Raw genomic sequence first — 287,549 nt, forward strand, 5'->3', positions numbered from 1 at the left:
CCTGTTTTGCCTTCATTTAAATTTTTTTTAATAGTAATCTTACATTTTTAACACTTTACAATTGAGAACATTTTAGAAAAGATTTTATTTATTTATTCATGAGAGCCAGAGAAAGAGAGAGAGGCAGAGACATAGGCAGAGGGAGAAGTTGATTCCCTGCAGGGAGCCCGATGCAGGACTTGATCCCCAGACCCGGGATCACACCCTGAGCCAAAGGCAGACACTCAACCACTGAGCCACCCAGGCATCCCTTATTAAAAATTTTTAATAATTCTGGTGGGGCACTGGGGGTAGCTTAATTGGTTAAGCATCTGTCTTCAGCTCAGGTCATGATCCCAGCCAGGGTCCTGGGATCCAGCCCCAAGTCAGGCTCCCTGCTCAGTGGGGAGTCTGCTTCTCCCTCTCCCTCTGCCCCTACCCCTGCTTGTGTGCTCTCTCTCTTTCTCTTAAATAAATAAATAAATAAATAAATAAATAAATAAATAAAATATTAAAACAAAATAAAATGCTGGCAAGATATACATAGCATAGGGAACCCTGGGTGGCGCAGTGGTTTGGCGCCTGCCTTTGGCCTAGGGCGGGATCCTGGAGACCCAGGATCGAATCCCACGTCAGGCTCCCGGTGCATGGAGCCTGCTTATGTCTCTGCCTCTCTCTCTCTCTCTCTCTGTGTGTGTGTGTGACTATCATAAAAAAAAAAAAAAGATACACATAGCATAAAATTTATCAATTTAACCATTATTAAGTGTTCAGTGGCATTCAGTAATTTATATTATTGTACAAAATTACCATCACTATCACCATCATCCACTGTCTCTAGAACTTTTTCATCATCTTAAACTGAAACTCTACCCATTAAAAAAAATTTTTTTTTTAAAGATTTTATTTATTTATTCATGAGAGACACAGAGAGAGAGAGAGAGAGACAGAGACACAGGCAGAGGGAGAAGCAGGCTCCATTCAGGGAGCCTGACATGGGACTCGATCCCGGGAACCCAGGATCACGCCCTGGGCCGAAGGCAGGCGCCAAACCGCCGAGTCACCCAGGGATCCCCTCTGTACCCATTTAATGGTAACTCTCCATTACCCACTCCCTTAGCCCTTGATAACTACTATTCTATTTTCTGTCTATATGACTTTAATTATTCTAGGTATTTCATGTAAGTCGAATCATATATTTGTCCTTCTGTGTTTGGCTTATTGAACTTAACATAATGTTTTTAAGGTTCATCCATGGTACATCAGAATTTCCTTCTTAATGCTGAATAAAATTCCATTCGTGTGTGTATATATATATGTGTATATGTGTATATATAATGTATATGTGTACCACATTTTGTTTACCATTCATTCATCATTCAATGGATACTTTTGGCTTTTGTGAATAATGCTATTATGAACATTGGTGTTCATATCTGTTTGAATCTCTGCTTTCACTCCTTTTGGATATGTACCTAGAAGTAGAATTGCTGAACCATATGTAAATTTGATGTTTAACTCTTTGAGGAACTGTCATACTTTTTTATATTTTATAGCAGCTCTACCATTTTACATTCCCACCAGCGATGCATGAGGGTTACAGTTTTCCCACATTTTTGCCAACGCCTGTTTATTTTCCATTTTCTTTTTTTCAGGTTCTTCCCATTCTTTTTTTTTAAGATTTATTTATTTATTTATTTATTTATTTATTTATTAAAGATTTTATTTATTTATTCATGAGAGATACACAGAGAGAGGCAGAGACACAGGCAGAGGGAGAAGCAGGCTCCCCATGGGGAGCCTGATCCCAGGACCCTGGGATTATACCCTGAGCCAAAGGCAGATGCTCAACCACTGAGGCACCCAGGTGCCCCAAGATTTATTTATTTATTTGAGAGAGAGAGAGCGCATGTGCATGTGTGCCTGGATGTGAGTTGGGCGAGAGACAAAGGGCAAAGGAGAGATGGGGAGACAGGGAGAGCGAGAGCGAGAGAGTTAGGCAGACTCCCCACTGAGCATGGAGCCTGATGTGGGCTCCATTCATAACTTTAAGATCATGATCTGAGCTGAAATCAAGAGTTAGACACTTGACCAACTGAACCATTCAGGTGCTCCTCTCACCATCCTTTATATACTTCTTTGCTTTCTGGAAGAACAAGATACTCCAGGCTCATTTCACACTTTACCTGCCTCAGCCATATGATGGAATGGAATCAGTCATTTTTCCAAAGTCATTTTTCCTGGAGCATTTTAGTGCTATTTAGTGCTATTCCAACGGTATTTAGAAACCATAGATTAGGCACTAGGTATGCTTATCATCACTGGGGTGGTGCTGCTCTTTGCCCTTCTCAGTAGACATACTATGGCATCCCATTGTGGATCACCTTTTCTTACCCTGTTCAGGCTCTTGACATGCCCAAATAGGTTATACCTCCATGGATGAAGCTTTCTTACCTCATTTAGTCTCTGACTCCCTAAACTGTGCTGACCTCCAATATGGACAACCTCCTTACACCGCACAGGCTATAATACTCCATGTTAGGTGGCTGCTCTGCAGGATGTTCTTTTTATCCCACTTGGATTCTACTCCCCACCCTGGCAACTCTCCTCCATAAATGTTCTCCTTACTCTTGGGGCTCCATTATTATGCTCTGAGCCACTGGCTCTTCCCATCCCAGGTACAAACGCCTATATTTTTTGTACCACCTTATTGCTTTAGAACTTAATTTTCTTTTTTTTTTCTTTTTTTTTTTTTTTAGAACTTAATTTTCAAGAAAGGAGGGGAAAAGAATTGGAGGGAATAGAAGAAGGCAAAGGGAAAAGGAATTACTATTCTTTTTGAACCTAGGATTTTTATGACTCTGGCTATTTTTTTTTTAATTTATTACTTATAGTCACACAGAGAGAGAGAGAGAGAGAGAGGCAGAGACACAGGCAGAGGGAGAAACAGGTTCCATGTACCGGAAGCCCAACGTGGAATTCGATCCCGGGTCTCCAGGATCGCGCCCTGGGCCAAAGGCAGGCACCAAACCGCTGCACCACCCAGGGATCCCTGACTCTGGCTATTGATTGATCTTTCATTCCAATAGTTTTTCTTTAAAGTTTGGCCCTTTTGATATTCTATAAATCTTTATTGATATTCTATGAATCTTTGATATTTGATATTCTATAAATCTTTGATATTTGATATTCTATAAATCTTTATTGATATATAAATCTTTGATATTTGATATTCTGTAAATCTTTGATATTTGATATTCTATAAATCTTTTTGATATTCTATAAATCTTTGCTTTCTGGCACAAATAAGATAGCCTAGGCTCACCTTACACTTTCCATATACCAGACTTTGATTCAGCCATTCCTCTAAAGAACCTTGTGTTGTTTGTTCATTTTTAGTGGGGAATGATAATTAGACATTACAATCTGGATGATAGAAAACCCTTATTAATGGAGAGACATTGCTTCTAGTCCATTTTGGTGGATAGCATTTAAAGATACATATTAAAATAATTAGTTAAAAAAAATAAAATAAAATAATTAGTTCATGTTTGTATTTTTCCATTCAGGTTTAACATTAGGGTGTTTTCATTTCATTTCCTTGATTTCAAAATTATACATATAAATGTCTTTCACTGAAAATCTTGATTCCTGGGTGGCTCAGTGGTTGAGTGTCTGCCTTTGGCTTGGGTTGTGATCCTAGGGTCCTGGGACTGAGTCCCACATCGGGCTCCCCATGGGGAGCCTGCTTCACCCTCTGCCTTTGTCTCTGCTTTTCTCTGTGTCTCTTATGAATGAATGAATGAATGAATGAATGAATAAATAAATATTAAAAAAAGAAAAAGAAAATCTTGATTCCTAATTTCATTAACATAATTATTTCTTTGCTTTAAGCTAAAATATAAAAAAAGTCAAAATGTTAAATCTGAAATTACTACAAATAATAAAAGAGCAGAGGGAAGTTTAAAATTTCTTTATAGATCTTTTTGTTCTTTCATTGTGTCCCACTTAGGATGTGCAGTCAAAAATACTGTTTTCTAAAGTCCTCGAAGTATATCTGGGACTTCTTTATGTGGCAACCAATTTGATACTCAGTTTAGTTAACTTATTTCTATTTATTTTCAACTTAGGGAATTTTTAAAAAAAAGATTTTATTTATCTTTTTATTTTATTTTATTTTATTTTTTTATTTATCATTTAAAAAAAAAAAGATTTCATTTATCCCGACAGGGAGCCTGATGAGGTACTTGATTCCAGGATCCTGGGATCATGACCTGAGCCAAAGGTAGGTGTTCAACCACTGAGCCACCCAGGTGCCCCTCAACTTAAGGGATTTTAAAAAATTTTTGTTTTTGGTTTTTTTTTTAGCTAGGTGAAGCTTATACACAATCCAGAGGTTATTTTAAAATAGGATTATTTGCTCTTTTTTAAGAGAGGGAGAGAGGGGGAAGGGTCAGCAAGAGAAGGGTGAGAGAGAATCTTAAGCAGGCTCCATGCCCAATGTGGAGCCTGATGTGGGGCTCCATCTCACAACCCTGATGTTGTGACCTGAGCTGAAATCAAGAGTAGGATGCTTAACTACTGAGCCACCCAGGCACCCCCTTTTTTATTGAATTCTTTATATATTTTGGATATTATGAGACCCTGGTTTCAATTCTTTTGGACCTATACCAAGGAATGGACTTGCTGGATTATCTGCTAATTTTGTTTCTTTCAGAGGGACTACCAACCTGTTTTTCACAGTGCTACACCATTTTACATTCCCACTAGCAATGTAATAGAGTTCCAATTTCTCTACATCCTGGACAATACTTGTTATTTTCCATTTTTTAAATAACAATCATCCTAATGTATGTGAAGTGGTATCTCATTGTGATTTTGGTGTGACTAATAATGTTGGACATCTTTTAATATCCATATTAGACCTTTGTATATCATCTTTGGAGAAATGTCTATTCAAGACCTTTGCTTTTGTTTTTTTTTTAATTTTTTTTATTTATTTATGATAATCACACAGGGGAGGGGGGGGGGCAGAGACACAGGCAGAGGGAGAAGCAGGCTCCATGCACCAGGAGTCTGACGTGGGATTCGATCCTGGGTCTCCAGGATCGTGCCCTGGGCCAAAGGAGGCGCCAAACCGCTGCGCCACCCAGGGATCCCCAAGACCTTTGCTTTTTTTTTTTTTTTTTTTTTTAAATTTATTTATGATAGTCATACAGAGAGAGAGAGAGAGAGAGAGAGGGGCAGAGACACAACAGGCAGAGGGAGAAGCAGGCTCCATGCACCGGGAGCCTGATGTGGGATTCGATCCCGGGTCTCCAGGATCGCGCCCTGGGCCAAAGGCAGGCGCCAAACCGCTGCGCCACCCAGGGATCCCCGACCTTTGCTTTTGAATTGGGTTGTGTTTTGTTGTTGTTGAGATTCAAAGTTTTAAAAAAATATTTTAGACATTAATCCCTTATTGGATATATGGCTTGCAAGAATTGTCTCCCATTCTGTGGGGTGTCTTTTCATTCTCTTGATAGTGTCCTTTGATGCACAAAAGTTTTAAATTTTGGAGTCAGTTTATTTTTTGTTTCCTATGCTTTTGGTGTCATATTCAAGATATCATTGACAAATCTAAGGTCATGAAGATTTACTTTCATGTTTTCTTCTAAGAATTTTTATAGTTTTAGCTCTTCAATTGTTTTTGAGGTAAGTTTTGTATGCTGTGTGAAGTAAGGTCCAACTTCATTCTCTTTCTTGTGGTTATCCAGTTGTCCTACCACCATTTATTGAAAATACTATTCTTCCCTATTGGATGGTCTTGGGATGATCCAATTTTGGTTGCAAGATTGTTGGATTGAAATCATTAGATCAAAAAAAAAAAAAAGAAATCATTAGATCATAGTAGTTGATTTTATTTCTAGACTCTCAATTCTATTCCATTGATCTGTATGTCTATCCTTTGCCCAGTACCACACTGTGTTGGTTATCATTGCTTTATAATAAGTTTTAAAATAGGGAAGTGTATTGTTTTGGCTGTTCTGCTTCTCTTGCAATTATATACGAATTTTAGCAGTAGTTTGTCAATTTCTATGAAGAAGTCCACTGGGGTTCTGATAGAGATAGTGTTGAATTGGTAGATCAGTTTGGGGGTATTTTCATATTAACAGTGTTAAGTCTTCTGATTGTGCCCATTGGGCACAATCCCACAATAATTGGGATGTTTTCCCAATTATTTAGATCCTCTTCAATTTCTTTCAACAATGTTTTGTAGTTTTCAGAATACGTTCCATATGTCTTTTTATTAAAGTCACACTAAGTATTTTATTCCTTTATGATGCCATTGTAAGTGGAACTGTTTTCTTTTTCTTTTTTTTTCAAGTTTTATTTATTTAAGTAATCTCCACACCCAACATGGGGCTCAAACTCATGGTTCCCAGATCTGGAGTCACACATTCTACTGACCGAGCCATCCATCCATCCTGGAATTGTTGTCTTAATTTTCAGATTGCTCATTACAAGTTTATAGAAATATAATTTAGTTTTGTTTATTGATCTTGTGTTCTGTAGCCTTACTGAACTCAATTACTAGTTCTAATAGTCTTTTTTTTTAAAGATTTTATTTATTTATTCATGACAGACATAGAGAGAGGCAGAGACAAAGGCAGAGGGAGAAGCAGGCTCCATGCAGGGAGCCTGATTCAGGACTCGATCCTGAGATTCCAGGATCACGCCTTGGACTGAAGGCGGCGCTAAACCGCTGAGCCATCTGGGCTGCCCTCTGCTATCCTTTGCATGAGAACTACACCATTGGCTCTCTTGATGCTTTTGGTCTTGAAATGGAACTAGGGCCATTAGCTTTCCTAGGTTTCTAGGTTGCTGACTTACCCCTTAAGAACTTGGGAGTTGTCTGCCTTTTTAATTTTGTGGACCAATTCCTTAAAATGACTTGACTAATACAGCAACTCTGAGTACTGGTCCCTTCAACCCTCCAGGACTTATTGTTATTCGCTTGTTTATTTGTTTAGTGATTGGCTGGATACTTTAAAGTCTATTTCCCAGCCCCCCATATCAGTGTTAAGCCTCTGATGTTGTACCTCAGGGAGACATAGCTTTTGATTTTTTATTTTTAGGATGACAGTGACTTTGGTAGGACTCTATTATTCATCTCTTTTCTTGATCCTACCCAGTTAAAGTTTCCTAATTGCCAGCGGATTGCTGTGTTTTCAACAATGCACTGGGGCATAAATTACTCTGTGAATTTATCCAATCAAATCTGGGTCCTTTGAAATAATAGTTCCTGAGGTCAGCATTTATTTATTCTGACTCCAGTCAGAATGCTCCTCCCAGCTGTATTATTCCTTGGCTCTTTCCTGTGGACTAGCTGGCCTGTAATTTATCTTGCATCTTGATTCTTCTCCCAAATAACTTTTACTACAGCCACTGTGTTTCTTATGGGCACTGTTAGGCTTGAATTTGTCCAAGCTTTGTTTTAAATGACTTTAAACTCCCAAGTTCAGTTACTTTGGGAAGAGAGTAGGAGCTACCTGTTCTCTCCTCCTCCCTGCTTTTCCCTGGAAGCAAAATCTAAGCTAGGGCTCTGGAGCTGCAGAAAATGGGACCAGTGACAAGCTTCTCTCTGAGTGATACTCCTACTCTAGGGCCTGAGGACTTGGTTTTCAGACCTGAGGATCTCTTAGCCTGTCTATCCTTTTTTTTTTTTTTTTTTAATTTTTATTTATTTATGATAGTCACACAGAGAGAGAGAGAGAGAGGCAGAGACACAAGCAGGCTCCATGCACCGGGAGCCCGACGTGGGACTCGATCCCGGGTCTCCAGGATCGCGCCCTGGGCCAAAGGCAGGCACCAAACCGCTGCACCACCCAGGGATCCCTAGCTTGTCTATCCTGATGTGGAACCATTACTGAAAAACCCAAGTTCTGCTGCCTGTAGTTCAAAAAGCCAATACTCAAGAAATGAGTTTTTTGTTTCCCTTTTCAAGTTTTTATTTAGATTCTAGTTAATTAACATATAGTTTCAGGAGTAGAATTTAGTGATTCATCATTTACATAAAACACTGGTTATATTTATCACATACATATAGCACTGGTGCTTTTTTTTTTTTTTGTATTTTTTTATTGGAGTTTGATTTGTCAACATATAGCATAACACCCAAGCACTGGTGCTTATCATAATAAGTGCTCTTCTTAATACCCATCACCCATTTAGCCCATCCCCCACTCACTTCCCTCCTTGATCCCTCAGATTGTTCTCTCTCATTAAGAGTCTCTTATGGTGGGGCAACTCAGGCAGCTCAGGTGGCTCAGCGGTTTAGCGCTGCCTTCAGCCCAGAGCTTGATTTTGGAGACCCAGGATCAAGTCCCACATCAGGCTCCCTGCATGGAGCCTGCTCCTCTCTCTTTGTCTCTCTTGAATAAGTAAATAAAATCTTAAAAAAAAAAACAAAGTCTCTTATGGTTTGCTTCCCTCTCTCTTTTTTACCCCCTTCCCCTATGTTCATCTGTTTTGTTTCTTAAATTCCATGTATGAGTGAAAGCATATGGTATTTGTCTGACTTATTTTGCTTAGCATAATATACTCTAGCTCCACCCATGTCATTGCAAATGGCAAGATTTCATTCTTTTTGTTGGTTGAGTAATAGTCATTGTATGTATATCCCACATCTTCTTTATCCATTCATCAGTTAATGGACATTTGTGCTCTCTCCATAGTTTGGCTACTATTGATAATGCTGCTGTAAACATCAGGGTGCATGTACCCCTTCAAATCTGTATTTTTATGTCCTTTGGGTAAATACCTAGTACTGTAGTTGCTGGATCATAGGGTATCAATGAAATTATTTTGAAAAAGGGAGAGAACCTGTTACATTGTGTATGAGGATTGAGGGGTTCTAGTCCCTGGCTTCTGGCCACGGTCACCCCTCCCATGTACATGGATACATGGATTTCATTAAATAATAAAAATATTTTTTTAAAAAAGATTTCAACTCCAGATTATCTACTTGTTACAAATTGTCTCTTTGACATCTACATACACATTGTCTGTTAGTTGTCAGCATTGTGTATGAATCTCTTGGGATTCTACTGTTTTTAGCTTATCCTTATTTGGTACGGTTCTTGCCATATTCCTATGAGGTCCTCTTGTTGATATTCCCTGTGGGAATGTAATAACTGTTATTATATTGCTCTAATATGGCCTGTTTCAATTTAGCCTCTCTCCCATGGGTGAGCATTTGGATTGTTTCTAGTTTTTAGCAAAGTATACTGTTTGGCTATAATCATCCTTGTTCAAGTGTGTGCTTCTCTCTTTTGAGTCTTCTCCATAAGATGTATTCCCAATGTGGTATTACTCAGGTTGGGAGTATGATCATTTTTATGATTCTTGACAGCTATTGCCAAATTTCTCTCTGGAAAGATTACACCTGTTTCCAGTGCATTCACAATGAAGAAATATACTTATTTTCTCACAGTCTTGATACCATTGAGTTTTGTCTGCTTTGTTTTTGCTAATTTAACAAATATGCTGTGGAACTTTTATTTTGTACTTCTTTAATTGTTCATGATGCTCTACATTTATTTATTTATTTATTTATTTTAAGATTTGTTTACTAAAAAAAGAGATTTATTTGTTTACTTTAGAGAGAGAGTGAGAGAGAGGGCATGAGCAGGGGGAGGGGCAGAGGGAGAGAGAAAACTTTAGGCAAACTCCCGGTCAAGCCCGGACCTGATGGACCTCCACCTGACAGATGAGGAGCTCTATCTCACAATGCGGAGATCATGACCTGAGCCAAAGGCAGATGGTTAACTGACTGAGCCACCCAGGCGCCCCTTTGTACATTTCTTAAAAACAAAGACATTTTCATATAGAATCACAGTATAGTTATCATTGTAAAAAAATCACATTGACACAATAGTATTATTTAATCTATAGACTGTATTTATTTATTTATTTATTTAAAATTTTTTTTTTTAAAATATATTTATTCATGATGATAGAGAGAGGCAGAGACACAGGAAGGAGAAGTAGACTCAATGCCGGGAGCCCGACGCGGGATTCAATCCCGAACTCCAGGATCACACCCTGGGCCAAAGGCAGGCACTAAACCGCTGAGCCACACAGACTGTATTTAAATGTCACTAATGATCCCAATAATTTCCTTTATAAAAGCAGAAGAGAATTCTAGATCATATGTTTCATTCAATTTTTATGTCTCTTTAGTTTCCTTTAATCTGGATGAATTCCTCATTTGTTGTCTTTCATGCCATTGTCCCTCAGTTTGGGTTTGTTTCAGTTTCTCTATGTATGTATTTTGGCAGCAATAGCACAGGCATATCAGATTGTACATGATATTGATGTGTCTCATTACTAGTGATGATAACTCTGATTACTTGATTAGGTGGTGCCTGCCAGTTTTCTCCACTGTAAAGTTACTATTTTTCCCTTTGTAATTAATTATGATTTTGTGAGGACATTCTTTGAGATTACATAAACATATTGTTGGTTATCAACCTTGTATCCACTAGCTTTAGTATTCACATGTGACAGTGCCTTAATTGTTACTCTGTTGGTTGTCAAATGGTGGTTTTCTAATTCCTTCATTCCTTCTACATTTATTAATTGACATTCTACCTAATGGAAGAGCTGTCCCTTTTCCCTTATTTATGTATTTATATCAATATAGACTCAAGAATTATTTTATTTAATGAGCTACAGTCCATGACTATCATTATTTATTTTGATTTTTTATATTGTTCCATATTGACCCTAGAAACTGCTTCAAGTTGGTCCTATATGTTTGACATGTTTTCATCTTTCTTTGAGCATTTCTTTACTTTCTTGCACAGATGATCAGACTCCTCTTGTTCTTTCTCTGGAGTTAGCCAATTTTTTGAGGAGTCCTAGTTCTGTATAGTAGAGAATGGTTTTAAAAACCGAGATCTGCGATCTAGGTGTTCTCATTCCTATCGGGGTGTCATTGCTTCTAGATATTCCTAGTATATAGACTTGGGATATATAATACACATATATACGTGTGTGTGTGTGTGTGTGTGTGGTTGTGTATTATGCATCTGTATGCATTTGTTTTTTTCTTTTTCAGTGTAAATTTCCCCTCTCTCTTCAGTGTGGTTATGTTATTCAATTGCAATAGTTTGATATTTCTATTTGTATTCCATTTAGAGTTTTCTCCCCATCCTTGTTGATTTTATTTTTTAGGAAATGTTAAGAAGGTTCTAAAACTAGAAATACAATAAAGGTTTTAACTTATTTTGACCTTAAAAAACAAAAGAGCCAGGGCACCTGAGTGACTCAGTCAGTTAAACATCTGCCTTCAGCTCAGATCATGATCTCTGGGTCCTGGGATGGAGCCCTGCATTGAACTCCCTGCTCAGTAGGGAGTCTGCTCCTCCCACTGCCCCTCCTCCTGCTTGTGCTCTCCCTCTCAAATAAATAAGTAAAATCTTTAAACAAAACAAAAAACAGCTATTTTACCAGAAACGTGAGTTTATTTGGGAATAGCAGTGGAATTATAATTCAGGATAAGCAAACTATGGTGAGTGGTAGGCAAGCCCTGAGAACAGAGGAGAAGGGCTTACTTTTTTGGGGGAAAAGAAGCTGTTTTGCTGAGTTCTCATTGGCTAGGCTATTGCTGGGCAAGGAGAAATTCTTCCTGCTTCCTGCTGGCATATGCAAAGTAAACTTCTTCCAGTTGAGGAATACAAGGTATGCTTCTTATTGTGAGTGTTAACCTGGGTGAGAGCTCTCCCCTCAAGACCTCTCAACTTCATTTTATTTTTATTTTTAAAAAGATTTTATTTATTTATTCATGAGAGACACACAGAGAGAGGCAGAGACTTAGGCAGAGGGAGAAGCAGGCTAACTGCAGGGAGCCTGGTATGGGGCTCAATCCCAGGACCCCGGGATCATGACCTGAGCTGAAGGTAGATGCTCAACCACCACCAAACCACCCAGGTGCCCCTCAATTTCATTTTAGATTATTTTTCCTTTATTTATTTTCACACATGGATGTCTCCCTTCCTTACATTTCTACCCCATTCCAATGGCTACCCCCCATTATTCTTTCCACTTTGTGTCTGTCCACTCCCAGTATGTAATTAGTACATAGTTTCTAAGTTGCCCCTTGTGTGTATATGTGTGGTTTTTGTTTGTTTTGCTGCTGCATATTACCTCTGCATAATATTCCATTAATTGGATGTTCCATTCTCCTATGAATGGACATTGGGTTATTTCCAGTATTTTTTATTTTATTATTATTATTATTATTTTTAAAAGAGTTTATTTATTTACTCATGAGAGACACAGAGAGAGGCAGAGACACAGGCAGGGGGAGAAGCAGGCTCCACGCAGGAAGCCCGACGTGGGAGTTGATCCCCAGTCTCTGGGATCCTGCCCTGGGCTGAAGGCAGCACTTAACCGTTGAGCCACCAGGGCTGCCCTTTTTATTTTATTATTAAAAATGTTTTCTTATTTTTAACTTAAGTAGGCTTCTTGCCCAATGTAGGGCTTGAATTCATGACCCTGAGATCAAGAGTTGTACACTCTACCAACTGAACCAGCCAGGTGTCCTTATTTCCAGTATTTTTATTTTTATATTTTTAAATATTTTATTTATTTATTCATTAGAGACAAAGAGAGGCAGAGACATAGGCAGAGGGGGAAGTAGGCTCCCTGTGGGGAGCCCAAAGCGGGACTTGATCCCGGGAGCTGGGATCAACCTGAACCAAAGGCAGATGCTCAACCACTGAGCCACCCAGGTATCCCTATTTCCAATATTTTAAAATCACCAATGAATAATCTTTTTTTAAAAAAGGTTTATTTATTTGAGAGAACATGCATGCAAGAGAGAATGAGGCAGAGCAAGAGAGCAGAAGCAGGGGAAACTGCAGAGAGAAAGGGAGAAGTAGGTTCATTAGGGAACCTGACACAGGGCTTGGTCCCAGGACCCTGGGATCATGACCTAAGGGCAGATACTTACTGACTAAGCCACTTAGGTGGCTCACCAATGAATAATCTTATGTATGTATATTTTTGTATTATTGAAGGCATATGTCTTTCTTAGTTTGATTCATAATATCTAGAAAAATCCAGATTCACAGAGATGAGTATTTGTTAATTAACAGTTTTAAAAATGATTTATTTATTTATTTTTTAGAGCATGCATGAATGAGGGCAGGAGCAGAGGGAGAGGGAGAGTAGTAGACTCCCTGCTGAGTGGCAAGCCTGATGTGGATCTGGATCCCAGGACCCCAATACCAAGACCTGAAATCATGGGTTGGCTGTTTGGCTGAGCCACCCAGGTGCCCCAATTATCACAGTGTCAAAATAGGTTGCTTGCAATCTGAAGTTCTTCAATTAAATTGATTTGGAAACTTTTTAAAAAGAGAAGTAAATTTTTATTTCAAAATGGAATCAAGAACACTATCTAATGGTGTATATTCCTTACAAATATAGATTAAAAAGCACCCAAATCCTATAATAAATGCAAAGACCAAAAAAAGAAAAAAGAATAGAAAAAAAGAAAAATCTCACTCCATGACTAACATCAATAATGTAGATTTATAGGGATGCCTGAGTGGCTCAGTGGTTGAGCATCTGCCTTTGGCCCAGGGCATGATCTTGGAGTCCCGGGATCGAGTCCCACATCGGGGTCCCTGCATGGAGCCTGCTTCTCTCTCTGCCTGTGTCTCTGCCTCTCTTTCTCTGTGTTTCTCATGAATAAATAAAAAACCAAAATCTTAAAAAAAAAATGTAGATTTATACCTGAAACTCACCTAACACTTTCTTGGTTGCTGTGCACATGGGCTGTGTTACTGTTCTTTTGTTGCAGTTTTACATTAGTAGACATATATAGCTCTATATTTAAAAAAATGTGAAAAAAGGCTTCCTAGTTATTGTGGTTTGAGGATGTTTATAAATAATACTTCTGTCTCCTGCCCAAGACTGGAACAAGTTAGGGACGCCTGGGTGGCTCAGCAGTTGAGCATCTTCCTTCAGCTCAGGGCATGATCCTGAGATCTAGGATCAAGTTCCACATTGGGCTCCTGCAGGGAGCCTGCTTCTCCCTCTGCCTATGTCTCTGCCTTTCTCTCTGTCTCTCATAAATAAATAAAATCTTAAAAAAAAAACAAAAACAAACCAAGATTGGAACCAGTTAAAAGATTAGTGTGTTAACCAAGTAAGCTTTCTTATACTTCAACCCTGAATTGAACGGGCTTCTCTTAAAATAGGCACATCTAAACAGTCTTGGCTTTTTATAGAGGGGGGAGGGGTGGAGGGCGAGGGGGAGAGAGAGAGAGACTCTTAAGCAGGATCCCCACCAAGCAAGGAGCCCTATGCAGGTCTCAATCTCACAAACCTGAGATCATGACTTGAGCCAAAATCAAGAGTCAGACACTGGGGATCCCTGAGTGGCTCAGTGGTTTGGCGCCTGCCTTTGGCCCAGGGCGCGATCCTGGAGTCCTGGGATCGAGTCCCATGTCAGGCTCCCGGCATGGAGCCTGCTTCTCCCTCCTCCTGTGTCTCTGCCTTTCTCTCTCTCTCTCACACATAAATAAATATTAAAAAAAAAAAAAAAAAAAAGAGTCAGACACTTAACTGAGCCACCCAGGGACCCAGTCTTGGCTTTTCTTGGAGTAGATGGGTAAGGTTAGGGGTGGTATAAATACTATAAAAGTTACAGTAGAGAAGAGCAGAGAATGTGTGCTTTGTGCTTCATGCAGGTAGGCATATCTGGGAGATACTGAGGGAAGGGTTGAAAAAGTTCCTTCTCTGAAGCCTACCAGATATATAAGTTAGCCCTACTCTGGGAGGAGTGAGTGAGGAGGTAGAGAAGAATCAGGATTATTACATTAGTGCTCCCACGTGGAACATAAGGAGTTTTAAACAAATGATTTTCCTAATATTAACAAATGACCCACTTTAAAAATGACAAGAGGGATCCCTGGGTGGCGCAGCGGTTTGGCGCCTGCCTTTGGCCCAGGGGGTGATCCTGGAGACCTGGGATCGAATCCCACATCGGGCTCCCAGTGCATCGAGCCTGCTTCTCCCTCTGCCTGTGTCTCTGCGCCTCTCTCTTTGTGTGACTATCATAAATAAATAAAAATTAAAAAAAAATTTTTTTTTAAATGACAAGAAATGGGGCAGCCTGTTTAGCGCCACCTGCAGCCTGGGGTGTGATCCTGGAAACCCGGGATCGAGTTCCATGTTGGGCTCCCTGCATGGAGCCTGCTTCTCCCTCTGCCCATGTCTCTGCCTCTCTCTCTCTCTCTCTCTGTGTGTGTCTCTATTAATAAATAAATAAAATCTTCAAAAAAAAAAAAAGACAAGAAATTCCATGCAGAAATGGCAAGAGAAGCTTCAGAAAGAGAAATCAGCACAGAAACATTAAGTAACTTGGATGTAGCAATTACTAAAAGTTCTCTAGTGATTACTTTGTTTGCTTTAAAATACATAGTTTATTCATTTTTTAAAAAAAGATTTTATTTGTTTATTCATGAGAGACAGACAGAGAGAGGCAGAGACTTAGGCAGAGGGAGAAGCAGGCTCCATGCAGGGAGCCTGATGTGGGACTCTATCCCGGGTCTCCAGGACCCACGCCCTGGGCTGAAGGCGGTGCTAAACCGCTGAGCCACCCAGGCTGCCCAAGTTTATTCATTTTTAATTACACAGTAGTTCTAAAAATAAAATCAGGACAGTAAGCTTCTCTTTGTCTGATTCTAATTTTAGACCACTCTCTTTTCAGAAGTATCCTATATTTCCTTTATTGTGTATCCATGTATCCTCCTAGGCCTCTGAAAATACTTCTACATGTATCTGTTACTTAAAAAAATGTGATATTATTTCTATAAGAGTTTGTGTTCACATAAGTGGAATCATGCTGAGCATATCATTCGTGCTTCTCTACTATGTGTTAGGCATACTTCTAAGTACTGGGGATATAGCAGTGCACAGAATAAAGTCCCTATTCTCATTGAGCTCGCATCATCCTGCAACTTGCTTTTTACAGTTAATATCATGTTTTTTTTTAATCTTTTTTATTATTTTTTAATATCATGTTTTAACATGTATCCATGGTGGCAAATGTAGATTTAATTCATTTCTTTCTTTTGCTGTTATTCTATTGTATGAATATACTATATATCATTTCCTTACTGATCAGACTTTCAGATTTATACCAATTAGAATGTAGTTTACTGCAAGTAACAAGTAACAAAGCATGACTCATATTGATATAAATATTAAGGACATTTATTACTTCACATTACAGAAAATTGAGAAGTTGTTTTTTTAATTTTTTAATTTTTAAATATTTGAGAGAGAATGAGGGAAAGCATGAGCAGGGGGAGGGATGGAGTGCAAGCAAATTCCCCATTGATCACAGAGCCTAATGTGGGACTTAATTCCAGGACTTGATGACCTGAGCTGAAGTCAGACAAATAACTGACTGAGCCACGCAGGTACCCTAGAAAGTCCAGAAGTTGAATGGTTTCCAGGTCTGTATGGTCAGGGCTCTCACCCTATTATTTTCTATTTTTTCCTCTTCTAAGCTGTGTATTACTTATCTGTTGTTATGTGACAAATTACCCCAAAACTTAAATAAACATAAGTTTTGTGGGTTAGCTGTTTAGGTACGGCTTAGCCAGGTGGTGCCTTTGACTTAAGGTCTCTTATGAGGTTGTAGTTAAACTGTCACCTTGTCGGGGTGGGGGTGGGGGTGGAATTCTATCCCATACATGGGTCTCTCCACATGACTGCCTCCTGAGATGGCATTTGGAGTTTCCCAAAGTGAACAAATACAGAGGGTGAGAATGCCCAGGAAGGAAACCACAGTCATTTTATAACCTAGTTCTGAAAATGCATCACATCACTTCTGCCTCATTATATCTTTTAAAAAGTAAGTATTGCCTACCCTCAAGAGTTTGAATCCCAGGAGATGAGATGGTTGAAGGCCATTTTAGAAGCTGCTTATCAATGGCTGGTTACAAGATGGCTGCCAACAATTGAATCAGCATTCTTCTCTGATGTAAGCTTCAAAAGGACCTTTCTGGCCCTGCATTGAAACCTTTTATCTCTTTCCCAATTCAATTCATGTATTGAATGTTTGCTTTTGGCGCATCTCTTTGTTACTTGCTGGATCATGTCTTCAGAAAGTTCACAAGTCTTATAACAGCAATAGATACATACAGAAATAACTCCAGTATACTATGGGTGATCAAATGTCCCACCAGCTGAGGAAGCAAGCAAGAGAAATATACTGTGGTTGAGACAGCAGGGACTGGAATTGGGTCTTCTCAACCGGTATGTTCACTCTCATTCGAGAGATTAGCAAGAAGCAGCAGTTGGCCAGGGCTGCCCTTGGGTGTCCCATAGTGGGGCACTCAGGGCATTCCTTTTCCAATGTCCCCTTTTCTGGCAATAACTACCTTGGTTTCATCCCAGATTGCCAATTCCCTATCAATTTTCTGGTCTTCTGGGGCTCCTAGGGTCATCTGGAGCTGGTGGATGAATTAAGGTAGCCAAAAGCTTTGTCTTTTGGTCAATTTCTTATCTCTATTAGCTTCCTCTGCCTTGTCCCTATTATAGACCTCAAAGGCCTCTTCCACCAAGGTGGACTGTGGAGCCTGAGGGCTGGCCTCTAACTTTTGTAATTTTCTCCTAACGTCTGGAGCAGATTGGGTAATAAAATGCATGACAAGCAATGCGTTTCCCTCTGCAGACTCCAGGTCTGTGTTAGAATAGTGGGCAGTCTTCACAGAAGACAACAAGATCTAACCGGGTGACAAATTCGACTGGCACAGTGATAATCCCACACACCTCCTCTCTCCACAGACAGGGACAGAGGGAAGAAGAACCAAGAAATTTTAAAGAGGGTAACAAAATAGAGAGTCTTCCAGTTGAAAGTGGGCAGTGGGCAGAGAGGAGGGAGCTGGAAGAGGAGAGGGCAAAGAGAGAGATGGGGAGAAAGAAACCAAGCAAGGGCCAGTGAAGGGAGGCACTCTGTCCACTGCCCATTGGGTGATCAGGCCAAAGGAGTTAAGTTTTTTTTTTTTTTTTTTTTATTTATTCACGATAGACACACCCACAGAGAGAGAGAGAGAGAGAGAGAGAGAGAGGCAGAGACACAGGCAGAGAGAGAAGCAGGCTCCATGCAGGGAGTCCAATGTGGGACCCAGGATCATGTCCTGGGCCAAAGGCAGCACCAAACTGCTGGGCCACCGGGACTGCCCAGGAGTCAGCTTTTTTTTTTTTTTTTTTTTAATTTAAAGATTTTATTCATTTATTCATGAGAGATACAGAGAGAGAGAGGCAGAGACACAGGCAGAGGGAGAAGCAGGCTCCATGCAAGGAGCCCGACGTGGGACTCGATCCCGGAACTCCAGGATCACAACCTGGGCTAAAGGCAGCGCTAAACCGCTGAGCTACCCGGGCTGCCCCTGGGAGTCAGCTTTTTTTTTTTTTTTTTAATTTATTTATTCATGATAGAGGCGGGGGGGGGGGGGGGGATGGGCAGAGACACAGGAGGAGGGAGAAGCAGGCTCCAAGTCGGGAGCCCGACTCCAGGATTGCGCCCTGGGACAAAGGCAGGTGCCAAACCGCTGAGCCACCCAGGGATCCCCGGGGAGTCAGCTTTTTTAACCCATTCCTTATGAGTCTCTATTCAGACAACTTGGAACTAGGGAATGAGAGGAGAAAGAAAAAAGAAAGTTTTCTGTTGGCTATCAGATTTCCAGCTATTAGATTATACTCTGTGAGGGTTATACCTCCACCACTCTTATTAGTCCCTGGTTAGTGAGTGCCTGTTTGACCAAGATCTGTGTGGTGTGAAATGAGCCTTTCCCACCTCTGCTGATTAGTCACTGACCAGAGGGAGCATGTTCTCACAGGATGAAAGCTCTAACTTTCTTTAGCCATTCCATTAGTAGAGTATAAGAAAGAGAGTGAAGAACATGGAAAAGAAGAGGGAGGCTAATGAAGGAGGTAAGGAAATTGGGAAATAAGGGCAAAGGGAAAAACATTACCTGAATGAGAGTACTGGGAACCCCCCTGGGGTGCTGGAGGCTGACTTACCTAGCACAGTGACACTGAAGCAAAGGATTAATGGCTGATGTCAGCTATGAAGAGGTTTGCATCCAGTTGTCCATATGGGTCCCAGACACCCTTCTGGAGTCCTGGGGGAGTTGCCAAAAAAGTGTGATACTAACCAGTAAGGAGACTTAGGTGGGAAAAGGGTGACAACATATAAGCATGTAGTGGTGGGGAATTTTTTAAAAAGATTTTATTTATTTATTAGAGAGCACAAATGGGGGAGATTTACCCTCCTTATTCCTCATCTTCTGAAACTGCTTCCTGCTGAGTGGGGGCTGTTGTCCTTATCCCAACCTGGGGGTGTAAAAATCTCTTGTTGACTATTGATTTTTTTTTAAAAAGATTTTATTTATTTATTCATGAGAAACAGAGAGAGACAGAAACACAGACAGAGGGGGAAGCAGGTGCTTCACAGCGAGGCTGATGTGGGACTCAATCCCCAGATCTGGGATTACGCACGCCATGAGCCGAAGGCAGATGCTCAACCATTGTGCCACCCAGGCATCCGACTATTCTGACTTATAGGGATTCAGGTCTGCCACCAATGGGTTAAGCTGGCCTCCCTGGGCCACCATGAACTTGACCTGAAACTCCTGGAGTCTGGAAGACATAAACTTTACTAATAAGTTAGACAGGAGCTAAAAGTAAGTAGAAGTAGGATGGCCATTAATGGTCCTAGAAAAGGTAAGAACCAAGAAAGACTGGGGAGGGCACTTTAGATCATTGACCATATATTATTAACCATTAGATCTGTTCCTTGGTTGTAGTGATGTAGCCAGGATGCTTGCTTATAAATATTTCTTATATTTGATTCAATATTTCCCGAGTTCTTTACATAGGTATAATAGGTTATGTTAATATGGCACAGCCTCCTCCTTGTTTGGCCAGGATGTAATCTAAGGCTAACTTGTTGTTAAGAACATTTGCTGGAGAAACCAGGGATTCTTTTTTTTTTTTTTTTTTAAAATTTTATTTATTTATTCATGATAGTCACAGAGAGAGAGAGGCAGAGACACAGGCAGAGGGAGAAGCAGGCTCCATGCACCGGGAGCCCGACGTGGGATTCGATCCCGGGTCTCCAGGATCGCGCCCTGGGCCAAAGGCAGGCGCCAAACCGCTGCGCCACCCAGGGATCCCGAAACCAGGGATTCTTAAAAGCCCTGAAATGCTTCTCTATTTGTAGACAATTAATCCAAGGCCAAAATGAGATTTCTTTTTTTTTTTTTTAAAGATTTTATTTATTTATTCATGAGAATACACAGAGAGGAGAGAGAGAGAGAGGCAGAGACACAGGCAGAGGGAGAAGCAGGCTCCATGCAGGGAGCCTGATGTGGGACTTGATCCTGGGTCTCTAGGATCACGCCCTGGGCTGTAGGCGGCGCTAAACCGCTGAGCCACTGGGGCTGCCCCAAAATGAGATTTCTTAAAGTCACTTCATGGTACGCGAAGCCTTCCCAAGAGTATACCAGCTCTATAGTGGCTCCAATTCCCACAAGGATTAGACCTATAGCATGCCCTGGGCAGTTATGTTGTAGTGGGTGTATAGTTATTATTCTGCCTGGGGTTATACCATCTATGGCACATTCTCCCTGGTGGTGGATGTTAGTAACACATGGGTAGTAGGCTGCCACCAGTTGTGGCTTATATATACCATTTGAGGGAGTTTTGGAAGTTCAGTGTGGCTGACTTCCACATTAAAAAAAAAGAAAACCTGGGGGTGCCAGGGTGGCACAGTAGGTTTAGCGTCCAACTCTTGCTTTCAGCTCAGGTCATGACTGCATGAAATTGAGCCCTGCATCAGGCTCTGCGCTCAGTGTGGAGTCTGCTTAAGACTCTCTCCCCCGCTTTCTTTACCCCTCCCCCCAAAATAAATAAATATTTTTAAAAAAGGTAACCTCCTGGTATACATGCTTTGGTAGGAATGCTGGAATTAAACCACTTCTAGAGTTCATTTTTGGGGAGTTCATTTGAATGAGTACAGTTGGGGGATAAGAGTCCACCTGATAGAAGGGTGAAATCTTTTAATTTTGCTTTATTAGGCCTAGGTCATTGGTAAAGGGACAGAGGCCACTGGTTGTTTGGTATAGTGACATTATAGACAATAGTTTGATATTCCTGGGCCATGCATGATGTAGACTGAACTGGCAAACAGTTAAGTTTATCATAGGAGTTATATAGATACACAGGTAAATTCCATTTTCTTTCTTTTCTTTTCTTTTCTTTCTTTCTTTCTTTCTTTCTTTCTTTCTTTCTTTCTTTCTTTCTTTCTTTCTTTCTTTCTTTCGGATTTTATTTATTCATGAGAGGCACAGAGAGAGAGAGAGAGGCAGAGACACAGGCAGACGGAGAAGCAGGCTCCATGCAGGGAGCCCGATTTGTGACTTGATCCTGGGACCCTGGGATCATGCCTTGAGCCAAAGGCAGATGCTCATCCGCTGAGCCACCCAGGCATCCCTCTTTGTTTTTAAAGCTCTTATTTATTTGAGAGACCGAGAGAAAGCACGTGTGTGCAAGTGTGTGCATGATGGGGGAGGGGCATAGGGAGAGGAAGAAGAAAGTTCCCTGCTAGCAGGGAACCCATCTTCGTACCCTGGGATCATGACCTGAGCTTAAGGCAGATGCTTAACTGACTGAGCCACCCAGGTACCCCTAAGTTCCATTTTCTATTATGCAAACGTTGAGGAGTCAAATAACTTAAACTGATGAGAGAGAGAAAAAGGAGAGGTTAAAAGACTGCCCACTAGGAAAAATGATTGGGAACTGTGGACTAGACGGTAGATGCCTATAGCAGATCCAGCAGTTACAAAGATTATTACCTGAAGTTATGAGTCTAGAGTCCTTACCATTGACTCCTGGTCAGGTTGGCTGGAAAGATGAATAGAATCAACAGGAGGAATATTTTGGTAATAGAGGCTTTCCTTTTTGATTCAACAGGGGCAGAGAAGGTGCTTCTCTGGTGGGGTGGGAGTGGGGTTGAGCAAAGTGGTAGAGGGTGAGCAGAATTATGTCCACAAAGATTGTAGGAGTCCAGGTCACCACATTATTTATGTCATTAATTCATCTTCTAGAATTGATATTTAAAGATTTTTATTTATTTGAGAGAAAGAGCGAGAAAGCAGAAGAGGAGCAGAAGAAAAGGGACAAGCAGACTTGGTACTGAGCTCAGAGCCAGGACCCTGAGGTCATGACCTGAGCCAAAACTAAGAGTCAGAGGCTTAACTGACTGAGCCACCCAAGTGGCCCTTGAATATATATTTAAAGTCTTCTATAGTCTCATAGGAGTAGGATGACTTCAGGTCTTCTGGATGGTCCTGTGGATATTTAGGAGAGAGGACTTTCAATCTGGAAAGATGTGCTCAGTTAGGGACTCCTTTGTAGTTGACGCTTTTGAAATGGCTAGGATCGCTTGGTAAGGAACCTTCCATTTAGGCAACCATTGGTGCTCTGGGGAATTTCCCTTACAAGTTCTAGGAAGGACCTGAACTCCAGGGTTAACCTGTGGAGGAGTCTCCTCCTCTCTGCCTCATCCTTGGCTGGTAGTATTTTGTCTGCGAAGTCTTTGATTGCTTTATGTACCTGACCTAGGTGAGTAATATACATTGTAAGTGTGGAGGCTGAGAAAATTAAGGCCATTCCACCTCAAGTTTATCATTAGCACAAGTATAGCCATCTCAGGCCCCTGTGAATAAGAGCTTAACTTTACAGGAAAAACAGCAGAACACTCCTGACAGAGAGTCCCATATCAGAATGAGAACAGAGCTTAATGCCCTTGACAGAAAGTCCCATATCAGAATGGAAACAGAGCCCAGAACGCCCTTGACAGAGACAGAAAGTCCTGTATTGGAATGAAAATAGAGCTTAAGAAATTCCTCCACCCCTTCTGAAAATCCCCTAGACCAGCCCATAAAAACCCAGCTGTAACCCCCTTCGGGGTCCAAGTCCCTGCTCCGCTGTGTCAGGTATACTTGGACCCAAGCTCGAGCTTGTTAATAAACCCTCATGTACTTGCATCGGTGTCGGCTCCTTGGTGGTTTTCTCGGATTCACAATCTTGGGCACAACAGTAAGCTCTGGTTCACTTCTCCATCTAACAGTAGGAGTAGGCTAATCTGAGGTTCATGAGTCTCATGAAATGAGACAGCAGGGACTGTACTCATATCCCCTCAACCCTCACTGCAAAATCCAGCATTCCCTGGCTCTCCATAAAAAGAAAAGCTAAATCTCTATACCTCCTGAGTACTATCTTGCAGGAATGTGGAAACAAGATATTTATGGAAAGGAGGGACTCAAGACTGGTGAAGACTGGATCAAACCAATTTGTGCCAAGATAGTCACCAATGCTAACCTTTCACTGCCTTTTTCCCTCATTATAACACTAAGGGTGGAGATATCACGTGCTAATTAGACAGGTGAGACATGAAGAAGCATGACCCTTAAGTACTCAGGTGTCAAGAATTCTCCACCTCTACATGCTTAAATGTCACCCTTTTCCCACCTAAACCTCTTTAAAGCTCTCCCAGACCTCTCTTCAGGGAGCTAGCCTGAAAACTCTTTCCTTTGTGCTGTCTTCCTTGTGCTGAGCATAAGCCTCAATAAAGCCTTGCTTGGAACTCCTGTTTGACCTCTTGTCAATTTCTGTCATTTAGCCAGCCCAACAGCCCTTTTCAGCATCAGTGTTACAGCAGGCAAAGGAAAAAATGGATCAGTTGGAGGTGACTTGGGAGGATTAGAAAAGGTCATCCCAGAATTAAATGTCACAGAAAATGTTAAGAATACTGTAATTAGTGCTTGCTTCTGCAGCACATCCACTAAGAACTAATGTAACTAGTTCCACGACCAAATTGTTAATGTTTTATATGTTATATTTAGGTTTATTTTTTATTTTATTTAAAAAATATTTATATTTTAAAATATTTAAATATAATTAATTTATATTTAATAAATATTTTAAAAAAGTATTTTAAAAAAATTATTTACTTGAGAGGGAGAGAGAAAGCAAGCAAGAGTAGAGCAGGGGGGAGGGGCAGAGGGAAAGGATGAAGTAGACTCTGCACTGAGCAGGGAGCCCAAGGTTGGGCTTAGTCCCAGGACCAGGGGACTACGACTTGAGCAGAAGGTAGACTCTTAACCCTTCACTGACTGAGCCACCCAAGCACCCCAGGTTTCTTCTTTTTTAAAAAAAGAAATCATGACAAATCTATCTGAAGTCCTGTTTATCTATCCATTCTGACTTTTACCCCTCCCCCCTTTCCTGCCTTTATCATGGTGCATATCCATATATCCATCTACTTCATTTTCTATACTTAACATTTTCCATTATCTGTATATACTGCGATTGTGTTAAATTTACACGTCACTTCACACTGCACATATTTACTGGCATATTGCTCTTTATAACTCTTAAGAGCTATCAAATGTTGATATGTATAGGACTCATTCATTAGTTTAATTTGTTGTAACATCACAGGAACGTATCACGTTGTCTACTATGCTTAGTGCACATTTCCGTTGTTTACATTTTTGACAAGGAAGCAGGCTCAAACATGAATTTTTCTTCTTGTGAATACCTGTAGGAATTTCTTTTTCTATTCTTCTAGACATAAAGTTGCCGGGTTATAAAACGCACATTTAAAATTTCACCAAAAGTGGTTGTTCTAATTTTATACTGCCAACTGACATCTCCAAGAGTTTACCTTCCTCAGATTCCCTCCCTTCCCGAAAATGGCCAGTTCGTAACATTTTCGATCAGGACATAGTTTTCAAGTGGTCACACGAACAGACCATTTCAGTATAACTCTACAGGCCAGGGGAGGCTTCATATGGCAGAGGAGACTCTGAAAGGGCTCACCGCAGCCTTCGGCCGCCCTACCGTTACTCCTCGGTTCTCCACAGCTCGCTAACGTACACCGAAGGAGCACGCTGCGCTGCGCGTGCGCGTGCGCGGGGAGGGCCCCACACGGCGCTGGAGGAGCAAGTCCGACCCCCAGCGACCGCGCGCCAGCCCTCGCTCAGTGGTACGGCCAGGCCGCGGCCTCCCCCCGCAGCGCGGGTTGGTTGCGTCTCGGGACGCCGGCGCACGCTCGCACACCCGCCCCGCCAGCGCGACTCCTCCCGGCGGCGCCTCAGCTTCGCGCCAGCCCGCCCCCCGCTCCTGACGTGCTCCGGACGCTCGCGACCCGCAGGGCCCGGGAGGAGGGGCTCGGCAGTGGGGAGCCGGCCGGTCGGTGAGTACCTGCCGCCTCCGCTCACCCCCAGCCCGTCCTCTTCCCGCCTGCATTCTTTTCTCAGGGGGCCTCCTCACCCGCAGGGGCTCTGACGCGGGGTAGAGCCCTATCGGCGGCGGAAGCCAGCGTCTCCGGACGCCGGGGTGGGCCTCCGGGCCGTCGGGGTGGCCCTTCGGGACGCCTCAGGAAGCTGGCAGGGGCCTCCCGACGCGGGAGAGGGGCCCTTTGGGACACAGGGGTGGCCCCGGGGAACCTCGCTGGGCGCCTTCTGACGTCGTAGTGGGCGTCAGCCCCCAGTGCCAGGCCTGCCCCCTTCTCTCGGGGGTGGGGCCTCTATCTTCCCAGGAGCTCCTTCGTTTTTCCGCGTCCGCGGGTGGGTTCGGTCCCCGCCCGCGCCTCGTGCGTTCCTTCCTCACGCTGGACACCTCGGGAGGGGCTGCGTCCTCCCCGTTTCCCCCCACGGGCTCCGCAGCCCGGGCCTTTCCCGGAGGAGGGGCCCGTGGTCCTCACGCCCCCTCCTCCACGGCCAGTCTACTGTTTTGCTGGAGAGTGATGCTTTCTTCTGTTATTTGCCCAGAAAAAAGTATTTTCCTTCGAAATCCATATTATATGCTGCTTTCCCCTCCAACAGAACTGATGGGTCCTTCTGAACGATGACAGTGTTTCAAGCCTGTTACACGTACGCGTTTATTTAATCTTAAGGACACTTTCATGAGGTACTCAGTTCAGAGGTGAGGTAACTGAGGATGGAAGACCTAGCTCGTAAGTGGTAGTAGAGCTATTTTGAATCCAGGCGGCCTGACTCTAATGTTCTTGTATTTAGTCAACTATGTTATACTGAGATATAAGTAATATCCAGGGAAAAGTGAAAGTTTTATGCTTCTGTCTTAATTTTTTCCTATCGGGAGGCAGTGCCTTGTAGATGAATCAAAGAATGTGTTTTTGGTATCAGGTATATTGAGCTGCAATTCACCACATGGCCATTTACTAACCTAGTAGGAACTTAACAGTTGTTTGATTTTTTTTTCAATTGTTTGATTTTGAATAAATTTACAAACGTAAAATAGTGATAAAATTGTAAAGATCATGATCAATGATTAAAAATAGTAAAAAATTGCGATAACACATGGAGTGATTGGGAGGATAACCTTTAGAATGCATGTGAGGTACCTAGAATATTGTCCGAGGACCCAATAAATGACTAATTTAATTACTCAAAATGTGTGTGTGTGTGTGTGTGTGTGTGTTTAAAGATTTATTTATTTATTCTTGAGAGCCACACAGAGAGAGGCAGAGACATAGGAAGAGGGAGGAGAAGCAGGCTCCATGCAGGGAGCCCGTCCCGGTATTCCAGGATGACGCCGTGAGCCAAAGGCAGATGCTCAACCGCTGAGCCTGAGCCACCCAGGCGTCCCTCAAAATGTGTTGTTACACACTTGTCCTGAGGCTGAGTATAAAGTGGGAAATAAAGAATCATGAGTGTGCTTGTGTATGTGAATGCATTTGCCTTTTTAATTTTATGTACTGACGTATTATTGGTGCAAGAAGGTCGTTTTATTAAAATATGAGGGCAGGAAGAGCTGTCTCATTTACCTATTGTTAAATCAAGAAACAAGCTCTTGAAATCAGGTGATAAAGCTTGGTACCATTTCTTTTTTTTTTTTTAAAGATTTTATTTATTTATTCATGATAGTCACAGAGAGAGAGAGAGGCAGAGACACAGGCAGAGGGAGAAGCAGGCTCCATGCACCGGGAGCCCGATGTGGGATTCGATCCCGGGTCTCCAGGATCGCGCCCTGGGCCAAAGGCAGGCGCCAAACCGCTGCGCCACCCAGGGATCCCAGCTTGGTACCATTTCTTGAGTAGTGACTTAATCAATAACTTATGGTGAGTCATTAATAAAGACTTTTTGTTAAGGTCCCTATGTCTCCAAGCTTTCAAAGTGATTTTGACATGTTTGGTAGGTAGAATGTCAAGATTTTAAGTTGAGTGATTTTAAGTGATCTTCAGATCAAGATAAAGATGATAGATACTGCTGAAAGAAAATGACAAGTAGGGATCCCTGGGTGGCTCAGCGGTTTAGCGCCTGCCTTTGGCCCAGGGCGCGATCCTGGAGACTCGGGATCGAATCCCACGTCGGGCTCCCTGCATGGAGCCTGCTTCTCCCTCTGCCTGTGTCTCTGCCTCTCTCTCTCCCTCTGCGTGACTATCATAAATAAAAAATAAATAAAAAATTAAAAAAAAAAGAAAATGACAAGTAATATCCCAAGTTGGGTATTTTCAAGGACTACCAAAAATTCTACCTGTGAAATAAATCTCATCATTCTGTCACCTTTCCTGCTTGTGCATTCTTTTAGAGACATTTTGTTCCTGTCACTGTTAAGATGAGGCTGTTGCCCTCTAGACTCTATTTTTCCTTCATAGTTGTAATTCATTCTTTAGCGTTGGTTCAAGTAATTGAAGATAAGCCGTTATTTTAGTGAGTTCTTCAGTTTTAAGGGTAGCAACTTAAATAGTAGCTAAACTGTATGCTGGTTTGCTTGTTTAAATTGGCCAAGCAGTGCCTTGTTTTTACTTTTATTAGAGTTACTGTGGAACTGTGTGGCTAAATTTCAGGAAGCACTGAATTTTGGAGTCTGTAATCTGTGGAGGGGCCTCTACTTAATGCTTCTTGTCAATCCCTTATCTGCTTAATTCTTTCAAAACCCCTTTTAAGACTGCTGGGGGTTTTGTGCTACAGAGAAGAGTAGGGTTTTTACTTATTTATGTATCTTTAAGAAGTTACATATATTTGGTAGTATAGCTACTCTTGCTATCAGATTTGAGCATTTTGTTTTTTTTTTTTTTTTTTAGATTTGAGCATTTTGGTTTAAATAACTCTAGCGTACAGAAAACATTTAATGAGATGAAAACTTCCATACAAAATTTTTTTCTAGGGCACTGTGATTCCTTCAGAATTCCCCCAAACTAATTCCGACATCTGTCTTACCTATGCTATTCAACCTATAATAATTTTATCCATCTGTGCCTTTACGTAGTATTGTATATTTGAGAGCATGAATTGGGGGTGGAGGGAGGCCGACTTCCCACTGAGCAGGGAGCCCAATGCAGGGCTCAGTCTCAAGGACTGAAATCATGACTTGAGCTGAAGGCAGTCACTTAACTGACTGAACCCTCCATGTACCCTCATTCAACAAATATAATTTATGTGTGCATACCATGCATCAGGCAGCAGTTTTATTTTTTATTTTTTATTTTTTTTTTTCAGGCAGCAGTTTTAGTTAGAAGAGGTGTAAAGATTAAGTCACGAAGTATTGTAGTCAGGAGACAGAATTGTAAGTGGCTCCTTTGTGACTTTGGATAAGTTACTTTTCTGAACTTATGCTTCCTAGTAACAATTACATATACTTCTTAGGTTTTTGTGAAGATTAATTAGAAATATTTTGGGATCCTTGAATTGTCATGTGAATTTTAGGATCAGCTTGTTAATTTACATACACAGCCAACTAGAATTTTATTAGGTATTGAATTGAATCCATATATCAATTTAAGGAGTAGTAGTACCATCTGAAGTCTTTTGATACTTGGGTTGTTTTTCTTTTATTTAGATCCCTCTAATTTCTTTAAAAAATGTTTTGTAGTTTTTAGGGTATAAGTTTTGCATGTCTGGGGATCCCTGGGTGGCTCAGCGGTTTGGCACCTGCCTTTGGCCCGGGGCGTGATCCTGAAGTCCCGGGATCGAGTCCCGCGTCGGGCTCCCGGCATGGAGCCTGCTTCTCCCTCCTCCTGTGTCTCTGCCTCTCTCTCTATGTCTATCATAAATAAATAAATCTTAAAAAAAAAAAAGTTTTGCATGTCTTCTGTTAAAGTTATGCCTATTTTAGTCTTTATGATGCTCTTGTAAATGGAATTGTTTTCTTAATTTTATTTTCAAATTGCTCATTGCAAATGTATAGAAATACAGTTTTGTTTTGATTTTGTATCCTGCAGCCTTGCTGAACTTGTGTATTCTGATAGTTTTTTTTAAGTGGAGTCCTTCAAATTTTTTATGTACAAGATCATTGCATCTAAATGATGATAAAACTAAATATGGTTTTACTTCTCCCCGTTTCCAATCTAGATGCCTTTTTTTTTTTTTTTTTTCCCCTCTCTCTCTTTTTGCCTCATTGCTCTGGCTAGAGCCTCCACTATAATGTTGAATAGAGGTGCTAAGAGTGGACATACTTGTTTTGTACCTGATTTAAGGGGAAAGCTTTCAGTCTTACATTATTAAGTATGATATTAACCATGTTTTTTTTATTTTTTTAATTTTTTAAAATTTATTTATGATAGTCAGAGAGAGAGGCACAGAGACACAGGCAGAGGGAGAAGCAGGCTCCATGCACTGGAAGCCCGATGTGGGATTCGATCCCGGGTCTCCAGGATCGCGCCCTGGGCCAAAGGCAGGCGCCAAACCGCTGCGCCACCCAGGGATCCCAACCATGGGTTTTTGATAGATACTTTATCAGGTTGAGGAAGTTCTCTCCTATTTCTAGTTTGTTTAGTATGTTTAGTATTTTTATCATTAAGGGTGTTGAGTTTTGTTAGATGCTCTTTCTGTGTATATTAAGATAATCATGTAGTTTTTGTCCTTTATTATATTGATATGGTATAATACATTGAGTTTCAGATCTTAAACCAACCTTGCCTTCTCTTGATACTTCTTAGTCATGGTATATAATTCTTTTTATATAATATTGGATTTGGTTTGTTAGTATTTTATTGATTTTTGCATCTATTTTATTTATTTATTTATTTATTTATTTATTTATTTATTTATTTATTTATTTATTTATTTATTTATTTATTTATTTATTTATTTATTTATTTATGATAGTCACAGAGAGAGAGAGAGAGAGACAGAGACACAGGCAGAGGGAGAAGCAGGCTCCATGCACCGGGAGCCCGACGTGGGATTCGATCCCAGGTCTCCGGGATCGCGCCCTGGGCCAAAGGCAGGCGCCAAACCGCTGCGCCACCCAGGGATCCCTGCATCTATATTTATAACAGATATATTTGTTTCTGGTTTCTTTTTCTTTTTTCTTAAAGATTTTATTTTATTTATTTTTTATTTTTTTTAAATTTTTATTTACTTATGATAGTCACACACAGAGAGAGAGAGAGGCAGAGACACAGGCAGAGGGAGAAGCAGGCTCCATGCACCGGGAGCCCGATGTGGGACTCGATCCCGGGTCTCCAGGATCGCTCCCTGGGCCAAAGGCAGGCGCCAAACTGCTGCGCCACCCAGGGATCCCCAATATTTTATTTTTAATACTCTCTAAACCCAACATAGGGCTCAAACTCATAACTCTGAGACTAAGTGTAACATTGCTCCATCGACTAAGCCAGTCAGGCACTCCTGGTTTCTTGTTTTCTCTTATTGTCTTTGGTCAGATAGAATGAGTTGGGAAGTGTTCCACCACTTTTTTGGGGAAGAGTTTGTGAAAGATTGTTACTTCTTTAAAAATTCAGTACAGTTTCACAGCAAATCAGAAATGATAGGACTAGATTTGAGCTGAAAGGCCTAGGTGCATTTGTATATCTTTTAAACTTTTGCTAATTGAGTTTGAAAGCCCAAGAGAGGTGTCAAATTGTGACCTGAGTGTCAGCTGTCCTCACATCCCCCTGGCACTCAGCTGTGCACACCTGCACATGCCACACACATGACCTACAGACCAGCTGTGCTCCAGAGTAGATATCTACCTGGTGAAGGAGGGGAGCACCCCCCCAAGGAAAAAAAAACTTCGCAATGGCATTGCGAAGTTACAAAGTAGGGAGAGGAGATTGAGTATAGCATAGTGGTAAATACTTTTATTAAGTGAGAGGAATAGAAGGAAGATGAAGGAAAGGAGTGATCAGATCTAGGAGAAAACTAAATTGAGCAGTGTCACAGACATTAAGTTAGATTATCGTAAAGAAAGGATTTGCCAAGATGTTTAGTAGAACGGAAGCTGAAGAGAGGCATATGGATTTGTGGCAAGGAGATCTTTGATGATCTTAAAGGGAGAGCAGATTCTGATTACATAACAAATGAGAGAAGAGGCCAATAAATGGACATGGACGGTGGATATGGAATGTGTTCTTTTTTTTTTTTTTTAATTTAAAGATTTTATTTATTCATTCATGAGAGACACAGGCAGAGGGAAAAGCAGACTTCCTGCAGGGAGCCTGATGCGAGACTCCATCCCAGTATCCCGGCATCATGCCCTGAGCCAAAGGCAGGTGCTCAACCCCTGAGCCACCCAGCTGCCCCTGGAATGTGTTCTTTATTTTATTATTATTATTTTTTTGTTCTTTAAAGCTAATGTCAAAACTTCAAATTATCTCCAGAGTTTTCAAGATTAAAGAAAAACAAAAGTAGTGTTTACACATGGTTCAAAATTCAAATAGAGAAAATGTTTTTCCTCATCTATCTCTCATTCTCTTTCATACTTTTGGCAATTTCTTGTGTATCATTCCAGATGAATTTTAAAACAGGGCTGGGTGTGTTTTTTAATTTACACAAGTAAAATAACACTAAACATGCTGTTCTGCCTTTTTAAAAAATTATTTATTTATTTATTAGAGGGCAAAAGCAGGGGGAGCAGCAGAGGAGAGGGAGAAGCAGACTTCCTGTTGAGCAGGGAGCCGGATGCAGGACCCTGGGATCCTGACCTTCATGAGCTGAAGGCAGATGCTTTAAAGGACTGAGCTTTAATGGACTAAGCCACCCAGGTGACCTTGCCTTTTGTTTTAAATTAATGATTGCTTTGGAAATTTATAGTGTGTGTCAATGTATAGAAATCTGAGTAAAAAATTTGATGATAATGCAGAGGAGAGAACTTTTATTGGTGATAGGGTTAAGGGAAGTTATTTTTAGGCTCAAGATGTTGTGTTAATGTTTGTAGCAAGGGAATAGAGTGGATCTAGAAGGAATTTAAATACATGAAGGCTTGGGAGACGCTTACTGGGGGAAAGGCTTGAAGACAGAAGTCCCTTAGAAGGATCAGTGAAAAATCAGGTGGTTTTGTTTTGTGAATCTCTCCAGGAATCTTACTTGGTAGCTGGGGCAAGAAGTACACAGCAAGTATTTTCCCAGGGTTAGGGGCTTTAGAGATTCCACGAAATGACTGACTTATGGGAATGGGACCTACGGTAAGGAGCAAATTATGAGAGGTAAAATTGTGATTTCTGTTTCCAGTGTTGAGTACAATTCTGACTGATACTAGGTATCCTTAATGTAAATCCCACTTTTTTACATTTTAAAGTAGGTAATACTTAGAAAAATTATTTAACTTTTTAAAGTTACTTGAGTGAACCACCTACCAAAGGTTTTCAAGTGTTTTTTAGTTCACAAAAAATTTTTCCTAAAAATTATTTTTGAACTGGAGATGAGAGTTGAAAATGGATTAATTTCTGTTTTTGATGGCCTGAAAAATTTATCCATGCTGATTTTTAAAAATCTGCACAAAAGGTATCATACTATTTTTCTTTTATTTTACACTTACTAGTGCAAAAATCTTGGAGATTCTTCCATGAGATTCTGTGCAATTGACTCTTGAACAACACAGAAATTAGGCATATTGACATCCTGCACGGTTGAAAATCTGCACAACTCTTGACTTCCCAAAAATGTAATTACTAAGAGCCTGCTGTTGATTGGAAGCCTTACTGATAACATAAACAGCCAATTAAACATAACATATTTTGTATGCTATGTGTATTATATACTGTATTCCCTCAATAAGATAAGGTGGCCATAAGAAAATGTATGAAGAGGCGCCTGAGTGGGTCAGTCTGTTAAGCGTTTGCTGTGGGCTCAGGTCATGATCCATGCTCTATCCATGATTGAGATCCAGGATAGGCTCCTTGCTTAGTGGAGAGTTTGCCTCTCCCTCTGCCTCTCCCCCTGCTCAAGTTCTCTCTAGCTCTCTCAAATAAATAAGGAAAAATTCTAAAAGAATGTATTAAGAAAATAATTAAAAATACATTTACAGAGTACCTGGATGACTCAGTTAAGTGTCCTACTCTTGATTTCAGCTCAGGTCAGGATCTCAGGGTTCTGGGATTGAGCTCCAAGTTGGGCTCCCTGCCCAGTGGGGAGTCTGGTTGTCTCCCTCTCCCTCTCCCTCTGCGTGCATGTGTGTGCATGCTGTCTTTCTTAAATAAATCTTTAAAAAGATTTATGGTACTGTACTGTAATAGACTCATATAAGTGGACCTGCACATTTCAAACCCATGTTCAAAGGTCAACTATATATGTCTTTGTTCTTTTTTTTAAATTGTAGCAAAATATACATAATTTACCAAATACATGAAATTTTACAAAAATATATACAAAATTTACCATTTTAACCATTTTAAGTATACAATTCATTGGTATAGGCACATTCACATTGTTGTTCAGCCATCAGCACCATCCATTTCCACAACTTTTTTCATCTTCCTAAACTGAAACTCTGTACCCTTTATTTTTTATTTTTATTTTTAAAAGAGTTTATTTATTTATTCATGACAGACAGACAGACAGACACACACACACACACACACACAGAGAAAGAGAGAGGGGCAGAGATACAGGCAGAGGGAGAAGCAGGCCCCATGCAGGGAGCCTGATGTGGGACTTGATCCCCCGTCTCCAGGATCACGCCCTGGGCTGAATGCAGGCGCTAAACTGCTGAGCCACCCGGGGATCCCAACTCTGTACCCTTTAAACGGGTAACTACATGTTGCTCCTTTCCCTCAGCCTGTGGTAGCCACCATTCTGCTTTCTGTTCTTTGAATTTGACTACTTTAGGTATCTCATGTGAGGGGAATCATACAGTATTTGTCCATTTGTGTCTGGCTTATTTCACTTAGCATAATATCTTCAAAGTTTATCCATTGGATATACAGCTACATCATTTACCATTCCTCCTAAGCAGTGTACAAGGGTTCCAGTTTCTCCACATCCTCTCCAATACTTGCTATTTTCTGTATTCTGGATAGTAGCCATCCTAAGGAGTGTGAGGTGGTATCTTGTGGTTTTGGTTTGCAGTTCTTTAGTGATTAGTGATGTTGAGCATCTTTTCATGTGCTTATTGACCATTTGAATAGTGATGTTGAGCATCTTTTCATATGCTTATTTATCATTTGAATATCTTTGGAGAAATGTCTATTCAAATCCTTTGCCCATATTTTAATTGGGTTGTTTTTTTTTGTTCTTTTTATAGTCTTGATATTAACCACTTACCAGATGAACAGTTTGCAGATTTTTTCCCCCCATTTTGTGGGTTTTTTCACTTTGTTGATAGTATCCTCTCATGCATAAGATTTAAAAATTTTGACATAGTCACTTCTTTTGGTTGTTGCCTGTTCTTTCAGTGTCATCCAAGAAATCATTGCAAAATCCAATGCTAATTTACTTTTTTCTTTGGAAATTTAATGTCCCTAAATTCATGAGATTAAGTCATTGTTCTCAACTATATTTACTACTAATGTTGGAGAATCAGTAACTCTTTTCAAATATAATAAAGAAGAATTAAGATGGCTACATGGTAAAGGCTGCAGAAAGAGCAGATGTGTTTGCAATAGAATTAAAAGGGATAGACTTAGAATTTTGGAGTTAATGCAGTTAGATATTTCTTCAGAAATATTCAGTCAACAGAGTTCTGATATTATCAAGCTTTTATTGTCACAGGTGATAAAATAAAAATGGTTTGTATTTATAATTTTAATCATGAAGATGATGGAAGTCTGCTTTCACTTTGCTATTTTTGTTTAAAGATTTTTTTTATTTATTAGAGAGAGAACCCAAGTGGTGGGGGAAGGGCAAAAGGAAAGGGACAAGCAGACTCCCCATCGAGCAGGGAACCCAATGTGGGGTTTGATCCCAGAACCTTGGGATCATGACCTGAACCAAAGGCAGCTTGCTTGACTGACTCAGCCACCCAGGCATTTGTTGTTGTTGTTGTTGTTAGTTCAGGAAATATTTTGACACCTCAATAAAAAAGCTTTTCCAGTTAACTTATGTTAGAAATCTTTTCGAAATTAAAAATGCAGAATCCATTGAGATGAGAAACAAGGGATTCTGTAGAGGTTAATTGTAGCTTTACCACTCTACCAGAGTTGCATCTAAGCCTGTTTTTGTGTCTACTACTTTTTAATTTTAAAATGGACATTTAGCTTTTATCTGTATATATTTTTATCTGAATATATTTCAGATCCCTGAATAACAGGCACACTGTATTTGTCTTTTTCCTATCTTCTGTGCTTTTCCAAATCCAGTTTGTTTCTTCATACACTCATTTGGTCATTAAAGCATTTAATCATTTATTAAGTAACATTTATTGAAAGCTAAGCTCTGAGTTAAGTATTGGAATTCAGACGTGAATAAGAAACAGTTTCTGCCTCTGTAACTTTACAGTTTCCTAAGGAAATAAGATAGTAACCATCATTAAAACACAGTATAATCCTTCGGCATTCAGCTCAAGTTCCACCTGTAGCAAGGCCTTTCTCAACTTAACCCAACCTTGCTGACCTTGGCGCCATCTCTGTGGTTTATTGCCTTTGTTGTTTGTGTTATATAATTAGAGATAGCTGTTTCATAACAGTGGAATTAAATATACAAGCTATCATGAAAATAGTCTTATCTTTTTGCCTTCCATTCTCTCTTAGCTGTTTAATGTGTTCTATTTTATTTATATAGCTGATTTGTTTAGGCAGCCAAAAGTCAATCTTTTCATTAGATTTCATTTGTATTGCCTTTGTACAGCACAGTGTCATGTTTCTGTTGAACAAAAGCTTAGTTTCCCTACTAATTCTCAAGTTGCAAGGGGGGCCTAGGTGGCTCATTTGGCTAAGTGTCCAACTCTCGATTTCAGCTCAGGTAATGATTTGGGCTTGTGGGATTGGACCCTGAGTTGGGCTCTGTGTCCAGTAAGGAACCTGCTTGAGATTCTCTTCCTTTCCCTCTGCCCCTACCCCTGCTTGTGCAAGCACAGGGCATGCATATGCTCTTTTTCTCTCAAATCTTTAAAAAAAATAAAGTTGCAGTCTTTGTAAGAGGTTGTAATTTTCATTTAGAGGAGAGGAAAAATAAATGGGTAAGTGAAGGAAGAACAGAATAACAATTTTGAAATAGAAAAGTGAGTATTTCTAAGATGGTATTATAACAAATGGAGTAGATATACTTACGACAATAGGCTTTATATGGTCATGATTAATCATCTTCACATTTTTCTTATTCTAGAATGTTGTAATTTCAGCCAAAAGTTTAGGCTTTAGGGACGCCTGGGTGGCTCAGAGGTTTAGCACCTGCCTTCGGCCCAGGCCATGATCCTGGAGAGCCGGGATAGAGTCCCACATCGGGCTCCCTGCATGGAGCCTGCTTCTCCCTCTGCCTGTGTCTCTGCCTCTCTGTGTCTCTCATGAATAAATAAATAAAATCTTAAAAAAAAAAAAAAGTTTAGGCTTTAATTTTCATAGATTTACTATGTAAAACAGGTAAGGACACCTGGAGAGAGTGTTTGATATATTTTGATGGGTCTTGTTTTTTTATCCATTCAGCCACTCTCAGACTTCCAATTAGAGAATTTAGCCTTTTTGCATTTAAAGTAATTATCGGTAGCTATGTACTTCTTGCCTTTTTTTGTGTGTGTGCCATTTTGTTAGTTTTTTTCTGGCTGCTTTGTAATTCCTCTGTTCCTCCTTTTCTTGCTACCTTCCTTTGTGATTTGATGATTTTCTATTGTAATATACAAAGTTCTGTAGGACTGTCAGCATAAGGCCCAGTGGCCCCCAGAGGCAGGTGATCTGGGAGTATCCCCTGGGAAGCAGCTTTAAAAACTGGAGTGTCAGACAAGGGTACAAACTCCTTTCTGGGAGATATTAGCAAGCTTGACTGAAGTAGAGGGAGGTGCAAAGATGGTGCCTGCTAGCCTCTGTCTTTGGAATACTTCAGTAGTCACTTATGAAGTATGTTAAATTAGATGCCTTGCCTCTCATGCTTGCTTTAAGATAAGCAAATAAGCCTTTTTCACAGAAAGTCTGAGTGCTTTTCACTTGGCTGCTTTTGTACTGAGCCCTGGGGTACGTTAATTTGCATGTGTCAGCTTTTTGAGAGCTGCTTTTCAATTCTTTTTAGTTTTGGGAGGCTTGTTAATGCAAGCTCTGTTGGCTTTCAAAGCTAGATGTTTAGGGGGCTTATCTCTCAGGTGCAAGTCTTTTTTTTTTTAAGATTTTATTTATTCATGATAGACACAGAGACACACAGAGAGAGAGAGTCAGAGACACAGGCAGAGGGAGAAGCAGGCTCCCTGCAGGGAGCCCGATATGAGACTTGATCCCAGGACTCCATGATCACGCCCTGGGCTGAAGGCAGGTGCTTAACCACTGAGCAACCCAGAGATCCCCTCCCCCCCCTTTTTTAGATTTTATTTATTCATGAGAGACAGAGAGAGAGGCAGAGACACAGAGGGAGAAGCAGGCTCCTTGCAGGGAGCCCAATGCAGGACTCGATCCCAGAACTCTGGGATCATGCTGCAAGCTAAAGGCAGATACTCACCACTGAGCCACCACTGAGCCAGGCATCTCAGGTGCAAGTCTTAAAAGTTGTGGTGTGAGATATGGGGTTCGGCCCTCTCTCCTCCAGGAAAAGCTCTTGGGTTGAGTTCCCTCCCTATTGTGGGTTGTTGTGCATGGGGTGGGGTTTATAATGAGATTCTCTCTTAACCTTACCTATTTGCTTTGTTGTGGTTTCCCTCTCATTTGTGAATGGGTTTCCCTGCCAGGTTTTAGGTTTATTTCAGAATTTGTTCATATATGTAGATTGGGTGTATCCACAGGAGGAGGTTAATTCAGGATCTTCCAGTGTCACCTTGAACTGAACTGTCTTTTCAGCAATATTTTTAGGTTTCCATTTGCAAGTCTTGCACTTATTTTGTTAAATTTATTCCTAAGAATTTTATTATTTTTGATGCTATTAGAATAAAATTTTATTTTTTTTACTTTTGCAAGATTTTACTTTATTTTTCAGAGAGAGAGAGAGAGAGAGAGAGAGAGAGAGAGAGAGAGAAAGCACGTGCATGAGTGGGGAAGGCAGAGGGAGAGAAAGAATCTTAAGGGCAGCCCAGGTGGCTCAGCGGTTTAATTTTGCCTTCAGCCCCGGGTGTGATCCTGGAGACCTAGGATTGAATCCCACATCGGGCTCCCTGCATGGAGCCTGCTTCTCCCTCTGCCTGTGTCTCTGCCTGTCTCTCTCTCTCTCTGTGTCTCTCATGAATAAATAAATAAAACCTTTAAGATATATATTTAAAAAATAAAAAGAATCTTAAGCAGGCTCCATGCCCATTGGAGAGCCTGACACAGTGCTTCATCTAACAACCTTGAGATCATCACCTGAACTGAAATCAAGATTCAGATGCTTAACAGACTGAGCTACCCAGGCGGCCCTGAAGGTTTTATTTTTTAAGTAATCTCTACACCCAACATGGGTCTTGAACTCAAGTACTCAGACCATGAGTCACAAGCTCTACCAGCTGAGCCAGCCAGGTGTTCCTAGAAATGGATTTTTTTTTAAAAAGATTTTATTTATTTATTCATGAGAGACAGAGAGAGAGAGAGAGAGAGAGAGAGAGAGAGAGAGAGAATGGCAGAGACATAGGCAGAGGGAGGAGCAGGCTAGGCTCCTTGTAGGGAGCCTGACGCGGGACTCGATCCCAGATCCCGGATCCCGGAATCATGCCCTGAGCCAAAGGCAGACGCTCTTCTGCTGAGCCACCCAGGTGTCCCTAGAAATGGAATTTTAAAAATTTCCTTTTAGGATTGTTTATTGCTAGTGGATAACAATACAGTTGATTTTTGTATATTCATTGCATGCTGCAGTCTTTCTTAACTTCATTATAGAGTTTTTTCAGTGGAGTTCTTAGTGTTTTTTACTTTTATTTTTAAAGATTTATGTATTTATTTTGGAGAGTGAGAAAGAGCTTGAGCAGGGGGAGGGGAAGGGGCAGGAGAGAAAGAATCCCCAAGTGGACTCCTCGCTAAGTGTGGAGTCTGATGCAGAGCTGGATCCTAGGACACCTGAGACCATGATCCCAGCTGAAATTAAGAGTCAGATGCTTAACCAACTGAGGCACCCAGGTGCCCCAGCTCTTAGTATTTTTTATTTTTTATTTTTTTTATTTATTTATTTTTTTTCTTAGTATTTTTTACATACAAGTTCAGCTCATCTGCAAGTGGTGATAGTTTAACTTCTTTCTTTCCAATTTGGATGTCTTTTATTTCCTCTTGCATAATTGACTTGCCTGGAACCCCCAAGATTGTGTTCATCCTGTCTTTTCCTGTCTGAAGGAGAAAGCATTCAGTCTTTTAGCTTTAAGTATGCTATTAACTGTGGGATTTTTTTTTAAGATGTCCTTTATCAAGTTGAGGCATTGTTGAAAAAAATTTTTTTAATGTAAATCCTAATATGTAGTCAAGAGAGCCAATTATATGGGACACCTGGTCCAGTTGGTTGAGCGTCTGACTCTTGGTTTCAGCTCAGGTTATGCTCTCATGGATCATGAGATTGAGCCCCACGTTGGGCTCTGTGCTTAGTGGGGAGTTCGCTTGAAGATTCTCTCCCTTTGCCCCTTCCCCTACTCTCATTTGCAAGTGTGTATGCACTTGCAATACAAAGAGAGAGAGAAAGGTAGATAGATTTTATTTATTTATTTGAGAGAGTGCGCTCATGCACAAGCAGGGGGAGTGACAGAGGGAGAGGGGGAAGCAGGCTCCCTACTGAGCAGGGAGCCCAATGTGGGGCTTATCCCAGGACCCTAGTAACATGACCTGAGCTGAAGGAAGATGCTTAACTGATAGAGCCACCCAGGTGCCCCCCGCCTTTTTAAAGATTTATTGATTTATTTGAGAGAGCAGATACAATTGTTTTAATAGAAAAATTAAAGTTTTAATGAGTAGTAGAAATGATCAGAAGTCATTTTACTTCTTTTAAATGAAAACCATTTTCTGTTACATGACTAAATTTACAAATAGCATTTGGAAAACTTAAACTTTAAGTGTATTACTTACCCTGTGTTTCAGACAAAAGAATGCCACGGAGAAAGAAAAAAGTTAAAGAAGCCTCTGAAGCTCAGAATCTGGAGAAGAAAGATGCAGAAACTGCCAGTTCTGTCAGTCTGAAGAGGAAACGTAGACTTGAAGATGCATTCATTGTGATATCTGATAGTGATGGAGAGGTCAGTATTCTGAAGGGTGGAGCTCTAGGTCTCAAACTAGGCCTTCTCCATGGTTGGTTTAATTTGCAACTTTAATGCCAACTTGCCAGAGCATGCAGTTTTTTACTCAGCTTCATTTTGATATGTAAATGGAATTAAGAATTACTTAATCATATTGTTTGGCTGAGGATGGATCATAGTTCCTCAGTTTTGTAATATTTTAACCCAAGGTGATATTTTTAAACTATTAAAATAATATAAATCAAATGTAAATGTTAATTTTCATGTGTCTAGAAAGTGAGAGGAAGAGAATGTGAATGTTAAGTCTCTAAATATACTCTGTCCAGTGTGGTAGCAGTGAGCTACCTGTAGCTATTTATTTTTTTTTTTTTTTTTTTTTTTTTTTTTTTTAAATTTTATTTATTTATTTATGATATTCACACAGAGAGAGAGAGAGAGAGAGAGGCAGAGACATAGGCAGAGGGAGAAGCAGGCTCCATGCACAGGGAGCCCGACGTGGGATTCGATCCCGGGTCTCCAGGATCGCGCCCTGGGCCAAAGGCAGGCGCTAAACCGCTGCGCCACCCAGGGATCCCCTACCTGTAGCTATTTAAATTTGAATTGATTAAAGTTAAATAAATACATTCTTCTGTTGGACTGTCACATTTCCAGTAGTCAAAGCCACATGAGTCTAGTGTTTGTTGTATTAGACGGCACAGCTGAAGAACATTTCCCTCATTATGGAAAGCTTCGTTGGACAATGCTGCTTTAGCTCTTAACGTCTCTTCTTTGTTCTATTTGTTTATTAGAGATTTCACCCAGGAAAAGATTTTGTATAAATGATTTTTTTTAAATGATTCTTTTTTAAGAAAGATATAAAGGTATGAAGAAGAAAACAAAACAGTCCATCAATATCACTCGAATAACCTATCTTAATATTTACAAAAATGAAATAGTTAAACACAGAATCGTTAAATTTTATATACATACATGTTAGAACAAAGTAAAAAACAGTTCAAAACTGTTTGAAAACAAAATAGTATATAAGGTATATAGTGTAAGTATGAAGGTATATATGAAGATGTATATCTCAGTCATTGTACATTTATTTTTTATTTTTATTATTTTTAAAAGATTTTATTTATTCATGAGAGACACAGAGAGAGAGAGGCAGAGACACAGGCAGAGAGAGAAACAGGCTCCACGCAGGGAGCTCTATGTGGGACTCGATCCCGGGACTCCAGGACCATGCCCTGGGCCAAAGGCAGGCACTAAACTGCTGAGCCATCCAGGGATCCCCCTCATTGTGCATTTAATAAAAGGCAATAATTTCTTCTGTATTCTTCCCCCCCCCCCCCCAATTCTTTTTTTAAAGATTTTATTTATTCATGAGAGACACAGAGGCAGAGAGGCATAGGCAGAGGGAGAAGCAGGCTCTCCGGGGGAGCCTGATTTGGGACTTAATCCCAGGACTCCGGGATCATGCTCTGAGCCAAAGGCAGATGCTCAACCACTGAGCCACCCAGCCGTCTACCCCCCCTCCAAAGTTTTTTATGCATATATCACCAATAGAATCTTTTACAGGAAAGGAATCATGCTACATATGCTGTTTCACTTTTTCACTTATTATTTCCTACAGATCTTTTTATAACACATATAGATCTAGCTCTATTTTATTTTATTATTTTAAAAATTTTATTTATTCATGAGAGACACAGAGAGAGAAAGGCAGAGACACAGGCAGAGAGAGAGAGAAGCAGGCTCCATGCAGGAAGCCCGATGTGGGACTCGATCCTAGGACTCCAGGATCATGCCCTGAGCCGAAGGGAGGCACTCAACCACCCAGGTGTCCCAGTCTAGCTCAGTTTAAAAAAAAATTGTCAATATGTCGTGCAGGAGATTCCTTAAAATATAAATCATAAATTTTTTTTAAGCCCCTATCATCTGTTTCACCCATCCTCCCCACTGCCCACCCACCTCTTCTCTGGTAATCATCAGTTCTCTTTAGTTAAGAGTCTGTTTCTTGGTTTATCTCTCTTTTTTTTCTCCCTTGCTGATTTGTTTTATTTTTGAATTCCACCTATGAGTGAAATCATGTGGTATTTGTCTTTCTCCTAATTTCACTTACCATTATACTCTTTAGCTCTATCCATGTCATTGCAAATGGTAAGATTTCATTCTTTTTTGTGGCTGAATAATATTCCATTGTATCTATCTATATATATATCACATCTCCTTTTCCATTTATCTCTTAGTGAACAATTGGCCTGCTTCCATAATTTGGCTGTTGTAAATAATGCTGCTATAAACATAGAGGTGCATATATTCCTTTGAACTAGTGTGTTTGTATTTTGTGAATACCCAGTAGCATGATTACTGGATTGTAGGGTAGTTCTATTTTTAACTTTCTGAGGAACTTGAATATTGTTTTCCACAGTGTCTGCACCAGTTTGCATTCCTACCAATAATATGAGGGTTCCTTTTTTCCCACATCCTTGCCAACATTTGTTGTTTCTTGTGTTTTTGATACAAGCCATTCTGACAGGTGTTAGGTGATGATATTTTATTGTAGTTTTGATTTGCATTTTCCTGATAAGTGATGTTTGAGCATCTTATTTGTCACTTGGTGCTCTGGATGTCATCTTCGAGAAATGTCTGTTCATGTCTTCTCCACATTTTTTAATTTGATAATTTCGTTTTTGGGTTTTGAGCTGTATCATTTCTTTATATATTTTGGAGACCTAACCCTTTATCAGATATGTCATTTGCAAATATCTTCTTTCATTCAGTAGGTTGCCTTTTAGTTTATTGATCGTTATTTTTTAATTTATTTTCTGTGGAGAAGCTTTTTTTTTTTTTTTAAGATTTATTGATTTGTTTGAGAGTGAGAGCAGGAGTGCATTAATGGAGGAAGGGGCAAGAGGGAGAGAATATCCAAACAGACCCCACTGAGTGCAGAGCTGGCCTGGGGCTTGATCCCATGAGCCGTGAGATCAGGACCCCAGCTGAAACCACGAGGCATATGCCTAACTGACTGAGCCACCTAGACACCTCTGTGCAGAAGCTTTTTATTTTGATGTAGTCCCAATAGTTTATTTTTGCTTTTATTTTCCTTGCTTTAGGAGACATATCTAGAAAACTGTTGCTATGGCCAGTGTCAGAGAAATTACTGTCTGTGCTCTCTGCTAGGATTTTATGGTCTCAGGTCTCCCATTTAGGTCTTTAATCTATTTTGAGTTTACTTTTGTCTGTAGTGTAAGAAAGTGGTCCAGTTTCATTCTTTTGCATGTAGCTGACCAGTTTTCTTAACACCATTTGTTTAAAGAGACTTTTCCCACTGTATAGTCTTTTCTTTTTTGTCAAAGATTAATTGATTGTATATTTGTGGATTTATTTCTGGATTTTCTATTCTTTTCCATTGATCTTTGTGTCTATTTTACTGCCAGGACCATACTGTTTTGATCAGTACAGCTGTGTAATATAACTTGAAGTCTAGAATTATGATACCTACGGTTTTGTTTTTCAAGATTGCTTTGGCTACTCAGAATCTTTTGTGGTTCCATACAGATTTTAGGATTGTTTCAGTTCTGTGAAAAATGCTGTTGGTGTTTTGATTGGGATTGCTTTAAATATGTAGATTGCTTTGGGCAGTATTGACATTTTAACAATGTTTGTTTTTCCAATCCATGAGTGTGGAATGTCTTTCCATTTCTTTGTATCATCTTTAATTTTTTTTATCAGTGTTTTATAGTTTTTAGAGTACAGGTCTTCCACCTCAGTGGTTAAGCTTATTCCTTTTTTTTTTTTTTAATATTTTATTTATTTATTCATGGGAGACACAGAGAGGCAGAGACACAGGCAGAGGGAAAAGCAGGCTCCACACAGGGAGCCTGATGTGGGACTCGATCCCGGGACTCCAGGATCACACCCTGGGCCAAAGGCAGGTGCTAAACTGCTGAGCCACCTAGGGATCCCCGTTAAGTTTATTCCTAGATATTTTATTGTTTTTGGTGCGATTGTGAATGGGACCCTTTTTTTGCTTTTTACGATTTTATTTATGTGAGAGAGAGAGATCACGACCAGGGGAGAAGGACAGAGGGAGAAGCAGACTCCATGCTGAGCAGGGAGCCCAGTGCAGAACAAGATTCCAGGACCTTGGGATAATGACCTGAGCCAAAGGCAGATACTCAGTAGACTGAGCCACCCAGGTGCCAGGGACTGTTCTTTTTTTAATTTTTATTTTATTTTATTTTAATTTTTTTTAAATATTTTTTTTCTTTATTTATTTATGATAGTCACAGAGAGAGAGAGAGAGAGAGAGGCAGAGACACAGGCAGAGGGAGAAGCAGGCTCCATGCACCGGGAGCCCGACGTGGGATTCGATCCCGGGTCTCCAGGATCGCACCCTGGGCCAAAGGCAGGCGCCAAACCGCTGCGCCACCCAGGGATCCCCCTGTTCTTTTTTTTAAAAGATTTATTTATTTATTTATTCATTCATTCATTCATTCTTGTTTGTTTGTTTGTTTATTTATTTATTTATTTATTTATTTATTTATGATAGACCTAGAGAGAGAGAGGCAGAGACATAGGAGGAGGGAGAAGCAGGCTCCATGTCGGGAGCCCGACGTGGGACTCAATCCCAGGACTCCAGGATCGCGCCCTGGGCCAAAGGCAGGCACTAAACCGCTGAGCCACCCAGGGATCCCCTAGGGACTGTTCTTAATTTCAATTTCTACTGCTTCATTATTAGTGGATAGGAATGCACCATACTCCTGTACATTATTTGTAACCCTCAACTTTGCTGAATTCATTTATCAGTTTGAGTAGCTTTTTGGTGGAGTCTTTGGGTTTTCCTTCTTTTTTTTTTTTTTTTTTTTTTAAGATTTTATTTATTTATTCATGAGAGACACGGAGAGGTGGAGACAGGCAGAGGGAGAAGCAGGCTCCCTGTGGGGAGCCTGATGTGGGACTCAATCCCAGAACCCTGAGATCACAACCTGAGCCAAAGGCAGATGCTCAACCACTGAGGCACCCAGGTGCGCCTAGGGTTTTCTATATACAGTCTCATGTCTTATAAATAGTGAAAATTGTACTTCCTTACTGATTTGGCCTTTTATTTCTTTTCAATGTCTGATTGCTGTAGTGAGTACTTTCAGTACTGTGTTGAATAAAAGTGGTGAGAGTGGACATCTTTATCTTGTTCCTGACCTTAAAAGCTCAGTGTTTTCCCACTGAGTGTGATGTTAGCTGTGGGTTTTTCATGTAAGGACTTTATTATGTTGAGGAATGTTCCCTCTAGACCTCCTTATTGAGAGTTTTTATCATGACTAGATGTTCTTCGTCAAATGCTTTTTCTGTATTTGTTGAAATAATCATATGGTTTTATATTTATATAAAATGTAAATCATAGTTTTAAAAAATAATATGAACACCTGTATTCACTACTTTAGAAGTCCTCTTGGCAGGATGACCCTAATTGCATCCCTTTCCACCCATCAAGAGGTAAACCATTGTATTTTAGTTCTCTGTGCTTTTCTTTACAGTTCTACCACATTTATGTACATATATCAAAACAGTATATGTAGGGGTGTTTGGATGGCTCAGTCTGGTAAGCATCTGCTTTTGGCTCAGGTCATGACCTCGGGGCCCTGGAATGGGGCTCCCAGTTCAGCAGAGAGTCTACTTGTCCGTCTTGCTCTGCCCCTCCCTGCTGCATGTGCATTCTCTCCCTTAAATAAATAAATAAAATCTTTAAAAAACCTCCAGTACATGTATATTAAAAAAGTCTCAGTGGTTATGCTTTTACCAACATTTTTCAGTAATTATTTCTCCAAAGATTTGAAGTTTTACCTTTATTGTAAACTAAAATCTTGTCTATAAGTGCGTTTGGTTTTGAATTTTCTATTTTGTTCCATTGGCCCATCACAGATTTTTGACATAGTTCCGTTGATTACCTCGGGTTTTTTCGGTAGACATTTATATCAGCTAATAATGATCATTTTCTCCTTTCCTTTCTAGTATTTATACCTTTCTTTGTTGTTGGTTTTATTGCAGTGAATCTGGCTTCCAGAGTGTTGATTGATTTCAGTGATTGAGTACATCTTCATATTGACTTGAAATTAATTGTAAACTATTCAGATATTTTGCTGTTTGTTTCATATTTCTTTTCTTTAATGTTACAAAAACATAAAATTTTTTTTTTAATTTTTATTTATTTATGATAGCCACACACACACACACACACAGAGAGAGAGAGAGAGAGAGAGGCAGAGATACAGGCAGAGGGAGAAGCAGGCTCCATGCACTGGGAGCCCGACGTGGGGCACGATCCCGGGTCTCCAGGATCGTGCCCCTGGCCAAAGGCAGGCGCTAAACCGCTGCGCCACCCAGGGTTCCCACAAAAACATTTTTTAATTGCTTCTTTAATATTAGTGTTTTTAGGAATTGATATTTAATTAGATGCCATTTCATTATCTAACAAGATGATGTATTTTTTTTCTGTAATCACTTAATATTATATATTAATCTATTTTCTAGTTTTGGCACATCTTTGCAATCTGGAGTAAATCTCACTTGATCATGATATATTACCATAATATTGTATTTGCTTTTTCAATATATTATTTAGGAGTTTTACATCTGTATTACTAGTGGCATTGATTTTGTATAGTTGCCTTTTTTTTGTATGGTCCTCATTAGATTTTAGTATCATATTTAAGCTATCAAATAAGAAAATTTTTCAAAAAAAAAAAAGAAAAAAATTTCACTTTTTATTGTCCTACCACAGTCTATATATAGTAAAAGCATTGTCTTTAAGATTCTTAAAGGTTACTAGAAGTTGCCCATAAAACTGGGCTACCAATTAGTTTTTAACAAATACCTTACTGTGTTGGTATTTTTAGAATACATCCCAAAATAATAAAAAGTCTTTTTAAAAAATGCACACAGGGATCCCTGGGTGGCGCAGCGGTTTGGCGCCTGCCTTTGGCCCAGGGCGCGATCCTGGAGACCCGGGATCGAATCCCACGTCGGGCTCCCGGTGCATGGAGCCTGCTTCTCCCTCTGCCTCTCTCTCTCTCGAGTCTCTCTCTCTCTCTCTCTTTCTCTCTCTCTCTGTGACTATCATAAATAAATAAAAAAAAAAAGGCTTTTTAAAAAAAAATGCACACAAATAAAGGTTGGAGGTTTTAAACTGTTAGTTTGATTTCTTTATTGGATAGAGGGACAGTTTAGGTCATCTGTTTTTTTCTTGAGTAAACTTTGGTAGTTTGTCTTTCAAGAATTTATATGTTTCTCAGTTGTTGAGTTCATGTGCATGGAGTTTTTATAATGTTCCCTTATTATCCTTTTCATGTTTTAGTGTCTGTATGGTTACCCTCCTTCATTCCTGATATTTTTATTTTTCTTTGTCAATCTGGTTAGAAGTTTGTTTTATTGCTCTTATAAAGAACCAGTTTTTGGTTTTCCTTAAGCATGAAGAACCTTCTTTACCATTTCTTTTAAAGCAAGTCTGTTGATGCCAAATTGTCTTAGTTTCTTGTTTCATCATTATTCCTTTTTTTTTTTTTTAAAGATTTATTTATTTATTTATGAGAGAGAGAGAGAGAGAGGCAGAGACACAGGCAGAGGGAGAAGCAGGCTCCATGTTGGGAGCCCGATGCGGGACTCGATCCCGGGACTCCAGGATCGCGCCCTGGGCCAAAGGCAGGCGCCAAACTGCTGAGCCACTTAGGGATCCCCCTCATCATTATTCCTAAGGGATGTTTTTGTTGGATATAGAATTCTAGGTTGACATTCTTTATGTTAGATTTAGCCATTATTTCTTCAAGTATGTTTTCCACACCATATCCTTTCTCCTGTTTTTCAGGGGCTCAGAGAACACAAATTTTATAGTTTCTGATATTGGCCTTTAGGTTCCTGAGACTCTGTTTAGTATTATTATAATTTTTAAAAGATTTTATTTACTTAAGAGAGAGAGCACACAAGCAGAGACGAGGGGCAGAGGGAGAAGCAGATTCTCTGCTGACCAGGAAGCCCACTGTGGGGCTCTACCCCAGAACCCTGGGCTTATGACATGAGCCAAAGGCAGATGCTTAACTGACTGAGCCACTCAGGCACTTCTCTGTTTATTATTTATTTTATTATTTTTCTGTCTTTTGTTTAGATTGCATGACATGTAGCTTCAAGTTCTATGATTCTTGTGTCTGTCATCTCCATTCAGCTCTTTTTTTTAAAGATTTTATTTTAGTTTTTTATTTTTATTTTTTAAAGATTTTATTTATTTATTCATAGAGACACAGAGAGAGAGAGAGAGGCAGAGGCACAGGCAGAGGGAGAAGCAGGCTCCATGCAGGGAGCCTGACGTGGGACTCGATCCAGGGTCCCCAGGATCAAACCCCAGGCTGCAGGCGGCGCTAAACCGCTGGGCCACCGGGGCTGCCCTAAAGATTTTATTCTTAAGTTTTCTCTACCCCCAACGTGAGGCTCAAACTCACAACCTCGAGATCAAGAGTTGCATACGTCTTTGACTGAGCCAGCCAGGCACTTCTCCACTCACCTCTTGAGCCCATTCAATGGATATTTTATTTTGGTTATTGTATATAAAATATCTATTTAGTGCCTTTTTTATAGCTTCTTTTTATCTGTTGAGATTTCCCGTCTTTCCATTTGTTTCAAGAGTGTTTGCCCTAACACAGGCAAACATCCTTTTGTTTGAACATCTTTTCACATGCATATTTTCCATGTGTAAGTGTGTTTTTGTGAAATGTTTAGATCTTTTTTTTTTTTTTAAATTTTTATTATGATAGTCACACAGAGAGAGAGAGAGAGAGAGGCAGAGACATAGGCAGAGGGAGAAGCAGGCTCCAGGCACCGGGAGCCCGATGTGGGATTCGATCCCGGGTCTCCAGGATCACGCCCTGGGCCAAAGGCAGGCGCCAAACCGCTGCGCCACCCAGGGATCCCTTCTATCTGTTTTTGAATGGGGTTGGTTGTTTTCTTATTATTAAGTTTTGAGACTTCTTTATATATTCTAGCTACAAGTCCTTTATTAGATATATGCTTTTCAAATATTTTCTCAAAATTCATGGCTTGTCTTTTCATTCTAACAATATTTTGAATACCAGATGTTGTTAATTGTAATGATGTCTATTTATCAATTTGTTCTTTTACAGATTATGTTTTTAGTGGTTTATGTAAGAAACTGCTTAACCAAAGTTCACAAAGATTGTTTCTTACAATTTATTTTAGAAGTCTTATCATGTTAGTTGTTATATTTAGGTCTGTAATCTATTTTGAGTTAACTTTTATATAGAATGTAGGCTAGCCCCATGTTCATTTTTTTTCTGCTTCATATTCAATATTTTGAGCACTATAGGTTGGAAAGGCTATTATTTCTTTACCATTGCACCTGTGTTAAAAACCAGTCAGGTTTATATATGTGAATTTACTTCCTGACTTTATTCCACTGATCTTTTGTTTGTCTTAAGTCAGTCTATCATGTTGTTTTGATTACTATAACTCTTTGAAACCAAGTAGTGTCAGTCCTCTTTGATCTTTTTTGGCTATTCTAGTTCCTTTGCTTTTCTTTTCTTTGCTTGTCTTTTCTTTTCTTTGCTTGTCTTTTCTTTTTTCTTTTCTTTTCTTTTCTTTTCTTTTCTTTTCTTTTCTTTTCTTCTTTTCTTTTCTTTTTTTTCTTTCTTCTTTTCTTCCTTGCCTTCCCTTGCCTTCCCTTGTCTTCCCTTTCCCTCCTTTCCTTTCCCTTTCCCTCCTTTCCTTTCCCTTTCCCTCCTTCCCTTTCCCTTTCCCTCCTTCCCTTTCCCTTTCCCTCCTTCCCTTTTTCTTTTCTTTCTTTCTTTCTTTCTTTCTTTCTTTCTTTCTTTCTTTCTTTCTTTCTTTCTTTCTTTCTCTTTTCTTTTCTTTTCTTTTCTTTTCTTTTACTTCTTTTCTTTCTTTTCTTTTCTTTCCTTTCTTTTCTTTCATTGAGACAGAGTGCACACACAAGTTGTGGCAATGGGCAAAGGGAGAGGGAGAACAGGCTCCCCATTGAGCAGAGAGCCCAACAAAGAGCTTGATCCCAGGATTCTGTGATCATGACCCAAGCCAAAGGCAGTCACTTAACTGACTGGGCGACCCAGGCACCCCAGTTCCTTTGCATTTCTATATGTATTTTGAAATCAGTTTGCCAATTGTACAGAAATTTTGTTGGGAATTTGATTGGAATGGTGTTGAATTTATAGATCAATTTGAGGGATAATTGATATCTTAATAATATGGAGACTTCTTGTCAATGAATAAGGTATATTTTTCCATTTCTTTAGGGTCATCTGTAATTTATCTCAGCAATATTTTGTAGTTTTCAGTATATAGATCTTTCACATCTTTTGTCAGATTTAACCTTACATATTTGATGGTTTTTTTTTATGCTTTTGTAAATGGAATTCTTTCAAAATCTCAGTTATTTTTACTAGAATATATGCATAGAATTGATTTTTTAAGTATTTTTTTTTGTTTATTCATTTTAGACAGAGAGAAAGCCTGAGCATGAGTTGGGGAGGAGGGGCAGAGGGAGAGGGAGAAGCACACTCCCTGCTAATCAAGGGCTGGATCCCAGGACCCTGAGATCATGACTTGAGCCACTCAGGTGCCCCTGCATAGAATTGATTTTTTTATTTTTCTTGTATTCTGCAACCTTGATAAACTTGCTCTATTTTTTTGTTGTTGTTGTTGATTCCATCAAATTTTATACACAAACGGTCATGTTTATTTTTTTATTTTTTATTTTTTAAATTTTTATTTATTTATGATAGTCACACAGAGAGAAAGAGAGGCAGAGACACAGGCAGAGGGAGAAGCAGGCTCCATGCACCGGGAGCCCGACATGGGCTTCGATCCTGGGTCTCCAGGATCGCGCCCTGGGCCAAAGGCAGGAGCCAAACCGCTGCGCCACCCAGGGATCCCCCGTTTCTGAGAGTTTTGATCAGGAATGAATACTGAGTTCTGTCAAATGCATTTTATTTCTGTATTGAGATGAACTTAAAATTTTCCTTTTTTAATTCATTAGTATTGTCAGTTACATTTTTTTTTTTTAAAAGATTTTATTTATTCATTCATGAGAGACACAGAGAGAGAGGCAGAGGCACAGGCAGAGGGAGGAGAAGCAGGCTCAAGGCAGGGAGCCTGATGCGGGAATTGATCCTGGGACTCCAGGATCACGCCCCGGGCTAAAGGCAGGCGCTAAACCACTGTACCACCCAGGGATCCCTTACATTGATCTTTCAATGTTAAAAGTAATTCGGCATTCTTGGGACAAATTCCACTTGCTCATGATGTATTATCCTTTCATAATTTGTTTTGATTTGCTAAGATTTTACTTAGGATTTCTGCACCTGTGTTTATGAGGATTATTGATTTGTAATTTTCTCATATCTTTGTCTGGTTTTGATGTCAGGGTGATTTTGGCTTTATAGAATGAGTTAAGAAATATATCATCTTTAGTTTTTTGGAAAAGAGATTCAGTAGAATTGGCATTATTTCTAACTTAAATGTTCAATAGAATTTATCAGTAAAGTCATCTGGGCTTGAAGTTTTGTTTGTGGGAAGGATTTTAACTACAATTTCAATTTTATTATTACATATAAGGCTATTCAAGTTTCTTGAGTGAGCTTTAATTGTATCTTTCAGGGAATTTGTCCATTTCAGTTGCATTGCTGTTATAAAATTGTTTTTTTTTTTTTTTTTTTTTTTTTTAATTTTTATTTATTTATGATAGTCACAGAGAGAGAGAGAGAGGCAGAGACACAGGCAGAGGGAGAAGCAGGCTCCCTGCACCAGGAGCCCGATGTGGGATTCGATCCCGGGTCTCCAGGATCGCGCCCTGGGCCAAAGGCAGGCGCCAAACCGCTGCGCCACCCAGGGATCCCTATAAAATTGTTTTTAATATTAGTGTTACTTTTAAAAACTTTGTAGAATGTATAGTGACAAAACCTCTCATTTCTGATGTAATTTCTTATATTTCATCCTGATCAGTCTGGTTTTATTGCTTTTCCCTTCATTGATTTTCTGTTTTTTCATTGATTTCTACTTTGGTCTTTATTATTTCCTTTCTTCGGCTAATTTAAATTTTTTCTGAGTTTATTTTCTTAATGTGGAAGGTAAGGTCATTGATTGGAGACGTTTATTCTTTTCTAATACAGGTGTTTAATGTTATAATTTCCCATTAAGAACTAAAGCACGCTACAGATTCTTACATATGTTTTCGTTTTCATTGAATTCAAAATTCTTTCTAATTTCCTGTTTGTTTTTTTTTTTGATCTGTGGGTTATTTAGAAGTGTGTTACTTAGTTTCCAAATACTTGGAAATCTTTCTAGAGATTTTTTTTGTTATTGATTTCTAATTTAATTCTTTTGGGCATATATACTTTGTATGATTTGAATCTTTTGACAAATTGATTGAAACTTGTTTTGTGTCCCACAGTATCATTTATCTTGGTAAATATTTTTTGAGTATTTGAGAAGAATGTGTATTTTAGGTGGTTTCTTTCTATAAATGTCAATCTAATCAAGTTGATTGATAGTGTTGTCAATCTACTACATCCTTATTGATTTTCTGCAAGTATTACAACTATTTTGACAGAGGTACTAAATAAAGGCTTTGACTATAGTCGTGGATTTGTCTCTTTCTCAGTACTGTCAGTTTTTGTTTCATGTATTTTGAAGTTTTGTTAATAGTTGTGTGCACATTCAAGAATTTTATCTCTTGATAACTAGGCCTTTATCATTATGAAATAATTTATTACTGGTAGTATTTGCTCTGATATTTGCTTATTAGGACATTTATATAGCTATTCCAGTTTTCTTCTCTTTTTTATTGCTAGTTAAATTTAATCAAAATAAGCTTATATGTTAATATTTATAAATTCCCTCAAGACATAGGTCCTAGGTCTTAGGAAAACCAAAACATCGAAATATTAAAAAAAAATTCAAATTTTCATTTACAGATAAGAATTAGTTAACCATGAGGTTAAAACATAGTACATAGGGGCAGCCCCGGTGGCTCAGCTGTTTAGCGTGGCCTTCACCCTGGGGCCGGATCCTGGAGACCCCGGATCAAGTCCCAGGTCAGGCTCCATGCGGAGCCTTCTTCTCCCTCTGCCTGTGTTTCTGCCTCTCTCTCCCTCTCTGTCTATCATGAATAAATAAATAAAATCTTAAAAAAAAAATAATACATGTCACATGCAAATACTTTTTTTGTGGATCTTAACAAATCACAGCCATAAAATTTTAACTATCTTGTATTAAGTCAGTCCCCATATATTTAGTTTCAAAACATGAGAAGTGTCTTTTATTTCATTTATTTACTTATTTATTTATTTAAAAGATTTTTCATTTATTTGTTCATGAGAGACACACACAAAGAGAGAGGCAGAGACACAGGGAGAGGGAGAAGCAGGCTCCTTGCAGGGAGCCAGATGTGGGACTTGATCCCAGAACTCTGGGGTCATGCCCTGGGCCTAAGAAGATGCTCAATTGCTGAACCACCCAGGCATCCCCAGAAGTGGCTTTTAGGTATCTAAAATTACCAAGTGAAATCACTGAATTCTACTCCTGAAGCCAGTATTGCATTGTATGTTAACTAAAATTTTTAAAAATGCTCAAAAAATAGAAAATTACCAAATGAACTGATATTTGAAATAATATATATATATTTTTTCTGAAATAATATTTTTAGATGCTGTCCTTTAGTTTTCCCGCAATTGTTAACATTGGTTCATCCTGATTTAGTTCATGTTTGTTAATATACATTCTACCAAAGTGCTAGCACTTTTTCTGCTGCCTTGAAGAAATGAATGTGTACATTCTTTGTAGTACTGTCACATATGATCTAGAAATGAGAATAAAATTAACTTTTAATGTAACCATGTTTTCAAATAGATTTTTTTAATGTGGTATTTACTTAGATTCACTATGTAAGCATCACAGATTGATTTCTTTTCTCCAATTAAGAAAATGCTTCTTCCGTGATTTCCTTAATGGGTTTGATTTCAGAAAAAAGGAAACTTAGTTGAGAAATTTCTTGGGGTGCCTGGGTAGTGCAGCCGGTTTTGCTCCCAACTCTTGGTTTAAGCTCAAGTCATGATCTCAGTGTAGTGAGATCAAGCCCTACATCAGGCTCCATGCTCAGTGTAGAGTCAGCTTAGGGCTCTTCCCTCTCTCTTTGTTCCTCCTGCCTGCACTCTCACATGTGTGCTCTCCCCCTCTCTCAAATAAATACATCTTAAAAAAAAAAAAGTTGAGACATTTCTCAAAAACCAACTTTTACCATGTTGTTTTAAATTTTATCTACTAGTGCTTATAGGGATCTCAGATGATTCATTTCAAGAGGGTTTTTAACCCTAAACCAGACTGATTCCTATATATAACCATTCTGCAGAAAGGAAAGTCATGTGATTTTACTGAATTCCGAGGTACAAAACTAAATTATTTTCAAATTTTATACCTTTTTAAAAAAAATTTATTTATTCATGAGAGACATATTGAGAGAGGCAGAGACATAGGCAGAGGGAGAAGCAGGCTCTGTGCAGGGAGCCCTATGTGGGACTCTATCCTGGGACTCCAGGATCATGCCCTGAGCCAAAGGCAGACACTCAACCGTTGAGACACCCAGGCATCCCACAAGTTTTATACTTTGTGCACTTGTCACCTCAACTTAGTTGAGTGACTGGTTGTATTACACAGAAACTCAGCCATAAAGACTACATACACATTGTTACAGACAAGCAAGATAATGTAATACAATGTAGAGTAGAAGATTAAAACGAATTTTGATGGGCAGCCCTAGTGGCTCAGCGGTTTAGCGAGAAATTGAGTGAAAGGACATAATGAGTCCTTCATAATGAGTGAAAAGGTCCACTGAGTCCATATGAGTCCACTTATAATGAGTGAAAGGACAGTGTGTAAATACAAGATTTTTTAAAAATGTGCACAAACCCCACAATACTTGGGGAAAGGTTTATACAAATAGTTTTTATTATTATTTTTTATTTTTATTATTATTTAAAATTTTTTTTAAAGATTATTTATTTATTTATTCATAGAGACAGAGAGAGAGAGAGAGAGAGGCAGAGACACAGGCAGAGGGAGAAGCAGGCACCATGCTGAGAGCCTGACATGGGACTCCATCCAGGGTCTCCAGGATCACGCCCTGGGCTGCAGGTGGCGCTAAACTGCTACGCCATCGGGGCTGCCCTATTTTTTATTTTTAAAAGATTTTATTTACTTATTCCTGAGAGGCACAGAGAGAGAGAGGCAGAGACACAGGCAGAGGGAGAAGCATGCTCCATGCAGAGAGCCTGATGTGGGACTCGATACTGGGTCTCTAGGATCATGCCCTGAGGCGAAGGCAGAGCTTAACCTCTGAGCCACCCAGGTGTCACTATACAAATAGTTTGTTAAATGAAAGTTTTTTGTGGCAATTACACATTAACATATACAAACTAATTGAAAATATACCACAACCATAATTCTGGAAAGGCAATTTATCATTTTCTAGATGGAGTTTCCCCATATTTACTGTATGATATGGCTTTTAATACTGCACAAGTATAAATAACAATGATTAATTACTTTAAACCAAGTAAAGCCATTTTCTTCCTCAAAATGATTTTCCTTTTAAAGATTTATTTACTTATTTGAGAAAACATGGTGGGTAGGGGCAGGGGGAGAGAAAGAATCTCAAGCTGACTCCTCTGAATGTGGAGCCCGACTCTGTCCTACCACCTGGATATAATGACCTGAGCTAAAACCAGGAGTCAGATGCTTAACCAACTGCACCACCCAGGTGTCCTTCAAAATAAGTTTAAAACCTCAAAACCTAGGTCTATAAAATTTTAAAACTTTTCAGTAGTCTCAGTATTTCAAATGGGAACCATTACAAACATCTCAAGTGATCTTTCCCTATTCTCTTATTTTAAATCTAATTGTATCGTTATTTACATTTAAAGTGCATTTCTTATAGTTAACATATATGGTTAAATCTTGCTTTATTATTCAGTCTGACCATCATTGCCTTTAATTTTGTTGTATAGACCATTCACATTTTATGTGATTATTGATATGGTTAGATTTGATTCTGTCATCTTGCCATTTGTTTTCAATTTGTTTCATCAGTTCTTTGTGTCCTTTTTTTGACTCTTTTGGGGTCGTCTTCTGGATTTATCATTTTATTTCCCTTTTTGACTTGCCAGTTATAACTCTTTGTTATTTTAATGTTTTTTTTGTTATTTTAATGTTCTATTTAGAGGTTTTAATATGCATATTTTGCCTATCATAGTCTAACCTTATGATGTTATACTACTTCATGTATAATGTGAGCTTCTTGTGATAGTTTACTTTTACTACTCTGCCCTGAACTTTATCTTACTGTTGTCATGCATTTTACTTGTGTATGTATTGTAAACTCCATAATACATTGTTATTATTTCCCTTAAGCAATCAGTTGTGTTTTGAAGATCAATGTATTTTCCATTTTTGGTGCTCTTCAATCTTTTATGTAACTTTATATCTGTGGTATTACCATAATCACACAGATAAACCATCATGTTTATCTGTGTGATTGGGCTGCCGTAAGAAAATATGATAGACTAAGTGGCTTAAACAACATAAATTTATTTCCTTACAGTTTTGGAGACTGGAAGTCCAAGATCAAGGTACCAAGGGTCATTGTCTGGTCAGGACCCTCTTCTTGGGTTTTAGATGGCTACCTTCTCACTGTTTACTTATATGGCTTGTGCTCTCTGGATGCACTGGTCGAAAGAGAGTAAGTTCTTTGGGGTCTCTTATAAGAGCACTAAAATCATAACCTCACATAACCATAATTACCTCCCAAAGGAGGCAACTGTAAATACCAATATATTGGGGATTAAGATTTCAATATATGGATTTTGATGGAGGTGGAGGAATACATGTGGCTCATTAAATTCGAATCCTAATTAGAATTAAATAAATGTAAAATTTAGCTACTCAGTCCCATGAGGCATGATGACACAATCCAGTCCATTGCAGTGTTCCTGTTGCCTCAAGGACTTTCAACATTTCTTGTGAGTAGGTCTCTGGTGATGAATTCTTTCAGTGTTAGTATATCTGAAAAGTCTGTTTCATCTTTTAAATTTTTAATAACAGGGATCCCTGAGTGGCTCAGTGGTTTAGCGCCTGCCTTCGGTCCAGGGCATGGTCCTGGAGTCCTGGGATCGAGTCCCACATGGGGCTCCCTGCATAGAGTCGGCTTCTCCTTCTGCCTATGTCTCTGCCTCTCTCTCTCTGTGTGTCTCTCTCATGAAAATAAATTTTTTTAAAGATTTAATTAATTTATATTTTTTAAGATTTAATTTATTTATTCATGAGAGACACACACACACACACAGAGGCAGAGAGAGAAGCAGGCTCCATGCAAGGAGCCCGATGTGGGACTTGATCCCTGGACTCCAGGATCACGCCCTGGGCCGAAGGCAGGTGCTAAACCGCTGAGCCACCCAGGGATGTCCCTAAAAAAATAAATTTTTAATAACATTTTTAGTTTGGAATAATTTAGATTTGTAAAGGTGTCAAAAAAGTAGTATAGAGATTTCTTTGTAACGTTCACTCCCTTTCTCCTAATGTTAACATCTCATGTAACCATGGTATGTTTGTTGGAACTGAAACATTAGCATTGCCACATAAATATATTTTTTTAAAGTAGGCTCCATGCCCAGCACAGAGTCCAATGTGGGCTTGAACCCATGACCTTGAGATCATGACCTGAACTGAGACCAAGAGTCAGTCACCCAACCGTGAGCCAACCAGGCACCCCTTTGGTACAACTAGTAACTAAGCTCCGTTCTTCATTCAGATTTCACCAGTTTTTCCACTACTACCCTTTTTAATTTTTATATTCTTGGATCTAATCCGAGATACTTTATTGTATTTAGTAGCCCTCATTTTTGAAAGATTTCCCTGGATATAGAAATTTAGGTTGATAACCATGTTCTTTCTTTCTTTCTTTTTTTAAAGATTTTATTAATTTATTCATGAGAGACACAGAGAGAGACAGAGACACAGGCAGAGACAGAAGCAGGCTCCTCGCAGGGAGCCCGATGTGAGACTTGATCCTGGGACCCCAGGATCACGCCCTGAGCCAAAGACGCCCAACCGCTGAGCCACCCAGGCATCCTGGTTGATAACCATTTTCTTTCAGAATTTAAGAAAATTCTGCCTGACGGTCTTCTTGCATGTATTGTCGCTACCAAGAAATCTGATTAATTCCTGTTTTTCCCATCTGCACGTAACATGTCTTTTTTCCTCTGGATGGTTTTAAGGTTTTCTTCTCTATCTCTGGTTTTAAGCAATTTGAGTATGATGCGCTTTTTAAAATTTATGATGATGTTTCTTTTTTTTTTTTTTTAATTTTTTACTTATTTATGATAGTCACAGAGAGAGAGAGAGGCAGAGACATAGGCAGAGGGAGAAGCAGGCTCCATGCACCGGGAGCCTGATGTGGGATTCGATCCCGGGTCTCCAGGATCGCGCCCTGGGCCAAAGGCAGGCGCCAAACCGCTGCGCCACCCAGGGATCCCTATGATGATGTTTCTTGTGCCTGTGCTTCCTAGAACTTCTTGGATCTACAGGTTTATAGGCTTTGTCAAGTTTGGAATTTTTTCAGTCATTAATTCCTCAAAAATTTTTTGTCCCTTGCCCTCTACAGGGACCGTAGCTGCCTGTGTATTAGGCCACTTAAAATAGTCCCATAGTTCACTGATATTTTTTTTTTCATTTTTTTGTGTGTCACATTTCAAGTACTCAATAGCCACTGGCTACCATATCTGACCCCACAGATAAAGAACATTTGTGTCATGTGGACACCTCCTTTGGCTAGCACTGCTCCTTTAAGAGATAACCAGGGACTAATCCTATCATGCCTTAGGTCTGTTTACTTTAGACACCATGAGAATCCCAAGCCTCCCATGACATCTCTCATCACCTAGATTCTCATCCCCACATGACTGTCATGTGGGGGGACTTCTGTAAGCTGACTTGATCTTCCCTCCTACTCTCAAAATGACTTTTCCCCTTGGAACTCGTGTCAGTGATCAATAAAACCCCTGATGTTTTCAGCCTCCTATGTGAAAGCTTCCATCATCCTCTTTACTCCCGTTGAAAGATGGTTGTCCTCGGAAGATCTTGTTCTCTTTGTAGTATCTTTCTTTCTTCTTTCTTTCTTTCTTTCTTTCTTTCTTTCTTTCTTTCTTTCTTTCTTTCTTTCTTTCTTTCTTTCTTTCTTTCTTTCTCTTTCTTTCTTTCAGAATTATTTATTTATTATTTATGAGAGAGAGAGAGAGAGAGAGAGCTGAGAGAGAGAGAAAGAGAGGCAGAGACACAGGAGGAGGGAGAAGCAGGCTCCATGCCAGGAGCCGGACGTGGGACTCGATCCCGGGACTCCAGGATCGTGCCCTGGGCCAAAGGCAGGCGCCAAACTGCTGAACCACCCAGGGATCCCCCTCTTTGTAGCTTCTTAAGGACAGGCGGTTTCTTCTTCCTTATACCACATTACTGCTGACCTGGAGATGGGGTAAATAGCCTCTCATTTGTTTCCAGACTACTAGAAAAACCTAGTTTGAAATACAAACCATTGTGCTAGCCCTGCTACCCTACCCCTGAAGTAGTCATCTGCTATCCTCCTGGTCACCTGCCCCTCACCAGCCACCCCACTTCCTGGCCATTCGCTAAAAGTTTTAACATACCACTTACTGTCTTATCTCTTCACCACTCCTGCCATCATTCTTGGTGACTTTAATATCTACATATTAGACTGAAGCAGATGAAGTTGCAGTTTTCGTAGGTTCAACCTAGGGTGTGATCTGTCCAGTGCGCTGTCCTCTCAGTTCCTTGACCTTTTGGCCATCAACTCCCATGGATCGTATCATCTCAGCCTTTCTTAAGTGGGATTCTGAGAGAGAAGTAGGCCTAATGCCCAAGACAATCCGTTGTACGTAATGAATTAACCTGCCCCTTGCATCTCAAGTGGTACCAGTTACGTACCATCCTTGGCAGAAGTAAGGAAACAGCCAATTCATTTTCTGTGTTCTCTGGTTCTTCAACCCTGGTTGTGCCTGTCAGTAGTAACTGTGCCGCTTCTGAGATCTCATTTTCAGATGTACCATTCTCTGATCACCACCACCTATCTTTTCCAACTCAGTCCTCTAATGTCCTAACTCCAATAATCCTTCAGCCCCACTGGGACATCTAATTCCAGACTATCCCCTTTCCATTGTCCATTATCCTGTCATGGTCTCACTTCTTAGTGAACTTAGATTTCACGGTTATCATATAACAAGTCCCTTGAATATTTCTAAATTCTATTGTACTCCCTGGCAAAACCCAGTATTGGTTAAATTCAATCTTCTAGCTATTTATTACGGTCCTCACCTAAGCAACACAACAATGCTGACTGGGCTCACAGTATTTAAGGCTGTAGACCTCCAGTGGCCCCTCAGTACTGCCCAGCAGTCATCATATGTTTTCATAGTCAGTTTATTCTTCTACTCTCCCCTCTGGGAGAGTCTATTTTATGTCTCTTCTTCTATCCTCAAACCTCTGGTATTCATCCTGACTCTGGTGTCACCATTTTTTTTTGTTTTCATATAACTTTATTGAGCTGTGATTTACATATTATGTAATTCACTAACCTAAAGTATAATTCAATAGTTTTTAGTATATTCATAGTTGTGCAACTATCACTACTATCAATTTTATAGTATTTTTGATAACTGAAGAAACCTGTTCCCATTAGCAGTCATTCTCCATTTCTCTGCTAACCTCCAGCCCTAGGCAACCACTGATCTACTTCTGTCTCTGAGGGTTTGACCATTCTGGGCCTGTTATATAAATGGAATCATTCCATGTTTGTCTTTTGTGATTGATTCTTTCTCTTAAATGTATTAAAGTTCACCCATGTATAGCTTGTGTCAGTGCTTCATTCCTTTTTTTTTTCTTTCCACATCAGCTACATCATTTTACACTTCCACAATGTACTCGGATTCCAATTTCTCCACACCCTTGACAACACTTGTTATTTTCTTTTTTTTTTTTTTTGTGTGTCTGTTTTTTTAAAGATTTTATTCATTTACTTGAGAGAGGGAGAGTGGGAGCACAAGAGAGAGATTGCATGAATGGGGGTAGGAGGGGCTGAAGGACACTGAGAAGCAGGCTCCCAACTAAGCAGGGAGTCTGATGCTGGGCTTGATCCTAGAGCTCTGGGATCACTCCCTGAGGCTAAGGCAAACACTTAACTGCTGAGCCACCCAGGAGCCCCTCATTGTGGTTTTGATTTGCATTTTCCTAATGCCTCACGATCTGGATCATCTCTTTATTTGCTTGTTCACCATTTGTATATCCATCTTGGAGAAATGACTAAGTTCTTTGCCCATTTATTAATTGCAAGTCTTTTTGTTGTTTGATGGTAAGTGTTCTCTTTCTATTGTGCTTATTAAATCCTTGTCATATTTATGATTTGCAAATAGTTTTTTCCAGTTATTTAGTTGTCTTTTTCATTCTGTTGATGATATTCTTAAGATGACAAAAGTTTAAAGTTTGATAAAGTCCAGTTTATTTCTTTTGATTTGTCTTTGTACTTTTGCTATAATATCTAAGACTCTTGTGAAACACAGAGTCATGAAGATTGATCTCTTACATTAGGTTTTTGATCCATTTTGAGGTAATTTTTATATATAGTATAGAGATAGATATGTGTGTACCCATGCATGTATGTGTTTATGGTGTTAAAATATACATAACAAAATTTAATATTTTAACCATTTTTAGGTGCATAGTTGTACTAGATGTATTCACATTTTTGGTTAATTGTAGGATTTCATAATTCATCTTTTTTTCATTTGTGAGAGCATGAACAAGATTGAGAGTGAGCATACATGAACAGGGTGTGGGGGAGAGGCCAAGGGAGAAGCCGACTCCCCATTGAGCAGGGAGCCCCATGCTGGATCCCAGGACCCTGAGATTATGACCTGAGTCCAGGATCCTAAGATCATGATCTGAGCCGGAGGCAGCTGCTTAACCAACTGAACCACCGAGGCACCCCCTCCCTTAAAAAAAGATTTTATTTTCTTATTTTAGAGAGAGAAAGAGCTGTCGGGTGCATAAGAGCATGGAGAGGGGAAGGGGCTGAGGTAGAGGGACAAGCAGACTCCCCACTGAGCAGGGAGCTGGATGTGGGGCTCCAAGACCTTGGGATCCTGATCTAAGAAGAAGGCATACGCTCAACAGACTGAGCCACGTAGGTGCCCATTTGTAGGATTTCTTTATGTATGTGGATATTAACCCCTTATCAGGTACCTGATTTGCACAAATTTTCTCCTATTCTGCACGTTGCTTTTTTACTGTTAATAGTGTCCTTGTTGCACAGGAGTTTTAAATTTTATTATAGTCCAGTTTATCTATTTTGTTGTTGTTGTTGCTTGTGCTTTTAGTGTCATATTCAAGAAATCCTTTCCAAATCCAGTGTCATGAAGTTTCCTCCCTATATTTTCTTCTGAGAGTTTTAAAATTGCAGCTTTTACCTTTCAGTCTTCGATCCACTTTGTGTTAGTTTTTGTATATCATTTAAGATAACGGTCCAGCCTTCTTCATTTGCATGTGGCTATTTAGTTTTTCTAGCGTCATATGTTGATGTTTTAATTCATGTTTTTAATTTTGATTGAGTTTCATGTATAGCACACAATCTGGTTTATTTTTATGCAAACTGACATCTTTTAAACTAGTGTGGTTAGAACCATTAATATATTTTTTAAGGATTTTATTTATTCATGAGAGACACCCAGAGAGAGGCAGCGACATAGGCAGAGGGAGAAGCAGACTCCCCGCCAGGAGCCAGATGTGGGACTTGATCCCAAGACCCGGGATCAGGCCCCCAGTGAAGGCAGATGCTCAACCACTGAGCCGCCCAGGTGTCCGTAGAACCATTAATATTTAATAAATTTATTGAGGTACTTCAAAATTTACTGTCTTTCAAAAAAATAAAATTTACTATCTTTCAGATTTTTTTGCATTGATTTTTAGTTTTCTCTCTAACCTTGATTTAATTTTTGCATATGTAGAATACTTACTCTATTGAAAAAGTCAATCTGCAGAGAAAGGTATACTTAAATTATATTGCTTCTCTATCCTGTACTGCCTATTCCATATCTATCTTCCTTGTTGGCAGTTTTATTTCTTGTTTTTCTTGTTGATGTTGCTTTAAAGGAAAATTAAGCCAACACGTTTTCTTAATTCTGCTTTTTTATATGTGAAATGTAGTATGCCTATTTGCATTTTGTTCTTTTTTCTGAATAATATATCCTGTAAGTCATTTTTTTCATACTTCTCATTTACTTTCTTACATTTCTTCAATGACCATCATTAATTACTTGAATCTGTTTTCCTTTGAAGATGTAGTGATTTATTTTTCTTTTTTGAGATGATTTTGTCTGTCTTTACTTTCCTGAGTTTTACCAACCTTGACTTCATTTGTTCTTTTTTTTTTTGTCTGTTTATGGTTTTACCAACCTTGACTTCATTTGTTCTTTTTTTTTTTGTCTGTTTATGGTTTAAGTTTTTAGTTTTTGATTCTAAATTTTTCTTAATCTCTTGATGCTTCTTTGTAGTCTGTTGGCAGGTTGCATTAATTTTCTTTTCTACAGTGGTATTTGGGGGGGTGGGTAATGTTCATAAACCAAAATGTTTTTATTTGCCTTTTTGTTTATAGCTACTTAGTTTGGAATTTATTTTTTACTTCTATCATTTACTGAGTATATGTCCTAGTTTAAAAGTTCTCCTTTTGTCTCTTTAGTATAATTTCTTTTATGGATGATGATGTTCATGTTAATGAGTGTTAGGTGGGAAGGATAGATTGACATGTCTGGTTTGTTTGCTTGCTTTTTCACCTTTAGGAGCCTTTATTTTTGTTTTTCCTCTCCTTTCTTTCCTTTATTTTTTTTTTCTTTCTTTAATGAACCTGAAGGATACCACTTCTGTTTATCTTCCTCTCTTCTTTTTTCTTTTTTTTTTTTTTAAGATTTTATTTATTTATTCATGAGAGACAAAGAGAGAGAGAGGCAGAGACACAGGTAGAGGGAGAAGCAGGCTTCCTGCAGGGAGCCTGACTTGGGACTCTATCCCAGGACTGCGGGATCACGCCCTGGGCCGAAGGCAGACACTCAACCGCTGAGCCACCGAGGGATCCCATCTTCCTCTCTTGTAATAACACTGCATCTCTGTGGTTACAACTTTGGGCTACTTTCACTTAAAAATTTTTCTCCCAAGTTTCTGTAAAATGCTGCTTTGTTTTGTTTTACTTGTTTTGCTTTAGTATGTTGCATTTGAGAAGTACGGCTTATTTTCCTTTTTCTGTAAGTGATTATGCCTTTTTGTTGGTCTGAATGCTTTAAGAGTGTTCTTTATCTTTAAGGTACAAGAGTAGGTTTAATACTATAGGTCTGAAAAATAATTGTTCAGGGTCTATTTTCCCAGATAAATGGTGGGTACTTTTAATATATAGATTCAGATCTTCTTTTTTCTTTGATTATAGTTTTCTTTAATTATTTTATTTATTTATTTATTTTACAGAGAGCACGCAGGCGATGCCTGAGCCAGGGGTGGGGCAAAAGGGAAGAGAGAGGGACAAGCAGACACCTTGTTGAGAGTATGGAGCCCCATGTGGAGCTCTAGATCATGACCCGGAGCCAAAATGAGGAGTTGAATGCTTGACCTTAACCAGTTGAGCCACCCAAATGCCCCTTTGATGATAGTTTTATTATTTTATTTCATTTCATTTCATTTTATTTTATTTTATTTTATTTTATTTTATTTTATTTTTTTAAAAGATTTTATTTATTCATGAGAGACACAGAGAGAGAGAGAGAGGTCGAGACACAGGCAGAGGGGGAAGCAGGCTCCATGCAGGGAGCCCGATGTGAGACTCAATCCCAGGTCTCCTGGATCACACCCCGGGACAAAGGTGGTGCTAAACCGCTCAGCCCCCCGGGCTGCCCAGTAGTTTTAATGTTAGTTTGTTTCACTGTTGTTTTCTTCTTCAGAGATCCTAGTTATACATTTATTAGATCAGCTTTGCTTATATCCTATTTCAGCCACTTTCTATTAGATCATTTTTATTCCTTTCTTTTTTTTAATTAATTTTTATTTATTTATGATAGTCACACACACACACAGAGAGAGAGAGAGAGAGAGGCAGAGACACAGGCAGAGGGAGAAGCAGGCTCCATGCACCAGGAGCCCGACATGGGAATTGATCCAGGGTCTCCTGGATCAGGCCCTGGGCCAAAGGCAGGCGCCAAACCACTGCGCCACCCAGGGATCCCCATTTTTATTCCTTTCTATATTTCATTTTTTGTTATGTTGAATTTTTTTTTTTTTTTTTTTTTTTTTTACTTTCTTCAGTGCCCTTACTAAACTTTGAGTGAGGTATGGTTGGTGTTTTTTTTAATTCTCTTCAGTCTATAGAACTGTTAATTTACCCAGTTTTTCTTTTCTTTCGCCACCCAGTGGCCACAGGGTGTCTCTTTTATGTTTATTTACTTCTCTTCTATGATTGATGTTTTCTTGGGATTGATATAAGTTTAGTGGATATTCCCTATTCATACTAGGATGGGACTTTTTCTTTCTTGGGGTGAGTTTGCCTGTTCAGAATTGGTGTTTATTTTTTGCTTGCGAGTATTTTGAAATTTGGAGGTATGCTGAAAATACAGGTTACATGCAATTTTATTTATCTCATGGCGGGGGGTTGTGTAGAAAATATGGAAATGGATTAGCCTTACTATTTTGCTATTATTAGCTTCCTATTAATAGTAAATAGCCTTACTATTTTAATTACTTAGAAATATTTTTATATGTGTATTTAAAATTAAAGTCTTTTTGAGAGAAAGCATAGATCTGAGGGTGGGGAGGGGCAGAGGAAGAGAGAGAATCTTAAGCAGGCTCCACGCTGAACCATTGTGAGTCTTGATCTCAGGACCCTGACATGACCTGAGCCAAATCAAGAGTCAGATGCTTAATTGACTGAGCCACCCAGGTGCCCTGAAAGTTGTTCTTTTAGATGGAAGCATGGTATTCTGAATGGATCATAATGTATTTTAGTGTGTCCTTATTCATGATTAGTTAGGTCTGTGCACTTCACACAATCTGTGATGCAAGACTAGCTGCTGCTTAAAATTTCCAATCTCTTGGGATGCCTTGGTGGCTCAGTTGTTTGGGTGTCTGACTCTTGATTTCAGCTTAGGTCATGATTTCAGGGTGATGAGATTGAGCCCCGCATTGGGCTCTGCACTTACTGTGGAGTCTACTTGAGATTCTCTCCCTCTGCCCCTCTTCCCACTTGTTCTCTCTCTTTCTCTAAATAAATAAATTAATTAATTAAAAAAATATTAAAAAAAATTTCAGTCTGTCACAGACTGATACATTTTAAAATACAATAAAAGAGGATTGTTAGAAAATGAAATTTAAAAAAGATAAAATAAGAGCCTGTTTCTCTCGTTATGTATAACAGACATAGGTTTCATTTCAATAAATATAATCAGAACAAACATAGGAGGAAAAAAAAACAAAATTGGTACATGTTCCTTGGAATTGTGTTTATAAGCAATTTAATATAGAGAATGCCTATTTTACTGATAAATTTTTGTCATTCCACAGTTGTAACTAACCAAAGTTATATGTGAAAGTGAACTCTGTATTAAACATCTATATAGGGGATGCCTGGGTGGCTCAGTAGTTGAGCGCCTGTCTTCCGCCCAGGGTGTGATTCTGGAGTCCTGGGATCGAGTCTCACATCAGGCTCCCTGCATGGAGCCTGCTTCCCCCTCTGCCTGTGTCTTTGCCTCCCTCTGTGTCTCTGCCTCTCTCTCTCTCTCTCTCTGTGTCTCATGAATAAATAAATAAAAATCTTTTTTTTTTTAATTTTTAAAAAATTTTTTATTTATTTATGATAGTCACAGAGAGAGAGAGAGAGAGGCAGAGACACAGGCAGAGGGAGAAACAGGCTCCATGCACCGGGAGCCCGATGTGTGGGATTCGATCCCGGGTCTCCAGGATCGCACCCTGGGCCAAAGGCAGGCGCCAAACCGCTGCGCCACCCAGGGATCCCAATAAATAAAAATCTTAAAGAAAGGATATATATAGACTTTAAAAAAATTTTTTTTAAAGATTTTATTTATTTTTTCATGAGACACAGGCAGAGGGAGGAGCAGGCTCCATGCAGGGAGCCCGACGTGGGACTCGATCCCAGAACTCCAGGATCACATCCCAGGCTGAAGGCAGGCTCTAAACCCCTGAGCCACCTGGGCTGCCCTATTTATATCCTTTCTTAAAATTTTTTTTTTAAATTTATTTATGATAGGCACACAGTGAGAGAGAGAGAGGCAGAGACACAGGCAGAGGGAGAAGCAGGCTCCATGCACCGGGAGCCCGATGTGGGATTCGATCCCAGGTCTCCAGGATCGCGCCCTGGGCCAAAGGCAGGCGCCAAACCACTGCGCCACCCAGGGATCCCCTATTTATATCCTTTCAATGAACACTGTGTATATCCATATTTAAAGTTCTTATTTTGACAGATGAGCTTTCTTCTTGCTTAACAACTTACTATTCTAGTTTGGGTTGATTATGATGATGCTAATGTCACAGGGGATATTGTATATCTGAAGCCTGTGTTTTTTTGTTTTGTTTTGTTTTAAAGATTTTATTTATTCATGAGAGACAGAGGCAGACACACAGGCAGAGAGAGAAGCAGGTTTCATGCAGGGAGCCTGATGCAGAACCCAGTCCCAGGACTCCAGGATCATGCCCTGGGCTGAAGGCAGATGTTTAACCACTGAGCCACCCGCGTGTCCCTAAAGCCTGTGGTTTTAAAAAGATAAAATTCAGTGTGAAGAAATCAGTTTTATGTTAAGGAACAGGAAGAATTTTTTAGCAGTTGTAGTAAGATCGTAGTATTTTTAATTTTTATTCAAAATGAGCTTGAAAATGCTACATTTCAAAAATCATCTTTGATCCTCTGATTAGCCAGTTCCAGCAGTTTTGTTTACTGAAACATTATAGATACATTTCAGTTATCTTCTTATTACTATTATTATTTTTAAATTCCATTATAGTTAATCTACAGTACTATATTAGTTTCAGGTATATAATATAGTGATTTAGCAATTTGATACATTACTCAGTGCTTATCACGATATCTTAATTTCCTTTACCTGTTTCACCCATCCCTTCATTCACCTCCTCTCTGGTAACCATTAGTTTGTTCTCTATAGGTAAGAGTCTGTTCTTTGGTGTCTCTTTTTTTTTCTTTATTTTGTTTCTTAAATTCCACATATGAGGGAAACTATGGTATTTGCCTTTTCTGACTGACTTATTTCATTTAGCGTTTTACTTTCTAGATCTGTCCATGTTGTTGCAAATGGGAAGATTTCATTCTTTTTTTATGACTCAGTAATATTCCATTGTTTATATATTACCACATCTTCTTTATCCATTCATTGATTGATGGCTACTTGGGCTGTTTCCATAATTATGTTTTAGTTATCTTTTTGATGAAAGAAATGGAATTCAGAACATGAATTAGATCTTTTTTGAAGTAACATAATATTTGAAAAATTCTAACTTTTTAAGGTTTTGGATGATAATGTTATGCAGATGTGAAATATTAAACTTAGCCATTTCCCTGATGTTCGTTGTAAAATTGTAGAGCATAATCACAATCTGTAGAATCTCTGTTCTTCCAGTAATGTAATTTTCATTTCTATCCTTTCATCTTACATGTCATAGAAATTCTGTCCTTTGCATGGAATCAAGTTCATTGAAAATACTGAAAATATCAGAAAAATAAGCAAGTCTTTCTACTTATGTTGCTTATGATACATTTACATATCACATAATAAAGGAGAATGTTCTTGAGTTGAATGCATTAGCCTTAGTCTTATGTAACTTAACATTTCTACTATACATAGTATTTTGTTTGACATTTTTTTGGTAATAGAAACTGCATTGAGTAACACTGTGGCACAAGCTTCTTAAATCTAGGTTGTTTTTCCCATAGTTAATTCTGGCTACATGTAACTTAAAGTTTAATCCTTTATGGTTTGGTACAGTTAAAAATTTAGTTCACATTGGTTGACAGTGAAACAGAATTTTGTATCATCCACTTAATCACATATTTCTTTTTTTTTTTTTTTTTTTTTTTTTTTTTTTTTTTTTTAATCACATATTTCTTAAAATAATTGCTGTGTTGCTAATATCTGTGCATTTAAGAAGCTGCAGTGAAAAGAATGTTGTTGGCTTTGTTTTACTAATTGTTCTTCCATATCATGATCTCTTTACTGAATATGTTGAGCTATGTTGTTGAAATATGGTACATGGGACGCCTGGATGGCTCAGTAGTTAAGCATCTGCCTTTGGCTCAGGGCCTGATCCTGGAGTCCCAGGATCAAGTCCCACATCGGGCTCCCTGCATGGAGCCTGCTTCTTCCTCTGCCTATATCTCTGCCTCGTGCTCTCTCTCTGTGTCTCTCATGAATAAATAAATAAAACCTTAAAAAAAAAAAAGAAATATGGTACTTGAGCTACCTGTTTGCCTCATATTCCCCTAGCATTTCCAAGCAGGCAGCTTTGAGTCTTCTACTGATTTCTTGACAGTTTTATATACAGACTCTCCCTGAGTTTTGAAAGTTTGACTATGATTTTTTGACTTTATGATGGTGTGAAGTGATACACATTCAGTAGAAACTGAACTTTGAATTTTGATCTTTTTATGGGATAGCAGTACATGATATGATATACTCTTGTGATAGTGAGCACTGGCAGTGAGCCACAGATTCCAGTCAGCCACACAACCATGAAGGTAAATAACTGATCCATTTACACCCTATCTGTACCCATCCATGCCTTCTGTTTTTCACTCTCAGTACAGTATTCAGTAAATTACATGAAGTAGTCAACACTTAATTATAAATATGGTCTTTTTTTAAAATCATTTTTTTAAAGATTTTATTTATTAGAGATACATAGAGAGGCCAAGACAGGCAGAGGGAGAAGCAGGCTCCATGCAGGGAGCCCAACATGGGATTCGTCCCGGGTCTCCAGGATTACTACGCCTGCCCTGGGCTGAAGGCGGCGCTAAACACCTGAGCCACCCGGGCTGCCCTAAAAATGGTCTTGTATTAGGTGATTTTGCCCAACTGAAACCATGTTTAAGGTAGTGTTCTGGCCTTGTTTAAGGTAGGTTAGGCTTAAACTATGATGTTTGGTACAGTAGGTGTATTAAATGCATCTTCGATTTATATTATTTTCAGCTTTTAGTGACTGGTCCTTCTGCAAATGACTAGTCTTCAGTTTTCACCCCGGAAGTCCACTTATTGTGTGCTTAGATGTTGTGGCAATGTTAAATTGCTGTAAAAGTTTCTGAATGCTTATTCTCAGTTTCTATGTTTATTTTATTTTAAATATTTTATTTATTTGAGAGAGAGCATGCAGGCAGGGGGAGTGGCAGAGGGAGATGGAGAAGCAGGCTCCCCATGAAGCAGGGAGCCTGATGTGGAGCTGGATCCTAGAACCTGGGGATCATGAACTGAGCTGAATGCAGACACCTAACTGACTGAGGCACTGCTCTGTGTTTTTTTTTTTTTTTTTTTGTTATTGCAGTAACAAGCAGCATGCTGATTTCCACTCATCTGTAGGTCATATTTTCAGTGGCAATGATTCAGGTTTTACAATGACAAAATGTTCTACTTCAGAGCATTATTGTACACACATCTTTGTGCTTGTGTGTGAGTGTATCTGTAGAATAAATTCCTAGAAGTGTATTGCTGGACAAAGATTGTGTACATGAATGATTTCTGAGGTTATTGAAATTTGCCCACTAGACATATTGCATCCGTTTTATCCTGTCAGTGGTATGAGAGTATCTTTTTCCCTACATAAAGTGTTTTGTAAAGCATTTTATTTTTACTATTAATAAAGGTTTTAAAAAGTATATAATTATTTTGATTTACATGTTCAAAGAGAAGTTGAGTCTCTTGCCATGTACTTCGGAGCCCCTTCTGTATTTTTCTCTATGGGCTATCTCATCATGCCCTTTGCTTATGGAAGGAGGTTAAATACTGGTCTTTTCATTGATTTGTAAGAGATCTTTATATATAGTCCTTTTTTCTGATAATTATATTACATAGTTTTCCCTAGTTCTGTTGCTTTTTAAGTACTGATTTAAAATAAATGAGGGGCACCTGGGTGGCTCAGTGATTGAGCATCTGCCTTTTGACTAGGTCATGATCCCAGGGTCCTGGGATTGAGTCCAATGTCCTGTGTTTCTGCCTCTCTCTGTGTCTCTCATGAATAAATAAATAAAATCTTAAACAAAAATAAATGAATACACACTGACTTTAAACATACCTATTAATTTTTTAAAAAGGATTTCTTTATTAGAGAGAGAGAGAGAGCATGGTGGGCAGGGGCAGGGGTAGAGGGAGAGACAGTCTTAAGTAGAGCATGGAGCCTGATGCAGGAGCCTGATGCTGGGCTCGACCTCACGACCCTGAGATCATGACCTGTGCTGAAACCATGACCTGTTGCTTAACTGACTGTGCCATCCAGGTGTCCCTGTGGTTCCTAATTTTTAAATTCTTGAATCAAGCTTTCTCTGAACTTGAGTGCTTGCTTACTAGTATTGTGCAGATGGCCAATTTTTACATGAATTTCCATGTGACAGATGATAATGTCAATATATTATACATTTGAATTTTTATGATTTTTATTCCAGATCTACATGTTTTCTTTTTTGTACCGTAAAGATGTTTTTCTGATGTTTTCTGTGAAATTTACAGTACTCACTGATTCTGCAGAAGCTCAGTGATCTCTATTAGTTATGGAAGAGGTAGAAAGATTACTTTTAATAGTAGCTGCCCTAATGGTATTTCTTGTTTTGCAACAGGAACCAAAGGAGGAGAATGGATTGCAGAAAATGAAGACAAAACAGTCGAATAGAACAAAGTGTTTGGCTAAAAGAAAAATTGCACGTATGTTTTTATTTTTGTGTTGAGAGTGCTTTAAAATTGCAGCATAGAATTGATAATAGTTTCTTCATTAGGAAGAGAGATCTCTGAGTAAGGATGTATGTGGTTCCTATTTGTTTTGGATTTCATTAAAGTTTTAGAATTTACCATTACCTACAGCTTATACAGTTGACTTATTATGGGCAGAGAGTTGAAATTAAAAATGTGAACTTCATAGTTAGGGACACTTGGATTTTGAATCCTTGCTTCAGCCCTTATATAGACTTTAGGCAAGTTAGTGCTTTCAGCCTACCTCTGTTTTCTTATCGATGAAATACAAATACAACACTTAGTGGCTCAAATAATGGTACCTACTATAATGGTACAATTTTCATCATGTTAAAAAACAATATTTAGCTGAGTAAATTTGAATCTAATTGACTTTATTAAATGATTCATGAATCGGGCAATATTCCATCTAGTAAAACCATTTTTAAAAATTATTTATTTATTTATTCATGAGCAACACAGAGACAGAGAGAGAGGCAGAGGGAGAAGCAGGCTCCATGCAGGGAGCCCAACGTGGGACTTGATCCCGGGTCTCCAGGATCACGCCCCGGGCTGCAGGCTGCGCCACCGGGGCTGCCCTATTCCATCTAGTAAATAGAAGGGTGCTCCTGAGGAATTGTCCAAAATGGAAGGTTTTTATAGAAAGGCGGGTTGGGCAAGAAAATTATTAGTAAAAAAAGAGAAAGGATTGTTTTAGGCAAGGTCATCTTCCCTTGCTGGGAAGGATAGGGGTCATATTAGGTGGATTACCTCATCTTCCTTTGGGAAATGGAGAGTTATATGATTATCTCATTGGTGCTTAATCAGAAAATTTCTGGTTCATAGTTAAGACTTACATTTCTAGGAGAAGTTGAAACTCTAGTTAGGGTAGGTAGTAAGCCCCGGTTTGGTGACATGTCCTCATCTAAGTAACACTATTTGGGCCTGTGATTTTCCTTTTCTTTTCTTTTTTTTTTTTTTTAAAGATTTTATTTTTTTCATGAGAGACACAGTGAGAGAGAGAGGCAGAGACACAGACAGAGGGAGAAGCCGGCTCCATGCAGGGAACCTGACATGGGACTCAATCCAGGGTCTCCAGGATCATACCCTAGGCTGAAGGTGGCACTAAACCGCTGAGCCACCCGGACTGCCCTCCTTTTAATGTTTATTACATTTATAAGGGAAAAAACTCCTCTGTGTATCTTCTCTGTTCTTAATACTTAATTCTGGTCATCACATGTGTTGGGTGTTTTTTCCCCACACCAAGCAGTTTTCCAGTTTTCAGTCAGACACTGATATCTCAATTTAAGCAATTCTGATATTGTCTACCTAGAGATAGTATCAGATCCCATAGGACTACCTTTACTTTTGATGGCAACTGCAAGTCTAGGTCATTGCTTTGTGCATCTGACTGACTGGCTATAAAGAGGTTTAATTACCCTCTCCTTGGGTTTGATTAATTTGTTAGAATGGCCACAGAATTCAGGGAAATTTACTTACTAGATGACTGGTTTATTATAAAGGATACAACTTAGGAACAAGCAGGTCAAAGAGATGTATACAGGGGGAAGGGCTGCAGAGCTTATATGCCTTCTCTAGCTGTGTCACCTTTCCAGTATTTCCATCAACCTAGAAACTTTCCAAACCTTGTAGTTCACAGATACTTACAGAAGCTTCCTTATGCAGGCGTGCGTGATTAAATCATTGGCCATTAGTGATTGATTCAACCTCCAGCCAGCCCCTCCCTCCATTCACTCAAGGTAGGGGAGATAAGGATGGAAGTTCCAACCATCTAAACCCACGGTTGGTTGGTTCCCGCATCCTTAGGGGTTTTCCAAAAGTAAGTGCATTAATGTGACTCAGGTATGGTTGAAAAGGGATTGTTAAAAATAAGAAAAGTTACCTTTATTGTTCTTTTCACTTAGGAAATTGGAAGGGGTTTAGGAGTTCTGTGTGAGGGAACAAAGATCAAATATTTATTTATTAGTATAAGTCAACAATAGCACAAAAATTTTGTTGTAGGTTTACTTTTTTGATTTTGTACTCAATTGTGAAGTTACTTATTTTTTTTGGCATTTTAATGTGAAGTGTTCAAGCATTTCAGTGAACTTTAAAAAAATATAACTAGCTGAAATTTTTTTTTAAGATTTTATTTATTTATTCATGAGAGACACGGGGCGGGGGGAGAGACACACACACAGACAGACAGAGAGGCAGAGACACAGTCAGAGGGAAAAGCAGGTTCCATGCAGGGAGCCTGATGTGGGACTCTATCCCGGGACTCCAGGATCAGGCCTTGGGCTGAAGGTGGCGCTTTAACCACTGAGCCACCCGGGCTGCCCACTCGCTGAAATTATTACAAAAGTTGGTTGAAGATAAACAAGGCTTTATTTCACTATTAATTTGAATTTCAGTAATTTAAGGTAGAATTCTTGCCTTAAAAAATTAACCACAAACAGTTCTTTGTTGTGAAATCATTGCATTATGTCTAGAGGTACCTGTCAGGTTAGATCTGTCAAATGTATGCAAGTTACTTTCAGTATTGAAAATTGTTAAAATGAAAAAAAAAGAAAATTGTTGATACAGGGCAGCCAGGGTGGCTCAGCGGTTTAGCGCCGCCTTCAGCTCAGGGCCTGATCCTGGAGACCTGGGATCGAGTCCCACGTCGGGCTCCCTGCATGGAGCCTGCTTCTCCCTCTGCCTGTGTCTCTGCCTCTCTCTCTCTCTCTCTCTCTCTCTCTGTGTCTCTCATGAATAAATAAATAATATCTTAAAAAAAAAAGAAAGAAAATTGTTGATACAATTTTTTTGAGATGTAATTTTGTCAATTGATAGTTAAGTTTATGTCATCATTGGTGGACTCTTTATCGTTGTCTGGTTATTCTGGATCTTTATAATCAGATTGGGTTTTACTTTTTTATTTAGTTGTGTCATGCTTTTTTTACCTGGTCTGACAATCCTTTTTATCTTTTTTATGTATTCTGACAACTTTTGTTTTTTATAATTACATTTAATGTAATTATTAATGATACTGAATTGAAATTTACCATTTTGAAAGTGTTTGTTCCAACTGTTCTTTGTCTTTTTTTCTTCCTTTTTTGTCCTTTTTTTGTATTTGTATTATTTTGTATTTGTATTATTTTTGAGTATTATTTTGATTCCATTTTGTTTTTGCTATTGACATATTTACATCTCTTTTAAAACATTTACTAGTTGCCTTAGTCTATAGGACACACAATTAATCACCTTCAAATAATGTTATATTGTTTCGTGTGTAGTGTAGACTGTGTAAAGGTATATTCCCTATTTTGTCTACCCTACTTTGTGTTATTTTTGCCATACATTTTCGTTTTGCATTTGCATATAATTGATACTATTTTCCTTTAGACGGTTAAATATCCATTAGAGCAATGGAAATAAAAAATAAAGAATTCCAAAAATAAATAAATAAATAAATAAATAAAGAATTCCATGCTTTATTTGTGTGATCTCAAGGACTGTTCATTTCTTTGTGTAGATCCTGGTTTCCAGGCTCATCTGCTCTCTGTTGGAAAGCTTCCTTTAGGGCATCCCAGGTGGCTCAGTGGTTTAGTGCCCCCAGGGCGTGATCCTGGAGACCTGGGATCAAGTCCCACATCAGGCTCCCTGCATGGAGCCTGCTTCTCCCTCTGCCTGTGTCTGTGCCCCTCTCTCTGTGTGTCTCATGAGTAAATAAATAAAATCTTAAAAAAAAAAAAAAAAAAAGGAAAGCTTCCTTTATCACTTTTGTAATATAGATTGGTTGCCAATTAATCCTCTGTTTTTGTTTGTCTGAGAAAGTCTTTATTGCTCCCATTTTTATGGCAACAATTTTATTGAGATATAACTCATATATAGTACAATTCATTGATCATACATACCTTTATTATTTAAAATATATAATGGGTTTTAGTATTAAGAGTTGTGCAACTGTTGCCACAGCAACCACTAATTTACTTTCTGTCCCTCTAGATTTGCCTATTCTGGACATTCCCTGTAAATAAAATCATATAACATATATCTTTTGTGACTAGCTTCTTTGACCTAGCTTAATGTTTTCACATTCATCCATGTTTTGGCATCATAGTACTTAATTCCTTTATTACTAAGTAATATTCCATTATATTGCTGTGCCATATTTTGTTCAGTCATTTATCACTTGATGGACATTTAGATTGTTTCTACTCTGGCTCATAAGACCAGAATTGCTGTGAACATTTCCGTGCAAGTTTTTGTGTGGACATATGTTTTCATTTCTCTTGGGTTTATGCCTAGGAGTAGAATTCCTAGGTCATATGGAAACTCAGTATTTAATTATTTGAGAAGCTTCCACAGTTTCCTAAAGTGGCTCCCCGTTTTACATATCCACCACCATCGTATAAAGGTTCCAGTTCCTTCACATCCTTGCCAACACTTTTTTCTTTTTCTTTTTCTTTTTTTTTTTTTTTTACAGTATAGACATTCTAATTCTAATGGGTATGAAATTATATCTCATTGTGGTTTTGATTTACATTTCTCTAATGACTAATGATGTTGGCCATCTTTTTGCATGTATATTGGCCATTTGTATGGTGTTTTTTTTTTGTATGTTTTTTTTGGAAAAGTTGATTCATATCCTTTGCTCATTAAATTGTTTTATTATAAAATTCACAAAAAACCTGCTATGTTAGCCATTTAAAATTTTTTTTATCATGAAAGAGGTGTTGAATTTTGGTATTTTTTTTTCTGTGTCTATTGATATGATCATTTGGGTTTCATGTTTTACTTTGTTGATGTGGTATATTAATTGATTTTCTTATGTTAAACTAGCCTTGCATTCCTGGGATAATTCTACTTTGTCATAGTGTAGAATACTTTCTATATGTTGCAGGATTTGTTTTGATAGTGTTATATTGAGGATTTTTGCATCTACATTCATAAGAGATACTGATCTGTAGTTTCCTGGTTATGTCTTTATCTGGATTTGGTATTAGGCTAAAATTGGCCTCAGGGAATGAGTTGCACATTGTTTCCTCCATTAATTTTTGGAAGAGTTGGTATTAATTTTTCTTTAACTGTTTGACAGAATTCACCAGTGAAGCCATCTGGGTCTAGGCCTTTCTTTGTGGTTAGGTTTTGATTACTGATTCAATCTCTTACCTGTCGTATTCTATTCAGATTTTCTTTTCTTGAGTCAGTTTTGGTAGTTTGTGTCATTTTAGGAATTTGTGTGTTTCATCTAAGTTAGTGAATCAAGTGGCATATAGTTTTTCATAGATTCCATTATAGTACTTTTTATTTTTGTAATGTCTCCATGGACATTCCTACTTTTAGTTGTCTGAATCTTTTTCCTCCCCCTGCTTAATCTAAGTCATAGTTTGTCAATTAGCAACCTAGTTTTTAAAATAAAATTTCCTGTTTTTCTATTGATTTCTTCTTTCCTTCCTTCCTTCCTTCCTCCCTCCCTTCCTCCCTCCCTCCCTCCCTCCCGTCCTTCCTTCCTTCCTTCCTTCTGCTTTCTTTAGGTTTAGGTGGCTCTTTTCTTCCTGTGTCTTAAGGTGGAAGTTTAGGTTTGATTCAAGATCTTTCTCTCTCTTTTTTTTTCCATTTGTTTTTATTTAAGTTTGATTTGCCAACATACACTATAAAACCCAGTGCTCACCCCATCAAGTGCCCTCCTTAGTGCCCATCACCCAGTTACCCCAACCCCCTGCCCACCTCTCCTTCTGCAACCCTTTGTTTCCCAGAGTTAGGAGTCTCTCATGATTTGTCTCCCTCTCCAATTTTTTCCACTCAGTTCTCCTCCTTCCTTTATAATCCCTTTCACTATTTCTTATATTCCCTGTAGGAGTGAAACCAAATTATGATTGTCTTTTCTGATTGACTTATTTCACTGAGCATAATACCCTCAAGTTCCATCCACATCAAAGGAAATGGTGGGTATTTGTCCTTTCTGATGGCTGAGTAATATTCCATTGTATATATATACCACATCTTCTTTACCCATTCATCTGTTGAAGGGCATTGTGGGTTCTTCCTCAGTTTGGTTATTGTGGACATTGCTGCTATGAACATTGGGGTGCAGGTGTCCCGGCCTTTCACTACATCTGTATCTTTGGGGTAGATACCCAGTAGTGCAATTCCTGGGTTGTGGGTTGTAGTGTAGCTCCATTTTTAACTCTTTGGGGAACCTTCACACTGTTTTCTAGAGTGGCTGTACCAGTTCACTTTCCCACCAACAGTGCAAGAGGGTTCCCCTTTCTCCACATTCTTCAACATTTGTTGTTACCTGTCTTGTTAATTTTCACCATTCTTGCTGGTGTGAGGTGGTACCTCATTGTGGTTTTGATTTGTATTTCCCTGATGCCAAGGGATGTGGAGCATTTTCTCATGTGCGTGTTGGCCATGTGTACGTCTTCTTTGGTGAAATCTCTGTTCATGTCTTTTGCCCATTTCATGATTGGATTGTTTGTTTCTTTGCTGTTGAGTTTAATAAGTTCTTTATAGATCTTGGATATTAGCCCTTTATCTGATATGTCATTTGCAAATACCTTCTCCCATTCTATAGGTTGTCTTTTAGTTTTGTTGACTGTTTCTTTGCTATGCAGAAGCTTTTTATTCTGATTAAGTCCCAACAGTTCATTTTTGCTTTTGTTTCCCTTGCCTTCATAGAGGTATCTTGCAAGAAGTTGCTGTGGCCAAGTTCAAAAAGGGTGTTTGCCTGTGTTCTCCTCTAGGATTTTGATGGATTCTTGTCTCACATTTAGATCTTTCATCCATTTTGAATGTATCTTTGTGTATTGTGTAAGAGAATGGTCTAGTTTCATTCTTCTACATGTGGCTATCCAATTTTCCCAGCACCATTTATTGAAGAGACTGTCCTTTTTCCAGTGGATAGTCTTTCCTGCTTTGTTGAATATTGGTTGATCATAATGTTGAGGGTCCACTTCTGGATTCTCTATTCTGTTCCATTGATCTGTGTGTCTTTTTGTGCTAGTACCATACTGTCTTGAGGATCACAGCTTTGTAATACAGCTTGAAATCCGGCATTGTGATGCCCCCCGCATTGATTTTCTCTTTCAGTATTCCCCTGGTTATTTGGGGTCTTTTCTGATTCCACACAAATCTTAAGATTATTTGTTCCAACTCTGTGAAGAAAGTCCATGGTATTTTGATAGGGATTGCATTGAATGTGTAAATTGCCCTGGATAGCATAGACATTTTCACAATATATATTCCTCCAATCCATGAGCATGGAATGTTTTTCCATCTCTTTGTGTCTTCCTCAATTTCTTTCAGAAGTGTTCTGTAGTTTTTTTAGGTATAGATTCATTACCTCTTTGGTTAGGTTTATTCCTAGGTACCTTATGCTTTTGGGTGCAATGGTAGATGGGATTGATTCTTTAATTTCTCTTTCTTCAGTCTCATTGTGTATAGAAATGCCACTGATTTCTGTGAATTGATTTTGTATCCGGCCACATTGGTGAATTGCTGTATGAGTTCTAGCAGTCTTAGGGTGGAGTCTTTTGGGTTTTCTTTATACGGTATCATGTCATCTGCAAAGAGGGAGAGTTGGACTTCCTTTTTTTTTTTTCTTTGAAATATTTAATTTATTTAATCATGAGAGACACAGAGAGGCAGAGACAGAAGGAGAAGGAGGCTCCTTGCAAGGAGCCTGATGTGGGACTCGATCCCAGGACCCTGGGATTTTACCCTAAGCTGAAGGCAGATTCTCAACTACTGAGCCTCCCAGGTGTCCTGAATCTTCTTCATTTTTAAAAAATATTCCCCTTATTATAGAGTTCTGGTTTGACAGTTTTTTCTTTTAGCATTTTCAGTCTGTCACTCCATTGTCTTCTGGCTGCAGAATTTTTAATGAGAAGATGATGATAATTCTAACTTTATTCTTCTGTTTGTAACCTGTCTTTATTGGTGACTGTCTTCAATATATATTTTAATTACCAGTTTGAAAATAATGTTTAGGTGTGGATTTTTTTGGGTGGGGTAAATGGAATATATATATATATATATACTCACACATATATATATGTATCAAGAATTAATCAAGGGTTGGATGCTTAACTAACTGAGCCACCCAGGCTCCTCATGGTCTTTATTATGTTGAAGTATTTCCTCTCTAAATCTACTTTGTTGTGAGTTTTTATCATGAATGATGTTGAATTTTGTCAGGTGCATTTTCTTTTAAGATGATCATGATTTTTATCCTACATATACACACACACATATATATGTACATATTTTTTTAAAGATTTTATTTATTCATGAGAGATAGAGAGGCAGAGACATAGGTGGAAGGAGAAGTAGGCTCTTCGCAGGGAACCCTATGTGGAGCTTAGTTCCTGGACTGGGATCACTCCCTGAGCAGAAGGCAGATGCTTAACTGCTGAGCCACCCATGCGTCCCAAATACATGTATTTTTAATAATCTTTTTGTATCTGTGATTTGTAGTCTTTTATTAACTTTTGAAAATTCCCAATTTTGTTTTATTAAGACTTTAGTTTTTTAGTTTTCAGTTCAGAGCAAAATTGAGTGAAGAAACTGATTTTCCGTTTACCCCCTTACCTCATACGTGTAGAGCTGCCTCTGGCAGAGTGGAACATTTGTTATAGTCGATGAACATTCAGTGACATAATCACCCTAAGTCCATAGTTTATATTGAGGTTCACATTTGGTGTTATCCATTCTGTGGGTTTTAACAAATACATAATGACATGTATCCATCATTATGGTATCATACATTTTCACTGTCCTAAAAATTTTTTGTGCCCTCCCTATTCATCCCCTTGCTAATCTCTTACAACCACCGGTATTTCTATTAGATGTATATAATATCTCATTGTTGTTTTAAGTTTCATTTCCCTGATGATATATGATGTGTAATATCTTTTCATAAGCTTATTTGCTATCTGTATATCTTTTTGGTGAAGGTCTTTCTTCTACTTAATACGTCTATTCAGGGCTAGAAAGTTCCCTTTCAGCACTGCTTTTGCTGAATCCCACAAATTTTGATAAGCTGTGTTTTTATTTTTTCCACTTGCAATTTCTTGGATCCATGTGTTATCTAGAAGTGTGTTGTTTAATCTCCATGAGTTTTTGGATTTTCTCGTTACCTTTTTGTTACTGATTTCTAGATTAATTTAATTGTAGTATGAGAGTAGACATTGCCTAATTTTTATTTAAAAATTTTAAGGTGTATTTTATGTGTCTTGACAGACCACATTTGGTGACAGACCACAATGTTTTATGTGAGCTTGGTATTGGTTGGAATAACCTATGGATGTCAGTTACATCCATTTGATTGATGTTGTTAAGTCCAGTTATACCCTTACTGCTTGCTTTTCTGCCTGCTGGATCAGTCTATTTCTGATAGAGATGTTGAAGTTTTAAAATATGATAGTGGATTCATGTATTTCTCCTTGTAGCTCTATAAGTTTTTGCTTTACATAATGGCATTTAAATGTTAAGGATTGCTATGTCTTCTTGGAAAATTGACCTCTTGGGCAGCCCAGGTGGCTCAGCGGTTTAGCGCTGCCTTTGGCCCAGGGTCAGATCCTGGAAACTTGGGATCGAGTCCCACATTGGGCTCCCTGCATGGAGCCTGCTTCTCCCTCTGCCTCTCTCTCTCTCTCTCTCTCTCTCTGTGTGTCTCTCATGAATGGATAAGTAAAATCTTAAAAAAAAAAGAGGGGCACAAGAAAATTGACCTCTTTATTATCATGTAATGCCCTTCTTTATACCTGTTAACTTTCCTTGCTCTGAAATTGGCTCTTTCTGAAATTAATGTAGTTACTCCTACTCTTTCTTTTTTTTATTTATTTATTATTATTTTAAAAAAGTTTTTATTTATTCATGAAAGACACAGAGAGAGACGCGGAGACATAGGCAGAGGGAGAAGCAGGCTCCCTGCAGGGAGCCCAATGCGGAACTTGATCCCTGGAATCAGAATCACATCCCCAGCCAAAGGCAGATGTTCAACCACTGAGCCACCCAGGTGTCCCTCTTTTTTTTTTTTTTTCTATTTTTTAAAGATATATTTGTTTTTGAGAGAGTGTGTGTGTTCTGTGCATGATTGCAGAAGGATCAGATGAAGATAGAGAATCTCAAGTGGACTCCCTGCTTAGAACCATCTAAGGGCTCTGTCCCATGACCTCGAGATCATGACCGGAGCCAAAATTAAGAGTAGGATGCTTAACTGTCTGAGTCACCCAGGTGCCCCTCTCCATCTTTCTTTTGATTAGTGTTATTGTGATATATTTGTCCATTTACTTTTTTTAAAAAAAAGATTTTATTTATTTGAGAGAGAGGATGAGAGAGAGCAGGGAGAGGGGCAGGCTGAGAGGGAGGGAGAAGTGGGGCTTCACTGAGTGGGAAGCCAGAAGTGGGGTTTGATCCTAGGACACTGGGTTCATGACCTGAGCTGAAGGCAGATACTTGACCAACTGAGCCATCCAGGCACCCCCATTTACTTTTGTTTTCCATATATGGTCTTCATTATGCTTTTTAAAAGATTTATTTAGAGAGAGCATGCAAGTGGGGGGAGGGTGAGAATCTCAGACATACTCCTTGCTGAATGCAGAACCTGATGTGGGGCTGGATCCCAGGCCCTGATATCATGACCTGAGCCAAAATCAGGAGTTGGATGCTTAACTAACTGAGCCACCCAGGTGCCTCATGGTCTTTATTATGTTGAGGTATTTGCCCTCTAAATCTACTTTGTTGTGAGCTTTTATCATGAATGATGTTCAATTTTGTCAGGTGCATTTTCTTTTAAGATGATGATTTTTATCCTTCATTTTATTGTTTTGTTTATTGAAGTATAATTAACATATAATGTTCTGTTAGTTTTAAGTGTACAGCATATTGATCCAGCAATTCTTTTTTGTTCAACAATTTTTTTTTTGTGAATCTTAAATTATTATTATTTCTTCGTGTTGCTTACACCCAAGGTTGGGGCAGAGGAGAGGGGGGAAGAGGAGAGGGGGGAATCTCCTCTCCTCCTAATTGTTCAACAATTCTTTACATTACTCAGTGCTTACCACAATAAAGGTGGTCACCATCTGTTACTATACAACATTATTATTGACTATATTCCCTATACTGTACCATCTTTTTAAATCTGTATTTGCCTTTATATTTGTTTATTTTTAAAGATTTTATTTATTCATGACACACAGAGAGAGGCAGAGACACAGGCAGAGGGAGAAGCAGGCTCCCCGCAAGGAGCCTGATGTGAGACTTGATCTCAGACCCTGGGATCACGCCCCAAGCCAAAGGCAGATGCCCAATTGCTGAGCCACCCAGGTGCCCCTGCCTTTTATGTTTTTTTTTTTTTTTTAAAGATTTTATTTATTTATTCATGATAGTCACACAGAGAGAGACAGAGAGGCAGAGACACAGGCAGAGGGAGAAGCAGGCTCCATGCAGGGAGCCCGAAGTGGGATTCGATCCCAAGTCTCCAGGATCGCGCCCCGGGCCAAAGGCAGGCTCCAAACCGCTGCGCCACCCAGGGATCCCGCCTTTTATGGTTTTAACTGAGTATCTTATGTGATTACATTCTCTCTTTTTTTAATATTTATTTCAGTTAGAATTCTTTTTTTTTTTTTTTTTACAATTTTTAGCGATTGCCCTAGAGTTTGCAATATACATTTACAACTAATCCAAATCCATTCTCAAATAGCACTGTAATTCATAAGTATTATGTGTACTTTATAATAAGAAAATAATGCTAATTCCTCTCATTTCTTATATCATTGTTGTCATTTCACAAATGCAGACACCTGTATAAAAATAAGATACACAAACATACACAAACAGATACATTGTTAGTATTAGTTTTTTGAACAGTTTTCTGTTAAATTAAGAATAAGAAAAATAGGGATGCCTGGGTGGCTCAGTGGTTGACCATCTGCCTTCAGCTCAGGTCGTGATCCCAGTCGAGTCCCGCATAGGGTTCCCTGCAGGGAGCCTGCTTCTCCCTCTGCCTGTGTCTCTGCCTCTCTCTGTGTGTCTCTCATGAATGAATAAATAAAATCTTCAAAAAATAAGAAAAATAAGTTTTTATTCTACCTTCGTGTATTCCTTTTTTATTTTTAAAAATATTCCATTTATGTATGTATGTATGTATGTATGTATGTATGTGTTCATGAGAGACCCAGAGAGAGAGGCAGAGACACAGGCAGAGGGAGAAGGAGGCTTCCTGAAGGGCAGCCCAATGGGAGACTCAACATATCCCTTAAGTATTCCTTCTTTAATATTCTTCCTTTATTTATGTATATCTGAGTTTCTGACCTGTGTCTAAGGAACTTCTTTCAACATTTCTTGCAAAGCAGGTCTATTGGCAACAAATTGCCTTAGTTTTTGTTTAAGAAAGTCTATTTCTCCTTCAATTTTGAAGAATAATTCACAGGGTAAAGAATTCTGTATTGGTAGATTTTTTTCTTTCAATACTAAGTATTTCACTCTCTTTTTGCTTGCATCGTTTTTGAGAAGTCAGATGTAATTCTTATCTTTATTTCTGTATAGTTAAGGTATCCCCACCACCATCACTTCTTTTAGGATTTTTCCTTTATCTTAGATTTTCTGTAGTTTGAAAATGGTATGTCTTTAAGTGTAAGGTGGGTTTTCGTTTTTTTGTTGAGCTTTCTGGACCTGTGTTTTGGTACCTGACATTAATTTGGGAAGATTTTGAGTCCTTTACTGTTTTACATGTTTCTTTTTCTCCTTTCTTTTTTCTTTATGGTAGGTAGTTGTATTATGTGTTTGTTACTTCTTTTGTGATTGTCGCATAGTTCTTGGATATTCTGTTTTATTCTTTTCAGTCTCTGTTTTCTTTTTAGTTTTGGAGGTTTCTTTGATATATACTCAGTTGTGTCTAGTTTACTAATAAGCCCAACAAAGGCATTCTTCAATTTTGTTTTAGTGTTTTTGATCTCTAGCATTTCTTGGTTCTTTCGGATTCCCATCTCTATTTGTATTGTCCATCTGTCCGTGCATGTTCTCTACTTTATCCATGAGAGCCCTTAGCATATTAATCATAGTTGTTTTATTTATTTATTTAAAATAAATTATTTTAAAAATTTAAATTAGTTTTTTTTTCTTTTTAGAGAGGGTGGGCAGGAAAGACAGAGGAAAAGGGAGAGAGAGAATCTCAAGCAAACTCCACGCCTAGCACAAAGCCTCTACATAGGGCTTGAGCTCACAACCCTGAGACCATGACCTGAGCTGAAATCAAGAGTTGGACACTTAACTAACTAAGCCACCCAGGCACCTCTAATCATAGTTGTTTTAAATTTCTAGTCTGAGAATTCCAATATCTCTGCCGTGTCTGGTTCTGATGCTTACTTTGTCTCTTCAAAGACAAAACAAAGACAAAACCCCTCTTTTGTGGGTTTTTTTTTTCTTTTAGAATGCCTTGTTAATTTTTGCTTGAGAGCTGGACATGATGTACATAGAAAGAAACTGTTATACATAGGTTTTTGGTAATTAATATGTTAGTAAGGTATGAGGGTAGGGAATGTATTTTGCAGTTCTATTGTTAGGTGTCAGTCATTTAGTGTCTGTGTCTATGGGCTGTGAACTTCACAAGTGTTTCTCAGTGCTCCCCCCCCCCCCTTTTAATGCCCCCTGCTCTTCCTCTATGTGGGACAGGGTGGCTAGAGAAGTTTGGAATTTGGTATTTCCCCTTTTTCAGATCAGTTCAGTACTGATAATACCCTGTCAGTGTAGGCTTTGATGACCTATTTTGACCTAGGGCATACCTTCTTAAAAAGAACCAAGTGTTTTGGCATATTTCAAAATAGTTCCTTTTCCCTCCCTCTGTGGTAGTCAAGTGGAAATTTATTTATTTATTGTGAGAACCTAGTTGTGCTCTTGAAAAGAAAACTTAACAAAAATGTGGGGGTTTGCTGTTACTGAGTTTCTGTGGAGTTTTTAATGCTCAGACTTATATGCACTGAGCCTCCACTAATTTGTCAGTTTATTGTTTTTTTACCCTGACAGTGGCAGCTTCTGCTTTTGAATCTCTGCTCTGATACACCATTACTCCCTGTATTCTCCTGTTGATCTCTTTGTCTTGGTGCAGTAGTTTGCCCTGTATCCTCCCTTTTTTGTGGATTGAAAAAGAGTTGTTGATTTTTTTTAGTCTCTTCAGCTTTTTACTTCTCATTAGGACAGAGTGGCAACTTCCACGTTGTAGAATCAGAAATTGGTTGTATCGTCCCTATTATGTTTTCATTTGGGCATTATTCAGTTTATCATTTTTATGTTTTTGTGATTAGCATTTTGATAACAACATCTGAGTTTCTTGAGTTAACATGCTATAATTTACTTAACCATTGCCTTTTTTTTTTTTTTTTTTTTTGAAGGCATTTAAGTCAGTGTTCCTTTAGATGATAGTATAGCGGACATCTTTTTGTGTATAGCATTGCTCTTCAGTGACTGCCTAGGGTTAATTCCCAAAAGTGGTATCACTTTGTCTGAGAATGCACATATATAAGGGTTATGACATGGTGCCTTTCAAATATGTTTTACAAATTTATACTGTAACTGGCAACATACAGATATATTAGCTTTACTGCAGTTGCAGAGCTCTATCTGATTTGGAAAAGCAAGTTCTTAGGAAAAGATTTGGGTGGGAAAATAATTTATCTTGTTTGTTTTTTTGTTTTATGAAATGTTCCCTTTCGGCCATTTCAAATACCCCCAGATTATACGGATTCTCTTGGTGGGTACGATCTAATTTTGTGATCTAATTTGTTAACAGCCTGTTTATACATCTCAGTGGGAGGCTAACCTGAATGCTGGGAGACGTTAATCGTCATAAATTATGATCAGCATAATCAGTCTCACAAATTGTGTGCTATTGTGTGTTTAGCTCAGCAGAATCATTTAATAAGCTGAGCAGGTCAATTCAGTTGAAGATTCTAAGGTTGACACTTGCTGTTATTTTCCTTTAAGGTGCATGATCCGGGGAAAAGCTCTTTTTCCTTTTCTACTAATGGTTGGGTTCTTATATAGCAGAGAGATCAAGTAAAATGAATCTTAACAGTGATGTGTTTTGGACTTTAGTCTCCGATCATGGTTGATATATGAAAATAAGAGACAATAATAGTGAATGACAGTAACTAATTCTGATTATGGTTTAAATTAAATATGTAATGGTGGCTTTGTCAAGTTATATGATTATATGCTATGAGTAATATATACATAAAAGAATCTGAATTGGATTTCTTTAAATAATACATAATGACAATATGTAATTTAATTATTAATTAATAGTAATTAATAATTTTGGATATTTGTATGTGCCAAGCACTATTCTCTCTTACATGTATTAAATTAATCCTCTTAACAGCTGTAAATATTTTTACGTCAAGTTTATATATGTGGGGCAGCCCCGGTGGCGCAGCGGTTTAGCACCGCCTGCAGCCCAGGGCGTGATCCTGGAGGCCCTGGATCGAGTTCCACGTCAGGCTCTCTGTATGATGCCTGCTTCTCCCTCTGCCTGTGTCTCTGCCTCTCTCTCTCTGTCTCTATGAATGAATAAATAAAAAAATCTTAAAAAAAAAAAAGTTTATATATGTGTGACCCAAAACAAGCATTATAGAATCATGGTATTTACATGAGAATCCCTAAAGTGAAGAGTATAATTCATCTACATGTATGTTCATAGCAGATTAAAAGAAGCAAAGTAAAAAGGGAGAGGGAGATTATCAAAGACCACCACTATTATCTAGCTATGCAAGATAATTAACCTGCTGAAGTCTAGACAACTAAAGAAGCAAAAATCAAGATTTAAACCTAGGAAGACTGCTTCTAGAGCTTCCTACTTGTGTGTCAGAAAAACAGAAGCACATTGTGTTACTACATTAATTTTTGTTCTAATGGTGGAGCAAGAGGGAAGAGTCTGGAGAATGTCAGTTAATGTAGCAAAGCTTCATCTCTCCAGAACTTTTAGGCAATAGGGTGTTTTGAGAAGCAGAGAATTAAAAAGAACTCAGATTTATGTCTTTTGCATTATATGGTTCTTGGTTCTCTTAAATTGAACATAAAAGATGTAATCAATTTTTTTTATGATTTAGTGACTTCGATAGGAATGTCTATTTCACTTTAGCTATTTTAGTGGTGTGTAGTACTATCTCATTTTATTGTTTGACAAAAATTATTAATTTGAGAGAGAGTGTGACAGAACATGAACAAGGGGAGGGGCAAAGGGAGAGGGAGAAGCAGACCACTTACCAAGCATGGAGTCTGACGCTGGGCTTGATCCTAGAACCCTGAGCTCACAACTGGAGTTGAAGTCAGATGCTTAACTGCTTAACTGACTGAACCACCCAGGTGCCTGTCCTATCTCTCTTTTTTTTTTTTTTTTAAAGATTTTATTTATTTTTTCATGAGAGACACACAGAGAGGCAGAGACACAGGCAGAGGAAGAAGCAGGCTCCTTACAGGGAGCCTGATGCAGGACTCGATCCCAGGACCCTGGAATCCTGCCTTGAGCCAAAGGCAGACGCTCAGTCACTGAGTCATGCAGGCATCCCCCTACTATCTCATTTTAATTTGCATTTTCCTCTTGACTAATGGTCTTTTCATGTGCTTATTGGTCATTCTGATATTTTCTTCTGTGAAGGATCTGTTTAGATCTCTTGCTCATTATTTTAAAAATTAGATTGCTTGTTTTCTTATTAACTTGTAGGAATTCTTTATCAGTTTTGGATATTAGTCTTTTGTCAGATTACATATATGTACGTATGTATATTGTAAATATGTGCCATTTTGTGGCTTACCTTTTTCTTAAGATTTAAATTTTGATGATGTCCATTTTTTTTTGTTTGTTTTATGTTTTTTTCTTTCTAGGTCTTGTCCAAGAAATCTTGGACTACCTTAAGATTATAAAGATTTTCACTTATGTTTTCTTCTAGAATTTTTATAGTTTTAGCTCTTTTTTTTTTTTTAAGATTTTATTTATTTATTCATGAGAGACACAGAGAGAGGCAAAGACATAGGCAGAGGGAGAAGCAGGCTCTATGCAGGGAGCCCAACGTGGAACTTGATCCCGGGTCTCCAGGATCACACCTTGGGCTGAAGGTGGTGCTAAACCGCTGAGCCACCTGGCTGCCCAGTTTTAGCTTTTATATTTAGATGTGTGATTCATTTTGAGTTAGTTTCTATATATAGTATGAGATAAGGGTTGAAGATAAGTTTTTTCATGGATATCTAGTTGTAGCACTATTTGTTGAAAAGCTTGTCCTTGTTGAAAATCCATTATGGATCTATTTCTGATTTTTCTGTTACATTTCATTAAACAAGCTTGTTGAGATTTTGATTGGGATTGTGTTGATTCTATAAATCAATTTGGGTAGAATTGATGTCTTATTTTCTGAATTAGTTTGGTATTAATTTTTTCTTTATTGTTTGATAGAATTCACCAGTGATGAATGTCAGATAGTTTTGGGATTTTCTTTAAGGAAAAGTTTTATAACAAATTCAATTTCCTTAATAGAGATAAGACTATTCAGACTTTGTGTTTCTTCTTGTGTCATTTTTCATAATTAGTATAGTTTCAGTAATTTTGTTTCAGCAAAATCAATGTTTCAATCTTTTTGTTGTTCCTCAAAGGATCCTTTTTAGACATTTTTTTCCTAACCACCTGTGCCCATGAAATTTTAATACCACAGATAATGCTGTAGATCCCATTTATGCACTGATTGTGTATCTGTGTGTGTTTTGTTTTGTTGTTGTTTTTTTAAGTAGACTCCATGCTCAGTGTGGAGCCCTGTGCAGGGGGCTTGAGCTCATAACTCTGAGATCGAGACCTGAACTGAAATCCAGACTCAAACACAACCAACTAAGCCACCCAGGCACCCTTGTATATCTTTCTTTTATACATAAAGAGAGTTATGATTTTCTGACCTCCAAGAACCAATTTTTGTCCATTTGGAGATGAGGTCATCCCTTTTGAGAATGCATGATCCAAGTTGTCAGATTTGTTGATACATAATTGTCCACAGTATTCCCTTATTATTCTTTTCATGACTGTAGAATCTGTAGTATATATCCCTTGTGTTATTCATGATATTGTTAATTTGTGTTTTCTCTTTTTTCCTTAATCTAGTTAGATTTTTATAAATTTTAATTTTTTCATAGAACCAATTTTTTTGCTTCTTTAATTTTTTTCTTTTATATGCCATCTTCTTTTTGTTAATTTCCGTTCTTCGTATTTATTTCTCTTTGCTTTGGGTTAATTTCACTCTTCATTTTCTAGCTTCTTTAAGTGTGAAGCTTGCATCATTTTAAACTTTTTTTTTTTTTTTTAAGATTTATTTGTTAGAGCAGGGGAAGAAGAGAGGGAGAGGGAGAGAATCTTAAGCAGACTGCATGCTAAGCTCAAGCTCAATGTAAAGCTCAGTCCCAGGCCCTGAGATCATGACCTGAGCTGAAATCAGGAGTTGGCTGCTCAACTGACTGAGCTACCCAGATGGCCCCTAAACTTTTTTCTTTTCTAATATGATCATGAAAACCTGTGTCAGTTACATCCCACAAATTTTGATGTTTTCATTCTCATTAAGGTCATTTCATATATAGTAGAGTCCTTTTTTTATATTTGGGATTCAGTTTTTTAGGATCCTCCATTCTTAACGATTTTATTTTACTTTAAACAGATATTTCAGCTTTGTGCAGTGGCATTATTGCAGCCAATGGGGTTTATCCGAGGCGTGATTATTGCTAATTAAAAAAATGTTTAGGGCAGCCTGGTGGCTCAGCGGTTTAGCACCGCCTTCAGCCCAGGGCCTGATCCTGGAGTCCCAGGATCGACTCCCACATCAGGCTCCCTGCATGGAGCCTGCTTCTCCCTCTGCCTGTGTCTCTGCCTCTCTCTCTCATTCTGTCTCTTATGAATGAATAAATAAATAAAATCCTAAAAAATACTAAAAAAAAAAAAAAATGTTTAGGGCACCTGGGTGGCTCAGTGGTTGAGTGTCTGCCTTTGGCTTAGGCCATGATCCTGTGTCCTGGGATCAAGTCCCATATCGGGCTCCCCATGGGGAGCCTGCTTTTCCCTGTCTATGTCTCTGCCCGCACCCCCCCCCCCCGCCCCGCGTGTGTCTCTCATAAATAAATAAAATCTTTAAAAAAATTTAATGTTTACTCAGTTGTGTACGTCAAAGAGATACAAAAAGATATAGTTTAAAAAATGTCACTCTTTCCCTTAGCCCTTCTACCTTGTTCCCAACCCATCTGTATGTAACCACTTTGGATTAGATTCTAATTTATCCTTGTGTCACTCTACAAACATAAACAGGTATATAAAATATTTTCTTACTTCTTTAATACACAAAAAAGTAGCATACTGTTTATAACTCTTGTATGCTTTTTTCTACTTAACATTATTTCTTTGAAGTTGTTCTGTTCCTGGTCCATAGATAGTTTCTGTCTTTTTTTTTTTTTAATTATATGTATGCATATCAGAGTTTATTCAGGAAGTGTCCTGTGTTAGTCATTAAGTAGATTCCAGTGTTTTGCAAATTTAAACAGTGTTGCAATGAAAGATGTAATGCATATTTACTTTTTTTTAATTGGAAGTATAACACTAGAATGAATTGATAGAATTGGGAATGCTGGATCACATGTGTAGTTTGTTAGATATCAAAATCTCTCCATAGGTGTTACACAAAATGGTGATTTTCTAATTCTGTCATTTGTTTTACATTTATTAGTTGGAATAATTCTTTATTATTTTTTTTATAAGTTTTGAACTTTTTTTTTTTTTTAAGATTTTATTTATTTATTCATGAGAGACACAGAGAGAGAGAGAGAGAGAGGCAGAGACACAGGCAGAGGGAGAAGCAGGCTCCATGCAGGGAGCCCGATGCGGGACTCGGTCCTGGGTCTCCAGGATCAGGTCCTGGGCCGAAGGCGGCACTAAACCACTGAGCCACCCGGGCTGTCCTGGAATAATTCTTTAAAGAGAAACTTCTCTTCACCTATTTGGTTACCCTGTAATGTAAGCTTGTATTGGAAGAGTGGAATACAAGCTTGATTCTTTTTTATTTACCTGTTCATCCACCAAATACCATATGATTTCACTCATATGTGGAATTTAAGAAAGGAAACAAATGAACATGTAGGAACGGGGAAAAGAAAAAAAGGAGAGAAGGGAAAAAAGCCCTAAGAGACTCAACAATGGAGAACAAACTGAAGGTTGATGGAGGAAAGTGGGTAGGGGTTGAGCTGGATGGGTGATGGATATTATGGAGGGTACTTGTTATGATAAGCACTGGGTGTTGTATGTAAATGATCAATTGCTGAATTCTCCAGAAACTAATATTGCACTGTATGTTAATTACCTAAAATTTAAATTAAAAAAAAACTTGAAAAAACAAAAAACAAAATAATTGATCCACTAGCATTCTTGAGAGCTTGTTTGGAGGTTCTAGCAGGGGAGCGCAGCTACTCGTATACCCTTGACCGAAGAACGGTCCTCCTCTATCGGGGATGGTCGTCCTCTTTGACCGAGCGCGCAGCTTCGGGAGGGACGCACATGGAGCGGTGAGGGAGGAAGGAGACACCCGCCTAGCCAGCCAGATCAGCCGAATCAACCCTGGCGATCAATGGGGTGACAGATGTCGCAGCCAGATCGCCCTCACATCCTCCACTAGCATTCTTAAACAGTGACCAGTTAGTTGTGTTTTTTTTTTTGTTTTGAAGATTTTATTTTTAAGTAATCTCTACACACAATGTAGGGCTTGAAGTCACAACCCCAAGATTAAGAGTTGCATGTTCCACCAACTGAGCCCAACAGGCACCCCACAACGGTGGTTTATTTTAAGTGCCCTTTTGAATTCATAGATTTAAGCGTATTTGATGTCTTAATACATTGCATTTATTATTATTACTGATATTCCAGTTTGCTCAATTTTTGGTTGGTTAGAACTTTTTAAGGTTGGCTACTAAGTTCTTTTGATACGACTCGTAGAGTCTGATAGATACTTTACTCACAACAAATATTCTGGCTCATCTTCTACATTTATTTCATGCTTCAGACTTGGAATCAGCTGTTGTACTTTTGTATCAGCCATGGTACCTTTCTCCAAGGTACCCCCCTTGCTTTTTTTTTTTTTTTTAAGATATTTTTATTCATTTATGACAGACACAGAGAGAGAGGCAGAGACACAGGCAGAGGGAGAAGCAGGCTCCATTCAGGGAGCCCGACGTGGGACTTGATCCCAGGTCTCCAGGATCACACCCTGGGCCAAAGGCGGCGCTAAACCACTGGGCCACCGGGGCTGCCCCCCAGTTGCTTTTAATGAGAAATAGTGTTTGGAAATCACATTCGGGACACTAAGGATGTTCTTTTCTGCTGGGCAAATCCAAGGATTCTGAAGAGTAAAATTCTTCTGGTTAAGTGTTGAGTACAAAGTGATGTGATATGTAGCAAAAAGCCCTGGAATGGGAGGCATTTCCTTTATTCATTTATCATCAAGTATTTATTGAGTATCTGTCAGGTGCCAGGCACTCTTTTATACACTGGATATACCCCAGTGAACAAAACAGGCAAAAACTATGCCTTTATGGGAGTTTATAATCTAGTTAACCCAGGATACTTACTGAAAGAACGGTTACTTATCTTGGCCAACACCTTACCTTTTGGGTCTTTCCTCATTTATAAGATTATAAAATTGTACTAAATGGTCTGTAGTGTTTTCACTTGAAAAGTTTAATAATTTGTTTCTTGCTTCTACACTTATTCAATGGTTGTGGTGTTCCTCTCCTCTCTTTTTCTTATCCTCTTACAGAAATGACAGAAGAGGAACAGTTTGCTCTGGCTCTCAAAATGAGTGAGCAGGAAGCTAGGGAGATGAACAGCCAGGAGGAGGAAGAAGAGGAACTCTTGAGGAAGGCCATTGCAGAAAGCCTGAATGTAAATATGCTATGTTGAAAAAGTTTGTGAGGATTGATTAGCTATATATATATTTTTTTACTTCTGCAATATTACAATTGCATTAGGAACTAGCTGTAGTAATTCGTAGGGTTTTCAACTAACAGATATTTCCCATAATAATTTTTAAAGTGCTTGTCAAATTGCTGGTGAACCCAATTTGAAGTGTTTTGTTAATTTCATACGAAAGAGTTTTCTTCCACCTCACAGATTTTCAGTACATGGTTTAAGAGAGCTATAGTAATTGGCAACTTCTGAAAAGAGTTATCAAGTCCCGAGAGCAACCAAAAGGGAGCAAGATAAGGTGCTTATCTCCCCTGTTCTGGTGGGGAGCAAAGGCAATGAGCAACTAGAGGTGGGTTTTGGAAAAAAGAATGAGCAGTTTAAAATTTTTTCAGATAATGTTAAATTGTGATTTGAAAATATGTGTAGTTGAAATTATTTTAAATGTAAAGGATATTTTCCAGTGTCAGGTCCTGAGCCATCCTTTATGTCATTCATGTCTCTGTATTAGAAAAGGATTTAGTATAGTGATCTAGTATAGCATTTTGCACATAGTAGGCATTTGGTACATATTGTGGAACTCATTGAATTGAGCATCTACGTTTTGGAAAGGAGAATCTCGTAGGGGACAGTGGCCTCCCTGTTTTGTCCTTCCTGTGACCCTTCATGTATAGCTATCTTAATAATAAACCTGGTCTGGTGTGGGATCACTTGTTTCAGAGTTGCCGACCTTCTGATGCTTCTGCTACCAGATCTCGACCTCTGGCCACTGGACCATCTTCACAGTCCCACCAAGAGAAAACAACAGACTCTGGGACCACTGAAGGCATGTCTCCCTGTTCTGACTCCTTCCACTCATCAAGTATAACTATATCACAGGGATCTCATGATGAGAGTAGATATACAGAAATGCCCCACATCCCTTTGATGGTTTTAAAGAGGTTAAATCTGAAAGTAGTTGAGATCTAACTAATATCCAGCATGCTTATATCTCCAAGGAAAAGTCAACATTTGGTTAAACACAAAGAAGAGCCTTTTACCCACATTATGTAATTCTTGGTAAGTGATAACTTACCAAGCCCTCTTAATAAAGAACAGTTTGTCCTTAGCCCTACTTTTTCTCAAATACCTACAGGCATATGGCAGCTGGTACCTCCATCACTGTTTAAAGGCTCACATATCAGTCAGGGAAACGAGGCTGAGGAAAGAGAGGAGCCTTGGGACCACACTGAAAACACTGAAGAGGAGCCGGTCTTTGGCAGCTCAGGAAGCTGGGATCAGTCAAGCCAGCCAGTGTTTGAGAATGAGAATGTTAAATGTTTTGACAGATGTACTGGCCACTTGGCTAAGCACACACAGTGTGAGAAGCCACAGGAAAGTACTGGGAGGGGTTGTGCTTTTCACAGAGCTGCCCAGGGTAGGGGGGACATGTCTAGGCACTGTCTGCCTACCCCAGGAGATACCAGAGGTCTCCAGGATGTTGGGGGCACTGTGCACTACTTCTGGGGTATTCCATTCTGCCCTGCTGGAGTAGACCCTAACCAATATACCAAGGTCATTCTCTGCCAGTTGGAGGTTTATCAAAAGAGCCTAAAAATGGCTCAGAGGCAGCTCTTTAAAAAAAAAGGGTTTGGGGAACCAGTGTTACCTAGACCTCCTTCTCTGATCCAGAATGAATGTGGCCAAGGAGATCAGGCTAGTGAAAAAAATGAAGTCATCTCAGAAGATATGGGAGATGAAGACAAAGAGGAGAGGCAGGAGTCTAGGGCATCTGTCTGGCACTCAAAAACCAAGGATTTCCAAGAAAGCCCAATTAAAAGCTTGAAAGAGAAACTTTTGTTGGAGGAAGAACCAACAACCAGTCATGGTCAGGTAAGGGTCAGTGATGCTGTGATTAAGGATGATTTATTCACAGTTTAAACAAGGATTATTATAGCTATTTGTTCTTTTTGTGGTCTTCTTTCTGATTTTTAAAGTAACACGTGCTCGCTATGGAAAATTAGGAAAGTACAGAAGAGTGTAAAGAAGAAAAATTATCCATAATCTCAGCACCAAGAGGCAATCATCATTATTTCTATGCATTTGAAAATATTTTTTCTTTTAAATTTTTCAACAAAATGAAGACTCTTCTGTATAAGCTGTTTCTTTTTCCCACTTAATAGTTTGTTAGATCTTTTTAGATCTTTTCCTATTTATTAAGTATACTTGAAAACATTATTCTCTCACATGGATGTACCATAATTTATTTTTTTGCGTTTTAAAAATTTTATTATTTCTACAAAGTTTTTGAGTAGGCAGGTAGTAATATTCATATGACCAAGAATTCAGAAAGATGTCAATGAAAAATCTGTCTCCTATCCCCTTCCTAAGCCAACCAGGACCTTCCTTGAAGTCAGCTTGTATTATTGGTTTCTAATGTATCCTTCTGAAGTATTTTATGTGGTACAAGCAAATGTGTATACATCCTCTTTTCTTCACCTTTTTTTTTTTTTACACAAATGGTAGCATAGTCTACACGTTACTCTGTACATTGCTTTTTTTCACTGAAATATTTCTGAGTTCATTTCATAACATACATACATAAAGAATTCCTTCCTTTTTTGGATATGTAATACACCATGTACGGATGAGTTTATTTTATCCAGTGCCCCTATTGGTGGACTTTTAGGTTTCTGATATTTTACTATTATAAATAGTATTACTATTTATATTATAAATACTATTACTATAAATAGTAATAAATAAACAGTAATTATAGTAATAGTATTTATAATAATCAGAGTACTCATTACTCTTGTATGAAGATGTTTTATCCACATGGGAGATATTTGTACAATTTCTTGTAGATGTGATTGGTGGCTCAAAGGATATATGCATTTATAATTTTGTTAGCTATTGCTAAATTGCCTTCCATAGAGGTTGTATAAATTTACTCTCACAACAGTGTATAAGTACTAGCTTCCCCATACCTATACCAAATCAGTACTATCAGGACTTTCTGATCTTTGCCAAATCTGAGGAATGAAAAACACTCTCAATACAGTCTTAATTTGCACTTCTCTTATTGTGTGTGCAGTTGAAACCCATTATATTTCCTTCTCTCTCTGTTTAGGTCATATGGACATTTTTCTTTCTTTCTTTTTTTTTTAAATACGTTTTTAAAAGGTTTTATGTATTTATTTGACCAAGGGAAAGGGAGGGAGAGAGTGCACAAGTAGGGGAAGAGGCAGAGGGAGAGGGAGAAGCAAACTCCCTGCTGAGCAGGGAGCCTGATACAGGGCTTGATCCCATGACTCCAGGATCATAACCTGAGCTGACAGCAGACAGTTAACCCCTGAGCCTAACCCAGGCACCCTGCATTTTACTTTTTTGACAATCTTTTTCTTAGTGGTTTGTAGGTACCCTTTATATATTAGGGGAAGCGGCCCTTTTTATATGAAGAGTAGATAGATTTCCAGTTTATTTTTTCCCCCGCATGATAGTATATTTCTGTATTTTGCTTGTAGTGGTTTTCTGTAACTTACCAAAAACAGTTCTGTTTGGGGAACATTTAGGTTGCCTTTTTAGTTTTTTTTTCCCTGACATATCTAGATGGTATTATATATCAAAGCTTATAATTTATTTTCTCTGGGTATTATAAAAGCTATTCTATAATTACAAACTGTGTAAACTGTAAGTTTAAAGAGTATTCTATTTTATGACTTGCTGTTCTTTGTACTGGGCTCTGAGTTTTTGTGTTTGTTTTGCTGTTATTCTATTTTTTTCTCTTACGATAAGAGTGCAAGAAATGGTAGCTATGAGAAATATTATAGCATAGAGAGCATGGATTTGGAGTTTGGATTTTGACTTTTGTGTATGTCTTTGAGCAAACCATTTAAAAAACCATTTAAAAAACCAAAAGCAAACCATTGAATCTCAGTTTTTACATCTGTAAAATGGGAATTGCAATTCATGTCTTAGAATAGTTTTAATGCTTAAAGTGAACTGTGTAAAATGTCTAGTATGATACTTAGGAGATTACTCAATAAAGGGTAATTCTCTCTAAGGGATCAGAAGGCCATTCATTGAGGATACCTATGGGAGTCGTTCCTCAACAGCTTTATTCATCTACATTCTGGAAAAATTGCTTATATAGGAAGAAAAAGCATTTTTCTTAACAAATCTTCTGGTGACTTGCCTCTTTTCCAGAGGAAAGTTAGGTTGTGCTTTTGATAACATGTTTTGTTTGTTCTTTGTAACTCATAGATACTTCCCCTTAAGAGAATAAATTAACTCTAAAGAATGAACAGATATTTCTTATATTTGCTGACTGATTTATTGTCACATTGTTAGTTTAAACATCCCGGGGGCCAGAGTTGTAGAGCATAGACTTGTGTCAAGTTCCAAAGCAGTGCCTTTGGAATAGTCTGCAAGTGTTCAGAAACTAATGGCTGGCTACACTATATTTGGTATTACTGATTGGTACTGTTTGGCCACAACCAATCAAATCAAGCTAGTTCAAATAAAAAGGGGACTTTATCATAGGGAAACAGGGTAATAATTCTAAATAGAAGGGTAACCAAGTACAGGGTCTAGAATATCATCTAATTTTTCTATATCTCATTGCTATATTGTATTTGCTTCATATTTCTCCCTTGCATATTGGCTTCCTTTGCTTCTCTTTCACAATGGTAGGTGGAAGATAACTGATCCTATAGCTCCCAGACTTAAATATAGGTTATAAGAGATTTATTCTCTCTCAATTCCAATTTCAAATTTCTGGGAAAGGACTTAACCTTGAGATTAGTAGCCTTCACCAGCTCAATTGACTTGTGTCCTAAAGTGGGGTCTGTGTCAAATTGTACAAAGGAGACCAGGCAGACAACCTAGTAAGTATCCAGTAGAGTCATTGTCATTAACATTAATTTTAGAAATCAGTTAGAACTATTGAAAAATGTTAAAAAGTTTAAAGTTGGAAGCATTCACAATCCTATTATATAGTGATATATTCTTTCATCTTTCTATATTATATCTTTGTATTTTTAAGTTAATATTATGTAAACATTTTCTTATGATAAAATTATTTATAGATTTCAATTTTAATGACTACACAATATTCTTATGAATTTATCATAATATTTTAACCCTTTTCCTATTGTTAGATATTTTGATTGTGATAAAAACCTTTTTTTTAAAACAGTTTTTTTTTTTTAATTTTTTTTTTAATTTATTTATGATAGTCACAGAGAGAGAGAGAGAGAGAGAGAGAGAGAGAGAGGCAGAGACATAGGCAGAGGGAGAAGCAGGCTCCATGCACCGGGAGCCTGACGTGGGATTCGATCCCGGGTCTCCAGGATCGCGCCCTGGGCCAAAGGCAGGCGCTAAACCACTGCGCCACCCAGGGATCCCAAACATCTTTTTTAAATAAAACTTTGTTTTATTTAAAATTGATGTCCTTAGGGGCACCTGACTGACTCAGTTGGTGGAATGTGCAACTCTTGATCCTCAGGGTTGTGAGTTCAGGCCCCATGTTGGGTATAGAGATTACTTAAAAATGAAATCTTAAAAAAAATAATAAAATTAGTGTTCTTAGAGATAGGGAACAAGAAAAATTCTGGGTTAAAGAGCTTTGAACATAAAAAAAAAAAAAAGACTTGCTATTTATTGCCAAATTGCATTTTGAAAAGGTTGCTCAGATGTGTACTCCTTCTTTAGCAATGTGTGAGAATGCCTAATTTGTTGCAGTCTTGCCAACACAGAATAATATCTTTAAAAAACAAAACAAACTTACTAATTTTATAGGCAAATATCGAAAGTCTGCAGTTGTAATTTCACCACTTATCTTGGTCTTTTGCTTTCAGGAACTGTGGGTAGAAAGAATTTATGTGTTTATTAAACATTTTCTATTGATTATGACTGCTGGAGCTGCCCTTATGTGAGACTCCTTGGATGATAGAGATAGCAAAAGGTTCCCAGAGCTAGGGACTTAGAAAAACATTTACTTTGGGGCAAATCATTTTTAGTATATACGAAGGTTATAAAAGCTTGAAAATCAGATAACTAGTTTCTTGCATCTTGGAAACAACAGAGAGGTTGTTAATGAAGATGGAGAGGTCATCTTGATGGCCGTATAGCAGGGAAGTGAGTAGAAGTATATTGATGTAGTCATTACTTTTCAGGGTCTGATCCTCAATTTTTCAGTCCAGATACTGGAATTTGTTTTACAGAATGGTCAGAGTGTGTTGGAGGAGGGGCGGGTGGTGAGAACGGTCTTTGACTAGTCAAACTTCAAGCTGATATATACACCAAATAACAGTTGGTTAATTTGTAATGGAAGAGAGACATTTTTGGGGACCAGAACATTCAGGTCCACCATCTACTACTGTACCTCTTTCTAGGATGAAGGTACTTAAAGGCCTGAAAATAGTAACCAGAAAATGATAGTATTAAGGGATGATTTAACTAGTTTATGGAAAGACCAATAAGCTACTAGTACCTGATAATAGAGGATATTTCTCTGGTGACCAGATGATGTGTCTGTTTATTTTTTACTTCCCAGGACTGCTTGATTTTGAATCTATGGATTTTTCTTTTTTAGATTCTGTACAGACTATCATAACCTTTTCATTAACATGTTATTTCTTTAGGCAGAATGAGGTGTCTTGATTAGGCCATAGCTTCCTTAGTTAAAGTTATATTCGTATCATGCTTCCTTGTTCACCTTGATTAGATTTGGGTATTCTAATCAAAATTTGTTTCCTTGTTTTGGCTACGTTATTTTCATATTCTGGAAGAACCTCACTTTACCCCTATGTTCAGATTGCTGTCATTGAGGTGTAAGTTTAGAAATTAAAAATGATTTATTGAGATGAAGACATTATTGAGATTCTATGTTGAAATGGTTGTAAGAAGAATATTTGATTAAACATAACGGTAGTGATTAGATCATGGATTTTGGAGTCAGATCCCAGCTCCACTTTTTTTTTTTTTTTTTTTTTTTTTAAATAACAGCATGTTTGCACATTTTTTTTAAAGATTTTATTTATTTATTCATGATAGTCACACAGAGAGAGAGAGAGGCAGAGACATAGGCAGAGGGAGAAGCAGGCTCCATGCAGGGAGCCCGATGTGGGATTCGATCCTGGGTCTCCAGGATCGCGCCCTGGGCCAAAGGCAGGCGCCAAACCGCTGCGCCACCCAGGGATCCCCCAGCTCCACTTTTGATCAGCTCTTTAATTTTGGGCAAATTGTTTAACCTGTCAAAGTTTCACTTTCCTCATTTCCAAAAAAACTTAATAGTTACTGCCTCAAGAAGCTTTTGTGAGGATTAGAGGAAATAATGCATTGTAAAGTGATTTGCATAATAGGCTTGGCACTTAATAGGTATACAGTAATTTAAGAAAATAACACTAAGAAAGGTAAAGATATGCTTTAGCCTAAGGTAGAGATGAAGGGATCTTATAATTCACTATTGCCTTGACTGCTTCTGAAGCCAAAGTTTAGTCAAGTATAGTCATTCTAAAATGGTAAAAATCTATTAAATGGACACTAGGTGTCAGTATCTACTTTTTTTTTTTTAATGTTTCAGGAATGAAATTGTTTTGTCACCACTGAGTTCAAATAGGTGATGTATTTATTGCTGTTGTATTTTAGTCCTTCTGACAGTTTTGTTCATCCCTCATTTTTTATAATGACTACATTCCTGATCATTGTACAGCTTTATCTTCCCATTGAAGGTGCATCTCAGCTATTTGTTTTTTATAGTATATTTTATCATTTGCCTAAGTGGTAAACAGGTACTTGTTTAGGTTATTTTTATCCCATTAGGAGACCCTGAAAACTTCAGCCAGTAGCTTTATATTTATTGGAAGAAGCCTCATAGCTCAGGCACTCCTTCAGAAGTTTCTCTAAGGCAACAGTAACTGCTCTTCTGTTCTCTTCTGTGCACCTACATTTAATGAGTTGCCATTTGCACCAACTACTATGAATCATGGAAAATAATCTTTTAAAAATTTTATATTTCTTAAAAGATATCTCATAGCCAGATACTAAAACCATAGTGGTAGATTTGTAGCAAAAGGAATCTTTATAACCTTCCCTTTGGGATGTTCTGTATTATGGCTTGGTTGTGCTAAGAGAGACTTCTTTCACAGACTGCAGTGTATTTCCCAATCAAATATTTCCATTGAAAATTGAGCTTTTCTTTATATTTCCTCCTTCCACAACAAAACTTTATTGCATTTTTGAAATCATAATTCATTTGACTCACTAATTAATATTTATGTGTCTTGCATTTAATAGAGTATATCACATATATTGTCTTTAAAAATTCTCACAATAATAGTCTGTGAGGCAGTCATTAATAACTTTTAAGATGAGGAAACAGATTTGAGATGTGACACCCTAGATTACAGAGTTAATGGATGATCTACCTGTGATATAAATCTCAGTCTCCTGACTCCACAGAAGATGGTCTTTTTTACTGAAACTTACTTAAAATGTTTTATTCTTATTGCAAATTACTGAGTGATGATGTTGAGCAATTAATTTTTTTTTTTAAAGAGGAGAAACCAGTTCATCTGTGCCTGTATATTTAGGATGTTATATTTCCTTGCAGTCTTCCCAAGGGCTGTTTGTTGAAGAAACTTCTGAAGAAGGAAACTCTGTACCTGCTTCACAAAGGTAAGATCATAAGTTGTTATGTCAGAATTCTCTAATGGTGCCAGAGTAAGAGAGATGAACCACATGAGTGACACTGTACAGGGATAGCTTGTTAGGGATCTTTTCGCTCCTATATAAGCACAGACTAAGAAAAACCATTATCTTCCAGTTCTCAAATATGTATCTCATAGAAGCCTGGAATATTAGAGTGGTATAGATTAACCATCTTGGCACATATCCCATTTATACCATTCTTTTTTTTTTTTTTTTAAGAAAAGATTTTATTTATTTATTTATTTATTTATTTATTTATTTATTTATTTATTTATTTATGATTTTATTTATTCATGAGAGACACAGAGAAGGAGAGAGAGAGAGGCAGAGACACAGGCAGAGGGAGAAGCAGGCTCCATGCAGGGAGCCCAATGTGGGACTCGATCCAGGGTCTCCAGGATTATGCCCTGGGCTGAAGGCGGCGCTAAACCACTGAGTCACTTGAGCTACCCAAGATTTCATTTATTTATTTGACAGAGCACACAAGTGGTGGGTGAGGGACAAAGGCAGAGGGAGAAGCAGGCTTCTTGCTGAGCAGGGAGCCTGTGGTGGGGCTCGATTCCAGGACCCATAGATCATGACCTGAGCTGAAGGCAGACGCTTAAACCAACTGAGCCACCCAGGTGCCCCACGTTTGTACCATTCCTGAAAGTTTATATCTTGCTACTCTTTTTTCTTTTTTAAAAGATTTTATTTATTTATTCATGAGAGAGAGAGAGGCAGAGACACAGGCAGAGAGCGATACAGGCTCCATGCAGGGAGCCCCACGCGTTACTCGATCCCGGGACTCCAGGATTGTGCCCTAGGCCAAAGGCAGGTGCCAAACCGCTGAGTCACCCAGGGATCCCCTATCTTGCTACTCTTAACCTAGCTATTTTTTTTTTTTTTAAGATTTTATTTATTTATTCATGAGAGATAGAGAGGCAGACACACAGGCAGAGGGAGAAGCAGGCTCCATGCAGGGAGCCTGATGTGGGACTCAATCCCGGGCCTCCAGGATCATGTGCTGGGCTGAAGGCGGCGCTAAACTGCTGAGCCACCCGGGCTGCCCCTTAACCTAGCTTTCTAGGCCAATCTGAAGGCTCTAGACTAATTTCTTTACAGTTCTTCTAGTTTTCCTGTCCCCTTTCTTTATTCCCTCTGCTTATGCATATTTTATCTTCATGTCCAAATTATATATACCTTTTTCTTTTTCTAAATCTTTATTTATTTATTTTTTTAATCTACGATAGTCACACACAGAGAGAGAGAGAGGCAGAGACACAGGCAGAGGGAGAAGCAGGCTCCATGCACCGGGAGCCCGATGTGGGATTCGATCCCGGGTCTCCAGGATCGCGCCCTGGGCCAAAGGCAGGCGCCAAACCGCTGCGCCACCCAGGGATCCCTGTATATACCTTTTAAATCTACTCTTAAGACTTGTATTTTTTATTATTCATACTATCCAAAAAGGTCACAAAGAACATGGGTCACCCTCACTCCTTGTCCTATGCCACTTTTAATCTGATTGTATCTCATTTTTTCCTTAAATTGTATTTGCATTACCTCTTCAATTATTCTTGCTCATTGATTGATGAGGTTACCTTCTTAAGTCTTCTCACTTAATAAAATGTTGTGGTTGATTGATTACAAACTGCACTGTCAGCTGGATCAGGTTTTTAGTTAATTTTCCCTTTTATCTGGTAGTTGACCTTTGGAGATTACTTAAGAGCTTAATTTTGTGTTGAGTGACCTCCACCTCTTCTACGGAAGTTGAGGTCCAATTACCACTTGCAGTAGTTTGGTGGTGCTTCTTAGGCTTGGTTAAGTTAATAGTATTAGATGTTTCTTCCTGTATTGAAGAATATGGTTTTGGTTTGATTCTCTTGCTGTTAAATGATTTTGGAAGTGGTTTTAACTGGAGTAGGCCTTTTGCTTCCTCCAGACCCCTCTGCTTTGTTGTGGTGAGCCTTGTGCAGAGCAGATGTAAGTTTTAATAAATGATTATATGCTTTGTCACCAGGAGAGAGTTGGAATTGCAGGCAATGTGGTTTGACTTCAAATTGATTAGCCCATTTTATAAATGTCAGCAAATTGTTTTGTGATGGACCCTTTGAATAGAGCCCTAATGTTACATGCATTGTAAACTGTGTCTGGCTTGGATTTACAACAAATGTTATGAGATGTTTTATTTAGAGAAATCACTTGTGGTTTCCTATTAGGATTTAGTTATTTATCATGAATCGGTAATGGTTAGTCTCTCTTCTCTGTGGTTCTTGGTTGATGTGAGGTTTTATGTTTTTAAGCATCCTCTTGCATATTTGATCAAACTCTAGTCATAAAGCTCTCTGAAGCATGAGGGTGGGTAGCTTAGATGCTCAGATCTCTCAGCCATGTGTTCCTGTGTCAGGAAGAGATTGTACTCCATGAACAGGCAGGGTAAACTAGAAGATTGGCTGATGGAAGCGATTCATAATTATGTTACTCTCAGAAGAGATATTTAACTTGTATGGGCAAGTTTTGCTCTAGGGCAGTTTGGAATTTTATCTTTTTGTTGTTTGGAAAGCCACATCTTGAGATAAAGAGGAAATTTAACTGCAAGGTAAGAGAAAACCCAGTGCACTGTCAAGAGAATCTCCATATCTTCTGAGTTTACAAATCTCTAACCTTCAGAAGGCTGAGATGGAGGCTATAAAACATTCTTGACTTTTTTTTTTCCCCTAAAGATTTATTTATTTGAGAGAGGGAAAGTAAGCATATGTGAGCAGTTGGGCGGGGAGAGGGGCAGAGGGAAAGAATCTTCAAGCAGAGACTCCTCGCTGAACAGGGAACCCAATGTGGGGGCTCCGTCCCACAACCCATGAGAATGACTTGAGCAGAAACCAAGAGGCAGAGGCCTAACTTACCGATCCATTTGGCACCCTCCTGTTGACATTCTTATATGGGAGTGGAGTTTTTATCTTCTAGGGTATTCACAGATAGTCCTTACTCTTCAACTTTTCTTTGTAAAGACTCCAAAAGGAGGTCCTTTTGGTTTAGTGATTTTACTGGAACCAAAACTGTAAGCGTATTTATTTTCCCGATTTCTGGCCTGGAGTTTTTCACTACCGATTCCTTGCTTCCCTGTTGTGTTTTTGTGGTATTGGACAGCAGGTATTGCATTACCTATGGCCTTGTAAATGACTCACCATTGCTTTTGGCCTGTGTTCTGATTTATTTTACTGGGATTCACTTGGGGTTTGGTTCTTTTTCAGCATTGCTGCTTTGACCAGTAAGAGAAGCTCAGTCCTTATGCCAGAGAGTTCTGCAGAGGAAATCACTGTGTGTCCTGGTAAGCACCCCACTGATCTTACTGAGTTTCTGATCCCTAGCTATTTGCCTTATTAATTTTTCTGGTTTTTCCAACCTATTCTCAGGAGGTTTATATATGATTGATGTATGTGTGTGTATCTCCTCCACATATATACATGTACACATACATATATATACACAGTTTTTAAATGGACATTGGCTCTGATTCTCAATCTTTTCTCAGAGATATTTTAGTTTGAAATTAATATACTCTTTGTCTCCTTGTTTGCTTATTACCAGCCTCATTAGAGATGGTAGCAAAGCATCAGGAATAGCACGTAACTGTACATTCAGAGGGAAGAGGACTCTATTTTGGCTTATGGGTTCTCCAGATTGGCCTGTCTTCAAATCTTCCTGTCATTAAGCAGATTTTTCTGAGAGCCTTTTACTAGTTTTACATTGCCATTCACTCTTTATAGCAGAGGGAGTCCAGAAATTGAATTTTGTACACAGTTCTGTTGTTGACTTATTTTTAATCTCAGGTAAGACATTTAACCTGATTAAGTATTATACTTTGCTTTTTGTTAATTGTAGAGATGAAAAGACATGTATACCTTAGTATGGGTATCGGAGATGTTCATTTAGAGCTGCACATGAATAGATTTTGACATACAAAATAATTTGTTTTAATTACACCAAACTTTTTTATTAAAAAAATTTTTTTGCTAATGATATTTTATGTATTATTTATTTATGGATTTATTTATTGGAGGGGGAAAGGAGCAGAGGGAAAGAATCTCAAGCAGATTCCCCCACTGAATGTGGAGCCCAATGCAGGGATGTGGGGCTTGCCCTGGTGCTTGACATGGTACTTGACTTTTAGAGTTCAATCCCACAACCCAGGCTGAGATCAGGAGTTGATGCTTAACCTGCTGAGCCACCCTGGTACTCCTCTGAGTTGCTGGTGCTCCTATTTTTAATAGAACTATTGCTGATACTCAATGTTACCTTAGTTTCAGGTATACAGCACAGTGATTTGACATATGTTATGCTATGTTCACCACAAGCATAGCTACCATTTATCATTCTACAAGGCTTTTACAGTACTCTAGACTGTATTTCCTTTGCTCTACCTTTTATCCTTGTGATTTACTCATTCCATAACTGGAAGCCTGTATTTTCCACTCCTCTTCACCCATTTTGCCCATCCCCTCCACCTTGATAACAAAATAATTTTCTTTTTTAAAAAGATTTTATATATATATTTATTTGAGAGAGAGCATGAAGGGGAGGAGCAGAGGGAGAGGGAGAAGCAAATTCCACACTGAGTGGAGAGCCTGATGCGGGGCTCAATCTCACAACCCTGAGATCATGACCTGAGCCAAAATCAGACTCTTAACCAACTGAGCCACCCAAATGCCCCACACAAAATAATTTTATTTTTTTAAAGAGTTTATTTATTTGAGAGAGAGTGCACTAGCAGTGGGGAGAAGGGGCAGAGAAGGGGAGAGGCTGTTCACTGAGCAATGCTCAATGCTGGAGTAGGTCCCAGGACCCTGAGATCATGACCTGAGCTGAAGGCATGCTTAATAGACTGAGCCACCCAGGTGCCCAGCACAAAATAATTTTAAATGAACTAAGATACATTGTCTAAGTCTTGAGTTGAATCATTATGTAAAATGAAGAATTATTTTGTGATTTTTTTAAAAAGATTTTATTTATTTATTCATAAGAGACACAGAGGGAGAGAGACAGAGACATAGGCAGAAGAGGTTCCATGCAGGGAGCCCGATGTGGGACTCGATCCTTGAACTCCAGGATCATGCCCTGAGCCAAAGAAGATGCTCAACCACTGAGCCACCCAGACGTCCCTATTTTGTGATTTAAGCCACTACTTTTTAAGGAATTAGTTTTAGCTTATGTTTTCTTTTTTGCTTTCCTTAAAAGTGGGGTCCATTATATGTATCAGTAACCTCATTCATATGAAATTGGGGGGCTCCTGTCAATGTTTAAACTCTTTAGGCAGTAAGTGTTGAACTCATGCTACCATAAGTCATGCCTAATTTTTCCTTAAGTCTCATATAACCTGTCAGGGTGAGAAAGACACATAGTTTTCTTATTTTGATTTCTTTCAACTTTTTTCTATGGAGACTTAATAAACTTAGTGTACACATTCTAGGAAAGACCTATAAACATTTATAAACATTTGGCAGCATCATAAAGGCCTTTCTTTACTTATTTTTAAGTTTAATTATGTTGCTTTTTATTGAAAGTGATTTCTTAATTTGTATAAAATGTATTTGGATTACTGCCTAATGATACTAAGAGACTCCACTACCAAGTGCTCTGATTTTAGCAGGAGCACTCAAGAATGCTGTGCTATCTTTGTGAAAAGAAAATTTTGTCCCCATCTTGGATTGTGACTTATGCCATCTTGTTAGGAAGTCACTCAGTCTGTTTGGGATGATGGCCTGTGATGTTGCCCAGGGATCTTGCAAGGAGGAACCTGTAAATACAATAATTTTGAAAGTCCTAGTTAATGAGAGGGGGAAAAAGCAGACCCTTCAGGACTAAGGTTAGGTAACTTTTATGATCATAACTTGCTGTCATTAGCTTGCTTATTAAGTCCCAACTGTTTGCTGACAAAAACCACTTCTAAATGAGATTGTAAAAGATCTCTGTAACATTACTATTCCTTTTGCTAAAAAATATAACTACTTTTCCATGGAGCCAGACTCTTGAATCTCTTTGTAAATATATACTATATAATTTAGAAAATCTAAATTTTCCAGAAAATTTGAATTCTCTGTGTGTTCTAAATGGGTGAAATGCAGATTGAATGTAGTAGTCCATCTATTTTGTCTTACATTTCTGAAAGTTCCAGGGATCTGATACTCAAAATTATAACATCTTTTTAGAGTTACTTTGTTGAAGAAGGAGGATTATAGCCTTATGCCCACATGGTGTGTGCTCCTAGCACTGTTTTGTGTTTTTTTTTTTTTTTTTTAAGATTTTATTTATGTGTGTGAGAGCATGAGCAGAGGGAGCTCAGCGTGGAGCTCTATCCCAGGACACCAAGATCATGACCTGAGCCAAAGGCACACTTAACCGACTGAGCCACCCAGGTGCCCGCATTGTTTATTTCTAAGGAGCTAACGCTCTCTTTTCTTCATAGTTAACTATTTCAACTATTCACAGAAAACTTAAAGACTTATTATTGTAGTAGTGCAAACAACAAGTGGCTCTTATTTTCTAACAGACCTAAATAAATGTCTTTTTTGGTAGTATCTCTCAGGGATACTTGACAAAGAAGGTTTTTTTTTTTTTAATTGGTTTTATTAAATGATTCATGAATTGAGGAGCATCTTATGTAGCAAGTAGAGCGGATTCCTGAGAAAGAAGACTCTGAAGTTTATGCACTGTTAGCCTTTTTCCACCAAGGTGGTAGAATCTGTGTGTGTGCATGTGTGTATTCATTTTTCAAAAAAAATTATAAAATATTAAAATAGAATTAACAGTAGAAATGTATTTAATCTCTCTTTGATGTTGAGAAGATACCTCAGTATCTTATAGGTACTTTATTTGCCCAACATAGGCCATTCATTGTATTTGTGAAGCGCAGAAGTATCAGATGTATGGTGTGTACAGTGTAGATAAGAGAGAACTTACTGGATTTATATTCCTAGTTTCTTTTCCAGATTTGTTGTCCTTTTTTGACATAGTTTTTGTCCTTTTTTTTTTTTTTTTTTTTAGATTTATTTATTTTAGAGAGAAAGTGAGCATGAGTGGGAGAGGCAGAGGGAGAAGGAGAGAGAATCACAGCAGACTCTGCCTGTGGGACTTGATCCCATGACCCTGAGGTCATAATCTGAGCTGAAACAAAGAGTTGGTGTCTTAACTGACTACACCATCCAGACATCCCTGTTCGTTTGTTATATTAAGTGATAGGTATTTAGACCAGAAGTTGGCAGACTTTTTCTATAAAAGACTATGTAGATATATTAGGTTTTGTGAACTAAACCACTCAACTCTGCCGTTGAAACTATTCAGCACTGCCTTTTAGCACAAAGCAACCATAGAATAAAGAGAAAAACAAGTTTGACTATGTTCTAATAAAACTTTATTTACAAAAACAAATGAGCTATAGTTTGCTGACTCCTAACTAGACTATGAGGGACACCATCTTACATCTCCATATTGCTTGTAGCCTGTATGGTGCCTGGAATTTGTTCATAAATATTTGTTGAGTTCATGTTGAATGAATAGATGCAGCCTAAAGAATATATTAAAGAAAGGTATATCTTTGTCTAGGATGTATTTTCTATTTATTCTGGTTTTTTGTCTTCTCTAATCATCCCTTTAACTTTGGAACTCACATTAGCATGTTTTTGTTTTCTGTCAAAATAAATATACTTTAAAACCAGAACTATGCGGAAAAGAAGCCTAATGGATTAACTGATGAATGGATAAACAAATTGTGGTATGTCCATACAGTGGAATGCTACTTCTCAGCAGTGAAAAGGAATGAACTACTGACATGTAACAACATGGTTGCTTTTCAAACACATTATACTAAGTGAAAGAAGTCAGACATAAAAGATGGCACACTATATATATGATTTCATTTATGTGACATTTTAGAAAAGAGAACATAATATAGATTGGTTATTGCAAGGAGCCAGACATTGGGGAACTGCAGAGGGGTACGTAAGAATTTTTTGGGGTGCTTAGAAATGTTTTATATCTTCTTTTTTTTTTTTTTTTTTTAAGAGTGGAAGAGGGGATTGGGAGTAGGGACAGAGGGAGATGGAGAGAGAGAATCTTAAAAGCAGGCTCCACGCCCAGCATTAAGCTGATGCAGTGCTTGATCTCAGGACCCTGGGATCACGACCTGAGCTGAAATCAGGAGTCAGTCGGTTAAGTGACTGAGCCACCCAGACACCCTATACATGCTATCATTTATACCATACAATCACCACAGTCAAGATGAAACATTTTTGGGGCGCTGAGGTGGTGTAGTTGGTTAAACATTGAGTTTTGATTTCAACTCAGATCATTATCTCTGGGTTATGAGATCGAGCCCTGGGTTGGGCTCACTCGTCACTAGGGAGTCTGCTTGAGATTATTTCTCTCCCTCTCTGTGTGCCCCTATATCCCACTCTCTCTATCTTCTTTCTCTCTGAAATAAATCTTTAAAAAAAATACCATATATAAATTATATACGTTTGCCCAAACTCATCAAACTATGTACTGAAAATTGGGTGAATTCTGTAGTATATAAATTATGCCTCACTAAAGCTTTAAGAAGAAACAAACTAGATCTGTATTTTTTTTTTTTTTTTAGATCTGTATTACTACTGTAGTATTAACATTAAACACTAAGCTTTAGGAGAAACAAGTGTTTTGTTTTGTTTTTTTTTAAACTATGAAAATACAAAATGAAACTTAATGACTTTTTAACCTTTTAAATTACAGAGACACAGCTAAGTTCTGAAACATTTGACCTTGAAAGAGAAGTCTCTCCAAGTAGCAGAGAGATCCTGGATGAAGTAAGAATAATAATGGCAGATAAGGAGGTAAATATTCTCTATAGTTTTTCTTAGTGTTTTCTTTCTGCTGATAATCCTCTCTCTGATGCAACATTGACCTTGGCTGAAAAGATTTAGGTGACAGAAGGTTGTAGTTTTGGGGACACTTATGTCAGAGAGGGATTCTTACAGTTAAGTTCAGTTCAGCACTGTTTCTAAAAATAGGAGTAGTTACCATTTCTTGATTCTTACTGTGCTTTATTATTTCTGTTATAGATTAGGGAAACAGAGGCTTAGGTTGTTTGAGTCATTCATTCATATTCAAAATGCTAATAATGGTAGTACTAGAATTTGAACATGGATTGATCTCTGAAGTCTGGGATATTTTCTATTATATTACTGATAAGTAACAGAAATGAACAATTTTGGAGAAAGTCACTATATTTATATTATACAAACTTTCAGCCCTAATTTCTACATATGATCAGAAATGCGAAGTTAAGATAGTAGCATGAAAAAATAAGCAGATTTTTATTTGCTGTATTACCTTTCCTAACAACATATAGAGGTGGTTGATGCAAGTTCATACTTCTGATTACGATTTTCAATGTATATCTATCATATTGAGTCTGAAAAAACAGTTTACTAAGAATTTTATAAAAGAATTCAGAATCTTTAAAATTAGTTGTTCTGAAAAGCAGCTTGAGAATTTAACACATTTTTCTATGGAAATAAATATTGGTATGCCATCTTACCCAGAGCATTTAAAAATAAAGTCTTAATTCTCTTATTTTTATGCTCTAGGTTTTTTTAAAACAGTTTTTAAAATAGAAGGTAGATCCCTTTCCTAGTCTCTGCATTGCAGGTAACTGGGTAGAAATTCTGGTTTCATGAATCATGCATGCTGCATAGTTCCCTGGAACCTGATCTGTCACCACTGACAGACCAAGAGTCCCTGATGCCAGTGGTGGTAAGGAAGATGGTGACACTCTCTGCAACAGTGATTGAGGACAGATTCTGCTAGATAATGTCAAAATGATTTCCCAAGGTGGGACCAAAGCCTTCTAAGTGGGGATGGGGAACAGAGTGTTATTAACATAGTCATCTTAACTACAGAAGAAGCCCCACAAGCTTTGCGTAGTGGCAGTACTATAGCCAATGAGGTTTATCCGAGGTGCGATTATTGCTAATAGAAGAAGCCCTACAATCCTTTTGTTAATCAAGGCTGATTTCTTACCCATCCATGATTGCAAAGGAGACGGTTCTTTGGGGCAAAGAGCATGAACCCTATTTAGAATTTATAGTGTATATGTCTGCACCACTACACATCACATGGATGGAATTGTATGGCCCTTTTCACATTGAATGTCCTCTTTTCAGTGTTACTGTTTGCTTGTATCTGTGGATATCTGTAAATAGTCTTAGAATTCTGTTTCCATTAAAAGATGATAGAGGGATCCCTGGGTGGCGCAGCGGTTTAGCGCCTGCCTTTGGCCCAGGGCGCGATCCTGGAGACCCGGGATCGAATCCCACGTCAGGCTCCCGGTGCATGGAGCCTGCTTCTCCTTCTGCCTGTGTCTCTGCGCCTCTCTCTCTCTCTCTCTGTGTGTGTAACTATCATAAATAAATAAAAATTTAAAAAAAAAATAAAAAAAATAAAAGATGATAGAGATACTGAAGTTTTTAAGTCATTAAATAATCACTTTCTAGCTACAAGTCACTTATTAGAAAGGTAGAATCTGAACATTTTACAACACAAAGATTGTATCATAATGGGTGTTGACTCTTGATCTTGAAATCTATGTATAAGCTCATTTGTCCTAAAATTTCTTATTTATTGGAAGGTGATATAGTGTAGTGCAAGGACCTTGAGCATTGGAATTAGAAGAATCCCAACCCCCTCACTTAATTTTATGACCTTGGGCAAATTAATTGTTTTATTCACTTCATATATTTGACACATATTATAGTTTGTATACTGTGTACCAGTTGTTCATTTTAGACTCTTGAGGCACGAAGATCAACAACAAAAAAGTTCCTGCCCTCAAAAGTTCTTGGTACGGGAGGAGACAGACACGTAGAAAATTATAATGTGGTCTGACAAGTAAAATGATAGAAAGATCCCTAGGGCATTAAGGGAGTATAGAAGAGGAATGCTTTTCTGAATTTCAGTTTTTCATATGTAAAATGGAGATAAAAAATAACTTATTTAATGGATTGCTTTGAAGATTAAATTAGATAAAGAATATGAAACACATAGAGATTTGGCACAAGTATGCATGTGGAACCAGTTATTATTTTACTGCTTTGTAATGTATTGTGGCTGCTCAATGATATTAGCTTACTAATGACAGAGAATGTTCAACAGTATTTGAGTTATTTAGAATAGCATGGCAGAACTATAATCCTTCTTGATTTGATATCCTGCAGTGGTCCGATTCCTTTGGAAATAATATTTTCTGAATATCTTGCCTGAGATAATCCCTTAGTTAGAGATCTTCTTTTCCAGAAAAGTTAATAGAAGTTATTCAGAATCAAACAGTTGGCTTAGTCAGTTGGTTAAATAAACTGTTTGAGCCCTAAGGAAAGAGAGGAAAGATCTAAAGAGCTTTCTAATCTACACATAAACTGACTGGGGGAGGAACTGAGGGCTGGTGATTGGTAGGGCATACTTTTATTTTCAGCTGGTTCATTTCTTGAGGTGAGGTTTCTTTTGAGGCCAGAAGGTAAGGACTAACTGTTAAGAGATCAGGATTCAGTGTCCAAGTACCTCTTTTGAGAAATGACTATATAGTATTTTAAAAGAAGTAGAATCAGCTCTTCAGAGACTGAATCCGTGACTTCACGGTTCTAATAAAAGCTGCTTCGCTTATATTTTTTCCTCTTGAAGGTCCTCTATTGTAGTTAATATTTAAATAGAACTTTTAAATGGTGCTGAAAAAGATCTTAACTTTATATAAAAATTTTCAGAAACCTCTGGGTTTTCTGTGAATGTAATTGGAAATGGTCTTGTATTCACAATAAGACAATAATAGACTACTCCCTCTTTAATACGTTAAAAGTGAAGGCACGTTCTGTGCATTTTGTAGAGCTGGTGATAAATACAAAGGAATATAGTGCTGGGTGTGAGCATCAGTGACATTCATGTCCTATAACGTTTCTGTGCTTAGTGAACTCTAGAATACCAAGTAACTGCTCAATTGCCATTAACTTTCAGTAACTCAAGACTACTTGCAAATTTTAGGATATATTAATTTTTCTCCCCTCTGTTCAAATGGCTTTGTATGCACAAGACAACTTTTCTTTGTAAGATTTATGAACAGAGGAACCTGGGTTTGTGGGAAGCTGAGTGACTAAACTTGGAATAAGTAACACCTAGAACTTCCAGACACAGTTGGCTTTCTCCACCTTCTAGAGAAGAAGAATAGAACCAGATAATATCCCATTATCTGTCAGGGTCAGCAACAAAGTAGAGGGATGCTTTTTTGCTTTTGCTGCAATGTGGTAGAATAGAAATACTGAAGTTTTGATGCCACAAAAGCCTGAGTTCAAGACTGGATTGTCTACTTACTAACTTTGTGATCAGCAGGTTACTTTACCTTTCAAATAAACGTCAGTTTCCTCTTCTGTAATACTAGAGCTAGTGATCCCTCTGACAGTTTTTTGTTGTGAGCAATGGATATGAAAAATGCTTTGGCCAAGCGTGGTATGGAAAATGAACTCAATCACTGTTAGTTCCTATTTCAACTTTCTTTTTCTTACCCCCCTTTCAGAGTATGTCTTTTTAAATAAAAGGCAGGTGAGTTGAAAACATTTTCTGGCAGTTGTAGAAACTGTTCTACTTGGTATTTAAATAGCCTGTTTCCCTTTGTTGGATCACATTCACAAGCAGTAGATTTTAGGGATGGCCTAAATCAAAGAAACTCCAGTTGCCTCAGAGCTCAGATTATCTACCCATTCCAGTTTTGGTCTTGTTTTGATCTTGTACCAGAACCGAATTTATTTTTTCCCCATAGTAAGGCATAACAACAGATCAGGTGTTCCTTGCTCTTAAATGGAAGCAGGGCTATGCAGGACAGTTTCACATTGATTGGTTAGGACATGCTGTCCTTTGAAGCAAGTGTTAGGCAGTAGTAAGTGCTGCAGTGCTCATACATACTGTTGAATTAATCATTGCAGAGTTCTTGGCTCTGACCTGTAAAGGTAAAATAAAACTGCCTCTTAGACATTGGAAACTATAGGAAAAATGGTGATTATAAAACACTGAGAGGAGTAAGAGAGAAGATGTTAAGAATGGCTTCAGCAGAATTGTCTTAAGGACTTTTAAATATTTGGGCCTTAAATATTTGGGCCTTAAAAAAAAAAAAAATTTTGGGCCTTAGTTCTGTTCTATTTCCTCTCTTAATCCAAAAGTCACAAATAAAACAGAAGATACAGTATGTCTTACTGGTCTAAGCTGAGGCCCTAGGTCTTAAATTTTAATTGTGCTACTTTTGCTTAGAACTCTTGTGTTTCCTAACTCCTTGTGTTTGAAATCACTTGTAGTGCTCACAGTTCTTTTATACGATTTATACGAAAAAGTTTCTTTGACATGCTGTTGAAATGTAGATTGTTTGAAACACAGCAGACACAGCATACTGACCTAAGAGCTTGGTAGAGAAGAATGCCCTCAGGTTTTGAAGCCAAATAGTCCTTGATTTGAATTTCAGCTCTGCCTCTTATTTGTTTGCTAACTTTGGGCAAGTTGCTTTACTGTTTTGAACAGTGCTTTCTTCTTGTGTAAGTAAGGTTATGTTAATATTTTGTCATATTACTATGAGGATTAAATGAGTATTACATGCAGAGTGTTTAGCGTATACTACATAGGTTCTGAATAAGTATAAACTATATTAGTGTATCTCCTTATCTTCAGACATGAATTTGGCAAACTGATACTGTCTTTTTGTTTTGTTTTGTTTTGTTTTATCTATCTATCTATCTATCTATTTATTTATTTATTTATTTATTTATTTATTTATTTGAGTATGAGCATACATTGAGGGTGAAGCAGGGCCAGGCTGGGCAGAGGGAGAGAGAGCATCTTAAGCAGGCTCCATGCCCAGCGCAGAGCCTGATGTGGGGCTCAGTGTCACAACCATGAGATCATGACCTGAGCCAAAGATCAAGAGTTGGAGGTTTAACCTATTGAGCTACTCAGACACCTCAGTTTTGTCTCTGAAAGTAAATGAAATATGGGATGGAATTTCTTGCAGTTCTTTGAGGGAAAAGGTATTTTATAAAGTAAAGGTATTACAGTTACCATTTATTATTTTCTTCAGGTTGATAACAGGGGAAATGCTGAGAAGGAAATACCCATTTCTACAGTCTCATCCAGTACCCAGGTGTCCTGCCCACTATGTGACCAAGGCTTCCCACCCACAAAGATTGAGCGACATGCCATGTACTGCAATGGGCTGATAGGGCAAGACACAGGTAAAACTTACCTGGATTTATCAAACTCTTTTCTTTGCATGGTTGTTTTGTAATCCTGTACAATGGATGCAGTACAGGAAAAAGAGACCACTCTCCCTCAAAGTTAAAGTTGTTGGGTTTATTTATTTATTTATTTTTTTCTTTCTCCTATCTACTTAATTCTCCAGTACTTTTCGTGTTCTTTATTACTTTGGCAGGTATGCTATTTTGTTGCACATACTCAGGAGAAAGGGAGAGGGAAAAATCTTTCATCTTTTAATGTTTCAACTTATTCTTTGGTGTATTGTAAACCAAAACTGTACCTTGCATTTCATCTTATATAGTCAGATATTGAGACTCCTATGGAGTTTGAGGAACTAAGTTCTAGCGTTGCCTGTTTTTTCGAAATTAAAGTATAGTTAACACAGTGTTGTAAGAGTTGCCCATTTTTTATTCAAATTAAGTCGTTGGTGGGGTTTTGTGTGTAGGAATTCTACCTAAAAACTGCAGCTAAAATATATCCCTAATTTCATTTCATATTCTATATGTCTCTGTTGCATCACCCAGGAACTACTGGTTACCTCTTGAAAAGAACATCAAAAACCTTGGTTTTGGTGCAATATGAGTTATTGATCAAGAGAATCTGCTTGTTCATCACAGCCCTTGAATTACCACCTCCAATCTTGCCTTTCTGTCTGTGGCTTTACCCTCCAAGAATACTAGTAATCAGCTCAGCTCTCTGTGGTCCAATATGCTGATTATAACCATACCTTAGATGATTGGAAGTGTTGCATTTCTCAGTCCTATTTGATTCTCATAACTTAGAAGTATTTATTCTGAAATTGTATAATTGTGAAAATTTTATAAGTTAATATTTCTAGGAGAGAAAGGCATATGTTATTTAATTTTTCTGACGTAATATACTTTTTATTTATTATATAACTTAGTACCTAAGCTTATAATTTAAATAAACATTGATTTTTCTGATTATAAAGTAGTACATGTTCATTATAATAATAATTGCTTATATTTATTGAGTACTTAAAATGAGTCAGAGACTACTTACATAAATGGGACCATGCTATAGTATATATATGATCTACAACTTGCCTTTTTTTTATAGCGGTAAATTTAAATCTTTCCATGTGCAGATATATTTTTTACATAGTTGAGATCTTACTATCTGCAAAATTTTTTACTTTGCTTTTTCTACTAATAGCATAAAATTTCTCCCATGTCACTAAAGTTAATGTGTAAAAATATTTTTAATGCTTACATACTATTCTGTAATCTGAATTGCTTCCACTGAGCTGTTATGTATTTAGTATGTTTCAGGTTACCATATTATACTTATATGTCATTGGGCCTTTTTTTTTTAAAGATTTTATTTATATATTTCTAAGAGACACATAGAGGCAAAGACATAGGCAGAGAGCCCAATGCAGGACTCAATCCCAGGACTCCAGGATCACGACCTGAGCTGAAGGCAGACGCTCAACCACTGAGCCACCCAGGTGCCGCTGTCATTGAGTCTTTTATTCCTAAAGTTGTTGTATTTTGGGGTTATTTCCCAAGGATACATATATGACTAGTTTGGGTGATAGTAAAAAAAAGTTGGGCTTTGGAGTCTAGTCAGTTTAAGGTTGAATCCCATCTTTGTCACTTACCAATGTGTGGTTTCATGCTAGTTTCCTAGCTTCCCTTTATGCACCTTGCCAATTAATAGTAATGACCTTATTTGATTTTCGTGAGGTCAAATAAGATATTTTAAGGAAAGTGCATAGCACCATGCCTTAGCACACAGTAAACACTTAAGGACTTTTAGCGGCTGTTACTATTCCCAGTAGTAGAATTACTGGGTCATAGATTTTGTCATCATTTTTAAGCATCATTTTAATACCATGGTTACCTTTTAAATACAATGAAAGTTGAAGACCTAAATCTGGTCTTCATCTCCTTTTAGTAGAAGAACACTGAAGGACTAGAGTTCTAGATGCAATTTTAATGTAACATAGTTCTTTTTTTTTTTTTTTTTTTTTTTTTTTTAACATAGTTCTTTAGTCTTATTTTTTAGCAGAGAATTCCAGTGACTGAAAGAATTCTGGGGCTGGCCATTTGATGACCAGAGAAGGAAGAAACTATCTTGTCTATCTCACCAAACATCCTTTACCCAGCTGGAATTAGTTATCAGAGTCAATAACTTACTTAGCATTAAGGTCCCAAAATAAATGAATTTGAGAAGCTGAATGTACCTTGAGCTCTAGGAAAGATAACCTTCTTCTGGTCAGAGTTATTAGGTAAGGGGTAGTATAAAGTAGCTCCTACTGATACCTCTGAGACCAAACTCTCATAGTTTGTGGTTAAATAGCAGGTTTTGGTATTCATTACTGTCCAAAGACATCTTTCAGTTATATAATACTTGTCCTGTTCTTCCTTACTAGAGTATGGTGGGGGCAACTCACAGCCCCAAATACCTGCTATTGAAATTGATTCAGGCTTGTTTCTGAGTATTCTGACACCAAATGCAGACTTCTACCACCAGAACCAGGTGTTCTCATTGAACTTGTTAAGAAGCTAACACCATCAGGTCGGCAAAGGAGACTGAAACTTGCACTGTCATTCAGGGAAAGCCTTTCAGGTTCTCTATTCCACTGGCTCAAGGGTCAGTGACCCTGTCTAATGCTGCTCAATGGGATTTACACTCTGGTCTTCAGGACTCTTTCAGACATAGATATATGTATGTTTTCTGATAGAATTGGGAGCCTGGGGCAGCCTGGGTGGCTCAGTAGTTTAGCATTGCCTTCGGCCCAGGGTGTAATCCTGGAGACCCGGGATTGAGTCCCGCATCAGGCTCCCTACATGGAACCTGCTTCTCCCTCTGCCTGTGTCTCTGCCTCTCTCCTTGCGTCTCTCATGAAGAAATAAAAAAAAAAATTTTTTTAAAAAGAAAAAAAAGAATTGGGAGCCTGTATATTCTTGGTGCTATATATCTTGGTGCTCTGATCCAGATGTCTCCGACCTCCATGCAAAGATGTCTGATATATCCTGAATGACAGTAGCACTTTCTTATTCTTTTTTTAAAGATTTATTTTAGAGAGTGGGTGCTCACCTGAGGTGGAGGGAGGGGTGGCGGGAGAGAATCCTCAAGCAGACTCTGCAATGAGCATGAAGCCTGATTCAGGGCCTGACCTCATGCCCCATGAGATCACAATCTTTTTTTTTTTTTATGAGATCACAATCTAAGCCAAAACCAAGTCTGATGCCCAACTGACTGAGTCTCCTAGGCGCCCCAACACTTTCTTTTTCATAGGGAAATTTGTTTTAAAAATTAGTTCAGGAGTGTAATAAAGACAAATCTAGAATACTATGAATTTCAACACCCACTTGTCTACCTAGAGTGAGAAATTTGATTCCCTTCTATCACCTCTTGCCTTCCTCCTTAACTTTAATTCATCCAGATACTTACTGAACATTTTTTTTTCTCAATGGTGCTAGATCTTATTTGTGTTACTAAAGAAGTTTAAGACAGAATTTCTGCCATTAAGAAGCTTGTTGTCTCACGGAGGAGATAAACATTAACCTAAGAAATTAATTACAAGATGACACAAAGTCAATGATAATGTACCAAATGAATGGTTCTGACAGTAAGTACAATAGAAAAAAGAAGAGCTGCAGTGAAGAGGGGTGATGCCTAAGAGAGAGTGGGTTTAGCCTGAGCTGGGAAGGCTGGATAGGTTTGGATAAACCCATGGGAAAATTGGGGGTCCCTTATCCTTCTATAGGTTAGATAAAATAGGAAGCAAGGGAAACAGACACTAAACAACAGCTTCCACTTAATCTTCCTTAGTAGTGTTAACTTGCTAACCTAAATTGCACTATGACCCTATAAAAGAATTTGGATTAGAGAATCCCTGTTGGAACTTTGTCCCAATCTTTACTTTATTCCTGTATCCTTTGAACAGAGTATGGGGCTATACGTGGGGTGAGAAAGTAGTTAGAGGATTTATGCAAAGTACCTACTAGCCTAGTAGTGTGTATGATGTGTCTGGCATATCACAGGTCCTTAATAAGTTTGCTGTCTTTATTTTTCACCAGCTTCCCAGCCCCTGTCTTTCTTGCAGATATAGTAGTGATTGTTCTGGTTCCTCTCACATTTTATGACTGGAATCAGAGGCCAAGCCCTCAGCCCAGTTTTTGGTAAAAGGAAGGTTCTTCTGCTATGGAGGAGAGAGAGTTACTTTTGAAAATACATGACCTAGACTAGGAGACTTAGCCCAATGCCTAAGGAGGTGGAATAAGAGGGAGGACTTGTCTCTCTCAAGTATCCAGCTCTCCCCTCCTTCCTATTTCCCCCAAATCTGATCTTAGGCATGCTTGGCTTGGCTGTGTAAAAGAAATAGTAATTAGAGTCATTTACATGAAGTGTCTACCACTTATGCCTAGTTACGGTGCAGCACAATAACAATTATACATATCATTAAATATGTGTTTGATTAACTTTGCTCTAAGTTTTATTTGATTATAATACTACATTCTGGGTAAGTTGGCTCAGTCTGCTCAGTTTGTTGCTCAATGATATGGCTATCTACAATATGGAAAATTAGAGGGAGTGTTCTTTAAAGGCATTGTTTGAGGGGAGATTTGTATTGGCTTTCTGGAAAATGTGTTTGAGACCACTTTTATTTAAACAGGAAGAATGAAGATCTCCATTTACTCATTCAGTAAATGTTTAATAAATAACTGCTACATACCAAATACAGTAAACAGAATATACAAAGTTCCTTTTCTCATGGAGTTTATATTCTAGCAGTGGGATAAATAAACATACAATATGTTAAGTGGTGATAAGTATTTTGGAGAAGAAAAGAAAGCAGAGGAAGAGGAGAATAGGGAGGTCAGTAGGTAGCAGTTTAGAATAATAGGTGGTCAGGGAAGGTCCCATTGAGAAGGTGACATCTGAGCAGAGACCTAAAGGAAGTAAGAGATTTCAAGGTGGAGAGAAGAGAATGTTACAGGCACAGGGAACACTAAGTGCAAAGATATTTGGTTATGAACAGGCTTGGTGTATATGAGGAATGATAAGCCTGTGTGTCTGGAATGAAGTAAGTAAAGGAAAGATAATGAGATTAGAGAGAGAAAAGGGAAGGGGACAAGTGGGCAGATCACATAGGGTTCTTAGGCCATAGTAAGGATTTTAGCTTTTACTCTGAGCAAACCATTGGAGGGATTTGATCAAAGAATGAATTAATATTTGAGCAAAGGATCATTCTGGCATATGGATAGGTTGTTGCGGTGGGGGACAAGAGTAGAAACTGGGACAACAGCCAACATTTTATGTTTGGCAGTATGATAGAGTGGGAGCAACATGGGCTTTGGAACTATATAGATCTGAATTTAAATTTCAGCTGTAATAATTGTCAGCTGGATAATTGACAAATGACCTTACCTTTTTGAGGATCAGATGCCTTGTTTGTAAAATTAGTCTGAGATCATTAGGATTATCATGAGAATCAGAGACACTTTATGAAGTACCTAGCATATAATAAATGTTCAATAAATGGTAGCTGTTGTTATTATTGAATATTATTCCTGCTGGTGTAGTCTCTCTGAAGTCTGTTTGTGTGCTGGTACATAAAGGATAAGCCGTCAGTCAGATAGAGCTAAGGGAAAGATGATAGGCAAGGTAATGGTAAGGTGGTAAGAATAAGCTAGTGAAAAATAGATTGTAGGAGAATTAGGGAAGCTGAAGGTATTAACTATGTATGCTTGGGTCTAGATGCAGGGATGTGGCTTAGAGTCAGGATACTGTCAAGAGTGGATATCATCTGGAAAAAAAAATAGTGGATAAGTGGGCGAAAGGAGGTGAGAATCCTTGGTATAGACTTGCCTGAGAGCTAACAGAGAAGGACTGAGGCCTAGAATAGGCTTAGACGGGGACGGGTGACTCAGCAAAAATCGTAAGACCTGAACATCTCTAATGAAAACAATTTTTTAATTAGATCGTTTGACTTTTTCTGTTCCATATAACTGAATTTACCTACCTGAATGCAGTTTGTGCCCCACTTAGACTTACTAGTGTTTATATGGCTTTTGTGGTACATAGGAAGATTAGATTAACTGTATCGCTATTGGGATGCCTGGGTGGCTCAGTGATTGGGCATCTGCTTTCGGCTCTCAGGGTGTAATCCCGGAGTCCTGGGATTGAGTCCCATATCAGGCTCCTTACATGGAGCCTGCTTCCCCTGTCTCTGCCTGTGTCTCTGCCTCTCTCTGTCTCTCATGAATAAATAAATAAATAAAATCTTTAAAGAAAAAAACTGTGTCGCTATTGACACATAACTACTAAGGTGTTAACAATTGGGAAAAAGCATAGGTTTAGTAAAAATAACATGGATTTTAGAGGCAGACTGGCCTGGGAAGATACACAAATCTAAATAAACTGAGATTATAATGCAGTCAGGCAGAAAAGGCATGCACATAAATAATGCAAGGTTAGAATTACTAGTGGACATACAGTCTGTTGTGTTTCAGAGGAAATGTGACTAGAGATTGAGATGGAAGGACATTAATGTAAAGGAACAGTAAGCAAAATCACATAAATAGAAAAATATGAGCAGTATACAGGAAAGAAGTTTCAATGTGGTTATAGTATGGGCAGTATGAAAGGAAATACATGGTAGGCAACTGTAGAATGACAAATTAACTTGAAATATGTCGGTTAATAAGGGGCAGAGATTTTTTTCAACTGTAAAAGAATTTTTTGTGTGTTTACTTCACTATAGTATATAGGACTGTTTGGGATGCAAGTGTTGGAAATCTAATTTAAGTAACCTTAAGCAAAAAACAAGTTAGTTTGCATGGAAATTGGGAAATCTAGTGTAGGTTTCAGACAGAGCTGGATCTAGGAGTTCAGATGGTGTCTCTCCTTCATCTTTTGACTCCACTTATCTGTATTCAATAAACAAGTCTTTTCAAGGGCAAACAAGATGTCTCTCTGCAGCTATAGATTTTTAGCCTTTAGTGGAAGGAAGGAGTTCTTTCTCCTGAAACTATAAGTCATTCTAGAGAAAGACTTTTGATTAGGCTTTATTTGATTTAAGTGTCCATCCGTGGTTTAGTCACTATAACCAAGTAGATGACTGTGCATTGTTTAAAAGTCAGAATAAGTAACAGAAAACCCTATTAATATCTGTTAGAAAATTCTGTAAGTCATAGTAACAGGAAACTCCATTAACAATGGGTTTAATATGTAGGGTTTCTTTTTCTCGCATAACAAGGTATCTAGAGTGAGGCAGTGGCTCAGTGATGTAATGAGAACTTGGGCTTTTCTCTTTTGGCTTTGCAATCCTTGTAGCTTCTTGGCTCATGGTTTTAAGGTGGCTTTTTTTTTTTTTTTAAATTTCTAGACTTCATATCTGTGTTCCAGGCAGGATGCAGGGGCTAGAGGGGCAGGGCTATAGATTTTGACTCTTGCAGTCCAATATCCCTATATTAGAATCTAATATTCCTATAATCTTGTGGAATTGAGTTTATTCCAAATTGTGGTGGAATTAGGTCAGTTTTAAATTTACTGACCTTGTTCATGTCTTTTATATGTGTTTGTATGTCTTTATGTGAATAAAATTATACTGTCTTTGAAGTCCTTGATTAATTTGCTTTGTACAGTGATTCAACTTAACAAAAATCATTCTGTTCTACTAAATTATTGAAGCATTGCACTAGGTACTGGGGGTACTCAAGAGTTTGCAAAGGGATATGAGAGAGCTGACTGGGATCTCAGATTTATACTCAGGGAATTTACAGTCCAGTGTGGCAGGCAGACCTGGGCATAATTAAGTATGATACAAATCAGTTGAAGTAGTAAAATAGAGGCACTAACCACTCTTAAAGGTAGAAGGGATTATTTCTGGTTGGCAAGAAAAAGTAGATTCTTACTTAAGTGTTCCCCTAATATTAGGCATGGGATTTTTACCCTTTTTTTTTTTTTTCCTGATAAAGATAAGCATTTAAAATAGCATGAGCCTTGGGGTGCCTGGCTGGCTTAGTCAGTGGACTATATGGCTCTTGATCTTGGAGTTATGAGTTGAAGCCCCATGTTGGATAGAGAGATTACTTTAAAAATTTAAGTTTTGGGCAGCCCCAGTGGCCCAGCGGTTTAGCTCTGCCTTCAGCCCAGGGCGTGATCCTGGAGACCCGGGATCGAGTCCCACATCGGGCTCCCTGCATGGAGCCTGCTTCTCCCTCTGCATGTGTCTCTGCCTCTCTCTCTCTCTCTCTCTGTCTCTCATGAATAAATAAATAAAAATCTTAAAAAAAAATAAGTTTTTCTTTTTTTAAAAAAGATTTTATTTATTTATTTGAGAGAGAGAGATGGCAAGAGAAACACAAGCAGGGGGTGGGAGAGAGAGAAGGCTGAGCAGGCAGCCTGCTTCGGGTCTGGATCCCTGGACCCCAAGATCATGACCTGAGCTGAAGGCAGATGCTTAAATGACTGAGCCACCAAGGTGCCCCTGAAATAAAATCTTGATAAAGAAAACAAGCAGCCAGTGGCATAAGCCTTATAATATATAAATTGTGAATTTCTGTTTAGAGTTATTTCTTTAAGTTAGGATTACTAAAAGTGGAATTACTGGATTATATCTATAACATTTTAAGATTGCTTTTTAGAAAGGTTTTAGTGATTAAAATTCTCACCACTAACATATGAGACTGTTCTTTTCATAACTCTATTCCAAAAAGTAAGGAATTTTTTTCTTTCTTACAGATCTTGGCATATTTGATAGGTAAACAATGGCATTTCACTGTACTTTATATTTCTTTGATTAATAGTAAATTGAAATTTTTTCTTTTTTTAAAAAGCCAACTTGTCTTTTTTCTTTGAAGAATTGTTCTCTCAACTTTGCCCAAGTATTTTTGGGGTTCTTTTTCTTATCAGTTTCTGTAAGTTCTTTATAAATTATCTGCCTTCTGCTTCCAAGGTGCTTTCCAGGTTTTTTTTCTACCTATCCATCAGTTTTTACCAAGTTTCCAGATTTATTCAGCCTGAGACAGCAACCTCTTTGTGTGAATACTGTCAAAGCTTTTATTTCCTGAAGAAGAATGCTGATTTTGTAGAAAGATCTAATTGGCATGAATAGAAGTGGCACTGATAAGGAGAAAAGAGATTGGAATTCATGCAGAATTAAGGGAGGTGGGCATCAAAGAGAAAGGATAAAGAATTTATTGTTATAGATGATGGTAGGAGGAAGCTAAGAGGTAGGAGAAGGTGGTGATGGCCTGGTACGGGAATCAGTAGGGGCCAGATGCTGAAAGTGGTATACTATTTAGTAGATTCCTCTTTAATAACTTGTTTCCAAGTTTGGAACTGTTTGGCATTTTCTGGAATGGCCACCATCTTATTTGAATGCCTACTGACATAAACTGGATGAACTCAGGCCAGTATTTTTACCCCAGACTTCTTAAGTTGCCCTGCATGTAACCCTTCTCATGTATTAATAATGTAGCAGCAGTGTGCCTCTTCCCTCCCCTTCCCTCCCTTTCACTCCCCTCATATCCCTTCCCATTCCCTCCCCTTGCATTTTAGTTGTCTTCTGACAACTTTCGTTCAACATTTCTATGGAACATTTCCTTATATCAGCTCTACTGTGATATAGTAAAAAAGTTGCTATATGATTTGGCATATGAAATAGCAGTCTGACTGCAGTCTGTGTCTGCTTGAGTTCTCAGTGCCTTCATTCATCTCATCTTATCCCTTTTAACATGGACTTTGTCTTTGCGTCAGTTACACCTGCTCATTTTTGCCTCCCTGCTGAAAAGCCAGACCTCAGGATCTAGCAGTTTTCTTCTGCCAAATGTGCTTATTCTTTCCTTCAAAAATAAAATAGCTTCTGAAAGAAATTGAGGAAGACACAAAGAGATGGAAAAATATTCCATGCTCATAGATTGGCAGAATTAATATTGTGAAAATGTCAATGTTACCCAGGGCAATATACACGTTTAATGCAATCCCTATCAAAATACCATGGACTTTCTTCAGAGAGTTAGAACAAATTATTTTAAGATTTGTGTGGAATCAGAAAAGACACCGAATAGCCAGGGGAATTTTAAAAAAGAAAACCATATCTGGGGGCATCACAATGCCAGATTTCAGGTTGTACTACAAAGCTGTGGTCATCAAGACAGTGTGGTACTGGCACAAAAACAGACGCATAGATCAGTGGAACAGAATAGAGAATCCAGAAGTGGACCCTGAACTTTATGGTCAACTAATATTCGATAAAGGAGGAAAGACTATCCATTGGAAGAAAGACAGTCTCTTCAATAAATGGTGCTGGGAAAATTGGACATCCACATGCAGAAGAATGAAACTAGACCACTCTCTTTCACCATACACAAAGATAAACTCAAAATGGATGAAAGATCTAAATGTGAGACAAGATTCCATCAAAATCCTAGAGAAGAACACAGGCAACACCCTTTTTGAACTCGGCCATAGTAACTTCTTGCAAGATACATCCACGAAGGCAAAAGAAACAAAAGCAAAAATGAACTATTGGGACTTCATCAAGATAAGAAGCTTTTGCACAGCAAAGGATACAGTCAACAAAACTAAAAGACAACCTACAGAATGGGAGAAGATATTTGCAAATGACATACCAGATAAAGGGCTAGTTTCCAAGATCTATAAAGAACTTCTTAAACTCAACACCAAAGAAACAAACAATCCAATCATGAAATGGGCAAAAGACATGAACAGAAATCTCACAGAGACATAGACATGGCCAACATGCATATGAGAAAATGCTCTGCATCACTTGCCATCAGGGAAATACAAATCAAAACCACAATGAGATACCACCTCACACCAGTGAGAATGGGGCAAATTAACAAGGCAGGAAACAACAAATGTTGGAGAGGATGCGGAGAAAAGGGAACCCTGTTACACTGTTGGTGGGAATGTGAACTGGTGCAGCCAGTCTGGAAAACTGTGTGGAGGTTCCTCAAAGAGTTAAAAATAGACCTGCCCTACGACCCAGCAATTGCACTGTTGGGGATTTACCCCAAAGATACAAATGCAATGAAATGCCGGGACACCTGCACCCCGATGTTTATAGCAGCAATGGCCACGATAGCCAAACTGTGGAAGGAGCCTCGGTGTCCAACGAAAGATGAAAGGATAAAGAAGATGTGGTTTATGTATACAATGGAATATTACTCAGCTATTAGAAATGACAAATACCCACCATTTGCTTCAACGTGGATGGAACTGGAGGGTATTATGCTGAGTGAAGTCAGTCGGTGAAGGACAAACATTATATGTTCTCATTCATTTGGGGAATATAAATAATAGTGAAAGGGAATATAAGGGAAGGGAGAAGAAACGTGTGGGAAATATCAGAAAGGGAGACAGAACGTAAAGACTGCTAACTCTGGGAAACGAACTAGGGGTGGTGGAAGGGGAGAAGGGCGGGGGGTGGGAGTGAATGGGTGACGGGCACTGGGGGTTATTCTGTATGTTAGTAAATTGAACACCAATAAAAAATAAATTAAAAACAAAAACAAAAACAAAAATAAAATAGCTCTTATTATCACTTGAGTTAATACCCAAAGTATTATGTGTTGAAGGAGTACTATCAGCTAAAAACCAGTTCTCTCACTTCATGATCTGGTCACACGTTTTAATTCAGGCATCTAGAGCATTTTAAGAAAGAAGAAAGTTCAAGGGATTAATATTAGATTAGTCTTCTCCCTTAGAACTGTCTTAGAGCCACAGGCAGAACTTTAGTTACCTTAGAAGATAAGTATTACTGTTATCTTCATTTTACTCACAAAGACACTGGCATCAGAGAGGTTTAGTACTTGTCCAGCATCAGATAGTTTATAAGCAGTAGAGCCAGGGCCCAAGCCCAGGTCAGCCTGATTCCAGGCCTAGCATTCTTCAATGCTACAGGTTCTTTTTTTTTTTTTTTTTTAAGATAGATTGATTGATTGATTGATTGATTGATTTATGATAGACATAGAGAGAGAGAGAGAGGCAGAGACGCAGGAGGAGGAAGAAGCAGGCTCCATGCTGGGAGCCTGATGCGGAACTCGATCGTGGGACCCAAGGATCGCACTTTGGGCCAAAGACAGGCGCCAAACCGCTGAGCCACCCAGGGATCCGCAATGCTACAGGTTCTTATCTGCCTTCCCATGTATGGAAATGGGAATACACACAGGAAAGTTTGAGGAGACTATGGAAGCCTCAGTCAGTTTTAGGAAGGCAGAGTATTAGAATCCTCAGTCCCTGAATGCCAACGTGAAGTCTAATCTCATCAGAATTGACCTTGTCAGCTTTTCAATTACCTGGAAAAAAGTTTGATGGATTCAGACTGTTTCCTAGTGTACAGAGTTGATATCACCTAAGTCACCTCTGTAAAAGCGTGTGTGTAAAGTGAAAGGATCAGATGAACTGTCAAAATTACTTCTGGTAGTGGCCTTGGAAATCATTCATTCACAGACTGACTTGTTACTAAGGAGTCTAAGGGCATAATATAAAGGAAACACTTGATAGCAAGATACTATTTTTCCATTAAGTAAGTTAAAAAGATTTAATTTACCAAGTCTTTACAGATCATACCTAATATCAACCAATAAGGGCTACCATTTGTGACTACCTGCTATATATCAGGAACTGTGCTTTTAGGGTATAGTTTAATTCTTACAACAATCTTTTGAAACATATTATTCTACTTTTATAGAAGAGGAAACTGAGGCTTGACACGAAAATAATTTCCCCAGTATCACATACCTAGAAAGTGGCAGGAGCCAGGCTGCACAGTCAGCTTTATTATTATTATTTTTTTTCCACAATCAGCCTTAATTTAAAAACTACTCGAGGGATCCCTGGGTGGCGCAGCGGTTTAGTGCCTGCCTTTGACCCAGGGCGCGATCCTGGAGACCCGGGATTGAATCCCACGTCGGGCTCCCGGTGCATGGAGCCTGCTTCTCCCTCTGCCTATGTCTCTGCCTCTCTCTCTCTCTCTCTCTGTGTGACTATCATAAAAAAAAAAAAAAAAAAAAAAAAAAAAACTACTCGAAAGAATTATCCAGAAATGTTCAGATTTTAAAAAACAAAAACAAGTTTCAGAATACTAAATTTAATATGATGGTCAATATATTGTTCTAAGAATTTGTTAAAACTGTTTATTTCTATAAGAACTAATGATAATATAATTTTGAGAATAAATCGTTCTTAAAGGAGATACTTGGAGGCCGAGGATGGGATTGGGAAGACGCACACAGTTAGATGATCAGTTTTGAGAATAGTGTAGTTTTTGAGTTGGATGATTGGTTTGGATATATATTCTTTTGTATATATTATAAAGATTTTAAAGAGCTTATATGCTTCTATTACACTTCTTGTCATTTATTTCACTTCTACAGGAACCTTGATAAAGCAGCCACTGTTAAAATTCAGAAAAGTTTAGAGTTTTTTCTCCATATGAAACACACTTAGTATTACTTTGATTTAATCTCTGATGACAGTGTGTGATAACGATATAATTGCCATTAATGATTGTTTAGGGAGAAGCCTCTTGGATTTTTTTCTAGGTTCTTTGTATCTGTGCTACCTTTCATATCAGTTTTTTCAAAAGGTAATGACCAGTTTAGTTTTGACTATTGCCTTGTAAAAAGACTTTGTGTATGTGTTTGTTTTAAATACAAACAAACATAACTTTGTGTATGTGTTTGTTTTAAATACAAACAAAATTCAAACATAACATAACATTGATAATAGTAACTTTGAACCCGTGTGCCACCTGTTCATTAACACATGGTCACTGCTGTTTTATCTATAATCCATCCATAACCTCTTCTCCTCAGATTATTTCAAATCAGATCCCAGATACCATTTCATTATATTACTAAGTATCCCTGAAAGAAAATCTGTTTATTTTTTAAATTTTATTTTTAAAAAGAATTTGTTTATTTGAGAGAGAGAGAGAGAGCACTAGAGAGGAGTAGAGTGAGAGAATTTTCAAGCAGACTCCCTGCTGAGCTCGGAGCCCAGTGCAGGGCTGGATCTCACAACTCATGAGATTTGTGATCTGAACTAAAACCAAGAGTCAGATGCTCAATCAACTGAGCCACCCAGCATCCCAAGATCTCTTTAAAAGAAAAAGTAGTCTATTATACTGTTATACTTAAAAAATTAATATCAAATAATTGGTAATTATTTGAAATCAGGATCCAACAAAGTTTACACATTGTAGAGTTTTTGATACTAATATACTAGGCTCTTTTATTTACAGGAGAGTCACACCTGCAAAGTGTTCCTTTTTAAGACTTAAACACTTGTGATTTATACTTACATAAGTTTAGTATTGTAATTAACAGTAATTGTGTTATAGTTGTTTTTATTCCCTCCCTAGAATCTTAACAGTGCAATGCAGGTAGACCCTCTGAAAATGTATTCTTTTAAAGCCAAAGTTGACAAACTTTTCTTAAAGGGACAGATAGCAAATATTTTAGGCTTTGCAGGCCATATGATCTCTGTCATAACTACTCATATCTCTGCCACAGCTACACAACTGTGCTATTAGAGCACAAAAGCAGCCAGAGACAGTATGTAAATGAATTAGGGCTATGTTCCAGTAAAAGTTTAGTTCTAAAAACAGGTGGTCAGTCCATAATTTGCCTATCCCTGTTCTATAGCACTGGTTTTTCAGAATGTGTTCAGTCTGGTTCTGTGGAGGTATGGAAAGGGCATGGCAGCCAGGACTAGTATTGGTGTAACAGTCTACGACTTCATTACCCACCTCATCTAGAACTCTGCTTTTACGGATTTTTATATATTGGGTTTCAAATGAGATTTTGAAATCCTAAAAACAGGATTCTCTCGTTTAGGGAAAAAAAAAAAGTTTTGGGCAGCGGGTGGCTCAGCGGTTTAGCGCCACTTCAGCCCAGGGCATGATCCTGGAGACCCGGGATCGAGTCCCACGTCAGGCTCCCTGCATGGAGCTTGCTTCTCCCTCTGCCTGTGTCTCTGCCTCTCTCTCTGTCTCTGTGTCTCTCATGAATAAATAAATAAAATCTTTTAAAAAAAAGTTTTAGGGCAGTCCTGGTGGCGCAGTGGTTTAATGCTGCCTGCAGCCTGGGGTGTGATCCTGGAGACTCAGGATCGAGTCCCATGTCGGGCTCCCTGCGTGGAGCCCGCTTCTCCCTCTGCCTGTGTCTCTGCCTCTCTCTCTCTGTGTGTTTCTCATGAATAAATAAATAAATAAAATCTTTTTTAAAAATTTAAAAAAATAAAATAAAAAGTTTTAAGTTCATGGGTGTATAACACATTCCTAGTCTTTATAACAGTGACTCCTATTACTATTGTTTTGTGTTAGGTACTATGTATGCACTTACATATTTATACTTATCCTTATCTCATCTGATCTTTGTAGCAACTTTAAAATTAAATCCTTGGGATCCCTGGGTGACGCAGCAGTTTGGCGCCTGCCTTTGGCCCAGGGCGCGATCCTGGAGACCCAGGATCGAATCCCACGTCGGGCTCCCGGTGCATGGAGTCTGCTTCTCCCTCTGCCTATGTCTCTGCCTCTCTCTCTCTCTCTCTCTCTCTGTCTCTCAGATGTCTCTCTCTATGTCTCAGTCTCTCTATCATAAATAAAAAATTAAATTAAATTAAATTCTTCATCCCCAAGGAGAAGTTAAGTAACTTTGTTAAAATCACTAAGCTAGTAAATTGGATTGTTTGACCACCCCTTTTTTAAGATCTATTTATTTACTTGAGTGGGGTGGGGCAGAGGAAGGGAGAAAATGCGAAGCAGACTCCCTGCTGAGCACAGAACCTGACTCAGGGCTTGATCCCATGACCCTGAGCCAACTGAGCCACCTAGGCACTTTGTCTCTTAATAGATAAACAGTTTTTTTAAGTTATAAAGTGGTATACGTGCTCACTGAAAAAAAAAAAAAAGGCAACAGAGAAATAATTACATTAGGTTGTTTAATTTTTCATCGTTAAAAATAGTGCTTTGGTAAGATATCTTTGTCTTGTGATCTCATTTAAATTCAGATGATTTCCTCAGAATAGATTCCCAAAGTATAATTCATGGATCAGTAGTGTGAATTATTTTAAAATTCTAGATATACATAGTCAAGTTGTTTAAATAAAAATTCCAATGTTAAAGAAAAAATTAGCTATAAATATTATACATAAGTGCTAGTAAGAACTAGACAGTGACTTTTTCTAAGACCTCTAAATTATTCAATACCTCATAGATTGAGGAATTTTGTTCATGAAAATATAATGGTGGTAGACCCTTTATATTTCTATATATCAAGTAGGAATTGTGTGGTTTAAAGATTTTTCCCAGTGTTTACTCTGCCTTTAGCCTCAGGATGTGGGGGCACTACTAAGAATATTTTTATATGAGTACTTTTGTCTTTTTATGGATAGATAATTGAGCAAACTATGCTGACACTTCAGATGCAGGGCCTAACTATAGCAGTGCTGAAGGTTAGGGTCAGGAGCTCAACATTCAAGTGTACCTCTTGAGAAAGCAAGCTTATCTCTAAACTTGAAAGGAAATTACTACAACTTGAATAGGACAAAGAGCCTCTGGTTTCTCTGAAAGAAAGAGGACAAATTGGTATTGTGGTACTGGCTTTGGAGTCTAACAGACTCTAAGACCTACCTATTCAGGACCAAGTATTTACAGAATTGAAGCCTTTGAGTCTTTATTTTGATCATCTATAAATTGGACCCAGTGATGCCTGCCTGTTTAGAGTTGTTTATACTTAGGAAGTGTCAACATAATCATTAGGGTTTCTGAATTAGAAACTATCTTTAGTAGAATAAGATTATCAAGTCTAGTACCTGAGAGAACAACAAGAATTTATTTATTGAATGGAATGAGGTAGATAGGGCTTTTCTGTTTCAAGAGTTATTTTAGATCAGGCTGAAGAGACATTTTTATCTAAGTTATAAAAGTATTCAATTGTTCTTAAAGCAAAGAAAACACTCCAGCAAACTAGTGAATAAGAAACTACTTTGCCAAATTGTATATATGTTTATAATGAATATCAATTTTATGTCAGGAATGTAGAATACTGAAGTGAATAAGAGACAGTCTGATGGGGGAGATAAGTAGTTAAAGCAGTTATTTAGAGTGTTGTATGAGAAGTGTTAGATGCACATAGGGCCCTGTTTAAGTGTAGAGATTGAGGCCTTCTTGGATCAGGGAAGGCTTCCTGGGTACTGCCACTGGTAATGCTGGACCTGAGTTATTAGAGCAGAATGGAAAATTGGAGAGATTGAGGCTAGAAAGAGGAAGACAAATAACAAAGGAGTGTCAGTGGAAGTGGACAGATTTGAGAATCTTAAAGAATCAATCATACTTTGTGCCTGGGGATCAGGATGAGAGAAAGTACCTTTGATTTAGGTTTCTGGGTAAGTCCACTGTAGGATGCTCAACTTAGAGAGTCCCCTTGAGTAATTTAGAAGACGACTGTATTATTTATACTATATTATTTGTCTTCCTTTACTGACAACCCCAATCAACAATTTCATATAGCACCTGTTATAACTGAGGTACTGTTATACAAGCTGAGAATACAATACTGAACCAAAAAGAAATGTGTGCTCTCATGAAGCTTACATTCTCATGGAGAGAACAAATAAATAAAAACATAAGGAAAAATAAGGCAAGAAATAGAGAATAGAGAATGACCAGGGCAGAGAAGGCAGTGAAGGGGCAGGGAGGAGCTCTTAAATGAATAGAACAAGAAGACCTTCTTGAAGTTATATTTGAATAGTGTCATTCCAGGTAAAGGAAATAACTATAAAGGCCCTAAAGCAAGAGTGTGTTTGACATGTTTCTTAGAGCAGCAGGGAAGCCACAGTGAGTACAGTGGCATGAGTAACACGGGAAAAGAGAGATCAGATCAGTGATAAGATCATCTGGGTTTTTGTATTCTAAATATGGTGAAATGCTGTAGAACAATTGAGAGCAAGAGAGTGATGTAATCCGCTGCTGTGTGAAATATAGTCTGTAAAGGGCCAGGAGCAAAAGTCAAAGTGAACAGACTAAGCAGGAGGCACTTGCAGTATTCCAGGCAGGATCTGATGTTTCCTTGGATCATAGTGATAGCTGTGAGGTAGAGAAGTTGCCAAATTTGGGTCGTATGTTGAAGACTAAATCTACAGGACTTTTTGGAGTATAACAGAAAGAGAAAACTCAGGTGATTCCATGGTTTTTACCTTAGGCAACTGGTTTAATAATGACTCCATTTTTTGAGATTGGGAAGTTCAAGGGATCCAAAATAGCCAAAATAGTCCTGAAAAAGAACAAAGTTGAAGGTTCACACTTCCTAATTATATAATTACCAATCAAGATAGTATGGCATTGCCATAAGGATAGTTATATATAGATCAATGGAATAGAATTGAAAGTCCAGAATTAAAACTGTACATTTATAGCTAACCAGGTTTGGACAGGCTATCAGGATAATTCAGTAGGGGGAAAATAGTCTATTCAGCAAATGGTGCTAAAAGAACTAAATGTCTAAAAGAAAAAAAAAATCGACTCCTACTTCACACTATATACAAAAAATAGATCAAAGACCTAAATTTAAGTACTAAAACTCTTAGGAGTAAATCTTCACGACCTTAGATTTAGCAATGGATTCGTAGATATGAACACCAAAGTATAAGCAATATAAGACAAATAGAGGGATCCCTGGGTGGCGCAGCGGTTTGGCGCCTGCCTTTGGCCCGGGGCGCGATCCTGGAGACCCAGGATTGAGTCCCACGTTGGGCTCCCAGTGCATGGAGCCTGCTTCTCCCTCTGCCTGTGTCTCTGCCATTCTCTCTCTCTCTATCTGTGTGACTATCGTAGATTTAAAAAAAAAAAAAAAAAAAAGACAAATAGATAAATTAGACTCTCAAAATTTAAAACTGCTATGCATCAAAGAACGCTTTCAAGAAAGTTAAAATATACAGAATGGGAGAAAATATTTGCAGATTGTATGTCTGTTAAGGGTCTGGATTCTAGAATATATAAGGAACTCTTAGCAATCAACAACAAAAAGACAACCCAATTAAAACAAAGGATTTGAGTAGACATTTCTCCAAAGAAGATACACAAATGACCAAAAGCTCATGAAGAAAATGATCAACATCATTAGTTATTAGAGAAATCCAAGTCAAAAGAACGAAATGCTTCATACCCACTAGAATGGCTATTTAAAACAAAAATAACAAATGTTGGCAAGAATGTGGAAAAATGGGGATGCCTGGGTGGCTTGGTGGTTGGCCATCTGCCTTCGTCTCAGGGTGTGATACCAGAGTCCTGGGATAAAGTCCCACATTGGGCTCCCCCAAGAAGCAGGCCCCCATGGGGAGCCTGATACTGGACTCAGTCTCAGGACTCCAGGACCATGCCCTGAGCAGAAGACAGACGCTTAACCACTGAGCCACCAGGTCCCCCAACAAATAAAATCTTAAACAAAAAAATGTGGAAAAATGGAAACCCCTCCAGTACATTTTCTGTGGGAATATAAAACGTTGCAGCCATTGTCAGGGTAAAAAGGAATGAATTACTGATAATATGCTACAAAATAGATGAACCTTGGACATATGTTAAGTGAAAGAAGCCAGTCACAAAAGACCAAACATGGTATGATTCCATTTATATAACAGGCCCAGAATGGTCAAACCCTCAGAGACAGAAGTAGATCAGTGGTTGCCTAGGGCTGGAGGTTAGCAGAGAAATGGAGAATGACTGCTAATGGGAACAGGTTTCTTCAGTTATCAAAAATACTATAAAATTGATAGTAGTGATAGTTGCACAACTATGAATATACTAAAAACTATTGAATTATACTTTAGGTTAGTGAATTACATAATATGTAAATCACAGCTCAATAAAGTTGTATGAAAACAAAAAAAAATGGTGACACCAGAGTCAGGATGAATACCAGAGGTTTGAGGATAGCAGAAGAGACATAAAATAGACTCTCCCAGAGGGGAGAGTAGAAGAATAAATTGACTATGAAAACATATGATGACTGCTGGGCAGTACTGAGGGACCACTAGAGGTCTACAGCCTTAAATACTGTGAGCCCAGTCAGCATTGTTGTGTTGCTTAGGTGAGGACCGTAATAAATAGCTAGAAGATTGAATTTAACCAATACTGGGTTTTGCCAGGGAGTACAATAGAATTTAGAAATATTCAAGGGACTTGTTATATGATAACCGTGAAATCTAAGTTCACTAAGAAGTGAGACCATGACAGGATAATGGACAATGGAAAGGGGATAGTCTGGAATTAGATGTCCCAGTGGGGCTGAAGGATTATTGGAGTTAGGACATTAGAGGACTGAGTTGGAAAAGATAGGTGGTGGTGATCAGAGAATGGTACATCTGAAAATGAGATCTCAGAAGCGGCACAGTTACTACTGACAGGCACAACCAGGGTTGAAGAACCAGAAAACACAGAAAATGAATTGGCTGTTTCCTTACTTCTGCCAAGGATGGTACGTAACTGGTACCACTTGAGATGCAAGGGGCAGGTTAATTCATTACGTACAACGGATTGTCTTGGGCATTAGGCCTACTTCTCTCTCAGAATCCCACTTAAGAAAGGCTGAGATGATACGATCCATGGGAGTTGATGGCCAAAAGGTCAAGGAACTGAGAGGACAGCGCACTGGACAGATCACACCCTAGGTTGAACCTACGAAAACTGCAACTTCATCTGCTTCAGTCTAATATGTAGATATTAAAGTCACCAAGAATGATGGCAGGAGTGGTGAAGAGATAAGACAGTAAGTGGTATGTTAAAACTTTTAGCGAATGGCCAGGAAGTGGGGTGGCTGGTGAGGGGCAGGTGACCAGGAGGATAGCAGATGACTACTTCAGGGGTAGGGTAGCAGGGCTAGCACAATGGTTTGTGTTTCAAACTAGGTTTTTCTAGTAGTCTGGAAACAAATGAGAGGCTATTTACCCCATCTCCAGGTCAGCAGTACTGTGGTATAAGGAAGAAGAAACCGCCTGTCCTTAAGAAGCTACAAAGAGGGGGATCCCTGGGTGGTTCAGCAGTTTGGCGCCTGCCTTTGGCCCAGGGCACGATCCTGGAGTCCCGGGATCGAGTCCCACGTCCGGCTCCTGGCATGGAGCCTGCTTCTCCCTCCTCCTGTGTCTCTGCCTCTCTTTCTCTCTCTCTCAGCGCTCTCTCTCTCTCTCTCTCTCTCTCTCTCTCATAAATAATAAATAAATAATTCTGAAAGAAAGAAAGAGAAAGAAAGAAAGAAAGAAAGAAAGAAAGAAAGAAAGAAAGAAAGAAAGAAAGAAAGAAAGAAGAAAGAAAGAAAGATACTACAAAGAGAACAAGATCTTCCGAGGACAACCATCTTTCAACGGGAGTAAAGAGGATGATGGAAGCTTTCACATAGGAGGCTGAAAACATCAGGGGTTTTATTGATCACTGACACGAGTTCCAAGGGGAAAAGTCATTTTGAGAGTAGGAGGGAAGATCAAGTCAGCTTACAGAAGTCCCCCCACATGACAGTCATGTGGGGATGAGAATCTACGTGATGAGAGATGTCATGGGAGGCTTGGGATTCTCATGGTGTCTAAAGTAAACAGACCTAAGGCATGATAGGATTAGTCCCTGGTTATCTCTTAAAGGAGCAGTGCTAGCCAAAGGAGGTGTCCACATGACACAAATGTTCTTTATCTGTGGGGTCAGATATGGTAGCCAGTGGCTATTGAGTACTTGAAATGTGACACACAAAAAAATGAAAAAAAAAAATATCAGTGAACTATGGGACTATTTTAAGTGGCCTAATACACAGGCAGCTACGGTCCCTGTAGAGGGCAAGGGACAAAAAATTTTTGAGGAATTAATGACTGAAAAAATTCCAAACTTGACAAAGCCTATAAACCTGTAGATCCAAGAAGTTCTAGGAAGCACAGGCACAAGAAACATCATCATAAATTTTAAAAAGCGCATCATACTCAAATTGCTTAAAACCAGAGATAGAGAAAAAAACCTTAAAACCATCCAGAGGAAAAAAGACATGTTACGTGCAGATGGGAAAAACAGGAATTAATCAGATTTCTTGGTAGCGACAATACACGCAAGAAGACTGTCAGGCAGAATTTTCTTAAATTCTGAAAGAAAATGGTTATCAACCGGGATGCCTGGTGGCTCAGTGGTTGGGCGTCTGCCTTTGGCTCAGGGCGTGATCCTGTGGTCCCAGGATCAAGTCCCACATCGGGCTCCCTGCAAGGAGCCTGCTTCTGTCTCTGCCTGTGTCTCTGTCTCTCTCTGTGTCTCTCATGAATAAATTAATAAAATCTTTTAAAAAAAAAAAAAGAAAGAAAGAACATGGTTATCAACCTAAATTTCTATACCCAGGGAAATCTTTCAAAAATGAGGGCTACTAAATATAATAAAGTATCTCGGATTAGATCCAAGAATATAAAAATTAAAGGGGGTAGTAGTGGAAAAACTGGTGAAATCTGAATGAAGAATGGAGCTTAGTTACTAGTTGTACCAAAGGGGTGCCTGGTTGGCTCACGGTTGGGTGACTGACTCTTGGTCTCAGTTCAGGTCTTGATCTCAAGGTCATGGGTTCAAGCCCACATTGGACTCTGTGCTGGGCATGGAGCCTACTTTAAAAAAATATATTTATGTGGCAATGCTAATGTTTCAGTTCCAACAAACATACCATGGTTACATGAGATGTTAACATTAGGAGAAAGGGAGTGAACGTTACAAAGAAATCTCTATACTACTTTTCTGACACCTTTACAAATCTAAATTATTCCAAACTCAAAATGTTATTAAAATTTTATTTTTTTAGGGACATCCCTGGGTGGCTCAGTGGTTTAGTGCCTGCCTTTGGCCCAGGGCATGATCCTGGAGTCCAGGGATGAAGTCCCGCATCGGGCTCCTTGCATGGAGCCTGCTTCTCTCTCTGCCTCTCTCTCTCTCTCTGTGTCTCTCATGAATAAATAAATTAAATCTTAAAAAAAAAAATAAATTAATTAAATCTTTAAAAAATTTATTTTCATGAGAGAGACACACAGAGAGAGAGGTAGAGACACAGGCAGAGGGAGAAGCCGACTCTATGCAGGGAGCCCCATGTGGGACTCCATCCCGGGACTCCAGGACCACGCCCTGGACCGAAGGCAGGCGCTAAACCACTGAGCCACTCAGGGATCCCTGTTATTAAAAATTTAAAAGATGAAACAGACTTTTCAGATATACTAACACTGAAAGAATTCATCACCAGAGACCTACTCACAAGAAATGTTGAAAGTCCTTGAGGCAACAGGAACACTGCAATGGGCTGGATTGTGTCATCATGCCTCATGGGACTGAGTAGCTAAATTTTACATTTATTTAATTCTGATTAGGATTCGAATTTAAATAACTACATGTCTCAAAAAATGGTAGATAGGGACGCCTGAGTGGCTCAGTGTTTGGGTGCCTGCCTTTAGCTCAGGAGGTGATCCCAGAGACCCAGAATTGAGTCCCACATCGGGCTCCCTGCATGGAGCCTGCTTCTCCCTCTTCCTGTGTCTCTCTTTCTCTCTCTGTGTCTCATGAATAAATAAATCAAATCTTTTAAAAAGGAAAAGGAAATGGTAGATAATTCTAATGATGGCCTTTATGTTGGGACTAGTGTTTTGGGGGAGGCTGATAACAATGAGACAGGCACCACGCAGGTGGAACAAGCCTTCGGTTCTACCTCTAACTTCCCACTTATGAAATGGTAGGCGGAGGATGGTTGGTCTTAGCAGGACCATACGCAATTCTGTGGCTTCCTATTTTTTCTACTGAGGTGGTTTTGAGTTTGTGGGTGACCGAGTCGACTGTCATTCTATCAAATCTCTTCTTTGTGTGTATAATTTCTACTCTCCTCAAGGAGCCATCATCTCTAATGTTTACAATTCTAGGCTGCATGTTTTTATTTTTTAAAGAGTTTGTTTATTTGGAGGAGAGAGAGAGTGGGCATGCACATGGGGACCTGGGAAGGACAGAAGGAGAGGGACAGGACAGGCAGAGTCCCTGCTGAGCAGGGAGCCAGACTTGGGGCTCGATCTCATCAGGCCCCTGAGATTATGACATGAGCCCAAGGCAGATACTTAAAGGACTGAGCCACCCAGACACCCCACATATCTTTAGTTTTGATTGCTTATCTTCTTTGATTTGGAAACAGTATAGAAACAAAAGTTTACTCAGTATTGATAATTGTTCTGTAAGGCTTTGTTTGTTTACTTGACCATTCTGTTTGTACAAATTAGTATGAGAACTAAAGATTAAGACCTAACATAAATTATAGATAAGGTGGTAGGCACTGGTTCTAAGAGTAGTCCTAAAGCTTTGGATAAAACTAAGAAATCTGGAATATAATGGGAATTATATAATAACAACAGATGTTTGCTGAGGGCTTTTTGTGGGCTAGAGACTATTACAATTTATTTGGGTTATTTGTTCTTTACAAAAACCAATGAGGGTAGATGCTCTTCTCTCATTTTGTAGATAAGTCAGCTGATTCTCAGGTTAAGTAACTTGCCCAAGGCAAACACAGCTAGTGTTTGCTAGTAGAACCCCAACTAGTAGAATCCCAACTTGGACAACTCTAAAGTCAGTGCACTTTATTCTGCTAGGTGTTGCTGCTGCTTTTTTATATTAATAGTGCTAAGCCCAGTCACAAGCACAGCTCCTTAGGATGTTTTCCATCCAGTGTTACATAAAGGCCTAAGTTAATGGTTTTAGGTTTATATGTGGCCCTCTCAGCTTTCAGTGATATCTCTCCTTTCTATTCTATCCCTCCTACCTGGTAGTTGTCCTCAGACTCCCTTGTTCCTTTTGAAATCTTTGGCAGTTGTTACCAGTAGTTAGGTTTTGGACTTAAGTTTCATATTGAAATTTCTTCTGCAGCTATTTGAAACAGCGGTTTTCAGCCCTCAAAAACTCTAGTGTGTAGCAGGCTCCTTTAAAGCAACATATACCTTCATGCTCCTTGGTAGGGACGATAGGTTTCAAAGGGAAAATGTAGCTGTAGGGTCCAGTCCAGTTCACTCTCTGATCATAACACTTTTTTTTTTATCATAACACTTAATAAAAGAATTAGCATATAGTTTTTAGCCATCTGCCAAATCTCTACCCTCAAATTCTTTCCCACTTGCCCACTCATTTACCATTTTCTTTTCTCATTCTTTATCCTCTTATTTTCCAGGAAAGGCAGCCTGCCCTTGTAAAACAACATATGCTGCTTTATTTTATTTTTTATGATTTTATTTTTAAGTAATCTCTGTATACAACCCTGAGATTAAGAGTTGCATGCTCTATCGACTAAGGTAGCCAGGTTTCTCAACATATGCTTTTGTAAAATTAGATTTGTGTTGTGTTCCTGGTGCCACGTTTCTTTGTTGTTGCTGTTGTTTTAGCTTTCTGATCTTAATCAGGTTATTTATTATTTCATCAGCTATAAAATACAGATAATCATATGCCTTGTGGTAAAAGATTAGAAATTATGTTTATAAAGTCACTGGCACAGAAAATGCCCTCATAAAAAGAGCTTTTTTGAATCCATTGCTGTGATTTAATTTGGCAAATATTTATTAGCATCTTATCAATTCTGTACTCTGCTGAGGATGCTGAAGAAACAAAACCCAGAATCTCTGAATTCAGAAAGTTACATGGTATAGAAGGAAGACTGACATATAAATAAGTAACAACAGAAATCTGCTATGTGCAATAGAGGCATATATATATATAAGTGCTAGAAGCAATTAATTCTTTTTCTAGCCTTGCTTTTGTGGAGTGCTTTCCAAGTATTTCTTTTTGGAAAAATACTTGGTAGTCAAGATGGACAAATGGAAAGAGAGGGAGAAAAACAACCCTTAAAGGTTTCTGTAATCTGTGAGGTGCTATTCTTTTGAGAATTGATTTCAGTGAGACACTTGATAAGATCTCTCATAAAGTCCTTCTACATAAGATGGAGAAATGTGGACTGGCTGTTAGAATAGGAGGTGGATTTGAAGGTGGTTATACAACTATGTCCAGGATGTTTTTCTCCTACAATACTTTCTTTTTATTTATAAATCTCTGGGTTGGAAAGAACCTTGGAAATAGATAATGTACTTTAATTTGTACCTAAGACCGCTCTATAATCTGGTCTCTTTTTTTCTTTTTTAATTTTTAATTTGACAGTATAGAAAAGTATATAGTGCAAAAAGTATGCCTCCGTCCTGTTGGATTCCCCAAGAGTCCCTGTCATCTTCCCCAGAGACAAACACTATTTATATATTGTTGCTTGTGAGGGGTAAGGGGGGGAGGAGTTGTGTGTGTATATGATCTTGTTTTATCATGCATATCTTTTAAAACCTTGTGTTAATAATTACTTGAGTGTATATACTTTCTCCCTTAGTAACTTGTAAGCTCCTTGAGAGCAAGGACCCTATCACATGATTTCTTGTATATCCTCCAAATCACTTGCACATTGAAGATTCTCAATAAATATTTGCTTGATTAAGTAGTTAAAGGAAATTTGGATGACAGCGAAGAAGATGGTCATATCTAGTAAAATGCCACAGGTTTCTGTCCTTGGCTTTATCATTTATTATAATGATAATAATTTTCCTCAGTGACTTGGATGAAGATGTAGAAAGCATTCATGTCATAAATGCAAATGACACAAAGCTGGAAAAGAGAGCTGATAACATCAGATGACAGAATCAAGACTGCAGATGATCTCAACAAATTAGAATGTTCAGCTGAAAAGAACAGGGATAAATATAAAGTCTTGAGTTTAAGGGGGGAAAATTAACCAACAACTTAGTTACCCAAGTATAGAATTAGGAGACTTGTCTTGATAATATTTTATTTGAAGATAATTTGGGAGGGTAGGGGATAGATCTTTTTTAAAAAATATTTGTTTGTTTGTTTGTTTATTTATTTATTTATGATAGAGAGAGAGAGAGAGAGAGAGAGGAAGAGGGAGAAGAAGGCTACACGCCAGGAGCCTGACACAGGATTCGATCCTGGGACTCCAGGATCGTGCCTCGGGCCAAAGCAGGCACCAAACCACTGAGCCATCCAGGGATCCCTAGGGGATGGATCTTAATTGCCTTTAAGATCAATTTAAGATTGTCAGGAAAGCAAATACAGCGTTGGCTGAATTAGAATATGAGTCTTGGGGTTAGTTTGTGGTTCTTGTGTTCTCTTTAATGGTCAGACTGCTTGTTAAGTGGTCCATTTTGGGGTTCCACACATGTAGAGAGAGACTGACAAATTGGGGTGTATGTAAAGGAGATCAACTAGGAATATAAAACTTGGGTATAGGAAATCAGGCTGATCTATCCTGGGTTCTACCACTTAACCAATTGTGATAGCTTAGCAAAGTCAATTTCCCTGAGTTTGTTTCTATACTTTAAAGTAGGGGAAGGAAGGAAGGAAGGAAGGAAGGAAGGAAGGAAGGAAGGAAGGAAGGGAGGGAGGGAGGGAGGGAGGGAGGGAGGGAGGGAGGGATGGAGGAGGGAGGGGAGGGAGGGAGGGAGGGAGGGAGGGAGGGAGGGAGGGAGGGAGGGAGGGAGGGAGGGAGGAAGGAAAGAAAGAAAGAAAGAAAGAAAGAAAGAAAGAAAGAAAGAAAGAAAGAAAGAAAGAAAGAAAGAAGAAAAAGAAAGAAAGAAAGAAAGAAAAGAAAAGAAAGAGAAAGAAAGGCAGAATATAATACCAATTTTGAGGATGGTTATGAGGATTAGAATTAACCTAGGCAATCAAAAGTTTCTTCAGTTTGAACACCAATAAAAAATAAATTTATTATTAAAAAAAAAAGTTTCTTCAGTCATTAGAGATTAGATTAATGTCTAGATATAGTCCCTGCTTTGAAGGAGGTTCATTTCAGTGGGGCAGACAACTAAGTAAATCCAAGATTGTAATCTAGCTTGTTCAGCATTCAGAGAGCTGATTTATGGAAAAGCAGGTAAACTTACTCATATAGCTCCCAGTAAATAAAGATTGAGTTGGATTGTTATGTAGCAATAGAATGAGTTTTTCCCTAGGAGAAAGTGAATTCCCCTCAGTGAATGGATATAATCAAGTTGTGGATATATGATTACTTACTGAAGATGCTATAGAAGGCATTTTTTTATGAGTAGGTTGGACTAGAAAGGTAGGCAAACTATGGACAGCTGACCAAATCTAGCCAGATATCTGTTTTTGTCAAGTTTATTGGAACATACCACACCCAGTTATTTGTGTGTTGTCTGTGGCTGCCTTCCTACTACAGTGTAGAGTTAAGTAGTGTGACAGATCATATGGCCTGCCAAGTCTGAAGTATTTACTGTTTGGCCCTTTACAGAAAAAGTTGACTCCTGGACTAGATCAATGCTTCACAACCCAAATTATTTTGTGAACTGATAACCTTCCTAAATTCTCTGGCATGGGGATTTCAAGTCGAGAGGGAAGAAGGCAAGATTTGAAGTGAGATGGTTATAGTTTTTCTTGTTACTGCAAGGAATGAAGAATAGAGAACAGTTGATTAACCTCCATGATCTCTTAAGAGACCATGACTTTATAAACAGATGCCTTTTGATGTGAGACAAAGTGTTGGTATGCCACCTGGGCTAAAGTTGTTTATGCCACTGGAACTGGGAGGTGGTCCTAGTGTAGTGTGAAAAACTGCTTGTGTTAACCATTGTGTACTCGTTTCCTCTCATAATTGGAACACTTTCTAGAGTAAAGATTGGAGCTATTATGGGTACTCAGATAGATGTAGCTATTGTTACTGTATATCATAGGACACCTCATTGGAATGTGTCACACCAGACAGAATTTTGATTGGAAAAGTGTAAAGGGATTGGGTGCTGCTAGTTGGGGTGCTATGCAAAACCTTATGTGGACTAGAATTTTTTTTATTAAAAAATATTTTTAAAAGAGTATTTATTTTAGAGAGAGAGAGCACGTAAGCATGAGCAGAGGAGCGGGCCGGGCAAAGAGGGAGGGACAAGCAGACTCTGCGCTGAGCACGGAGCCCTTTTGGCTCCATGTCACAACCCTGAGATCATGACCTGAGCTGAAACCAAGAGTCAGACACTTGACTGGGCCACCCAGGCGCCCCTAGACTAGATCTTTAAATCTCTTGGCAAATAGGAGATAAAAAGATCTCATTAGGGGATAAAAAGATCCCACAGCCCATCTTGTGGCTGGCAGTTTTAGTGCATACATTACAGGTGTTATTCTCTTTGCTAGAAAGGCAGAGGTTTCCCACACACTCCACTTTTTCCAGTGGAATAGGATTTTAAACTTTGCTTCTTCCCATACATTTTGTCTTTTATATTCAGAGTCTACCAACAATAGTTTATTTCTTCCAAGGAGGAAGCCTTCCTCACGACCCGAGAAACCTCTCTCGGAACAAAACACCGAAAGGGAGGGAGGGGAAGAGATTACTCTTCTGTCTTCCCCCCATCACTCCTCTCTCCTCCACTCCTTCTTCCTTTCTTCCTCCTTTTCTTCCTGGCTCTCTCTCTCTCTCTCTTCCCCCTCACCTTCCCTTTCTTTCCCTCCTCCTTTTGTTGAAAGTGTTGACTCGGAGACAAAAAGAGGCCAAGAGCAAGAGTGACAGTGGGACAGCTGCCCAGACTTCCCTAGACATTGACAAGTAAGTAAGTATGCTGTGTTGTCAGAGCACTTTTAACATAGTATTGTTTGGACTAAATAAAAAGATCTATTCCTCTCTTACCCTGGGTTTCTTTGGCCTTCCAATCACTTCATTACTTTGGTGTCTGAAGTTATTTTTCTTATTCCCAGTTTATGTCAGTGCAGGTAGCCTCTGTATTTTTTTTAATTACCCTAAAAAAGTCTTGCCACTAATTCCATTTGCTCTTAGCTTTCTGTTTTCTTTGAATTTGTGTATTTATGTTTGGTACTTTTGGGAAGTGGTGAGCTATTTTGCAATGTAATGGTACAGAAGTTTAGTTGCAAAAGGTTCGACAGTATAGTGACTTCCTTGGGTTGTGAGTTGCAGCTTGACTAAGAAAGTACATTCTAAGGAGTAGTTCAGTATAAGTGATACCTCCTGAAAGTAAAGACATTACCAGCAATACATTAAAGCAGTTAGTCATTAGGCAGAAATGTCTATCTTTGAAATATAGATTTTAGACCTGAAATTGCAAGTCTGCTTTCCCTAATCCAGTTGAGCAGAGCTGATCATTTGTTCCCTTTGGATTCTTGTCATATCGACATTCCTCTAGGATTGTATTCATCCCACCATATTGCAGTAATTTTTTTTTCCTTTTTGATATTTCTGTCTCGCTGGGTAGGCTGTGAATTATTTGAAGGCAGATATTTGCCTTCATTCATGTTTATATCCTCAGCGTCTAATAAAATGCGTTTGAGACAGCAGTAACAGTAATAGCTGTTTGTCGAACACCTAATGTTATGTGCTACTGTGCTAAGTGTTTGATTTACTTAGTAACTCTCACAATAGCTGATAAGATACTTTTTTAAAAATAGATAACCAGTTATTTATAATTTCCCTTCAAATTCTTTAAGATCGTGGCCAGAATTGGCAAAGACTACCTGACTCAAAAACCTAGGCTCCTTCCATAGTGCTGCTGTCTCTCAGCAGAGAGGATTAATATATGGTTTTTGTATTAATTCATAAATCTTGTTTTTTATTGTTTTTTTTTTAATTCATAAATTTTGAAAAGTACACTCGTCTAGCTTTTCTCATTAGGCAGTTTTGTTCTGTTTTCAAAGACCCCCAGAGAAAGTTTTCCTTAGAGCTAATTCAGCTCTCCATTTTCACTGATGCTCAATAAACCTTACTTCAAGGACACAGTTTCCTCTCTTTATACAGATTCTGCTGTTATAAAAAAGATAAAAATAACTATGTATATGAAGTTATGCAAAAGTCTCTGGCAAAACCACATGGTTTTGGTAACTTCCTAGTTGATGTTGCAGGTTGTAGAATTAAGGAAGTCAGCATACAGACTTGATTTACTAATCAGACAAGTTCATCCACCCTGGTAAAAATGTCATCTTGATTTAATGCTCTTGGTGTTCCTTTTTCTGTCTAAATTTTAACTTCCCTTTGAAAAAACTATTACACTTAATTTCAAAAGAGTTTGACAGAATATTTTATGTCTGAAGAGCAATCACCATTGTTTGAGATAGTTAGAAGAGCTGAGTTCATTACCATCTCACTGCTGCAACAGCAGGGTACAGAGAAACAGTCAGGGAAAACCGCTAATCACTCAGTCCTTTTGATTAGCATCGGGTTAGTTTTATTGGTGATCCTGCTGAGTGAATCTGCATTGGTTGACATGTCTTTTCCACAGAATAACGTAGAAACACAGTTGACAGGATAACATAAAAACACAATTTGAGACATATACAGGAGCCCAGGAGCAAAAGCAAATCTTAAAACTGCTCTTTTTTCTTTTGATTGGCTAGGAATGAGAAGTGTTATCTCTGTAAATCCCTGGTCCCATTCAGAGAGTACCAGAGTCATGTAGAGTCCTGTCTCCAGCTTGCCAGGGGTGACCAAGGAGCTGGACCTGAAGAGAGTGGGAAGTTATGCTCAGCTATAGAGGAAAAGCAACAGCATCAGCTGAGGAACCCAAAGGTATGTATGGAATGTTTTAGGAAATTCTCCAAAGTTCTTTCATATGCTTTTTTTTCTTCCTCCTTCCTTTTTTGCCTATCTAGAAATAAGATTTCATTTTAAAATTATATTTTCTTTTAATTAAAAGAAAATAAATGCTCACTGTAGGAAACATAGAAGTTAAAAAAAAAAGTATAAAAAAAGTATAAAGAATTGGGAAGTTATCACCCATAATTCAGCTACTCAGAGATAACTTTTAGTATTTTGGCCTATTTTCTTTTTTCCCTATGCATTTTTAATGTAGTTGAGAACGTGTGTGTGTGTGTGTGTGTGTGTGTTGGTATAAACATTGTAGCATAAACACATTCCTAGGTTTATTTTCAAACTATTTTTAAAACTTACTCTTAATGTTTGTATTGCACAGAAGTCACTAAACCATTCTTATATTATTGGACATTCACATTCTTTCCAATTCTCTTTATTATAAGATTGTATTTGAACATTAATCTGTGTACCACTATTTCTTAGAATAGATTTCCTGAAGTGCAACTCATAGGGGAATACATATAAACATTTTGAAATCTGTTGAAACATACCACCAAATTCCTTTCTAGAAAGGATATCCAATCATATCCTCACTGCCAGGAACATATTTGAGATCAACTCTGTTTAGTACCTGTGTGTTTGGTCTTAGGAAGCTGTGAGATTTGGCCCCTGGGCACTGGGAAGATGAATGTGCTTTCTGGGCTTTGCAATTAGAGATCAGAAAGAGCAAGTGTTGGTTTAGAGATCAAAAATAAAGCAGCAGCTCCATATTGCTTACTGACAGCAATCACTGCACACGAAGGTAGAAAAGCCATTATCTGTCATGACAGAAGAAAGGGACCCCTGTACGAATGGGGTGATTTCGAGGTAGTGATTTGGAGTTGGGGCTTATAGATAAGTGCCTGTATCATAGAGCCAGTTTATTCTTCTGGCATCACTACCTCTAGAAGCTACCTTGAAACTGTTATTTTCTATTTTAAATCTCTCCAAATCCATCATAAGTCAAAGGCTACTGTTCTTTAATATAATCTTAGTGGGATAATTTGCCTTGACTCTGGTTACCCATTCTTGGTATGAAGATAAATTCTGTTCATCATCACAGTTTGTGTTTTTACATGTATACCCTCATTTGTTAGAAAGCATAAGACTTTCCCAGATCTATGTCCTACATTTCTTCTCTCCTGGAGACAGATGTGATCTGGGCTAAGGAAGTTATATTTTAGATTCTCTGTCGTGAGATAATCCTTTCATCTGTTTTTCTCTGTCATAGGAAAAAAACCACAGTGAAGGCCGACTCCTCAGTCTCTTGGAGCAGTCTGAACACAAGACTGCAGGTGAAGACCCCAGGACCAGTTTCGTGAGCTTATGTCGAAGGCCTTCTAATGAAAATAATGACTGCCAACTCACTGTTTGTTGGAGTTATGTGGGTGTACATTTGACCCATTGGCCAGACTTTGAGACTCAGTCTAGGTTATATCTCCCTAAAGATGATGAGGACATACCCTGTCTTACTCATCATGTGTTTCATTTCAGGCTTTATAGAGCCTGAACTTTCAGAACTTCCTGTAAAGGGGGAATTTTTTTTCCAAATCACAGGGGAATGACATAAACCCTGAGTATCTTATAAGGGAACAGGCTTAAAAACCAGACATGCAGACATTTCTTCCTCCTCCTAATGCTTTGTGCATCATTGGTTACTTTTAGTTTAGTGTCCCAACCTACACTCCTGGGAGATTGTAGAAAGTAACTCTGTTTCTCTGTGCCTAGTATTTAGGAAGCAGTAGAGTGGATTGGTTAGCAGCATTGCATAAAGTTAAAATAATACTGACTTCATAGATTTTAAGAATTATATATAGTAAAGTTCCAAACATATTCCCTGGCATAAATAGGCTCTTGATAAATGTTAGGTGCTATTATTACTGTTGTTATTAGTTGCTGTTGTTAAAATTCACTAGATACAGATGGAAGAGGAGCTTTTACTTACGCCTGGTGAGATTTGCTTACCTTCTAGTTCTGATAGTTCATTGCCACTAAGCAAATCTGTTTTGCCTTCTGATGACTATAAAAAGGCAGCCTCTCCCTGCTGCCTCTAGACCAGCATGTTGCAAATCTCTGCAGGTGGCAGATTTCCCTTGGCAGCTCCTTGTTCCGCAAGTCCAGATTTGAAGTAGATTATTCAGAGGTTGTTCATTCAGAAGTGTTCACCTTATACTTTTGACACAACTGAGCCTGTTAGATGCTAATGCTCACATTTTATGGGGATGGGGATCTGAGCTACCTGTATAAGACTGATGAAAAAACAGCACCCAGAACACAGGAAGCATATGAGCAGAGAGAAGTGGTATGATTACAACACTGTTAACAACATTATTTTTTTTTCTCTCTCTTCTTACAGATGCAGAAATAAAGACCAAGTCTTCAGAAACAGGCTTCAGGTGAATTAGGGCATACGTTGAAGTATGGCTGTCAGCAGTTCTAGAAAAGTACAGACCAGGTCCTGGGTTCTGTGTATAGTGGATATTAAGCTAGAAATCACCACGGAACTGTGTGACTTCTCTTATGATACCCCACCCCCCAATATATCTGGGCTAAGAATTGGATGGCTAGTTCAGTTTCATGGTGTTAAAACAGGCAGAATCAGAGTTGTGACTTATTCTTGCCTCCTAACCCTGGTTTTCCAACCTAGATTTCAAGATGTTTGGGAATTTGGCAAAAAAATAATTTTAAAAAAGTTTGGGAATTTGGGTATGAATTCTCATTCTCTCACTATCTGTTGTGTGGCTTTGGGTATATAATTTACCCAATGTCCTTATCTTTGAAAGGGGAATGATAGTGCTCATCTGGTTGGATTATTACAAAGATTATATAAAATAATGATGTGTAAAAGCCCTTGTACAATGCATGACACAAAACTTAGTGCTTTTTAGTAGGTGTATCCTGAATTCTGGATTTTTCCCCCTTCTCTCTAGGATGCCCTCACCAGGGATGGAAGAGGCAGGCTGCAGCAAAGAGATGCAGAGTTCCCTTGCACATCTCGACTTAAATGAGTCTCCCATCAAGTCTTTTGTTTCCATTTCAGAAGCCACAGATTGCTTAGTGGACTTTAAAAAGCAACTTAACGTTCGGCAAGGTAGTCGGACACGGACCAAAGCAGGCAGAGGAAGAAGGAGAAAACCCTGAATTTCTAGGGTCCAGACACCGACAAAACCATTAGCAATAGGGGTGGGCCGTGTCATTAAGTCTTAGTGGCTTCTGTTTCATTGTTGAACAAGTTTTTTGGCCCTGCAGTTTTCACCACCAGCACCAACTCAGCATTCTTGTTTTGATGTTTTCTATAAGCTATACAGACAATTGTGTATAGTATTCTGTTTTATAACAGTCTGGATTCACTTATAGTTAAAAGAAAATTTAAATATATTTATGTTTGTATGAAATCTTATTTCAATAAGATGGAGATCTTCCCTTTTTTCCTCTGTGTTGCAGGGCTTGGGATGGGAATATTTAAATTGTGGAGCCAGTTCTGAGACTCCTAAATTACATGTTTCCTAATTAATTCCATTACTGTTTTTTGACATACTGCCTATATTCATTGAGTGTATAGTGCACAATTCTGAGCACTGCATGGTTACTCCCTTGACCTTTTCTGATATCATTGTGGAAGATGCCAAGACATCAAATCCTGCTTCTTATTTTACTATCCCTACCATTCAGCGACCTGTCACTTCATCTTGCTGCCTCACATAGTTAAGAGTTCTCAGCTGGAGCATAGGACCTTTGAGGGATATCTCTGGCCATTCTTACAAGGAGTTTGTAAGTGAATGCTCTTATTATTTCCTATGCAATTATTTTTCCTCCTAGATTAACCAGTGGCAATACCAAGCATATTCATCTATTAAAACCAAGATTAGTTCTTTGCTGTCAAAGGTCATAGGAGCAATAGGAAATAACTTCTATTTCAGTATATTTGTAGAGGAGTGCACATTCTTGACCACATTGCCCAGGAGCTTTCAGTGTAGAACAGAGATGTGGTCTGTCTGCAGCGTACTTACAGACTCCAAAGATGAGAGGATGTCAAATGGCAGAAGCAACTACCTGAGGGAGATGACCAAACAGGATTCTAAGAAAGCTAGCGTTGGCTCAAGATGATTTGAAGATATAATAAAAGACTGTGGGAGGTGGCTACTGAGCACGAAAGGATCCTGGGACAGGATAAATAGGGGCACCACTCAGACTAACTTCTGATTCATCAAGTTCAAAGTTACCTTTTTCTTGATTATAAGATGAAAATGAGGTATGTGTTAGACTTGGGGGTTCAGAGATAGCTAGGGTGGAAGGTACAGCATAAGCTTTTAAGGTACTGTTTCTTACCTATGCCATTGCACACAAGCTCTTTGAGTTAAAAGAAGGCAGAATGGCAGGCACACTATTTCTTCCATGTTTTGGTGCTGGATGGCACTGACCTTTTGACCAGCATCACGTAAATAACAGGTATTATTTTTTGAGGAACTACTGTGGTTTAGATAATGTATGTACCTTCATTTAATCCTCACAGCAACTCTGTGAGGTAGGTAGTATCCTCCCTAATTTTCAGGTGAGGAAACAAAGGCTCAGAGGAATAAATAAAGCCACTTTTTTGTCCATGGCAGTGAGATCACAGTGCTCCTCATATTCAGTCCTAAAGAAAATGCTTTGACTCTAGTGTTTTCCTTCTAACAAAAAGTAGTTTATTAGTTCTGTCCCATCAACTTAATTCTCACTAATCTCTCTCATTAAATGGCAATTTATTGGAGGTAGAACATTATAAATGGGATAGTATGTTTATCTCTGCCTGAAGAGGAAAAAAAGGGGAAAGGCTGATTCTAGAAAGCTAATTTTTTAGCTTAAAATTGCACAGTCTCCCTAGAACATGTGTCAGTGGCAAATTGTTGGAGGAGAGTATGGGTCAACAGCACCAGGACCAATAGGCTTTCTTGTTAGCTAGTGGGGAGTCAGGGGGAAACAGCTTTCTCCAGTGCCCTCTGCTGCCCTACCCCTTTGCCCCCTCCTCCCACTCCAGTGTCCCTATCTTTGGTAAAGGCTGCTTGTTGGCTTTTTGTTTTATTCTCCATGTGTCAGTGGTCCTGTAGGAGAGGCATTAGTGAGACAAGTCAGTGGAAAGAGTATCACATCAGACTGAATCTGACCCCTGCTTCTGATACAGGTTAACCCCTCTGAGACTTAGTTTCCTTGTCCATAAAATGGGAAAATCATACTTAACGGGGTTCTAAGATAATGGGTATAAATTCACAGTATCTGTCTCATGAAGAAGATGAATAAGTGGCAGCAGTTATTAATGTGATGCCAGTTTTGTATGTCATAAGTTGTGTTAGGGTGAGAGATGATAAAGCCAGAGAGGGATGGGATGCAGATGCAAGAGGAGACGGTTCATGTAGTGAGCGCTTAACTTCGTTAGCTTCATCAACTACTAGCCTTCCACAACAAGCTTGAGTCCTTGGGAATTTAGAGCTCACCTACAACCCCTAGGTTTTGGGTTGTTTTGTTTTTGTTTCTTCTGAAAGATGGCGAGCAGATGATCTGCTGGTATTACCAACTCTTGTTGGAGAGCTGGAAGTCTCCATGAACTTCATAAGCTATTACCATAAATTGGGAAAGAGGAGTTATTTGTGTTAGGCATTGTGGTTGTGTAATTTCCTTTCATCCTTACAACAGCCCTCTAGCAGAGGCTGTGCCTTGCCCATTTCCCCTGGGCACTCACCATTCTATTACATACTCACAATGTCCTATTGCAAGAACTTTCCACTCGCTGCCTTAGCATGTCTCTAGACTTGTGTGTGGCACAGGCTGGGAAAGCTAGGACTTAAGCCCCTGAGGCAGTCCTCAGCTAGTGAAAAATGGAAGTTGGAGGATAAATACTTGAGCCTCATTCCCCACTAGAGTTCCCAGAGTTCCTCTGTGGGATTGAGCCTCTGTAGCTCCCAGCAGCAACTTAATTATGGTATGTGTTCTGTTGGTTTCCTTTTATTCCTACCTCATTTCCAGCTCTGTTGTCAGTGGTTTCTGGATCAGGGCTGGGACTAGGGTAAGGGACCCTCACCACATAAGGGCAGAGTTGGCACTTATGTGATGGTATGAGGGCCTTTTTACATTTTGTAGATAGGCATTCATAAGCATCACCCTAATTCTAGCCTGGCTGGGATTGCTTCCCAGTTAAGGTATTTGCACTCAAATTAGGTCTGCCTCTGGGGAAACCCAAACTAAGGCAAATCCTATGGAGAAATTAGTCTCCGTGTTTTATCCTTGGAAAACTGAGGCCCAGAGAATTGAAGAGATTTGCCTAATGTCATACAGCTGGTAAATGGGATGGGATTTGAACCCAGGTCTGCCTGACACTAGAGCTGATGCTCTCTGTACTTCACTACACTACCTCCTGCATCTCACTTGAGTGCCAAAACTCAACGGAAATTTTAAGTTTGGATGGACTCATTCTCACCTGTGAGGCAGAATAGCTTTAGCCTTAAGTTGATTTAGTAGATAGAAATTGGGCTGAGGGGAAGGCAGTAAGTGGGTGGTAGTACCATTGGGAAGATAGAAGAATATATAAACCCAGAGTGGAAAGGCTGCTAAAGCCATATGCACCAGGAAGGAAGAGGTTACTTATTTCCTCTCAGTTTCTAAAGCCCTGGACTGGGGCACCTGGGTGGCTCAGTGGCTGAGCATCTGCCTTCAGCTCAGGTCGTGATCCCGGGGTCCTGGGATCGAGTCCCATATCAAGCTCCTTGCAGGGAGCCTGCTTCTCCCTCTACCTATGTCTCTGTGCCTCTCTCTCTCTCTCTCTTTCTCTCGTTCTCTCTCACCAATAAATAAAATCTTAAAAAAAAAAAAAAAAAGCCCTGGACTATTGAAGTTATAGCTCTTTGATTTAACAAAAATTAACTGATATCTATTACATGTTAGGTCTAAATCCTGGGCCCTGGGGCTCAAAGGATGAGAAAAAGAAACATTCTCTGGAAGCACAGTACAGCGGGAAAAGACAAACATAAACAGAGGATTTTTTTTCTTTCTTTTTTTAAGTAGGCTCCATACCCAGCATGAAGTCTAACTTGGGGCTTGAACTCATAGCCCTGAGATCAAGACCTGAACTGAGATCAAGAGTTGGATGCTCAACTGAGCTATCCACGTGCCTCTAAACAGATGATTTTAATATACTTGTCAATGAAATGATATAAGCCCATCTGAGACACTGGGATCAATAGACCACACTCAGCTGGGGTCAGGGCTAAGAGGAGCTCATCAGGAAAGGCTCCACAGCATTGGTAGGGACTGAAATATACTTTAGAGGATAAGGAAAAATTAGGTGAAAAGGCTAGACAGGGCAAAGGGGGAGGTTATTCCAGATAGATCAGCATGAATAAAGACTAAACAAGAAGCAGCTTGATGGGTATAGGAGATCTGCAAGGCACACCTGGCATAAAAGGATGTGGGGGGGGACAGTGGGGAACTTATAAGCCTGTGTGCTTGGCTCCTGGGCACTATCTGCTGTGAGAAGCAAGCCTGTGAACAGCTGAGTAGGGAGAGCCTGGCACCTAGCCCAACACTGGCTGCAACCCACCTTACTCTGACCTGACCACCAATTCTCATTCCTTAGTTCCTTCTGGACAGCTGGAGATTGGTACTAAGGGGCTATGAGGGAGGCTTGTTAGATTTTTTTTTTTTTTAATTTATTTATTTATGATAGTCACAGAGAGAGAGAGAGGCAGAGACACAGGCAGAGGGAGAAGCAGGCTCCATGCACTGGGAGCCCGACGTGGGATTCTATCCCGGGTCTCCAGGATCGCGCCCTGGGCCAAAGGCAGGCGCCAAACCACTGCGCCACCCAGGGATCCCGAGGGAGGCTTGTTAGGAGGTGTCCTTCTTGTTGGTCAGTGGCCAGTGTCCCTATCTTTGGTAAGGGACAAGGGTAAGTTCTCTGAAGAGAACTGTTGGCCACTGCTATGCCTCTGCTACAGCCAGGGCTGTCACAGGTGCTTACAGATCTCAGGCCCAAGGCATTTCTACCCTCCACAGGCCCAGACACAGACCTTCCCTGACACTCTGCCTAGGGTGCTGGGACCCCTGCTCCTGGAGAAATAGATACAGGACTTCAAGAAACATGGATGAAGAATCCTGGCGTTACTTGTCAGGGACATATCCTTACCCTGGCCCGGACGACTGTGGACTCTGGCTGTCAGCATGAATCACATTCAGTTCCATATTCTCTCCCAACTAGACAAAGCTGAGAGAGACAAGCCCCAGGCTAGGCAGGATGTTATGTTATGGGTGATGGCCACTCTGTCCTCCTTATTCCCACCCCAGTTTTCCTGTCTTTCAGAGCCTATATGTCTGATTGATACCCAGTGAAATGTGCAGCAGGGCTGATAATCTGGTGTGTTTTCAGGCCCAGTCATGCCAAAACTAATACAAGAGCCACCAACCCTGGTCTCCATCCTGGTATATGGAACCATGTTCTGCCTATAGATAATGGTAGGGTTAACTGCTAATGAGATAGCCCAAAGTTTAAAAATATCTGCTCACCAATTTCCTGGAAATTAAAATTGGTGTAGTATGTCTTGTCTCCTATCATGGTGAGTGTCTTAGGCTGTTCAGATTTCTATAACAAAGTACCACAGATTGAGTGGTTTATAAAAAACAAATTTCTCACAGTCTGGATGCTGGAAGACTTTGATCAAAGTGCCAGCATGGTTGGGTGAGAGCTCTTTTCCAGGTTTCAGACTCCCAACTTCTTGTATCCTCTCATGGCAGAAGGGGCAAGGTTGATCTATGGGGCCTTTTTTATGAGGGCACTGATCCCATTTATTAGGGCTCTCCCCTTATGACCTAATCACTTTTCAAAGGCCCCATCTAAAGTCTTCACCTTGGGCATTAGGTTTTCAACATAAGAATTTGGGGAGGGGGTATAGATATTCAGACCATAGAAGTGGTCATAGTGACACCCCAAGGTTCTAGGCATTCAAGAAGACTAGTTTGGGGAAAACCAGCTTATGGCCAACAACTCTACTGTAACCTGAGATTCCCCTTCCCCTTCTTGTAGAGAAGACCTAAAGTATGAACCTACTCCCCATTCACCCCCACTGGGCCTACCATCTCAAGGCTAGACTCCACAGTCTGGCTGTCACCTCCCCCATCATATATCCCCACCTACATGTATCTTCTTTAGGTCTTCAGAGCTGAACTCCTTACCGTGAAGACTGGACGCTTGGAGCCCTTGTGCTCCATGATTTTGTACATGCTCTTCTCTTTGTTAAGGATCACTTCTGCCAGCATACTGCTATTCTTCCTTCAAAGCTCAGCTCTTCAGATTGCCCTGCCCACTCTAGGGCAGAGTTAATCTCTTCTTCTTGTGCACCACATTGCTTCTTGCGCATTAGTACTTCAACATTTTGGGGAAATTGTCTATTGTACTGTATATCTCTCATGCTAGGCTTCTCCATCTTTCCAGAGGTGAGCCACCACCTCAAAACTCAGACTCTGAGTATTTGTAAAGTGGATGGAGCTCTAAGCATTACAGAGAGGATGTCCTAGGGTCCTTGACCTGGTTCAGGGCTCCAGCTTCCTGCAGTCATCTTGCTTAAGTTTGCACCATAGCCTGCCTGCCCTGTGCTTCTCTTAGGGCAGACTCAGAAGGAAGTGCACCTTCCTGAATTAACTGTTGTCTAGTTAGTAGTGTCCAAGAAAGAGGGTGGGACATTACAACTCGGGCGACCCATTTTATTTTTGGATGCAAACCAGGTCAGTGGAATGCCTCACACTGAGAGAGAAGAGCTCACGCCTAAGGAAAGTAACCAACTACTTCTCCCAGGTAAGACCCTCCTCTAATTCCTGCTTACTTTGGCCCCAGCCCCTCACCTCCATCTCTCCAGCTTGGCCCACGCTAGTGGAGTAGAGGCTGGAATGACTATGCCAGCTGGTCCTTGATGATAACTCCCATCCTTGGCAGGGGGCCCTGGGATCTTTTTCAGAAGGATGGCTCACCTCATGTATCTGATGCAGCTGAGTTAAGCTAAGAGCCCAACTGTTACTCAAACCTGTGCAGACCCTGGCTGGATTCTGGGAATCTAGTGATGTGGGAGACATGTTTCTCCCCACCAGGCTCAGCTCAAAGAGGCAGACATGAGAACATTTACTGTGAGCATAAATACTGAGGTTTCTTGGGGGAAGCTTCATAGTCTCTGGCATGTAGAAGTACTGAATAGATGATAGAAGAGTGAATGAATAAGAGAGTAAATGAATGAAAGAATGATTGAGTTAGCTGGGCCTCAAAAGGAGAGTGAAAGGTTACTCTGTGTGTAGTCATTGGCCCTTCCTACAATTTTAATTGCTTCAGTTACTCTATTTTTCCCTTGAAACAGACCCATAACATTTGTGAAGTTAACATTCCTGTTTGATAGATTTGGAAATTAGACATGTGTGACTTCGAGAAAATTTGTTGGAAACTGATTTCTTAATTCTCTGATTAAGGACCTTCCCCCCAAATTTTTCAAAGCTCTATTAGCACCTACTTATGTGAAACCCTGTGCTGGGGTGAAGATGCAGATGACTCAGACCCAGTGGTTCCAAACTTGAGGAACACCATAAACAAAGGCTGGACAGCAAGAGACAGGGCAAAACTTGTAGTCAGTGTGGCTAGAGTATGAGGGGGAGTAGCAAGAGAGGAAGCTTAGGGTCTACAGTGCTGTGAAAAAAGAGTTTCGTACCTTTTTTTTTTTTTTTTTCTGCAATGGGAGATATCACAATGTGAAGGTTTACCTCCTTTCTTAGGGGAGATAGGGCTGGGGAATGGCATGATAAAATCTATTTTTGCACATTCTGGTGATGTGTTGGAGTTGGTAGGCAGGGAGGTGGACAGTATCAGATAGGAGGTTGTTGGAATAATCAGATGGGAAGAAGTTTTAGGGCAGTGGCAGTGGGAACCAGAGGGGTGATATATAGGAGAGCTCTTTCTGTTCTTAGCTTTTTCAGCCTGAGACCTGATTGCATAGAGGAAGTGAGGGTCAGAGAAGTAGACAGGTAGACAGGCACCTGAATAGCTGTGTGAGTGAGCAACTTCTATGCCTCCAGCCAGGGTGGAGGACAGGAAAAGTTTCGTGGGGGAAGAGTGAAGGAGAAAATAAATGTGGCTTTGACTGTGGAGTTTGAGGAACCTCTCCAGCATATAGAGAGTGATGTCTAAGAGACCATTAGAGTTTGGGATTTGGCTCAGGACGGGATTTGGGAGCCCTGACACAGAGGTTTTAATCAAACCTTGAAGATGATAGATAAGGCAACATGGAGAAGTGTGCTATGGCCAGAAGCAGGGGTGGAGTGGGGCATGTTTAAGAGGAGAGGAGAAAGTTATGAAGATTATGAGAAACTCAGGAAGGAGGCCCAAGAAAGACTGGCTGTCAAAGCCAAGAGATGAGAATTTTGCAATGAAGAGAATGCTCATGGCTTTGCCTGCTTGATAGAGGGTGGGGTTAGGGTGGGGACTAAGGAAAAGGCTGGGGTGGGGCAGTCAGAAGCTCATAGATGACCATAAGGAGGATAAATTCATGGGCATGAAGGTGGGGAGGGGTTGCAGGGGTGAGAAAGTATCTTTCCTGAAGTCTTGCTGTTATAGGAAGAGAAGTAGACTGGTTCAGTGGACAGATGCCTTCTGCCTATCTTGAGGCCTTCCCTGAAAGGTACCTGAATCAGTGAAGGCCCCCTTGGGAACTTCTTGGAACAGCAATATCACCTCTAGTTTGAATTAGCAAAATAACCAAACATTTCTATAGTCCTTTACAGTATGCAAAGGATTGCCAGAACTATAAACTCCTTTAATCCTCATAGGAACTGAATTTTTGTTCTGTTATAGAGGAGGAAATTGAGGCTTATAGAGTTTTGATTTGGATTCAACTAAATAAATCTGAAGGCATACTCTGTGCAAGGTTCTTTTGCTCTCATTATTTCATTCGCCCCACACAGCTCTTCAAAATATGTTGGTCCCCATTTGGCAGATGAAGAAAATTAGGCCTCCACATTGGAGACCTGGTACTAAGTGCTTTTTGGAGAGCTGGGTCCTTGACTCTGAGCACAGAGGTCTTTATATTCTGTATCACTATACCTTCCAAAACCCACATTGTGTTGCACATTACATTTCCCAAAGCATTCTTCGAGTCTTAATTCATTTAATTCTCACAACAACCTTGTAAAGATAGATATTTCCTCCCAGATGAAGAGACTGAAATTAAAAGAAGTCATAAATGACCTGTCTGAAGTTATGCCACTAGTGGAACCCTCTCTGAAGTGCAGATCCATCCCTGTCCACTTCTCTCTTCAGGATGAAACTTGTACACCTTAGCTTGGTATAAAGGCTATCCGTAGTCCAGCCTGCCTGCTTTTCTAACAGTTCTTTGGCCCCTTCTTACCTCACACCCTTTGTTCCAAACCTCTAGAACATCCCTGAACTCCCAAGCACAGTCGCAGGTCCATCTCTATTATTGTCCATGTCAACTGTACTGTGATTGTTGGTAAGGCTGTGAGATCCCTCAGGGCAAGGCCTACATTGCTTTGTACTCCAACATTTGTCATAGTAGGCATCAGGAACTGGTGAAGGAATGACAGAACGAATAAATGACATTGGGATTAGAAATCAGCCTTCCCAGTGCTCTGTTAATACATGTGCTTCTGGAAAATGGGGGTCTTCTGATTGATTACTAAAGGATCATTGATGGTTAGAGGTTCTGAGTTCTGCCTACAGCTTTCTTCCTGGTTCCCTTCTGAAGGAAGAAAGTTAAGGGCCACAGCCTCTGCAGGCCTGTAGACTATGTGGTTCACTTGGGCTGTCCCTTTCTTCCTACAGGTGGCCACCCTCCAATGTGGAACCACATGGACTCCATTGGGCCAATAGGGTTGCCGCACAGGGAAGGAGTCCCTGGCTGCTCCCAGGAGGGCTTGCCCTACCCCTCAAACAGCTCTGAGCTGGTAAGTTTGGCCTATTCAAGGCTGTCAAGAGCAGGATCAGTTGAAGATGCCATGGGCTTTCAGCCATGCAACCCTTTCTAGTTCACCAAGTCTTTCATTTAAAAAAAAAAAATTATTAATTTATCCATGAGAGATGCAGAGAGAGAGAAGCAGGCTCTATGCAAGGAGCCCAATGTGGGACTCGATCCTGGGACTCCAGGATCATGCCCTGAGCTGAAGACAAAGACGCTCAACTGCTGAGCCACCCAGGTGTCCCTCACTAAGCCTTTCAGATCTGATCTAGTAGCTCTCTCCTTTGTGGCCCCACACAACAGCAAGGTGAAGATTATCTTCTCATTTTATAGCTGAGGAAAAGGAGGCATAGAGAGGTGAACCGATTTGAGTTTTAACTCATGACAGGAGACTGAGCTGAGGTATTTCAGTTCCAAAGGTATTACTTTTGCGACCTTGCTACACAGGTGCTGTCCCTACCCTGAATGGGTTGACATAGTCTAGAAATGTCTTGGGGTTTTCTGGTAGAAAGCTGTATTCTTTTTTTTTTAATTTTTATTTATTTATGATAGTCACAGAAAGAGAGAGAGAGAGAGAGAGAGAGAGGCAGAGACATAGGCAGAGGGAGAAGCAGGCTCCATGCACCCGATCAGCCCGACGTGGGACTCGATCCCGGGTCTCCAGGATCGCACCCTGGGCCAAAGGCAGGCGCCAAACCACTGCGCCACCCAGGGATCCCGAAAGCTGTATTCTTAAGGCTTCCACTATTTCCACTATTTCTCTAGTCACTCCTGCACATCTCCCTCCCTTCAATATAGCCACTGCAATCAGGCACACAGAGATGATTTCAATGCTGAACTCAACTTGGAGGTTATTCTGCATCATAGTTCATATGCCTCAGGTTAGCTCAGACTGTTTCTCTTTTCTGTCATCTTGACTAAGATTTAGAAACTCTTGCATATCACACCATCAAGCAGGAAACACTTGTGTAAGTCTGTTTCCTCATCAGTAAAATGGAGGAAAATAAAGTCTAATCCTTCCACCCCCTGGAGGATTAAGTGAGCTAATGGAGATAAAGGACCTACACAGAGGAGGCATCTATGAAAGAGTTCTTGAATTGTTCCCTGCTGTTTCTTTAGTTTTCCAGCTTGTTCTGACATCTTCTGGACTTGGCTTGCTGCCCAAACTGTGGGGGAATCACCCCTCACTGCATTTCATTCTCCCACTTCACTCTTGTCCAGTTTCTGCCCCAGATCCTGCTGTAAACATTTCTTTTGCATGTAACTCACGGCTGGGCCACAGAAGTGAGAAATGACATGGCCCCTGACACTGGGGACTCAGAGGGCTTCTGAGTATTATTATTTTCTCAGTCCTATTCCAGGACTACACAACCAGGAAAAGTGGCAGGGCAAGGACTCAGATGTAAGTTTTCTCATCCTATGGGGTTTCTTTACTGCAACCTTCATCAGCTTTGGGTTCATTTCAGGTGAAATTCCATTCATGTGGAAACACCTCTTCAGCCAGATCTGGGTTCAAATCCCATTCTATCCCTTAATAGCTGCTTGATTATGCAGATGACTGTCTCTCTCTGAGCCTCAGTTTCCTTATTTATAGCATAACATAGGAATAACCCTTCCTGGTGTGCATGGCTGCTAGAAGCATCTCCTATAATGTAAACATGGAACTGAACATTTGACACTCCAGTTAGGATCATTTGCTTCCTTAGGGATCTATTTTCCACTCTATTTCTAAAGCAGAGGTGAAACTGAGTCATCCCCATGTCCCTCACTGAATAGCCTCTTCTCCCTGGCTCCCCCTGCTTCTCTATTCAGATGTCTGAGTGGTTACTTTACAGATATGGGTCCAGTATGGGGCAGTGGATCATAGGAATGGAATTCCTGTGGGACAGGCAATGAGGACCTAGGAAAGGCTAAGCCCAGGAGAATAGAGTCTCAGGTTGGGACTCCAGCAAACCCAGGGAGGTTGCTGGCATCTCTTTGAAGGTCAGGCCAGAGGGTCCTCTGGGAGCGTTTCCACATAGAAGTAGAGTGCTGGGACTCCTTTTAGCTCCCCTACAATGGGCTACTGGTGGAGAAGAACCTGGGATGTCCCATCCTCTGCTTTCTGCCTGCCTACCTCTCCTATCATTCTGATTCACCCCTGGCTCAGCCTTCTCTCAAATCCATCCCCTTACTCTGAAGAAAATCCCTTTATTCTCTTCCCCAGATCTTCAAATGGCTTGTTCCCTTCCTCAGGGAGAACTTTTTGGACCAATATCCAAAAATACCTCTTCCTCCCCTTGGTCAGTCTCAAACTTCTATTCCTGCCTTAAAAAAAAAAGTTAACATTATGACCAGAATCATATTATATGTTTATTTGCTTCCTTTCTGCCTCTATGCTGAAATCTGAGCTCCACAAGAACAGAACTCAGCTTGTTATGCAACATATAGTGCTTAGAATAGTGTTGGGCCCCTAGTCGGGGCTCAATATCTGCAGGAAGGATGGTTGACTAATGGGAGGACTGTCCTCCATGGTGTGGCCTCCAAGTTCTCTGATGCTGAATTTACTTAGGCTCCAGAGTCAAGTGGATTGGGAAAGGGAAGTGCCTAAACTTGAAATTTATTCACACATTTGTTCACTCTTTTGCTCATTCGATGAGTGACAACTCACTGAGCAGCTCACCTCTGGGAAATGGGCAGCTAGAGTAAATCAGTGGTATGACAGGAGAGAAGTCTCCCTAAACCCTGAATACCAAGAAGTGGAAGGGGCAGGGGACATAGGGATCTGATAAGGAGCTGCCAGAAAATGAAGTAGGAGGAGGGAGGTGGGTGAGTCTCCCCTTCAGGAAGGCGCCTTCTGAGAATGTGGGAACTAAGTATGGGCTGTATGCAGCAAGAGAGCCGAGGTGTGTAAAGAGGTGAAGAGTGGGGTTGGGTAGGTGCTGGGGAGACCAGTAAGGCTCAGAGAAGGCTCAGGCAAGGCTCTAGTCAGCCCCTGGGAAAGCCAAGGGAGGTGCTGGTCTGGACTGGTAAAGGGAGGAGCAGGCTGGGTAAGGCAATCCTGGTTGGAGTCAGAAAATTTGGTTGGCAATGGGACTCTTGCCCGGATATTAGCCTGTTTCTCCCCAGGTGTTGGAGTGTCTACAGCAGTTCAAGGTGACGGGGACACAGCTGCAGCAGATCCAAGCCAGCCTCCTGGACTCTATGGAGCAGGCACTGGGGGGTCAGGCCAGCCCTGCCTCTGCTGTCCGGATGCTGCCCACATACGTGGGGTCCATCCCACATGGCACTGGTGGGTGACATAGACTAAGATGGATGGCCAGGCCCAGGGAGAGAGTTCTGATCTCGGGGAGGGAACAGTTTCTTATCCCTCTTTCCATTAAGGTTCCCAATTCTAATCTCTAATGAGATGTTGCAGTCCTTGGGGGTGTCTCTGGGAGGCAGAGGGCTTGGTCTCACCAGCTGCATGTCCTTCTGTGCCCTGTTTGCCCCAGAGCAAGGAGATTTTGTGGTGCTGGAGCTGGGGGCCACAGGGGCCTCACTGCGTGTTCTGTGGGTGACCCTGATGGGCACTGGGGGGCATAGGATGGAGCCCCGGAGCCAGGAGTTTGTGATCCCCCCAGAGGTGATGCTGGGTCCTGGTCAGCAGGTGAGAGCTCACTGTCTAGTCTCTGGGAACTGGCTGGGTGGCTGGGGCTCTTGTGGGCAGAGCTGAGCCCCTAATCTCTCCCACAGCTCTTTGACTTTGCTGCCCACTGCCTGTCTGAATTCCTGGATGCACTCCCCGTGGGAAAACAAGGTCTACAACTTGGGTTCAGCTTCTCCTTCCCTTGTCACCAGACAGGCCTGGACAGGGTGAGACAGAGTGGGCATGGGGACAGTGGGTGGAGCTGCAGCTCCATGAAGTCTATTGAAGGAGTGACCCAGCTTTTCTGCCCCCAGAGCACCCTTATTTCCTGGACCAAAGGTTTTAGGTGCAGTGGTGTGGAAGGCCACGATGTGGTCCAGTTGCTGCGAGATGCCATCAAGAGGCATGGGGTGAGTGGAGGCAGGGGTAATGGGAGGGTGGCTTGTGTGGCCTGGGCCTGGGCCCAGCACACATAGGCTGTGCCTGGGCCTGCTTTCCTTTTCTATTTATATCCTTTATCCAGTTTAACCCTGGGGCAAATGTTGCTACCACTCCCATTTCATAGGTAAGGAGACTGAGGCTAAGAAAAGTCAAATAAATTTTTGGGACCATAAGGCAAAATAAAGATGAAAAGGCTTGACCCTGTCTTCAAGGACCTCACAGTCTAGTAGGAAAGCATTCTGACAGAGGATTGTCCCTGTCAGGAAGGTGGTTTCAATGACTCCGGTAGCACTGGGAAGGGCACATCAGGACTTGGGCAGGGGTTTTAAGGAGGAGTTTGCCAAGTATATAAGTTGGGACTGGGGTGGAAGGTCTATTTTCTGAGAAGGATATATGCAAAAACTTGGATGGCTGAGAAAAGTGAATCTGGATCCATCTGGACTAACTGTAGTGATGCTAGTGGAGGTAAGTCAGGGTCAAGAGGGGATGGCTTGGGAAGCTAGGTACCTACAGTGCAGTCTTCAAGGTACCATGCTTGCTCACAATCATCTTGGTCCTGTGGGGACCACTGGTGTTCTGGAGGTGATAACTGACTTTGGGAGCCTCTGAGAGCCCCAGGGCCTAAGTAGAGGGTGGAAGAGACAAGAGGGAGTGTGGGATGGAAGGAAAATCCTCTACAGGGTGGGAGGACCTAGAGTATATGTGTGGGCATGAGCACACATGTGTTTCATGGACTCTGAGCACCTCCATCAAAGCCAAGGCCTTAGTCTTGCCCATCTCCCAGGTTCCCCGCTCTGCCCACCTAGGTCAGCCATGACCTCTGCCCTCTCCATTGTCCAGGCCTACAACATCGATGTGGTTGCTGTGGTGAATGACACAGTGGGCACCATGATGGGCTGCGAGCCAGGGGTTGGGCCGTGTGAGGTCGGGCTTGTTGTAGGTGAGCCATGGGCTATTTGTGATGATGGGGGGGAGGGGGCACAGCTACCTGATGGTCAGATCCTGATGAATTCATCCCTGCCAGACACTGGCACCAATGCATGTTACATGGAGGAGGCAAGGCATGTGGCAGTGCTGGACGAGGACCGGGGCCGTGTCTGCGTCAGCGTTGAGTGGGGCTCCTTCGGTGATGATGGGGTCCTGGGACCAATGCTGACCATCTTTGATCATGCTTTGGATCGAGAGTCCCTGAATCCTGGTGCCCAGAGGTGGCCTGACCTTCTTCTCTAGGCCCTATCACTCTTCTCCCTTCCTTGCTGTTGTCCCTGAACTCAGGCCCCTCCCTCTTGCTTGTTCATAGCGTTTCCAGGTTGCATCTTGGGGGGTGCTGGCCAGGCTCAGAGAAGGAAGGGCTCAAGATCCTAGAACCCAGAGTTTTCAGCCCTTAGCCCTCTCTTATTCCTGATAGATACTTAAGCCAGAAGGGGCAGCAGGGTCTGGATAAATACCCACCTATCTCCAGGGAGGCCATTGGCTTCTGGAACCTATAGTCTGGGGGAGCCTAAAGAAAATGACTCTTCTTTTGGGGCCTTTGGAGTTGGGGCCAGGTTGGCTAAGGGCTTAATTAAAGAAAGCTCTGTCCAGCCATTCTTCCCTACCTGTAGGTTTGAGAAGATGATTGGGGGCTTGTACCTGGGTGAGCTGGTGAGGCTTGTGTTGGTTCACCTGGCCCAGCGAGGGGTCCTCTTTGGTGGCTGCACCTCCCCTGCCCTGCTGAGCCGAGGTAGCATCCTCCTGGAGCACGTGGCTGAGATGGAGGAGTAAGTAAGGAAAGCCAGTGAGCTTAGACAAGGGGCTTCTTGGCTTGGGAGAGGGGAGGATGCTCTGTCGCCCAGGTAGCCATGGGGCTGGGGGAGGGCAGGGAGCTTTGGGGCTACTTGAGTCCCACAGCAGTACTCTGTGTCCCTCCAGCCCCTGGGCTGGGGCAGCCCGTGTGCATGCTCTCCTGCAGGACTTGGGCCTGAACGTGGGGGCCTCAGATGTTGAGCTCGTGCAGTATGTATGTGCAGCTGTGTTTACTCGGGCTGCCCGGCTCTGTGCTGCCGCCCTGGCTGCTGTTCTCTCTCGCCTCCAGCACAGCCGGGAGCAGCAGATACTTCAGATTGCTGTGGCCACCGGAGGCCGAGTATTTGAGCAACACCCCAGGTACTGGAAATACACACAATCCTGTGTGAGCAGGTAGCAAGAATGTGTGTGTGTTTTCCATACAGACCCAGAGGGCACTCTGGTTCCATGGTTGCAAGGCAGTGGGTACCAGTGGCATCCTAGCAGAGTAAGGTCAGGTGGGGACTAAGGGAGGCCAGAAAAAGAAGAGAGAAAAGATGCTTCTCTTTGGATGTGCAAGGGAAGGGGACTCTGGGGGCCCCAGGAACACTGGAGACACTGGGCATACGGTTGGTGTACAGATGGATTAGAACTGAAGGGATTTGAAACAATGAGGCCCAGGGTTTCAGCCAGCCCTGGGGTTCAGGGTCAGGTGCCAAACCAGGTAATGTCAGCTTTGTGTCTGTTTGCATAGTTTTCTCAGCATCCTGCAGGAGACTGTAATGCTCCTAACCCCCGAATGTGATGTCTCCTTCATTCCCTCTGTGGATGGGGGTGGCCGGGGCGTGGCAATGGTGACTGCTGTGGCTGCCCGCCTGGCTGCTCACCGGCACCTGCTGGAAGAGACCCTGGCACCTTTCCAATTGAACCATGAACAGCTGGCAGCAGTGCAGGCACAGATGCGGGAGGCCATGGTCAAGGGGCTCCGAGGGGAGGCATCATCCCTCCGCATGTTGCCCACTTATGTCCGGGCCACGCCTGATGGCAGTGGTAAGGAGCTGGGCTGAGTGTGGGGCTGGGATATGGGAGGTCACAGTGTGTGCTTTGTCCTGGCACTGAGGATCTCTGTCCCACAGAGCGTGGGGACTTCCTGGCCCTGGACCTGGGGGGCACCAACTTCCGGGTTCTCCTGGTGCGTGTGACTGCAGAAGGTGTGAAGATCACCAACCAGATCTATTCCATCCCAGAGAATGTGGCCCAGGGCTCTGGACAGCAGGTACCCGCAGCTTGGACCTGGTGTCAGGGGCAGGGAAGGGCCAGGATTGGACCACCCCCTGACTTGCCCTACACTTCAGCTCTTTGATCACATCGTGGACTGCATTGTGGACTTCCAGCAGAAGCAGGGCCTGAGTGGGCAGAGCCTTCCGCTGGGTTTCACCTTCTCCTTCCCATGCAGGCAGCTTGGCCTTGATCAGGTGAGGGAGGGAAGGCCAGGAAAAACCATCCATAAGGGCTTTTCACTCTCATACCCTTCATGGAATGGGCAGGAGGCTGGGAAGAGGGCTTCAAGTATCCTGGGCTGGGGATGCAGGTGGGTAGAAGCACGACTGGGCTGAGCCAGCCTAGCCTCAGTTTCACAGACATGTGTGCAGAAGGGAGTGTGGTAAAGTGGCCTGGAATCCAGGGCTGTAAAGAAGCCTGAGATGGAAAAGATTATAGATACCTATGGGGGCTGCCAATGGGCAGAAAATGGAGCCAGGTTAGGTCTAGGCACTTGAGAGCAATGTAGGCCCAGAGTAGTGCTGATGAGGGAACACACTGACTGTCTACCCCACAGCCCTGGTATACTGAGCTAGGGAACCTATGGGGATCAGAATTAGTTCCTGTCTCTCGAAGGGGCTTAGTTGCTTGGTTTCTTTGCCCTATTTCCCCTTCCAGACCTTGCTGTGTCTCTCTCATGCCTGGCTTGGTCTTGGGTGCCTGACTGGAATAGCAGAGCAGCAGGCACAGATCTAGACACAACACCCTCTAAGCATAAACCTCTATATGTCCTTCAACAAGAATGCTAGACTTCTCAGTGCACACATCTGATGCTTATCATGGAGACGGCTCCTCCCATACTCTGGTCCAAGCTCCCAGGAGTTTCCTCCTCAACACCCCCAACTTCTGCCAAAAAGCCTCCTGTGAGGAGCTTGCTGCTCCTAAAGTTGCTCACTATGTTCTTCCTGAAAAACTGTCTTCTCTTCTCCACCCAGCCTTTGTGTAGTTTTCAGCTCTGCTCCAGCTCTGACCTCTCTCAGACACATGCCTCTGTACTTGGCTTTCTTTTACACAGTGGCCCTTGGGAATCGGACATGTGGCAGTGTCTCTCTACTGGTCTGCTCCACTCTAGGCTAAGCATGCTGACCCCATTTGATTATTCCTTGTAAGATTGTGAGAAGCAGGAGGGACTCACTGCAAAATCAGGTGTGCAAAAAGAAACACGGTTCTGTTCATTTTCTAGAACTGAACTTAATTTCTGTATTGAGCCCACATTCTTTTTTTTTGGTGGGGGGATGATTAACTTCATGATAATCAGTTTAGGGACTTCTTTCCCCAGGCAGGGGCCCTTCTCAGTTGCACGGCATCCTTTGCTGTGTACATGCAGACACTCAAGGAAGTCAGGAGATGCCTAGGCCTCAACTGTGTGGACTCAGCCACTTCCTCACTTGGTTCTTGACACCTCCTTGACAACTCACCATCCCTTCCATGGGCAAGGAGGACAGAGACCTCCTCTGCCCTCAGATCGCTCAAATCTCTTGTGTCTCCTCCCTTCCCACACAGGGGCATAGCCCAAGCAGAGGCATAGGATACCTTTCTCAGGAAACTAAAATCTAAAACCTGGCTCTGAGGTACCCCCAGCTCCCCTTCCCCAGACCAGGGGTCTTTGTTCTGGGAGCAGGGAAGTGTTGCTGCTACTTATGATCTGGACTCCCCCACATTAACCCTCTTTCTTATTTGTCATCTCACTCTTTGGTTTCTGTTTTTGAGACAATGCGCACAGAGCATTCTGGCTGTGGTTATATAGGGAAAGGGATAAAAGGCAATATTGTTGGGGGAAGTGTCAGTTAATACCTTTAGAATCTTCTGCCCCAAAGATTTTCCTTTTATTAAAAAAAAAAAGATTTATTTCTTTTAGAGAGTACAGGGGGGAAGGGGAGAGGGAGAGGGGGAGAGAGAGAGAGAGAGAGAATCCTAAGCAGACTCCTTACTGAGCGTGGAACCTGACACAGGGCTAGATCCTATGACCCCAAGATTATGACCTCAGTCGAAATCAAGAGTTGGACCCTCAACTGACTGAACCACCCAGGTGCCCGCTAAAGATTCTCATACCTGCTCTGCATGCTCCTACTTTGGGCAGAGCTGTCATTTTCTAACAGCAGGAAAATAATTCCCCCTGCCCACTCCCTCAGAGGAAGCACACTTAGAATAGTCCTAGACTAGAGAGCCCATTGCTAAATTCACAATTTAAGACCCATTTCTCACAATAAAGGCCTATCTGTCTTGTCTCCTCCCATCCTGTCTAGGTGTCTGGGTTCTGGCTTTTTTCCATTTGTCCTTCACTCATATTTGGAACACACAAATGAATCTCCTATGGACAAGGGTCTGTCCCTAATTCCTCAATTTCCTTGCTCTCAAGTGACTCTTGCTAGTTCTTTCTAAAGGAGCAGAGTTTTTTGTCATTTGGACTTTAGAGCCTTCTCTTTCCTCCCCCTTCTCATACACAACACTCATTTTACCAGCTCTGTTCATTTCTAACCCAATTATGAAGGACCATTCCTTCTGGGCAGCCATCTTAAAACGTCCAGACTCTCAGACCATCTGAGCATTCTGGCACTAATAATAGAAGACACAGGTCATATGGTTATTAATAGGTTTCTTTACACTGGAAGGCTCCTGGAGAGTTAGGAGGGGGCAGAATGAGCATGGAATCCTGCTTGGCAAGGAGGGATATCGTATGCTTTGATGGGTTACGAAAGGGTGAGTGAGATTCCAAGGGACCTTCACCTTCCTGCCCCACCTTTGTCCTACCCCAGGGCATCCTCCTAAATTGGACAAAGGGTTTCAGTGCGTCAGATTGTGAGGGTCAAGACATTGTGTGTCTGCTTCGGGAAGCCATTGGGCGAAGACAGGTGAGGAGTCTGTCTCCAGGGGTGCTTTGGGGATGTGGCAAGACTTGAAGGGAGCAAAGGGTCTCCTCCTTCCTGACCTGGGGGGTGGAGTGGGTGGCTCTCTGCAGTAGAGACCTTTGGGTCCAGTGCTTGTTGCCATGACAACCACGTTACCCAGCAACTAGCAGCATCCTTTTGTGTGCAGGCAGTGGAGCTGAATGTGGTTGCCATTGTGAATGACACGGTGGGGACCATGATGTCCTGTGGCTATGAGGATCCCCGTTGTGAGGTCGGCCTCATCGTTGGTGAGGAGGGCCCTGTTCTTTTGTGCTCCTACTGCCTCATGTTAATTCATTGCCCCCTATTGATTCCTCAGGTTGGAAGTTCCTCTGGCCTTGGGAATGTGGCATCATTCCTGCCTGACTCAACTAGGCCCTGCAATACTCATTTGGGCTGGGTGTCTGAACTTTGGTTGTTTAGCCCAGCTCAGCTACTGATTCAGTCACTTAAGCTTTCTGAGCCTTAGTTTGCCCTTCTATTAAATGAATGTGAGTTTTGTAGTCATACAGATTTGGGTGGAAATACTAGCTTTGCCACTTCCATCTGTATGATCTCGATCAAGTCACCAGAGCCTCAGTTTCCTTCTAAGACAGAGATAATAGTAATGCTTGTCTCCAGAATCATGAGGGTGAGAGGTGAGGAAAAAAAGTGTGGCACAGTGCCTGGCTCATGGTACATACTCAGTGCTTGGAACTAGGTAGAGGCTGAGAAGGGGTAGAGGACAAAGAGTGAGCTGTGAGGGTCCTTCAGGTAGTCCTTGAACTTTATTAAGCATTTCTCCTCTGGCTAGAAGGGACAGGAAGACTATACATAAAGACAGGATACATACCCATTTTCTCAAAACTGACCATTTAGTGGGGATTAAGCCCAGAACGGCATGTGACAGTCAGGGAGAGCTGAATCTGACTCTATACAACAGGGTGACAAGGCCAAGATCAAAGGAAGTGGTCCTAACATGAATGGAACTGGAAAACAGAATTTGTCTAGGCAGGGGAGGAGGGTTCTCACAGCTCTTTGGGCATTAGTCTCCTAGGACAGGAGATATGTGGGAGCCTCCTTTTGAAACTGGGAGCTTCTTGAACATAGAGCCTAGAATGGGGAGATGCTCAGGAGAGGTGTGTCTAGATTGCTGTGTGAATAAACTAGTCAGAGGAAGTCCAGGTGGGGCTGATTAGGAGACCACCTGCCTAGAGCTGACAGTATGTTGGGAAGAGGAAGGGGATGTCTTTACCCAGGTATGCCTTCTGCCTAGAACACCTTTCCTTCCTGTGCTTCCTGGCTTCAAGGTCAAATCCAAACATCATTTTCCCTCTGTAGCTTTTCCTGACCCTCTAGGCAAGAAGTCTCAGCTGTGCTCAAGTTTCCCATGATGCTCTTCTTTGCAACTTTTATTGGGTACATACAGGCATTATCAGAGTTAGCTCCTTATTGCCCAACGTCTGGCCACTGTGGGGCTCCTTATGGCTGATTCCTATGTCCCCAGCTTCCGGCCCAGAACCTGCTAATTTGACTAAGAATCTGGAAAGGTAGCCCACGGAGCTTGGGTCTCTCAACTGCAGACAGTGGGGGAGCTCTCACATATCTCCCAGGGGTGTTCTGGGGTAACATGGAAGATACCATGATGGTGGTCCTGGTAGGGAAAGTAGCAGAGGCCTAAAGGGTTTGATGCTGCCAGGGTCTGCAGAAGGAATGTCAGGAAGGCAGGCAGACCAGGACATAGGACAGGTTGTGACTATGGGGAAATGGAGAGGTAAGAAATGAGCCCAGATTTTGCCATCTCAGTCTGGGGAGGGCATTGGGGGAGGGGGGTTCTTATCTATGTCAGTAAATGGCTTCCACCCTGTCTGTCTTCTCTCTAGGGACTGGCACCAATGCCTGTTACATGGAAGAGCTTCGGAATGTGGCAGCTGTAGCTGGGGACTCAGGGCAGATGTGCATCAATATGGAGTGGGGTGCCTTTGGGGATGATGGGTCTCTGGGCTTACTTAGAACCTGCTTTGATGCAAGTGTGGACCAGGCATCCATCAACCCTGGCAAGCAGAGGTATGGGCAGGACTGGGTAGGGGCAGCTGGTGGTGGCTGATAGTCACTATTATGGTAGCAGGTAGATTCTCCTGACCTTTGTGCTTTCATGCAGTTTTGAGAAGATGATCAGTGGCATGTACCTGGGAGAGATTGTCCGCCACATTCTTTTGCATTTGACCAGCCTTGGAGTTCTTTTCCGGGGCCAGCAGACCCAGCGCCTTCAGACCAGGGACATCTTCAAGACCAAGTTTCTCTCTGAGATTGAAAGGTGCCTAAGGCCTTATTGCCTCCTTCTACCTCCCAAAGAAATCTATCACTTTGGGTAAAATGCTAGTTGGTGGGAGGTCCATTCTGGAGGATGGAGAAGTCATAAGGTGGGAAAGCTAATGCTGGACCCTGGCTCTCTGTGCTCTATTCCTTCCTGTCCCCAGTGACAGTCTAGCTCTGAGGCAGGTCCGAGCCATCCTGGAAGATCTGGGGCTGTCCCTGACTTCAGATGATGCCCTGATGGTCCTGGAGGTGTGCCAAGCTGTGTCCCAGCGGGCTGCCCAGCTCTGTGGGGCAGGTGTGGCTGCTGTGGTGGAGAAGATCCGTGAGAACCGGGGCCTAGAAGAGCTGACTGTGTCCATAGGGGTGGATGGGACCCTCTATAAGCTACACCCCCAGTAAGTCTGGGTGCTGGGATGGGCAGGGGGGAATGGTCCAGTGGGGTCTGGCTGGCAGGAGCTCACCTCAGCCCCTCCCCCTCACAGCTTCTCCAGCCTGGTGGCAGCCACCGTGAGGGAGCTGGCCCCTCGCTGTGTGGTCACCTTCCTGCAGTCAGAAGATGGGTCCGGCAAAGGTGCAGCCCTGGTCACTGCTGTTGCCTGCCGCCTTGCCCAGATGGCCCGTGTTTGAAGAAGTCTCCAGGAACTACCCTTATTGGACCAGGGCCCAGGTTCCACCTATCCTCAGCCACCCAGGACTCCCAGAATAGCTCAAGTGTGGCCCTTCTGCGGCCGCTAGCCTTGACCTCTGGCTTTCCCAGAGAGAAGGAGCACTCGGGTTAGCAATATATATATATAATTTATTTACATTCACGTCCGCTAAAATCCCTACGCGCCCCGGCGGCCGGGCAAGGCTGTGTACATAAGGCCATGTGTAAGTGCACGAATGCACTTAAGACAGAGTCAGGGCACGAGCTTCACACAACAGGTCCCGCATGGGGGAACTGGCCAGCCCCAGAAACGGGCATATCACGGCACGCACACTTGCCATTGTCCAGCCCGGGACTCCCATTGCATATTCACATGCCCTGTTGGGCAGGGCTCCTCCAGGCTAGGGGCAGGGGGAGGATCAGGGAGGAGCCATTGGGTGTCCCTGGGTGGATGGGAGAAGGGCAGCATGTGAGAGGCAGATGTGGATTGACACTGGGTGTGAGAGACGTGAGTGGCCTCCAGGTATACAGCATGAGATGTGTGTATGTGTGTGTGTGAGCTGGGAGTATGTGAGATGAGCACACGAGACATGCATAGGCACATGCCCGTGTGGTGGTTGTGTGCCTGAATCCAGGGGCCACCCCTTGTCCAGCTGTGGCCCTTGGTCTCACAGGCTTGGAGCCAGGCCCCTCAGATGCACCCCTACCTGGCAGGCACAGAAATGTTTGCATAAGGTCCAGCTCAGGCAGGAGCTCTGGTGGCCATGTCCCAAGCCCAGTGTGTGCGTGCATGCCCGTGTGTATGCGGCCTCCTGGCCAGGGGCAGGAGGAGAGGTAGCATCACAAGCACATACACACACACAGATGGGCTGGGCCTGGCTTGGGCTCTAGGCACTGCCCACCTCTGGGACAGGGTCAGAGCAGGTGGCAGTCCCAGCAGGCCTTGGAGGGGTGGAAGTGTGGGCAAGGTCTGAAGGGCCAGTGTTAAGGGCCAGTGTCTGCCAGGAGGGGGCCTGTCCACACAGTTCCCCCTGAGTGTGGGGGAAGGGCCCCATCTGGCCTCTACCCGTCCCTGGCGGGTGCCAAAGCTGGTGAGAGTGTAGGCATTGTAGGCCTGGCTGGCCTTAGCACTCTGCCTCTGACACCGTGAAGAGGCCAGCGTCTGGCTGGCCCAGTCCGGCTACTGCTGCAGCCAGCTGGCTGAGGTTGCCATTGGGGAAGTGCCGCGCCTCCCACAGGTTGAGAATCATGGCTGTGGGGCTGGGCTTGGAGGCAAAGAAGCTGAGATGGCTGTGGAAGGGAGGGGACAGGAGCCAGTCAGCAGCCCTGCCTCACCCCAGGTTGCACCCTTCTGCCTCTCAGCCCACCCAAGGACAGGACCTCCCCTCAGCCAAGCGTACTGGACGCATTGGCTGCTGGTAGATGAGGTGCAAGCCCCAGAGAGCTTCCTATCCACCCTACCCGACCCACTGCACCAGGATGGACTGCAGGGGGGGGCCTTCACAGCCCCTCCCTGCTCATCTCCTACCCACCTGTCCAGGTGGAGTTTCTGGGCCAGAGTCCGCCAGTCGGCACCCCGGCTACAGGGCGGGTCGAGGCTGGTAATGATCTTTTGCCGAATGAGGAAGGGGATCTTGAAGGCACTGGGGCCCACTAGGGCTGGGACCCCCCCTTCACTCTCCAGAGCCAGCAGCTCAGCAAATCTTGTGTCCTGGAGGTGGGGAGGTGTGGAGGCGCCTGTTAGAACTTTCATGGCCCAGGCCCACTGCCACCTCCTGCTGGGGGAGCACCCAAACCATCTCAGGGCATGGGGGTAGCACAGCCACTGTTTCCCAGGCACCCCTGGTATGCCAGCGCCCTGCTCACTAGAGCTTAGAGGGTCTCAAGGCTCAGAGGTATGGTGACCTGCCCAAAGGCACATGGCCAGTGAGCAGAGGAGCTGTCTAGCCTCATTCTCCTCTCTTCCCATCATCCCTCCCCAAGTCACCCCTACTGACCATTCAGAGAACTCACTGTATTCCACTCACTGCCTTTGTCCTCCCCACTCAGTTCCCACTGCCAGAAGCCCCCTTTCCCTCACTGCTGTCTCTTACTCATTCTTCTAGGTACTGTACAAAGTTCCTCCTCCTTAGCCCCAGGGCCCCCAGGTGGCTTTCTCTCTCCCTGCTGCTGCTCCTACATCCTCTTCAATCTCCAACCCAAGTCAGATTGTGATTGCATCTGTCTGTCTGCATCTGCATCTCTCTCCCTGAAGACTTGGAGGAAGCAGCTAAGCAGTTTCTAGGAGGAGGTGGGGTTGGGCTTGGGGGCCAGATAAGCCAGGATAGGCCAGGTATGGGGCGGGGGGTGGGGATGGGGGGGTGGGGGGAGGGGTTGGCACATTTCTGCAGTGCCGATGCCCCCTTCTGCCCACCTTGGTGATGTTGAAGTTGATATTGAAACTCTGCCCATCGCCTTCTACTTGCCACACCCACACCTTGCAGGCCAGGTCACTGGTGCTGGGGCTGACTCGCTCCAAGGTGAAGGCGCAGTGCAGGTACTGCTGCGTGCCATTCCAGATATGATAAAAGGGGATCTCCTGAGGGGATGGGCGGAGAGGCTGCATCAGGTGTGCTCAGCGTTAGGGGTGCCCCCTCCAGGCACCCTGAGCGCCCTCACCTGGTAGCTGACGAGGAGCTTGCTCTTCCATAGGGAGCTGGGCACATCATGGATGGACAAACGCAGGTTGTGGTAACTGTCCTTGAAGTGCAGGACTCGAGGCTCCTGGATCAGCTGTCCCCCCAGCTGCTTCTCCAGCTGTACCACCTCCTGCAGTGCAATCCAGGCAGTCAGCTAATCCCTGGGGCCGGAGCACCCTTCCCCATGTCACCCTCTTCCAGAAGGGGGTGGTGAGCCCTCAATGCTGAGGGGAGGGGGACGGTGGCATGTGGCCTCCCTGTGGCAGGATGGGGGCGAGTGATACCTTGAGTGCGTCATGGGTGTCGTGTAGGCAGTAGACTCTGATGTTGTACTCAAGGGAGGTGCAGGCCACGGGGGCAAACAGAAGCAGCTTGAGGCGCTTGGTTGCGGCTACGCTGAGGGCCTCTCCCACCAGGGCAAAGCGACCCAGTTGTTCAGTGAAGACATAGCAGGCGCCAGCCTCCAGCTGGCAGTAGTAGAGGTGGGAGGGCGCTTCCTCACCCAGGTGCAGCACATCCTGTGGGCAGGGCCCGATGGGTCAGCTCCTGGCCAACAACTCTGAGGAGTGGCCAGGCTGGGGAGAGGGTGGCTCTCAAAGGCCAGGTGGGAACCCCAGGCTCCACTCTGAATCCCCCAGTGCTCAGGTGGGTGGCCTGGGGCTGTTCCTCCTCACCTCCCAGCTGCCCTCACAGGACTGCTTTTTGAGGCGCAGGCTCCAGCTCTCTGGGCAGGGCTCCCCACAGTGGTCCATGGCGAGGATGACTGGCCTGGTGAGCAGGACTCCAGGGGGCCCGCAGCTAACGATGGGACTCAGCAGGGTCTGACAGCCAGCTAGGGGCAACCTCAAGTGGGGAAATATAGGTGGGGAGGGAAAGGCATCAGTGGGCTGTCCTGGGAGCTGGCTGGGGCAGGGTAGTGGCATCCCATGGTCAGGGCCCCAGAGCTGGGTGGAGCTTTATGGGTAGTTTTCCCTACCCTCCCAAGTTGGACCGTAGATGGGCTGGGGTGTCATGGTGACCTGCCCAGCCCCAGCAACAGGGCCCACGCCCACACCTCACGTCCTCTGGCTTGTGCAGCGTGAGGTAGATCTCGTAGATCTTTCCTCGGGGTATGGCATCTGGGGGGATGAGGAGGCTGATCCCTGTGACAGAATAGGAGGAGGGTTGAGGTTTATCAGTGCTGCAAAGATACAAAACACTCCCTTCTGCCAGCCCCTGCAGGAGCCTTCCTTTGAAGACTGTGCCAGCCTGGACAAGGGGACAGAGGTGCCACAGGGACTGCCAGGCTGTCCATCTACCTACACAGGCATGAAGCTGAGTTCTGGTGGTCCCAAGAGAGGCTGAGGGAGCTCAGGTGAAAAAGCATGCCTCGTTGGCCTGGGCACAGAAAACTATGGAACAAAAAGGTGCCAGGTATGCTATACCTACCTGACCTGTCACCCAAAAGGCACTGGGTAAGACCAGGGCACTCCCTGCTTAAAACTTTCCCTGACTCCAGCATAAGGCCCGGCTTCCTGGTCTGGCATTTAAGGCCCTCACCTCTGGCCCCCACTGCCTTTCCAGCAGCTTTTTCAGCCCAGAGTGTACTGTACACTTGACCATTCTGAAGCTACTCTCCTGAGCATACCTCTGCCTGGGTGCCCTACCCTCCTGCTCTGCTCAAGTTTTCCTTCTCTCCATTGGCCCTGCTCATCTTTGGGGATTGCCATTCTCAGCCACCATGACTCTGCTCCTGGTTGTTGCTCTGGTTGTTAGTTGTGGTTGTTACCTTGCTGGGTTGGGTAGACCTCCCTGGTTTGGGAGCCATTGCACACATGTCCTCTTGTCTGGTGGGTTCACCTCTGTCCCAATGTCTTGCAGGCAGCATCAGAAATGACTGCTTAGTGAGGAGTGGTTCAAGGGGGGAGGACGAGGGACAAGGGCTGCAGAGTTCCTCTGGGAATGGCAAGGAGTGATCCTGTTCCACCTTCCTGCTCTTTTAGGACAGGGGTGCCTACATTAGGAGGGACTTCAGGGGCACGTGACTGGGGAGAGGAAGGAATTCTATGACCAAGTCCAAAAGCTTATGTTTATGCTCTGGCATGAACCCTGAGGTGGGTTGGTTGGAATATCACTACTTCCCAGAAACTGACGCCCAGGAGAGGGAAGCCATTGATGGCATATTTACAGCTACTGCTCCCTTCACCAGCTCTATGCTGCCTCCTGGTACTGGCTGCCAGTGTTGGTGACAGTCCCAGAGATCCATGTGTGTGAATGCTCTCTGTGGCAGAGGTATACATACTTACACATTCAGTGGATGCTAATGTCTGGTACTCAGGGCAGTGAGGAAAAACTAGGGGACCTGCTCTCCTAAGGCACTCAGCTCGGTGGGTAGAAAGACAAGTGGATGGTAGTAAAGGGTGCTGGCGGAGAGCAGGGAGGAGTGGCAGCCCCCCTGCTCCAGAGGGAATGAAAGGCTGATGGTCCCTGAGTGCCCACTGTGCGCCTGTCCTTTCTGAGCTTAACTTGGACCATCTCACCTCATCATCCTAGCAACCCTGTGAGGAGGACCTGAGGCCCAGAGAGGGAGAGCTGCCAGGCCAAGACCTGAATGAGAAGTAGTAGATAAGTCAGTGAATGGGGGCAGAGGGACCCATGTATGCAAAGGGAAGTCATAGTGTGCTTGAAGTGCTGAGAGCCCACCGGGACTGCCATGTGCAGGGAAAGAGTGCATAGAAGGGTATGGCACCTGGATGGGAGGGAACAGACAGGTCACTGTGGCCCTGTCCCATGGGCTTTGGGGCATGGGGAGCCCCGAAAAGAGTTCAAGAAGGGGAAGGACATGATTAAGTCTGGCTTCACTGGGTGAATGCTTGTTGCCTTGAACCAGATGAGAGGTAGGTATGATTGCCTGAGCCAAAAAGGTGGTGGGAAAGAGAACTAGGAGGATGCAGGAACATTTGAGGAGGAAGAATGATGGGATTGGTGTGTGACTGACTAAAGCTGTTGTAGAGAGCAAGTGATAAAGAGTTAGGAGGTCAAGGTGACCTCCAGTTTCTGGCTTGAACAACTTGACTCCGCTGTCCCTGAGGTGAGGAAAGCCAGGAAACAGGAGGTTCTGGGGGAGGGTGGGAGACAGTGCTGTTTTAGGCACCACAGGAATCTGAGGTGCTGTGAGACATCCAGATGGAGCTGCCCAGGAGGCAGCTGGGTGTATGATTCTGTCGCCCAGGAGAAATGTGGCTGGGGATGGAGGAGTGGGAGTTATCTGCACAGACATGGCGATTAAAGCCATGGAGTAGGCGAGAGTGCTCTGCAAGAGGGTGCCAGGCAGGAGCTCTGAGGAACACCTACATTAAGGGAAGAAGCACCAGGAGCAGCTGGAGAGGGGCAAGAAAATCAAGGGCATGTGGGGTCACCTGACCTGAGGGAATAGAGAATTTCAGAGTGAGAACATCTTCCTCAGAAGATGACTATGGAAGGGGTCTATGGATTCCCTGTCATGGACCCTGTCAGTAGGGTTTCCATGAGGTGGTAGGTGGATGGCCTCCTGTCTAGGCATTTGTCCTTTGCCACGTCTCCACTAGTTGGCCAGCTCCTTGGGGCTGGCACCTGTCCTACCTCTGGGCTCAGGGCCCAACAGAGTCTGGCACACACAGGCTGGCTGACCGCATAAATGAATGGACAGTAGTCCTGTGCGGAAAGGTAACAGAAGGGAGACACTCTGACCTCTGTGCTGGCCCCACTGCCAGCCATGACTGGATTCTCTCCAAAACCCTATCCCCTTTCCTTGCTGGCCTGGCTCAGCACTCGGGGTGAGGCTGAGCAGCACAGGACAAACATCAGAGCTGTCTTGTCCTCCCCTAGGAGGGACACAAAAGCTAATTTTGCCTCTTAGAGCTCCCCAGGGCACTCTGGGGTCCTTCCCACCTGTATTAGGGATCATCAGCCGGCCCCCGAGGAAGTTGAAGGTCCCATAGGTCATGTTGCTGGTGCCGCGGGGAAGGGAGCGGAAGTAGTTCTGAGTAGAGAGGCGGGAAACGAAGTCCTCGGCCTCAGAGGTGGGCGAGCTGTGGTGCAGTGTGTGGCGCCCACCACTCAGTGGGCTGAGCAGGTGCCCATTGGCGAGCTGGAACTTGGGGCTTGTCCCGTCCTGCCGGGGACACAGACTGCCCTGGCAGGTGGTGGTGGTGGTGCTGAGGTCTGGCTGGATGGTGAGCAGATGGGGATTGTCTGCAAGGGTAAAGATAGACTCAGGGGGTGGCACTGAGGTGACCTGTTGGGTAATTCTTGGTGTGGGGGCCTGGCAGGGATGCTAGGAGTGAGGGGACACCTCACCTGCTTTGCTGGGCTTGATGCTGACGGGTTGGAAGCCTGAGGTGAGGATGGACGAATCAGCCACATCTGAGTCTAGCCCTTCCTTCTTTCGGCAATAAACAAGGATGAGGACAAGCAGCAGCAGGAGGAGGCATACAGCCACAGCAATGAGGCCCACATAGAGGGCCACATCCTCAGGCCTGGAAGCAGCTGCGGGAAAGAGCGCGGCCTTGGGAGGGGCAGGGTGCAGGAGGCCAGGAAGGAGAGGTCAGCAGTCTACACCCCAGGAGGATGAGGCGCTCACTCCTTGGGCATCAGCACTAGCGGGGCTTCGGATGCTGGTGGCAGGGAGCATGGAGTCAGCATGTGCGCATCTCAGCCCTGCATCTGCCACCACCTTGCTGTGTCACTCTGGGCAAATCACATCTCTCACTGCTCGTTCAGTCTGAGAGGTTGCTGCTACTGGAGGATGGAAGAGGGGAAGATACACTTCCCCAGACAGCCCTATTGAGCTGCTAGGCTGCACCTATTCTTCTGGGGCCCAGGGCAGCTGGGACTGGGAGGCAGCTCCTGGGATCTCCAAAGTAGGGGTTCTGCTTCCTGGGGGTGGAGGGGCCTGCTAATCTGGTTCCTAGCCATGTCCCTGGGCCAGAATCACTATGGGGGTGATTGCTCGGAGGAAGCTATATTGATTTTAGAAGGGCTTTATGTAATGGGAGAAATGTCCATCAGAAAGGAATTGACACAGATAATTAGGTTTTTAATTGAAAGAATGGGGGAGGGTGTGTTCTAGAGAAAAAAATCCAACAGAGATCTTTAATTGTTAGTTATGGCCTTGTAATTAACAGGCCTCACAAGACTGGCATCCCCACAGGACTTTTGTGTGCACTTCGGGGACTCCGTGGAGGTGAAGCTGCAGAGAGGAGGGGGATCCAGGCATCTGGGGTACATGGGAAAGGTTCACATGTATGCATGTTTCAGCAGAGGTGAGAGAGATATTAGGGTATACATGGGCACAAGTGTGGGTATGTTAGGGATGCGGAGTTCCTGAAGGTCCTAAATTTTGGAGACCGGGTACAGCCTGTGGCAGGGGACTGACTCCCTTAGCCATCACCTCCTGGGGCTGGTCAGGGCCAAAACTGGCAAAATCCAGAGGACTCCTGGGGCAGAGAGGACTCACTGTGCACACAGAGATCGCTGGTGCAATTTCGGGTATCCAGGTCAGTGCCCCGGCACTCCTCGCCTCCATTGCGGGGTGCTGGGTCAGAACACTCACGACTCCGCCAGTGGGTGCAGTCGAGCCCACAGGCCGACCACTTGCTCCATGGGCTCCAGCTGCCATCCACTAGACGAGAGACAGACAGGAACAGAGAGGAGATGGTGCAGTCAGCCCGAGCAGCAGCCTAGGTAGTTTGCCAGTGCGGCCCTGCTGGGCATCCAGACCTAGGTGCAATGCTGTGTGGTAAGGAGCACACCCTCTGGTGTCCAGCTGGCCTAAATGATGCATGCTAATGACGGGATGCTGGGCCTGCTTTGTTCTATCCACACTATGGGGCCGTCCGGGCCCTGGGGCAACAAGGGTGCTTGGTCACACATGACGCTGTGATTCCAGACATAGGTGGTTCTGTAGCCTCAGGCAGTGCCCTGCCCCTGACCCACTCTGTCTATACCTGTCCTAATTGTACCTCAGACTCTCTGACTCAACCCCTCTACCAAAGCCTAGCCTGGACACAGACCAAACCCTGCCCCCAATCACATTAAACCCCATCCCAGCTTTGGACTGAGCCTAGCCCTGTGTGTGGGCGGGTGGGATGGAGCCATGGGGGGCAGGCTGGTGGGCACAATGGAGCCAGGGCACGGAGATGGCGTGGTGAGGAGTGATGTGGGAGGCAGCGGCCGCTGGTACCTGGGCACAGGGTGGCGCAGGCTGTTTTCTGGACATTCTGCCCCTCACAGAAGGCACCCCCGTTGAGAGGCGCCGGGTTGGTGCAGCTCCGGCTCCGTTTCTGCCAGCCGCGCCCACAGCTGGCGCTGCAGACGGACCACTCGGTCCACGTCGACCACCCACCGTTCACTGGCCGGACAGAGAAGGACTGGGGTCAGGGAGCGGGGGCTTCCTCAGATACGCTGGCCCAGGGGCCAGGGGGCAGGAGGGCAGAGGGGCCGTAAGCTGGAAATGGGCAGGCTGTGGCTGTGCTGGTAAAGAAGCCCTGGAGGGGAGCCTATGCTGGCCCCCAGGGCCTGACAGTACCTGTGCCACAGCCCCTTCTCCCAGCAGGCTCGGCAAGCGCTGGGGGCAGCCAGCCCTCGTGGCAGCTCCCATGCTCCTTCAGCCCAGACCCCAGTTTTTCATGAAGGCAACTCCTGCACCCGCCCCCTCTGTCTGCTCCTAGGGTGCCTGGAACACTCTACTTTCCACACCTGGGACTCAGGAGCATGGGCCGTGGCCTGTCACCTTTCCTAGACTCCCATCCTGTGCCCTCATCTCCGTCTGCACAATGTCCCTTGCCCACAGGTAACCCGACGGATGGTTTAGGCGCAGAGGACCACCAACCTGTCCCACCTCTCTGTCCAGATACACCCCTCAGCTCCCGGACAGCCACAGCAAGCCCTCTCCCTGTCCTTCCCAGTGAGGCCACAACCTGGTCCACTGGGTCCTGGCTCCATGGGGAGCCACCCACACATCGTCGACCCATCTCCCTATGCCTGGGAGCCCTTCTGCCCCACCAGCACTGGGGCCCACCGTAGACGATGACAGCAGCTGAGGCGCTGCGGCGACGCGCTACGATGTTCTTGGCCACGCAGGTGTAGTTGGCCGTGTCGGCCAGGCGGGCCTGTCGCACCACCAGGCTGTGCTCCCTTGTGATGTACACATTGGGGTCCAGGGACGGGTCCACCAGGTCCTCGTTCCGGAGCCACTCCACCTGGGGGAGGGAGCCATGCCACTGCACTGCCCACCCAGCTGGCCCTACCTGGGGGTGTCAGGGCAGGCAAGACCCAAGACCTGGGAGCCCTACCCACCTGTGGAGCAGGTACCAGAGCCCCTCTCACCTCAGCCGGGGGGATGCCCTCCGGTGGACGGCAGGGCAGCACGATGCCCTGCTCCAGGGATACCTCCTTGGCCAGCGGCTCCTGCTCGAAGTTCTTGCGCAAATCTGGGAGAAGAGCAAGAGTGTCCTCTGGCCTGAGTGGTTCATGCTGGCTCAGCCCAGCTGGCCCTGTCCCCTGGTCCCACAGGGGCCACAGCACATGGCAAGAGAAAGTGCCAAGTGACTAGGAGGACATGGGAGTGCCTTGGCAGTGTGCAGAGGTATTTTTCTCCACCCATCAGGCAGGACGTGAAGTTTTCTTGACCAGACCCTTATCCCTGGTGATACCCTCCGGCCACCCCTGACCAAGTGCCAGGTCCTAGACTCACAGGCAATGCGGATGTAGGCCTTCTGACTCTTGGTGGTGCCTGAGGAGCTCCACGCCACACACTGACACCAGTACTCCTCCAGCCCAAACACCTTCTCCACCTGCTGCCTCGAGACATTGATACGGACCTCCATGGCGGGCAGCCCTGTGGGGCAGGAGGGGTGGGTAGCCAGGGTTCTGGTTGCGCCAAGCCTCACACGGTTCCTGCCACCCAGATGTGTGTGTGTATGTATGTATGTGTGTGTGTGGGGGGGTGTCCCTGGATCCTGAGGGCAATCCTTAGCCTGGAAGGAACTATGGGGGAGCCCCAGGGAGCACTCCATTTATAGCTCCTGAAGGCTAGGAGCCAGTCCTTAGCACTTCCATTCATTATACTTTGTTACCCAAGGCCTATTTCACCAGAGTCACAGAAATGTCTCTAAATGGGCTTCCCATCGTTTCAGAGACAACAGGCACAGAGGAGCTTTGGGCTTACAGGATCTGGCCTTTAAGGACCCAAAGCAGAAAGGATGAGGCAGATAGGATAGCCCTATGGCCTTTGTGGATTAGAAAAAGGTGAGGAAGGAGCTGGGTCACCTACCTGGGGGTTAGCAGGTAGATCCTGATGGGATATTATAATAACAGCTATTAACAATATAATTACAGCCATTATGTAGTATGATAATAGACCCCTGGGGTTTAGCCCCGTTTCCCACATGCTGGCTCTTTTTCTTCAATCTAGGCTTGCTATTGCCCCCACTCTATGGATAAGGAAACAGAGGCTTAAGAGAGGCGGTGATTTGCTGTAGCCCCCCCAGGGGCTGTCTGAATTTGTGTGTGTTCAGGGTTCACCCTGCCCATTTCACAGGAGAAACACTGGTCGGGGTGAGGGGGGCAGTCTGCAGAGGTGAAGCTGGCCAGTGATGGGTCTCTGAAGCTCTCTCTACGCTGACTGGACTGGGCTGCGGGGTTCCCTCTCAAGGACAGACTCAGCTCCCCTAACCCTCTGCCACACCTGGACCCAGGTAATGGTGCATCAGGGAGTCCAGATCCTTCAAGGACCCAGAAGGCAAGATACCGGCCTTCTTCCAGGCCCCTGGCCCTTGGCCAAAACCAGTGTCCCCAGGAGTGAGAAAAGACGGTTTCCAATTTCTCCTTCTCCTGACCCCAATTTCCCTCGGGTCATTGGTTTATCAGAAAGAGGGAGAGAGGCCGGGCAACCAATGTGTTTCCATTGTTAACAGAGAAATTCAATTAGGGCTGCATTGCAAGAGGAGCAGCAGCTCAGCTGAGTAGGCAGGCCAGGAGGCTGTTTTTCCTCTTAACTTCTTTAACATGTTTTTCCTGGACTCCTGCCCAGACCCCTCCTCACAAGTTTCTCCGGTTCCCACACTGGGTCCCCAGATTTTTCTCACTTGCCCCTGCCCCTGGCAAGTTCTCACAGGAGATTTGGAGGTGGGAGGCAGTGTCTACCTCTGGCTGAGGTCATCGTGGCTGAGATCCTTCTGTTCTGGGCGCTGCCTGTCGCCACTTTTCTCGAAGGTGAAGAAATGCGCATTCTCTGGGTGAGGGCTGAGAACTGAGGGTCCCTCATAGGGTCTCTGTACAGGAGAAGGTCCCAAGTACACAGAGTCTAGGCGCATGATGTGGGGTGGTGACAGGGTCCTCCAGCTCTAAGCCTGGGGTTAGTGATGAGAGGCTTTCAGAACATTCTGAACTCAGTACTTTTCCTGAGTGGACAGGTCTACGGATGGATGGACTGCTTCATCCCCTGTGGTTGTGGTGGGAGCTCAGGCAACTCAGTTTGGGGAGAACAGCACTAAATTTAAGTATTCCTATTTCTTTCTCCCCATCTCCTCCCCTCTCTGTCCTGCCACTGCCACCCCCTCATCTCCTTCCTGCTGCCATGAATAAGGGCCAAGTTTGTCCACGATGTCCCAGATCCAGGCAGTGCCCTGGAGGCCCACATGCTCTAGGAGGGTGGTGGACCCAGGGGGAGACCCAGATTCTGCCCTGATGATCCTTGATGTGAAGACTGCCTTCCTCCCTGCAGGTCAGTGAGCAGATGACAGGGGAGAAAGGAGGCAGGATCCCAGCTGGCCCTGGGGTGTGTGTGAGTGTGAGTGGGTGTGTAAATGCTGTGGGCACTTGGGAAGGCCCCAGTGAGGGCACTCTGAATACTGCTGGGAGATGGAGGGTTAGCGGGGTGGAGGGTGGGGGTCTGAGGCCAAGCTGGGGCTTAGGTTCTCACTTTCTCACCAATCTGCTTCTAATAACCAGTTTGTTTAACACACAGTAAATTACACTCCCAGGCGGGACTCCAAGGCTTGGTTTCATAGATTTTGGGCTTTTATAGCATCAGCAGATTTGGGTTTGAACGGGTTTTCAGGCTTTGGTTCCTCTTCCTGGCCTTCTGAATGGGGAATGGGGACAAGTGAGGGGAAGACAGAGGTAATGTCTTCTGGGGTGTCCACCCACCTACCCACACAGAAATGAGTGGGGCTGCAGATCTGTGCTGACCTAGGACTCCACCATACCTGATTGACAACAATTTCTGGGTCAAGGTCTTTGGTCCAAGTATCCGCATGGTGCCAGCGCCCACTGCGGTGCCATCTGTTGGTGAGCAAGGGAAGCCTATTTCTTCTCAAAGCACCCAATGGCTTTGGGTTGAAAAATCAACAAGATCAATACAAATTCAGATATGGGCGCCATAGGAGGCTTGAATTGGTATGCTCAGGGTAGGAGAGGGCCCCAGTGATTATGGATATGGCTATGTCCCCATGAGCTCTGCTCTGGCCTGGTTTGAAGAGAGCAAGGCCAGAAGAGTCCGCTGGGGAGTGGGAAGTGTTGGTTCTTGGCGTGTGTGGCTCAACCTATGACTGCTATGCAGGTACTGACCTGGGCCTCAGCCAATCCATGGATTCTAGACCTCCCAATGGCAGGGGACAAGGAGAGACATGTGGGGAAGCCTGGAAGATGAGGCTGCGAGCAGCAGGAGGCTGGCCTAAAGACTCTTAAGAGGTTCCAGACAGGCCCTCAATGTTGTGGAAGGGCAGGGCTCTTCTCACCTGTCCTCTCCCTGGGGGCTCTGCCACAGCAGTGGAAGGCCTCATCATGCCTGGAAGTGGTGCTGGGCCCTGGGTATGGGGTGGGAAGAGAGGGCAGGCCTGGAGCTGGGCTCATACAGGGTACATGAGGTCTCATGGCTTCCCCCACCAACCTGCAAGGTGACCCTCCTCTCCCCCATTTTGCAGATGAGGAAACTGAGGCCTGGGGCAGGGGAGGCCAACACTCCCACCAGGCCCTAAAGCTGCAGGGGCAGGGAGGCTTCTAGTAACTCTGCTGGGGTCCTAAGGTGGGAGATCATCTTGGGGGCCACCGTAGGCCTGGCACATAGCAGGTCCTCAGTTAAGCTCTGAGGACTGCAAGAAAGAAGCCACAAGCAGCAGCTTTGTGTAGGCCAGGGCCCTGCAGGGCTCAGGGGCCTGGGCAGGAATCCCGAACTGGGGGATTGACACCTGGCGGGAAGGAGACCAGCCCCTGCTGACTCTGGTAGGGGAGAGTCAGGTGTGACTTCTAGGGACCCGAATGTTTGGTTGGAACCCTTTTGGGGCCCTAGATGAGTCAGAGCCATCTGTAACATGACATCCTGGCTCTGGGCACTTAAGTTCCCCGCTGCCTAAACGCATGGCTCCTTTGCTCACATCCTGGTTATTGTGAGAGCTTCCAAGTTCCCCCAGGCAGGGCCCCTTCCTCAATTTCCTTCTGCCCAGCACCAACCTCCCACAGTTCTGGTGTGGTCAATCACCTTATATCCTGCTGCCTGCTGCCTCCCCGGGCCACTTCTGCCCATACCCAGTCTTGGCAGGCTGGCTTGCCATTTCTGCATTTACATCTTCTGGTCCTTTGGCCTAGGAAATGCTCAATTCAGGAGGTTTTAAGACTCGTCCTTGGAAATGACTCCCCCTCTGGAATCTTTCCTGGGCTACCCAGACCCTCCTACTTGGCAGCTTCAGCCACCCCTCTGGGTCTGGGGTCTCCTGCCTGCCTTGACATGAGCTTGTCCTGGGCATGGCCTGCCTGTCCTCGTCTGTACCACTGCTCTGGCCTCACCCTGGTGACTGTGCCCCTATAAGGTGTGTGCTGTGTGTCTCGGGACTCACCCTGAGGGCTCCTTGTGCATGGAGGTTTCACAACGCCAAGGTGAAGGAAGAGGAAATAAAATTAATTGGGGTTCTTGAGGAGGAAGAGAGGCTGTAGTTAGCACCACCAGGCCTACTCTTGGGGAGTACTGGGACCCAAACGAGGGCTCTTTGCGTACATCTCCACGAGGGCTCTTTGCGTACATCCCCATTGCCTACCTGCAGCCTAAGGCCAGGGTTGGGGCAGAGAATGGGGCATGCCATGGAAAGGGCACTTCTGAATCCACCTGCTGTCCCTGGAGCCTTCCACGTCTCAGTTCAGTCTCATTGGTTTCCTCTCCTCAGTGTCTCTGGTTCTGCCTCTTTCATCAGTCCCCTCACCTCCCTCCCCATGGGTCCTGAGTGTCACCCATTGCTCCCACCATGTTACTCGGCAATTTGAAATCCCATGGGACTGTGACCTCACTCCAGAACCTGATGGGTGAGTCTTCCAGATGGCACCACCATTCCCTGGGCACATCTCCTATCTTCCCTGCTGACCCTGACCAGAATGCCTACCTTTCTTTCTCCAAACCTTTGCTCATGCTGAGCCCCTTCCCTGGAATGCTGTTCCTCTCCTGTCTATTTCTCATAACCCCTTCATTTCCATTTCACCTCCCCTGAGGGACCTCAGTCCTACTTTCCTCTTGCTGCTACCGGGCCCAGGACTCACTGAGAGGTCACTGTGCCGCCCACCTCTCTGTAAGGACTGGGGCTCTCTGAGGGTGGGGGCTGTGTCGCCAGAATGAAACTGCTTAGGGAACGTGTGAGTGAATGAACGGGGGCACACAGATCAAACAATCACAGAGTATGAGGTCTGTGAGCTCTTCCATCATCTGGGACCGACTCTTTCCAAACTCCCTTTCTTGGCTGGCACCTCTCACCAGGCTGCCCATGGCCCAGCCCAGGCTCAGATGCAGTGGTGGGAATCTGCCCTTCCAACCATAGCATCCTACGGCATTTGTAGGGGGCTTCCCTTTTACTCCCACTGACACCAAATGTTGAGGTCTGATGAGGGTGGGGGCCCCTGGGGGAAGACCTCGGTGTACATACAAGGGGTCCTAGGTGTGGGAGTCCTGCCTCTTCTGGGGAGCTGGGGTGGTGGGCATAGCAGCCAGAGGCAACTGCAAGCCCCTCTCTGGGTTTCCGTTTTCTTTGAGGCTGAGACTCTTTTCCCCTTCACCTGGCCCTTTTGGGCCACCCAGCCTGGCCTCACCGCTGCTGTCGTCCGTGCTGCGCTCTATCACGTGGTCCACCTGGCGTACCCACTCCCCGTTGCACTTGAAGAAGATCTGTGTGGCAGGCAAGGCCTTGCATACCAGCAGCACCGGCTTGTTCTTGACGATGTACACATCCTCCGGTTCCACCAGGAAGTGGGGAAGCAGGTCTGGGTTGGCGCCGGGTACTGGGTTGGCCACCGTGGCACTCTGCTGGGCACCTGCAGCAGGGACAGAGAGGGAGGGTGAGCCGGGGTCTCTGCCAGGCTTTCAGGGCCCTTGGGAATTATGTGCCCATTCAGGGGCTGGGCCTGGGCCACAGGAAGGCAGCTGGTAGGGCCGATGGGAGGCACATGAGCCCAGGCTGCCACTTCTAGCCCAGCAATCTAGGCTACTGAATGCTCCCCTGAGCCTCACTGTCCCCTCTGTGAAATGGGGGAAGCCCACTCACTTCTGAAGACTATGGAGAGGTGAAATGAGACAAGGTGGGAGTCCTAGCACTTAGGGAGCCCTCCACAACAGCAGCAATTAGGGCTCATCGTCACTCAGAAGTTCAGAGGCCTGGAGAGGCAGCCAGCCCACTGTCCTTAGGTCCAGAGAATGCTGCAGAGAGGGAGAGGACCCCAGCAGGGCAGGTGGACAGGGTCCCTTCCTTCTGTGCCTGTTTCCGGGACCACTTCTGGGTTCCTCTCCATTCCTGGGCCCTGGAAGTAGGAGGTGCTCAGAAAGTAGCAAGTGAATGAAAGAGGGAAAGGGGCTGCTGTGAGGGAGAACATGGGGGCCGGGTGCTGGTGGCAGTGCTCCAGGAGAGGCCCAGGGGAGGGCGGGGTGAGGGGGGAGCCTGGGCCATGGGGGGTTGGGCAGCAGGGTGGGAGCCAGGAGTGTGTCTGGGAGCCCCAGGCACCTAAGCCAGGTCCCACCTCTTTAAGAAGACTTGACTATGAGCTTCTTTCTAATTTTAACTGAAAACCACAACCATCCCACAAGTCATTTGTTGCTAATGACACAGGTAATTGGCTCTGAGGCTTTGGTGGAGGTAACCACCGCTCCCCCCACCGCCCCCCAAGCAGTGTGACAGCCTGTTGGACCAGCAGGCCCCTGGGACGGTGGAGGAGGATGAGTTGGGAGGGAGTGGCAGGATGGAGGGGGTACCCTCAGCCTCCAGCTGCCCGTCAAACAGGCCCCCAACTGCCTGGCTTCCCTCCGGGCCATGTGATTTCCCTACAACCCACTCTTACAATCAGCAGTGGCCTCTGGGCCTAACGAGGGAAGAACTAAGGCCTCAGAGATCAACTCTGCTCCTTGCTAGTGGTGACCTTGGGTGAATTAGCCATTTTGTCATCTGTGACACCGGGGTTCTGTCTGCCCCTCGGGAAGGTCTGGAGGAGCCTCACACGGTCGGCCTCTTGGGTTCTCTACCATCTACTCTTCTGAGGGGTAGTCCAGAACCCACAGAGGGCTTCTAACTGAAGAAGGCCTGGCTCCCTCCCTGCCCAGAGGGATCCACACTGCCCTTTCCTTGCACAGGGCCTCTTTCCAAGGTGGGAGTCTCCCTCTCCACCCCAAGACTGTGATTTTGGGGAGGGGATCTGTGCCTGGTCCTGTAGGTGTCCTGGGCAGGCTTAGGTGGACCGGGAATGCTGGCCGAGGGGCTGTAACCTGGGGTGACTTCAGGCACGCCACTCCCATCCTGAGCCTGTCTCCCTGCCTGCTAGAGGCAGCACCCATCTTCAGGCTGCTGTGAGGATGAGATGGGAAAAGGCACTGTGCGTGGGGCTCGGCACATGCTGGCTGCTGCCAGGGCCTAGTGGTTTTGCATTTCCAATGGTAAAGGGGTTCCTCTCCCTCAGCTCAGCAGCCCTCATGGCACTGTCTCTGTGGTTGAGGGCTGATGAGGAAACTGAGGCATAGAGCCACAGATGCCTTGCCCTCAGAATGGGGGTGGGGAGTGATGCCTTGTGTGGGAGGGACATGGGGAGGTGGAGGGCGTTTGTGACTCAGCACGACAGCATCTGCAGCAAGGCCATCCTGCCTACACGCTGCCCCCCATGGCCTCTCTCTCCCCAGTTTGTGTCTCCCTCTTGTGAAGCACTTTCCTGCGGCTCCAAGATGAAAGTCAGCCTACCTAGGAACCACACTCCTAGTTGGGAAGAAAAAGCTCACCTTTCTCCATCCTGCCAATCAGATACACCTCTGGGGCTCTGCCGGTGCCCTCCAGGGTCTGTCTGAGGCTGGGGCAGGGGAGGAGCCACCTGGACGCCTCACAGATGGGAAGTGAGGTTCCAGGGCAACGTCACTTACCTCAGACCCCCTGGCTTGGACCCTGGACTCACAAAGTGCCTGGGGTCCACCTCATGACTTCTGTTATACTGGCTCTTCACTGTCACCTGGCAGCTACTCGCCACTCGGGCAGGGCAGGGCAGAGCAGGGCACGGCAGAGCAGGGCAGGGCTGGGTCAGGCTCAGGCCTCCTAAGATTTAGACTGTGACTGGGAGTGTGGCCTGGAGTGGGGAGCTGGCAGGCCCAGTGGCCTCTCTGACACAGTATCTCCACAGACGCGGCGGGGGATGCCCAGAGGAGGCCAGAGCTTGATCCCTGAGCCAGGAGGGGGCTGGGAGGCAGGGGTCACATGCTCCAGCAGGGGATGGGGTCCCCTAGTGGCAGGATCCGGGCTTCCCTGTGCCTCACCTTGTGGAGGCTCCATGCTCGTTGGTACCTGATTGGGGCTCAGGGCTGTGTGGGCAGGGGTCCTGGCCAGGGAGGCGGACAGTGAGTGGCCCTGTAGCCTCCCCGTCGACCGTGGCACTGAGCACTGCTCACGTCAGCTGCCCGCTGAACCTAGCACAATCCCTCATGTCTGCATTTAACTGCTAATGAAAAATAAATGTACTGTGACCAATAAGGGACATAGCTCACTTCTCCAGGGCCTCCGTCACGCCACACTGGTGAGGCCTCCCTCCTCACCCTGAGGGGAGGCATTTACTGGGTGGACCCAGGGGGCACCCTCAAGGTTTCAGCTACACCCTCTATCAAGGACACTCTAAGGCCACAAGTAGAGGTAAATTCAGGCCCCACTGGATGTCCTCTTGGAGCTACTAGAAGCTTCCCAGTGGCCAGAGCTGGCTTCCCCTCCTCTGGCCCTGGAGCCCACCATGTGATCTCCATCCTGTGGTCAGCATCTGTGATTTGCCTGACCCTGCACTGCCCCACTTAGACCTCCTGCCTGAACTAAGCCAGAGCATGAGCCTCGGGGCTTTCGCCCTCCATATCACAGGCCACTAGAGTGAGCATTGTTCTCTTTGACATGATTCCTATACTTGTCTAAAAAAAGAGGACACCAAACAGTGCATGCTCAGGGCCAAAGGATCTATGACCCTTTCCACAGGGCACAAGCTCTCTAGTTTGCCACAGCCCCTACCACTCCCTATTGCCCCACCCAGGCCTGCCTCCTCTAGTTTCTCTTGTGTGCCTGGCTCCTGTGGGTGTTTCAGGAGGGGGCCAACTGCTTTTGGTTGGCATCTCTGAGTCTTCTGTTCTGGCATGGACAACTCTCCAGCCTTCCTGTGCAGAAATACCTATTGATCCCTCCTAGGCACCACACCTACCACCTCTAGGTCTCTGCCCACAGTCTTTGTCTCAAACACCCTTCCTCCCTCCTCTGTCAGCACTTTTCTACCTTCTCCTCAGGGCCCAGCTCTACTGGCACTTCCTCTGGAAAGAGGGGTCCCCCAACTCACTCTCCCAGTGTTGCCCTCTCTGCATCCTGTTCTCACTGGTGCTGTAGCTCTTACCAAGGAGAAACAAGTGGGCAGCTAAGGCCTTTGTCTTCAGCCAGCCTATCCATCCCTGGTCCCTGCCACTCAACTCAAGGCTGCTTAGTGCAGGCATTAGCAACTGGGGACTCAGAGTGGAGTGCCTACTGCTGCTTCCCTTGGGGCTGCTGAGGCAATGAACGTGGAAGGATTGCTCTGCCAGGACGGACACCCAGGGTCTCTTCCAGGACAGACATCTAGGGGCTGCAGGAAAGCTGGCAGGTACAGGTCCCATTGACTATTTAGCCCTGGCATGCTCTGAGCCCCAGCCTTCAGTTCCCCAGAGGCTCTGTTCACCATGCGCCAGCCAAGGCTCTCCCACTTGCAAAGGACGTGGCCCAGCTGCCCCATTGGAAATCAGTTAGAAAGCTTTTTTCACTTACTGGCAGATTCCCAATGGGCTCTTGGTCACCTGCATACAGCTCAGGCCCTGAAGCACAAACCCCACTTCTACTGAACCCTGGGGCTGGCAGGCTGGCTCCCACTTGTCTCGGGAGGGCACTGGCTGCCCAAGTCAGCCCCAGCTGACACCCCTGCTCTGGCTGCCCCATTAAAGGTAGGAGCAATATCCCAAGCAGTCCCCATCACCAGGATCTCCTGGACAATGAATGATGAGGGAGAAGGGCCTGGGAGGCCTGGGAGACCACACGGGTTCATCTTTGTGTATGTGGAGGGGTGTGGGGGCTTGGCAAGAGCTGAGCCTGGGACAGACTCCCTCCCCTCCCACAGTGCTCCTATGACCTAAAATGTATTCATTCATTCATTCATTCATTCATTCATTCAACAAATACTTCTGGATGGCCACAACTGTTCTGGGATACAGTGAGCAACATAAACAGCCCCTGCTCTCCAAGTTCGAGAAACAAAACAAAATAGAGGATTCCAGATGTTGCTGAGGGTTATGAAGTAGGTATAAGGGGTGCTATTTCAGAAAGGGTGTGGGTGCAAGGGCTCTAGAGAGGAGGAGGGCTCAGGGCAGATCTCTCTGCAGAGGTGACATCTCAGTGGAGCCCTGAATGCCAAAGCCAGACGGAAAAGTGTTTTAGGAAAAGAGAAGAGCAGAGGTGTCAGGCAGAGAAGACCCAAGCTTGTGTGAGGCCTGTGAGGAGGTCGGCATGGCCAGAGAGAGAGGGGGGGGGGGGGGCCTAACCTGGGGCCTTTAGGGTCTAGTAAGCAGTTGGGATTTTACTGTAATGGCAATGGGGGCCTCTGGAGAGCTGTGTGCCAGGGAATGATGAAATCTTCCTGCATGAACAGGTGGAGGAAGGCAGGAGTGGGCAGTTGGGAGGTGGACGAGGGAGCATCCAGTGGAGTGGACCTCATGGTAATACTGTCCCATGAGGTCCATGTGGGAAATCCCACCCAGCCTTCAAGTTTCAGCAAACATGCCACTTTGTCTGGGATGCCTTCTTGGATCCACACTCTTTGCCACTTGCCCAAATGCTCACCCTGTCCCCTGAGCCTCCCTCCAGGGTACATTCAAAATAGTCTGCACATTTGTACTTGCTTTGGGCAGGAGCCCAGGATACTGATGGTGTATTTGTTGAGTGATTGAATGACTACCCCTTCTTTTTCCTTGAATTTCAGCAGATCTGCCAAGAGTAGCTACTTCACTCTTGTCCTGTAGGGAGACCCAGAGGTTGTATAGAGTGGCCCGTAGGTGGAGCTGTGGGCAGGGAGAGGGCTCCTGATGGCCACATGCCACTCAGGCTGAGCCCCTCTGTCTCACTTGCAGCCTGGAATGACAAGAACATGCCCCTGTAACTCCGAGGCCCAGGGTGGGTGTGAAAGTGCTTTCAAATGTTTTATTTTTAAAAGCACCACGAAAATATGAGGTGTGATTAATCAGGCTATTAATGAACTCGTATTTTCTGAGCAAAGACTCAGTCTCAGGAGTGGGATAGGAGGGTTGGGGGCAGGGTGTCATCTGACCTCATTCAGCTGGAAGATATGAATGCTGCTTCCCAAATGCAGCCTTTCCCCTGCTGCCACCTGCTCCTTTCAGCCTTCCAACAGTCCTGGTGATCAGAGCCACAAGTGCCTGCTTTGTCCACTCTGAGAAATATTCTGGATTGGAAATGGGGTAGAGGAGGGAGCTGGGGCTTGGCAGCTTTCTCTTTCTGCAGCCTGAACTTTCTCTGGCAGTTCACCCAGCTTTGAGCCCTCTGACCCCTGGGCACTTATGTTTCCAGACTGCCTTACCTGGAGATTTGCATTTGGTAGGTCCCCCTGGGGCCTGGATATCCCAGTTTCATAGGCCCCAGGGGGAGAGAAGAGAGCACCCCAGGCTAATGCACCATGCCTTTCACCTGGCAGTGGAGGTCCTGTTGGTCCAGGGTTTGAGCTGCCACCTGGCCTTGCCTCTAGGGCCTCCCTCCAAGTGTGCCATGTGGGGTGGCACCTTGACTATTTGTAGTTTCCCAGGCTCTGCCTCCCTGACCTTCTGGCTAAGGGTATCTGGATTTCTGCAGAAGATGCTCCCCCTTGCGACCCCATTCAGGCCATATGCTCATTCAGTCCAGGTGGGCTGGGCCCCTATGTGGCCCCAGAAGTGGGCATCTGACACTGACCGATTTCTGGATGGACAGGTCACCCCATGTGAACAGATGGGACTCTGGGTTTGGGTTGGGCTGGTGGGAAGAGAACCTCTCTGTCTTCTGGGCCAGTTCGGAAGGCCTTGTAGGTCCATCCGCCCTGGGTGATTTCTATTTATCCTTCGAGGCCTGCTCAAGTACCACCTCCCCTGGGAAGTTTCCCTGACCCTAGCCAGAGCAGGCCACACCTCCTCTGAGCTCCCAACTGAATCTGCCCAATGCCTCAAACCTCATATTGTCACCATTCATGAGTCTGTCTCCCCACTGTCAGCATCCTGAAGGCCAGGACCGAATCCCTTTGCACATTCCAACCCAGAGCCTGACCAGGATGTGACACATAGCAAGTGCCCAACAGGTGTTTGCTGAATGCAGGGTGAACATCATTCCCTTGAATGGGACCAGAGCCCAGAAAGGAGGGCTGGAAGTAGGGACACACACTCAAATCTGATGGGAAGCCAGCTCTGCTTGCCCTCCAATCAATCAATCAATCAATCAAGCGATCAAAGCAATCAATGGGAAAGGAACTTGATTTCTGAAGCACCTGTGCTGGACCCCAGGGAGGCAGAGCACCTGTTCAGGGTCCAGGTAAGCCAGATGAGTCAGAAAGCCAGGGCTACAATGTCTGGGGGCTTGGGGTGCAGACATGCAAGGGAACAGTGAGTTCTGCTCTCCTGCCCATTTGCACCTTCAAGGCCTGAGACTGCTTCATGAGTTACTCTTTTTTAAACACAAGCAATTCTATGATAAGGGAGCTTCACCGAGAGGCTCTGATAAGCAGGAATGAAACTGCATTGGCTGTCAGAAATGCAGAGACAGCTGCAGGTGGTGGTGAGAATGGGGGAATGTGGCCCAGAAGCCCTGAGATCACAGACCTAGGAGCTGAACCAAGAACCCCGAGGTTCTAGGCAGCAGCTCGGACACATGGACCTGGCTGAAGGTAACAACAGGGGCGCCAGGGAACCAGAGCAAGCTGGGGTATGTGCTTCAGACTTCCTCCGAATCCAACATGCAAAAAAATCCCTGTGCTGCCTATTGGCTGCTTCTGGAGCTAGTCTGGCTGTTGCAGACCCCCCTCCCCCGCCGCTGCTGTTTCATAAGCCTCGGTTTTCCCCTCTGGGGCACATGCTGACCGTGCACTGGGCTGCGGTGGGTGAGTACTGCCACCCTGCCTGGGGTCTGGAGGTGCCTACCAAAGCCTCTCTTCTCTCCCTTCTCTGCCCTTTGGCCCATCCCTCAGTCATTAGTCTCCCTGGCTGCTGCTTGTCGCTCCCAATAGCAAGGACTTCCTGGAGGGCAGGGGCAGGTCTGAGGCCAGGCTCTTCTGCCCCAGTGTTCGCTGGGTCAGTGAACGAGGGAGGACACAGCTGCAGTGTCTCCTGCTCAAGAGTGCACGAGGTGGAAATAACTGGGTGGGGGTCTGGTACCCTAAGCCCCTCCCTCTCTCTTTCTCTCTCTCTCTCTCTCTCTCTCTCTCTCACACACACACACACACACACACACACTCACATGTGCCCAGCACTCTAGTTTCCATGACAATGCATGTGTGAAATGCAGCAGCCACCTTCCCAAGATCGGAGGAAAGTCACCCTCTTCCCCAGTGGGCTCCAGGGGCCTGGTCACAAGGACAGACACAGACGCCATGAGGAGGACATGCAAACAGGCTGAACTGCAGAGAACAAAGCAGGTAGGGGTGGGGGATGGGGCCACTTCACTGGCTCAGAGGACACTCTCACCTAATGCAGCCAGGCCATACTGCCCATGGCTGCTGCAGACTAGGCTTATCATTTGGGAACTGTACTCAGGTGCTTTCTGCTGGCCCCTCATTTTACAGACAGGGAGTGGAAGCTCAGGACTTGCATAAGGTCATCCAGCCAAAAAGGGCTGAATGGGTTCTTGACACCTCCCAGCCCAGACCAGGCACAGGGAAAGGGTTCTGGGCATTTACTGGACTAGAGTCTAGCCCTACACAGTTTACTGTCCTCTGCTCACTCTGTGTTCATGCTGACCCTCTCTGTTTCTCAAACCCTCCAAAGCTTATCTCACGACAGGGCCTTTGCACTTGCTCTTTCTTCTGCCTGCAACATGTTGCCCCTTGCTCTTGCACGGGAGATCTCAGCTACACTCCAAGCTCCTCCTAGCTTCCCATCTTTTTCCAGGCTGTTTTTGTCATAGCACTCACCACTACCTGAAGTCATCTTGTTTGGAAACTTGTTTGCTTGCTACTAACCACATCCCCTTCTCTGAAATGTTTCATGACAGTGGGGACCACACTTGTCAGGTTCACTGCTGTGGTCCCAGAACCCAGCCCTGGGCCTGGCACATAGTAGGTGCTTGATAAACATGTGCTGAGTTCAGGAACACACAAACCCGAGTAGGGTCTTCCAACTCTACTTGGTGCCCACAGTGTCACACCACTGTCATCACTAAAGGTCCCCAAACCCACCAGGGAAGGAGACTTAGACACTAGTGGTATGCCAAGGGGGGGGGTAGTGCGGTGATGGGGGGACAGGTCCCAGGGGCCTCTTCCTAGTGTCCCATCCTGCCACAGGGCCTTACTTTGGGCCAGAGAAATAGTTAATAAAGCTGAGGCCTAAATAAGCATTTGATTAACAAACGATAAAATAGCTATTGTGTCCCTGAATTAAGCTGTAATTGTGGCTGATAATTGGCTGGTTAGAATTTAATAAGCTGCAATTAAATAGAATGGAATCCAGGGTAATTATGTGGTCACACAGCCCAGAGAGAACTAGGGAAGGAAGGCTTTCTCCTACTATGGCATCTTCTGCTGGGGCAGAATGTGTGTGAGTGTGCATGTGTGCGTGTGCGTGTGTGTGTGTGTGTGCACGTGTATGGTGGGCCTCCTCCACCTTTCACCTGGCAGAGGGGGGCAGTGGACGCTAGCTCAGCCTCCTCACTGTTACTCAGCAGGAGGTCAACCTGCAAGCTCTGAGCCCTGCCAGGGCCAATGGCAGTCCTGACTGAAAGAGACCTATCAGGCACTGTCCCGGGCAAGCAGGAGGCTGCTGGAGGGAGACCAGGAGGACCCTGGGAAGGTGGGCCAAGTGTGGGGGTACCTGTCTTCCTAAGGAGGAAGCTGGGGCTCAGAGAGGGGAAGGACTTGCTCAAGGTCACTCAGCCATCTGTGGCCAGGCTGGGTCAGATTCTCACATTGTCCATGGATCAAGGGCCACTCCAACTGGCCAGCAGGCTGATGGATGTGCCTGCCCTTCCCCTCCCAAACTGCCCCTTGCCAAGTATCCCCCCCCGCCGCCGGGCTAAGCTATGACTGGTGCAATTATTGCACACATGCACCCTTAAAACAAGGTGCCCCCACCCCCCTCCCCTCTCCTTGGCCTGCCTGCCCACCCACCAACACCCCCTGCCAGAGGCCTTGGTGACTGCAGAGCTCCCGTGCGTCAGCCCCCCATGCCCAGTCCCAGTCCTAGGCCAGGTGATGCCCCCAGCAAGTCCAAAGGATGATGAACAGCATCGCTGACGCGCCATTTACGACCCCATCAGCATTTTTACAATGTTGCTGGCAATTAATTTAATTAAAGACCCTGGTCCCAGATAGGGTGGCATTTCATATCTCACTGGTTTAATGCCAGCCTGGCCAGAGTGGAAGCCAGGGGTGCTGCGGGAGCAGCTGCATCACTCCCTCGCCTGGCTTGGCTCAGTGTGTTTGGGACAGGGCAGAGTGGCCTCAGCCCCGGGACAGAGCTCAGGGACCAGAGGGTGCTGCACGGTGAAGGGCCCCAGCCAGTGGGAGATACTGCCCATGACCACAGCCAGCAAACACCCACCCACGTACACGGGCACATGCACACACACGCACTCACTCACACATGCACACATACACAGCTTTAGCATAACATGGACTTTCTTATTTAACCCTCACAGTAATTCTAGGAGGCAAAGAGCTATTTTAAATCTCCAACTTCCAGGCAATGAAACCAAGGCAAGAGAGGTGAAATAAGTAGTGAGTGATGGATTCCTACCCAGGCCAGATGGCTACAGTGCCCTAAGCTTTTAACTAAATACGTGCTAGATGCAATGCACCAGCCACTGTACTAGGCACAGGCCACACAGCAGTGCCCAAGACACTCAAGTTCTTAACCCATGGAGTCTCCAGTGGTAATAGTCCCGCCAAGGAAGTCTGGGCACACAGCGTTCCAGAATCATACTCTCTGTGCCTAGTGCTCTGGCATTCATGGGCGCATCCACACCAAGCCGTACACACACACCACCACCACCACCACCAACAACACTGCCTACTGTCCTTTGGGCTAAATCTGGCTGGGGTGGCCAACACCCTCACCAGGAGGGTCACCCTGCGGCTGCAGGTCATCAGCCATCCTGTGACCCCATTCTCAGCAGATGAGCCCACCTGGACTTCTCTTCATACAGGGACCCACAGGAAAATCCAGTCCAGATCCAGCTCCTACCAGCAGCAGCAGTCCCGAGGTCTGAACCCTAGCTCCTCCTCTGTTCCCCACCCATGTGGCTTGCCCAGCTGTGCCCTGCCCTCTCCTGAGGTGTCTGCTCCCATGGCCTCCCATCTAGGGTCCCCAGCCCCCCTTACTGCTGAGCTCTACTTTCCCTGCCTCTGGATGTCTCCCAGAACCTCATACCAGGCACGTCCCAAGTTGGGCTCATGTTCCCCAAACCTCCCGCTCCCAGGGACTTTTCTGTCAGCAGGGCTCCCCCAAAAAGCCTCAGGGGAAGTCTCAGAGTCACCAGGCCCTCTTGCTCCCTGACCACTATTCTGGCCCCCTGAGTGCCACCCCAACCTCTCTCCCACTCACTTCCTTCTCCTTCCTCTCTTATTTTATGGCTACCCAGCTCCTCAGCCCTCCAAACCTAAAGCCCAAAACATGCCTTCCCATGACCATCTCCTGGCTTTGGTGCCATCCTCAACTATATCACCACAGTGCTATTTCTAGAAAGAAAATCTCATCCCACACTTCAAACCACTGAAATGGTTCCCACTGACCACAGGTCAGTTCTCCATAACCCCACCCTACCCAATGCAGCAGCCTCATCCTGGGTGCCAGCCCACACCCTGCAGCCAGTGTATCCACTAATCCCCTCACTGCACCCCTCAACCCTTCCCCTCTAACTTTCCCCTGCACCTGCAGGGCACCCCACTCACTCCCAATGTCCATCAGCCCTGTCAATTCACAATTCAAGGCATCTCTTGATGCCTCCCCAACTCCTCTCTATTCAGGAGATGCATGGCTTGCTCCTCTGGCTTCCTGGCTGAGAGACCATTACTGACGTAGGCTGGTTGTGCAATGGCTGCCTCTTCCATCAGACCGTGTACCCTGAACTGCACGAAGCAGGTGTGAGCCACCTCTTGTCAGTGGCGCCCGCCTCAAGGACTGGCCAGCTGGAGGGCAGTAATTGTGGCTAAGTAAAAGCATTCCCCTGACTTATGGAAAGCTCTTGGCTGGGTACTGTGTCACTTCTATCCCTGCCAGCTATTGGCCCAGGGCACATACTTGCTGAAGGCAGGGGACAGAGACCCTAGTTGGGCGTCAGAAGATTGGGTCTCCAATCCTCACTCTGCCTCTATAAGGCTCTGTGGCCTTGGGCAAGTCACTGCCCTCTCTGAGCCTCAGGAGGGTCATGAGTGGCAGACTCAGGTATCTTCAGGGGCTGGGCGGGGGCCAGAAATGGAGAGTAGAGATGCCTGTCCAAGAGGTCAGCCCAGCCTGGCCAACTGCTGCTGCACAGGCAGGCTGGCCAAGGGGCACTGGATTTTTTTCATTGAAGAGAAGTTGGAAACCCATTTCTATGTGAAATGTCCTGTTTTAAAATGTTGATAACTAATTTAAACATTGAAACACCTTGTGGGCCAAGCAAGTTGGAAGGCCAAAGCCAGACTGGACAATGCCCAAGGCCTCCTCCTACTTTTCAGAGCTAAGAAACTGAGGTCTGGGCAAGGTGAGGGCCCCCCCCCGGTCACTGCTCTACCCTACTGGTCCCCTCCTCCTCTCTGACTCTTCCCACCCTTGCCAGCACCCTGTCATCCCGTCTTTTCCCCAGGACCTCTCCTTATCAAGGCCTCTTGAAGGAAGTCCTCTGGGGTCTGGGCAGAGGCTGCACGAGTCATCTGTTCACCACCCCGGATGGCTGGGACTTGTCAGCACGAGCATCCACCCTCCACTGAGGCAGAGCAGGCGCTACCTCTCTGGAAGAGGCTGAGGGCTGGAAAAAGGGCTGAGAGCCACTCCCTGCTCAGGAAAGCAGTGGAGTCAGGAGAAGGAGCTGATGGAGGGTTAGGGGCTGTCCTGCCCCATTTGTCTTGGGTCTGGTCCTCAGATTCTGACCCCCAGAGAGCCAGAGAAGGCTGCCGAAGACAGAGGCACAGATAGGACAGGGATGGGCACCCACAGAGAAAATGCCCTGCAATGACCCCACTCAAATTCTGGGTGGGAGTCGGGGAGAGGGGGGATGGTAGGAGCCCAGGCCTGGCTGTGAACTTCCAGCAGGGAAGGCGATGTCTGGCTACACCCATCATACCCCTGACGAGGCAGTAATGAGCCCTCACCCCATTTTAATTACATGCTGTCCAAATAATTACCAGTTTGTTTATTTTACTTAATGGCAGCCATACTTTTTTCTCCTAATATTGATTTCATGTTTTCCTGGTTTGTTCATTATCTTTCCTACCCCTTTAATGGGCTCCGAGGTCTGGGGGTGGCGGGGGAGGTGGGGACTAGAGGAAGGTAGGGGAGAGGGTGTGAGGGAACATGGAGGAAGGATAGGCAGGTGGCCTGAGCCTTGCTGTGCAGCCTGAGGCAAGGCACTGTCCTCTCTGAGCCTTGAGTCCCAGAACCCCAGATCCCTGCACACTCTCTCATCCTTGATGCAATCCGGGTAGAGCATTTAAAAATGAAAGACAGGAAGGAAAGAGCAGCCAGGGAGAGAGAAGCTGGCCTCCTCTCTCCCCTAAAGGGATGGGCAACCTCAGACAAGTGGGGGAGGGTTGGGGTTGGGTGGAGCTATGCTAATGTCAGAATGAGGTGGGGAGGAGGTGCTCCTGGAAACCAGCCTGAAGGAGGCTGCAGTGTGGAGGTTGCTGGTCAGTGGGGTCATGGAGGGGCTGGTGGACACCTTCCTCAACCTTGAGTCTTCCGGGTCTGGCTGGGAAGGGAGCAAGAGTCTCCACCCTCATGAAGCCCAGCTCCTCCTGGGCCTGACCTTGGTCCTTGGCCTCCACCTCACCTCTCTGCTATAGCCATGGAAACATGGGTTATGCTATGATGTCATCTGGGCTGTGGAAGAGCGGTTCATTTCTCTGATTTGGGGGGAGGGGGTAATAAGGAGAAATAGGGGCAAAGGGGGAGGAGAGGGCCAGGGCCTCTGTAGATGAAGATTTAGAGCCTCTTGAAGGGGTCATTAGCTCTTAATAAATCACTAATAATTGCATGAATATTTAAATCTTAATAAAAAAAACACAGTGGGCCCAGTGAGTCTCCCTGTGTGGGTATTTATTGCTCTTGGGCTGAAATATATAAAAGTTGATATCGGTCTGATTGAACTGCTGTTATCGCCACAGCTAAATGGGTAATTGGGAGTGAGAGACGCTATCTGCGGATATAAATTACATACAGTAAACCGAGGGCATTAACTGAGGGTTTATTATCAATTATCTCTGTGCTTGTTCCCCTTAAAACGAACTTTAAGTATATTAATGAGAAATTTACAGATCTTAATGAATTAAGGGAAGCTAAAGGCTGCTGAGGGCCTCCCACCTCGGCTCCTGTTCCCTGGTGGAGGCCCCCCACCCAAGGGAGGCCCCGGAAGAGGACCCATGGGTCAGCATGCTGAGCTGCACAACAGCAGCTCTCCTGCTTGGACCAGCTGGGACAGTGAGCCCCTGAGGTGTGCAGTGCCCCTCTACCAACCCCCATCCCAGAGAAAGGGGCTGGGAGGGAATGGGGGGGTTTCATGGAAGCATCCTTTCAGCCAGCAAAGACCCAGCAGGGCCTGGTCCTGCTGTCACGTGCATACAGTCGACTACAGCCCAACCTCAGATAGGTGTGGACAAGGCAGACGTCCATGTGCCCCGCCCCCCCCCCCCCCCCAACGGAATGGGAGTGCTGCCATTTGAGCTGCACAAATGGGGCATGATGGAGTGGGGGGCCGGGAGGGGATGCGAGACTGCTGGAGATGCAGCGGAGGTAGGAGTGGGGTGCTCCAATGGAAGCTCCAGGTGGGCAGAGTGCTTGTGTAGCGTCTGTATCCACCCTGCTTCCCAGCATGTCCACCCCTGCTGAGATGCTCCCAGCCCACAGGCCCGCTGGCTTCCAGGTCAGCACGACCCCCTTCTGGGCCAACTCACCACCAGCAGCCTTGGCTCCCTCTGGGGCCTCCACACCAGGACTGTGCCTACTCTCCCTGGCATCCTCAGCCTCTCCTGCCAGGCTCTGGGTGATGGCCTGAATTTACCATGGAGGGCAAAACTGAGGCCCCCCTCTCAGGAGCTCACGCACTTATGGAAGACGGACATCGGCCAGGTGTCACAGCAGTATGTCTGTCCAAGATTATAACCTATAGTCAAAGTTCTGTCAGAGAAGCACTGGCTTGAGAACACACAACTGGAGGCCTGATCTGAGGCATCCAAGAAGGCTTCCTGGAGGCAGAGTCACTGAGCTGTGTAAAATGTCTTGAAGGCCCGTGTCTCCAAGGATGTTCAAATCTCCATCAAGGACAAGGAAAACACTTGTTTAACTCTTTCCCCCTCTCCAGCCTAGGTCCCTCTCTCTCTTACCCTCTAGGGCCTACTTCTGTCCTCCGCCCTGTTGCTGACTCAGCAGGTTCGGCTTTCACCTCCACCTCTCCACTGAAACTTTCTCTCACTTGCCAGGGACTCCTCTGTCTGATTCAGGAGCTCCTCCTGGCCACCTTCAGGGCTCTGCTGAGGCTCCTCCCTTCCTCCTGTCCCTCTGATCTGCTTTCTCCTTGTTCCTGGAGCATGCTGGGCTTCAACAAGGGCCTTAGCCAGATGACTCCAAAATCCCCATGGCAGGACCTCCTCTCAGCCATCCTGTGTGGCCACTCCCATGAGGCCAGCTTCCCACACACACAGCACTGTCACTACCCCAGCCAAAAAGTTGCTGGCTCTGCCTCTCCCACCCCTTTCTCTCCTGTCCCTTCAGATGTCCCAGGCCATTGCCCTGCTCCCCATAACCATCTAACACCCAGCCCCTCACCCATCCTAGCATTCTAAGATCAGTCCTGCTTCAGAGCCACTGTATCTGCTCTTCCCTCTGCCCTCACTGCCCACAGATGTGGTAGCTCGCCCTCACTGTCCAGATCTTGGCTCAGGGTACCTCAGAGAGGCTCTCCCCGAGTGCCGCATCTCAAACAGGACCCCCGGCACTCTCTGATGGGTTCCCTGTTTGTTTTTTGTTTTGTTTTTTTTTTTAATTTTTTTATTTATTTATGATAAGCACACAGTGAGAGAGAGAGAGAGAGAGGCAGAGACATAGGCAGAGGGAGAAGCAGGCTCCATGCACCGGGAGCCCGACATGGGAATCGATCCCGGGTCTCCAGGATCGCGCCCTGGGCCAAAGGCAGGCGCCAAACCACTGCGCCACCCAGGGATCCCATGGGTTCCCTGTTTGACTTGTCTGTCTGCCTGGAACCAGAAGGGCGGCTCACGGAGGGATAGTCTGGCTGTCTCATTCACCCAGGACAGGCCCTGAACACTGCTGCTCTCACTACATGTTTCTGAGTGAAGCGGGAAGTAGTTTGTGCCGGGCTGTGCTGCGGAGGGCTCCTGGGGGGCTCACCCTCCGGCAGGGGCGGGGGAGGGTCAGTAGGCACAGAATGCAGTGCATGTGCCCCGCTGCAGGGATGAGGGCAGGGGATGCACTTGCCTTGGAGAAAAAAAAGCAGGGGCTCGGAAGTAGCAGTGGGGAAGGGAGTTCTAGGCTGGGGGAATAGCAGAAGTAGAGTCTGAGGCAGGATGTTTGTGGCGGCAGCACAGGTTTGATTAGAAAAGGTTTGAATCTGTGCCAGGACAGTCAACGTGGGGAAGCAGGGCGATGGGATCAGAGTGCCCTCGAGACGGCTCTGTTGTGCAAGTACACGGGGAGTGGAGGCTGTCTGAGCACAGCAGAGGGAGCAGCCTGACCTGGCACAGGCCACCAGAGTCCAGGAACCGATGTGAAATGCATGTGAGGGGGCGGGGGTTGGCGGGGTTGGCAGGCAGGGTGAGGAGATGACCCCATCTGGGCCTGGAGGGAGGGAGCAGGGCACAGATGACTGTCATTTCCTGCCTAGTTGAGTGGATAGATGGTCATGCAGCCAGGCATAAACAACTGGAAAAGCCCACTGCTCCTGCTCGGGGGAGGGCAAGACCAGCGCTCTCTGGCAAGCTGAGATAACCATCGACCCACCCCGTGGTATACCCATGTACCCATGTGTGTAGCAACTGCCACCTGTTAAGCACTGGCTGGGCAGTCCGTGGCCTGATGAGCCCTGAGGGCCCCTGAGTACAGCCAGGCAGTCGTGGAGACTCGCTGAGCCTCAGCTCTGTACCACCTCTACCTTCCAAATGGAACAACAGGAGGTCAGGTGGCCTTTCAGAAGCTGCAACTGTGGCCCACAGTCTGGGGCCATACCAGGCCCCTACTCCCTGAGCCACGATTGGCTACATTTTTTAGGGGTAACACAGTTCACCCAAGTCCCTCTGGCCCCTCTCTCACTGGCCTGCTAGAACCGGCAGGCACCCACATTTGGCTCCATCTGGCCTCTGCTCCCACCTCTGTGGGTGGAAATAACCCTCCACTAGACAGGAACAAGAAAAGCCCAGGAGAACAGAGTGGGGCTGGGCAGTGGTGCAGACAGTGGCCCACAACCCCCTGGGACACTGTGTTTGCCCCATACCCTACCCAGAGAACCCTAGTGCCCTGTGGGATCCATCCTGGTCCGTCTCAAGGACCTGACAAAGCCTGGGACCTCCAAGATGTCTGCTGAGACACTTTCATCAGCGTGGACCTGAGTTTGGTTATAGCTTTTATTTAAAAAGTGCCTTTACTCCCCCAAACACAGCCCCACTTGCTTAAGCCTCTCCAGCCTTCCACCGCATCTCCACGCCTCGCCTGAGCCCCTTTCCCTCCCTGCTGCCTCCTGCCTCTGTAAATAATCCTCTGTGCCTATAATTAGCCCCAAGAAGAATAATTCATAACAAACTTTATTTCTCATGGCATCTTTCTTGCTAACGTGTCGCTGAGTGCCTCACAGGATCAGCAGGAGGGAAACCAGACTCCGGAAACAGCCAAGCGCCTTCCCCAGGCGTGCTCCCCATAAGCACAGAGTGGGTGGGGTGGGCCAAGACTCCCCGTGGTGTCCTCCCCTGCCAGCCTAAGCAGGAGGGTGGGTGCTGATGCGAGGCCATGTGGGTCTGGGACGTGAACCACTAATCCAGAGACTCTTCCATGGGTAATCACGATCAGAAAAGGAATAATAATGATAATAATGGCAGCTAGCACTCACATAGTGTTTACTGTGGCTCAGGCTCTGCTTTTTAAAAATCAGGGTTGTCTGGGGCCCCCAGGGGGCTCAGTCGGTTAAGCCTCTAACTGGTTTCAGCTCAGGGTCAGGGGATTGAGCCTCTGGCTCAGCACTCAGTGCTGAGTCTGCTTGAGAGTTCTGCCTCTCCCTTAGTCCCTCCCCCTGCTCTTTCTCTCTCAAATAAATAAAATCTTAAAAAATAAAATAAAATCAGATTTTTTTTTTACATGTATAAAACTCACCCCCTTTAAATCTACATTCTGATTTGGTTTGACAAGGGTATCCAACCACCACAATCAAGACCGAAAGAACTTCTGTGCCCCCTGAAAGCGTTCCCTGCAGCCCCTCTACTAATAATCCCTTCTCCCAACCCCAGCAACCACTGAGCTGCCTTCTGTCACTATAGGTTTGCCTTTTCTAGTATGTCACAGAAATGGAATTATACAGTCTGCAGCCTTTTGTGCCCAGCCTCTTTCACTTAGCACAATGCTTGAGGTTCTTCGATGCTGCTTCAATCAGTAGTTGGTTCCTTTTTATTGCTGAGCAGTATTCCATTATATAAATGTACCACAGCTTGTTTACCGGTTCTCCAATGCTATTTCTAGATATTGGTGATTACATTGCTGCTGTGAACGTTCACACATAGGCCTTTAGTGGACAGGTCTTCGTTTCTCTTCGGGGTAGGATTGCAAGAGCATATGGTAAACTTGTGTTTAACTTGACTGGAAATTCTTTATGTACCATATAGAGTCACACAGAACATGTCACTTAATTCTCTCAACAACTTCATGAGGTAGGTACTACCATTATTCACATAATAATGAGGTTCAGAGAGGTGAAGTAACTTGCCCAAGGTCCCATCTCTACGAGTGGCAGAGCTAGCAGCCTGGCCCAGGATGTGTGTCCTAAGGCCCTGGATGTGCTGCTTCTCACAGCATTCCTGGGTTTAGCCGTGGGTGAGGCTTGGGTTAGGGGGCAGAACTCTGACCTAGCAGTGTGCCCCATACAAGTCCCTTAGACTCTGGCACATCCCTGTCTGCAAAGAGCACCCACAATTGTATCACTAAGAAGCTCTGTGTCTTGAAGAAAATAAATTGGAGCAGACATTTGGTGTCCCCTACAACTTTAGCTTTGTGATCATTACCATGCTGTCTGACCTCAGGACCAAGTTTGGTGGAAGAGGAAAGAATACTCCCACTACCTGTTGAGGCTTTCACCACACAACCAAGTCACACTGCATGCATTCAATGCCTAGTCATTCATCCCCCTCTGCTATAGACTATTTGTGGCCCTCCCTCATTCATATGTTGAAATCCTAATCCCCAATGGTATTAGGAGATGGGCCTTTGGAAGGTGACTAGGTCATTAGTGTGAAGCCCTCATGGATGGGATTGATTAGTGCCTTCATAAAAGAGACCCAGAGAGCCAGCTACTCCTTCTGCCATGTGAGGACACAGGGAGAAGACGGCCATCTATGAACCAGGTAGTAGGCCCTCACGGAACACTGACTCTGCCAGTGCCTTCGTCTTGGACTTTTCAGCCTCCAGAACTGTGAGATATATTTCTGTTAATAAACCATGCCATCTGTGGTATTTTTTGTTATAGCATCCTGAATGGACTGAGACACCTTCTGTCTTGTGGATGGACTTTTCCAGTGAGGAAACCCATGCCCAAATATCCAGAATGCAGGAATCAGAGAGCAGCAGCCTTCACCACCTTGGCCACTTAAGGACTGGGGACATCGATGAGGAGGGTGAGATTGGGGGAAGAAGGAAGCTCTTACTAACCCCACCACCACCTGTCTTTTGGCAAGGCTGTCAATGTGGGGGCACCTGGACAGGTCTTCCTGTCATCTGATCCCATTTGTCCCACTGCAGAACAAGATTTCTCTGAAGTTGGCCTGGACGTAATATATCCCCTTGTTTAGTGATTTAGAAGATGGTTATCAGGAAGGTCTGGGGCCAGGTTGGGGAGAAGCCTCCCTCTTGTCCTGCCCACCAGCTCCTTCACAGGGAATCCCTACTTGTCTCTCACTTGAGCCCTTGGCCCTCAGAGGTCTGCTCCAGATCAGTGGCTCCTGGACAGGGTAAGGGTCCCTATCAAACAGAAAGAGATGAAGAGATGCGGTCTGCCCCTGGCAGGGCATAACTGGTTATTAAAACAAGAGCTTGAAAGGGAAAAGTGCTGATGTGAGTGTTACCTCACTGAGGAAAGCTGTAAGGCATGGTGGTGGGAATGAATAATGGCTCTGGTCCCTCCCCAGACTCACAGCCCAACTCCTGTCACCGCCCCACCTCATATCTGCCTGTGTTCCTTCCCCTCTCCCTCTGCACTCAACTCCAGTCTTCTCTCCCTTGGCCGGCAGGTTCCTCAGTTTCCCCACCAACTCCACGCTCCCCACACTGGCCAATGCGGAGAGGAGAGGCCTGAAGGAAGTGAACATTCTGAGGACAAAGAGGAGGTAGTGAAACCACAATAGGAAAAAGAACCCAGGGTGCTGCCTGGATCCTAGTGTCTGATCCTAGTCTGATCCTTCCTCAAGTGCCTCCACTTTCAGGCTAGGCAACCTTCTCACTCACATGGGCCTTCCTGTCACATTTAGACTGGCACTGCCAGGACAGCTTCAGAGGCAAGACTACCCAGACTGAGTAAGCCCAAGCTTTTTTTTTTTTTTTTTTAAGCCCAAGCTTTTATTGGGCGTGATAGCAAGGGACAGCCCATGCCATGTGGACATGGCCATCAGGGACAGCCCTGGGCCTGCACAGCCAGCCAGTCCTCCTGGCCTGTCTGTGGAGCAGCGATGCTGTTATTCCATCCCACCGAGCCAATGTGACAGCGGCCATCCATCACCCAGTCCCATCTAGCACATGTGAACCGGGATGCATGTCCACTCCGCTCACTGCCTGCAGATCAGGGAATGGTGAGAAGACAGAAGGGAGAAGCGAGCTAAGCGCAGTGAGGGATCCGAGGAGGAAGACATGACTTCCTGACAGGAGTTATGGGAGTGGTGTTAGGAAGGCAGTAGCATTTGAGAAAGGCCTTGAAGGTGGCACAGGGTATCAGCAGGTGAGATGACGGGAGCAGCAGGTACAAAATCAGGGAAGCAGCAAAGAAAATAAAGTGCTCAGTGACTGGACACTTGCTGACTCCTCCCCAGCTTCCATCTCTCCTATTGTTCCAAACCACTTCTTTGGGGATCCGCTTACTATTCTACATTCAGCTGTGTGTGTTGGGTAGAAATGACTCCCCCATGAGCTCCAGAAGTGGGCCCCGATTGGCTTAAACCAACTGTGTTTCCTGTCCTGGATTTGGTGATTGGTTTGGGAGAGGCATGGGAGCCAGTCAATGAATGATGTGGGGGTTGGGCTGCTACACTCATTTGGTTACCAAGACAAGGAAAGTATGGAGTTGCTGGGGGGCTGCCCTGAGGAAGCCAACGATGTAGCCAATGCCACAGAAGGCAGAGCAGAGAAACGGAGAGAGTAGTTGCAGAGTGACGCTTTAAGCCAGTGAATCAAGCTGTGCCCAAAGTCAGCCATACCTTTGGGCTTTTCAGTTACAAGAGTCAATAACATCCATTTGCTGTTTAAATCTGTTTGAGTTGAATTTTCTGTCATACTGCAACCAAAAGATGCTTAGCTGAGAATCCAGTTTGGCTGGAGTGTAGGAGACATGAGAAGAGAGGCACGAAGATAGGACTGGCAAGATGGAGCAGCAACATTTTACCAGGGGCTTGAATGACAGGTTGGGGAACTATTTATTTCCTCAGGCACTGGGGAACCATGGAAGGTTTTTTAGCAGAGGCATGACTGGATGGCACTGGCTTCCTAGAATCCTAAAATACCATCTGAATTGGGCCTCACCAGTCCTTACTCCCTACCTCCCCAGCTCCCTCCAGAAGTTAAGCAGCAGAATCAGGTTAGTAAGAAGGCATAATCTGTTCACCTTCCATGGGCATGCAGGGCCACCTCACCTGAAGCAAGCTCTGGGAACATCAGTGGAAGTCTATGGGGCAGGAGCCCATGGCGACGGGGACCACCTGAGAGAGCTAGCAGAGGTAGGCAGCGCAGCAGCCCCAAGAGGGGGCCTCCGACCATGTGAGCTGGCCGCGGTGCGGAAAGCTCACGCCACCTGAGGAGCAACTATCAGTGGTGCTAGAAGAGCGCCCACAACCAGCTACACAGCCCATCCATGGTGACTTGGAGGGCTCAGAGCATCAAAGAACCAGGGTGGGGGAGCAGACTCCATAACCCTGCCTCCCCATGCTAATCCCCGTCCCCTAATACCTTCTGCATGAGACAGATAACCTGGCCCAGACCCAAGCAGGCCTGTTTCCTGATGGTAACCTTGTCCCCACCATAGGTATCAGCCCATCCTCTGGTGCCCAAGCTCTCCAGGGTTGTGGGTTCCTGAAGGGCTTGCACGACAGCCTTCATTCAGTCAGCCTCTGCTGGGGACCCTGCAAGAGGCAGCCAAGCAGAGATGGGCCCTGGGCAGGCAGCCGGAGAGAGAGGCTGCATGCCAACAGCATTAACTGGAGGGCCTGGCAGGAGCTTCCAGTCCTCACTGGCTCATGGGCACTGCCAAGCAAGGTACCTATGCTAGAAGACAGTACACAGAGAGAGGGGGTGTGGCTACTCTATGATGACAGGTGAGATGGAAGGGGCAAGATAGAGCACAGGTCAACACTGCGAAGGTGGAAATTGGAGAGCGGGGATAGGGAACAGCAATGGGGGATGAGGGGCTGGGGAGGAAGTAAAGTTTCTGAACAGATGGGGATTGGAGAGTGAGGAGTTACTGTCATCAGGGACAAATATAGCACCCCCACACACATACACACACCTACAGAGACAGGACTACTAGGTTGTTAGGTCTGGCCCAGGCATTTGGCTCTGGCAGGACTTCCTCTCTGACATCATCCTCACAGGGTGGAGGCCTCCCAACATTCTAATTTTGCCTAAGAACCACTCTGACTCTGCCATCCATGAACGTATCTAAACCTTTCTGGAAGCAATTTATATTTTCAGCCTGTATCACCTCTAGGGGAAATGATTTTCAAAGTTTATTCCCTGCTGAGTGCAGCAGGATTTCCTGTTATTGGTTTTAAACGTACCTCTCTTGAGCTTTGGTGGGGTCCAGGAGTGGGGAGGGATTCGTTCTTCCAGGCTAGGATTTAGTGAAGGAGCCTGTGTTCCTCCTCTATACCCTCCCTTCCTGATGTTATAGATTTCTACCATGTGCCCATGTAGCTTCTCTCTATACCCTGAAGTTGTCCCAGGTGGGCTAGTCTGATTTTATCTGACAGTTCCCTTCTCATGACAACTCTCTTGATAACAATCACTCATGGCTGCACTGAACTTTAGAATTACCCATACATTGTCATCTGTGGGAGATCTCAGTCTCTCTCACACTCCTGTGAGGCAGGCCCCAGGGATCATTACTTCCATTTCACAGATATACAAACTGAGGGTAAAGGAAGGGAAATGAATTAATCAGATCACCTAAGTCTGTAATAAAACCCACGTTCCCCCAATCTTGGGTGGGTGGTTCTCCTGAGGAGGCATGACCACTAGTACGTCAGAATGTTGGATGCAGGTACCCTTTATTCATGTGTGAAGAGAAGGGAACATTTATGGTTTGTTTCAAACTCCCTTCCCAACCATGTCCAGCCTTCTATTGCCTTTCTGGGTCCCTCTTTATGAAAGAAACTTCAAATACCCTCCCCCAGACACCATGCACATTATTTTCTCCAAACTAAAACTTGCTGGCCATTCTCTGCCCAGCCCACTGCCTTTCAAGATAAGATTTTCCTAGAGCTTATCCCTCACCAGCTTGGCATTTTATTACCACCCAGGAGAGTTTAGATTTAACTGCAAACTTGGTGATTTCACTGTACACATTCTTTTCCAGATCTTTTATTTAAATGTTAAAAAAAAAAAAAAGATTAGCTCCAATTCTTGGCTGAGCTCACATCTTACACTTCTCTATCCAGAACACTGTTTATTAATTCAGATCTTTTGTTTCCTTTCTTTGTCAGCTCCTTATCAATGATAAAACAGTTGCTTCAAATTACAGATGAATCCATTTTTAAGATATATTTTCACATGGGATCCACACCCCAGAACACTTAGGATAGAGTCAGAGGGCACAAACACACACACACACACACACACACACGCACACGCACACACATCTGTTATCAAAGCATCCATTTATACTCCTGCTGGTGCCTTTATACCAATGTTCAGGTATACAAGTGTTTACTCACACACCCACTGCTTCCCTCCACACTCACTCATATACCTGCGTGTTGAGAAGGAACTTGGCATTGCCCTTGGAGAAGCCCAGTGGTTTCATATGTTTGACAGGAGGGAAGGGGATGGAGCCAGGCAGGAAAATGCCAGCACACGAGAGAAATGGATCAGAGACTCTGGAGCATCTGGAACTGTTGGGAGGGGATCAGGGAATTTCCTGAAATTTGGACTAGGGTAGTTAGAGAATCCTGGATGAGGACCTCTCTCAGCCGTGGGTAAGAGGCCTAGCTAGCTGCCCAGTTGCCACACAGCAGACTGGGCAGGCAGCCTCTGTTCACACTTAGAAAACAGGCAAGCCTAGCAAGTGACCCTGAGCCCCCAGGGTCCAGGCATCCCTGCTTTCCAAGCATATAGTGAGGTCACCTTCACCTATAGGCACATATTTCCTCGGGCATATCAATACTAGGTATACAAAGCCAGCCCCTGGCCAGAGGCCCCATTTCCAGCCTCATCAAATGTTACCCCACCAAGACACCCTAAGACCACCTCTCTTCCTGGCCGTGCTGCTTGCAGCAAGTAGGGGTTGTCCACAGAGCCACGCAGGGACCCAGAGTTTCCAAATGCTTTCATGAAAGTAGCTGCCGCCTGAAATCCCAAGGGGATGATGACTCCCAGCCCAGAGAGTCATATGAAAACCAGCCATGGCCCAGAGCATGCTTATCACCTTCCTGCATTCCATGCTGCCTTGGGGCTGCCACACTGGTATGTTTTCTCCAGGCACCTGGCATGGGGTGGGTTCAGCTTACTAGCTACTCTGGCCCAGCCACAGGGGACAGACTACATGGAGGCTGTCTCCACAGGAGCCCTCGCAGTACACAGGAGGCCCCTCAGAGAACTGGGAGGGAGGTGGGAAAAACACTCACAGACTGAATTATAATCTGGGACACTGTTCTCCAGCACCTGGGGATGGCTTCCCCCTTGGGGGGCAACATGGGGGCTCAGACTCCCAAAGAGATGCAAGCAGAAGGTGAAAGGGAAGGGGGGAAGGCACATACACCACTGGATAGATATGTCTCTGAGCAAGCTGGGCCCTGATCCTTAGTGCATCTGTCCTGCTGCTTGGGAGTTCTGAAATCAGATTCCTCTTGCTCTTTTTCGCCCTCTCCTCAAATTTTTCTTTCCCTCAGAGTCCTCAGAGAAGAAGGCTCCATAGAAAGATCTTTAAATGAATGGCCCCTTTTAATATCCCTGGGGAATATTTTAGAGTTCTGAAGCGATAGCCAAAATGGTGAAAGTAAGCCAGAGAAGACAGGGAGATGTATTGGGCAGGCTGGGCCGCTAATGCCAACCATGCATCTCGGCAGGGCCGGGGAGCTGCAAGCCACTTTTCACAGGCAGACAGGCCAGGGACTGAGAGGAGGAGAGAGGACGGTGGGCCCCCATCGCAGCTCCTTCTTTGTTCTCTGCACTCTTGACAGCGTGCAATTATTTCATTTCTTCATTTGCTCACTGGCTCGTTGCCCATCTCCTCCACTAGAACATCAGCTCCAGGAAGGTGCCACCATACTTCCCAGCATCTCCAAGGTCCAGCTCAGAGCCTGGTACAGAAATGGCGCTCGACAAACATTTGTTGAGGACATGAGTTAAGGAATGTATGAATGAGTGGGTGGGTGAGTGAATGAAGTAATGAGCGAAGCCATCCATGCAGACTCCCAGCCTGCATCCAATCCTGTTGGGGAGACATGGCCAGGCTCCTAGGTTGCTCAGAGAAAGCCTCACCCCAGTCCCTGGCAATGGCCTAAAGATTCTCTTCCCTACTTGGACTTGGCCTCAGCCCCAGATATTTCTGCTATGCCCTGGGACTTAGCCAATTACCTGCACGCTCTAGGCGAGAGTGGCCACCACACATACCAGACCCACACTTGGCACTGGCTCTTCATGGCTTTAGGACTATCCTGGCCACAGCCAGGGCGCAGGCCTTGTCAGCCCTCATCTGGATCATTCTGATTCTGAACTTTGCTCTCTCAGCCATTGATCCTTCTAAAACCCACGTGTGTCCTGATTTGAAATCTTCAGCAGCTGCCCACTATCTCTGGAATGACTTGTAACTCCTTGGTGTGGCATCAGGGGCCTTGCATAATGTGGACTCAACTTCTCTTCATAGCCTCAACTTCAGCCACTGTTACCATGGCAACAGCAAGGCCAGCAGCTAACAGGTCCTCAGTTCTCACCATACATCTTGCCCTAAACCACTTGCTGTGGCACGGGCTTATTTGATGCCCTCATCCTATAGGACAGGTAAGCAATGTCCCCAGTTTATAGATAAGTGAGGTGTAACTAGAGCAGCTAAGTGATTTCCTCCAGGTTGAACAGCAATAACAGCAACAAGAATTATTATTAGAGCTAAAATGTATTGGCCGGGAACTCTACTCCTGGCACTGTCCCAAGCACTTCACAACTGTTACTCCATCTCTTCTTCAGACTAGCCCTCCCTCTGAAGTCAGATGGACAGCCGTTTGACTTCTCCATGCCTCAGTTTCCAGATCTGTAAAATGGGGAGCATAATGACAGCATTTCCTCAAAATCTCTGTTGTGAGGCTTCAATGAGCAAATGTGTGAAAGTGCTTAAAACAGGGGATGGTGGGGGATCCCTGGGTGGCTCAGTGGTTTGGCGCCTGCCTTTGGCCCAGGGCGCGATCCTGGAGTCCTGGGATCGAGTCCCACATCGGGCTCCCTGCCTGGAGCCTGCTTCTCCCTCCTCCTATGTCTCTGCCTCTCTCTCTCTCTATGTCTATCATAAATAAATAAATAAATAAATAAATAAATAAATAAATAAATCTTAAAAAAAAAAAAAAAAAACGGGATGGGGGAGGTGGGGTTCCCCAAGCAGGGGCTTTGGGAAATGCAGGCACAGCAGTAAGGTTGAATTGGTTGAGGGCAGGAGGACAGAGGAGGCTCTCTGTCAGAAGGCAGTGGCCTGCAGTCAGGCTCTAAGAAGTGGAGGGAGGCAGAGGAGCAGGAGACAGGTTCGAGGTGGCATGGCTGATGGGGAAGACCAGCTCCGGGCAATGCTGGAATCCAAGATGGTGCCCAGGGCAATGGCCCTGTGTAGCTGGAGGATGAGGGTGGTGGCCACAGCAGTGTTGTGGGGAGAGGGCCTACTTAGGGAGACAGGCCTCAATTCCAGCTCTAGCCCAACATTGGCATGTCTTTCACAAAGCATAAGGAGGGGTCAATCCAAAGTTCACCCTGCAGGGAATGGAGCCTCCAGGATGCTCCTGTGTAGGTGCTGGCATGTCACCCCTGGCATGGGGGACCTGGCCTTAGGAACAAGAGAGAGGGGTCCTGGGGGGCTCTACACCAGCTGACTGGAGTTGCCAGCTGCAGTCCCATAAATCGTGCCCTGGCCCAGGCTGGCAGTCCATTAACATGAAAGATTTTATCGCGCTTTACAACCTCCCTGTCTTGTACGGCGACAGCAGGTAATTAAAACAATAATTGTTTTCTGATGTTGCTTCTGCTGAACGATAAAAGCTTCCAGTTATTTTCCTTTCACTGGGGTAAGGTTGGGGGAGGAGTCTTATCTGAGGGTATGGGGGGAGGGTGCAGGGCCACACAAGTTTAGGAGGTATGGAAGGGTGAGGAAGGGCTGCCTGTGTAGCCATTGTGGGGAGAGGCCAGCAGGAGCCTGATTCTCACTTGGCAAATCTCTGAGCACCTCATATCACATACACGCTAGTACAGAAGCAGATTCTTGCCACACAAGTGCCCCCGCAGGCACATTCTTCATGCCCAGACCTTGGCTGCCCTGTGGGCTGCTCTGGGAAGGCCATCCTGTTTGAGAGCCCCTGGGAGGGGAAAAGAGGGCTGGCAGCAGCTGGGACCTCGAGGACCCCATCTGTCCAAAGCCCTTGAGAACCCCTTACAGCAGCTTCCATCCATCCAGAGAGGGAGGCACAGAGAGGTTCTAGAGTGGGAGTTATGACAAAGAGTTGGGGGGCGGGTTGGAGGCCTATAAGTACAGCTCCAATGCTAATGAACTTGTACTTCCCAGGTGCCCAGAGTCTGGCACACCAAAGGTGGCGTGCCCGGGAAGGGCTGGGTTTCCTCAAGTCACAGAGAGCTTGATTCAAGGATGATAGGATGTGCAGTATGGTGAGGTGTCTTCTGCCCCATTCTGTAGCCATCTGTCTATCCATCCAACCATCCATCCATCCCTCCCTCCATCCATCCATCCATCCATCCAACAAATACTGAGCTTTTATTTAGTGCCAGGCTTGTTCTAGGCATAGGGGAGATATAGCAGGGAGCAGGCCAAAGTGCCTCAAGAAGCTTGCGCACCATTGTTGGGGGTGTGGAGAGGGTAGCAAATAAACAAGTAAACAAGTCAATAAAGAAGGTCATCTCTGATGTTGCAAAGTGCTATGAAGAAGCTAAGACAGAAGAAGCTAAGCAGCCACTTGGGGCCAGGGGGCCAAAGGGAGCCTTTCTGACGAGGGGACTTTCAGTGAGGCTTGAATAACACGGAGAAGAGTGAGAAGATAGTAGGGGCTGAAGCCTCTGGGTCCCCGTACCTTCAAGGGACCCTCGGACCTCACGGTCCCCACGCCCTGTCCTGCAACACGCCCACTCCCTGCCACCTCCAGCCCCGCACCCGGGAAGCCTGTGGCGGGCACCGATAGGCGCAGGGGGATGACTGGCGTGAGCTCTGCCTGTGCTGGTGCCCGGAGCGACGGTGCCGCACCTGAGGGCTCCCCCGCCCCCGCCCCCGCCGGCCCCCAGGCCTGCAGGAGATCATCCTGATGCTTTAAAACAAATACTTCTTAATCACTAAAAATTGAAATGATTTCACGTGAAAATGTTAATGTATTCGGAATCACAGCCGCGCACCGCGTCTGACAAATTAGCACCCCGCCCGCCGCATTGTTTGTAGCTACATTTATCCTGGTGATGAGACACACGAAACAGAGCAGAGGGGTGGCGAGGGCAGCTCCCAGCTGGGGGTGCGCACGGAGAAAGAGGGAGGGGCAGCCCCAACCTCAACAGCCTCCCTGACCCACTGCCTGTGGCAGGATCGCGTGTCCCCCAGCTGCCCCGGTCCCCTCGGCCTGCCCTGTGATGCCGGTTTGGACCCTGAGACCGGGCGCGGGGCAGGGCTGGTTGGCCTGGTGGCAGGCTCCACACAGACTCAGGCATTAGCAAAGCAGGAGCACCAGGAGAGGAGAAAAACAATTTCTGCAAGGATTTAATGAATCAGAAATAAGCATTAGGATATGGAGAGACTGGAACCCTTATGAATTGCTGGTGGGAACATAAATGGTGCAGTTGCTGAGGAAAACGATTTGGTGTTGCCTCAAAAAAATTAAACCTGGAATTACCATACAACCCAGCAATTCCACTCCTAGGTATCTACCGAAGAGAACTGAAAGGTAAACAAATACACGGGAGTGTTCAAAGCAGCATTATTCACCATAGCCAAGAGGTGGAAACAACCCAAATGGATGATAACAGAGAAACAAAATGTGGTCTACCCATACAATGGAGTATTATTCGGCCAAAAAAAGGAATGATGTACCTTATACATGTGACAGCACAGATGAACCTGGAAAACATTATGCTAAGTGAAAGAAGCCAGATACAAAAGGCCACATGCCGTACAGTTCCATTTACATGAAAAGTACCCGGAACAGGCAAAGGCACAGGGACTGGCAGCAGGCTGGTGTTTGCCAAGGGCTGGAGGCTGGGGGATGGGAAGTGACTGCTAATGGGGTATCCTTTGGGGTGAAGAACATCTTTTGGAACTACGCGGAGCTGATGGTTGTAAAACATTGTTAATGTACTAAACGCCACTAAGTTGCGTACTTCAAAATGGTTAATTCTATGTTACGTGAGTTTCACTCCAAGTAAAAAATATGTGTATATATGTACTTATCTTAAGTACTTGAAAAGAGAATGAATCTCAACCTCACTGGACTTCCTTCGGCACATATTACAGGTTGGCTATTTGGTCTGGGAAGGTGGTAGGAGCAAGCAGGCGATGAGACTGGAGAATAGCGCTGAAGTGGCCTGTCCTACCTTCCCTTCCCACCCTCCTAGCTCCCTGCCCTCTCTCCACCCCTGCCTAACGATCAACTGCAGGACAGTCCAGGCCTGGGTCATTCTGGATCACAGGCTCCATTTCATGACAAGGCAGCGGAGCACATCTGTCCCAGGGCCCACACTGGGACCCAGGCCTCCTGACCCCTAGACTATGGCAGCATCTAGCCACCCCAGACCTGGGCTCTCTTGTGCCACACCCCTAGCCATCTTCCTGACCCCTGTTGGCCTCATCAGATCTGCTTCAGCAATTTTGTGCCTTTCTGGTAGACAAGGGGGCACACAGCATGAATGAACACAGAACTGTCATTATGCTTTCTCTTCATCTAATTCCACACGTCCCTGTGCCCAGACCACAGCAGACCCCTTAGTAACCAGGTTCATTCCCACCCAAGGCCACTGCACCCACGGCTGGCCCTGGCTGTCATTCAGGTCTCAGCTCACATGTCACCTCCTCCGAGACATCTGACTATCCAGTCTAACCAGCACCTGACATGCCTGTGTGAGCTCCCCCATGGTCAATGTGGCCTCTCTGCCTGCCTTCCAACTCCTGAAGAACATTCCTCATTATCTGAATTTGCTCATTTATGGTCATCTCCTCCCACTAGAATGTGAGGCAGAGACAGTTCCTGCCTTCCTCACTGCGTATTTATGGTGCAGAACACCTGGCCTGGCACACAGGAGGTGCTCCATCCATGTTCACCTAGTGACTGTTGCGCCCCCACCTTCACCTTGCCCTGTCCCCCAGTCCAGCCTCTCCATTTCCCTCCAAAGCTCACTGGGGCCCTGGGCCTTCTGCCCCACTCCTTTCCACAGATGGCATGCAGAGGGCCCGAGGCTGCCACCTGGCTCTGCAATATGACTCTGGGCGGTCACTTCACCTGAGTCCACCTGCAGGGAGCTTCTGTGAAAGTGCTTTGCAAACACCTCTCTGCAACCAAGCTGGCCCTGCCCGGCTCCCTTTGCTCAGGTGTCTCCTCTGAAGAGCCCACCAGAACCTGAGCCTTTTCTGATTCTAATTCCAGGCACCCCAACGCTACAATTTCTGAGTGTCCTCTGAGTCCTGGCATCCTGCCTTCCCCCAGACACCAGAGAAGTAACGCTGGTTCTATGCTTTCAGGCAGAGGTCCCAGGAAGCTCCAGGCCTCACCTGCACGCACCTTCCCCACCCGCAGCCTTCCCTGCAGCTGCCTCCCAGCCCTGCTCCAAAGTTGAAACTCTCCTGGCTTCCTCAGAAACTCCTCCCAAATTTTCCTTTCCTATGCCAATGGCAGCGGTCCCCAATCCCTCCTTAGGATGGGATCTGAGCTCAGGGTGCCCATGGCTGGCTCCTTATGAACAGGCCTTTCATCTCCACTTCTCCCCTCTCAGTGCATCTCAAAGTGCCAGTCCTGCCTTGCCAGGGGTCTGTGAGACATCCCCACCTGATCTGCTGTGGCCTTAAAGGAAACAGGTGAAATGCAAGGCCCCAGCCACAGGCTCTTCAAGCTGGAAGGGAGGGAAGGGGAAGGAACGTGCCCACGAAGGCCCTCAATCCTGCCAAATGCCAAGATTGTGTATGGGGTGGAGAATGCAGCCTTGCGTGCCAAGGGGGCAGCGTGGTCCCCGCTGCTCCCACCCAGGAAAATGGGTTTGGTCCCATCCATCGGATTTTTCCTGGGAAGCCAGAAATATGGATTTGTGTGTGTGTGAATTCTCTATATTTTAGAATGTCGTATCTGCCGCCTGGTGGTTGAGCGCCCTGCACATTGCCACCTTTGGGTGGGTGCCTTGCCAACAGCATCATGTTTTTCTCCTGTGCCAGGCCCTTTTCAGGTACCAATATCCAACCTCCACTGGCATAAGCCTAAAACAGGAAGTTCTTGGCTCACGGGCCAGAAAGGCTGTTGGACAGCTTATGGGACTGATATAAAGGTACAGAGACCCGAGCCTCCAGGGCTTTGGGGCCACCAGGACAACCTTCCCTTTCACCCTCTGATTTCCCTATATATTAGCTTCACTCCCCTCGAGGGGCAGACTCTCTCTGCACAATGGGGAAGCAGCTGTCACTGGCCTAGCACGCCCACCTGCATCCTCACAGCTGCCAATCCCAGAGGTAGAGAAGGCAACCTCTCCACCTTCAAGTGGGACAAGCCATGAGAAGAATCCTGACCAGTCATGCCGCCCCTCGGAACCAATCACAGCACCCAGGACTTTGCCCGGGACTGGCAGTCCCAATAGGACGGCATGGCGATGGGGAGGAGGTCAGCTAAGGAAGGGCACAGGTGCCGTGCCTGTGAGAAATGTGTTTAATACTCAAAAGTACAGGCACCAGGGAGGCTACATCTCATGAGATGGGGTCAACCTGCCAGAAAGCCCAGTTCCCAAAGGGCAAGAAACTTCTCAAGGACAATGAGTAAGGGTGGGGCTGAGAGTAGAGTCCAAGTCAGCTCTGGAGCTCCAGTCTTTGCCCTTCACCACAGAGCCTTACCGAGGCCACCTGCCTCCCATCCCTGGTCTCCTTGGGAGGCCTCAATAGGGCCGGTTTCAACACCAACCCCCACCCCCACCCCCCGCAACCCCATAGGGAGCTCACTGCCTGCTAAGACTACCTGTGTCACCACCTGTTAGGAAGGTCTTTCTCAGCCTCTTGCATCTTCCCTCTGCTGGTCCCAACCCTACCTTCTGGGGCTACACAGAATCCATTACACGGAGGGGAAAATCCATTTTCCCCTCCTGCCTTCAGTGCCTTAAATTAACTAGCACAACCCCATCAGCACCCACACCTCTGAGGACTTCTCCCTTAGGACAACAAGTCTGTTGCTTGGGACACCCGGATGGCTCGACGGTTGAGCATCTGCCTTCGGCTCAGGGCGTGATCCCGGGTCGGGGATCAAGTCCCACATCAGACTCCTCACATGGAGCCTGCTTCTCCCTCTGCCTGTGTCTCTGCCTCTCTCTCTGTCATGAATAAATAAGTAAAATCTTAAAAAAAAAAAAAAAGTCTGTTGCTCACTCACTGGCCAGAGGCAGTTTCTGTTGCTTATGGCCAGAGTGCCCAGACTGATGGCCATGCTCTGGATAGGGCCTGGCACGTAGAGTTCCCACTTGGAGGCCACAGTACTGTGGAGCCTTCTTGCTCTTTTGGCTTCTCTCCCATCCATTACACAGCTCCCAGTCCATTTTCTCTTTCTGACATCACTTCCCCTGGCTCAAAAGCTCCTGAATCACGTTTGCCTCTTTCCTGGCCCTTGCACCCCACATGTAACAGCCAGAGGCTCCTCCTTTCAAATGGCTCCCACATCTGTCTCTTTTACTCCATCCCTGCTGCTTGCTCCCTGGGAAGGGGGACCTCATCATTTCTTGCCTGGATGACCACCACAGCCTCCTGACTGGTCTCCTTGCCTCCAGCCTCTCCCTGCTCCCATCTATCCTCCATGCGCTGCCAGATTAATCTTCCTTAAACACCACTCACCTCCTGTCACCCCCGAGCTCAACAATGTAGCCAGCCTATTGCTTGCTGGTCTCCCACAGGCACTGTCTGCTCCAGCTGGGCTCCCGTGTACACATACTGGCACAGGGGAATGCCTGTGTCCTCCCCCATTCCTTTACTGTCTGGCCCAATCCCACCACATGCCAAGGTCCCAAGTGAAGTCCCTTCCTTCTGGCCTCAGGGCCCCTGGAACTCAGGGGCAGAAGATGGGGGGAGCCAGGAACAAGCCCTGCAGCCACAGTCCATCCAGTCTGCAGGCCAGCAGTAGGTTACCCCTGTCAGGCCCATCTAGGCTCTCAAATGTCACTGTGGCCCGTCACCTCTCTGCTCTGCTCATCCTTAGGCCTCCAGGCCATCATCAAGCCTACCTGTCCAAGTCACTGGGGGATGAGTCATCCTTCACTGCGGCAACCTTCCTTCTCAAACCCTTCCCCGAAAGCGTGTACCCCAGAATAAGCACCTTCCCACGATTCTAGACCTGTGGGGTCTTGCGCCTGAGGCTCTCTGCCAGCACTGGCAACCAGGGACCTGGTGCTCCCCTCCCCCCACATTCAGGGGTGTGGTCATAGAGGGATGCCCAAAGTGGGCCTGCGTACTGCCCTCCACATAGGATAGGCTGCAACCCCCACCTACGGAGCACTCACTGAGGGCCTGGCTTGGGGCTACATTGTTCCACGAATACCTCATTTACTCTTTGCAGCCTTATGAGGCAGGAACCTTTCATTATGTATATTTTCTGGATGAGGAAACTCAGGCACAGAGAGCCGAAGAAGTCACCTACCTAAGGTCACCTAGTTTAAGATTCAAGGCCACACCGTCACTTGCAGAACCCTAGCTCTTTTAGCACTAGAGCCTCAGTAACCCTCACGCTCAGCCACCAAAGAGCCAGCCTGGTGTCCAGTAGGAGCAGCAGCCCCTTGAAGCCTGGGGAGATCAATGGGTCCTACAGGCAGAGGCCCAAAGAGCCTATGTCACTCCCTTCCTTGGGGTGACCAGGGAATAGCAGTGCCAGTGAACTAGAGCCAGTTCACCTTTGCTAAAGAGAGCACATCACTGGGGCGCATGGATGGCTCAATCAGTGAAGCGTTCAACTCTTGATTTTGGCTCAAGTCATGATCTCAGGTTCTTGGGATCCAGCCCCAAGTCAGGCTCCCCACTCAGTGGGGAGTCTGCTTCTCTCCTTCTCCCTGTCTGCTCCTCCCCTGCTCACGAGCACACACATGCTCTCTCTCTAAAATAAATAAATCTAAAAAAAGAGAGAGAGAGAGAGAGAGAGAGCCATCATTAAAATTTCTAGAATTTTGCAAGCCAGTTGACATCACATTGATATCTTAAAATAGGCCATAGTGGGAGTATTTACACCCTGGAAATTGGCAAATCAGCCCCCACCCCCACCCCGCCAGCTATCCCAGAGTGCCAAGTGTTAAACATTTAGCAGCATATAACTGCTGGGGAGGGAATGCTGACCATCCTCAGAATGGCATCCTGGCTTTTGGGTGGTGGGCTTCAGGAGATTCACACCAAGACAGGCCCCCCAGTCGAGCCCAGGGATCTCAAAGGAAAGGGGTCTTGAGAGGAATGGGTCTCAAAAATGGACCTCTGGCTGTGTGATCCCAAAGGATCTGGAGAAAGAAGGTCTCTAGAACAGTGTCAGAGAAGCTCTGAGACACCTGGTAGGCTCAGATTCTGATCACACATGACCAACATGGAAAGATGGCCTTGATCCAAGTATAAAACCACTACCAAGAGCCATGGAGTAGAGAGGCATGCAGGGAAGGCTGAGATCAGATCCAGCTGAGGCTTGTGGGAAATGCCAAAGTCACCTGGTACAGGAAGAAGAGCATGAAAGGGCAGGCCTGCTGACTGGGGTGTTCAGTGAAGCCGGCCTTCCCACCAACCCCCCATCCCACCCATTTTGCAGCTGAGGACACTGAAGTGGAGGAACAAACTCTAGTAAGAAGGCACTGAAGATCAGGGCACTTGGGTGGTTCAGTGGTTGAATGTCTGCCTTTGGCTCAGGATTGAGTCCCACATCAGGCTCCCTGCGGGGAAGCCTCTTCTCCCTCTGCCTGTGTGTCTGCCTCTCTGTTTCTCTCATGAATAAAGTCTTCAAAAAAAAAAAAAAAGAAAGAAAGAAAGAAAGAAAGGCAAGCAAGCAAGCACTGAAATCAAGAGAATGCACAATCAGAGAGGCCGAGTGGTTGTTGTGAATGAGTGTGGGTCTTTTGGGCCAGACAGAACCCACCCCAGGTGCTGGCAGGGGGACCTCATGCTGACTTCTGAGGAAGTGGGAGTGGGAGCGGTTATGGGGAAGGAGATGCATGAGCTCCAGTTTAGTTTTCAGAAGAGGAGGCAAGTTGGTTTTGGTGAATGCATCAGGGTTCTTTAAGTGCAAGCAATAAAATTGATTCTCACAAATTTAAGCGAAAAAGGGAAAGTACTGGCGAGAAATTGGGTTGTTGAGAGAAGGGACAAGAGGCTTAAAAAGCAGGCCACGAAGTGAGAAAGGAAACAGGCTAGGGAAATGACTCACATTCTCATTGGGCCCTGCTGTTGAGATTAGCCTCCCCTCCCAAATCCCCATTAAGGCTGTATACAAAAAGGGAGAGATCATAGGGTCCTAATGGGACCAGGAATGGAAGCCGGACAAATCAAAAGCCAACAAATGTCCACTGAAGGGGCCACAGCCTGGTGACCCAATGCAAACCAAGCATGATTCCAGTGGAGCTTTTCTGTCAGCTACAGATGACCCTGGAAAGTAGGGACACACAGAGACATTCTGCGACTCCCACAGACCCTTCCCTCCAGATCAGCTTCTCTCATTATAGAGTTACTGTTCTGGTAGATCAGGGCCAGACTGGAAACAGTGTGTCTGGATTTCAGCCTGATAAAATATCTCAGGATCTGCAAATGGAGATACATGAACTAGATAACAGCACATTTAAGGAAATGCAAAACCCGTTGAATGGCCCACATTGTTTTCTAACACCCCTGATTAAATAGCTAAGGTGGATCCAAACTCAGGTCTTTAGCTTTGAGCCTTAAGCTGTGTCCTTGGTGCTCTTCAGCATTTTTATTAAATACTTGGGTAACCTGTATTGATGGCACACTGGCTAAATCTGAGACCAATGTGCCCCTCTCCTCAGTGGACAAGCTGGACAGTGGCATAGGTGGCTTGGGCCCAAGCTAAACTGCATAACTACAACCATTGGTAGCGGGGACTGGCTCACATGGCATAGCACCTGAGTAGGCCGAGTGAGGAAGGAGCAGGACATTTGTTGGATGGCTGAGGGAAGCCATGCTCTCTCCTTCCCCCTGGACTGGGCCTGCAAGAATGTAGCCCTGGCAAGTTGTGGCAGCCACCTTGGGACTGTGAAGAGAGAGGCTATCGGAGAATGGTGCCAACACCCAAAGAGCAGAGGTGAGGCATGGATCCAGGTCACATGGGTCTTCCTAGTGAGGCATGGATCCAGGTCACATGGGTCTTCCTAGATCCAACCATGCCTGAAGCTAGCCTACTCCCAGTCTGTGGGACCCAGGAAATCTAACAAAAATCCCCTACCCCTGGACAAGCAGAGCAGGACTAACTCCATTTTGTGCTACACCTGCCATCTCATGTAAAATCCCCCACATGACCTGCCTATTGTTTAAGGCACTCCCTCACCCTAGTTTAGCTATTAAGCACATCCTTACCAGAAACCAGCACACATAGGAATGCGGGACCTCTGACCTTTAACCGCCAAGGAATGAAAACCCCTCTTTTGCCCGCCAAACCTGCGCACCAATTCTAACTAGAATAATAGGTTAGTTCAAATGGTCACTATAGGGTGAATCGTAATTCAATTGGCCACCTGCGTGTGGACCGACATAACTGTGCACCTTTCTACGTATGTTACAATCTCATTGGCCACGGACCCCTAACACTACTATGCTTCTTAGTCTCGGGGTCCAAGTCTCTGCTCGGCTGCATCGTATACTTGGGCCCAGGCTCGAGCTTGTGATTAAACCCTCATGTGATTACATCGGTGTCGGCTCCTCGGTGGTTTCTCGGATTTGCAATCTTGGGCACAACAAGTGTTTCAGTTACATGTGCCAATAAATCCCCTTTTTTTGTTTAAGTCACTTTGGATGAGGTTTCCCAATATTTGCAACAGATACATTTAGTATCCTGTGCTAGTTCATGCCAGGGCATTGTATTACAGTGGGAGGAGCTGAGGCTGACATCCAGAGGCAGGTAACAAGAGAAGGGGCTTGGAACCATGCTACATGAGGAACAGCTGAGAGGACTGGAAGTGTCTGGCCTGGAAAGAGCAGATGGGGCCAGGTAGGGGCCATCTTAACTGAAAAAGGGTGAAGCCATTCAGTGTGACCCCAGAAGGATGAGCCAGGAGCCATTTGGGGGAGCTTACTGGGAAGGATTCCTCCTCATTCTCAGAAAGTGGCTTTGAGTGGTTCCAGCCACCTGAAGATGTAAGGTCTGGGGCAAGTTTGAAAGCCAACACCCAGGGGTTTTTATATTCAAAATTCTGTGGTCTGGGCAGCCTTGCCTAGGTGGGGTCAGGAGGCAGGATACAGAGGGGACAATGAGCTTGGAGAGATGATGGGATTAGCCCAAGAGAACACAGAGAATCAAGGTCCTCTGACTTTCCTCCATAGTCTTTCATGTCCATGAGGGCACCTGACAGTAAATGCCAGTGTTCTGCTACCCATGGTGTTGGGGGCGGGGAGGGGGGGGTGTCGGTAAGGGGGTCAGGCTAAGCAGTAACAAGGTGGTTCCAGCCTTGCTACATCTCCGAGCCTCAGCGTCCTCATCTAATAAATGGGACTAACTTCACCTATCTTGTGGGTTGTCCTGAGGTTCTGATCAGATGATGCAGGCAGAGCCCAGCATGGGCCATGATTACTACCATCACTAAGTTAATTAAGAATAAACAGTGTAGCAGTCTATAGCCGCTGAAGGCTCCTCCTCGCAGAAGCAGGATGTTCTGGAATGAAAGACCGGCCTCGGAACTCCCGGCTGCAGGAAAACGTACCCTCCCGCATCCGTAAAATGGGACCGCGGGCAGCGGCGCCCTCGAAGCCCCAGCCCCCGGCCTCCGGGCGGTGCTCCGCGGCGGCGCTCTCCTCCCCGGCAGCGGGCAGCCGGGCGCTCAGCCTCAGCCGGGGACTTGTCAACAGGCTCCGAACAAAGAGCCGCTAATCCTGCGGGCGGCGGCGGGCGGGGGATCCCGGCCCTGCCCGGCCCTGCCCCGCGCCGCGCCGCCTTCACGGGCCCCGGCGGGCGAGCCGGCTCACCGCCAACCCCTGGGCCGGGCTCCCACTGGCTCGGCGCTAGGGCCCCGCGGGGCTAACGTGCCCAGGGCCGGGGCCCGCCTCTAGCTGGGGCCCCCGCCGCGGCCAGCTGCCCGCAGGCTCCCCGAACCACCGGCCGCGGAGTGAGGAGGCGTTTTGGAAGCAGGGCAGGCTCTCCTCCCGCGGGGACGCTAAGGAGCACTCCTACCTGCCCCTGCCCGCTCCTGGCTCCTGGCATCCTTTATTGGGGAGCAGAGAGAGGGTTGGAAAGATGCGGAGGAGGGGCACAGCAGCCCCTCAACTCCATCTGTTCTCGGCCTCAGGAGGGGGAGGGTCTCCCTCCAGGTGTCCTCCCTGCGGGCTCTCTGCAGGATGTTCTGGGGTGGGGCAGTGGGCGGGTGGGGTCCCACCTGCCCTCCAGGCTGGGCGGCGGAATACAGGTCAGAGATGGGATCCAGGGTCAGAGATCCCTACCCAAGGGCCCTGCACTTGTAGCTCGGCTTGTAGCCTGGCTGTGACTGACTCCCCTCCCCAAATCTCAGCCACATATTTGCCTGGAGCTCAAGGTGACCCTGAGCCTTCCAGATGGACAGAGCTCTGACACCCAGGTGTGGGGAGGGTCCTAGCTCTGGGGGACTCACCCATGGGGCACTGGCCCTTGGTGCTCTCTTCAGGAGCCCCTCCCCCATCTAAGTGGGACCTAAAACCTGCCCCTTTGTGGCCTGCCCTGAGGATAAGCAGCTGCCACTCAGGCCTCTCCAGATTTCCGAGTCTCTCCCTCTTCCCCATCTCAAACAGGGCTGGGATGGGCTTGTCTACAACTACACCTGGAGACGGGAAGGAGGGGGTGGGGGTGGGGCAAAAGAGACAGAAAACACACCCGCCAAAAGGCAAGCTTCCCCTCAGGCTCTGCCCTCCCACCTGGGCCCCCAGCTGCACCCTCTTCTGCAAAGATGGTACCAAGGACTCCGCCCAAGTGAGGACAAAACAGTGCCCTCTGCCATATCCATCATGGTCAATTGCTCACATTTATTGAGTCCTACTGTGTGCCAGGACTGTGACACACAATGACATACATTTGTCCACCTAATCCACACAACAACCCTGTGCACCAGGTCCTTTCATCACTCTATTTTACAGACAAGAAAACTGAAGTACAGGGAAAAGCTTGACGGCCAGCTTGATGGCCAGATACCCAAGGGTGGGGTACAGGGAGTGCCAAGGGCACAAAGTTTAAGGAGGCTGATTCTGCACTTGCACAACTTAATTTCTGCACCCTGAGCACCTCCCTGGCCTCACCCTAGTCCAAGTCCTGGTCCGAACCCAGACTCTGGAACTTGCTGGCTCAACCATTCCATCACCTCCTCAACGTGCCTAGGGTTCTGGCTCCGAAGGGCCAAACACTGCTGTGCCATCTGACATCAGTGCCTAGGAAGAGGGTGGGCCTCAGGCACTGGCACACTGATCTTCTGGGGGTCCTAAGAAGAACCTGGTTTTGCCATTGTGAGTGTTTACCAGCTAAAGCAGGGCCTTATTTCCTGACTCAGGTGCTGGAACTCACAATTCCCTCTGCTTCACAGCCACCTTCAGCCCTGCCACAGCTGCCACCTGGCTCCAAGCAATGCAAGCAGCTACCGCTGGGGTGGTTGGGGGCTTCGGTGGGTGCTGGTCAGGTGTAAGTGGTTTCTGGGGGAACCTGCTGCTGAGTGCACAGTTCACTCCAGGCTCCCAAGGCACCTCCCTGAGCACTAGCCTCTGCTCCAATAGAGTCATCAAGTCCAATGCTTAGTCTACAAAGAGGCAGATAGCCCAGAGAGGTTAAGTGTCTTGTCCAAGATCACAAAGCAATCAAATGACAGAGCTGGGACTAGAATTTAGTCCCATCCAGGGCCCCCACTGCTTTTGCTGCCATGTTCTGACATCAGAGCTGATCATCAGCACATGGTTCCAGGACAAGCTGAACCCAAATCATCATCTTCGTAGAACCCCAAACAGAGTTCTTCACACACTAGAGGATTTGGTGTCTGAGTCAGCCCCAAGTCTCTGCAGGGGTGATATGTGTACAGATTGGAAGGGCAAAGAAAGGGGGGGAGGGGGGGCAGTTACTTCTCCCAAATAAAAGCATGACTCCTTTCTGGGACTCCTGCCTGGGGCTGGAGCAGCAACAAATGCTTTTTTCTCTTATTTCTGGGCTTGGGCCCTGATCACCTCAAGACTAGCTCTGTCCTAACTCATGCCTACAATGCCAGCAAAAATGCAGAAAGAGATAAACAGCCATAGCTGTCTGCTCCATGTTGAGCTCCATCCTGAGGCACTCTATTTTACCCATCATCTCATTACTATGACCTCAGGAAACAGAAACAACCCCATTAAAGATGTGGGAATGGGCTGGGGAATAAAAGTTACCTAAGGTCAGGTGGCTTAGACTGAAACCCAGGCACATTTGTCTTCAAAGCCCCTGCCCTTTCTACACTACCTGACAGGAAGAGGAGGTTAAGGCTCTCCAGAAGGTAGGAGGACCTGTCTGTCAATGCCATTCCTGTGGGAGCAGACAAGAGGAGTGAAGGGAAATTGGTCACAAAAAGCTGAGTTGCCATTTGGGTGATGATGGTTGGGGCTCAGGCACTAGACTTTCCTGGTGCTTGGCCTCAGGAACCAAAAGTCCCAATAGGTTCTGCACAGAGCAGCCCGAGTCTTGGTGTCAAATCCATTCCTGAGGATAGGGATGGGGCCCAAGAAAGAGGCTACTGGGACAGACTGTCAGGGACAGGATGGGCAATCATGGCTCCATGCCGCTCAACCCCACCTTCCAAGGGCTTGAGTCTACAGGGCTGGGGCCCAGAATGACATTATTTGCATGAGAAGACCCTCATCTGGGAACATCTATGCCTGGGACAGGTGGGGATGAGCAGGGAGGTTCCTGCTCAGTAGACCTGGGCACACAACCTGTATGAAGAACCCACAGACATGTATGATCACGTGAGTTGGTTTGCCATCTGTGTGAGGGCCCAAGGCACAGCCAGCCCATGGTGGGGCTTTAACTTGCTCATTCCTACCTTGGACAAGAGCCATTTCCAGCCTCCCCAGAGTGAAGCAGTCTGTGTTCAGGGACAGGGATGGGGACGGCTGCCAAGGGGAGCAGAGTCAACTTCTCTGCCCTCCCTAGCCGTAGCAGCTCTCCCTACCACGCCATAGAGCCCAAACACAAGTGGAGGGAAAAAAGAGGAAAAAAATGAGCACTTGACTGATCATGACCTGGAACACATTAGGGACCAAGAACAGGGTCACAGTGCTGCAGACAGAGGCAATACTCATAGGAAGCACCGGCACGAGCGAATAGGTAGACATCTCAGGCCAGAAGCCTCTGGCAGTTGCCCAGGCCCCATATGCCTCTCCAGGGCTGAGGAATCTGTCCTGTAGGCCACTCAAAGCTCATGTGCCATGGTCCCTACATGGGCCCTGGGAGGAGTTGGGGAGGCCTCTTGGAGGGAGCAGGATTGAAGCTGGGAGCTGAGATAAGCACAACAGTTGAGACTGGCAGCAGCGGGGGGCTTGGCCTAGGTCTGGACACAGCAGAAGGTGTTGGCTACAGGGTGGGGAGTGTGGCTGGCAGGGCCAGGGGCACCAGTGTCTGCAAGGCAAGGGAGCTATGGTGCAGAAGCCAGAGCTCGTCTGGGGGTGTGGATGCCCAGCCCACCAGCAGTTAAAGCCAAGTCCCAGTGGAACAGCCTACTCGTGCGTGGTTATGCAGGTGTTTCCCTAAGTGTCCCCAGGCTCAGGGTTGGACTCTACCTTTAGGCACTGGGGAGCCACAGGCTTTCTAGGGAAGTTCCAGCCAGGATACCAGGGACATTAATCAAAGCAGAGGAACCCCAGAGAGAGGATAAGTGGGGGTGGCCACTGCACTGGTCCAGGTGGGAAAGGTGAGGGAGAAAGGGGCTGGGGGACAGGAGTGGTGACAAAGGAAGACAGGGACATGAGCAATGTCACAAGTAGCACAGAGCTGGAGGACTCGGTGACAGATTAGACATGAAGCGTGAAGGAGAAGAGAGAGCCTGGGAGAGACTGCAGGTTTCCAGCCCCAGGCTGGAGGACTAGGGGGAGGGGGCAGGCGAGGAAGGGTGGCAGGAGAGGGCTGGCTTGGATAGAGCAGACTCAGGTGTACATGCATGTGGACAAATGTGCTCCCCGGCAGCAGCCAAACCCAACACTGTGGCCTCTGTGTGGAGAAGGGGTCCCCCCACCCCCACCCCAGGCTGGAGGCTGTTCCTGCCTTTGAGACTATGTGGCTTGACCCTGCATGTCTGGAGACCAGGGAGCACCAGGCAGGACGAAGGTATGTAACACAGGAGAGACTCCTGGCCCCTGGCTGAGGCCAAAGTTGACTGCTTGAAGGAACCTGCCAGTGGCTCGTAGTTGGGGGTTTGCTACCTGGATCAATGCCCGTCCTCAGCTCCCCCGCAACACGGAGAAAGGGAAACAGGCGGGCCAGAGGAGCAGCCCTCTCCTGGGGATACCTGGGGGGCCCTGCAGTAGAGCCCACCCCATCCCCAAGTCAAAATGAGAGCGGGCTATCTCTTAGCCCTAGAGAATTAAGACACCCTCCTCCTAACCAGCTGCCCTAGTCTGGGGGTGAGGGGTGGACAGGGGAGTCCAGGCCCAGCTCTGAGGATGGGGGAGGGCCCTGAGGAAGAGACCACCAGGGCAGATTGCTAGGGTCAGGATGGATAATACCAAAGCTCAGTGCCCCTTAGCACCACCTTCCAGAAAAGCCAGCTCCTCATGGGCCCCTCCCCCCAGGAGTGCAGATATCTATGTGACAGGGCAACCAACAGGTGTGAGTGGCTCACCAGGGTGGGGAGACAGGGGTGTGACAGGTGAGAGTGGGGTCCCTGTGTGCAGGGACCCATAGGGGGTGAGTGTGCTAAAGGGACGGGCTTTTGTGTGAGGCGCTGACAGAGGGTGGGCTCTTGGCCTGGGGAGCAGGACACGGCAATCCCACTGCCCCTGGCGCCCCTTGTCACCCAACTGGCCGTCCCTCCTTCAGCCACTCACACACATATTTTTCACTGGCTGCTGTTGCTGAGGAGATGATGGGTGGTGTGGGAGGAGGTGTGGGAGAAGCTGGGGTCATCTCAGGGCCAGGCTGCCTGGGCATGTGTGCCCAGAGCCTCTGGCAGACAGCAGTAAGGGGCCCCAGATAAGAAGAATGGCCCCTGCCTGTCCTTCAAAGGCTCCTCCCACAGGCCTGGGAGCTGATGCCCAGAGGCAGCCTCTGCTCCAGGGTAGCTCTGCGGCACTGGTGCCCACCTGCCAGCTCCCTGGGCAACCTTGGACCAGACCCCAACAGGTGCCCCACCAGCCAGGGAGGCAGTTCCCCTACTTTATGACCTTCCAAGGAATCCATGTAACACCCTCCAGGTTGTGGCACCCAGACTCATCAGTACCCATCACTCCCTTATCCACACATGCTCACCTGTGTGCAACTGCTCACAACCAACACACACGTGCAGCAGGCCGGCTGTCACACAAGCTCATCTGGCCACACACATACCGATGCTGCACACACTGCCAGCCCCCATCGCAGCCAGGGCACACATGCCAACCCACAGCCCTCACACGTGCTCAATGTGGGCAACATGCAGATATGACCACACAGCCGATTCAGTAAACATTGCCTGGGTACCTACTTGGTATCTGGCAACACCTCTCCTGTGTGAGGAGCATGAACACCCCCAGCTCACCATGATCGGCTCTCCAACCCTACACCCCCTGAAGGTTGCACACAGAACCCTAACATGGCTATGTGTGCATTGTGAACACACACCCAGCAGCAGTGCAGCCTCCCAGCTCAGTCAGGATTAAAAAGGGAGGTTATGGGGCAGAAGGGCTTGTTAAAGTGAGGGTTTGGGGGGGGACGATGGGATGTTGGAAAACAGGGTAGAGTAGAGGGAGGACTGAGGGGGCAGAGTGAGGAGGGCAGCTAAGCAGAATGGGTGCAGGATGCGCTACGCAGAGACCCTTTAAAGAAACAGCCATCAGCCTCAATCATCAGGCTGGTCTCAGCTCTCACTCATAGATCTCCAATCAGTCTGGCTTTGCATCTCAGGAACCCCAACGCTCCCTTCTGACCTCTAGGATTAACAATGGCCTGGCCATGCTGGGAGGCATCCCCCAGGTTCTCTGGGTAGCAAGAATCAAGAATTGTTGAGGTGAACCCCATGCCCCCTTAATCACACAAATGACCCCCCATCCCAATACACACATAAGCTCAGCTCTGTTAAGTGAATGGATGCAGCCAGGAGAGATCAGGACGCCCTAACAACTCAGCCTAGGTGTAAGCTCAGGGAGAGCAGACAAAGGATGCAGGGGAACTCCCCCCACCCCAAGGGAGGTGGGCTGAGAGCCTAGTTACCAAGCAGGTTAGGGTGGCCAACGGGACATGAAGGGAGGAGGAAGGGCGGTGCAATGAAAGGGAGAAGGGAAAGCAGCAGCGGTGCCACCTTACACAACTCTGGCCCCCCCACGCACTAAGGAAGCTGGGAGCCACGGCCCTGGCCAGGGGCCACGGGCCCTTGATTGTGCGGCTTGCAGGGGCCGGGGTCGGCTGTATGCGTCTCCACGCCTGTGTGTGCCTGTGCGAGCGTGTGGCGGGGACAGGGGAGGACACTGTGTTCTGGACGTGGGCAGAGGCCAGGTGCCCAGTGGGAATCGTGAGTAGCTGTTTGGGTCCGCTGCTACCGGTAAGAGGTATCTTAAACCCCCTCCTCATTTTCCTGGGCACTGGAATGTGGTCAAAATCCGCTAATCTGTGACCCTCAAAGTCAGGCTCCCCGGGCTTCGATCCAAACCCTCGATTCTGCTCTGGGGCCGGGCAACCTGCAAACTTCCCCCGCCCGGAGGCGTGGAGCGTTTACACTCCCCAGCCCCGCGCGCTGACAGCTGCTCCAGCGCTTGGCAGAACCCAGGCTTCCGGGGAAGCGCGCGGGGAAGCTAAGCAGCAGCGAGGGGCCGCCCCCGCGTCCCGCCTCGCAAAGTTTGGCCTCGGGGGGCTCCAGCCGGGTCCGGCAGAGCGGGTCAGGGACCCCCGGGGCGGCGAGCGTTCGCGCGCACAGTCCCCCGCAAACCTCCCCAGAGCGCGCGCGTGACTCACCCGAGCGGTGGAGCCAGGAGGCGAGGGCTATGCCCAGGAGCGCTGGCCACAGGCCGGGCCGGACGGCCATGGCCGCGGGCGGGCGGGGGCCCCACAGGCGGGAGGGCGGCTTTCAGCGCCTCAGCCCAGAGCCCGGCCCGGGGCGCCGCCGGGGCCCATGCCAGCGGACTGCGCTGCCTCGGGGCGGCCGGCTGCGGGGCGCGCGCGGCGCGTGGCTCCCCTGGGCACCGGAGCACGGCAATGCAGCCGGGGCGGAGCGCAGCGCCAGCCGCGCCGCGCACCGAGCCAGCCGCCGCGCGGAGCCCGCAGCCGGGGAGCGGGCCGGCGGGAGCCTCAAAACCCGGACTGGAGCACTGGAGCGGGGCGGCGGCAGGGCGGGGCGGGAGAGGGGAAGGAGGGGCCGGGCCGCCCCACGCCGCGCGCGCGGGCCACCCCCAGCGCAGGGGATCCCTCCCGGCGTGGCCCGAGGCTCCCCCGGGGAGGGGGTTGGGGCGGTGGGCGGGGAGGCCTCCCACCGCCCCGCGCGGTCTCCAGGGACAGGGTCTGGAGTCCGAAACCCGGAGCGGATCGGTGCTCCGGATCCGGGCTCTCCCAGGCCTGCCAGCCTGCGCACAGGTGGCCCGGGAGGGGCCCAGGGCTGCGGCGACCCCGGCGCGGCGCCAGCCTGCAGAGAACGGCCTGGGGCAGGGGGGCCTGGGCAGGTTCGGCTGCAGTCCTGTCCTCTCCCCCACCCCGCCCCACTCCCCGCCTCCCGGCAGTGCTCAGAGGCAGTCGGCGTGCTGCGGTACGCCACGGCCCGCGGCGTGGACGGGGAGCTGCGGGAGAGCGCCCGGACCCAGGTCCTCAGGCACCGGCGCTCGGCAGGCCAGACTCGGGGCCACCCGCAGTCCCAACCGTGTAGCCTGGTGGACCCCGGTGTGACCCAAGGTTTCTCTAACCCCGTGGCGCCGTTCGCACAAGGAAAACAACCCCAGGGCACAGCGCCTCAGACTGGGCGGGCGGTGTTTGCGCGCTGAGCGCGCAGGGCCAGAGCCGTGGGCGTGAAGGACTGAGCCGGGCTCTGCAAGCTGTGGAGACCAGGGGTAGGGGCTAGGCGCCTCCACCTCCCCGCTCTGTGACCTTGGGCGCATCACGTTGTCTCCGGGAGCCTCCAGCAATGACCGCTGCTGGAGTCTCCAGCTCCCCACCCCCATTCCCCTAATCTGGTTAAAGTAAACACAGAGTTGCCTTGAAGGAGAAAGGAAATGGCAAACGCATAACGTATACACAGGGCGAACGGTCAGAAAAAGAGGGGGTCCTACTCTGGGTCTGAAGAAGGATGAGAAGGGTGAGGGCAGGGTCACAGACTAAACCACCTACAGGGACCAGTTGATAATATAAATTGGTGCTGCACGCTGGGTGATATAATAATGGTCTACGCTTCCACAAAGAGATAAGAGCTCTCTTATATTTCTTGAAACCACGAGGCCCTCTCTTGGTCTGTCGTTTGTTTCTCACTTTTGATAGAGAAGGGTTATGAAAAAATGTTTTGCTTTTCTCTTACCTAGTATAAGAAACATCAGCCAATGTCCAGATACAAATTAATGGACCCTGGGTGTCAGTGCCAAGGAGGCAATGGCAGCATTGGAGACTAGGCATAGGATCCCATTGCAAGGCATAGCTGGCTCTTCTCCTCCAGGTGCCAACTGGTGTCGAATTGGAGCCCAGTGTGTCCAGAGCTTCCAAATTTTCGAAAGAAGCCACTGTATGTGAAATCTTGGGGTTTAAAGATATTAACTAAAATTAATTAATTAATTAATTTGTTTGTTTGTTTTTACACCTCACGTGAGCCCAGATGAAAATGTCCACAAATGTCCAACAGCCTCCAGGTTTTGAACTCTGCTTTGGTGATTGTGTGTATGTATGTATGTTGTGTCTATCTGGTCTACCCAACTGGAGTGTGTGTGTGTGTGTGTGTGTGTGTGTGTGTGCATGCCCAGGCTACTCCCTCTGACAGTATGCCTCACTGTGCTCCCACGGAAGAGGTGGGTAGGAGAGGTGAAACCTTAGCCGGTCCATTATTTACGGTACCTGGTATAAGATAGATGGCTAGAAGCTGGGGTTTCTAGCCATGGGCACTGAAGAGGACAAGGAAGTACTGGGATTGGGTCTGGGATGTAAGATGATATCATAATGGTCTGTGCTGGACTCCGCTATGTCCTTGCCTACATTTATAATTTGATCCTCGCATGCCATCTTGTTAAATAAACATCATCATAACCATTATACAGATAAGGTAACTAAGATTTAGAGAGAAGAAGTGCCTTATGCCCAGGCCAACCATACTCAATGGTTGCAGGGCTAGCTAGGGATGGTTCTAGGGGGCTTTGACTTCAATGCCCATGCTCCTTATATTTCCTCTTTCTGCAGTTTCTGCTCTGGGACTAAAATTTGGGAATATAGTTTGGGGAACAAGAAAGGAAAGGGTCTCTTCACTTCATTTGGTTCCTGTGTTTACTTTGCTGACCTTCTTTCTTCAACCAGAGTAGAATGGTCTGTGTAGTAGTCAGGATAGACTAGGTTATATCATAGTAATGAACAGTTCCCAAATCTCAGTGGCTTCAATCAACAAAGGTTTATTTCGCATTTGTTCATCAAGGACACAGGCTGACAAAACAACCACTCTCTGAAATATCATTTGTCAGTAAAGCAGAGGAAAAGAGAGCACTAGAGGTACATCCACCAGCTGTCAATGGCTGAGCCCTGAAATGACACATCCCTTCCACTGACAATTCGTTGGCCATAGCTGACCTTATGGCGCCATCCAAAAGGGCCAAGAAGTGTAATTCTCCTCCATACCAGCAGCTGAAATATGAAGAAAGCAGCATTAAGGATGACCACTGCCTTCAAACCAGCATGATTTGGCCCCTGCCTACCTCTGTGACTCTGCTTAGGCCCTAGCCATGGTGGTTTCCTTTCTGTTTCTCCAGCAGCCAAGCTCATCCCCACCTCTGGACTTTCCCATTTGCTTTTCTTCCTGGGATACTCTGTCTGCAGATCTTCACATGGCTGGTTCCTTTTGGTCACTCAGGCCTCAGCTCAGCTGTCCCCTTCCACTCGGTACTCAGGGCATGTCAGGAAAAGGAGCAGGGATGCCCTTGCAAAGATAAAGAGTAAATGTCTCACCTGAATTCTGCTTAAGAATCCAGACTGGAGGGCTGCCAGGAAGTGCTTGTCTCAGGCTCAAAGGTAGATGGTCAGATAGGAGGGCTTCTAACATCTTTAATCTTCCTTGCTTTTGAGTCCCAGACTCAGAGGGAGGGAGAGGCCAGACCCTGGACCTTCCAACAAGTGTCTGTGGCCCCCTTGCTATATCCCAGTGACCATGCTTGAATTTCACCTCCAACTGCTCGGCCAGCTAGGAATTTCACCTTGGAATCTGCCCCTCAATGGATTCACCTTCTGGAGCCTAATCAAACCTATCCCCTCCATGTTTATTTCTGTTATTCAGAAGACTCTTACTCCTTTTTTTTTTTTTTAACTTCAGAAGACAAAGTCTGGGTCTGTCCTGAATTTTCTCTATTCATTCATTCATTCATTCATTCATTCATTCATTCATGAGAGACACACACAGAGAGAGGCAGAGACACAGGCAGAGGGAGAAGCAGGCTCCATGCAGGGAGCCTGATGTGGGATTTGATCCCGGGTCCCCAGGATCACATCCTGGGCTGAAGGCAAGTGTTAAACTGCTGAGCCACCCAGGCATCCCTGAATTTTCTCTCTTTAGATCAAATCATTCTGCTTCTGCTACTGACATAGCAATAGAGTGCTGGGGCCCTGTCCTTGCCACCCTGGCCTCCTACTCCAAGTGCTCTCTCTGAAGGCTGCTCCTCTGATGGCATCCCTTGAAAGGAATTGGCACATCTCCTGCCCACATGGTCTGATGCATTAGCAAGGTCCCAATCAGCTGCTGATGCCCACTGGATGGGGGGATCTCTGAGCCCACGGTGAGGCCATCCCTGACTTGGAGATGTGCCAGAACCTCTTGTGATGCTGGTTAATATGCACATCTTCAGGCTCTGCCCCATCCTGATTCTGATTCAATATGTCTGGAGAAGTGTCTAGGAATCTGTGCTTTTACCCCCATTCCACCCCCTACCAGCTATTTCTACTGGTGCCAGTGGTCTAAAGACTGCGATTTGAGAAACATTGCCCTATGTCTTTGCCACAGGTGCTGCCAACAGCTGGATGTTCCCTATCTACCCTTGGGACACTGGCTTTCTGAATTTAAGGACAGAGACTTCAATTCATCCCAATTCTATCCCATTGTATTACATCTAATCCCTCTTTCCTATATGGAGCCCTCTCAGGATGTGGAAGCTGTTGGCCAGGGTACTATTTTCTTCAGCTTCTTTTTATTCCTAGATGAGATTGGGAAGCCATATATACTTTCAACCAAGTCTTAATAAACAGGTGGCTGAGGGCAGGACCAAGGAGAGCGCCTGACGGCTTTCCCCACTCCAGACTACGTGGTAAGTTGCACTAGGGCAATAAGTCAATATCTCTTTCATCTCTCAGGACACCTCTAACCACACCGTCCTTCAGCTCACACCTCACTGCTCCACCCACAAAATAAACAGAAAGACCCTGCAGAGTCCTGGATTACTGAGCCTCCAGCTTTGTCCTAATCTACCAGCTCAATAACTAAAACAAGAAATTAGTTCAGCAGGCTGGACTTGCTCTTGGTGACCACACATTGACTTTGATAGGCCCTGCCTTGATCCAAGGATCCATATTTACTCACTGCTCAGCATCCAGCTTCCATCTTCTGGAAGCAGAGGCATCACCCTTCCCCACCATCAATGTATGAGATGCATGTGGGGCTACCCTACCCCAGTTCCAGAAGATAGCACATACTTCAGACCTAACCATTCAGTATCCACTGTTCTTTGAACCACAGGGATTCACTGAGGGATTGGTATATGAACCCAGGCTGCCTCTTTTCTGGGATTTTTGTTAGAACTAAGGAAATAATTTCTTTTCTTGCTGAACTTGGAGCAGAAAAGAGGAGATCCTGGAACTGCCACTGTGTGAGGAGCACATGCCTTGAGACTGAAGCCTGGGCAGGAAAAGCAGAGCCTGGAGAAGAGAGAGACACTGTATATTGGTTCATCATTCAAGCGCCCTGGGTCCAGATGCTCCTGAAGCTGCCAGATATACCCCGGACTTTTCAGTTACATGAACCAATAGATTCCCCCTTTTGTTGTTTAAGCCTATTTGGGTTTCTGCTATTTGTACTTTAAAAACTGATATGGATCATCTTTTGTAAAAAAAACAACAACAACAACAAAAAATATTTACTTGAGAGAGAGTGAGAGAGAGCATGAGCAGGGGGAGAGGGAGAAGCAGGCTCCTTGCTGAGCAGAGAGCCCAATGCAGGGCTTGATTCCAGGACCCTGGAACCATGACCTGAGCCGAAGACAGATGCTCAACCAACTGAGCCACCCAGGCATCCCCAGAATCACCTTTTACAAAAATCTGTTCTAGAGCCCTGCCCAAGATGGAACAAGCATTTTTTATTGCCCACTGTTTGCAAGATTTAATGCCACTCCACTGGGGAAATTGAGTCTGTGGGTGAAGACATAGATTTAAGTTAGGGTGAAAGCCAGGTCATAAGACAAGTGAAGAATGTGTGGGGGTTAAAAGGGCAAGAGAACTAGAAACAAGCTTCTTCAGAGGACCCTCAGCAATATCCGGACCAGTCCCTTCCTCACACAGAACCCCAACACTGAATCCAACATACACACACATACACACACACACACAGTATGCCAGCACCCACTCAGTCTGCTTCTAACTCAGATGCACTTCCCTTACCCAAATCACACACATGTGCAACTGAAAACCATCAATAAAAACATTTCCCCCCAAAATACTTACATACATGTAAAAACACTTCCACATATCCCCCACTTCCTTCATACACAGCCTATTGCATTCCCCATGCTGCCCTGTGCTACTGAAAACTTTGTGCCTGGACTTCCCCAGTGCTGAGCATAGGAATGGAGATCGCCTTGCCATGGCACCTCCAGAACCAAGGACAGCGCCCAACATTTCTTGTGATCTCACCTTGTGCCCAGCATAGGACTAAGATCCTTAACTGCTTTATCTTTTTCAATTCTCACAACTCTTTATGAAGCAGATGTTATTATCATCCACATTATATAGATAAAAAAACTAAGGCACAGAGAGGGAATGTAAAGTGCCTAAAGCCACTCAGCTTGTAAGAGATGGGACAGGATTTAAACCTAGACGATGCCCCAGAAAAGTTTGCTGAGTGAAAGAATGTTCAGTTTAACAAATGGCTTTATTAGAGACACATGTACATATGATGTATGTGCTATCACAGACACATAGCACACATACTCAGAAACACATGTAGAGAAACATACACACCCAGGGACAACCTTTCCAGCTTCATGAGCTCCATGGCATCCTAGATTCTGAGGGGCTACATAGCCCCCATTTCTGGTTTCCCTACTGGGCACTCTTAGACAGGCTTGGTGGTGAGACATTCCCTGCTAAGGGGCCCGTTGAAAAGGAGGGGGTGGGGAATCAACAGGAAGGGGCAGGAGGAGCTGAGGAGGAGGAAGAGGAGGAGGAGGAGGACGGGATTGGACCAAGCGGAAGCCTGGCACTGTGCCCTCTGCAGATGACCTGATGAGCATTTTGCAGAGTTAATTTCATTAGCGTCTCTGGGAGATGAACAATTAGCAAGATGCTCTGATGCCTTTAAAAGCTTAAGAGAGGGAGAAGGATGCCTTCTTGGCTTCCCCATCAAACCACAGTGCCCCTCCTCCTCACTCTTTCTCCATGCTCCCTCCATCATGCTCCCTCCACCTCTTACCCACTGTCATCCCATCTTCCCCTCTCCTGCCATCATACCTTCACAGTGTCATTTGTACTACTACCCCCCCCCCACTCCTCAGCCACCATGACTGCCCCTCCCTTCCTTTTCCAGGCTCCCATCTGCCCCTTGCCAGCCCTTTGCTGGACCACCGCCCACAGTGCATCAATTGGTCCCCTGTGCTCTGATCACTCAGACATCCAGGGCTGGGGCTGGGCACTGGTCCAGGCCTCCAAAGTGGCACAGCTATTCTTTGGCACCCACAAAGGGCAGGGCCACGTAGGTGGTCTCTGGTTTTGATTGATTTTGCTACCAGGTCCTTGGCAACTCCCAGACAGGTTTCCAACCCTTGATAGCTTGGAACTCCCATCCCAGTTACAGGGCTGGTCTGGTGGGCAGGGCTGAAGTAACTGCCTCCTCTCCCGGGGCTTGGCATATTGAATACCCAGGACTAGGGGAAGTTGGGGCTCCCAGAAGGGGGGCCCAGATTAGTGTGGGGGGCATCTGTAGCTCTATTGAACAGATGGAAAATGGGACTCCAGACACCTTGGATCGGTGTTTGTTCCAGACTCCAGCTGCATGATCCTCATCTTGGGGACACATTCCTCATTTTGCCTTACTTAAGTCTTAAGTCTGTGGGCTGAGTTCTGGCCCAGCTGCCAGCCCCCTCCAGCCTCTTTTGGGGAACCCTGGGACAGTCTGATATTGGAAGGTATTGCTGGCTGGATCTCTTCCTTTGTGGGTTGAGATTCCAAGTTCTCTAGGGTTAGGAAGGGTCTCCAAACAGACCTCCTCTCAGACTAGATGGTCCCTGATGGTTCTAAACTCCCTTCCATTCCATTCTTAGTCCTCAGTCAGGGCATCAGAATCCCTGGGAGCTTACCAAAACCTGGATTCCCAGACTCTTTCCCCAGCCTACTACAGGATCTCTAGCCCTTGAGACTGGGAACCATGGCACACAACATCAGGGGGTCACAGACCTCTAGAGTCAGAAACTCTTGCTCTATATCATGCTTAGGTGGCAGTATGACCCCCATGGGGTGGAAATTTTCCTTTGGGAGTGGTGGTAGGTGAAAAAAATGGGCTCATTCTCTATATAAAGCACAGATCTATATGTGATACATAAAGAGATATATGGTGTATCTGTAGTATACAATTCAGAGAGGGTGCGAGTCAGAATAGTGTCTACAAAGGCTCTTTATGGGGGTTATAGTGAAAAATAGGTTGAGAGACAGCTCACCACTGAAGGATCCTAAGAAACATAAGAGCATGACACACTCCTCACACTCCACACCTGGACATATACACACACACCCCGGGGACCCGCACACACACACATACATGCGCACACATAAATGCATCAAAAATCTTCTCTCACACATATGCAAATACACATGCTCCTGTCTTCACCCTCCCACACAGACATCAGGAGACTCCAATAACACTGCATTAGTGAAGAGAAGACTAGGTTAGGATTTTAATAAGCTTGCAAATAAGTATATAAAAACCCTCTTACCAGAACTTCTATGCTTCTTATTAATGTGATATCTCTGGCCTCACACTTCTTGAGAACAGAGAAGCCATGTGGTCCTCTTCATGAATGTAGGTGTGTTTCTGAGATGGTGCATGTTCTGTTCATGGCTGTGAAGGATAATGTGTGTGGTGTACTAAATGTGGGGTGCTGTGGATGACAGGTCAGTAAGGAGAGTGTGTGTGCGTGTGTGTGCCCATGCATGTGAAAATACTTTGGAATTGTTAGCCAGACACAGTCAACTTACAGAGAATTCAGTCTCTAAATTCTCTCTGTTCATCATTGTATTACTTACCTTTGCTAATACAGTGCATAATCCATAAATATCCTCTGAATAAGTGAATGAATACATGAATGCGATTTTACAAGGCATCTTGACCTCTATCCTCTTCATGAAGCCTCATGTCTTAGTTATCACTTTGCTCATTTTACAGATGACAAAACCCCGGCTTGGAAAATTGAAGGTAGCACCTGTGCCATCACCATCCAGTAAGTGATAGATGAACACAAATCTTGTCTCCAGGCTATCCTGCAGATGCTTGGGAGACCCAAGTGGGGTGGCCCAGTCTGACTTCTCTGTCTTATCTCACCTAGGGTCACTTGCAGGAAGGCTGTGGAAGACGGACCGTGTTGGAATCCCACATCCACAGCAAGGCCATCCTAACAATCCCCATCCCCTTTTCCCACCCCTCCTCTCTGGTGCCACCAGACCCCAGGCCCTCAGAGCCCACTGCCCCAGTCCCTTGAGGGCCAGCTAAAGCTAGTGCTGAGCAGATGGGCAATGTTCGCCCAGTGTGGGAGTTGTGACTCAGTCCCTTGGGGGTTGGTACATACTGTGTGCCAAGGTTAATTAAACTTGTAATTAGAAGGAGAGATGCTTAATCTATCTGGTTAATAAAATAACCCCCCTTGCATGAGTGTGTGGACACTGTCACTTGGCCACTGGAAGCAGAGATGCTGCAGCTCTGGTATTTTGGGATCAGTCCAGCAGAATTGTTCCGCACTCCCTCTGGGCATTGGCTTCCCACCCTCTCTGCTCCTCAAGTCCCGGAACAGATTCCTGGGTCTGCTGCAGCTACCTCAGAGTACGATCTTGAAGTCTCAGGTCTAGGAAGGCAGCCAGGGGTGCCCAGCCCCAGGAAGCCTCAAAGGTGAGCAGCAACATCTGCAGAGAGCACCACTAAGACAGGGTGCCTAGGATGGTGGCCCGGCTCATCTCCTAGGTCAGCCAGGACCCTCTTGTGTTCTTTTGTGTCCTTTGTGCCACTTCCTTTAAGAGTTAGGTCTGATCCTCACAGTCCAAATTACATCCTTGGTGAAGATCTTTAAAAATTAATTTTTAATTTTGCATATAAAACACAAATACCTTATTATTGTAAATTTTTTTTTAAAAAGACTACAAATCACCTTGGCCCAAATCTCAGAGATTTTTTTTTCTAAGTTGGAAACCACTGGTGAACATTTGGTGTGTGGCCTTCTGGGCCTTTCTCTGCATGTATACAGGTATGTCTGTTTATGCAACTAAACATAGTTTCGTTTGATTTTTTAAAAAATATTTTATTTATTTATTCATGAGAGACACAGAGAGAGAGATAGGCAGAGACATAGGCAGAGGGAGAAGCAGCCTCCATGTAGGGAACCTAACATGGGACTTGATCCCAGGTCTCCAGGATCACATCCTGGGCCAAAGGCAGCGCTAAACCACTGAACCACCCGGGCTGCCCCTGATTTTTGACTTTTTACAATATGGTATCTTGCTGTATGCTTCCTTCTGCAGTGTGCTCCCTCCCCCTAAAACAGTGATGTGGAGACTTGATGTTTTCTTCAAGCAGATTTCATGGAGATGGAATTTTCCAGATAGAGAGAGGAACCTCCCTTGTTCTCAGGACCTTATGTTAAGAATGGCCTAGGATTTACATCAAGGCATCCCTTGAATGTGGGCTCTCAGCCCAGTGGGTCTACCTTGCTTCCCCACAGGTCCATTGCCCTGTCTGCCCACTATTCTCCTGGAGCCTTTTCTCCTCAGTGATTGGAATGAGCCAGTCACAGCAGTGCACCTACCCTCCCTCAGTCTCTGCTGCTGAGACACCAGGGCAGCTCCCAGAAGGTTGTCTGTGTGTAAGGCCACTGTAGACTCACATGCCAACCCACAGACCCCCCAGCTCAGGAGCAGAGTATTCAAATAAATAGAGCACCTCCCATTTCTCATATCCCAGAATAGCTCTGGAGGGGCAGGACCTTGGTGACACCTCTCCCTGGCTGCTGATGTGAGGACAAAGGTGCCCACTCACCTGCATGGCTTGCCAGGCAAAAAGGGGTAGCCAATCTCTCTCCTAGTTCCTGGTAACAGTGACAGGCAGCCCCAGCTGATGGGCACAGCAGGCAGCCAGCAAGAGTGGAGGTGTGCTCATGCAGGGGAAAAGGTTTTATTAACCTCTTAATACTCAGTTTAATGGACTTCGAAGTCAAATGAATTCAGTGACTAGAGCAGGTGGCATTGAGGCTACAGTGCATGATTTGGTGTGAAGTGAGGAGTCTGGAGGGTCTTTAGCTACCAGATCTCCAAGTCAGTTCCTAGTCTAAAAGGGGCAACTGTACATACTTTTTTTTAAGAGCAAGAAACAAGTTAGAGGGTGAGGACAAGACCAGGCAGGGCATGGGCTCGGCCCACTCTCCATCCACCCATCCACTCATCTACCCACCAACCCACCCATCCATCCATCCGTCCATCCATCCATCCATCTATCCATCCATCCATCCACCCACTCACCCATCTATCTACCCACAGACTTACCCATCATCCCAACACCATCCACCATCCATTGACCATACATCCATCCACATATTCATTTTCAACAAGTATTTATTGACCTCTAATCTATGCCAGGCCCTGTACTGTGTGTAGGTACTGTTTCCTTGGATCTGATTATGCCAGTGGGGGTGTCAGGCAGGAGAGCAACTGGCAGTAAATAACCAAACCAACCAACAAGATAATTCCAGCTGAAGAATATAAAATAGGTGAGAAAGAGTGAAGGAGAGATGTGGTGGGCATCAATACAAAAGTGTGGCCAGGAGATGTCTCTGAGAGGTGATGTTTCAGCTGAGACCTGAAGGATGAGAAGTGGCAGCCATTTGGAGATCTGGGGGAAAAGTGTTTTAGGCAGAGGGAATAGCAAAGTATCTAAAAGGAAATAAGCTTGGTGTGTTTGCATAAGCAAAGGGAAGACAGTGTGGCTGGGCACGTGGAAGTGGTGGGAAAGTATAAGGGGGGATGGCACCTGAGAGGTAGGCAGGGACCAGATCATAAGGGCCCTTGACACAGAGGAAGAGAATCTAAGAAAGCCAGTGGAGGGTTTAGGCAGGGGAGTGACATAATGTGATCTGCATTTTAAATTCATTCTGCTGGCTCCTTTGTATTGATGACTTGAAGGTGGGGGAGGAGGTGGTGGCCAATGGTTTCTAGGCCTCTTTCAGTTTAAAAATCCTGTCATTTCCCTGCACCTCTTCTATTCTAAACTGTTAAGGATAATCTCTCACATCTGAAAGGTATTTCACCATTTACAAATCATCGCCACAGAACAGTTCTGTGTAACCCTCACAGCAGCCCTATTCAGCATTTCGCAGGGGAGCTAGCTCCTGTGAACCCCTGCAAGGCAGCCCCAGAATGGAGCCTCCTGGAACCTGAGGCCCTAGAATGCTGCCCTGCCATAGCAGCTGCAAGGGGAAGGAGACCACTGTTGGTCTTGCTGTGAACTTTCATTATGTGCTAGCCAGGGTCCCAGACCCTCTTCTGGTAGTTGCACCGCCATTTTCCTTTGGAGAACCTCTACTGCCACCACTCACAGTCTTCGTGGTTCTGATGAAGCCAATCCCACCTGTGGCTCCAGGAGTTTCCTAGTCTCCTGACTTCCATCAAGGTTGGTTCAGGTTGGGCTTCCAATTTATATGAGAATCAATCTTCAGACTTAAGCTGGGGTTTATATAGAAGTTCCCTTTCAGGTGGGGTTGGTCATCTGTGAGTGTGAGGGCCTGGAATGACTGATGGCCACCCATTGATGACAGCCTATGTAAGAAGTAAGGAAGAAGCCCTACAGAAAAGAGCTAACAAGGAGACAAGGAGAGGGACTCATTTTGTTGGAGCATCCTGATCCAGCTAAGCCTGAAGCCAAATCCCCCATCTAGAAGACTTTTTAATTATAAGAACCCTTTTGAGTTTGATTAAGTTTGAGGTGGATTTCTGACCCTTGAAGCCAAATGAGTCCTCATTATGCACATTTTAACAACGCTTGAAGGTTTATAAAAATACTCTTACATATGGGGCTTGGCTCACTCTTAGAGCAACTCTTGGAGGTGAGTGTTATATTTATCCCATAGAGGAGGACAGTGAGGCTTAAAGCTAAGGTGTGTTGCCAGATATAGGGCTAGTACAGATCCAAGTCTTTAGTCATTTCTAGTCCTGGAGGGTGAGTAGAAGGCTACCATGCATAGGCCTCTACCAAGAGCTTCATTTCAGTCATGAGCCAGATCTCTGTTCACTCTTCCTTTGTCTGCCACAGAGCAGGACCCACTTTTTCTGGCTTTTCTTTCCTGACCACTGCCCTCTTTGGCCTGCAGTCCTTGTAAGCTTGCTGGCCATGACCCCTGTCTTCTGCCATTTCAAGTGGGCAACGTGCTTTGAGGAATGTTACAGGGAGAAGCTACGGTATGACCCACCAATTGCACTATTAGGTATTTATCCAAAGGATGCAAATATGTGACCTGAAAGGGCACCTGCACCCCAATGTTAATGGCAGCAATGTCTACAATAGCCAAACTATGGAAAGAGGACAAATGTCCATTGACAGAGGAATGGATAAAGAAGATGTGATCTATATATACACAATGGAATATTACTCAGCCATCAAAAAGATAAAGTCTTAACATTTGTAATGATGTGGATGGATACATGATCAACACTTGAGCCACAACTACTTCATCTATAAATGGGGTTAGTAATACACCAGCTCCAGGTGATGAACATTCAATGAGGTAAACTGAGCAAAACCCATGGTAAAATAAGCACTGGCATCATGCGCTCCTTGGAGGTCTCTGTGGTCCTCACCCCTTGAAATTGTGCCTGTCCTCCAACTGCATTCCCCTCTGTTCAGTTTCTTGGATGTGAGCTCCCCATTCTGGGGACACTTGGCCTTTTCCTCTGTGATTCACTCATTTCACTGAGGGAATATTTATTAAATGCCTACTGTGTTTCAGGTTCTGCTCCAGATAATGGGAAACAGCAGTGAATAAGACAAGAGTACGATGTCTTTTATACATTCTATAGGGCAGACATAATCTAAAAATATACAGAGGAAATATTTTCACATAGGGCTCTATGCTACATAGTAAGCAAATGAGCAAAACCCAGGGAGATGTGATAATACTCAGAGGAAGGAGAAGGACACTAACTGGGATACTGTAAGGCCATCTGAGACCTAAATTACAAGAATGCAACTAAGGCAAGAACTGGCGGCTAGAGTGTCCCACGAAGAGAGCACAGCAAGCGCAAAGGCCCTGAGGTGGGGCCAGGTTGAAGGAACAATAAGGCTGGTGTGGATGGAGAGCAGTAAGTGAGGAAGAAGTAGGACATGAGATTGGAGTGGTAGGCAGGGCTGACCCTGACCCTGGTGCCCTTGTAAGCCATGGGTAGTGTTTGAACTTTATTACATGTGCAATGGGAAGCCATAGGATGGGGGAGAGAATCAGGGGAGGGACAGATTTGATACTCATTCTGGAAGGAGTAGTCTGGCAGCTGTGAGGGGATATATGGCAGGGGCAAAGAAGAAGCAAGACTGCCAGCTCAAGCCCCTGCCTAGTCCACACCCTGCTGGAGCTAGTGCCCCCAGCCCAGCTGACCTCCAGCAATCAGATGGTGTCAGAAGCCCCTGAGCTCTCTGCTCATCTGCAGGTACTGGTGAACAGCTTTGGGCACCCAGGGAAAGATGTACTTGACAAACTTGAGCAGGTACTAGGGTTTCTCCATCAATGTCCTCAGTTCTCCTTGATGCCTCACCCCCAGTGATCATCCCCCACCATACCTGCTCCTGCAATTGAAATGGTCTGTCTGTAGTTTCCTATTACCATCACTAACAAAGGCGAACCTCCTCAGACCCCAAGTAATTTGCATAAGAGAAGACTCCTTCCCTTTATTGCCAGAGACTATTTGGCTCCTTAGTAGCATCTTAGAATTTGGAGGGTCCAGGGGCACCTGGGTGGCTCAGTCAGTTGGGTGTCCAACTCATGGTCTCAGCTAGGGTCTTGATCTTAGGGCTGTGAATTTAGGCCCTGCATTGGGTTCCATGCCCAATTAAAAAAAATTTTTTTTGGAGGGTCCTGCACCCCCCTCCTCTCACTCTGGTGAGGATTAGAATGTGTGCATGCACAAGCACTATGCCAGTGAGCCTTATGTGAGAGCTGATGACCAAGGGCAGCAGGCAGGGAGAGGTTCTCGTGGAGCAGAGAGGCCTCAGGCTATGGGAATCCAGCCACTACTACCTGTCCATTCCCATCAGGAGAGCCATTGGCCACACAGGCTATTTCATCTGTGTTTATTTGTCTATCTGCCTGTGTCTTGCTCTATCTTCTGATGTGTCTGTCTCAGCCATCAGATGCCCCCTCAGCCGGAGCTGGTATTTCTGAAGTCAGACAACCCAAATCTTTCTCCTGGAGGCTGGATGTGCATGCTCTCAGGCCATGGGGCCTCACTGCCTCTCTGGGAGTACGTCCACATCCCGTGAGAAAGAGCAACACAACTTCTCGGGCTGCACAGTACTTTACAGTTTGCATTTCTCTGTCCCACGCATATGTTTAATTATATCCTTGTCTTGTTCCCGAAGGATTCAAGGCACTAGTCCTATGTTTGCTCTTTGCAGTGACACTGCAGGGTGGGCAGGCACCAACCTAGTCTATTGGCAGCCAAGGAAACTGAGGTTTAGAGGGGCTTTGTCAAGGTCATGGAGCTAGTGAGCATTAGGGGCAGGGCTGGGACTCAAGCTTCTGGCGTGGGTTGGATTGCTATTGCAGGAAGTTTCCGGAGCTCTCCCATTCCCACTCCCGGAGGTTTGGAGCTTGCTCTGACTGGGGGTGTCCTGGGCCACATGCTCTGTTATGGGCTCAGTGGGTAGAGCTGGACACTTCTTGGCTCTTTCAGGCCACTGGTCCAAGCCTCAGTTCTTCTGTCTGGAGTTGGGGGGAAGGCTCTGGGGAGCAGTGAGTTGGGGAATCCCACGAGAAGTGGGGGAGGGGAAGGAGATTGAGAGTCTGGGTTGTGGGTAGGGGGCAGGCCCAGTGGCAAGGGCTGCTATGGATGCCCCGGCCTATGCCCCTCTCTGCAGCCTGGCCACCGGGGGCTGAGGGCTGGGGAGGCCTGGAGGGGACTGAAGGGGGCTGGTGGGGGCGTGGTGGGGAGAGATGGGGGTGCCCAGCTGACAGCAGGTGACAGGATGACTCGGAGCCCAAGGCTGCTGCTGCAACAAAGGAAGGGAGCGAGGGGGATAGCAAGGCTTGGCAACAGCTCTCGCAGCTGCTCTGGGTTTGAAGCTGAGCCACTTTGCTGGCTCCAGCACAGCACGAACAGGTGGCAGCAAGATTGGCACAGCCAGGAAAATCCATCTTGCGGAGGCCAGCGTGCAGCAGAGCGGGAGAGGAGCAGCCAGACGGAGGGGGAGGATGGAGAAGTGGAGGGGGTGGGGCTGCAGGGAAGGGACCCTCCACTACCCTCCATCGGCCTGGCCACCTCTGGGAACCGCCATGAGTGTCTACATGTGTCCACACAGGCACCTCTGCACACCTAAGCCAAGGTGCTCAAGACCCCTCAAGGACCCTCAGGGCCCATAGGCTGGCCAGGTCTCCTACCCCAAGGGCTCATGGGACACCTGCCTGTCCTTTTTGTCCTGCTGCCCATACCTTCCAGCCAGCCCACCTCTTTATCTAGTGCCAGCTGGCATAGGGGACACCTGCGTGCCTGGGGTAGATGGAGGCACCTGAGCCTCCCAGGTGGCCTCCCAATTCCAGGAGTGGCGAGTCAAGTTTTCCTGCCTACTTTCTTGCTCTGTCAGGATGGGGAGCCCCCAGCACATACTGTCTGACGATTTGGCTGGGAACAGGCTCACTCCACAGTGCCCTGACTCATGACTACGGGCTCCACCAGAATCTCATGAATTCTGCTTGAGTGACGTTTGCCACTCAGCAATTGCAAGGTGCTACATGGTGCTACCTAAACACCTGGTTGATGCCCAGATAAACCAGGCGGCTTTGGTGTTCACTCAGTCTCCATTCAGTAGATGACTGTGAGGGTCTGCTCTGGGCTGTGCACCACTCCAGATATGGAGGACACAGCAGGAAAGAGGACAGACAGGTCTGGGGTTCACAGCACTCACACGGTAGAGCGACAAGTCAAACAAACAAATGAGGTGATTTTAGATAATGATAGATTATGTAGAAATAAATAGAGTGAAGTCGAAAAGAATTGGAAAGGTGGTTTTTAAGCTGAAGGGGACAGGGAGGGCTTCTCTGATGAGGTGGTATTTGGGCTAAGACCTGAATGAGGAACTGGTCATTAAAAGGGTGAAGAGTGTTCTCAGCAGAGGGAGTTGCATGTACAAAGGCCCTTGGGAAGAACGACATTGGCTTGTTTGAGGTACAGAAGGAAGACCAGTGATACTGGGGGCAGATAGGGCCTGGAGCATGCAAGACCTGAAGGGCAGAGAGGGCAGTTAAGCTTCTTAAACCCACATGGGATGGAAAGTGTTTGGAGGAGAGATCCATCTGCTGGCTGTGGGTAGGACAGGATGGAGAGGCGGAGTGGGGAGGGAGGCATTGGGAGACCAGGCAAGGGTGGCTGCTGTTGGCTGAGTGAGAGGAGGGTGCTGGACTGGAGTAGAGGCAGGGAGGGGGTGAGAAGCAGCTGCATTTGGGTGTGTTTTAGAGATCGAGCCTACGAGACCACTCTAGAGTTAGATAAAGAAGAGGAAGAATTAAAGATATGTTTGAGGTTGAGCTGGGTGGAGGGGGCATTCCCTAGGCGGGGGAGGACTGGGGACTCCCTGGTAGTAAGGGAGGAGACACAGAGAACATTCCTTCTCCTCTTTTAAAAGTACAACCCAAAGGGGATCCCTACACTTTGCGTGCCTGGAGCCGTGTGTGCCCCTGGCCCTCGTCCCCACCTGAGAGCTGAGTATCTGTCTTTACTCCATGGACACATCCCCTCAGACCCCAGCTCTGCCATGCATTCTGAGCTAGTCCGATCCCTTCTCGAAGATGGACGGCACTTTACAAACTCCATATGCTCAGTTTTCTTTTATTATTTTAATTTCTAAATACTTGGGAAGGGTTCCAGCATTGGCTTCTGCTGTGATTCTGGTGCCAGCAAACACACTTTGCTCTCTCCCCCTCCTCCTCATCCCTTCCTTCATCCAAACCACAGAGCTTTCTTCCAACCTGGAGGAGAACTGGCATTCAGGGAGGGAAGTTCAGCCAGCACGTGGGTGCCCTGTGCGTCTGGTCAACATTAAATTGACCCCAGAGGCACTGGGGGATGACAGGCCAGGCCCAGCCTTGGGGGCAGGAGCCCAGGTTATAGGTCAAGTCACAGTTTTCTAAAGATGCTTTCAAAGAGGCCAGGGGACCAAATGGGAATGGCGGGCTTGCCCACACTGCCCAGTCCATGCGGCCACCCCTCAGGATCTCTCCCTTGCCCAAGTCCCATGGGGGCTGACTACCCTCCTCCTCCTGTACTAAACTCTTCAGCACCCACTTCCTCCAGCAGCTGGCTTGCTTTCTGTCTCTCAGACAACTGTCAGGGACTTTGCTTTGCTCTTCCTTCTGCCTGGAGTGCTCTCCCCTCAAATCTTTACAAAGCACACCCCTTCTCATCCCAGTGTTGTCTCTTCTGCAAAACCCTCCCCGGATACCCAGTTTGAGTTGGCTCCCCTGGACACACTTCGTGGTCCTTGTCAGGCTGAAATCTCATGTGTTGCTTTGATGACACTTTCCCATAGGATCAGGACCTTATCTGTCTTTGTTTCATTTGCTGCTGCACCTCCAGTAACTGGAACAGTGCCTGGTGTGGAGTAATAAATTCTTGTTGAATGAGTGCATGGTTTTCCTGCCCATGTCCTCCTGCCAGAGCCCATTTGTGGAAGGAGATGGGGTGGGTATTCTGGGTAATGCAGAGTTAGGTATACAGAGGAGCAGGACAATTATTGACCTGCTACACTTGCCAAGAGCAAAACAAGGGACCATTCAATATGGTACCCCCATTTTGTTCACAAGAAAAGGAAAGCTCAAAAAAATAAAGGAACCTGCCCAGAAGCAGGCAGCTTGTAAATTGGGGAGCATGGTTCAGATTCCCGGCTTTCCTAACCACCAGGCTGCAGATGGACCACAGATAAATGGCCAATTTTCAACAAAGTGGAATAATAAAGTGCACTTAGCACCCCGCACTATTATTGACCATAAATCAATTTGGCACTTTGATGACTCAGGAGGGGATGATTTCCGAGCCCCTCGGAGCTCTGTCGCATTGGGTCCTGATCTCCTGTGTGAGGCCACTCCTGTGCATGGTGTGCGGCCAGGGTAAACCTGCAGTGACCCTGTGCTGTGCCCTGGGGGTTGCTTTCCAGGCTATACCTTCTATCCCTGCAGACTTTCCTTCACTTTTTCTTACTGAAGAAAGGAGGACAAGGCATCGATGTGGGGGTTCCTGGGGCATGTCATTGTGACCAATAGGAGTCTCCAAAACCAGCCTCATCCAGGAGGGGATGGCAGCACAGTTGGGTCCTTATGGTTCTTTTACCTGCTGTGCTCCTTCCCTGGGTGCCTGCAAAGCCATGGCCCCACCTTCTCCAAGCCTGCACTCACTGCCAGGTTTGTGATGAAGCTTGACCAGGCTGGTCTGCCAGGCAGACCACACACGGCGATGCCTGGCATCCTGTCCTTGCTCTGCATTCATGTGGGTCACCCACGACCATCTAATATGCCATGTATTTTGTTTATCTTGTTCATGTCTTACCTCCCACCTGCCCCATTAAACTGTAAGCTCTGTGAGGCCAGGATTTTGCCCACTCGGTAACCTACTGTATCCCAGCATGTGCCACCTGGTAGGCCGTCCGTGTTTGTGCAACGTATATTCTCCCAACTTTGGTCATTTTCATCCCACCTTCACAATTATAGTCATAGCCGTGTCCCACTTGTTCTATCTAATATTTTCCTCCCAACCATCCCCCTTTAAAAAACTTACAGAAATGAAATGTAAAAGAAAGCTTTTTATCACTGCCATAAATGGAAAGCCAATATCACTTGCCATAAATAGAAGACAACTGTTAAAATAAATGCCACGAAAACAAAACAGTGCGAGGGAATTTGAGCAAGAGCCTGTTGCCTGCAGAATGCAATAGGCTGAGGCCTACTCTCTCCCCCTCTCTCTCTATCACTGAGAGGACAGGTCAACAGGTGCTAGAGAGGCATTAAAGACAGGCCAGCACCAAACCGAGACTCTGTCCCTATGGGAAGTTTTAGAGAGAATTGCATGGGGAGCAACTTTTTCACCATCCGAGTGAGACAGCTGGCTTGGTGCCATGCTCAGAAACCCCTAAAAATCCCTACCTGCCATGGTCCTTGTCCCAAATTTTGGGGGACAGAAAATCAGGACTCAATAGGGCCACGTAGGATTGCTCCCTGAATGTACCTGGTGCCAGGGGCTATGCTAGCCCCTAGGGAGTCTTTGTGTAAATTTGGAAAAGCTGGGGATGCCTGGGGGACTCAGTGGTTGAGTGTCTGTCTTCGGCTCAGGTTGTGATCCCGGGGTCCTGGGATCAAGTCCCATAGTGGGCTTCCCACATGGAGCTTGCTTCTCCCTCTGCCTGTGTCTCTGCTTCTCTCTGTTTCTCATGAATAAATAAATAAATAAATAAATAAATAAATAAATAAATAAATAAATAAAAAAAATCTTAAAATTTTTTTTTAGAAAAGCTGGTCCCCAGTGAAGGTGGTACCATGCCTTTGTGGACAGAGAAAATGACCCTGTCTCCTGGGCCCTGCCTTCCTGCATTGTCTCCCCCAGGCTTCCAGGGCTCGTTGGTCTGGATCTCTACCTTGGCACTGCTTGTGCCCCAGTGAGCTCTGTTTGAGCCTGTCTTCCTTGCCTGACTGGCAGCTCCCTGCTGCAGGGACTGTTCGTTTGGACATGTATCTCCCATAGCTGGGCAGTGCCCTGCATATGACTGGCTTTCAAGAAACATTTGTGGACTTAAATGGAATTGGTGGGATCCCTGGGTGGTGCAGCAGTTTAGCGCCTGCCTTTGGCCCAGGGCGCGATCCTGGAGACCTGGGATCAAATCCCACGTCGGGCTCCCGGTGCATGGAGCCTGCTTCTCCCTCTTCCTGTGTCTCTGCCTCTCTCTCTCTCTCTCTCTCTCTCTCTCTCTCTCTCTCTCTCTCTGTGACTATCATAAATAAATAAAAATTTTAAAAAAAAGGAATTGGTGATTAATCAAACACAAAATAGCCAACATTTTCTCCTGTCCAGACAAATAATACCAAAAAATTCATCTACTCTCTCAGCTGTGGCTTTTTTTCTGAAGTTTTCCCAGCACCAGGTGGGTGGGTGGATATTCCGATTTCCCACATCCTTTGGAAGAATTTCGTCTTCCTGACTCCCAAGCTCTCCTTCCTGATCTTTTCTTAGTCTAGTCCAGCTGGTAGAGAGTTGAGTTGCAGTTAGAACGTTTTATGTTTGCAAGTGACAGGAAAACTCAGGTCTGGTTGGTTACGTCATAGGGGAGTTTATTGAGCTATATGGTTTTAAAGTCTGGAGGTAGTGTTAGCATCAGGTGAGGCTTGGTCCAGCAATTCCAAAGATGTCATCACAGAACTTGCTTCTCTCCATCTCTCTTGTCTGACTTCTTGAGAGTGTCACCCTCCCCACAGAGCCTCCTCCACCCCCACCTTGTGCAGCTCCAGACTATCCCTTCCTGGTAGCAACATAGTTGCAGTCTTTCTCATCTTATATCATGTCCTTCAGGGGAAGAGTGAAGATTTCTTCAGGCTTGCTTTCCCAGAAACACTAGAAATATCCTTGAGTCTCATTGACTCTATTTCCTTACCTGACCATTTCTGGACCAATAGCTACAATTAGGAGGAGGGGATGTGCTGGGTGGCCAATCAGGTGGCCTGCTCCTAAAGGTGGGTGTGAATCAGCTCACCAATCCTAGGCTGAGATATGGGAGGGGTGGTCCTAAGGGGTTTGGAGGATGATTTCCAGAAGGAAGAAGGGATGGATTCTGGGGACAAACCACAGATGTCCTCAGCATAGGGGAGGTAAGCCAAGCAAGCCAGCCACTATGGGGCTTGTTGGACATTTATAACAGCTTCTCTTCCTTCCCAGAATACAGTTAGGTGGGACTACAGGTTGGGGCCAATCTCAGAATCCAGATACTGCCGGTTTCAGAAAGGACAAGAGTAACCGCGTGAAACACACTCCAGACCCCACATGAAGTCATAGCAGGTTAGGGCTGGAAAAACCATCAGCTCAGGGCTCTGAACTTGAATCCACAGACAGGAACCTCTGAAATCACTTACCAAATCTGTGAGGTCCCGTGTGTGCAGTTTTCTCGGCAGAGGATCCACAACTTAATGAAGTCTCTTAGGGGTCTGCAGCCTGAAGGACGTTTGCTGAGGTGGGCAGCTGCGTGCTCAAGTTAGAGCAAGAGCCAGAGCAAGGCTTCAAAAGGGAACCTGGATCTCCCAGTTCCCCACCCCTCTGGGTGGTGCATGGCTAGGCCTGACGGGGGTGACAGGCTACTCCTGGTCTTGGGAGGACCTGTGGCATCTTAGAGGTCGTCTCATGGCTCAACAGGACCTGGGCTTCCCCACAACTCACAGAGGAAGCGGGAAGATCATCCCGAGTGACAGTGTGGCTCAGGAAGAAAGCCTGGGGGGAAGTCACTCAGCCAGATGATACAGCTATGGTGGGCTGGGATTTGAACCCAGGTCGGTCTGAAGCCAAAGGTGGAACATTTTCCCACCCTCCCTTCCTTTATTCTCTATGAGCCACAGGGCAAAATCTTGCACTGTTTAACTGAGGGGCCTGGGACCTCTACAAGGCTGGCTGACCACCATTCGATTTAGATTGTTCCTTGCAAGCCTGTCAAGGAGGTGCCAGACGGCATGGCTTGGCTGGGCTGGCTTGGCCCAGCCTCACTGCTCCTCTTGCCCTCCCAGCCTGCTGCCCCCGAGTCGCCTCAAGCACAGGGGTCACCGGCCCCGCAGCCCGTGGCAGGGCCAGGCTGCCCTCAGGTCTGGCTCGGGCAGGGGGGTTCGGGGGCCTTCCCGCTCCAGTGTGTGAAGCCACTGCCACCACACACTGCTCCAAGCGCCTTCCAAAGCCATAAAGCAGCAGAGAAAAATGAGGGCCGGTGAGGAAACGAGCCACGGAGGAAATTAACTCTCACCCAGGGAGCTGCGCGGCTTTCTGCTGACAGAGAGGGCCGGCTAGCTCATAAAACTGAACACTTAAACTCTCCTCTTTACAATAATTACAGCATCTCGAACGCCTCTTCCCTCTGCCCTGGCTGGCCTAGGCCTGCTCTGCTAGGGGCACCAAGAAGGCCTGAGGGCAGCTGGGCCTCCAGAGGCGAGGGATGGATGGAGCCAGTGTGGCCGCCAGAGCCTGGGTCCCCTATGGGCCACCGAAGAGCTGAAGTGGGTGAGAGCTGGATGGGACCCCCGTCACTTGACCCATGAGGAACCTCCGGGCCCAGAGAGGGTTTGTGACTAAGTGAGGGTCACCCAGCCAGATATAGGTGGGAAGGACTAATGCAGTGAGACCCGTTTCCAATAAATTGCTTCCTTAATTCCACAGACATTTCCTGAAGCCCATCTGTGGGCCAGACTCCATGCCAGAGCTCAGCAAGAACACCAAGGGTTGGGATCCCTGGGGGGCTCGCAGTTTAGTGCCTGCCTTCGGCCCAGGGCATGATCCTGGAGTCTCAGGATCGAATCCCACATGGGGCTCCCTGCATGGAGCCTGCTTCTCCCTCTGCCTGTGTCTCTGCCTCTCTCTCTCTATGTCTCTCATGAATAAATAAAATCTTTAAAAGGAAAGAAAAAAAAAAAAAAACCCACACCAAGGGCCCGCCCGTAGCCTCAGTTAGAACAGGAGCCCCTGTTCTGCCCCCGCCCCGTCCACTCCCACACCACATCCAGCTCTCAGAACGACACCCTCCTCTAACTCTAGGAAGCCATTCAGGTGGACTTGAGAGCAGTAGCTCTGATGCCCTCTGCTAGAAGCAGCCTCCTTACCCCCTGGCCATCTGGAGCAACCCGAGAAAGACACTGACTAGAAGCTACCTGGCAGCAGAGATCCTCAGGAGCGAAGGGCATGCCCGCCAGCTAGGGCAGTGTCAGACCCCAAGCTGGGGAGGACAGGGCTGCTCCCCAGCTGCAAACTGCTCTCTGGGCCCTTGACCCCAGCTCTGTGTAGCTCTACCCCCCCTTCAGGGCTGCCTGGCTGCTCTGCTACAGAGGACCCCTGCCATCTGTGACTCTACACCTGCTTCCCAGCCGGCTCTACACTGCCCCCTACTCCTGCCCTGTTCCTCACTCAGACTCCTCGCTCTGCAACAGCCTTCCTCTCCTGCTTGGCACACAGCCCTCTGCTGTACTTCCAATGCTCCCCCACCTTCCCCCTCCCTGAGTGAAGGACAGCTGTTGTTTTTTCCTGCAGGCTACGTCCCCCTCTGCGTGACTGCCTCTCCCCCTTGCTCAATCCTTGAGGTCCGGAAGGAGCTGATCACGGGGAGGGGGCAGAGTGGGGCCTGTCCCAGGCCGGGCCAGCAGCACACCTCCAGGGTAGTGGAGAGATAAACAGGGAGACCAAAGTCTAATCAAGGCCAATCCTGGGACTGTGGGGAGCGGTCCTCTTTCTGCTGAGCTGAGAGTGTAAACCTCCTGCTGCCCAAGGAATTGACGGTGAAGCCAATGCAGTGGAAAGTGTTGAAAGATGGGGACTTACAGCTTCCTGAGGACCTGTTGAGTACCTGGATCCAGCTGTGCCTGAAATGATAGGAGTCAGGAAATAATCTTATTTATAAATATTAATAATAATTAGATTACATAATGATATGATTATATTTAAAATTATATACTATATAGTAATTACTATTGCTGTTATTGTTGTGGTGTGTATACTGTGAGTAATACCTTTATTATTGCTATTTTGCTTCAGCTGGTCTGAATTGCGTTTCTGTCACTTGTAACTGAAAAACTCTGAGTAAGAAGGCAAGACCCCCTGTTTAAGGACCCAGCTAACACTGTAATGGCCTCTCCCCAGTTCCTTGCGAGAGAGAGCGAGCCGTCTCAGAACCTGCCTGGGCCTCAATCCTTGGCTCTGTTACTCTTTCTGCAAGAGAAAGGCTGGGTCTTCTTGGTTTGTTCAACCACTGCCGCCTTACTCTGGAGACAACTGCATTAAGCAGAAGGGCCCAGCTGCTCCTGCCCAGGCTCCTGAAGGTCCATATCATGACTTTTCCCCAGACCCTGGCGTCCAAAAAGGTGAGCAAGAACACAGCCAATTTAGCTAGCCAATTTATGCTTGCTACCAGTGGTGAATCATCGTATCTGTAGATTTGTCAGCACATACGTTCTTGTGTTAGAAAGCACATTGTGCTATTGAAAATGAAAAAAGAAATTAGGAATGAACATATGGTGGCCTCTGTTCTGCCGACCAGCTCAATACCCACCCTCCTTTACAGTCACTCTGCCTGGATACTTTTTTCCTCTGGAACCACCCCTCTCAGGAGATGGCCAAGTCTTGTCCACCCAAAGCCTGCCATCCCTGACATAATGATGTCAGGGTGGACACATGATGCTGAACAAGACAAGAGGACTCCATTCTGGGTCATTTATTACATCCATGAAAAATGAAGTCCTGGGCAGCCTGGGTGGCTCAGCGGTTTAGTGCCGCCTTCAGCCCAGGTCGTGATCCTGGAGATCCAGAATCGAGTCCCACGTCGGGCTCCCTGCATGGAGCCTGCTTCTCCCTCTGCCTGTATCTCTGCCCCTCTCTCTCTCTCTCTCTCTCTCTCTGTCTCATGAATTAATAAATAAAATCTTAAAAAAAAAAAAAGAAAAAGAAAAAGAAAAATGAAGTCCCCTCTTTCCTCTTGGGTAGTCAGTCTATAGAAAACAAATCTGGAGCTGCTGGGGACCATTTTAGAGAAAGAGGCGAAAAAAAAGAAAGCCAATGCAGGGGAGACAAACCTGGGCTGGGGGAGAGGAGCAGAATCCTAATGACAGTGTTTTTATGCCTGGATCCAGCCATGCCTGATGCTGCAGCTTATACCCTTAGACTTCCCTGTTGCCTCATTTTTTTGAGCTGGTTTGAGATGGGTTTCTGACTCTTGCAAACAAAAAACTGCAGGTGAATATAGAAAGTTTTCCAAAGAAATCATTTTAAGGAAATAACAATGACAACATTTTATAAGATGCCAAAGTCATGTATGATCAGTATAGATGAGGCCAATAACAGGATAAATGGACTATGAGGGGAGACTGGCCTCTCTGTGCAAGCCAGGCTCTGAGTAGCTCTGTAAATAGAATGGTGCTTTTCTCTTGCACCTTTGGTGTATATGGTGACTCTCAAGTGATGGGATAGCTTCCAGCAGCTTCAGTTGCCAGGTGGCTCTTTGTAACCTTTTGGACTAGCTCAGGTTTTCCCTCCTTTTCCTGTCAAAGAGAAAAACAGGAGACTCCGTTAATTAGCAGGGTCCTGAAGGCTGGCTGCATGCCCCACCTCCAGGCCCAGAGAGAAGGGGGGTGGGGGCTCCAGGCAGAGCAGAGACATCAATCCGTTCCCACATGAGTACTGCTCCTGGAGGGGTCTCCTAGTACAGCTATACAGGGTCCTGTAGACCGTGATGGGAGTGCCCTCTGGCCAGAGCGCTCAACATGGAGACCCTGCCCACTCCCAAATACTAGGCTGGCAAGAATTCTAACTGGAAAACACATTACCCAAGAAAACAATTGCTCTCAGGCTCCAAGTTGTCAATACATTGCTTCTGGAATCCTATTTAGTTCCACTTCTCCTCTTTGCACAAAGAAAAGAAGACATAGATGACTTTGAAAAATTCTCCGGGATCCCTGGGTGGCTCAGTGGTTTAGTGCCTGCCTTCGGGCCCAGGGCATGATCCTGGAGTCCCGGGATCAAGTCCCACATGGGGCTCCCTGTGTGGAGCCTGCTTCTCCCTCTGCCTGTGTCTCTGCCTCTCTCTTCCTGTGTGTCTCATGAATAAATAAATAAAATCTTAAAAAAAAATTCTCCATAGAAGTTGCCAGAGGTCCTTACCTTCTAAATCCTCTCTGTCTGTGTCTATTTCCTCCCTTCACCACTGAGAGCAGGTGCCAATCTCTGCACACAGTAGCTCACTGCCAACAGAAGTGCTGGCCTTGATTCTTAATGCTTCCTGGGCCATGATCCCCATCTACCTTTCTGGAGCTAGGTCCTCCTATTCTAGGCACTCGGGCTCCTTGCTGTTGCTGAAGCACATCCTGTTTTGCTAGTGCTGCTCTGTCCTGGGAATGCCCCCGTGGGCCTAATAACCACCATTTATTGTGCTTCTAACACATGCCAACCGCCTCGCTCCTCATTCAGCCTTGGAGCTGTTCATATCACCGCCCTTTCTAGGGACAGGCAAACAAGCTCTTGGAAAGGTCAGGTGAGTCATCTCTGCTTGCATATTATGGGGAGAGGGTCAAGAATCCAAACTTCCCGTGTCTGGCTGAAAACCCTCTCCTGGGTTTTGAGCATTGCCATTTCCCATTCCTACCTGTGCAGACTCTGCAAATGCCACATCAAACACCCTCCTTCCTGAAGTGTTCCCTCAACCTCCCCATAGAAATCAACTGACACCTTCTTTGATGATCATGCCCTCTGTTATCAGGCAGGTTTCTGGCAGGAAACAGAGGGCACTCTGCTAGGACTCTGAGACAAATTTAATGAGGGCTTCATTTACAGAGGTGCAGACAACATTAGAATAAAAGCCACCATGGGTGTGAAAGCATGAGGGACAAGTCACATGGGAAACGACTGCCACCCCAGCAGAGGGGGGCGGGAGAGGAAAGGAGCAGTGTGACCAGAGCTGGGGAGAGCTGCTGCAGGGAGAAGGGCCATCTGTAGTCACTTGGGATACAGACTCCATCAGAAGCAGGGAGAGAGGAAGGGAAGAGATACAACTCTTTCTCTTTCCACCATCCAGTGTCTCTTGGATGTACTCAACTGTGAGCCCAAGGTCCAGGGAGCCTGGGTGTGCAGCCATGAGAGCATCAGCCTCCCACACACGCAGCTGAGAGAAGGGGGCAGAGTGAGTGGGAGTCAGATGAGACTCACTGGGCTAAAATCAGGATGTCAGATGGCTGTATCCTTTCTGGAGCCTCTAGGGGAGACTCTGTTTCCTTGCCTTTACCAGCTTCTAGAGTCTGCCTGCATTCCTTAGCTCATGGTCCCTTCTTCGACCTCAAAGCCAGCAGTGGTGCCAGCCTCCTCTTGCCATCCCTCTGGTTCTCATCCTCTGTCCCCTCGCTCTCCCATTTAAGGCCCCTGTGATTACTCTGGGCCCACCCAGAGAATTCAGGATACTCTTTTTTTAAGGTCAGTTGATTAACAACCTTAATTCCATCTACAACCTTAATTGTCTCTGCCACGTAACCTAAGATATTCCGGGGTTCTGGGGATTAGGCTGTGGACATATTTGGGGAGCCATTATTCTGCCTACCAGAGGTGCCAAACAGAAAACAGTTGGCCTGCCTGCTGTATATGCTGATTACCTCCGGGAAGTTGGTTTATTTCCTCTAGTGGTGGAGATATCTGGAGGATAGGACAGTTTGGGTTACCTATTGCATGTAACAACCCACTCCAAGACTCAGTGGCTGAAAGCAACACTTATTTATCATCGTTCATGCATCTGGGGGTCAGCTTGGGTTCAGTTGAGCAATTGGCTGCTGGTCACCTCTGTGTCTCACTGGGCATCCATGTTGGCTGGGGTGGGCTCTGCTTCATATGTTTCTCATACCTTTGGACCAGCAAGCCAACAGAGTAGGTCTTTCCCAGGCAGTGACAAAGATGCACAGCAAAACAGGGAAGAAACACAGGGCGCCTTCTGAGCTGTCACTTCTACCCACCTGCCATTGGCCAAGGCAAGTCTCATGCTGAGGGGTGAGGAGATGAATTCAGCTCTCAGGGAGCCTATTGCTGGAGGCAGAGAGAAGAAAGAAATGAGGGTACAATCCAACCCATTCCAGGACCACGTCTTTATCATATTTGCTCTCACACCATCCAGAACATTTTTTTTTATCAGCTTGGATCCGCATGCAAATATATAAAGTGAATGAATGAATGAATGAGCTCCCATAGGTAGGACACATTTGTCCAGGCTTAGTGTCACTCACGGTGGTGGAGGTAGGCTGAAGAGCACAGCTGGCAGAGCCCTTGTCTGGTGAGGATTTTGCAGTGTGGGAGGGGGAGAGGGCACCAGGAGCTGAATCCCTCGTGGGCCAGGGGGCAGGTAGTATGGCTCCTGAAGGGCTGTGGAATGCCCAGGAGGGTGTGATTCCTGCAGGTGAGCCGTCTCTGGCACCTCTGTTCCTTTGCTGGTTTTCTCCCTTCCCCTGAACCCCTATCTATGGGACAGGCTGGGGCTGAGCTCACAGTACTCAAGGTCACAACCAGGGTGGGCCCTGCCCCCAAGATGCTTATGGTCTCCTGAGGACCCAGAATGCAACAAGTGAGAGCAAGAGGGTTGCAGAGTTTGCATGATGGAGCATGGAAAGAGTGCCCCAGGGGCACTGAGTACCTCCAGGTGGCCTCCAGGCTGAGCCTGGAAGACCAGTCCCAGCTCCGTCGACAGACAAGTAGAGAGGAGGCTTCAGGGATGGGCACCGATGGCGTGGACAAGCACACGGTTCCTGCGGGGGCTAATCTGGCAACTACACAAGTTCAGGACTGCCGGACAATGTGTATGAGCTATGGGGAGGCATTGAGAGTGAGTGACAGATGAGGAAGGGGCTGGTTTTACACCAGACAAACGATATGGAGTTATCCCGGAAGACTTCTTCTGTAAGGGACCAGAGAGCAATATTTCAGGCTTTGCAGACCACAGTCCTATTGCAACTTCTCAACACTGCCACTGTAGCAGGAAAGCGGCCACAGTCAATATGTAAATAAACGGGCATGTTTGTGTTCCAATACACTTATTTATAAAGACAGGCATAGACCAGACCTGGCCAGTGTCTGTACTTCGTCAATCCCTGCTCTACACAAGAAGTCACAAACTGGAAACCTCCAGGACAATCCCGCAGATTGTCATTTTGTTTTGTATCGTTCAGCCAACATTAAAGGAGGAAGTGATTTCACATAAAAATCTAAATCAAGATGCCCAGGTTCCTTAAAAGTCTGAAGCTCCAGACGCCAAACACCCAGGCTTTCAACCCTGCATGGTAGTAACCGACTGGAGTCTCCTTCCACCAGCTCGTGGTCTCTCCAGCTTGTGAGTCTCCACCACTCCCTATGGCCCCCTACTTGCCTTTCCCCCTGCTGCGCTAATGTTTTGTTTGTTCCCTGGATCCCCTTCCCCTTTGCATTAGTTCCCTAGGGCTGCCCAGTAACAAAGTACAATAAACTAGGTGGCCTAAGTGACAGAGATGTATCGTCTCACAGCTCTAGAGGCCAGAAGGCCAAGATCAAGGCATTGGCAAGTGGGTTCCTTCTGAGGGCTGTGAGGTCTGTTCCATGCTACTCTCCTTGCATCTGGTAGCCTCAGGCATTCTTGTACATGTCATTCTCCCCTTGTCTTCCCATTGGCTGCCCTCTATGCGTGTCTGTGTCCAAACTTCCCCTTTTTATAAGGACCCCAGTTATATTGGATTAGGGCCCACCCTAAGGGACTCACTGTAACTTGATTACCTCTGTAAAGACTTTACTGCCAAATAAGTCACACTATGAGGGTTCCAAACATATTTTTATGGGAGAGACACAATCTACCCACCCATTCCTTCACGGCCTTAATATTTCCTGGCTGCCCCTGCCATTAGCTGTGAAAACCCAGAAAAGTGTTCTTGGAACATTTGGATCTGCCTTTACAAAGATTTTACAGGTTAATGGCATGGCCAATGCCTTTAGAGGGGGCAAGGCCTAGACTAAAAGATCAGGTGATGTGGGTGGATATGCAGGTCCCCGGGCCAGATGGGACCAGAGGAGGTGGTGAAGGTCAGGAGGGAGCTGGGAGATGAAACCCATGGGGCTTGGTGAGAGCCTGGAGAAGGAGAGAGGACGGCTAATGTCCAGGTTTTAGATTTGAGAGAACAAGTGGGCAGTTGCGCTTTTGCTGAAGGAGGGAGTGGATTTGTTTTTTTTTAGATTTTATTTATTTATTTATTCATGAGAGATACACAGAGAGAGGCAGAGACACAGGCAGAGGGAGAAGCAGGCTCCCTGCAGGGAGCCCGATGAGGAACTCGATCCCAGGACCCTGGGATCACACCCGAGGGAGCAGATTTCAGTGGAGGTTTTGTCCGGGTGAAAACCGTAGGCTGAGAGGGGGAGAAGACAGAACTGTGCTCATAGACTTCCCAGTGGAAGAGAACGAGGCCAGGCCAACAGAAAGAGGCAGAGGAAGTTCAGGAGGCAGGCGGGGACACATGGCAGGGAGAATGGATTGGAGCACCTCAGAGGATTGCAGTCTGCCAGGTCTCAAGGGTCTTCAGGGACCACAGAGCCCAGGGCAGACTGATTCCTTGGTCCCGATTTTTTTTCTTTAAGATTTTATTTATTTATTCATGAGAGAAACAGAGAGAGAGAGAGAGAGGCAGAGACACAGGCAGAGGGAGAAGCAGGCTCCAAGCAGGAGCCTGACGTGGGACTCAACCCCAGGTCTCCAGGATCATGCCCTGGGCCGAAGGCAGGCATTAAACCACTGAGCCACCCAGGGATCCCCCCTTGGTCCTGATTTTTAAACCTTTCTCATGGGACTTTGCGGTCTTTCTGTATAGAAGCTGACTGTCCTCCTGCTCTTTAAATTTGGGTTCAGCCATCAGGACGAGCTTTGGGAAATGGGACGTAAGCAAAGGTGCCCCGTTCTGGCCTTCAGGGGCCTTGCCATGTTTCTCCTTTTCTTCTTGGGTCTCTGCCATCACCACTTGAAGGTATGACCTGTGCCTATCTCACTGGTCCAAAGGAGTTGAGAAATCGGTGGAGCAGAGGTAGACCCAGCCAGCCACCTGGTGGAGCCTAGGCTGGATCAGCCGACGTCCAGACAACCACAAACACAGGAATCAAATAATGCTTATCACTCCAAAGTTATGGTTGTTTGTTACTTAGCAATAGCTGACTGAGATACAGTCAAATTGCTCCATTTTGCAGATAAGGAAACTGAGCTTTCAGGAAGGTGAGAGATTTGCCCAGTGGTATATAAATAATAAACTAATTCTTGGCCTGGAATTCTTTTTTTCTACTCCATTGCAGTGACTGTCACCTGGTTTCTGGTTTGTTCATTCATCCATTCAATAAGTGTGTTACTAGAAATACCTAGATAACTTTTTTCTTAGCCCTAAAAGAGCTCTACGTGGGCTTTTTGGGCTAGATTCCAAACAAGTCACAATAAATGTTGTAAGTGAGGCCCTAGACATGTGCTCAGGCACCCAGAAAGGCACCTAACCCAGCTAGAGAAAATCACGACAAGCTTCCTGGAGGAGGAGGTATCTGAGTCGTAAAAATGAGGCAAGCAGAGGAAGGAAAGGGTTGACATAAGCCTAGTAAGAGCTAAGGCACAGCCTGGAGCTGTGTGTATGGTGATGGCCCAGGTAATGGAGGGCAATAGCAGGAGAACTTCAAATTCCCTAGAGCTATTCAAGTCATTTCAGGTGAGGCAGGGACTGGCAGGAGATGGAGCTGGAGATGAATAGTGAGGCCCACATCTGGGCCTTTATCCCAAGGGCTCAAACCCTTTCACCAGCAGGTGTTTGGAGGCCATTGCGAGTGTGGTTTCCGACCAGTCAACTCATTCCCTGGGCTTTGGTGTGTACCGCCCTAACATGAGGAAGCCAACCAGATGGCCTTTAGGGGCCTCTCCTGCTCTAAAACCATTGTGGGGGACTGCCTGGAGGTGGGCATACCATGGAGGAGACTGTTGGTCCCAGCAGCCGATCCAGGCCAAGAGCTGAGGAGTGAGGGCCCCCTCTGCCTGTGGGATGGAGTTTGGGTAGCATGTCCAGGAACCAGGCAATCCTTCTCTCCACTTTGGTAAGGAGCAGGGAACTCTGCCCTGAGCCAAAGGCTGGTCTGGTAACAGGAAGAACAAGGACAAATTGGACATTCAACATCCGGTATAGGAAAATCCCGATGGAGGCGGTGACTTTTCTGTTTCACCTCCTCTTCTCTTCATAGAGGGAACATGGGAGTTGGGATTAATCACTGGCAGGAGGGGAGAGGGCCTTCAGGTGACCATCCAAGCTCAAAGAGCCACATCCTCCTGCTCTGCCTCGAGCCCCCAGCAGAGGCCACCTGGAGGAAAGACAGACACCTAATACAAGAACCCACTATTTAACAGAAGAGGGCCAATTCAGCCAGGCTGGCAAGAAAATTTCAGGTAATTGATGTTATTTTCCCATTGACTATGTTCTGCTAGAAAAGATTTTGGTTACAGGGTGTAATCAAATCACACTTAAGAATTCTACTAAAAGATTACTTTTATAATGAGAAAAAGGAATCTGTGGCATACCCTCCTCAGAGGGCAATTTGGCAATACCTATGAAAATGGGAAGTGTGCACATTCTCACATGTAGCAATTCCACTTGTGGGAATGGTTCCAACAGGTATTCGCACACGCGTACACACATGTGTGGGAAAAGATGCTCTTCTTGGCATTGCTTATGGTGGTGGAAGATTGGGAGCAACCTCAGTGTCATCAGTAAGGGATGGGGGAGACCAATCAACAGTACATCCATACAAAGGAATACTAGGTGAACTTAGATATGACCATGGCAGTTGTCTATGAGAAAGATATTGGAACAAACTTTAAGTGAAAAAAAGCAAGAGGAATGACACTGAGCAGGATATGCTTATGTGTGTGGAAATGAGGAGGAGACATAGAAATAGGAGGAAGAACTCCCATGGCTGCTATAACAAATGTCACAGACTTGCAGGCGTTAAATGTTAAGATTTTTTTCTCTCACCATCCTGGAAGCCGGAAGTCTGAAATCCAGGTATCAGCAGGACCATGCTCCCTCCTGAATCTTTAGGGGAGAATCCATTCATTGCCTCTCACAGCTTCTGGTGACTACTAGCATTTCTCGGCTCATGGCTCCATCACTCCAGTCTCTGTCTCCAGGGTCACATTGACATGTTGCCTCCTCTTCTTCCCTACATCTATTTTCTAAAGATGCTCACACTGGTTTTAGGGCCCACCTGGCTAATCCAGGATAATTTCCTCGTCTCCAGATCCTTACTTAATTATATCTGTAAATACCTTTATTTATTTATTTTTCCAAATAAGGTCACATTCACAGGTACCAGGGATTAGGGCATGGGCATATTTTTGGGGGGAGGGGGTCCACCACTCAACCTACTTCAGATTTCAGTTCACTGGGAGAGTGGACGGCTCTTGGAAGGGAGACTAAGAAAAAAAAAAAAAAAAAAGGAAGGGAGACTAAGAGACAAGTCCGGGTGAGTGGAGACTTGCTTTTCACGGCAATGCTTTCTATAGGCTGCAGACTTCTTTCCCATGAGCATGTGTTACCTATTTTTACAAACCTCAAACAAGAAATCATCCAACTCTTTGAGGACCTCAAAAAGGTCTTTGGCACACATCATCTCATCAGAACACCTACTGCCCTTACCCAAGGCCCTGACCAGAGTGTCCAGCTCACCAGGGCACGGGTTGGCCTTAAACATCTTTAGAGGGTTCCACAGCTGAACCCATTCCAGCTGTCAGGAAGGCCCTGCTTATGCGGTTTGAAATCCATATTCAAATGAAAAATTGGTACCTTTCAGTTTTGCTAAGAATGTGACCCAAGATGCTCATAAACAAGATCACACTTAAGTTCCTAGTAGTGAAAACTTAGTTTCTAGTGTTGCCTATACCACAGAAATAGTCCCCACTGTCAAAAGGACAATTCTTCAAGCAAGGGCCAGAAGATCCTTCAATGCCATGAGGGTCCAGGCTATGATATGTGGTGGGGTGGGGTGGAACTTGTTTCCCAGAGCATCTTAGTGGATTGCTTGTAGGCAGATGCACTTTGCTTGCACATTAAACATGTTGGAATTATCTCCATGGTTCAAGAAATAGTGTCTCCCCCATCTTTTCTCCCTCTTTTTTTTTTAAGATTTTTATTTATTATTTATTCATGATAGAGAGAGAGAGAGAGAGAGAGAGAGGCAGAAGGAGAAGCAGGCTCCATGCAGGGAGCCCGACGTGGGACTCAATCCCGGGACTCCAGGATTGCGCCCTGGGCCAAAGGCAGGCGCCAAACCGCTGAGCCACCCAGGGACCCCCTCTCCCTCTTGATCTATGTTTTGTTTGCCTACTTTCAGTGAAGAGGAGCATTGAGAAGTATATTCCTTTCTTCTTTAATCTCCAAATAGAAAAATCAACTGGGCAAACTTGATGACAATGGCAATTGACACTTGGCCTCAGAGTGAAGAGATCTTGGGGGATGGTGGAGACTGTGACAAAAAGGTCAGAGCTCTAAGGGATGGCTTATACCCAGCCCCAGTCCAGCACTGCTGGCCCAGGTATGCCAGGGCTTTAGGCTTTTCAGGAGAAACTGAATATCCAAATTTTTATGTAAACTCTCCCAATACTTTAATGTAGGAAACTGACAAATTTTTGTAACTGCTGTGTAGGCCAAATAAAACATACTTATGTCAGATTTAGCCCGGAGCTCTCGCTTTAGAACCTCTGCCCTAATCCATTAGCACTTTAAGTTCTGACCAGCCTCAAGCTATGTCTTTACTTCTCTTACATTCAGGCAAATCCTTATACCTTTTTTTTTTTTTTCATTTTTCTCGGTTCTTAGCTTCATGTGGTAGAAACAAAACAGTCCATGACAGTGCACTGGGATAGGGCATGACATCCCAGGGAAATACAGGCAGAAAAATGGGCTCCCTGCTTATTTGGGAAAAGGGGTGGCCTGTCCAGCCCAGGCTGGAAGGGGGCAGTGTCTGCTCCCTGGCTAATCGCCTGGTTGTTTTGGACATTTGCTTGTGTAGACTGTTCTGTTCTCAACCTAATGATGCCATTTTTAGTGACTCATTAGGATCCTCATTAAGAGTTGTTAGCACATCAAAACAGTGTTGGTGAGGGCTGGCAGAGGGCGGCTTCCTGGACATTAGCAGTTGTCTGAATTTCCCTGGCAGCAGGGAAGGGACAAAATGGCAGTAAATGGATTCCAAAATGCTATCAGTTCAGAGGGTGCTGTTTCTGCAGCAAGCACTTAGTGAGCACCTACTGTGTATATGGCATGGGCATACAGTGGCTTTCCCTGGTCCAAGAATGAGATGGGAAGTGGCAACTCCTACCCTTCCCCCAGCACAGCCCATCTCATTATACCGACCCTTCTACTCCATGGACATGTTGACCTGTGCCTGCCTCAGGGCCTTTTCACTTGCTGTGCCCTCTGCTTGGCATGCTATTCCCAAGTCTCAGCCCCAAATATCCCCTTTCTGGAGAGAGTTTCTTTGACTTCCTGTCTGCTGTTGCAAATCCTTGCCAATCACTCTCCAACCCTTTGACCTATTTTATTCAAAATATGGTCCTTATCACCAATAGAAATGATGGTATTTATTTGCTTACTGGCTTATTGTCTGTGTCCCCTCCCTGTAGAGGGTCAGCTCCATGAGGACAGGGACCTGTTTTACTGGGTTCCTGGCTCCCACAAGAAGCCTGGCACATAGTAGGTAATCAATTAATATTTGATTAACAAATGGGAAATGATGAGGAAGACACAACCTCTCAGCCCAGGGTCGCAAATGACCTGGCATACCCTGTAGATTCCCCTACCCTGCCCAATGTGCATCTCCGAGGTCTAAATCTTGTGGCTTTATTAAAGAAATCTGAGATCAGGCTGAAGGAAAGATAACGCATGAATTCCTTCAGTTCATAACTCTCCTCAGCAAAGGATACCTGTGCGGGAGCACCAGCCCAGCCCTGCCTCTCCCCGTCTCCGGTCAGCTTCCGGGGTGGGCCTCAGGTGCCTGCAGCAGCAGGCAAAGATCAGGCTGCGCCAATAGATTATTTCTCTGAGTAATTAAGACGGAATTAAAAATTAATTCTTTCCTTCAGCCTGATTGCATTTCAAGGGATAAACTGAGTGTTATGGCTTTTGTGCACTTTTTTCTCCCTAAATTAAATTGGATCTTGTTTTTAGAGGTGGGGGAAGTGAGAATGCTGGGATTGATCCAGCAGCTCAAAAATCTCTGGAGAAGGAACCAGGTGATTCTGCCTTGAGAATGGATGAACTTGAAGGCATGGCTGCTCTGAGCACCTTGGTGGACTTGGCTCCCTGGGGAGCAACTTGAGTTCATGCTGGGGACCCAGCAATTCTGATCTGCTCTTGTCACTGTAATGCGGGAAGTCAAGCTGCCTTGTCTACTCCCCACAGGGGAATGAGCTGAATCAGACCCAGACTTCAAGCTGGCTCTGCCACTTACTGGTGGCAGCTATCTCAGCCACATTCCTCTTCTCTCTCAGCCCAACTCTCATGTCTGTGAAATGGGTGTAAAGAGCCTATTTCTCAGGGGCATTGGGAGCATTATATGGTAAGTAGATTAGCCCAGTGGTATGGGTACTTGATAAATGTATATAGGCTACAGGAGGAGTTTCCCTTGTTCCTTTTTATTTTTATTTTAAAGATTTATTTATTTATTTGGGAGAGAGAGAGAGAGAGCAAGAGTGAGCACGGGGGGAGGGGCAGAAGGTGAGAGAGAGAGAGACTACCAAGCAGATTCCCCATTGAGCACAGAGCCCACCACAGAGCTCATTCTCACTACCCCAAGATCATGACCTGAGCTAAAATCAAGAGCTAGATGCTCAACTGACTGAGCCACCCGAGTGCCCCTCCCTTATTTCTTTTACGCTGCATTCATTCATTCACCAGGGTAATACATTCCCATGATTCAAAAGTCAAAATGTAGAAAAGGGTGTACTGTGAGAATCTCCCGCACACCACTGTTCCCAGGGCAGCAGCTCCTTTCTACAAAGGCAACCAGTGTTATCTGTGTCTTGTCTAACCTTTTAGACATATTTTATGCACCCATGAGAAAATATGCTCACATTGCCCCTCCCCTTCTTGTTACACAAATGGCAGTATAATACATATATCCTTTGGCCCTCTGTTTTGTTTTACTTTGTGTTTTTCTCCCCAGCTTAACAATATATTTTGGAGAGTATTCAACACTGGTGCATAACATGGTTCCTTTTATTTATATATTTATTTATTTATTTATTTATTATTATTTTTTATTTATTTTTTATTTTTTTCATAACATGGTTCCTTAGTCATTTCTTTTTTTTTTTAAACATTTTTAAAAATTATTATTTATTTATGATAGTCATACAGAGAGAGAGAGAGAGGCAGAGACACAGGCAGAGGGAGAAGCAGGCTCCATGCACCGGGAGCCCGATGTGGGATTCTATCCCGGGTCTCCAGGATCGCGCCCTGGGCCAAAGGCAGGCGCCAAACCGCTGCGCCACCCAGGGATCCCTCCTTAGTCATTTCTACATCTGGATTGTTCTCCATTGCATAGATGTTCCATGGTGTATTGAACCAGTCCCCTGCTGATGGACATTCATATTGCTTCCAGTCTCTTGCTATTCCAAACAATTTTTTATTAAATAATTTTGAACAGAAGTCATTTTTTTCATACACATATATATCTCTAAAATAAATTAGTGGAAGTGAAATTGCTGGTCAGAGGGAACAGATTCACAATTGTTAAAAATTAAAAAAAGATCTGTGTATGGGAGAGGGAATACATAAAATAAGAACTGCAGAATATTTGTAAAAGTTGAAGCTGATCAGCACATGGGAATTCATTATATGATTCTTTCTACTTTTATGCATACTTAAAAATGTCCATAATAAGAAACTGTAAAGATATGGGGCTGAAGTTCTGACAAAGAGCTTGGAAGTTCTCTCTCCCATCCACACAAAGGAAAGGCTGAGCAAACTGAAAATCAACAACTTTTCTTACACCCAGAAGAGAACTGAGGTGATGGAGCAAATTGCCATTCCCAAAATTGTGACTTATAATTAAATAAGTTGTGACACAACTTATCAGATCAGAAACCTACCAACAGACATCTTTGGGAGAGCCAGTCTTGGTAGGGAAATGTAGATTATAATCGATGAATTGCTGGAGGCTCAGTGTAGACAATGTTCAGAGTTAAAAACTCATGGGGGAACGAACCACTTTTGGGGAGTTCCCCATGGTTTTGTGAGTATTTCCTCCAGGAATGCTACCAAGTTCTCAGAGTGAAGATTAGAACATCCTCTCTATCTTCTGGTAGGGGAAAGAGGGAAAGTAGCCATTTTGAAATATACCAGAACATTCTGTTCCTCTTAATGTCCACATGCCCTTAAGAGGAACTATTTTGCCAGAACTTGAATGACCTGGTGGGAGAGAAATACCCAACTCTAGCCCCGTCTGACTTTCAGTGTCAAGGGAAGAAAATACTCAACTGCAACCCAATGTAGCCTTCTTGTTCCACCTGAGATGGAATTGAGGAAGGGGTGGTGGTGGTGGAGAAGTGAGAAATACTTGGCAAAGGTCACAAGCTCACTAAAAGTCAGAACTAATCATAGAGCTACAGAATGCTTCCCCTCATCCCGCACCTTATCACCACATCACTAAAGGCCTATTTACCACAGTTCCTTTTATTCAGTACATCATGTACAGCTTTCTATAAAGGCAAAAAAATTACAAGGCATCCTTAAAGGCAAAAGAACACAGTTTGAAGAGACAGAACTGTATCAGACCAGATTTAGATATGGCAGAGATGTTGGAATGATCAGATTGGGAATTTTTAAAAAAGATTTTATTTATTTATTTGAGAGAGCAAGAGAGCGTGCATGAGTAGGGGGAGGGGCAAAGGGAGAGGGACAGAGAATCTCAAGCAGACTCCATGCTGAGCACGGAGCCCAATGAGGGGCAGGATCTCATGACTCTAACATCATGACCTGAATCAAAATCAAAAGTCAGATACTCAGCTGACTGAGCCACCCAGGTATCCCAGATTGAGAATTTAAAATAACCATGATTAACATGTTAAGGGCTCTAGGGGCATCTGGCTGGCTCTGTTGGTAGAGTGTGCAACTCTTGGGATCATAATTTCAAGACCCACGTTGGGTGTAGACATCACTTTAAAAAATAAAAATAGGGGATCCCTGGGTGGCACAGAGGTTTGGTGCCTGCCTTTTGGCCCAGGGCGCGATCCTGGAGACCCGGGATCGAATCCCACATCGGGCTCCCGGTGCATGGAGCCTGCTTCTCCCTCTGCCTATGTCTCTGCCTCTCTCTCTCTCTCTCTCTCTCTCTCTCTCTGTGACTATCATAAATAAATTTTTTAAAAATGTAAAAAATAAAAATAAAAAATAAAACTATTTAAAAAATATTTAAACATGCTAAGGGCTTTAATAGAAAAAGTAGACAATGTTCAAGGACAGAGTATCTTTCTGTATCCTAAAGAGGTGACTCTTGGTGGGCCCCTAGATTGTTTCAGGTTGGGCACTTGTAGCCAGAGGAATGAAACCATGTGATTAGAGGGTTGGAACTTTCAGGCCCATCCCTAGATCTCCAGGGAGAGGAGAGGGACTAGGGATCGAGTTAGTCACCAATGGCCAGTGATTTAATTAATTGTGCCTACCTGATGGAACCTCCATAAAAACTCTAAACAACAGGGTTCAGAGAGTTTCCAAGCTGGTGAATACATCTGTGTGCTGGACAGTGACACATCTCAACTCCATGGGGACAGAAACTCCTGCATTCAGGACCCTTCTAGACCCACCCTATGTGCCTCTTCATCTGGTTGTTCATTTATATCTTTTTATAATAACTTCATAATGAAGTGGTAAATGTAAGTTATTGTTTTAAAGGGAGCCATTTCAGAAAATTATTGAACCTTATGCTGTGCCATGGGAAAAACTAACTTTGCAGCCAAGTCAGACAGAAGTGTAGATACTGTGAGGACCCATTACTTTGAACTGGCATGGGAAATGGGCAGCCTTCTAGAACTGAGACTTTAACCTGTGGAGTCTGATGCTAACTCCAGAGTGTTAGTGTCAGAATTGAATTAAATTGTAAGACAACCAGTTGGTATCCAGGCAGTTAGAAAATTGGTTGGTATGGGCAAAAAACTCCCATACATTTGGTATCAGAAGTATTGTGACCAGAGAAACAGCTGAGGCATGAATAAAGGTTTCTCCAAAGAAGATACACAAATAGCCAATAAATACATAAACAAAGCTCAACATCATTAGTCATTATGGAAATGCAAGTCAAAACCACAGTGAGATATTACCTGATACCCAACAGGATACCTACTAGCAAAAACAAAAACCAAAAACCAAAACAAACCAGAAAACCCACCCACAAAACAGAAAATAATAATTGTTGGTAGGGACGTGGAGAAATTGAAACCCTTGCACACTGTTAGAGGGAGGATAAAATGGTGCAACTGCTACGAAAAACAGGATGGCAGTTGCTAATTTTTGTAGTAGTTATTTTAATGTGGTTTTAATTAACATTTCTGAGACGACTAAAGAAGGTAAACACTCCTTCATGTGTTTATAGACCAATTCCATATTTCCTGTTGTGAAATGCCTGTTCAAGTATTTTGCCTATTTTTCTACTGTCTTTTTTCTTTTACTTGATGTGTTGGAATTGCTCCCATGAGCTAGGTAGAAGTTCTTTACCAGTAATATGTCAGAAAATATGTTCTTCCCCTCTGTGACTGGACTTCCCACTGTCCTAATAGTGTCTTTTGATGAACAGACATCTTTTGATTTTATTTTTTAAAAATTGTTTTAAATATTTATTTATTTATTTGAGAGAGAGAGAGAGTGAGCACAAGCAGGAGGAGCAGAGGAAGACGGAGAGAATCTCAAGCAGAGTCCGTGCTGAGTGCCAAGCCCGGCATGGGGCTCAATCTTACCACCCAGAGGTCATGATCTGAGCTGAAACCAAAAGTTGGATGCTTAACCAACTGCAACCCCTAGGCACCTCCCAAAAGTACTTGATTTTAATGTAGTCTAATTTATCAATATTTTCCTTGATGCTAATGCCATTATGCCCCATTCAACAAATATTTGCCTTCCTCAAAGTCACAAAGATCTTCTCCAATGTTCTTTGAGCAGCTTTATTATTTCACTTTTCATATGGTGTGGGATAAGAGATAACATTGATTTTTTTTCCATATGGCTATCCAATTGACACTGCACCATTTACTTCACAAAAGACTATCTTTTTCTTACTACGCCATGATGTCAACTTCATAAGAAATCAAATTTCCATATATTTGTGTGTATCTGTTTCTGAATTTTATTCTGTCTCATTGGTGTATTTGTCTACTTATGCACTGATACTACACTTTCTTAATGATTGTAGCCTTATATTAAATTTTAAAGATCTTGTTTATTTATTTATTTATTTATTTATTTATTTATTTATTTATTTATTTATTTAAGAGAGCAGAGCCAGGGAAAGAGAGCATGAGGTGCAGAGGGAAAGGGAGAAGCAGGCTCCCCACTGAGCAGGGAGCCCGATGTGGGGTTGGATCCTAGGACCCTGAGACCATGACCTGAGCCAAAGGCAGACATTTAACCAACTGAGCCACCCAGGTGCCCCTTAAATTTTAATATCTGATAGTGCAAGTCCTCCACCTTACTTTTCTTCTGCAAGATTGTCTTGGCTACTATTCACCTTTTGCATTTCTATGTAAAATTTAGAACTAGCCTGTCAATTTCCACACACAAAAAAGTGTTTTATCTCTGATTGCCTTTAAGATTTTCTCTGTCTTTGATTTTCAGTAGTTTTACACCTATATAGTGTGGTTTTCCTAACTTCTTGAATCTATGGCATGTTCTCTTTCATGTTTTCCCAGAAAATTCCTAGTCATTATCTTTTCAAATACCTACTCTTTTTTTCAATCTTCGCTTTCCTCTTCTTCCTAGATTCTAAATAGTTATTACATGACTCATATGTCCTTCATGTTATTTTCTGTATTATTTTTTTCATACTTCAGTCTGGGATACTTCATCTTACAGTTCCACAATCTTCCCTTCAGCAGTGTCTAAGTCCAATTATTTAGTTCTTGCTTTTAGTTGTTCCATTTTAAAATTATTTTTTCCATTTTATGTAGCTATATTGGATCATAATTGATGAATAAAGGTCTGTACATATTTAGAATATGCACTTTGATCAGTGAAGTGCATACACCTGTGAAGCCATTACCATAATGAATATAATGAGAGTATCCATCACCCCAAAAGTTTCTTCATGCCCTTAACTTATCCCTCCCTTTGCCCTTTCCTTTGGGCAATAACTGATCTGCTTTTTATCAATATAGATTAATTTGCATTTTCTAGAATTTTGTATAAATGGAATCATATAATATGAGTTTATTTTTGGTAGGGCTTGTTTTTAACTCCGCATAATTATTTTGAGATTCATCCACGTTATTGCATCAATATGCATCAATTATGTTATATTAATAGTTCATTCTTTTAATGCTGATAAGTATTCTATTATATGGATATCCTACAGTATACTTATCTATTGCTTGATGATTTTGGATTTTGGACCTTTGGATTTTTACAGTTGTTGGCTATTGCAAATAAAATTATTACAAACATGGGGATCCCTGGGTGGCGCAGCGGTTTAGCGCCTGCCTTTGGCCCAGGGCGCGATCCTGGAGACCCGGGATCGAATCCCACGTCGGGCTCCCGGTGCATGGAGCCTGCTTCTCCCTCTGCCTGTGTCTCTGCCTCTCTCTCTCTCTCTCTGTGACTATCATAAATTAAAAAAAAAAAAATTATTACAAACATTAATGTACAAGTCTTTATGTGTACACACGCTTTCCTTTCTTTGGACAAATGCCTTGTAGTAGAATGGCTGGATTTTATGGTAGCTGTGTGTTTAAATTCTTGAGAAGGTGACAAATTATTACCCAAAATAAGTATACCAATTTATATACCCACCAACAGTGTATGAAAGCTCCAGTTGCTCCAGACCCTTATCAGTGTTTTTTATTTTAATCATTGTAGTGGCTGTATAGTAGAATCTCATTGTGATTTTAATTTGTACTTCCTTAATGACTAGTGTTTTTGAGTATCTTTTCATGTGCTTATTTGACAACCAAATATCTTCAGTGGCAAAGTGTCTGAATAAATACTTGCCCATTTTAAAAATTGAGTTTGTCTTCTTGTTGTCTTGTTACTGAGTGGTAATAGTTTTTAATGTATTCTAGATATAATTCCTTTTTAGATATATGTTTTGCAAATATTTTTTCCTTTTAATGTTCTTACACTATCTTTTCCTCCCACATTTAACAGTTTTATTAAAGTATAATTCACATATCATACAATTCGCCCATTATAAGTGTACAGATTAATGATTTTTGGTAAATAGTACAACTGTTGAACTATCACCACAATCCTGTTTTAGAACAATTCTACTAACCACATAAGTTCCCTTGTGCCTATTTACAGTCACTCCTTACTCCCAACATGGGCCTCAGACAATTACTGATATGTTTACTTTATCTATAGTTCTGCCTTTTCTAGAAATTTCAAGTAAATAAAAACATACAAATCATATTCTTTTCAGTCTGGCTTCTCTCACTTGGTAAAATATTTTTGAGGTTCATCTATCTTGTTTCATTTATCAGTAACTCATTTCTTTTTGTTGCTAAGTAGTATTTATTGTATGATTCATAATTCGATGGACATTTGGATTGTTTCCAATTTTTGGCTATTATGAATAATGTTGCTATGATTATCACAAGCAAGTGTTTGTATAGACCTATTTTTTCTTTTAGGATTAGAATTGCTGGGTCATACAGCACTGTCAAACAGAATAGTGTCTTTTGAAGAGTAAATATTTTTAACTTAGATGAAATTCAATTTATTGATTTTTCTTTTATAGTTCATTTTTGTGAAATATTTAAGAGATTCTTACCAAACCTAAGATCACTAATATTTTCTTTTAGAGCTTCATAGGTTTAGTTTTTATATTTAGATCTGTGATCTATTTCAAGTTAATTTCTGTATGTGATGTGAGGTAAGGGTCAAGGTTCTCATTTTTCTTTTTGCATATGGTTATCCAAGTGTTCCCATAACATTTCTTTTTTCTTTTCTTTTTTTTTTTTTTTAGTTAGGCTCCACACCCAGCATGGAGCCCAATGCAGGGCTTGAACTCATAACCCTGAGCTCAAGATCCCAGTTGAGATCAAGAGTCAGACACTTACCAAATTAAACCATCCAGGCACCCCACCAGCAAAATTTCTTAAAAATAATAGCCCTTCCTCATTAGTTGCCTTGGTATCTTTGTCAAATATCAATTGGTGTGGTCTACTACTGGACTCACTGGACTCACTTTTCTTCACTATTTTTTTTTTAATATTTTTTTAATTTTTTTATTTATTTATGATAGTTACAGAGAGAGAGAGAGAGAGGGAGGCAGAGACACAGGCAGAGGGAGAAGCAGGCTCCATGCACCGGAAGCCCGATGTGGGATTCGATCCCGGGTCTCCGGGATCACGCCCTGGGCCAAAGGCAGGCGCCAAACCGCTGCGCCACCCAGGGATCCCACTTTTCTTCACTATTGATCTACATTAATACTACACTATCTTGACTACTATAGCTTTATAGTAAGTCTTGAAATAGGTAGTGTAAGTTTCCCCAACTTACTCTTCTTTCTCAAAATGTTTGACTGTTCCAGATCATTTGTATTTCCATATAAATTTCATCATCAACTTGTCAAGTTCTACAAAAAAAAAAAAAAAAAATCCTGCATTGGACTTATAGATTAGTTTGGGGAGAATTGACATCTTAGCCACATTATTATGTGATCCATGAACACATATATTTCTCTATTTATATCTCCTTTAATCTCTCAGCAATGTCTTGAGTTTTACATGTGCAGACCTTGCACATCTTTTGTCAAATTTATCGTCTCCTTTTATCATTTTTAGAATTTCCATTTGATTATTTTTTGATAGTTTCCTGTTCTCTGCTAAAATTCTTCTTGTCATCTGATTTGTTGACTATAGTAACTATAGTTTTTTTTCTTTATCCTACCCCCACCCCAGTAACTATTATATAGTTATTTTATAGTCTAGCCCTTATGCCTAAAATACCTGGATCCCTGTCATATGTTTCTAATGTGTTGTTTTTTTCTTGATTTTTGTCTCATTCTTGTACTTCTACATTTTGGTTTTTCATTGAATATCAGACATAGTAGATGAACATGGAAAAGATAATCCGAGGTTCTGAATGTTACTTTTTTCAGGAGAATTTACTTTTACTTTTGCTTAAGTTAGGAGCACCAATCATCTCATGTTGCATTTACCCAGTTAGGAATTAAGATGATTTGACATGGGTCTGCCATCACTGAAAGAGAGCTGGTTTAGTTCTGGGACACTTACTCCTGGTGTATAGTCCTTTGGGTCTCAAATGAAAGCCTGGGCTGTTTACTAGGGTCTTAATTTTATTTATTTATTTATTTATTTATTTATTTATTTATTTATTTATTTATTTATTTATGATAGTCACAGAGAGGGTGAGAGAGAGGCAGAGACACAGGCAGAGGGAGAAGCAGGCTCCATGCACCGGGAGCCCAACGTGGGATTCGATTCCGGGTCTCCAGGATCGCGCCCTGGGCCAAAGGCAGGCGCCAAACCGCTGCGCCACCCAGGGACCCCTACTAGGGTCTTTACATCTTTTTTTTTCTTTTTTTTAAACTATGTATAACATAAAATTTACCATCTTAACCATTTTTTATGTACACTTCAGTGGCATTGAATACACTTATATTGTTCTATGCAACCATAACCACGATCTATCTCCAGAACTCTTTCCATCTTACAAAATTGAAGCTCTATACCCATTAAACAATGACTACCTGTTCCCACACCACCCCCCACTCAACCCCAGCCCCTGGGAATCACCATTCTACTTTCTATCTTTAGGAATTTGTCTGCCCTAGGTATCTCATACAAATGGAATCATACAATATCAATCTTTTTGTAACTGGCTTATTTCACTTAACATAATGTCTTCAAGGTTCATCAATGTTGTAGCATGTGTTAGAATTATATATACACCACATTTCGTGTATCCATTCTGTCAGTGGACACTTAGGTTGATTCCTCTTTTGGGCTATTGTGAATAAGCTGCTGTGGACATGCGTGTGCAAATACGATCCTTGCTTAAGAGAACTGCACTCCAATTTTTGTCTCTCCAACCCTGCGAAATTGCCAGAAGCTCTTTTCAGCCTCTCAGTTCCTGCTTTAGAATACAGAAAATGCCGCAAGAGGTAAAGCACTGCCAGATATCAGGCTCCCCTCTCTGAGTTTTCCTTCTCTCTGGGAACTTGGAGCCTTAATAGCTCTCCAGTATCTTCAAACAGTGATTTTTGTACAATTTCATCTAGTTTTCCTAACTATTCTCAGTAGAATGATTGGTCTAATACAAGCTAGTCTATCATAGCTTGAAGCAGATGTGTCAATATAATTTTAATTTGCATCTCTCTTATTATGCATGAGGTTGAGCATCTTTTTTGATATTTAAATATTGTTTGTATTTTCTTTGAAATCCTTTCCCATTTTTTTTTTCTTTCCCATTTTTCTACTGGGTCTTTCTTTCTTTCTTTTTATTGATTTGTGGGCATTTGTTTCCATGTCTGGAAATTTAAGCTTTGATTTAGAAAAAACTTTTTTTAAAGATTTTACTTGCTTATTCATGAGAGACACAGAGATAGAGAGAGAGAGAGAGAGGCAGAGACACAGTCAGAGAGAGAAGCAGGCTCCATGCAGGGACCCCGACGGGCAACTCAATCCCAGGTCTCCAGGATCAGGCCCTGGACTGAAGGCGGCGCTAAACCACTGAGCCACCCAGGCTGCCCAAGAAAAAACTTTTTTTTTTTTTTAATTTTTATTTATTTATGATAGTCACACAGAGAGAGAGAGAGAGGCAGAGACATAGGCAGAGGGAGAAGCAGGCTCCATGCACCGGGAGCCCGACATGGGATTCGATCCCGGGTCTCCAGGATCGCACCCTGGGCCAAAGGCAGGCGCTAAACCGCTGCACCACCCAGGGATCCCTCAAGAAAAAACTTTTGAAGCCAGTTCTAACTTACTATATAATCAAGTCACTTTCACCTCTGGGACTTGGTTTATTCCTCTTTGAAATGGGTGAAAGAGCTGGACTTCACCATATGATCTGTTTCTTTTTGATCTATCATTCATGGCTTGATCATCTCCTGTAAAGATGAGACAAAAAATCTGGAGAGGAGGTTATTGAGACCAAAAAAAAAAAAAAAAAAAAAAACCCACAAAAAACAAAAAACCAACAACAAAGAAAAATCCTTTTCACATCTTACCTCACATTCCACTGTGAATTTGTATCGTACCCACTGCATTTCTGGCTTCAGAAATGTTGATTACTGTTAACGGGAGGTGGATGCAGGGACCCCACCTGTGTGGGGATGCAGGGAAGCCTCCCTGTGTGCTTCCCAGGGCCGCAGCAATGTAGCACAAAGCCACTATTCCCACACCTCCATTTGCGTGAGTTTTGTGACATCTGTGTACCACATGCACTATTATTTACTTACATGTTTCCTTAAATTGACTCACTTGTTTTAATCTAAATACCTTTTCCCTCCTCTTGAAAATAATGTGTGAAATCACAGGTTTGCTGCTTGAGGATATTTTTTCTGATATAGATTAACACAAACAAATAACAATTATCATTGAAAGCATTTTTTGTGTGCCCTCTAGACTCTTGGTGAGCAGCCCTGGGTGAGGATCCCTGGTCTGGTGGCCAAGCATGCCATGTGGAGCCAGAACACCCAGAGCCTCCACCTACTAGCCTAGAAACTTTGCCCAAGAATTATTCAAACGTTACTCATTATTATCAGTATATTGCCAACTGATTCCGGCACACAGAAGCAGAACTTTCTTACTCTGTGGCTGTGGGTTGTTTTTGTGCTGAAATATTTGCAGCCTTTGATGAAAGGTGGTCTCAGCCGGCCTTCTAGACAGAAGGCAGCTTGCTGCAGCTACCACCTGAGGTCTCCAGAAAAATGTTCTTCTTTCAGAGGCTGTGCTCTTGCAATGTGGAGCCTTTCTCCTTCTTCTTCTAAGGTCGGTTATTGCTTTTAGCCTAGAGCAATGGCAAGACTCAGAGAGCAGAAATACAGCAGGAGCCCTAAAATAAATTATAAAGTTCAAAACGGAACGCACCTCAAGTGAGCTCTGAGTGAAAAATAGGTAACGCTTTAGTGCTGTTTTCATAAAAGAAACCATCAGACCAATATATCACTGGGTCTTTTTAACTGTGGCATCTGAATAGATTTAATTCTGATTTTCGATGTGACCAGTGCAGCTCCAATATTTGAGCAGTTGTATCATGTCCAGGCCAGATGGTAACTAACTAACCACTTCTTGTCTATTTGGGAATAGATAATTCATTTCTTCAGCAAATAGCAATGCAGACCTACAGAGTACCAGCTTTCTGCTAGAAATTGGGATTCTGGTGTTGAGCCACACCATCCACAGGGAGCTTGGGGTTTGATGGACAAGTTGAAATCATCCTGGGAAATTTCTGGCACAGACCTGGAGATATCTGGGGGGCAGATTTGAAGGCCCCTGGCCAGGGAGTTTCCAGGAAAGGTTTGCTGGACCACAGGTTCTGTGCCATCCTTTTTAGAAGCTTTTCCTCCCTTGGTGAGCACCCTAGCCTCCAGCTCATGGAGTGGCGCTCATGCCCCACCAGGTGATTGACAGGCACAACCTCACCAACAGGACCAGGACCAGGAACTTCTAAACAACCTGAATATGAATTAGCTGAGTTCCATGGGTAACTGCACCATCCCTCTTTTTCTGGAAGTGTAACTCTGGTATAGACGCCAAAGTTCAGAATTGAGTGTTGCCCCAGAGGGAGCTCATCTGTTTTCCTAGAGGCACAGGGCAGACTCTTAGCCCATGACCAGGGTGCAGTGTCCTACAGGCATCCTGATTTCACTAGTAGTTGCAAAGTCATGCACATGTGACCTGGGGCAGGAATACCACTGTTCCCTCTCAATGCACTCCGCACTCCCCACTCCATTCTGGAGGATGACCAGAGTGGGAAAGTGGACTCTCATTCCTGGGGCTCAGACCCGGGTCACTACTATCCAGAGCACTGATGGGGAACCAGTTGACCATTTGTGGCCACAGGCGCCTACAAAACTTCTCAGGGCAATGCAGCTTCCATGTAGCAATGGGGCAGTCCTTCCGGAGAAGCAAAAATGGCAAGAAGTAACAGGGAGCCACGTGAAACTAATCTGGTACAGGGTCCCCGTCCCACCTCCCTTCTCCCTTCTCCCTCAGCCCCAGCCAACATGAAACCCATCAGCATCTTCTTGCCTTGTGCCTGGGCAAGGGGCTTTTGAGCCTTTGCAGCCTGGATGTCTGGTTCTGCAGCAAGTGACTCATGCTTAGCTGTGGAGGCTGGGAGAGGAAAGACACCCTAAGGGCAAGGAGAAGAAATTCAGTTACTGCAGAGGTGGGTGAGTGGGAGATAAACACACTGATCAAAACTTCAATGTGCATGAGCTCATTCACCGAGCAACTTGCCAGAGTCCCACCAATGAGTCAGGGACAAGCCTATTGCTCAGACCAGAAACAAGGAGTGCTAGA

The 287,549-nt window shown here is 44.3% G+C and overlaps 3 protein-coding genes, 5 long non-coding RNA genes, 1 other non-coding gene and 1 pseudogene across 18 annotated transcripts; 5 read left to right on the forward strand and 5 right to left on the reverse strand.

The window, feature by feature from the left end:
• Window positions 1–16,252: 16,252 nt before the first annotated feature.
• LOC102152356 lies at window positions 16,253–25,041 on the reverse strand. The gene is made up of 4 exons (XR_005358125.1): window positions 24,937–25,041; window positions 19,319–19,383; window positions 19,072–19,172; window positions 16,253–17,231 (listed from the first exon to the last, which is right to left on the reverse strand). It is a non-coding gene; the product is annotated as an uncharacterized LOC102152356 (long non-coding RNA).
• Window positions 25,042–25,181: 140 nt separating this feature from the next.
• On the forward strand, window positions 25,182–152,655 carry UIMC1 (ubiquitin interaction motif containing 1). Of its 5 annotated transcripts, none has more exons than XM_038534679.1 (15): window positions 25,182–25,312; window positions 40,394–40,548; window positions 72,542–72,626; window positions 94,463–94,587; window positions 95,329–95,434; window positions 95,744–96,480; window positions 103,205–103,269; window positions 106,533–106,609; window positions 112,045–112,145; window positions 117,416–117,569; window positions 147,140–147,218; window positions 149,015–149,186; window positions 150,481–150,544; window positions 151,606–151,645; window positions 152,180–152,655. In XM_038534679.1, the coding sequence occupies exons 2-15, from the start codon at window positions 40,402–40,404 to the stop codon at window positions 152,388–152,390; spliced, it is 2,163 nt and encodes a 720-aa protein (XP_038390607.1). In that variant the 5' UTR covers window positions 25,182–25,312; window positions 40,394–40,401; the 3' UTR covers window positions 152,391–152,655. The 5 variants fall into 5 exon arrangements, with proteins under 5 accessions (XP_038390607.1, XP_038390608.1, XP_038390610.1 ...); XM_038534680.1 differs by lacking the exon at window positions 25,182–25,312 and adding an exon at window positions 25,858–25,991; XM_038534682.1 differs by lacking the exon at window positions 25,182–25,312 and having other exon boundaries at window positions 95,744–95,982; window positions 96,280–96,480.
• On the forward strand, window positions 91,335–91,425 carry LOC119871734 (annotated as a pseudogene).
• On the reverse strand, window positions 108,235–152,466 carry LOC119871502. The gene is made up of 3 exons (XR_005358132.1): window positions 151,215–152,466; window positions 135,799–135,875; window positions 108,235–109,075 (listed from the first exon to the last, which is right to left on the reverse strand). It is a non-coding gene; the product is annotated as an uncharacterized LOC119871502 (long non-coding RNA).
• LOC102152401 lies at window positions 116,039–120,739 on the reverse strand. Its single transcript, XR_005358129.1, has 3 exons — window positions 120,658–120,739; window positions 118,319–118,384; window positions 116,039–116,292 (listed from the first exon to the last, which is right to left on the reverse strand). It is a non-coding gene; the product is annotated as an uncharacterized LOC102152401 (long non-coding RNA).
• Window positions 152,656–158,461: 5,806 nt separating the features above from the next.
• HK3 (hexokinase 3) lies at window positions 158,462–183,942 on the forward strand. Of its 4 annotated transcripts, XR_005358126.1 has the most exons (21): window positions 158,465–159,066; window positions 162,088–162,209; window positions 165,314–165,491; window positions 165,694–165,848; window positions 165,935–166,054; window positions 166,142–166,237; window positions 167,109–167,208; window positions 167,293–167,476; window positions 167,873–168,028; window positions 168,180–168,413; window positions 168,787–169,082; window positions 169,169–169,308; window positions 169,388–169,507; window positions 172,109–172,204; window positions 172,389–172,488; window positions 174,103–174,286; window positions 174,381–174,536; window positions 174,700–174,933; window positions 175,021–175,312; window positions 177,290–177,474; window positions 179,075–183,942. XR_005358126.1 is itself a non-coding variant. In XM_038534674.1 (19 exons), the coding sequence occupies exons 1-19, from the start codon at window positions 159,006–159,008 to the stop codon at window positions 175,163–175,165; spliced, it is 2,862 nt and encodes a 953-aa protein (XP_038390602.1). In that variant the 5' UTR covers window positions 158,466–159,005. The 4 variants fall into 4 exon arrangements, 1 of the variants encoding a protein (XP_038390602.1); XR_005358128.1 differs by lacking the exon at window positions 169,388–169,507 and having other exon boundaries at window positions 158,462–159,066; XR_005358127.1 differs by lacking the exon at window positions 177,290–177,474.
• On the reverse strand, window positions 175,314–237,268 carry UNC5A (unc-5 netrin receptor A). 3 transcript variants are annotated; one of them, XM_038534675.1, is made up of 16 exons: window positions 237,155–237,268; window positions 190,952–191,173; window positions 185,577–185,720; window positions 185,210–185,313; window positions 184,902–185,082; window positions 184,065–184,232; window positions 183,339–183,503; window positions 182,180–182,368; window positions 181,772–182,074; window positions 178,917–179,004; window positions 178,537–178,705; window positions 178,147–178,380; window positions 177,843–177,992; window positions 177,598–177,762; window positions 176,717–176,895; window positions 175,314–176,474 (listed from the first exon to the last, which is right to left on the reverse strand). In XM_038534675.1, exons 1-16 carry the CDS (start codon window positions 237,222–237,224, stop codon window positions 176,309–176,311), a joined length of 2,697 nt encoding a protein of 898 aa, XP_038390603.1. In that variant the 5' UTR covers window positions 237,225–237,268; the 3' UTR covers window positions 175,314–176,308. The 3 variants fall into 3 exon arrangements, with proteins under 3 accessions (XP_038390603.1, XP_038390604.1, XP_038390605.1); XM_038534676.1 differs by lacking the exon at window positions 184,065–184,232; XM_038534677.1 differs by lacking the exons at window positions 190,952–191,173; window positions 237,155–237,268 and adding an exon at window positions 187,028–187,178.
• Window positions 187,183–190,936, reverse strand: LOC119871503. Its single transcript, XR_005358133.1, has 4 exons — window positions 189,363–190,936; window positions 188,623–188,691; window positions 188,092–188,167; window positions 187,183–187,233 (listed from the first exon to the last, which is right to left on the reverse strand). It is a non-coding gene; the product is annotated as an uncharacterized LOC119871503 (long non-coding RNA).
• LOC111095527 lies at window positions 196,678–204,118 on the forward strand. Its single transcript, XR_005358131.1, has 3 exons — window positions 196,678–200,411; window positions 201,766–201,822; window positions 202,586–204,118. It is a non-coding gene; the product is annotated as an uncharacterized LOC111095527 (transcript).
• LOC111095526 lies at window positions 209,459–213,502 on the forward strand. Its single transcript, XR_005358130.1, has 3 exons — window positions 209,459–210,370; window positions 210,493–210,640; window positions 211,253–213,502. It is a non-coding gene; the product is annotated as an uncharacterized LOC111095526 (long non-coding RNA).
• Window positions 237,269–287,549: the final 50,281 nt, after the last annotated feature.

Source organism: Canis lupus, chromosome 4 (assembly GCF_011100685.1).
Source record: "Canis lupus familiaris isolate Mischka breed German Shepherd chromosome 4, alternate assembly UU_Cfam_GSD_1.0, whole genome shotgun sequence".
NCBI lineage: Eukaryota > Metazoa > Chordata > Mammalia > Carnivora > Canidae > Canis > Canis lupus.

What these genes read in the sequence shown, in the direction of transcription:
- UIMC1 (XM_038534679.1), top strand. Translation starts at nt 40,402, where the DNA reads ATGCCACGGAGAAAGAAAAAAGTTAAAGAAGCCTCTGAAGCTCAGAAT. An exon ending in TCTGTACCTGCTTCACAAAG is followed by an intron (nt 103,270 to 106,532) that starts GTAAGATCATAA and finishes GTTCTTTTTCAG; the next exon opens with CATTGCTGCTTTGACCAGTA. An exon ending in GCTGATAGGGCAAGACACAG is followed by an intron (nt 117,570 to 147,139) that starts GTAAAACTTACC and finishes TTTTGTTGAAAG; the next exon opens with TGTTGACTCGGAGACAAAAA.
- HK3 (XM_038534674.1), top strand. Translation starts at nt 159,006, where the DNA reads ATGCCTCACACTGAGAGAGAAGAGCTCACGCCTAAGGAAAGTAACCAA. An exon ending in TAACCAACTACTTCTCCCAG is followed by an intron (nt 159,067 to 162,087) that starts GTAAGACCCTCC and finishes TTCTTCCTACAG; the next exon opens with GTGGCCACCCTCCAATGTGG. An exon ending in GTCCATCCCACATGGCACTG is followed by an intron (nt 165,492 to 165,693) that starts GTGGGTGACATA and finishes TGTTTGCCCCAG; the next exon opens with AGCAAGGAGATTTTGTGGTG.
- UNC5A (XM_038534675.1), bottom strand. Translation starts at nt 237,224, where the DNA reads ATGGCCGTCCGGCCCGGCCTGTGGCCAGCGCTCCTGGGCATAGCCCTC. An exon ending in CATCAAGCCCAGCAAAGCAG is followed by an intron (nt 182,075 to 182,179) that starts GTGAGGTGTCCC and finishes TTACCCTTGCAG; the next exon opens with ACAATCCCCATCTGCTCACC. An exon ending in CACAAGCCAGAGGACGTGAG is followed by an intron (nt 178,706 to 178,916) that starts GTGTGGGCGTGG and finishes TCCCCACTTGAG; the next exon opens with GTTGCCCCTAGCTGGCTGTC.